Source organism: Kogia breviceps, chromosome 4, assembly GCF_026419965.1.
Source record: "Kogia breviceps isolate mKogBre1 chromosome 4, mKogBre1 haplotype 1, whole genome shotgun sequence".
Classification (NCBI taxonomy): domain Eukaryota; kingdom Metazoa; phylum Chordata; class Mammalia; order Artiodactyla; family Physeteridae; genus Kogia; species Kogia breviceps.
The window spans coordinates 81,051,097-81,339,454 of record NC_081313.1 but is presented as its reverse complement, the minus strand read 5'-3'; the positions used below and the strand labels follow the sequence as shown (position 1 = coordinate 81,339,454).

Sequence of the window (288,358 nt, the reverse complement as noted above, 5' to 3'; positions counted from 1 at the left end):
GGTTGATCTGTCCATTGGTGAAAGTGGGGTATTATAGTCCCCTACTATGATTGTGTTACTGTCGATTCCTTCTTTTATGGCGGTTAGCATTTGCCTGAGGTACTGAGGTGCTCCTGTGTTGGGTGCATAAATATTTACAATTGTTGTATTTTCCTCTTGGAATGATCCCTTGATCATTATGTAGTGTCCTTCTTTGTTTCTTGTAATAGTCTTTATTTTAAAGTCTATTTTGTCTGATATGAGAATTGCTACTCCAGCTTTCTTTTGATTTCCATTTGCATGGAATATCTTTTTCCATTCTGTTACTTTCAGTCTGTATATTTCTCTAGGTCTGAAGTGGGCCTCTTATAGACAGCATATAAACGGGTCTTGTTTTTGTATCCATTCAGCCAGTCCATGTCTTTGGTTAGAGCGTTTAATCCATTTACATTTAAGGTAATTATTGATATGTATGTTCCTATTCCCATATTCTTAATTGTTTTGGATTTGTTATTGTAGGTCTTTTCCTTCTCTTGTGTTCCCTGCCTAGAAAAGTTCCTTTAGCATTTGTTGTAAAGCTGGTTTGGTGTTGCTGAATTCTCTTAAGTTTTTCTTGTCTGTAAATTTTTTAATATCTCCGGCGAATCTGAATGAGAACCTTGCTGGGTAGAGTAATCTTGGTTGTAGGTTTTTCCCTTTCATCACTTTAAATATGTCCTGCCACTCCCTCTGGCTTGCAGAGTTTCTGCTGAAAGATCAGCTGTTAACCTCATGGGGATTCCCTGGTATGTTATTTGTTGTTTTTCCCTTGCTGCTTTTAATATTTTTCCTTTGTATTTAATTTTTTATAGTTTGATTAATATGTTTCTTGGCATGTTTCTCTTTGGATTTATCCTCTATGGGACTCTCTGTGCTTCCTGGACTTGATTGACTGTTTTCTTTCCCATATTAGGGAAGTTTTCAGCTATAGTCTCTTCACATATTTTCTCAGTCCATGTCTTTTTGTCTTCTTCTGGAACCTCTATAATTCAAATGTTTGTGCATTTAATGTTGTCCCAGAGGTCTCTGAGACTGTCCTCAATTCTTTTCATTCTTGTTAAATGTTTCTTTTATTTTCTCCATTCTCTTTCCAAGATTTTGGATCATAATTACTATCATTGCTCTGAATTCTTTTTCAGGTAGACTACCTATTTACTCTTCATTTGTTTGGTCTGGTGGGTTGTTAACCTTGCTTCTTCATCTGCTGTGTAATTCTCTGTCTTCTCATTTTGCTTAACTTACTGTGTTTGGGGGTCTCCTTTTTGCAGGCTGCAAGTTCGTAGTTCCTGTTGTTTTTGGTGTCTGTCCTCAGTGGCTAAGTTTGGTTCAGTGGGTTGTGTAGGCTTCCTGGTTGAAGGAACTGGTGCCTGTGTTCTGGTGGATGATGCTGGATCTTGTCTTTCTAGTGGGCAGGACTGCATCCAGCGGTGTGTTTTGGGTTGTCTTTGAGCTTATTATGATTTTAGGCTGCCTCTCTGATAATGGGTGGGTTTGTGTTCTTGTCTTGCTCGTTGTTTGGCATAGGGTGTCCAGCAGTATAACTTGCTGGTCGTTGAGTGGAGCTGGGTCTTAGCGTTGAGATGGAGATCTCTGGGAGAACTTTCACTGTTTGATATTACGTGGTGATGGGAGGTCTCTGAACTTGGGTCTCCCACCTCAGAGGCACAGGCCTGACACCCGGCTGGTGCACCGTGATCCTCTTTGGAGCAGTCTCTCAGAGTTATCGGAGATGCTGTGTCCCAGGCTTAAGTCCTCAGTTTTGTCTTAGGGCAGAAGTTCTATGCCTGAGAGGGACAGCAGGAAGGAAATGGCATCCTCTGCTGCTGCAGCGAGGTCCAATCCCTCTTTATTCTTCTGGAATCTACAGGAGTTCTCCCACTTTTATTTCCTTCATGACATTGATAATTTTTAAAAATTTAGGCCAATTGCATTGTAGGCTGTCCCACATTCTAGATTTGTCTGATTGTTTAGGACAATTGCAGGATATTTAACAATCTGTATTTGATTGTTTCTCATATTTAAATTATATTTTAAACCTTTTGAGGAGAATACTAAATAGATGATGATAGGAATTTTTCTTAGCACCACATCACTCTAAACAAAGTCAGTTTATCTATTTGTGTCACTGTTTGTGATACAGTGCAAAATTGGATCACTGTTATCCACTGAATGTTATCGGAGTTCTCCCCCTTGTGAATGATAATTGATCTGCGTGGTAATCCTTTGAAATCCTGTGAATATTCTTGCACTGATTTTTGTGCTCACAAGTTCTTGGCAAATGCTTAACTACTTATCAAGTAAGCTAGACAAGAAAGAATATGATTCTAACAAATACAGATTACAAAGTGGGACCATATGTGGTGTGCTGTAATAAAATGGATGGAGCTCAGGTAGCTCCTGTCTCGGCAGTACCGGGATTCACTGACTGAGTGAGCAGGTCCCTGTGCCAGCTTCTGCCACGGCCGAGGAGCTGCACCATGTGATCCAACTAACACTGTCCATTACATCCTATGTTTTAACCTAAAAAGATAATTAGTTCCAGGTTTGTGCATTGCTCTTGGGCTGAATCTGCTCCTTTCCACTTAACTGTGTGTATCCATATTTTCCAGGAAATACTTCTTCGGTTATACTGAATTCCTAGTGACAGTGTCACAGCATGTTTCCAAAATGTACCAGCTGCCCAAGGGCTGTCATGACAGCTGGGGTCACATTTTCCTGAATGATGCATCACATCCCACTTGTCTGGCTTGACAGCCCCCTTAGTGAACAAAAGATTGATTGATGACTGATTGATTGATATTAATTAGAAGAAGTATGACTGTCTTGAACATGGATTCTCAGGGGACAGTTTTACCATTCTCTACCAGGCGGCGGCAGCTATCTTAGATGTTACTGCTTCAAAACAGGGGAACAACAATTTGTGCTGGGGACCTATCGTTTTCACTGGACTTTCTCGTTCTGCTGCCTGTGTGGCTGCTGCTATAGCTGTTCTTAGTCCTTGATGCATAATGGTTCTGACATTATAATAGCTATCCATCTCTTTACTTTTTTGTTTTCCAAGGGTTGATTCTTATCTCTGTCTATCAGTGGTTCAGTATCCCTTTCCAAAAGATAAGTATTCCAAGCTAATTATTTCTGGAGTGTATTTTAAGCCAAGAGCTTATTTCCTACTGTTCTGTGACAGTGTTGTGCTGGCAAAACATTACAGATATTCAGCATTTCACTCTTGACATGAAACATACAGCCTCTAGTTGGTCTGCTTTGCTGATTAGTCTGTACTCTAGAGCCACCCATTTAACATGAGAAAACATGGTTTGTTCTTCTTCAGAAATTTTAGGGGTTTCATTGATAGAAATTTTGAACAACTTAGCTATCCATTAGTAGGGAATTAGTATATAACACAGTATTTCCTTTCACCCTGTAGCCCTATCAGCATTCTGCATAGGAGCAATGGAGAATAGTCTGATGTTATTTCTTATTCAACAATTGAAAATGTACTCAATAATTTTTTGTAGCAGATGTAGCAAAAGGTCTCTTTTTCCCAACTACTCCTTCCTCATCCCTTAATCTTTTTACCTTGAGTTACTCATACCTTTCAGAAAAAGGCAGAGAGCAGTTAATATATTTGGAATACTTTTCAGGGTTTCTAAAGTGAAGTGATAAACATATTCCCACTCATATCCTCTCTCATTTTCATTCACATGTACAGTTGTGTTTCCCAGTAAGGCCACTTAACACACTTTAAACTCTAAAGACAAGCTGAATAGTCACGCCAAATTGGCCATCCGGCCTCCATGGAGGCTCACAATGAGGGATAATGGTATGATCAATCTGTATTGTCCTTTTGTCATGATACAGTAGCTAAGCTGAAAACTGACCACACAATGGCTCAACACTGCCTGTGTGAGAGACTAATTTACTGTCTTTCTTAGATATTATTTCTTGAATTATGAAGAAATAAGGCAAGCCCAAAAATTTCTCATAAGGAATCAAGTCACCTGTACCAACTCTCTGTTCTTTTTGTGCTTAGTATCAATGTGTAAACCCTAGTGGAGTTTTAAAAATATATGAATGTCTTCCTTTTTCTGGTGTGTATTATCCTCAACCATTATGTTAAGTCAAAATTCTCCAGAGAAACAGAACCAATAGGAGAGATAGATAGATAGATAGATAGACTATATATATACAAATACACATACAATCACATATATAATATGTATAATATATTCTAAAATATGGAATATATTAGAATATATAGAAAGAGATTTATTATAAGGATTTGCCTCACATGATTATGGAGACTGTCAAGTCCCAGCATCTGCAGGGTGAATCAGCAAGGTGCAGAGTCAGTAGAGCCAGTGATGTAGTTCCAGTCTTGAATCCAAAGGCCTGAGACCCTGGAGAGCAAATGACGTAGTTCCAGACTGAAGAGCAGGCTCAAGATCTTGAAAGAGACAATGTTTCAGACTGAGTGTGAAAGCAGGAAAAGGCTGGTGTCCCAGTTTGAAGGCAGTCAGAAAGGAAGAATTCTCTTTTATTTAGGGAAGGATCAAATTTTTGTTCTATTCAAGCAATAGATTGGATGTGGTCCACCAACACTGGGGAGGGCGATTTACTTAATTCAGTCTACCTTTAGATGTGGCTGCTGCTAACCTCATCCAAAAACACCCTCACAGGAGCACGAGAATAATGTCTGTTCAAATATCTGGACACTCTGTGGCCCAGTCAAGTTGATGCTTAAAACCATCTGTCTGCCTTGAGGGTAGTTTGTCATTTGATGTTTATTTTCAAAGCACTTCCTATATTTTCACGTGGCACACTACATTTCCCTCTCACCACTGAACTTTATACGGCAAGTGACTGACTCCTTTGGGTGGTGGCAACTCAATTCAACCATCTCATGTAAAAATAATACTGATGGCAGGAGCTATGATTCATACATTTATGTCAGATGCGTCTTATTTGTTTTTCCAGATAGGATTCTGTAGTTTAGAGATATGGAAAATCATAGCTCCAGTTATTTAACCCATACCATCCATTTATATTCCCGAGCAATATATTCCCATATATATCCCCATATATCCATTTATATCCCTGAGCAGGGATCTGTCACAATTTAAGTGTTTGACTCTGGAGGCAAAATTTATTTCTGAGAAAGGCTTTGGAGATAGCCAAGCCCTTCATTTATGTTATAGACAAAGAGTTTGAAGTATGAAGAAACGAAATGTCTTGCTCATGGGTGTGGTAGTGGAGGACTGGAAGTCAAAATTGTCCCTTGATGCTCAGGTCTATGGCACCTTTAAGTCTGTTATGCTTTCTCCTATGCTGTAGCACATAAGGAAATGTCAGACAGAAATGCAATAAAATTTCACACTCCTCTGGGTAATCCCAAACCACCTTTCCTTCCATATTTAATGCTTCCCATTATTCTCATCCAAATTGTTAAGGGAAAATATCAGCAAACTAAGCCAACCTTCTAATAAACAGTTGCTGAGCGAATGTAACCACAGTTATAAATAGAGTGACCAGTGCAGGCAGAATTCTTCCTCTCACCATGTATAATAAATAGGAGCTTCTACTAAAGAATATTTCAAAGTCATATGGCTATTATCTCCAGGAAAGAAATGCAAAATAACCTATAAAAGGGATATATTATAACCCCAAATAATAACAATGCCTGCTTGAGCAGTATCTTCTTCCCTGCAGGCATAGTTACACAGGAGCCATCCCTAATGGAGAAGAAAATATAATAATAATAAAAAGTCCAAACTTCAGAGTGTTGTCAGAGGTCCACTTTATTTCACAGTAAATTTGTTTTAAATTTGATAGACAAGGAAAAAGAAAACAGACTACAATGAGGAAAAATATTTTAACCTTTGGGATCTAGTTCACCCTATTTTTCTTACACCTATTTATTTGAAAAAGGCAACAGCTATGAAGATGAGAAGGATAAACGGACATCTAAGTTAGCAGCAAAGCGCAAGAAGGATTTCCGCCCACTTGAATTCTCCTTGCTCTCCTCTAAAGACCCAAAGTGCACTCAGTGTAATCCGTAGCTTTTCTGCCTGTCATATCTGAGGAGAGAGTCACTTTTTTGTGGCTGGTGAATGCTGGCTGCAGGGCAGTTGGAAGCTCAAGTGTCAGAGGAGGGAAAGGGCTGATGGCTAAAGTGTGGGGACAATGGCTTACAGTGTCGGGGTAAAGCAGCTGACCTCTCGAGAGGATCAGCGTCAAGCAGCCAAGTGCAGAGAATATCCAGACTAGGAAAGAGGAGGGGGAAAAAGGGAAATGCTTAAAACTCCATCAGGGTAAATTTGAAATAGTCTTTCTGTTATTGTGCCATTTTCTTAGATTGTTTGCACATACTTCATTCTGTAAAAACATCAGTTCCTGGTACAAAGACAAGTGGTGAGAGCGGTATGACCATGAAACTGGAAAACTACCTTTTAAAATTTATTTTAACTCCCTATCAGTGTTTTAAAAAGATGGCCTGTACGGCTTCCCTGGTGGCACAGTGGTTGAGAGTCTGCCTGCCGAGGCAGGGGACACGGGTTCGTGCCCTGGTCCGGGAAGATTCCACATGCCGCGGAGCTGCTGGGCCCGTGAGCCATGGCCGCTGAGCCTGCGCGTCCGAAGCCTGTGCTACGCAACGGGAGAGGCCACAACAGTGAGAGACCTGCGTACAGCAAAAAAAAAAAAAAAAAAAAGATGGCCTGTAAAATAATGCTGAGAGTAATGGTACCCACTCTGATGTTCAAGAATGACCTGTTCTAGCTCACCATTGTTTGAGAAATAAGCCTCAGTTCAATTCCATTTTAGAATGGCTTGGAAGTGACCCAATAGTTTTATTCCTCATAGAGTGGTCTTGAGGAGAGGTTAGGAAAGGTTATGTTTAAAAATATGACCCAAGGGACTATTCCAATTCCTAAGGTGGTGTATCTTAGCTTCCCTGAACCTACAGAATTAAAAATAACATAGCAAAAAGTATTCTAAGAGTCTATTAGAACTACTTGAACCATTCCATACCTCAGTATACTGGATTCTCAAATCTCTATAATGGAATCAAAATGAAACTAATATTTCAAGGTGAAATCCACCAACATGTGAAGAAAACCATTTAATTCACTATTATCTATATTTCATTAAGTGTGAGGGCTTAAAATATAAAAATGCCTCTTTTTAAGGAGTCAGGAAGTAAAACAAAGGTACATTCATTCACCCAGTGAGAGAGGTTGCAAATAGTTGAATCAGAGACCAATAAGAAAACATATAATGATTTCTCCTTAAAAAAGTACATTCATAATCATCATTTTTTTAAAAAAAGAAGATTCTAAAGGCAGGACAGTCTGCCCATACTGGAATCTTAAGCTCATGTACTGCTAGTTCAATAGTAAATGAGGACATGATCCCCTGTATTCAGAATTATATTTACATACAAGCTAAACAGCCAATCAAATCAAATAGAAAGAAACTAGTGTATATACAAAGATGACCTTTAAACATTTACTGGATTTGACTCTAACAGATTAAGGTAAATTCATCTGCCTGGAATTCAAGGCTATTTCCCTAATTTGCACAGTTCTTCCCATATACCTACCCTAGGCACCAATTAAATCTATCCACTGCTATTGCTTCATGCATTCATCTTATACTATTAAGTTTTGCTTGTGTTTTTCCTTCCAATCTAAGTGCTCTAATCTTTGCTTTCAAAATCCCATTCATTTTTCAAGCTACATTTCAAAATGTTACTTCTATTTCATAAAGATAGCCTTATTTTTTTCCTTTAATTTAAAAGCCAAAATGTATATCCTCTCCCCTTTTAACTTCCATCCCATTAAGATGAGAACACGAACAGCAGAGTAGTTGGAGAAGATTCTTAGGAAAAGATTTGAAGTTAAGTAATTTTTCTAAAAGACCTATAACATTCAAGTCTTCATGCAATTTTTTTCCAAGTCACTTAATCATTCAACAATTTGCTGACTTTATTTTGAGCCAAGCCCTGTGCTAGAACCTATAAATTAAAAGATGGGGGCTTTCCTGGTGGCGCAGTGGTTGAGAGTCCGCCTGCCGATGCAGGGAATACGGGTTTGTGCCCAGGTCCGGGAGGATCCCACATGCCGCGGAGCGGCTGGGCCCGTGAGCCATGGCCGCTGAGCCTGCGCGTCCGGAGCCTGTGCTCCACGGTGGGAGAGGCCACGGCAGTGGGAAGCCCGTGTACCGCAAAAAAGAAAAAAAAAAAAAGGATTAATACATAGTACCTATCCTCAAAAATTTAACATCTAATGGGCAAGAGGGATTTGAACATTGCCAGACGACAAAAGCAGAGAAAATGGCCAAAGAGAAGCAGGGCAGTTGCATATCACATGAAATTTTCAAAAGTATCCACGTGTCTAATTTATTCAAGATTCAGACTGTTGAGATCAGTGAGGATTATTCTGTCATATCATCCATTACTGAAGATACACTCTAGACAGCCAGAAGTGAAAAATAAACATAATAAACAAAAAACTTAAAACCCATATTTGTTGACCTGGGCATGTTTGAATTTGCTTCTCAGTTTCATTTGTTTCAGTTTTTCACATTTCATGGTTCACTTAGCTCCTATGAGTCAGATGAAACATTTAAAAAATGTATTCTTGTCTACTTATTTGCATATATGTTTATTTTATAAGCTTGGAATTCTCAGATTAAATTTCTGACCACAATGTTGAAGTCCCACAATAGAGCATAAACATTTTAAACAATTTTCTCTATGATCCAATCTCTAGATATTTCTTATGTTTAGCACACAAAATGTTCAAGTGTACCAAAATTAGACTGATGTATGCTCAGAAAAGAACAAAGTTTAATAGGGGCTCAAAAATTATCTAGAAAGCTAGATATAAGACAATATTTTCTCATTTTCCCAAAAAAGCAAAAATATGTAAAGCTTAAAGTGAAATTCTTATGGGACTATAGAAGGCTCAACATTGTGGAATTGGAATAATGGTTTTATTTTCTGAATGAATATTGATTAACTGTATGAACTTGAATCAAACAATTAACCTCTCTGTGCCATCCATTAATTACCTGTAATATTGAGCTGGATATTTTTCCTGTCTGAAGTTTAATGGAGTATTATGTCATTTCAAAGGATAGTGTTTTGATAAGTTCAAATTTTTCAAAATTTGAAACACATTTTCAACTATCAAAACTTGGGTAAAAAAGATAAACTAAAACTATAATGTTGTAAATTAAAATATGCATAAGTATGAAAAAGGTCACTTTTCCCCTTTTGGTAACTTATTCTAGAAATTGTAGAATATTAAGAATTAAAATATAAAATGAACCTCCTTATGGTAAGACTGCAGATGGAGTTTGTCAGCCTCCGCACCAGTTTAGGTCTCCATACCTGGTCTTGCCACTGTGGCTAACATAGTACCTGATTTTCAGAGACCCTGCATTGAGGTCGTCCCCAATACCTGGATATTATAATAGAATGAAGACCCTTTCCTAAGAGAGAAAGGCATTTAATCAACTAATTAATTATTTCCATGTTTTATAATTGCCCTGCAGTCAAGTGATCAGGAAAGTGGAAATGGAGGCTTTGGAACAGTGCCAATGTTTTCAAAGCCAATTCTGTTCAAAGACAACCTGTGTTGATAATGCAGCAGGCATGGCCCTTTAGGAACCTGAATTACAGGCCTGCTGAAAAGCACAGTTTAACCTGCTCAGTATCCTAAGTCAGCAAAAGGATTTGCTTTAATTCTAAGGCTTTCTTCAGAGCTCCTGGGTCAGAAAAAGTTGCTATAGTAGAGTTGGTTTCTGTACTGATCAGAAACAGTCTCAACAGGAATGTTTTCAGGAAAACAAGAAACAGTATGAAGGCAGATAAATAAATAGCTAGCTAGCTAGATAAATAGATAGGTAGATGATAGATATAAGATAGATGGATGATAGATAGATGGATGACAGATGAATATATGTTGATATTTTTCATACCCTCAATTAAAATATAATAAGCATATTGATATTTTTTATAATATGATTTAGTATTGAATGGTAATATATAACAATGGTGGTAAATCATTTGACTGAAATCTTATGGTAGCTATAAATGTCACCTAAAGGATGGTATTGTAATGGCATTTGAATCAGTACAATCTGTCTAGTCAAAGACATCTCAAAAACCTTATCAACATAGATCAATTTTTCAAAATCATTACAAAGGCAAATTTTACCCAACCATCTTTTTGCTTGAATTTTGGAATGCATGTAAAAAATCAAATACATAGAGACAGAGTAGAATGGTGGTAACCAGGAGCTGGGTGTGGCAGGGGAATGAAGAGTTGCTGTTCAGTGTATTTAAGGTTTCAGTTATGCGAGATGAATAATTTCTAGAAATCTGCCGTACAGCCTTGTGACTATGGTTAACGGTACTTATTGTACACATGAAAATTTGGTATAAGGGTTGATCTCATCTTAAGTGCTCTTACCACACAGACACACACAGACACATACACACACACACACACACACACAAACACACACAAAGAGAGTCAGGTAATTGATAACTAATCTAAGTAAATAGGTATGCCTCTCTTACCTCTACACTAATACACTGCCTGATCAACAAACATAGATTATCCAATTATTTCATTTTTTACCATATAAAACTATATATTGAAATAAAGGGTTTGTCTAACATAATTAGAAAAGTAAATTTAAACATATAAATAGTGTGTAAAAACAAATTTGGTTATATAGCATATATATTTCTGACAACCTCAAATTTCCAAAATATAGTTGCACACCTAGAAGTAAGTGAGTAAGATTCTGATGGGGAAATGGATTGAAGAACATGGGGACATTAGTAGAAGAATAAAGACTGCTCCCTGTCTTCTGGACTAGAATCTAATGAATGAGACTGTCTTATTTATAAATAGCCTGGTATATGTGTGGTTAAGGTAACTGTAAGTCTTCCTCAGCATATTGGAAACTGAAGATAGAATGACAAAACTTGGAAGAGGAGAGGTCATTTAGAGAGCTGATAGAAGCCTATGGTGAATAGTAATACCTGATACCAAGACATAATATAATTTTTAATTAAATACAGTAATTTAGGGAGTGTAAAAATGGAAACAAAGCTACACATACATCAATATATCCCCTGTCTTCATGTCTTTAAAAGGAAAGCCCTCCAATGTGATTTGTTCATATATTCTAAAAAAGACAGAGTTTGAATTAACTTCTACTTTATATCACCAAGTCATCCCTAAAAGAAAATCCATTTATTCTTTATCCCTACTAGAAGTACATTGTGGTAGAGAGAAGGATACTTCCACCCTCAGAAGATGGCCACATTCTAGTCTCCAGAACCTGTGAATATGTTATCTTACATGGCAAAAGGGGCTTTGCAGGTAAGATTAAATTAAGCACTTTGAGGTGGGGAAATTATCCTGGATTATCTGTGTAGACCCAATGTAATCCCAAGGGGCCTTATAAGAGGAAGCCAGGAAAGTCAGAGTTAAAGGAGATGTGCTGACACATCGAGGGAGGGGGGTAGAGAGAGAGGTTGTGAGACTTGAAGATGCTTCACTGCTGGCTTTGGAGATGGAGAAAGGGGCCAAGGAATGCAAGCAGCCTCTAGAAACTGGAAAAGGCAAGAAAAGGGATTTGCCTCTAGAGCCTCCAGAAGGAATAAAACATTGCTGACTCCTTATTTTAGCCCTGTAAAGTTCATTTTGGACTCTGACCTCTAGAATTATATGATTGTATTGTTTTAAGTCACTGAATATGTGGTAACTTGTTATAGTAGCAACAGGCATCTCATACAGACAACTCCATAAGTCAACTCCTTACAACTAAAGTTAAAGATGTTAAAGTGCTTTGATGTGTAGAAAATAAGGAAATATCCATGGTATACTTGGTATTGGAGTGATTTGCTTGTCCATGATTTAGTTGGAGCCTGGAGCTACTACCTGTGGCCACTGGTGTAATTGGCAGAGCTCAGACAGGAACTTCAACTCCAGGTTTCTCTTGAATCAGAGTCATTTTCACAACAAAACAAATCCAACACAAAGCAAGGAAACATGTGAAAATAATTAAATTTCAATTTCTTTCCTGCCAAGAATTAATGATTTTAAAAAAATTCACAGTTATGCCCTAAAGAGGTTTGCCATGTGGTTTTGGTCAAAAAAGGACTTCTCAAGATGACATTCTGCTATTTCTTATATTCTTTCCATCTGTGTCTTACATAGCAAATGTGCTCACTGTATAATTCTAAACAAGATTTTTTTTTTCCTCTGACAGTGTTGAAGTTCAATCCTCACTCTAAAAATCAAACTGTTCTTTCTGTTTCACATTTAGTATAATTGATAATAATCCCTGAAAATTTGAGAAATCAGATGTGCCCTGATAGTTTGGCTGAAACATATGGCTAAAAAAATTTTTCTTGCCTCTTCCACAAATTGTGACAACAGTAGCAATCAGATGTTTGAGGCTCATAAATATCGAAAATATATTCTAGGAAATGTTTAAGGAACAAAAAAGAAAATAAATAAATACAGAAATTACAATGAAATATCATTAACCTTTGCCATCTAGAAGGAGGTTGTCAATAATTGTTAGGAAAAATGAAGTCTATGCTAATTTAAAATAAGTACAAATTTGCTCATCTGGAGCATATGCCATAACTCAAACCAGGCTAACAAAGTGTTTTCCTTGTAGGAATCTATAAGCCATGTACTTTAATATATGCATAATTATAAAAGATAAATTGACTTTTAATAAATTACTATTATCTTTATGTAATTAGATGTTTCTAGATAATTTCAAATAGTTCACTGATGATGTTCTTTAAGAATTCATTCTCTGGTGATATTAATTAGTTTTGCTGCCTGCTAAAATGAGGTTAAATCAACCCAGAAAACTTCAGGCCAGTCCACTGAAAATTCTATCAATAGTTAGTCATACTTCAAGCAGGTGGTTTCATTACACCATTACAAAAAAATAATAATACTTTTGTAAATACTCTTTCCTGTGGCTTCAAAGAGCTTCACAAATGTTGCCTAGTATTTTCAAACGTGCAGAAACTATTTAAAGAGCAAACATTATTGGACATGAAGGAAGCGGTGACTAAAATCTCAACAGAGATTATGAACGTGATCAAGCTTTAAGAAACGTGACAATCACTTTTGTAGATTCATGATCTGACATCTTCCTGCTTCAACTTTTGTCTCTAAAAGGTATTCGACAGCAGTGTCTCTAGTAAACAAACCATCAGACAAACAAATAGAGATGTTCTCTTCAGCCTTTCTGAAAAGCAGGAAGCCTGGTTGTCACCCCTAAGCTACACCCAGTTGCTTTTCTGTGTGCCAGCTAAGAGCAATGCTTGCGTAGTCAAGAGTACAGCACTAGACAAATGACGCTCATGGTGAGTAGAAAAATGATCACTAAAGATGAGACACTATTGAGAAACTCGTCAATGTGGTACTAGTGGTCCCTTTTTTGGTGTCACTTTTATACCCACTGCCTGCATACCCAATCCTATCCAGTGGCTGCAGGCATCAGGGTTGGCTTTATGCAGCTTCTGATAGATACTGAACAAGCTGGTTTATCATACAGATAGAAGCTACAAAAATACAAATGCAGACTCTTAAATTTTCATCTTTTTCTTTCTGCTCAGCAATCGTAGTACTTCTGCATTTTATTTTATTTTTTTAACATCTTTATTGGAGTATAATTGCTTTACAATGTTTTTAGTTTCTGCTTTATGGCAAAGTGAATCAACTATACATATATATATATATCCCCATATCTCTTCCCTATCCTACCCCTCTAGGTGGACACAAAGCACTGAGCCGATCTCCTCGTGCTATGCGGCTGCTTCCCACTAGCTATCTATTTTACATTTGGTAGTGTATACATGTCCATGCCACTCTCTCACTTCATCCTAGCTTACCCTTATGCTTTTTAGACTCTCTGTGTTAAGGCTATTATCACCTCTTTTAGCATCCTTCACTGCCTCTAATTGGGACAGAAGAAAATATTTCTCTTCTTTATTTTGCATTATCCCTGAGCTTCACACCCTCGAGAATAGCTGTACAATCCCTCAGTTACAATTCTTTTTACACAGCATTGTGAGTGTTATGGTATGTCTCTATTAACTCTAAACTTTGTGGGGAAAAGTATACAACACTTGGTTCAGTACCTAAGCCCAATACTGAAACTGAGGTAGTGTTCATGAAAAGTTATTTGAAGCAGACTGAACTGAATATTACCCATTAACATGTTTCTTTATGATTTTACAAAAACTACATTATAATACCATGATACTGATATTATTTCAAAATCACACCTCTTCTTCTTGGAATGGGAAGGTGGCTATTACCAGATCAAGATCAAAAATTTCAATGACAAATCTGGGACTTAAAGTGTCATCATTAAAATGGAATCCTTTAGCAGTGTCCATACACTTTAGAATGTTATGAGAAATGACTGTTCAGTCAAGGTTTTAATTGTAACAATGGAAAAAAAGACAAACTTTAGCAACAGAAATTTATTATAAACTTATTTATTGGAAGGCATTTGGAGAGCTTCAGAGGCTCAGGAAGAGAGTTAGGAAGCTCTCAGAAGCTAAAAGAGATGAGAACAAGCAGGATCTTACCACAGTAAGAATTTGCTCAGGATGCTGCCACTGGTGCCATCAGCATTGGTCAACTGAAGTCACATCTCGATACTCTCATTTCCACCATCGCCTCTGCAAAGCAATCAGAAACTTGCTTGTTCCTTTGAAACATTCCTTCAAAGTTCATAGTTCAAAAATAGTTGTCTAATGGGCTGGACCTGGATAACATAACAAAAATTTTCCTGCCAGGTATTTGGAAGAGAAATAGGTGTCCCCTTTAACTTAAAGGGAGATCAGGGGACTTCTCTGTGGTCCAGTGGTAAAGAATCCACCTTCCAATGCAGGGGACACAGGCTCTATCTCTGTTTGGGGACTAAGATCCCACATGCCGTGAGGCAACTAAGCCCGTGTGCCACAACTACTGAGCTTGTGTGCCTCAACTAGAGAGCCTGCATGCTGCAAACTACAGAGCCCATGTGCTCTGGAGCCCGCATGCCACAACTACAGAAGAGAAAACCCCAGGCCACAACTAGAGAGAAGGCCGCGTGTTGCAACGAAGATCCTGTGTGCTGCAACTAAGACCCAACACAGCCAAAAGTAAATAAATAAATGGAGATCAAAGTGAGAAAGGAGTTAGGATGTTGCATTAATCATGGTTCTCAGGAGAAACAGAGCCAACAGGATATATTTATATATACAGTTGGCTCTTGAACAATGGTTGGGGGAGCGAGGAGGGGGTAGTAGGAGGTGCAGACAAAGCTGCACAATTGAAAATCCACATTAACTTAGAGTTGCTCTTTGTATCCATGATTCTGCATCCTTGGATTCAGCCAAACACAAACTTTGCAGTACTGTAGTATTTACTATTGAAGAAAATTCACATATAAGTGGACCTGAACAGTTCAAACCCGGGCTGTACAACAATCAACTATATATATGAAGATAAATATATGAACTAGCGTATGTGATTACAGAGGCTGAGAAGTCCCATGATATGCTGTCTGCCAGCTGGAAACACAGGAGAGTTAGTAGTATAATTCCAGATTAGGTCTGAAGGTCCAAGAACCACAGAAGCTGATGGTGTAAATTCCAATTCAAGGCCAGGAGAAAACTGATGTTCCAGCTCAAGCAGGCAGGCAGGAAGCAAAATGGTTGAATTCCTTCTTTCTCCATATTTTTGTTCTATTTAGACCCACAATGAATTGGATGTTGCCCATCCACACTGGGGCAGTCTACTTTACTGAGTCCTCTGATTCAAATGCTGATTTCATTTGGAAACATCCTCACAGACATATCCAGAAATAATGTTTAATCTGGGCACCCCTTGGGCCAGTAAAGTGGGCATATAAAATGATTAACTATTGAAATATGAAACCACAGAAATGCCAAAGGTTTTACTGTAGTGAGACTCCCTTAAATCTTGAGGGAAATTTGATTTCTGATTCTGTTACTAAAGTATATCTCTTCTCTTGGGGCTTTAATATTTTAGGCTTTTCCACATCCAAATTACAAAATACATAGAGTAGGAACAGAAATGTGGGTAACTGATGGGTTTAATTTCAGATTTTTAAACATTACTTTTCCACATTAAAGTAGAAGATACCTTGTCATATTTAGGAGTTTCAGTTAGAATTTTGTTTTTAATCTTAGGGATGCCAAAACTCTCTGAATACAACATCTCTATGAGAAGTTTTTATTCCACATGCATATGCTAATCAAAAAAATGTTTACAAGTTATAAAGCTAGTTCATCAAAACCTGCTTAGCTCATTATGGAAAATAGCACTGTTTTAAGAGTAAGAATTAAGCTAAACTACTTAACAATAACAACTAAACTTTAATGACATTTCAAGGATGTTTGATGGAAAAAGCTTATTCAGTTAGAGAAAGTTGAGTACATATCAATGACTTTTGTGGAGGAGAGAAAAGATTTTCCATGTTCAGCAAAAAAAAGCTGAGTACAAGGAGGAGTAACAATGGGCCAAAGGAGACTAAGATGCATACATGTGTGAGATTATTTGAAATGTAATTCATTTGACCCAAGAAATAAAATATGGTAAAGGAAAGTGAAGGAAAATGTGACACATCAGTATACAGTAAGCAGGAAAACTGCTACTTTAGCCAAAAATTGTCACAATAGACCCAGAACTATTATTTGGAAGAGGATATATAAGCAAAGGTTAAAAAAATAGACCTTCATATGCAAGTACAGGATAATTATAATCTGGAGGACTTTTCCAAGCTAGATATATATCAATTAGGCATTTGTGTTGTCTCATATTTATAATGACATTAACATTGTTTTCTGTGCACAATTATTGCTCATTAAGAGTCTCTTTTATTAAAAAATGTAGGTGAGAAAAATAATAGCTGACCAACTGATGAAGACCTTTATAGCATCCAAAAATGGTATCGAATGTCCTCATGTAACAAATTAAAACCAGTTGCTTATTTTTTTTTTTTGCCTCTCTCACCTCAACTGGTGGAAAATAAAACATATTTCACTATGGGTCTTAGTATTCTGGAAAAAACAATTGTGCAAGATAACCATCTAAAGTTTCATATTTAAAATTTTATCCATCTGAATATAAATCTAGGATTCTCCTGATTTTGATTCATGCTAGGAAATGATTTTGTCTTACCTTGAAAAGTCCAGATAACTAAATTAAAAAAAAATTATTGTCGTAAAGATTGCCTTTAAGGCAACTCAATGAATATTTTTAAAAATGCACTACTCTTAGGAAAACTCAGCTCAATGCCATAACACATATGTTAGATTTCATCCTGTTGTCAGCCTACTCAGATGGGTATCTTTGCATAGTGTACAACCTGCAAAACCATAGATGGCCACTTTATATGGAATATTACCAGGGAAACATTATTTATCCAATGCAATCTTATTTATCCTAATGTATTCACTTATAAATATGTGTAGATCATCGCACACCATTCATGTAATCAAAACACATTAATTCATATTAAAAAGTTCAACACTCTGGATGTCTTGTTTTATAAAGAAGTAATGAAAATAGCTCCTTTTTAAAAGCAGTCATTGTAAGAAGTGTTCCAGTAGATATTGTACATATATATCATTTATTTCTCAGAAAATTCTCTGATGATGGTAGCTTTCCTAGCTTGCTGAAAGAAATTGTGTATATCCTTTTCTTATTCAGGGTCATAATTGTCCTCCACAAAGATATTTAGAGGTATCCAGAGATTTCTAGTGATCCACATATATAGTTGTGACCTATATTTTGATTCAATTTCTAAATTGATTTTTGAGGCATGAGTATATACTGCCATTTTACCCTGTTCCTGCATGTCTGTGTATCTGTGTCAGAGGGATCATCCCAGCACACACACATATATATACATATACACACACACACACACACACACACACACACACACACACACACACATACACACATTCTTAATTCATCACTCTGGGTATTTAACTTTCTTGCATATGTGACCCTTCCATTATACTTATATACAGACCTTGTCCATTACCTAAATCAAACTAATTAAATAGCAAACTTCTTATTATTTGTTGATCATCAACATACATTATTTCCATAGATTTAGGCAAAACATTAATTTCCCCTTTTGTTACTTTCAATCTGTACAGATTCAAGGACAGGCCCCAAGAATCTCTTAGTTATTGCCTAGTTTCTTCCTCCAGGTTCTCCTGTTGTTTTCTGTCCTTCTGCCCTCCTCACTTTTATCCCTTAACCCATGTCCTGATCCTATCCTTGGAGCAACGTGGGAAGTGGAAACCATAAATACCCTCTTGTAGAAACCTTTTAAAATATTTTCTTGCTCATATGAACAGATTTTAATATGATTATTCTAAACAACAACAAAACAGATTTTTCAACCAGAGTTGAGAAGAGAAAGAAACAGAGTGGGTGAGGGGGACAGAAAACTTTGTCCTACTTATCAAATAAAATGAAAGAACTGAAACTTAGAATTCTTACATATAGCATGTTTAGACTAGTCAAATTTTATACACCAAAATTCTCCATGATCTCTAACAGCATTGCAAGTTCTGTCATCTTGAATAAAGTACATTACTTGAAAAGGAGAACTTAATCAGAAAAGTTTCCGTCAGACTTCAAATAGCACATTTTCACTGCACACACATTCAGCCAGGTAAGCCATAGAAATTAGGTCTGCTTATTTCACAGAAGAAAAAAGAACTGCACTATTATCATCAATGCTGAACTGTGAACTAAAAAGTGAGTTGGATTTTTTCCACTTAATGCAGTGTCAAAATGCTGCCAGAAATATCCTGACCTCAGGATTTTTATTGCTGGTGATGGTGTATGAAGTGAAAAAGAACATAGCTTGATTTTCTAATAAGTAGTTAAGCTTGCACTACTGACTACATTATTGAAAAAATAAAAACTTGGTAACTGAGTGAGTATGATAGGAGAGTCACTGATGGGGAAGAAAACTGGAACATTAAGATATGTCAGCTTTATAGAGTCACATTTCTGAAAATATTGTACATTAAATGGAAGAAAGCAGGTTACATAGAATTTTTTTTAGTAAGTTACAGCACTTTTGAATAAAATATAGCGCTTTCCTTAAAAATGCTTCCAATGAGAGTATTTGACATTTTTAAACAAGAAATAAGTTATCAACAAGTATAAATCTCCATAGTCAATTTTCTCAGAGTAAAACACAATTAGGCTTCAATTATAATAATGCTTTAGTGATAAGCAGTGATATATTACATGGGCTTGGGAAATAGAGAAATGAGAAAATATGTTCTTATCTTAAAAGTAAGTTGCTTGGGGCTTCCCTGGTGGCACAGTGGTTGGGAGCCTGCCTGCTGATGCAGGGGACACGGCTTCGTGCCCCATTCTGTGAAGATCCCACATGCCACGGAACGGCTAGGCCCGTGAACCATGGCTGCTGGGCCTGCACGTCCGGAGCCTGTGCTCCGCAATGGGAGAGGCCACAGCAGTGAGAGGCCTGCGTATCGCAAAAAAAAAAAAAAAAAAAAAAAAAAAAGTAAGTTGCTTAGAAGAATCAACATTGTGAAAATGACTCTATGACCCAAAGCAATCTACAGATTCAATGCAATCCCTATCAAACTACCACTGGCATTTTTCACAGAACTAGAACAAAAAATTTCACAATTTGTATGGAAACACAAAAGACCCCGATTAGCCAAAGCAATCTTGAGAACGAAAAATGGAGCTGGAAGAATCAGGCTCCCTGACTTCAGACTATACTGCAAAGCTACAGTAATCAAGACAGTATGGTACTGGCACAAAAACAGACATATAGATCAATGGAACAGGATAGAAAGCCCAGAGATAAACCCACACACATATGGTCACCTTATCTTTGATAAAGGAGGCAAGAATATACAGTGGAGAAAAGACAGCCTCTTCAATAAGTGTGCTGGGAAAATTGGACTGGTACATGTAAAAGTATGAAATTAGAACACTCCCTAACACCATACACAAAAATAAACTCAAACTGGGTTAAAGACCTAAATGTAAGGCCAGACACTATCAAACTCTTAGAGGAAAACATAGGCAGAACACTCTATGACATAAATCACAGCAAGATCCTTTTTGACCCACCTCCTAGACAAATGGAAATAAAAACAAAAATAAACAAATGGGACCTAATGAAACTTAAAAGCTTTTGCACAGCAAGGATACCATAAACAAGACCAAAAGACAACCCTCAGAATGGGAGAAAAGAGTTGCAAATGAAGCAACTGACAAAGTATTAATCTCCAAAATCTGTAAACAACTCATGCAGCTCAATAATAAAAAAACCAAACAACCCAATCCAAAAATGGGCAGAAGACCTAAATAGACATTTCTCCAAAGAAGATATACAGATTGTCAACACATACATGAAAGAATGCTCAACATCATGAATCATTAGAAAAATGCAAATCAAAACGACAATGAGGTATCACCTCACACCGGTCAGGATGGCCATCATAAAGAAATCTAGTAACAATAAATGCTGGAGAGGGTGTGAAGAAAAGGGAACACTCTTGCACTGTTGGTGGGAATGTAAATTGATATAGCCACTATGAAGAACAGTATGGAGGTTCATTAGAAAACTACAAGTAGAACTACCATACGACCCAGCAATCCCACTACTTGGCATATACCCTGAGAAAACCATAATTCAAAAAGAGTCATGTACCAAAATGTTCATTGCAGCTCTATTTACAATAGCCAGGACATGGAAGCAACCTAAGTGTCCATCAACAAGTGAATGGATAAAGAAGATGTGGCACATATATACAATGGAATATTACTCAGCCATAAAAAGAAATGAAACTGAGTTATTTGTAGTGAGGTGGATGGACCTGGAGTCTGTCATACAGAGTGAAGTAAGTCAGAAGGAGAAAAACAAATACCATATGGTAACACATATATATGGAGTCTAAGGGAAAAAAATGTCATGAAGAGCCTAGGGGTAGGATGGGAATAAAACACAGACCTACTAGAGCATGGCCTTCAGGATATGGAGAGGGGGATGGGTAAGCTGTGACGCAGTGAGAGAGTGGCATGTACATATATACACTACCAAACGTAGGGTGGATCTCTAGTGGGAAGCAGCTGCATGGCACAGGGAGATCAGCTAGTGGTTTGTGACCACCTAGAAGGGTGGGATAGGGAGGGAGATGCAAGAGGAAAGAGATATGGGAACATATGTATATGTATAACTGATTCACATTGTTGTAAAGCAGAAACTAACACACCATTGTAAAGCAATTTTATTCCAATAAAGATGTTTTAAAAAGTTGCTATTTAGCCTAATTTACACATACTTGAATTCACATATAATCAAATTATGTACTAAGCAAAATTTGATAATGTCCTGTGCCTCATTGTTAGTTCCTGGGGACCAAGCAATAATAGAAAAACCAGACATAGGCAGAACATGTTAGAAAAACAGGTAAATGTATTCATTGTATACTTTCCACAGAGTCATTTAAGAATAACTTAAATTGTTTTGGATCATTATGTATTATCATTATCATATCATTATTACATATTATAATTATATATGTACACATACTATATGTATCTTATATAATCCTATTTTAACATGTTCATATTATTACCTCTTTTAAACCTGTTAAACATTAGAAATACCACTCTACATATTTCACAGGTTTCATTTGTATCTCCTGTTACACATTAATTTTTTCCATATAGCAAATGGCTGCACTATAATTACACATCATCAAGATTAAATTAAGATAGGAAAATCAACAGTATTGTCTTGTAAATATCTTTCACTAGTTTATCCTAAATTCTCATGTCCTATATCCATCTTGGGTTGTTCTTCTTTCCCTCAAGGACCCAAGCTGATGGAGCATCCCCAGCCTATGCATGTTAAGTTAATGGCAGGGCAGAAGAGCAATGGAAGAACCATCAAATGACTCTTAATTGTTCTGACTGAAAATAGGATGCTTCACTTCCACTCACATTTCATTGGACAAAGAAAACCTTATGGCCGTGCCTGATGTCTATGGGATGGGCTCATTATGGAGGAGATTGGTGAGGAAATCCTTGACTATTTTGCCAATAATGTAGATAATCCCAATGCTCAAGTTGAAGTCCCCAAATAGTATTGGCTTTGCCTACTAATCTTTTATTCACTTTAAAACTGTCTCTCCTTATCTTTATACTAAAACTGTTCCTGCTCAGATCATCTCAGCACTGGCATAGCTAATGGACACTTTTCTGTTCTTATATTTTGCCCTATCAGAAGCATTCAAGTTTCCCATTCCCTCCTCACTCTCTTTTTCCTTTTGACATTGAAGACTCTATGATCTCTCCCCACCCAAAATGTGCTTCTTTACATCTTATTTGACAGTATTTGAACTCCTTCAGATTCTTCTATACAGTGATCTGGGCTTTATTCTTTAAAACTTCCTTTCCCCTGTCTTTTATACTAATCCATAATAGAATACTATTTATTTTTAAAACAACTTTATTGAGATGTAATTGATACATCTTAGAGTATTGCTCATACAATTAAATCTTCCTAGGATTCTCTTTAATTCACCTTTTTATGCCAAATGTCTATATCCCTTTGGTTTTAGAGTAAAATCACTTCGTTGGAGAGCCCTCTATAATACACTGGTCAAAATTTATATTTAATATATGGTTTATATTTTCCTGTTATTATCTCTCATAGTACCCTGAATTTTTCTTTTGTAATTTTAGAGTGATTACTTCTGGGATTTTTCTTGCTAAATCCTTTAAAATTCCTTTATTCATTCATTCAATTCATTCATTCAGAATTTGCTCACTCAATGAAGGAAAGGAAAAGAAAGAAAAGGAATAGTCTCAAGAGCGCATGCTGAAAGAAGATGAAGGTAAGTAAAGATTTAGTTAAAAGTAAAAGTATATATAATCTCATTTCATCCTACAACAACCTAGATGTGTAGACAAAACTTTTCAATTTTGCAGCTTAATAAATGAAGGTGCAGAGTTGAAGTAATGTCACTGGGATTTAAAACAATATGTGAGTGGCTTAAAAAGCTCTTTCATTAAACTATGCTGCCAAATATGGTGAAAACGCTGCAAATCTGTTCAGTGTTATCCTTTGAGCCTTTTATCTCACATGATCCAGTTTCATTGACCTGCCATGTTTTATGAATAGTGAGAGAATTAACTTAAAAGATATATTATGAAGTAAGGGACCTTATATTTTAAAGTATACATCCCCATATACACACATATTTTATGACTTTTAACACAGATATTAGGTGACTACATATCCACACAAAGTTGAGTATGCAAATATAATGTTTATATAAATGAATGAAAATCAAAGATTAAAATAAATTCATGTAATATATTACAAAACTGATTGATTATAAGTACTTTATCAACACAATATAAAACATTCTGCAAGTAAGTTTAGCAAGATTTTTGCCATAAAAAAATAAACAATTCTAAGGAAAGAAGTTTTGTAACATGAATCTGTTTAAAAATATGTATTGGTAAATGTGCTTACTAATACAGTAAAGAAATTACAGTGGGATCTTAGTTCCCTGACCAGGGATGGAACCCATGCCCCCTGCATTAGAATTAGAAGGTGGATTCTTAACCACTGGACCAGCAGGGAAGTCCCCTGACTGGGAAATTGATGAGGATACTATAATTCTTTTTGTAGGAGGGCCTGGAAGCCACTAATCTTGTTTGGTCCCACCCCACCCCCATAATTCCCCTGTGGTATTAAGCTCAAGTAGCCTCAACTTGAAATGGATCGTAACTACTTTTCCTTCTTTGAACTGCATCCTCAATCCCTACCAGTGATTTCTGAACTTCCCAAATAAACTATAATACTCAAATCCTCATCTTAGAATCAGCTTCAAGGGAAACCCATTCTAAGATACCTGGTACCATTCTAAGATACCTGGTACCATTCTAAGATACCTGGTTTTACTGTCTTGCTAACTTAATACAGTACAAAAGAGGCTCAATTATCTGGATGGACCTCCTGTCGCTAAGAAAGAACTTCAGTGCTCTCTTCAGGGTTTTGGAGGCAATGTCTACCACACTTGCACATGTTGCTTCAGCCTATTTATTAAGTAACTTGTTGGGTGACCTAGGAAATTCCAGCCAGCACTGTAGCCTTGACATTAAACTGGCAGATCCCATTAAAATCTCTAAACATTCAGGAAAGAGGATTAATTCAGGAGAAAAAATAATTTCAAATTCCTGAATGTATAGACTCAAAATATTAATCACACTGTTGACTTTGTCTTGATAAAACAAAATAAGGTGATTTTTGTACATAAGAAGTTCATTGAAGCCATAAAGAGGGGAAATTTTAGGAGGGACTATTAGGAATCATGATAGGAAACCAACTATAGATGAATATAAATAATTGTAAAAAGTGAGTAAGGGGTCAGTTCAGGTAAAAAACACCAACATATATTGAACTTAACAAGGATGGTTACACTGTCCCCTCAATAACACTCAGCAGTGTCATATGAGAACAGAAAACAAATAATCAAGACTACTTGAGCTAGATATTGGCAAGGTGAGAATGGAGGAGGAACACTAATGTGGGAAGTAGAGAGAGTGGATTTGGAGTAACTTGAGTGAAACCTACTGTATATCAAATTGGTACCATAACCACAGAAAAGAAAACATGTAGCTTTTGAGCACAACTCAGACTGTACATCATTAGTAAAATATTCTTTTAGTAAAAAAAAATTGCAAAAAATTCCTAAACTTCTCTTACTAGATGTATTGTCAGTAAAAATATTGGTTGGTAAAAAACATATATATTGGTATTGTAATTTTGAAATAATTATATTCAAATTGAAAGCTTGAGCAAATAAATATGCTATTAATATTAGTGACTGAGATTTTTCATGTAAGAGAAAAGAGGCAAAATTATAAAATCAACAAAGTTAAAAATTCTGCCATGTTAAATTTAAGTTAGACACATCAACATGAACTTATGCTTTTTAGCTCACTGAAAGGTCACGACACTCCAGTAGCAATTGTACCCCTAAAACCCAGAAACCCAGATCTTGGTTTCCATATACCCTGATAAAATAAACTAGGGCTCTTGGACACATTCCAAAATCAGAAGAGAGAAAACAAAATGTGAGTCTGGGACTTTTGTTGGGCAAGCCCAATGCGGAAGTTGTCAAAAGGACATAAAATCAGCTTGGAAGGGCTCCCACTGCCAATTAACACATCACAAGTGACTGCACTTGAAGGTAAAACAACAAATAAATAGAAGTCTGTGACTCCTTTTGAATTATGGTTTTCTCAGGGTATATGCCCAGTAGTGGGTCATGTACCAAAATGTTCATTGCAGCTCTATTTACAATAGCCAGGACATGGAAGCAACCTAAGTGTCCATCAACAGATGAATGGATAAAGAAGATATGGCACATATATACAATGGAATATTACTCAGCCATAAAAAGAAATGAAGATGAGTTATTTGTAGTGAGGTGGATGGACCTAGAGTCTGTCATACAGAGTGAAGTAAGTCAAAAGGAGAAAAACAAATACTGTATGCTAACACATATATGTGGAATCTAAAAAAAAAATGTCCTGAAGAGTCTAGGGGTAGGACGGGAATAAAACACAGACCTACTAGAGCATGGCCTTGAGGATATGGGGAGGGGGAACGGTAAGCTGTGAAGAAGTGAGAGAGTGGCATGGACATATATACACTTCCAAACGTAGGGTGGATAGCTAGTGGGAAGCAGCCACATGGCACAGGGAGATCAGCTGGGTGGTTTGTGACCACCTAGAGGGGTGGGATAGGGAGGGTGGGAGGGAGGGAGATGCAAGACGGAAGAGGTATGGGAACATAGTATATGTATAACTGATTCACTTTGTTGTAAAGCAGGAACTAGCACACTACTGTAAAGCAATTATACTCCAATAAAGATGTTAAAAAGAAAAAGAATAAAACTATTAAACTTTTAAACTTAAAAAAAAAGTCTGTGAATAGTTTGTGACACTAAAAAAAGAGGAAAGATAAGAAATATTTACATTTATATAACAATATAAGACAAAATAGTTATATTACTATATAAATGTTAAATAAATGTGAAATTATTATATTGACTATATTCAGGAAATAAATGATCTCTAAAATACATAAATCAGTTTTCTGATAAATATGAGGGGTTTTACTTGTAATTTTTACTTTGCCAAAAATAAAAAATTATAAACTTTGCTACCTAAATTATACAATGTTTAACAGGTACTTATAGGCGAAATTCAAAGTGATTTATATATTTCCTACTGGTACAAATACTAACTAATAAAAACCCATTGCTGTAAAGGAAGATGAATTAAATATATATTTAACTGGTGAAATATCTTCAATGGAAATTATAAACTCTTTAATAATGTCACATTTATAATAATGATAGTCACTTTAACAAATAATTTAAAGTAAAAATAAGAAAAAATCACTGATACAGTTTTAAAAAATGAAAGTAACCATACATCTGTTCAAAGGAGATTCCAGCAGGAAACTCTTAAAGATTCTTCATTCTTGCTGACTTTATTTCTAATAAACAGTACAGCCAAAGATGCTTAAATTCATGGGCAAATTAAAAAGCTCTCTTACTCTGGGATGAAGAGATCATAAATCCATGGCACTGACATGAAAGAGAGCATGAGTGCTCAGAGTTTATTTGGCTGTAAAAGTCAAATGGTGGTCTTTAAATAACTTATGTGACTGGGTGGTTGCTTAGGAAGCTGCAAGTGTCATTTACAATCTTTGCTAAGAAACTGCACAGTTTCTCCATGAGAATGTTTTGATTTTCTGTGAGAGTTGTCTTTTTCAAAAAATATCTTAGTGCTTTCTGATTATGATAGCTTCATAAAATTCCCACTTTACAAACTCTTATAAAAATAAAATGCACATATTTCCATCTGTAATTTCATGAAATCCCATTATTCAAAACTTATTACTGTTCCTTTCCCATGTATTTACAGAGACTGATAAGCATAAACAGAAGAGATCACAGAAAAAGATTCCTTATTATAGCTATATGTTAAATAAAGGCAAATTCTCGTTCTGAATATATGTGGCAAAAGGGGCCAGGAGATAGGGAAAATTCAAAGAACTTCTCTTAGGAATTTAGACATGGTGCATGTAATACATTTCAATACTGAAGGCATGTGGAAATCCAACATAAGTAGAAAAATAATCTAAATCTATCCATCTATGGCATGTTTCAGAATGCAAAAGGAAGACCATGGTTTGTGTGCGTGTGTGTGTGTGTGCGCGCATATACGTGTGTCTGTTTTGAGAGAGGGAGAAATCCTCCAGTAATCTCTCTGGAATTGTTGTTCTCCTATGTGGATAGTACGCAAGTTTTTGCGCAATGTTTTAAAATGCCTGGACCTATGGGTACAAATAGATGTGGCTAGAAAGGATATGGTTTACACAAATAATTCACAAGAAATGCACTTCTAAAAATATAAAATTGCTTTCTTTCAGAAAATTGAGGAACACATTTAAGCAACATACTAAAATATTTAATTCTCTCTAAGAATCTAAATTAATTTGCATAGCCAGGGGAGTGTCCTTTAGGAAGCAAGTTTTCAGTTCAGTGTTTCTCACTCCTGGAAATATGTTCATTTATTTCATGGTTATTTATTAATTCTGTTATGTGTGCTAGGCATCATGTCAGGAGTTGAATACAAAGTAATGAATTAGTCAAAAAACTTACCCACATGTAGTATACATTTCTGTGTTGGTGGTGAGAGGGAAGGAGACATACTTGCAATGAATATAAATAAGTAAATGCATAAGCTAATTTTATACTGGGATTAAGCAAATGAAATGAACAAGACATGGTAATAGGGAGTAACTGGGCTGAATTATGGGTAAAAATGTGAAACCTCTTTGGGACAGTGACATTTAAATTGGACCTAAACCATAGCTGGACCTGACTAGTTATGTGAAGAACCAGTAATGAATTCCTTAGAGTGACTACTTAAGTAACTTGCCCAAGGCCAACTACACCGTTAGAATGAAGCCCAAACTCAAACTCAGATTTTCTAACTAGAAGATTACTCTTCTCAGCACAGAACATTTCTGTCCATATAATTATAGCCTATTCAAAAGTTTCAGATTCCTTTCCCTCCATCTGTTCTCTTCATCTCTTGGTGTTGGAGTCCTCCAAGACATGATCTTTAAAATTTCTCTCTTCTCAATCTTTGCTACATTTATGCCCTTTGCAATCATGTCTCATCTCATACTTTAAACTCCACCTATAGGCTGATGGCTCCTAAGTATATCTGTAGTCAGGACATCTTTCTGACATTCAGACTGATTGCCTACTCACAAAAACGATGGCTAATAGACATCGAATTTAACATATCTTAAAAAAAAATGAAATACTGGTAGTCAGTCCTCCTTCAAACTGACTTTATCTCAGTTAAATGCAATTCCATTTCTCCATTTGCTAGAGCAAAACAATTTGGAGTTATTCTTGAACCCTTTCTTCCTTTTATAAACTGTCTCCAACTCATGAGCAAATTCTGTTAGCTATACTTTCAAAAAATGTCTAGAACTTCAGAGCTAGGTAATTTCTTCAAGATATTTTTTCTTGTGTTAGCTATGTGTATTCTGCTGCTTAGCATATGGTTGATTTTCTAGTCCTAAAATTATTTTTTTCCATTTCTATCACTTCCAGTTTTCTTTCAAATTTGCCTATACATTTCTATTAATCACTTATTTTTTGTTCATCTTTGTAATTGTCTTTTTTTTTCCTTTTTGATATTTTGTACACAGTCTCCTAAGTCCTCTAAATTACTTTTTGTTTGGTCCTTAATAATCTAACTATGATTCTTTATTTCTTTGACTGTTACACATGTTGTCTTGACAATGTCTATATTTTTTAAATTTTTGATTGTGAACTCATTGCTTTATTTTAATCTGTGGGAGTCCTGTGGCCCTAAATTGTGAAAGCCTTCCTCAAGATAATATTTGCTTCTGCTTCTTTAGTAGCTGGGAAGCACCACCCACATGGGTGGCATTCTAACCATTTTCAGGTTAGAGGTATCACTAAGTTCTAGCCTCAGTTCGTCCACCTTGATTCTAGCCCAAAGTTAAGGGCTCAACAGCTTTTATGCTGGTGATATCCATTGTGCCTCTCCTTGTTGCCTGCACCTCTAGCACCAATTCTTGTCTTGTTTGCTCACTTGTTTGGGAGGGGTTTTCCTTGGAGATCACTACTACCTCATATGAAACCAGCAGTGCTTTATAGAGTGTGTTATATCTATGATCCAGTTGTTTTGAAGTTAGGGGGTCTTTCATATCACCAATCTACTATAGTATGGCCAAGGAAGGAAAAAATTGGTATTTTTGAGTTTTTATTTTGTTTCTAGAAATGGATATAGAAAACCTGACATGGTTGTTAATTGTTTTTTCTCCTTTAATTATCTCAGATTTTACTTTGTATTTTTCAAGTCTATGCTTTAAGTACATACAAGATTATGGTTGATGAACTTCCTCTTAACATTAAGTAACCTTCTTTAGTTATATCCCATTTAATTAATTTGCCTTAAGTTCTATTTTTCATATAATGCTACTTTTCTATTATTAGTGGTCTAGTGAATCCTTTTCCACCCTTTTATTTTATCCTCTTTATATTTTTAAAATATGGATGTGTCTCTTTTAATGAGCAGTTATATTTATATAATTCCAATCTTTGTGTCCCATAAACAATAAGTTTATTACTTCTATCTTTATTGTTGATATTAATACTAGTGTGTATTTGTTTTCACTTTTGCAATCTTGTATATATACCACGTTGCCTTTGCTTTGTTCTCCTTTTACCCTTTTTGAATTAATAAGTTCCTCCTTTCCCCCATTACTCATTATTAAGTGATACATTCTATTTCTAATTTCATTGATTAGCCATAAATGTTGAACAAACTTATTAACTTTATATGTTTTCTGACAAAGTTCAAAGTCAGCACATAAGTAAATTTCACCACCTCCCCATACTCCTCTTTTTCCCATCTTCTTCCTCTTATAAATTTACCTTATTTGTATTTAACAACTTGGTTTATCAATTAGTTTTTTCACCATTTCTTCTCACTTTCCATTCCTTTCTTCTGGGTTCCTTTCATTTCTTGTTGAAGTGTATCTTTTAATCATCTTTCTCCTAAACTTCCCATAACTACTAAACTCCTAATCATGTTTTGCTTATATAGGTATTTATTTTAATTTCACTTTTGAGTAAAAAATTAGCTAGGCAGAGAATTCTAGGTTTATAACAAAATTACATTTCCATTTAAAAACATAATTCTATTGTCTTCAGACATTTTTTATTATAGATGAGGTCTGCTATATTCAATTTTTTTTTTTTTAGTTGTTTGTAAACATGCTTTTTTCTTTGGTAGTTCTGAGCTTTTTCTATTTGTCCTTGGTATTAGGTAGCTTTATTAGAATGTATGAAGTGTATCTGTTCGTTTTTATTCTGCTTTTTAAATTATTTGTTAATTTAATATGCTCCACTTTCTTCAGTTCTCAAAAGTTTTAGCCATTATAGCTTTGAATTGTATCTCGCCCCACTTGCCTCTCTGTGCTGCCCCTATAAATTCAGTTACACACTTGTTTTCTTCTATCTCTCTGTTCTAGAATTCTGAGTGATTTTCTCAGTTTTACATTTCTAATTATATGTTTCTATGTGCCTAGTTTACTGTAGAGCTTTTCTATTAGATTTACTATATCAACAATTGTATTTTAATTCCAATATTTTAATTAATTTTTTTATTTAGTCTGTTATTGATTAATAACTACAGGCTTTTACTCCATAATTCATTAGAGTGTGAGACTCCTAGATGTCCACTAGCAGATTTTGAATAAAAACATCATGTCCCACTTCCACATGTGGCTCATACACCTCCTGTCCACGATGCCTCATGCTCTTTCCACTTTCCTGTGGCTTTCAAGATGGTGATAAGAGCAATTTTTGAAGCCAGCTACTAAAGATGGAACAACATGTACAAGTTCAGCTCACTGAACAATTACATGTGTCAAAGTCAGCGCCAAACTAAAATTCCCACTCTGTACTGTTATGTGAGAAAGAACTAAACTTCTTGTCCTTTAAGTTAGCAAATCTTAATTTGAAAACTCATCTTGCATTGGAATATTTTTCTTTTGATCACAAGATCAGTCCTCTTTGTGCAGTATTTTCTGAGATCATCTCAGTCCAGCCCCAGGGATCCAAAGCTCAGAAACAGATCATCCAAATGTGTCGAGAACTCTAGACAACAGCATCTTTGTCTTAAAAACCAGCATATGGTTTGGCCAGGATGCAAGTTGTACTGTGACCTCTTTTTATTCCCTCCACCATGTACAAACAGTTTGTTTCTCCTACAAGTGGGCAAAACTTTACTAACTACATTCTTGTAGCTAGACTGTATTTATGACTTGTGTGAGCTGTGAGGCTTCTGTTCATATGCAAGGGTTGAAATTCTAGACTCAACTCCTGCTTCTGAGCCCAGAATCTCTTAGACTATAGAGCTTCACTTCCTACTTTGACTTCCAAAATATTTCTTGTTCATGTATTTTTTTTAGCACTGTGATACTGTTTTAACCTTATAAACTATTTCTATGTATTCGTAGAAGTGAGAGCAGTTATACTTGTGTACTTAATCTAACATCATGACTTCTATAATTTATAAATCCATGCAGCAATGTATATACAAAGATATTTATTTTAGGGTTCTTTATAAAAAACCAGAAATGAAATAAATGATTGACAATAGGGTTTGATTAAATAAATTACACTATTCCACAAAATAGAATATGTGCAGTCTGTAAAAATAATTATGTTAAAAACTATTGGCTAAGCTGAACATAGATTAATTTTTAAATTTAAAAATAGCTGCTTATACTATAGTTCATATATGTATATTTACACATTTGCATGTCTGAGTGCATGTGTGTGCATATACAGTATGTTACAGTGATAGGATATCAGGTTATTTTAAATTTGTAGCTTCTGAAATTGCATTTTCCAAAATTTTTTGATGAATATTTAAATGTCAGAAGACAGGATAAAAACTAAACTTCTGAAGGTAATATTAGACTTTCATAGTGAAAATAGAGTTGGTTTTAACTGGCAATATATTTAAAAACATATAATTGAGATATCATTTAGATTCTGATCTGTTCTTTCTGTGGCTTCTGGCACAAAAACAATACCTATGCTTATTTACTTCAGTCTATGACTGGAATTTGGGATCTTGAGCCTGCTGCTTCATCTGGCATATGTTTCACAAACAGATGGCTCTTCCATTATGCCCCAAGGGCTGGAAAACTTGGGCTCTTTCAAGCAAACCAGTAAATTATTTAACTTCCTCATGGTTTTGTAAATGACCTGATAGATCAGCAAAGCAATGAAATGTGTAAATTGCACTAAGTTAATGATGGTATGAAAAATTCAATGAATATAAAGGGAAGAAACAAACTGAGCAAAGAATCAGTAGAGAAAAATTTTGCCAACATACATTCCTTACAGAACTCTGGGAGAGAGTCGGCGGAGGCTTTTAGGGAGCAGTGTTGGCGGGAAAACTCGGAGCTTCCCAGGTGAAATCTGAAACTGGACCACTGTACAAGGAGAGCAAGGAGAGATAGAAGGAAGAGGTAGCCACTCCAGATTCTAGATTTTATGGGAGGACCTTCAAGATGGTGGAGGAGTAAGACGTGGAGATCACCATTGCCCCCATAAATACATCAGAAATATATCTACATGTGGAACAACTACAGAATACCTACTGAATGCTGGCAGAAGACCTCAGACTTCTGAAAAGGCAAGACAATCTTGGAGTTCCGGACAGTAGTCAGGCCTGAGCCTCTGAGGTGGGAGAGCTGAGTTCAGGATATTGGACCACCAGAGACCTCCCAGATCCATGTAATATCAATTGGCGAGAACTCTCCCAGAGACCTCTGTCTGAATGCTGAGACTCAGCTCCACTCAACGACCAGCAAGCTCCAGTGCTGGACACCCCATGTGAAAGTAGCAAGACAGGAACACAACCCCACCCATTAGCAGAGAGGCTGTCTAAAATCATAATAAGGTCACAGATAACCCAAAACACACCACTGGACGTGGTCCTGCCCACCAGAAAGACAAGATCCAGCCTCATCCACCAGAACACAGGCAACAGATCCCTCCACCAGGAAGCCTACACAACCCACTGAACCAACCATACCCACTGGGGGAAGACACCAAAAACAACAGGAACTATGAACCTGCAGCCTGCAAAAAGGGAACCCCAAACACCATAAGTTATGCAAAATGAGAAGACAGAGAAATACACAGCAGATGAAGAAGCAAGGTTAACAACGCACCAGACCTAACAAATGAAGAGGAAATAGGCAGTCTACCTGAAAGAGAATTCAGAGTAATGATAGTAAAGGTGATCCAAAATTTTGGAAATAGAATGAAGTAAATAAACATTTAGCAAGGACCTAGAAGAACTAAAGAGAAAACAAACAATGATGAACTGCACAATAAATGAAATTAAAAATTCTCTGGAAAGACTCAATAACAGACTAACTGAGGCAGAATAATGGATAAGTGACATGGAAAATAAAATAGTGGAAATAAATACTGCAGAGAAGAATAAAGAAAAAAGAATGAAAAGAATTGAGGACAATCTTAGAGACCTCTGGGACAACATTAAATGCACCAACAGTTGAATTATAGGCATCCCAGAAGAAGAGGAGAAAAAAAAGGGGACTGAGAAAATATTTGAAAAGACTATAGTTGAAAACTTCCCTAATACAGGAAACGAAAGTCAATCAAATCCAGGAAGCTCAGAGTGTCCCATACAGGATAAATCCAAGGAGAACCACACCAAGACACATATTAATCAAACTATCAAAAATTAAATAAAAAGAATAAATATTAAAAGCAGCAAAGGGAAAGCAACAAATAACATACAAGGGAATCCCCATAAGGTTAAGAGCTGATCTTTCAGCAGAAAATCTACGAGCCAGAAGGGAATGGCAGGACATATTTAAAGTGATGAAAGGGAAAAACCTACAACCAAGATTACTCTACCAGCAAGGATCTCATTCAGATTCAACGGAGAAATTAAAACCATTACAAACAAGCAAAAGCTAAGAGAAATCAGCACCACAAAACCAGCTTTATAACAAATGGTAAAGGAACTTCTCTAGGCAGGCAACACAAGAGAAGGAAAAGACTTACAATAACAAACCCCAAACAATTAACAAAATGGTAATAGGAACATACATATCAACAGTTACCTTAAATGTAAATGGATTAAGTGCTCCAACCCAAGACATAGACTGGCTGAATGGATATAAAACAAGACCCATATATATGCTGTCGACAAGAGACCCACTTCAGACCTAGAGAAACATATAGACTGAAAGTGACGGGATGGAAAAAGAGATTCAATGAAAATGGAAATTAAAAGAAAGCTGGAGTAGCAATTACCATATCAGACAAAGTAGACTTTAAAATAAAGACTATTACAAGAGAGAAAGAAGGACACTACATAATGATCAAGGGATCAATCCAAGAGGAAGGTATAACAATTGTAAATATTTATGCACCCAACAGAGGAGCACTTCAATACATAGGGCAAATGCTAACAACCATAAAGGGGGAAATCAACAGTACACAATCATAGTAGGGGACTATAATACCCTACTTTCACCAATGGACAGATCAACCAAAATGAAAATAAAGAAGGAAACACAAGCTTCAAATGCCACATTAAACAAGATGTACTTAATTGATATTTATAGGACATTCTATCCCAAAACAACAGAATACACTTTCTTTTCAAGTGCTCATTCAACATTCTCCAGGATAGATCATATCTTGGGTCACAAATCAAGCCTCAGTAAATTTAAGAAAATTGAAATCTTTTCAAGTATCTGTTCTGACCACAACACTATGAGACTAGATATCAATTACAGGAAAAAAACTGTAAAACATACAAAGACATGGAGGCTAAACAATAGGCTACTAAATAATCAAGAGATCACTGAAGAAATCAAAGAGGAAATCAATAAATACCTAGAAACAAATGACATTGGAAACATGATGACCCAAAACCTATGGGATGCAGCAAAAGCTGTTCTAAGAGGGAAGTTTATAGCAATACAATCCTACCTCAAGAAACAACAAACATCTCAAACCTAACCTTACACCTAAAGCTATTAGAGAAAGAAGAAAAAAAAACCCCAAAGTTTGCAGAAGGAAAGAAATCATAAAGATCAGAACAGAAATAAATGAAAAAGAAATGAAGGAAATGATAGCAAAGACCAATAAGACTAAAAGCTTGTTCTTTGAGAAGATAAACAAAATTGATAAACCATTAGCCAGACTCAATCAAGAAAAAAAGGGAGAAGACTCAGATCAACAGAATTAGAAATGAAGAAGAAGTAACAACTGACACTGCATAAATACAAAGGATCATGAGAGATTGCTACAAGCAACTATATGCCAACAAAATGGACAATCTGGAAGAAATGGACAAATTCTTAGAAAAACACAACCTTCCAAGACTGAACCAGGAAGAACTAGAAAATATAAATAGACCAATCACAAGTACTGAAATTCAAACTGTGATTAAAAATCTTCCAATAAACAAAAACCCAGGACCAAATGGCTTCACAGCCGAATTCTCTCAAACATTTAGAGAAGAGCTAACACCTATCCTTCTCAAATGCTTCCAAAATATAGCAGACAGAGGAACACTCCCAAACTCAATTTATGAGGCTACCATCATCCTGTTACCAAAACCTGACAATACATGCAAATATCACTGATGAACATAGATTCAAAAATCCTCAACAAAACACTAGCAAAGAGAATACAACAACACATTAAAAGCATCCTACACCATGATCAAGTGGGGTTTATGCCAGGAATGCAAGGGATTCTTCAATACACGCAAATCAATCAATGTGATACACCATATTAACAAATTGAACGATAAAACCCATATGATCATCTCAATAGATGCAGAAAAAGCTTTCGACTAAATTCAACACCCATTTATGATTAAAAACCCTCCAGAAAGTAAGCATAGAGGGAACTTACCTCAATAGAATAAAGGCCATATATGACAAACCCACAGCCAACATCGTTCTCAGTGGTGAGAAACTGAAACCGTTTCCACTAAGAGCAGGAACAAGACAAGGTTGTCCACTCTCACCACTATTATTCAATACAGTTTTGGAAGTTTTAGCCACAGCAATCAGAGAAGAAAAAAGAAATAAAAGGAATCCACATCGGAAAGGAAGAAGTAAAACTGTCACTGTAGAAGACATGATGCTATACATACAGAATCCTAAAGATGCTACCAGAAAACTACTAGAGCTAATCAATGAATTTGGTAAAGTAGCAGGATACAAAATTAATGCACAGAAATCTCTTGCATTCCTATATGCTAATGATGAAAATCTCAAAGAGGAATTAAGGAAACACTTCTATTTACCATTGCAACAAAAAATAAAATACCTAGGAATAAGCCTACCTAAGGAGACAAAAGACCTGTATGCAGAAAACTATAAGACACTGATGAAAGAAATTAAAGAGGATACAAAGGGATGGAGAGATATACCATGTTCTTGGATTGGAAGAATCAACATTGTAAAAATGACAATACTACCCAAAGCAATTTACAGACTCAATGTAATCCTTGTGAAACTACCAATGGCATTTTTCACAGAACTAGAACAAAAAATTTCATAATGTGTATGGATACACAAAATACACCGAATAGCCAAAGAAATCTTGAGAAAGAAAAACAGAGCTGGACAAATCAGGCTCCCTGACTTTAAACTATACTACAAAGCTACTGTAATCAAGACAGTATGGTACTGTCAGAAAAACAGAAATATAGATCAATGGAACAGGAAAGAAAGCCCAGAGGTAAACCCATGCACATATGGTCAACTTAACTTTGATGAAGGACTCAAGAGTATACAATGGAGTAAAGATAGCCTCATCAATAAGTGGTGCTGGCAAAACTGGACAGCTACATGTAAAAGAATGAAATTAGAACACTCTCTAACACCATACACAGCAGTAAACTCAAAATGGATTAAAGACCTAAATTTAAGGGCAGACACTATAAAACTCTTATAGGAAAACCTAAGCAGAACACTCTGACATAAATCACAGCAAGATCCTTTTTGACTCACCTCCTAGAGAAATGGAAATAAAAACAAAAATAAACAAATGGGACCTAATGAAACTTAAAAGCTTTTGTGTAGCCCAGGGAACCATAAACAAGACGAAAAGACAGCCCTCAGAATGGGAGAAAATATTTGCAAATGAAGCAAGTGAAAAAGGATTAATCTACAAAATGTACAAGCAGCTCATGCAGCTCAGTATCAAAAAAACAAACAACCCAATCCAAAAATGGGTAGAAGACCTAAATAGACATTTCTCCAAATAAGATATACAGATTGCCAACAAACACATGAAATGATGCTCAACATCACTAATCATTAGAGAAATGCAAATCAAAACTACAATGAGGTATCACCTCACACTGGTCATAATGGCCATCATAAAAGTATCTACAAATAGTAAATGCTTGAGAGGGTGTGGAGAAAAGGGAACCCTCTTGCACTGTTGGTGGGAATGTAAATTGATACAGCCACTATGGAGAACACTATGGATGTTCCATGAAAAACTAAAAATAGAACTACCATATGACCCAGAAATCCCACTACTTGGCATATACCCTGAGAACATCATAATTCAAAGAGTCTTGTACCACAATGTTCATTGCAGCTCTGTTTACAATATCCAGGATGTGGAAGCAACCTAAGTGTCCATCGACAGATGAATGGACAAAGAAGATGTGGCACATATATACAATGGAATATTACTCAGCCATAAAAAGAAACAAAATTGAGTTATTTGTAGTGAGGTGGATGGACCTAGAGTCTGTCATACAGAGTGAAGTAAGTCAGAAAGAGAAAAACAAGTACTGTTTGCTAACACATATATATGGAATAAAAAAAAAAGGTTCTGAAGAACCTAGGGGTTGGGCAGGAATAAAGACATTGACATAGAAAATGGACTTGAGGACATGGGGTGGGGGAAGTATAAGCTAGGACAAAGTGTGAGATTGGCATTGATATATATATACACTACCAAATGTAAAACAGATAGCTACTGGGAAGCAGCTGCATAGCATAGGGAGATCAGCTCAGTGCTTTGTGACCTCCTAGAAGGGTAGGAGGGAGACACCAGAGGGAGCGGATATGGGGATATATGTAATTGTATAGCTGATTCACTTTGTTATACAGCAGCAAGTAACACAACAATGTAAAGCAATTATACTCCAATAAAGATGTTAAAAAAAAGAAAAAACTCTGGGAAATAATGAGGTAAATGAGAGTAATGGAAAGAAGTATCAAGAAAGGATGAGTTTGAATCTTTGAAGATGCCTGTGTGTGTATATTTAGAAAAAATTTAATATAGAAATTTCTGTTTTGAACTATGTCTTAATATATTTAAAACAAAATCTAGAGGACTTATGCGACTAAAAGTTACTGGATTTGGTTTCTTTTAAAGCACTCTATATAATCTAAACGATTTGAGGGCTGGGCGAATAACTATCATTTTTATTTCCCAATATATCAGCCCAGTGTGCTCCTGTAGTGAGTGATCATTAAATCGTAGATGAATTGAATAGAATTTACTGAAGTTTCCAAAAGTAAAAGAGATTAAAAGCAATTATATAAATGTTAATAATGACAAGGTGAATTCAGGAAATCTATCCTTTATTTGAGATAAATATGTTTTCTATTTGGTTTTTCTATATGGAAAGTACCCCTTAAAAATTCTTGGGTTTTAGAAGATTTATCCTTGCTTTAATTTTTCCTGTGTCATTTACTTACTTTTAACATCTAAAAACAGTAGGAGTAGAAATGGGTATCTTTTTTTCAAAGTGAAGCATTGTACTATTTTATTTTAATTTTTAAAATTTTATTTATTTATTTATTTTTGCGGTACGCGGGCTTCTCACTGTTGTGGCCTCTCCCATTGCAGAGCACAGGCTCCGGACATGCAGGCTCAAGGGCCATGGTTCACGGGCCCAGCCGCTCTGCGGCATGTGGGATCTTCCCGGTCCGGGGCACGAACCCGTGTTGTCTGCATCGGCAGGCGGGCTCTCAACCCCTGAGCCACCAGGGAAGCCCCAAAGTGAAGCATTTTAAAACCCAGCGTTTATAAATAATTAATGCATCTTGGCATAGAATTTAATTGATGCACACAAGAGCTGGCCTACCCAATGAGGCTGACTTTTTCCTAAGCTTTGAAAACAATAATAGCTTTAAGCTTTTGGTGTAAAGAGAAAAAAGAAAGAAAAGCCTCCAAGTACAGGACAGCTGTGTTTATGAACCCTGAAGCTCAGCCGATAGATATTTTTGCCTAAAACAAGGCCTGCTAACCGTGGACACGTAAACCTAAATCATGTTAGTCCGGCAGCTTCGACGGTGAGACACAGCTGCAACACAGAGCCTGATTCAAACAGCAGCCTTGGAGGGTTTTCATGTTGCTTCAGCTCATATCCATGGGTATGCACTTTGCAAGGGAGCGTGCTGAGGATAAAAAGCTTGCTGCCTGGGTACAAAGACAAAAGAAAGAAATGAACAGAAAATAAAATCTAGGTCTCCACCAAGGAACACAGTTTGTTAAAGGTCCCTTCCTGATATCTGTCATATCAAATATCATCCCTCACTGTGTCTAATTTTCTTTAACCCCAAATTTTGGACAATGGTATTTGTTTTTTAATGGCAACTAATGGGTGACAAACTGCAGTTAACTCAAAGGTTGTTTTTTATACCATATCGTTTTTATGTCTACAAAACATAAATATTTTGCATACATCCTGTATATGATAAACTATATATCTTTTTATTTTTAGTATTCTCCCATGAAGTATTTAGTTATTCCCCACCATTATTAACTGAGATACCATGAAAATCTTAAGGAACTGCATTTCAGTAGTGATCTCTATTTTTTAATAGTTGAAACCTGTCTTTAAGCCCAACTTTTGTAACCTATAGAAGAAATAAAGTCTTGGGCCCTATGACCCATTTTTTAAAACCACATCCCATCATAAGATAAATATCAAAAGATTAACCAGAATTAATACCAGAAAGTCTACCAACCTCACAATCATAATTTCAAATATCTCACAACCTCAAAACATTTTCCATCTGGAAAGTTGTTTTTAATATTCCCACCACTTCCACAATATTTTAATTTCTTTGAGATCACCAACCCATTGATCTCTTCACTTTCTCACAGTCCATCAAGACTGTCATGTTTTCATTTCTCTCACTGTCCAGCTTAGATCCCATTGTTAATCATTTTAATCTTCACTTGCAAATACTCCCAAATATCTTGTCTTCCATTTTTTTCTTTTGCATTCACTTGGCAAAACCTAAACCTAGTTATACCCAATTATAACATAAACAGCTTAGTGCCTACACAACAGTCATTCCCCATTCCCTTTCAAAAAGAAGTCTATTTATTATTACTACTGTTATTATTATCTCCATACTATTCTTCATGAGCAGGTAATTTAGGAATAGCTGACTCAACCCCAGATATAGGTTCTGACTAGACTAAGCTACCATGTTTACCCATTCCTCTTGCTGGGGAATGGCTGAAGCTTGAAAATATGACAGAACTTTGGCCAATAAAAGAAAGTTTTCTAAGTGGTTTCCAGAAACAGTGGAAACTCTTACAAAGAGATAGTGGTGTCATGGTACTTCTTTTTTTGCCTAGATGTCTGCATATGGCTCCTAAAACTGGGGCAGCCATTTTGTATCCATGAGGGAGCTAGTCATAGAAAATGCCGACATTTGGAGACTAGCCAGGGAAGTTGAATGAGCTTTGGTTACTATAAACCACTGATTTAATTGACCCTGGACCAATGCAATGTTGGGACTTTTTTATTGAGAAAATAAATCTTCCTTACTAGTTTATTTGGAATTTTGTCTTGTTTGTGGTCAAAAATATTCTGAGAAACCTGAAATAATAACTATTAAGTAATCACATACCTGGTTTCCCTTTCAAATTATGATCAATAACTTTGAATAGACATAACGTTTCTATTCATTACGTGTCACTGAGCACTGAGCAATGCCATATCCTTCTTAGTAATTTTGCTTTTCTACTAGCTCAAATTGCTATTTTATACCATCTTGCCCCTGCCTTTTTAAAAAAGATTTCCTTATCATTTTCTTAACTCTGTTCTTACTGATTATGTTATCAAAATCAAATGTGCAATCTCTCATTTTTTCATGACTAATTTTTCAATCCTATCAGTGTCTGCATTCAACTTCTCCTTCCCTCTTGTTGCATCTAAAGAAAATTTTGTGCTCCTATAAAATATCAAGGCTTCCCCATTGAATTCAAGATCCCCATAATCCTTGCTTTCTAAAGGACTTCGGTTCCTTCTCTAGGTTCCATTTCTTCACTCTTGTTTTCTATATTGTAACTACTTGATCTCAAACTCAGGATTAAACTTACTTTTTCTGGCTTAAGTCTCCATCATTTAATTGATAGGAATCTAGTAAAGCCACCAATAAATTTCCTAAACTCATTATATTTCCTAAACTCCTAAATTATTTCCTAAACTCCTAAATGTTCCTAAACTCATTATATACTTCCATGTCATGTTATTAAAATTTTCAGAAGTATCTGATTCAGTTAACCACTCCATCTCTCCTACAATATTTTCCATTTTCCTTTCTCAGCCATTGTGTCACTAACTCATGGTTTTTCTCCTTTTTTAAAAAATTATTTTGTGTATCCTTCTCCACTAAACCTTTGAAAGTTGAAGTTTCTCTGAGCTCAGTCTGGGGCCCTCTACTCTTCTAAATCTATATACTCTCCCTAGGTGACTGGTGACCCCATCTATCTCCAAGACATTTTCAAAATCAAATATTACTTGCACAGAAACGTACCTACTCTTTTTCTGCAGTCTGTAATCTAAGTCAAGAACATGCATAACAGAACTCTTTACAAACTTTGTACATTGAGGTTCCTTGGACTGTAATCTTATGACTTTTTTTCTCTAAATCTATATAATCTCCCTAGGTAATTTCATTTTCTACCCCACAATAAATATTTTATGTCAATAATGCAAATTTTTATCTCCAACCAAGAGTCATGGATTTAGATATCATTGCATTTTGGCAATACTCAAATGCATATTTTACTACCTCTGTGTTCCTGACCCAGACCCAACTGTCTACTTGAGATCCTTACTTGCCCATCTCATTGAAATCTTAAGGTCAACATGAGCAAAATGAAAATATTGATTTGGTCAATATTGGTCACCTCCCCATCCCCTACAAAATACTTACTTCAAACCTAATCTTCTGTTAATTTTCCCTATCTCAGTTACAATACTACAACTGACCCAGTTACTAAGGCAAAAAACCTGGAATTCATTTTGACTTCTCCTTTTTTCTTTATCTCCCCCTCCAATCAATAGGTCCAGTTGGTTTATATGTCTAAATCGTATCAAGTATCCTTTACTTAATCCATTTCATTTCTCACCACTTTAGTCCCAAACACCACCTACTTATTTCAAAAGCCTTCTAACTAATTTCTCAATTTTCTCTTACTTCACTCCAGTCTAGTTTCTGTCTAACAGCCAGAGGGATCTTTTTAAACACAAATTAGATGAGACAACTTCTCTACTTTAAAAACCTTTCCATAGCTTCCCATTTGCATTGCAGTTATAATAAAACACAAACTTCTTGCCAGGCCTTTATAGCTCTGCATAATCCAGCCCATGTTGGCTTTCTAACTTTGCACTAGTCTCTTCTAACTCGTTAAACCCCAGGCAGCCTGGTGTTCTCTCAGTTTCTATAATGGTTCAAATTAGTTTCCATTTAGGGAACTTGACATTGTAATTCCCTGGAATGCTTTCCCACCATTTTTTCACACATCTGTCTCTTTTCATTCCTTTAGGTCTCATTTTAAATGTACCCTCTTTGGGATGCATTTCTTAAATTCCATGCTAAGTAGCTTACCCTGCCCCTACCAACACTTGTCTAACATAGCAACTAGGTATTTCTTTCACAGGAGTTATCAAAATCAGTAATCATTTTACCCATGTTTGTATACTGGTATATTGTCTGTCTCCTTTATTGGAATATAAACTCTATGTGAGTGGAGATCTTGTCAGTCTTTTCACCTTTAGGCAAAGTGACTAGCACATAGTAAGTGCTTAACAAAATTTTGTGGAATTAGTGACTAAATACTGACTTAATAAAGTTATCCATGGCCCAAAGAGAAATGTGAGCTGATAAACTTGTTTACATAAGACCTTTATAGCTCTCCCTGAAAAATCCTGAGATACTTCCTAACTTCTAAGTCTTAAATTTTCATGCAAATTTAAAAATATTTTAATACTCAGAATTATTTATATTTAAGCCATGTCTCATTTCAAAAAAACTTCAAATCCCTGAAGTACCTTTCAAAAAAACTTCAAATCCCTGAAGTACCTTTTCAAAATAAATATAGAAAAACCTCAAATTGAATAAAAACTTGGGAGATTGCTTCAAAGTGAAAATAATCTATAACAGCAATAAGTATTACTATTCTTGAGAATTATAACTATTAGTGAGAATTGGCTTCATGTAGATACTATGCAAATAACTACTACTTGCACTATCCTATATGGTTGTCACAGTAAGCTTATGGTGTGGTATTATTATCCCAGTTTTTCAAAATAGGGATACTAAAGTTTATAAAAATTAAATAATACCCAAGGGCACACAGCCAGTGGCATATGAACTCTGAGTGTTGAACCTACTGTGTTGCATTTGCCACTCTGCTATGTTGCTTCTTAACCAGGAAGGAAAATACAATAAAAAACAGGTGTGGCAGGGCTTGCCTGGTGGCACAGTGGTTAAGAATCTGCCTGCCAATGCAGGGGACACGGGTCTGGGAAGATCCTACATGCCGCGAAGCAGCTAAGCCTGTGTGCCACAACTACTGAGCCTGCGCTCTGGAGCCTGCAAGCCACAACTACTGAAGCCAGCGAGCCACAACTACTGAAGCCCGCGTGCCCAGAGCCAGTGCTCTGCCACAAGAGATGCTGCCGCAATGAGAAGCCCGCGGGCAGCAACGAAGACCCAACGCAGCCAAAAATAAAAACAAAACAAAACAAACAGGTGAGGCAGATTCTACACATCCACTTGCATCCTTTTTAGCTTGCTTTTCTGTAAAATAGAGGCTGTAAAGCTAAAAACTACAATCCCCAGACTGCTTTGCGATACCAAGCAGAAGTTTGGCAATAGAATGAAGCAAAATGAGTCAGCCTTTGGGCAGGGAGATCTGATCTTCTGGCATGTATAATCAGAGGTATGTTTTTCTGGGGCAGCTGGAGCAGTTTCTGTTATCAAGTTCCTAGTGTTAGGTGACAAGCCATGGTGGCTGTAATGTTTCTTTGTGAACAGTTTTTTCTCTGGCTCTTCTGGGGATTTTATGAACTAACTATTGATAATTAAATTATTTAAAATGCATTGTTCTGCACACAAGCACTGCGACTGACTCAGTAATTGTTACTATAAATAAGTAACAGGGACTAAAATATGGACTTGACTTGGAGAAAGTGGAAAGATGAAAAGTCAACTCTTAGATACTTGACACTGGAAAATTGGTCACACTTCAGATACAATGGAAAATATTTGGTCAAATTGTTATCTGATGAACTTCGTTGAAGCAAACCATACACTGACTGAGGCTGTACTGTTGGGAAGAGTGAGGACTGATTGGAATGTTGGCTAGTGCTAGCTCTACTGCTACCTTTAAGAAAATTCTACAAGAGCTAGATAAACCCAGGTGAGAGGTAGATAGCTTGGAAGCACAGATGGGAGGAAAGGCCACTTTCGTAAGAGAAACACTCTCTCCCTACAGTCTAACATCTATATTGCCAGAGAATCCCCTAATTTGGGGCCAAACAAACATATTTCACACCCTAAATAGAAGCCATCGCAATGGCAGCAAAGCAGCAACCTTAGCAAGAGATAAAACTGGTAGGCAGCCAGGCAAATGCAACTAGGATGAAGGCAAAAATGCGATTAAGGATTTGGCCTTACCCCATATATATTATTTTAAATTACTCCAAGGCAATGACCATTAAATTAAGGTAGGGGGAATGGGCAGAATGTAAAGGCTATTTAGTCAAGAGAATATTCAAGATTAAAAACCTTCACTAGGTAAGATCTTTAGCTACAGTTACATCTACAGGATACTGACTGGACACAGGTAATCTACTAACTTTCAGACAAAAGAGTAGGTGACCAAACACCCAGTCTGGATTGTGAAATCTTTTGACTGTCATTGCTCTGCTAAAAAATGTATGAAACAATTCCCAGTCTCCCCCAACACACAATAATAGGCAGTTGCTTTTGAAAAGTACAGCAGCCTGAAGTATCAGATCTGTGCAGCATCTCAGCAGAGCCAGGGTCCATAAAAATGGAATGAGTACAAGATTGGCTGACCCAGAGCTTACTCTGCCACTAGTTCGGGGAGTCCTTGCTATTCTTATCAGCAGGATTTGAAAATTTCTATGGATGTTACTCTTCTGTATTTTCTTAATCCTATCTTTTTCCAAATGGAAGGTTTCATAATTTTTAATCTATATTTTCTCCAATATTGTGCATATTTTGGGGACAATTTCCCTTTTAGTTAATAAATTGCCAGACAGCCAGGAACTATACATGGTGCTACTGGTGAAATTACCTATCATCAAGATTACATATCTTAAACTTTGATTTGGATGCAGCCACTAGAAGAGAGTTTGAGATGTCTTCATTGGAAAAGAGGTGTTTTTATTCAAGATAGCAAATGTTGTTAGTTCCCTACCAAATTCTCATTCCCTTCTTCCTCATTATAACTCCTATTTTTTGTGTGACTGATTTGACTGATAGGATGTAGCAGGAGTGACGGTCAGGAATTTTTGAAACCAGGTCATATGAAACCTTTTAGTTAGACGAAGTTTAGTAACGACATGCTCCAGTAATGTAGAAAATAGAAAATGGTCCTAATGAACTGATATATATCAGGCAAAGGAGATTTCCAGGAAGAATGTTGAAAGTGCCAATTGTTTTCTGTTAGATGCATAGGATAAGATACAGATAGAGAAAGAATGAGCTAAAAAAGACAATATTCAGTGTTTTATAGAAGACTTTAGACAGATAAGAAAAGAGATAGGATTTATTGGGCTCAAAAATAGAACTGTTTATCATCTCCAGTCTTTGTAGGCAGCAAGAGTTTTCTCAAAACAAGAAATGTCTTCAGGGCAAAACTCAACCCAGAATATTTGTCATAACATGTAACAGGAGGATAAATTTCAGTTCAATGGTGCCTTTAGAGCACACTTTACTGACACCTCAGAAACATTTCTGTTAGGGCCTTAACCAACACAAAAAAGCTTCTATGAATATCAGAGTGTCTTACAGAAAATAGGGCTCCTAAGAATATTAAGGATATAATTCCCCACTATTGAGTCTTTCAGCCTAAAATAAAAGAAAATTTGGGGGATGGCTTTTGTCTAATAGAGTGAACCCCAATAAAACTGGACTGAAAGGAATAGAGGCAATTCACAATAAAAAAGAGCCCTTGGGGACTCCAACCTTCTAAAAGCAGCAAGTAGGCTGAGAAAGCTACTCAGCAGCAAACATAGGCCAGTTCTAAATGAAAAGAAGGGCAGTGTTAGAGAGCATAGCCAGAAAACTAGAAGGCAGACCCAAGTGTCAGACTCATTCTCAGGAAGCAGGACTCAGCCCCAATCAAGGAACTGGTGACTTGTGCTCAGCTAGATTTCAGACTTCTTGTGGATGAGTGACTGCTATGTGCCTCCTGGCAGACCCCGCTCCCTTTTAAAATCGGACTTGTTGTTTGCTTTGCAAATTTCATACCCTTGTATCACCATTGTCATATTGAGTGTGTTGAGTAGATAACTTACTGAGTTTATTGAGCAGATAACTTGTCTCTTTAGTTCAAAGATCTTCCATTAGAGAAAAATCATGCTTGAGAAACTGCATTTGAGAAACTGGACCCTCATCATCGCCTGAACATCATTTAAACGACGAATCCTACACTTTAAACCAATGTCATAATGGGATACAACTTGGGAGATATTGTGGAGGAATAAGTCTATTTTGCATGTGGAATGAACAAACATGAATACTGGTAGCAAGAGAACAGACTGTGGTAGATAGTCTTCAGAAATGGTCACCATAAGGGTTTCCCTGGTGGCGCAGTGGTTGAGAGTCAGCCTGCCGATGCAGGGAACACGGGCTCGTGCCCCAGTCCGGGAAGATCCCACATGCCGCGGGGCGGCTGGGCCCGTGAGCCATGGCCGCTGAGCCTGCGCGTCCGGAGCCTGTGCTCCGCAATGGGAGAGGCCACAACAGTGAGAGGCCAGCGTACCGCAAAAAAAAAAAGAAATGGTCACCACCGATCCCTTATCTCCTTGCCCACACATGCTGCTCCTCACATGACAAGGTAGGCTGTAATTTCCTCCCCTTGAATCTGAGGACACTTTATTTTCTTGACCAGAATATGTGTCAAAAGCAATATTCAAAAACACCTGAGACCAGGTCATTAAGAGTCTTGCAGCTTTCATTTTTAACACTTACTCTTGGGATGTTCCCTCTCAGAACCCAGCTGCCAGTCTACGAGAAGCCAAAGCCATATGTAGGCATGTCAGCTGAGTTCCTGGCCAACAGTCAGCATCAACTCAGCCACGTGAGCGAGTCACCTTGGACTCTGAGCCCAGTTAAGCCTCCAGCACCAGCCACAGTCTGACTGCAATCACATGAGATATCCCAAGTAAGGACAGTCAGTTGAGTCTAGTCAGTACACAGAAGTGTATGTGATGATGATAAATTGTTTTAAGCTACTAAGTTTGAGGAGGTTTGATGTGAAATAATAGATGGTAGGAACACCTGTTATTAGGACCAACCATGTTTCTTCTGGTCTTTTCCTCCTTCCTTTTGCAAACAAAGGCATGATGCCTACAGCTGGAACAATCATCTTAAGCCCATGAAGGAAATACCAAAACATTTTTAGAGACCTTGACGCTGAATTCCTTGAGCTATAAATGAAGCACTATCAACCACAGACTTCCTGACTTCAAGACATTAGGAAAAAGAATCTCCTATTTGGGCTTTTGGTTACACACAGCCATGTACACAAACTGATACTCCAGGGATGAGGTGAATACACAAAATAATACCATAACGTGTTGTACTTCGCTAAACAGAGGCTGCTGGTTCAGCTTTGAGTTTTGTGGGCAAAGAAAAAGAATCAGTCACACAGTTACAAAATTGCCAGAGTATATAAAATAAAAAATCAAACTAGCTGTTCAATGGGAACCCAAACATTTCTGATACTGAATTGAAGTAAATATCTCTCATAGATCCTTGTTAAAAAAAAATATGGTGTGATGCAGTATACAATTTACTCATTGTTAACAAGTTAAATATGACATACCTTCCATAGCTATATATTTTTATAACATCTCTCTCATAATGCCAGACAGTCCAAAGCAATTCTACAAAATGAAAAACAGTGAAGTTTTATAGTTGTTGGTAGTCCAAATTAATCTAAGAATAAAATTCAGAATATAGAGAAAGTGGTGGCCAGTGATTTCTACTATCAATCTTTATAAAAACCTTCTTGCTACTAAGCTGTTGATAAATCAATCTGATAAAATCCAGCAGTATAAGTATTGCATATAATTAAAGACAGACACAAATGCTGATGTGGAGATAGAGTTAGCATTTTCTTACAAAAGCTGAAGAGCCTAGTTAGGATATGTACCTAGATAGAAGACTCTAATTCAATCTGGAGATTGGCTGAGATAGTAACCAGTAACAAAATAAGGGTTTTCTCTTAGAACATTTCTGTTCATTTCACAACAAAAATGGCAAACTGATATACTAATGATCAAGCCCATAGAGTATATGTCCAATAATTTTAACTTGGAAAAAAATTAGATTGGGTACTGCCAAGTGTCCTCTTGGACTGTATGTATATATGAACATGGTATTGATTTGGATACAGGAGGTAAGGGAAATGCTAAGGATGACTTTCCCTCTGGTCTCTGTACTAGCAACAGAGTGACACTGAGTGACATTTATGACACCTTTATAACAAATGTATGGAATTTCAGAGCATAGATGTGAGGCAATAAAATCATAGTATGACCTTATTTTCCTACTGTTTGTCTCCCTGTGCCTCAATTTCCTCAACTCTTCAAATTTATTTTATCTTTTTATTGTATATACATTTATAAACAACCTTATCCTTTCTTTGGAAACTGAGATTTACATTAGTAAAAATAAATTTCCTAAACTCATGTTCAGTAGGTATAGCTGTTTGATTTGGAGCAAATTCTTCAAATTTTCTAAGCCTCAGTATACTTGTCTGCAAAATGAAAATAATAATCTGAAAGAGCTATTGTGAGGACTGAATGAGTTAACAAGTCTAAAGCATTTAGCACACTCGTGTTGTTAGTCTGAACTATTAGTTATATGTGGAGAATAAGAGACTGTGGAAAACGAAATATGGAAGACAACTAAGTTGAGGAAAATGATGGAGCCAGAATCCAGTACAAATCTGTTAGTCTCTGAAGCTCTGCTCTTAATCATGATGTGGTTAATCTTCAGACTGGTAGAGGATCTCAATCTGAGATTACAACAGAATCTTTTATGGAGCTTTCTAATTGTACAGATACTTAGGCCACTCCCTGTGCTGATATAACATGAATTCTTGAGTGTGGGATCAGCATGTGTATATAGTTTTTAAAATTTCCATAGGCTAGGACCCATCATACTTTCTGCAGAAAAGAAATCTTGCTCTTTAACACTTCTATAAAGAGTCCCTTTGGTCCTGCTAATAGTTTTGACTTTCAGGTCCCCATATATATATATATATATATATATATATATATATATATATATATATATATATATATTTATACCGTGTACATCATAAAGGAGTTAAAAGTAAATAAAACTGTGAACAGATATCTAGAGTGGGTTTTTTTCTAGGAATAATGTTAAGTACCTTTGATAGGCAACTAATTCAGGAACAATAAACAGTGGACCTTTATGGATGCTAAAAATAAGTTTGATTGATCTACCCCTCAAAGTTTATTTTACCAGAGAGTTGAAAAAAGAAAGAAACTCAAAACTATGGGATATTGTGAAATTAAATTCACTTATCTGTATCTTGAAAACAGAATATTGAAATCCATTAGAAAAGATGTGCCAGAGAATTGGGATGATTACTTTTTGGAGCCCAGCTTGCCATATTCCAATAAAGAAATAATTATCAACAGAAATGATATAGAGTTTATCTCCTCTGAAAGCCTACACCTATTGATTTTACCTTAGATCTTAGGATTTGTTAAATCCATAGATCTGGGCATGGTGTAATGCAAATTTGACAAGCCAAGGGCATCTAATTAAAGGTCACATGTTTGTTGCTTAGAAACAAATAAATAAATCTGCAGGCTTCTTGGACCTACTTGACTACACTGGTGCTTGTCTACCTAAAATTTAGGTCATTTACCCACAAGAAGCTATTAGCCCACACAAAGCCTACTGGGTAAAATACAGTTGGAATTTTAGGGAGGGAGATTAGACCCTGCAGAGATGAAGACTAACAACAGAGTCAGTGGGAAATATATGTAAAACAAAGGGATAAGAGCTAGTCTGAAGCTTAAAGATTGCCATCCTTCCTGTTTGGAGATAAAGGATTAAAAACCAAAACAAAAAAAAGAGCCTAATCACCCTATGTACTTTCTTCAGGCTAGGGGGTGAACGGAGTCAAAGGATAAAATAAATTCCTAATCCTTTTTAAGTAATTAAAATAGGTATGGGGCCAGGTTGCCCCAAAAAGGACCCTGGCAGATTAAGAGAAATAACTATCAGAGATGTTTGCTTACTTTGCTTCAAATGCCTATTTGAGAAAAACTCCCTAATTTTGCCTCATCCCTGATGACATGAGTATTGAAGGAAACTGTATAATTAGAATGGAGAAAAATCCAAGTAAAAACACATATATTTAGAGTCAGATGAAAAATAGAGCCAGAAACCTGGCTAGAGATCCTATACTATGCTCTATAATAGGATCTTTTAATGAAATATGCAGCATCCATTGTTTCTTAACCAGCCAGACATGAAAGTTTTGGGGAAGGTCCCTCTTCTATCTTCTTCCCTTCTGCCTTTACATCTTGCCTTGCAACATACTATTGATACAGGCAGGCAAAATATATTATAGACTGTTGATTTAAAAATGTTCAACTTCTGATGTAGGGACTAATGTGAAATTACAGGGAATATCAAACATCTATCTTAGTAAATCAAGCATAGCATCTGTACTGAGAATAATTTTTGCTGGATTCTTATAAGTCACTGAGGATAAAACTGTTTATGAAAGCTATCCTTCAAAGTGCTGGGATAGGCTGAGGAGTATTGGGGAAATAAGTATTCCAATCACACATGTTTATGAAATGGATTATTTTAACTACACTCATCCCTTCAATAATTTTTCTTACAAGTTCTTTTACCTTCCAACATGAAACAATTTTTCCTTTATTGCTTCACTTTAAAAAGTAAATTAGGTAAAACTATATTGAATAAGCAAATATGAATAAAACTGGGCTTCCCTGGTGGTGCAGTGGTTGAGAGTCCGCTTGCCGATTCAGGGGATACGGGTTCATGCCCCGGTCCGGGAAGATCCCGCATGCCGTGGAGCGGCTGGGCCCGTGAGCCATGGCCGCTGAGCCTGTGCGTCCGGAGCCTGTGCTCCGCAATGGGAGAGCCACAACAGTGAGAGGCCCGCGTACCGCGAAAAAAAAAAAAGAATAAAACTAAAACTAAAATAGAAAAAAAAAGAGGATAGTTGATAAAAGGTAATAGACTATATCCTTGGTAAACAACGAAACTCCAGAAACAGCAAGAAGCTGACAAGGTGTAGGTTGAGTACCCAACCCAAGGATTTGATTTCACAGTAGTAGTTACTTACCTAATAATTATGAGAAATTAGGCAGAAAGAAGTGACTTGATTTTCTAGCCACATGCAGTGGTTGGTCAGGCTTCCAGATCAAGTGTAGAACAGCTATATACTCCAAACCTATTCTTTCCCTCCATTTACTCCCCTCCTGAGCTGTGAATGCAATTACACTAGTTTCCATTGATCTCTAATTGTGGTTAGGCTCTTACTAATAAAACAGCCAAAAGGAGGTACAAAAGGGAAAGGAGAATAGTTAACATGTTTTCAAACATCAAGATATCACCAGCTATTTTATAATGTATATTTAGCTTTGTAGGTGAAAATCCTAACCATTTTATCAGCATGCTTGTTACACATCTAATGAAAATTTATTTACATAGCTAAATAAAATTGTGTGTACTATCTGGCATTTTAATCAAAGTGTGACTTATGATGATGATTAAACTAGTAGATTTGCAGTTCAAGAATGACTATATGAAAGTAATGAAATAAGAGCGTTTTTAACCAACATGTCAGAATTTCATATTCAGTTAAAAGATATTCTTTTTAAAGTAGTAACCTAGAGAAACTGTATATTTCTTATAAAGTTGCTGCCACAGCTTAAAACATTGGGTAACGTCCCCTTTAAAGCCAAGTTGGAGATCATGTATGAAAATTATCATTGCTTTACGTTATCTTAATAGTTAGTTTTCTTATTTTCTTACAGACTTGATTCTTAGTTCCATTTAGTTTTAATGCAAAAGTCAGTTTATAAATATCAGCAATTGTTAAATGAATTACCACTACTTCTAAGATGCTATATGATTTTCAAATATCACAAAATATTAGGTATGGGGCTAAATATAATCAAAAACTATGTTCTCTTTTAATCACAATTTTCTTTCTTTTTTTTTTTTTTTTTTTTTTTGCGGTACGCAGGCCTGTCACTGTTGTGGCCTCTCCCATTGCGGAGCACAGGCTCCGGACACGCAGGCTCAGCGGCCATGGCTCACGGGCCTAGCTGCTCCGCGGCATGTGGGATCTTCCCGGACTGGGGCACGAACCCGTGTTCCCTGCATTGGCAGGAGGACTCTCAACCACTGCACCACCAGGGAAGCTCTAATAACACTTTTAAATGAGGAAACTTCATATAAGAAATCTGGAGTCTTGGCTTCTCTTGGAAATTAAAACTAAAATATTAAGCAACACTGGGTAAATAGTTCCTCATAATAACTTGTTAGTGGGAGCTGAACAAAGGCTGATCCCTTTAGAAGAGGAAATGTATTTTCTCTTTAGTTCCTGCTTACACAATATACACAAATACACTGACATCAGAGGGACTTGGCTCACTGTGGTAAGCCAGTTAGCATATAGGTAAAATGCCAACTTAGTTGGCATTTTAAGTGGCCAAATACTCCAACTTAGCTCATTGCTAGAGGATTACCTAACCTTGCCTTGCTGAACTCTAGAGTGGCTCCAGGGTTTGTTTTGGCCAATAAAATGTAGATGGAAATGAAATATCACTTTAGGGCAGAAGCTTGTGAACTAGCATGCAGTTCACCACATCTGGACGTTCAGCTACGAGGCAGTATTCCAGGCAGAGGTTTCTCCATCAGCCTTGGCCCTGGAGAAAAGACAGTGAAGAGCAGAATCACAGTCTATAACAAATGGGCAGGGTAATGAGAAATAAATCTTTGCTGTTAGCCCACTGTGATTTGGGGACCATCTGTTACTACTATATGAACTAGCCTATCCTGACACACACATTTAAATTACCTCCATGGCCCCTCTTGGCAAAGGAGTTTGTGACCCATACTTTTCCTATAAGTTCTCCTCTAATTTTTAGAATGTGAAAAACTGAAGCTCAATAATGTTAAATACAAGTTCAGAAGATAATGAAGTCAGTCTCTGTATCTAGGTCTGTCTGACTCCAAGGTCTATACACATACTTTAATTCCTTACTCTCCTATGTCATAATGTGATGGGAATGTTTTCACCATTACTTCTCTCTCTCACAATACTGTAAATATATTTAATGGCTTTGAAATTCACTGGTTTCTGAAATACCTAATCAAAGTAGTATCATAATTTAACAAGGAAGTTGCTAAAATACAATAACTTTTTGACAGATTTTTCTAGAAATCAAATAAAATACCTATGTTAATATGTAATTCTATAGTGTTGTGTTTATCTTGTAAACACATTCTGTACCACTTTAACAGTATTTTAAATCATATTTATTGTTTTGCATACAACTCAGACATTTTTAATATTCAAAAAACCCAAATGCAAAGTAATAAATTTGGCTTCTTTTCCCCACAAAAATGGGAAATACATCTTGCTAAAGAAATTTTTAAATTGTTTTTACACACCAGTTGTTTGTTGGGATTTATAGTTCCAGGAAAAAAAAAAAACAACAAAAAACAAAACCTTAACTCGCCAAAAAAAAAAAAAAAAATTAAATGATTAGTATGTAAACAGTTTACAATAATAAGGTAAGCAAGCAAGAAAAAATGATCAGAAAATACCCTGCTTTAAAGTAATTTTCAGATTTCTATTATGGTACAATTTATTCCCAACAACTCTGAGCCCATTAAGAGCACTTCTACACAGAGAAATACATAACAAAATGATAACGGTATTTATTGCAACAAGAAATTAATTAAAGGTTATCATAATATATGTAACTTAAATACCCCCCCATTGATAAAGTGGCTTTTTATTCCTTAAACATAGAAATTCTGCTCTTCATTGTAGAAAGATGAAGTCCTCTCATCAAAAGGCACATTTTTATCTGCAAGGAAAAAAAAAAATACTATAAATGCCCATCCTGGAACAAATTTAAACACATTTAAAAATATTCCCAAAGATTTGAAATGACAGAAGATAATGAAAGTATTTAAGGAAATGATAATGAATGGCACCAATAAAACACATGATTACTTTGTCTATATTAATTATATCAGATAATATTCTTCAAATTATAATTCTAACTTTTTCAAAGGAATTTTATATATAATTATTGTGGGTAATTAAAGGCTATTTCATAGTCATACTAAAGTTATATCCTTATATAATATTCATAAACAACTTTAGTTGACTTAAGTATACAATGTAGTTAATTTATGTATAGTTTCTATAAACAATTCTTAACTGATCCTATGCCTAAACCTTCAGAAATGAGGATTAATTGAAGTTGCAGGCCTGGAAGTATATTCAATGAAACAAATAAAAAATGCTTTTAATATTTATAATACAGTTACAAAATTTATCCATACAGAAGATAAGGTTTTCTCTAAACTATATAATGGGCAAATTTCCCCATTTTCTTACCTTATTGACTAGTTTATGGTAATATGAGTCTATATTTTCACCACATATTTTTATAGACTTTAATTCTAATTATACATCAGGCTTACTGCTACTTAATCCAAACCATAGATTCCAAGAAACTTCTGCTAATAAGAGCTATTACAACCAAAAGCACTTAGTCCAACCAAAGCCAAAGGTGTGCAGATTCTACTACCTTAATAAATCGTCTTTTATAATCATCATTATCATATAGAACTTCACTGGAGATACCTATGAAAATGAGTAATACTCTCTTCCAACTTATTGTTTTGTCTGAATCTTTAGTAAGCAATCTATAATAGATCTCTAAATGATTAGATTATTACAAGATAATGAGATTCTAATAAATTTTAATTTGAGGGTAGATTTAAGCTTTTCAAAAATATATATTGAAGGTCATTAAAAAACCTGCTACTCATGAACAATAATTCCGCGGATTCATGCCTACATTTAGTGACCCCCAACTCCAAACCCAACATTTCTCTTTTGCCAGTTGCCAAATTTAACCTTCAGAAAATACTCTGAATAGCCAGAGTGACATATTATAAGCTGTCTGCTCAATATTTATTATCTCCTTTTTGTTTGCTAATAAAAATACTGATTTTTTTGTGAGCAAAACAGGATGGCAGTCTGTTGGGGGGAAGGGGACAGTTCTGAGAAATTTTGATTTCCTGATAAAGAGACAGATGTGGCTTGGGTTCTTGCCTTTCACTATTTTGTTTTCTGGAATACAGATGTGATGGCTAAAATGGAAGCAGCCATATAACCATGATAAAACAAACATCAGAAAAGATTTGGGAAAACTGCATAGATGAAGAGATCCTGTAATCAAACTGCCATTGAATAGATGCCAGGAGTCAACTTCTGCAGACTTCTTATGATAGGAGAAAGACTTTTTAGTCTCTGTAATTCTAGGTTCTCTACTACTGGTAGCAAGAAATAGTCAATCTAACAGAAGCAGAAGGTAGAATGGTGGTTACTAGGGACTGAGGGGAAAGGGAAATGGGGAATTGCTACTCTAAAAGGTATGAAGTTTCAGTTATGCAAGATGAATAAGTTCTAGAGACCTGTTAAATAACATTGCACCTAAGGTTAACAATAGTGTATTATGTAACTAAAAATTTGAGAGGGTAGATCTCATGTTAAGTATTTTTACCACATGTTTTTCTATGAGGTTAAGCAGGTCTGTAGTATTAATACATTTTATGGAAACCTCAGTTTGAGTATTTTTCAAACTTCAAGAATGTTCTGTCTCTACACATTATGCAATGATACAATAAAAAAAGACATTTTCAAGGACAAACTAAGAGCTAACTGGGAAAATCTTAAACTATCAAAATGGCTATTAAACCAAATCAAGTTTGAAAGGAAAAACTGTCCTAGTGTAGTGAAGAGTATTATTATTCTTTGTTCATTTAAATACGTTTCCAAATATTAGATTACTGGAGTTTTTTTCTCCCTGGTCCTTTTAAAGAAGAGATAATGTCTTTGGATTTTAAAGAATGAACACTATCTGAGAATGCTGGGAAAGGTTAATGCCTTAATAATTGTGTTTAGGACTTTTTCTGTCCATAAACTTGAGGTCTTTGTCCCTGTACTGTCCTGCAACCCCATTCACATAAATCAACCTTACATGTGGCTATGCTCTGCTTCCCACACCCAACTATCCCACTATATACTCAGAGAGTCTGCAATCCAGACTATCACGGCAGAATATAAATCCTGAACCAAAGCAGTAAGTAAACATTTTATTAAATAGATCAACTGCTATATGAACAGAAACTTGTGATTCAAGTGTTCTGTAAGTTTCCATTTGACAGAATTAGTTTAGACCAGATCAGTCAAACACTTTTGCTCTAGGTTTGTACTGTCCAACACAGTAACAGTCTGGCAATTTAAATTTTCAATTAGTTAAAACCCAATAAAATTAAACATTTAGTTCCTCAGTCACACTAGTCAAATTTCAAATGTTGAAGAGCCACATATGGCTAGCGGCTGTCAAATTAGACAGGGTAACTCTAGACCATGGGCTGAGATGAGAAAACAGCATTACCAAACAGAATTTAATGTTACATATCATTTGTTGAAATAATATACATATTATTCATGTTCTTAACCAATAAGGACACTGTGATGATGAATGGAGCAAGGCAAATTTTCTTCTAAGGCTCAATGTCCACAAAAAAGTAAAACATACAAAAATCCCCAAAACCCTACATGAAGGTTGTCTTTTATTATTTGTTTAAATAATGACAAAGACATTCCCTTTAAATGGGTAAACTACAGACTATCCTACTAGTAACACACACTGGACATCTTTAAATACCAATTTCTATCTAAAATAAGCATTAGTACTTTGACATATTCCTATACATATTCTGTTTACTTTGAATAACCTTGGTGTTTATTCTGATAAAATGTTATGCTCCACATTGAAAGTAGTGATTTAGAAATTAGAACTACTTTCAAACTGATAACTATTTGAATAAGATCTTTTTTTAAAAAATAAATTTATTTATTTATTTTTGCTGTGTTGGGTCTTCGTTTCTGTACGAGGGCTTTCTCTAGTTGCGGCAAGTGGGGGCCACTCTTCATCGCGGTGCGCGGGCCTCTCACTATCGCGGCCTCTCTTCTTGCGGAGCACAGGCTCCAGATGCGCAGGCTCAGTAGTTGTGGCTCACCAGCCCAGTTGCTCTGCGGCATGTGGGATCTTCCCAGACCAGGGCTCGAACCTGTGTCCCCTGCATTGGCAGGCAGATTCTCAACCACTGCGCCACCAGGGAAGCCCGAATAAGATCTTCTTAATGAGAGTTTCTGGTTAACACACTTATATGAAATCTGCTTCCTGACTGTGATATGCTGATGTTAATAACCAGAAAAGACTTTGTGGCCAAGTAACATTGAGCACAAATGTAATGAACACATACAATACAATATTAAATTTAATGGAGCAGAATGGAAGTAGCTAAAAAGCAAATATAGAGTTTTTAAAATTACATACTTGGCAGAAATCACTAGAATAACCTTGAAGTGATAGCAGTACTAGCTTTTAGAAGCTGCTACCAAGATTGCCAAAATGTCCTTTAGTGTACATCAATATAAAATAATAATAATAACTTTACTGTTCAGCAGAAATCAAACAGAACAACAAGGTATTTTTTCCACTTGTTTTGTGTTGTAAAGCACTGTTTTAAACTGTGTTTTCGAGACTGCTTATGAATATTTATTTCCAACATTTTTTTTAAGAAAAATGAAAGTAATTTTTAGTTAATATACAGCAGCCGTCTCTGATTACTCATTGGTTTTTCTATCTGAGAGAGCTAAAACATCATACACAATTGTTAAAGAATTGATATTTGGTTTTCAGTTTTATAATTCCTTTGCGCAAAACGTTTCAGTAACCAAACAAAAGAAATTACCTCTAATATACAAAATTAGGATATCAATAGCAAATTCAAGAGAAGTCATATTAATTAAACTGCTTGAGCTATTTTTTTCCACATACCTACAAATTTTCCCAATTTGACTGTATTAACCTCAATGCTTAAATCTAGTGGTAAGGATGGTTAACTCCTCAATATCCATTCAACTCCAGATAAAAATTCTGAACTAATCATGGTACTTCCATTTTTCTTGCAAGGGTTTAGTTTAGGAATGATCACATAACCAATGATATGAAAAACAAAATCAAAACCAAAACTCTGTTAAACAGAGTTTCTGAGGAAACTATTCTCATTCCTAAGGAGACACAAGATAGCTGGTCCCTAACTTCCACTGAAAATTACTATTCTGGGCATGATTATAGGAACTGCTGGCACCATCCTATTACTGGCCTCAGAACGAAGCCTGCACATGAAGATGGTCAGGGTCAAAGGGATCACAAAGAACAGAAGCCAGAGCCCTGATGTACTGTGCCTGGAGTTGGCCCTACCTGTTATATCTTATTACATGAAATAATAAACTTCCTTCAGGAAATTTAGGTTAAACCATATATTAGCAGTTTCATATGGTTAAATCTAATGCAAAGAAAGTTAAAAATAAGTACTCCAAATTCTAGCCACCAACAATTACTATTAAAATTTTTATGTACTAAAAGCCACATTAAAAACACCCCTCTCAGAAAGAGCTGACTACAAAAGGATAGTTTTATACTGTGATTAAATTGTAAGAGGAAATTAATTTACCTCTCTGGAAATGACTTACTTCCCGTTATTTTGTGGATAGAATTTGGAAAATGAAGATGAACTAATTTTAGAAAGCACTTAAGCAATGAAAGAACCATCAGTAAGACATCCACCAGCAGTTATAGTGTAGAATAATATGATTCTGCACTGCAGTTGGCAAGGCAGGCAAATAATAATATTTATATTCCTAATTTTGGGGGTCCCATTTGAAAAATGAAAAATAGCGAGTGCTTGTATAGAAGACAGAATGAGCAGACTTTAGAATTATTCTTTTTATGGGTATAAATCAAATAAATATTTGAAAAATGAAATGAGATTGCTGCAGGAAGAGAAGCCTAGATTACTTAAACTCTCTGAGACTCAGTTTTCCTATCTTTAAAGTGAGAGCAATAGAAACTACTCTGCAAGATGGTCTTGATGATTTTATTGTTAAGGAGCCTAGCACAGTGTCTGGTACATCCTGCACTAAGGCAGGTATTTACTATTAAGTGATTATTATAATTATACCTATTATAGTTTTGCTACCCCACTCTGTCCAGGTTTCCCCCTGGCTCAGTGATAGGACACCTGCCTGATTTTATCCCTCTAAAGACATTCTCTCTACCACTGTCATACATTCCCTTGCTTTTTTCTACCATTTATATGACTGCTCTGGGAAGCCCTTGCTGAAAATCCTCTTTCAGGGCCTACGAAGACCTTGTGATACACTCTCCATATAAGTATTGATTTTTCCCTTTTATTGAGAGCAACAAATGGCATTAACCATGATTATCAGCTGTTATTAAAGTGAGTTACAATAGGATCTATACAGATAGTCCCCAACTTATGATGGTTTGACTTAACAATTTTTTTTGACTTTATCATGGTGTGAAAATAATATGCATTCAGTTGAAACCATACTTCAAATTTTGAATTATGATCTTTTCTCAGGCTAGTATTGTCTTTCCCCTTTTGTGATGCGGGGCAGTGGCAGGGAACCATGGTTCCCAATCAGCCATGTGATCACAAGGGTGAACAAATGATACACTTAAAACCATTTTGTACTCGTACAACCAATCTGTTTTTCACTTTCAGTGCAGTACTCAATAAATTACATGAGATATTCAACACTTTATTGTAAAATAGGCTTTGTGTTAGATGATTTTGGTCAACTATAGGCTGATATAAGTGCTCTGAGCACATTTAAGGTAGGCCAGGCTAAACTATGATGTTCAGTTAAGTTTGGTTTATTAAATGCATTTCTGACTTACAATATCATCAATTTACACTGGCTTTATCAGGACATATCCCCATTGTAAGTTAAGGAAGATCTGTGCATCTTTCCCACAAGATAAATTTGAAATGTTGAATAGATTGATGGCATGATGCATGTTTAATATCTAATACCAACATTGGAAGATCAGAGAAAGTCCTGCCCATTGAATCTACTTCAAATGAAGTAATAGAGTTTGGACTGTATATCTCAACAGAAAATAATCTCTAAGTTACAGAAGGTAATAGGAATACAAACACACCTCTATCCACACTTCTCTGAAACTTCTGTCCATTACTAGAAAAGAAATGAGTCTACCTTCCTCAAAGTGAGAGACAGAACAAGAGGTCCATGTGTGCATAGACCTTGAAAAAAAATCACAGTAGAGATCTAAAATCAGTGTAGGTGTCATTTAATGCTGTTTGAAGAAGAAAATGAAAGGGGAATAGAAAAACTGGTCTTTGCTTCTTGGAACCCTGAAATATCCATCTTATTGCTCATTTTAAAAGGTGTAAAAGTAGGTCCTGCTTAGAGAAGAGCATTACCTCTGGTTTTAGCAAGGTCAAAAAACAATAATCGTGAATCCTAAGTCTAGCTGACTTCTTTGTTCTGTATTTCTTGCCTATGTATGTATATCTATTGTTAACTACATGAGGCTGGGCATTTTGTCCATTTTTGTTCACCACTGTATCCCCAGAACTTAGTAGAGTGCATGGGGATACATGGCAGATAGTCAGTGAAAAAATGAATCCATCCAATTTGCTATGTCCTCTGGGATATCATAGGCACCTCCAATATTCATGATTAAAACTGACCTTGCACCCTTTGATAATAATCCCACTCCTATAAGTTTACCCTGAGCATACACCTCCAATAATATAAAAATATGTCTGTGCAGGTTTATTCATTGCAGTATAATTTGTAATTGCAAAATCATTGAAAACTACCTAAACATCAGAGCATAGGCAATTGATTCAATAAATCATGATACATGCACAACATGGAGTACTATGTAACTGTGAAAAATAAAATCTCTATGAACTTATGTAGCCTGACTTATAGGAGATACTATTAAGCACAACCAAAAAATATAAAAGAATATACACTATATGCTATCTCTTGTGTAAGAAAGAAGAGAAACATAAGAAATAACATATTCTAACCAACTTTTATCAAAATAAGCACAGGAAGACAAACCAGAAAATAATGAAGTTGATTATCTACATTGGGTGAGATGGGAAGAATGGAGTGGAAGGGATATGAGGGAGTGCTACTTCTCTGAGTGTACCAGAGAGTGAGTGGGTGTATATTCTTAAAATTTTTTGGTATAGTTTTTACTTTTGGAAGCATGTTAGTGTTTTTCATATTAAAAAAAACCAATAAAAATGGGAAGGACAGAATAAATCTAAAACAGAAGCAAGCAAATGACTTAATTTATATTTCAAATGACTATTACAACCACATAGAAGAGGGGAGAAAAAAAAGAACTAAGCCAAATTACTTACTGTATCTGACTACCCTCAGTCCTGGGCAGGATGAGGCTCTGAGGAGAAAACTGCAAACAAATCCTAAACTCTTCTTGGTAGGTTTGTATATTGTAGTGCTTTAGGCAAAGCGATTCTGAAACTATATTAGTTTTATTATAAGATTGAGCAAAGAAGTAAACGTGTTGATGTTGCTGGGAGACATTCTTAACACAATGAACAAGAAAAATGCCACTATGGAAAAGGAAGAAGGCAAGAAAGAACCCAGTGGGGATAGACTGGAATGACAGAATGAGAAGTGTGAAGTAATAATATCTAAAGTATGCACATATATGCAAATATGCATGTCTAAGTGTGCACGAGTGTGTTTGTGTGCACGCGTGCGCTTATGTATACATTTCATAAGCTTGTCTGCTGACAGGGCCAAGAAGCAAGGACACCCAGTAACAAAGAGCTCACCTAGTACCCAAAGGAACTAGGCCTTCTTGGAGAAATGGTTGATTCCATGGCTGTAGCAGGGTAGGTACAAAATGAGTCTGGAACACCTTGTTAGGCCAAAATGTAAGGAAGTGCTTAAAAAAAAAAAAAAGGGAGCAAGTCACAAGTGCACAGAAGCCAGCTTGAAGAGGTTCCCACTGGCAAGTACATCAGTGAATTATAAACCTTTGAATAAAGAGAAAATCATGATTCCATAATGTCAATAAGTAGATAGATAGGTAAGTAGACAGATAGATAGATACATAGATAGGCACACAGATAAGTAGTAAAAGAAGATATGAGGGTAAGCTCTTGCTTACAGTACAGTGTCCGTGCTGAATGGTAAATATGGAGGAAATGTTGTGGTTGGAAAATCATTATTTTGCAACTATCATAGTGAAGATTAGATCAGGCAAGAATCACGACAAATGGGTACTAAACCTAGGGGGAAATTTTGATGATAAGCAAAATATTTTCATGATTTTAAAATGTCTATTTCTTAGTTGCAAAGGGGAAAAATCAGTGCATACTAGAGAAATTAGACAAAACCTTGAAGATGTACTTCACAATTACCACTGCTACTGAAGGACATATGGACACTATGTGTCTCCAGATACAATATCCTGAGAAGGATGTAGAAAGATCCATGTACTATTTCCACCAAGAATGAATACTCTGAATCTAATTATGAGGAAATACCAGAACATCACTTAAATATAAAATGAGAGGGATGCATTCTTCCATATCTATATTATGTGAGTGAAAAAGAGAACACAAGAGAACAAATAAAGTAAAATGTTAAGGAAAGGTGATTCTAGATAAAAAGTTTAGGATACTCTTTATACTATTTTTATTCCTCTAACTCTTCTGTATATTTGAAGTTATTCCCAGACAAAAAGTTTTTTCTTTTTAAGTAATGTATGAACATATGCTCTTTGAAGAAAAAAAATCAAATAACATAGAAGTATATAGAAGGAAAAGTAAAAATGAAAATGAACTGTCAACTCCCCAATCTCACCTATTCCCCACTAGAAGCTAAGCTTCACAAAGTCAGGATTTAAAAAATTTTTCTTTTCTATGCTGTTGCTTTAATGTGTTCCAAGCACCTAGACTAGTTCCAGGCATTAAATAGTTGCTGTATAAACTACTGCTACATCATTCATTTATTGGATGAATGAATGAATGAATAGGTAAGTACACTTAACAACGTGCTGTTCTCCTTACTTAATCTAGACATATGTACGTTAAAGTTTATTCTAAGTTTTTTAAGTAAATGGTATCATAATACTAAAAAATTCAAGCTGATTTCACTATCAATTATCATTGATAATTATCATTACTCCCAAAACTTGCTTCTCCATTATTACCATTTCTCTCTCTTTCACCCCCCCAAACACAATACCTAAATCTTGCTGATAATACCTTTCAAAGCTTCTTGAATAATTCACTCCTCTCTACTTCTCTTGCTATCACCTAGCACAGGCCACAACATGTATGTGTACCATCTAATGGGTCTTCTTCCTGGTCACTTTACTCCTTATCTTACTCTTCTCCAATTTATGCACAGTAATCTTTGAACTATAGCTTTGATTGCTTTCCCTGTCTTAAAATTTTCCAAGTGTCTCTTTGTAACCTGTAGAATAATTTGTAACTGATTAACATGGATCATAGCCTGCCTTCTGATTCTTTGTTCTGCCTTACCCTCTTCCTTTTGCATTCAAAGCTCAAAAATCATTCATCCACCCATTCACTTATTTCACACATATTAATATAGCATATATTTAACTTCTTTGAGTTTCCTGAATACACTATACTATACTCTTGCTTCTGGTACTTTGTGACTGCAGTTCTGTCTCCAACTCCTGCCCCTGTATCCACCTTTCCTTCAGCTAATTTTTACTCAAGTCTCAAGTCTCAGTTTACATGTCACTTCCAAGAGGCTTTTCTGGACCATTTGTTTTTGGTTAAGTGTTCTGTGCCCCCACTATACATTCTCACACCACCCTATTCTTATTCTTTCTCTGTTTATGTAACTCTGATTAATATCTAGCTCCCTAATGGAATGCAAGATTCATGAGAAGCAGGGCAGAAGAGAGGGATAAATATGGGAGAAAGGTCTGTGATGAAGCAAGATACAGAATAAAAGATGGCTACAGGTAACTATATCTCATGGAAACTATCCCCTTCTTTATGCCCCTCCTACCTTCCCTAGTTCTGTCCCTTTTCATCACTCCTAGGCCACTTTCCCCACTACTACAACACAGATCTCGTTATCTGATTACATATACTCCAGTCAAGCAGCATCAATAGCTCTCCAATGATAGCAGGGCAATACCAAACTCCTTAAGACTACAAATTTCTTCCTATTTTCCTAAAAAAAAAAAAAAGGCGTTGCCCACCCCCATGACTTATACCTGATCCCCAGGTATAACACCTTGCATGTATAAATACATGTGCACACACAACAGGCTGCATTCCATTTTCTGCTGCTTGCATTCTGAACAACTATCATTTTTCACAACTACTAAGCTCTGGGTGGTTGCTTCTGACTGTCAAGCACACTTAAAATAGACAAACTGGACTTCAAATTCAGTTCCTCTTTGGAAACAACCCCGACTTCCTAAGTCAACAGCTTCCTTTTTTGTGTTCCCTTTCTGTGTGTGTACAGAAGAGGTACCTCGTATGCATTTAGCTTTTTAAAATACTACAAATACCACATTTTTAAAATACTATAAAAACTTTGCTGAAAATTAAAGGAAAACAATTATATAAAAAGTGAGACTTCACCCCCCAATCCTCCTCAATGAGCACCTTCTGTAGGGTGAGCCCAAGATGAGAGAAATGGTGAGGTGTTCTCTCAGTCAGTCTCAGTTCCCAACTGTATTTCACAATTACTGTCATTCTAGTGTGTAAAGATAAGTATCTATTACACACAGTGGCTCCTAAATGCATGCGAGCAACTTCATCTGGTTCACACCTAAAGAAGCAGTCAACAACTGGCAATATTAGACTTAATGGGCATTGTACATTACTTTATAGGCAATTTAAGGCCTTTCAGAGGGTATATTTGAATGTTCTAAATAAACTTTAGAATATTCTAAATAAAAACATTTTTATGTATTCTATTCATGTTTATTTTCACTAAGAGACTGAATCCCTAATGAACAAATACAGTTGTTTTGTTCATGTTTATATATCAGGTCTCTAATACTATTTTATGGTATTTCATGAATTTATTTTTATTAAATGAATGAATTACCAGCAACTAAAAGCTCATATGTATTTGATTTAATAGCCCAATTTTTGTTGAGTCTTTTTTTTTTTTTTTTGCGGTACACGGGCCTCTCACCGTTGTGGCCTCTCCTGTTGCGGAGCACAGGCTCTGGACACACAGGCTCCGGATGCACAGGCTCAGCGGCCATGGCTCACGGGCCCAGCCGCTCTGTGGCATGTGGGATCTTCCCGGACCGGGGCACGAACCCGTGTCCCCTGCATCAGCAGATGGACGCTCAACCACTGTGCCACCAGGGAAGCCCTGTTGAGTCTTTTTTTTAAACGCCCAGATTTCTGTACTCTTTCTATATGTACCTGATTCTGGACTCCAGTTTTCCTTCATCCAACTAATTCCTCCTCTATTCCAACATGTCTTTCCCTATTGAGTGGAACCTTTATTGCCTCCTTTCCTCATTCCATTTGCAATGAAACTAGTCTATATCCATATAACTTTGTTTATCCAACCTTTTAGGAAAGGTCTTAACACTCAGTGAGAATAGATCTGAGAATAGACGTTATAGCCACACTGTCAGACCACTGACCATTAGTCCCACAATTCTGCCGAAAACATTGTTTACAAATAGAATAACCCAGACTAAAACCAAAATATTTTCAGAATGCAAAAAGAAAATCAAGTTTATCAATCTCCCTCCCTCCGTCTGTCTCTCTCTTTCTCTCTCTCTCTCTCTCTCTCTCTCTCTCACACACACACACACACACACACACACACACACACACACACACACACACACACAATTATTATTATGCAGCAGTTAAAAGGACCAAGCTCTTCAAGGAGATCTACAATAATGATTTCTTTGGGGGATGATATTGTATTGTTTACATCTCTTTTAGCAAAGCAATGTGAATGTGAGCTATTGGTTGGGTAGCACAAAGAACTTCATTAAACAGAACTGAAAATAATCATTTAGGATACAAACTGTTAAATGAAATTCTACTTTATTTTTTTAGTTTACTTGTCAAAGTACCTCCTGACTCATGGGATTAAACTGCTCAACACTTACCTTCGAGGATGATTGACATCAAACAATGTGTTATCATCATCCTCATCATCTTGTTCTAAAGGTGTCAATTCCATGTTTTCTATGTTAGTGTCCAAAACTCCATATCTCCTAGTCTTTCGGTTTCTTCTTCTCATCCTATTAAATAGAACATATTAATGAATAAAAATTATTTGAATATGGTATAGATGATCTTTATACTTACTTATAAACTAAAAATAAATTACCCAGTTTCTGACATTGGAGGCATTCAATATTAGAATGGTTACATTTCAGAAACGAAACCAATTTACCACCTAGTATTATTAATTAAACAAAAGCTACTCCTGTATGTTTGTAAGCCATCACCATTTCTTCTGTCTGACATACTTTCTTCTCTTTCTGTCAACTTATAATGTTGACAGATAATCCCTCAAGTCTTAGTTCTGGTACAATATTTTTACTGAAGCCTTATGTTCCAGCCTTTTTCTCATCTCCTCCATGCCTTCTTACCACTGTGCAGCGTTAGGTACTTTCTGCCCCACTATGAAACTGTGTGTATATATGCACTCAAATTCTAGACTAGGTAGCGTACACTCCTGGCTGCATATCAGAATCACCTAGGGTATTTTAAAAAGCTCTTTACTCGGGCTGTATCGTCATACAATTAAATTATAATTTCCAGGGATAGGAACTAGGCATCAATAGCTTATTAATGTTCTACAAGTGTCTCCAGTGTACTGAAAGCCACTATCCTAGATCAATGGTTCTTGAGGTGTGGTTCTCTGGATCAGCAGAATCACAGTCATCTAGCAGCTTATTAAAAATGCAAATCCTCATGCCCACCCGGACCTAGTGAGTAAGAAACTTTGAATTTGGGGCCCAGGAACCAGTGTTTGAACAACCACTCCTTGTGCGTTTGATGCAATCTAAAGTTTGAGAACTACTGCTCTAGAGGAGAGAAAATATTTTAATATTTAACTATTATCTGTATATATATGAAGGCGTCTCATGATTTAGAACCCTACTGTCTCCTTCTCTCTCAAATAACTTGTTCTTTTCCTTCAAATTATTTATCTCAATTTGCATTTATGTCTGCTACGTATATATTTATTTGAGTGTTTATTTGCCTGTCTCTCCCACTAAGTTGCATGAGGGGAGAAGCCATGCCTATCATGTTCACCACTGTATTGCTACTTTGTAGCATAGTGTGTGATTAAGATTCTCCTTAAATATTTGTTGAGAGTCTGAGTGACATCATGTTCTAGTTCAGTGATCCAAATCTGACCCTGAAATCAATGCCTACATCACCTCCAATGTAACAACCTCAACTCTACACACAGAAAAATGTTGTACACAAGTATCTATGGGAGTTTAAAAACAAAACAGAAGATAGCAAGTAATAACAAATAAGTTTACTTAAATTCTGATTCACTTTGTATGAGGTAATAAGTGTGATAAGAAATACTACAACTATAGCACCAAGTATAGAGCAATATGAGCCTCTGTAAAAATGATAGTGGGGACCCTTAGGAGACAAACTGTCCCATGTGTGTATATATATTTGAGTCTTACTAAGAAATATTTGAGTCTCACTAAGCATCAGGCATTGTGCTAGCTTCTGGGTATAAAGTACCTGGCTGAGTGATCAAAATTTACAAAATATTACTAACTTTAGGTAAAAACCGTGATAATTTCCACTAATCACTGCCTAAAAATCTATTCTATATGCCCACCCAAAGATGGTAGAAAAGGAAACAGAGGTTTAAGTATAGTATTTAAAGCTACAACTATAACCAGTGAAAGAGTTAATACTAATAACTGGCAAAAATGAGGTAGAACTGGTGATGGTATGAAGTATAAGCCTGTCTTTATATAGTGAAAAATTACATGTGTTTAGGTTGTTAAACTTACAAGTATATATATGTGTGCATGCTTCTATGCACTGAATATGTGTGTATGCTCATAAACATACACATACGCATATACCTTATGTAGACCAGAAATCTAAACATTTTTCTGTAAAGGATCAGACAGTAAATATTTTAGGCACTGTACATCACATATGGTCTCTGTCACATATTCATCTTAACTTCTTCAGTTATTATTTTGATTTTTTACAACGCTTTAAAAATGTAAGATACATTTTTGGCTCATAGACCTTAAAAAACAGGTCAGACTGGATATGGCCTGTGGGTCAGTTTGCCAATCTCTGATTTAGACTTATGAAAGTAATTCACAGAAGAATTAAGAACAGAAATCATAGTAGTACTGACACTGGCAGTAGGAATAGAAAGGTACAGGGGAATTATAGTTCACTATTGGTCTTTTTTAACCACATGATTTAATAACATTTGCACGCATTGCTTTGATTTTAAAAAGTGAATACATAAGAATGAGTGAAGCCACTTGGCAGCTTAAGTTAAGAATATTCAGAGTCATAATTTCTTCTCTTCCCTTTTGCCAGTCTGTTGCTCAATTTTCTAAACCATATGGCTTCCAAACATTCTGGCATTTTCAGTCATGTGAAATTATTTTTGGAAATAAACTAGATTCTTTCAGGTCACATATTACATATCAAATAGTCAATATGTTAATAACCAGGTCATTGTCAGTCACAGGATACCTTGCCAAGTCTTTAAAAAGGAAATGATAGGAACATAGAATTTAAGGACTTTTGACATTTATCTCAGCTGACACTCTTCTCCACTTCCAAGGTCATCATCATACCTTGCATGACTTTCCAATCTTTCAATGAGTGGCTCATCTAATGTTCCCAATAACACTGTTTTCTCTTTCTGTTTAAACATTTGACTGCATTGGTGTGAGCACTTTATTTCAGCTTCTATTGTCTTTTAACGTGTATATAAATACCACCTTCTGAATCCAAACTCTTTAATAAGAACCTACTTCATATGCAAAGACTGTGCACTGTCAGGCACCAAATAAATAGGGGAATGTAGTTCAGTTAAAATGAATTTATTATTTTAGTAAATGTCACTAATTCATACAAGAATAAGTCAAATAAAAAACTATATATTGTTAAATAGAATTTAATCTTGAAATGCAACTTCCCTAAGAATGTCTTTCCTAAGTCCAAGGATATAGGCAGTGATGGCTACATGGTCATGACAGCTTTATGGCCATAAAAACATCAAATATAATAAAACACATCCATATGCAGTGATTTTTCTCAGGGAAAGCCAGAAACACTTATAAAGCTTTAAAATTATTGGGCTGATTCAATGAACTGCCTACTTAAAATACTAATAAACATGAAGTGAAAAATACAATACACATAAAAATATACTGAAACTTTAAGTAAAAAGGATACTTCCATTTTTTAATATGCAGTGTATATTATTTTTAAACAAAAGAAAGGAGGATTTAAAATTCATGCAATTTTAACAGCTATGGCTCTTTTCTTACAAATTAATGTTTTCATTAAGCTCACGATGCCCAATTTGTCCATGTATGTTAATAACTACATACATATAATCATAGATATGCATGCACAGTTTTCTACCAGACATAGTAAACGCATAACTGCAACCTGAAAAAAAATTTTGTTGGTTCTTCAGTTAACAAAAAAATTGGGATTTTATCTATAAATGTGTAGAGAGGAAAATATGGAAGCCTAAGAAGGCAAAAGAAAATAGCAATATGGTTTATTATTATATTGAATTATATTCATTTATCACATGGCAATCACAGGTAAATGATCTTGATCAGATACCTTCCAGGTATTCAAGTTATTATTCAAACAGCTGTCTAAAATAGATGCAGATTCCTCTATGTTCCATTATACTCAGGTCGGTAAGAATTATTTCTGTTTAAATAACATGTAAAAGCTACAGTAGAAAAATAAAACTAAACTACTAAAGTAAGGCTGATAAAATTTTATGTAAAAATGTATGATGCCACATAAAATAAACACAACAGAATAAAACTCCATTTCATTTTACTACTCTGTGAAAGGGAGAAAACCAATCAATGTAACCCGCTGTAACTTGCTGTACCGATCTGATTTTCTTGTTTCAACTGAATGCCTGTAGGGTATTATTATATAATATTATTCCTTAATTTCTTCTATTACGCATTTGAAACTGACTAAGGAATATAGTATTTAGTATATATTTTATAGACATACACTCTCCTATATGATTAGGCATAATGATAAAGCAGAGTAAATCTTAATAAAGGTATGACTAATGATACAGAATGTGTTTGCCTTGACATTTTTTGGCAAGAAAAGTGAATTAATGATCAAGAATGGTTTTGGAACTCATTTTTTTTGCACTGAGACATAACTAAATAAAAATTGGTGAGCCACAATTTTAGTTGTCTATGATTTTCATGAAGAAATTCAACCCAATATATAACACACAGTAAAAATTATTTTATCTGAAATCTCTCTCATCTTCATCTCCCATTCACCAAACCTAATCTATCACTGAAATGTCACGTTTCTCAAGAAGCAGACACCAGTAAGAGATGAGTATGTTATGAGTTGAATTGTGTCCCCTGAAAATTAGTATGTTGAAATCCAAATCCTTAGTTGCTCAGAATGTGATGTTGTTTGAAAACAGGATCTTCACAGAGTCAGTCAAGTTAAAATGAAGTCATCAGAATGAGCCCTACTCCAACATGACTGGTGTCCTGATAAAAACATGAAATTTGGAGACAGATATGGATACAGAGAGAACACCAAATGATCATGAAGATGGCTCATCTAAAAGCCAAGGAGAGAAACCTGGAACAGAACCTTCTCTGTATTAGTCTGCTCAGTTTGTCATAACAAAATACCATAGTCTTGATGGCTTAAACAACAGAAATTTATTTATCACCATTCTTGCGGCTGGGAAGTCTAAGATAAAGATACCTGCAAGACAGGTTTCATTCTGAGGAGTCTTCCCTTGGCTTGTAGGAAGCTGTCATTTCACTGTGTGCTCACATGATCTCTTCTTTGGGTGTAAAGGAAGAGAAAAAGAGCAATGTGGAGTCTTTTCCTTTGCTTATAAGGGATCAGCTCTATTAGATGAGGGCCCCTCCCCTATGACCTCATTTAACCTTTTTCGCCTCCTCACAGGCTTTATCTTCAAGTACAGTCACATACGAATTTTTTTTGGGGGGACGTAAACATTCAGTCCAGAACACTCCCTCATAACTCTCAGAAGAAACCGAAACTGCCAATACCTTGATTTCGAATGTCTAGCCTCCAAAACTGTGACGTGATAAAATTTTGTTAAGTTCACCTAGTTTGTGGTACTTTGTTATAGCAGCCCTGGCAAACTAATACAGTATGCAGAAGATTTATCAGGGAAAAGGCTTCTGAAGGATAAAGAGGGAGGGAGCTGGAGACGAGGAAATCCTACAGAGGGTGATACAGGTCTGACACCTGTGAGAGTAGAAAGGAAGGATGACAGGATAGGAACCAGTAGTACCAGTGCAATGCAATTCTGAGAAAGTTTTGACCAGACCAGTGGTATGTCCTTAAGCAAAGGTTGCCTATTAGAGAAGGGAGTCCTCTGTCACTCACGATGACCAGATTTGGCTACATTCAATCATTGGCTGGAAGCAGGTCTAGGAATCATGGCACTGGCATAGATGCTGTGACAGATCCAAAGCTGTGGAAACTAGAGGCTGTCCCCACAGCAGGGTCTCTTAAAGGGAGGTTTGATCAGTGTACCTCCATGGCTGCCACAATCACAAAGTCCAATTGACTGAACTTCCTGAGAATCACTGAAGTTCACTTATAGTGCTTACCACTGCTACTATCTATTGCCTTAAATAGCTTTATAACTGTCTACCTCTGCCTACTCTGGTCACTCACCAATCTCCCCTGTAAAAATTACCAGTGGTTTCCTACTGCTTGGCAGTAAATGATTCTGTAATAAGGCCTATAAAGTTCAACACAGGATGGCTCATACTTTTCTCTCTAGCCTCACCTTGCTCTTGACTACATTCTACTTCACTTTCTATACTCCATTGATAAAGCCTTCCCTCATTCCCTCATAATAGCTATGCTTTCTCTGACATTGGCACCACAATATTGCTGGGGTACTGCCTATTCATTTTACAAGGAAGGCTTCCCTAATCTACCCAGCTAGGTCACAAGCACCTACTATTGGCTTCCATACCTCCCATGCACATATCTTTTGAAGAACTTATCAAAGATGTACTTGCACACTTATTTTTGTAACTTTTTTTTTTTTTTTTTTTTTTGCGGTATGCGGGCCTCTCAGTGTTGTGGCCTCTCCCGTTGCGGAGCACAGGCTCTGGACGCGCAGGCCTAGGGGCCATGGCTCACAGGCTTAGTTGCTCCGTGGCATGTGGGATCTTCCCGGACCAGGGCACGAACCTGTGTCTCCTGCATCGGCAGGCGGACTCTCAACCACTGCGCCACCAGGGAAGCCCTATTTTTGTAACTTTTTATCTTCCCTATTAGGCCACTAATTTCATGGGGACAGGAAATAGATCTGTTCTTATCACTCTGACTACAGCACACAAGGACTGGCATAAAGCATATGCCTAATAAATATCTGTTAAATTATTTAACTGAAATATTCAGATTCACAATAGATCTTGCATTTTCTCTGTATAACAAAGACACCTACAATTTTATATGCAAATCACCACCTCTGGTATAAGAGAAGCCTGAAAGAACACCATCTCCAGAACCATACCACAGCAAAACCTAAGGGATCTAGCCAATTTTTAAATGTAATTTGGATAATAGCCCCCTGGCTCAGGACACACCCACACACCCACACCCACACTCACACACAGACACACAATGCTAGAGGAATTAAGCATATTAAATATGCACTCAATCCAGGACCTCTAAGATACTCATTTAGGATGTTTTAGGTAGATTAGCCTACCTGCTTTAGCCCAAGTGATTCTCATATGCTACCTCAGTTAGAACGACCAATATTCAACTTGTATCCTGTGCTGTGGAGTTTCATTTTTATCTTTTGGGTATGTAAATTTACCATATTGTAACATGTAGTTATTCTTCATTTACACAGTAAATAATTGAAGTTTATCCTTTCAAAAGCCAAACTATTGTTTTTCTTTTAAAATCTCAGCATTCTACATGGAGCCATATCCAACACTAGAGCTATCCATGCCTTAATATATAGGATAAAATGAGTTAATTCTACTCTTTTTGATCTCTCAAGGATCATTGTAATTATACCACTTTAATGTAAAGCAATGGTGCTGTCATGAGTTATTGACCCCAAGTTGACAGACTACTGAACTTTTCAATCTTTTTGGTTTCTTTTCATAATTATTCTTGGGTCCTCTCTATTGGCTTATAAGTTACCAGGCTCTGTCACTATCACAAGCTTGACCAAGTGCAGCACTAAATAGAAGATGCCCCAGCAAGGTATCCTGCCACTCTTCATCTCCCGTAACATGTTCACTGCTAATACCGAAAAGTTAAAAAAGAAAAGATCAAATGCATGTTTATCTATGTTTAGGTTATTGCAATGTTGCTTTCTCTGATAGACCCCTTTTCTAAACAAGCTCCTTGTAATTCAGCATGTATGATCAGTTCTTGTGTTTAGATTTGTCTCCCATTTGATGGTATTCTGGTGGATACCCCCAGGTGAAGTAAACCTTAAGTAAATGTCATATAGCTTAGCTATGAAGTATCCTACATGAAGGTGCACAGCACCTAGCTCCCTTGTCATCTTTCCTCTTTGTCTTTATATAGATTTCCTAGTGTTCTCTTTTAGGCCCTAGAATTTGGGATGTGAAGACTGATAATTCTCCTGACCTCCACCTCTAACAGTTCAGCATGGGTTTATTCCCCAACCGACTTTAAAGTCTTATTTACAAACCAGCGCCTCTAAGATTCATCCCGCCTCACCTTTGGCTTTATGACCAACACTTTAGCAGATTTCTCTTACAACATCCTTTTTTCCCCTTGCTCCCACCCCATCTCTAGCCTTGTCAGGGCTAACCTCTTTTTTTTTTTTTTTTTTTAAACATCTTTATTGGAGTATAATTGCTTTACAATGGTGTATTAGTTTCTGCTTTATAACAAAGTGAATCAGTTATACATATACACATGTTCCCATATCTCTTCCCTCTTGAATCTCCCTCCCTCCCACCCTCCCTATCCCACCCCTCTAGGTGGTCACAAAGCACCTAGCTGATCTCCCTGTGCCATGCGGCTGCTTCCCACTAGAGACCTAACCTCTTGCTGATTATAGTTTAAGAGGTCAGATACCCCAGAGTATGGTATGGGGGAAATACATTTTTTACAGAAAATACTGTAGAACCCCCCAAATATATTACAATAGCAATTCTAGGTACAGAAAAATTTCACTAAGAATATTACTATTTACCGAGTGTGCACATATGTCAGGCATTGAGCTAAGCAGCTTGCAAGCATTACCTGATGTAATCCTCACAACAATCCTTTAAGTATCCTTATTCTAAACATAGAAAGTCAGAGCTCAGGAAAAATTAAATTTGGGACAGTAAATGGTAGAGCTAGGATTCAAATACAAAAAGTTTGATTCCCAAGTCTAGGTTCTTAAACATTAAGCTATATTGTCTTCCTAATGATTCAAAGTAATTCTAACCAACGTCCAAAATTAGCTACCAATCTTCTGATCCCTTACACAATGATCTTACATTATACCAGTCTGGATATATTGTTTTAAGTAAATTGCATCTTCTGGTTCATCCTTTCATGGTAAAAAGTAAGGGCTTGGTAACTACTTACAATAATAAGTACATTTATGATCTTCTGGTTAGGCCATCTCTTAGTTTTGATCACTGTAACAGTATCTGCTTTTTGTTTATCCTAAAGGAAACTCTCTTCTGCCTTAACAGTACCATGATTTTGGTTAGACAGCAATTGAGCCCAGCCCTAAGAGATACATAATGATCATAATAATTGGTGCAACCAATCATGAAAATATAATTTCCCTTTTGCCATTGTCTAGGGCTAAGTAGATGAAGCAGTTCAGACAAATGAGATGGAAGGGGTTAACTCAAGTAGTGGGGTTTCTGGGAAAGATTTTTCTCCTTGATAAAAAAAAGAACATAGGAAGAGAAGGCCTCTTATCAGGCCCCCTTCCCTCTTTCCCATTTGAGATACTATTGTGTGGGAACATAATGCTTAAAGCTGAGGTAGCCATCCCATGGTGAGACAAGGAAAGAAAAAGCCAGAATCCTTGATAATCTCACAAAGTCACTGAACTAAGCCTGAGCCTGCTCATATTCATAAGAAACAACTACAAAACATGTCCTTATGTTAAAGTCACGTTTAATTGGATATTCTATTACCCACAGGTAAAAACCTCCTAACTGATAAGGGCATTGAGCATCCTAGCTTCTCTGAGTTAGGTTACCAGTGTTCCATCACCCACTTGTATGTTTCCTTATGATTCTCTTCATTTTAAGAATCTGGATTTAAAGGTGGCCCATATGATAACTTGTCCAACTACTTCTTTACATAGTCCACATTCAGCACCATTCTTTTTTTTTTTTTTTTTTTTTTTTCTGTATGTGGGCCTCTCACTGTTGTGGCCTCTCCCGTTGCGGAGCACAGCCTCCGGACGCGCAGGCTCAGCGGCCACGGCTCACGGGCCCAGCCGCTCCGCGGCACGTGGGATCTTCCCGGACCAGGGCACGAACCCGCATCCCCTGCATCGGCAGGCGGACTCTCAACCACTGCGCCACCAGGGAAGCCCCACATTCAGCACCATTCTATAAACACTTCCCAACTACTGTGTCATACACGCAAATGGTTTACTAATGTGCCAAAACAAAGATCTCCTTAGCCCTTTGGAATAGCTAACAGGGTCCAAGGTAGACAGAGATCAGGGCAAATAGTCTCAAGTATTTACCCTACATGAATATCAATTTCTATGTGTGGCATGGCATGAAAAAGGTTGGGGAGCACTACCCTGGCCCAAATTCCCCAACAAATTAACCTCATTACTTTTATCTCCCAGAACTGCACATGATAAATATTGCTTAAATACAGAAAACCCTATTATCATATGTAGAAGAACAGACTAAAGAGATAGCTTTAGAAGCACGAAATCATCTGTGTGAAACTTTTGAAAATTGTAAATTACTATATAATTTAAGGAATCTTTCATTCAATTACAAATGAATAAATAAATAAATAAATAAATAAAAGAAGCACTCTCAGAAGCCTAGATTTTGTCCTTATTATAAGAGAAAATGGAAAAGATCCATGGAAGAGGTCAGAAAAGGGTGATAAGAAAAATAATCATTATTAATAATCATTATCACTACTAAAATTCATTGAGCAGTTGTTATGTGCCAGGAACTGTGCTAAGTACTTGGTATAGGTCCTTGAAACAATCCTTTCTGGTAAATACTATCATTTTCTCTATTTTACAAAATCTGAGCTGAATTTTAGAGCTGCTGTGTAACTTACCCAAGAGTACACACAGCTCTTGAGATTAGAACTCAGAAAGTCTGACTTCCCATAAGACTATACTGAAAAGGGGTTAAAATAGTAAAAAGGAACAGAAGACAATAGAGGAAAATTACTCAAGAATTAAATGATTGGTAACAAATGCAGTAGAGCTATTCAGAATAAAGACCCTTCTGGTAGAATAAAGAACATTTGGTAGCTTGGAGGAGATTAGTGACCTTACAGACTGCTGGTCAAATTGCATGACACTTTTTAAGCCACTCATAGGGACTGGCGTTTTAAACTGCTAGGCTAAAAAATATCTAGCAAGGTGGGTATGAATAATTTATATTCCTCCTTGATTCCAAGAGCAAAGATGGATCAGGGAGGTGTAAATATGTTGTTTTGGTGATGGTATTCTTTTCCTTTTTGCACCCATATTCCTTTATTGGTAGTATCTCTACCACAATAAACAGTCTAGTGAGATGATAATTAAGATTCCCATCACCTCTGCCAATAGATAGACTAATTTATTTCTCCTTCCTTGGAATTTGATTCCTAAGCTGAGGGACAAAGAGACTGAAAACTACTGCATATCCATACAATGGTATGGTATTCTTTTCCTGAAAAGAAACCTGTGTGGTCTATTTTGATGTCTTGTCTCCTAAGCTGACTTAGTTTCTGCCTGTTCCCAGAACCGATTCTCCAGTTTCTCTTTGACTTTCTGAGATCACAACATTCTTCCAGTAAATCCCCATTAGTTTCAGTTAGCCAGGCTTGTTCTAGGTGTTTAACTAAAATAGTAACTGATAGAAGCAGTAATCTAATATTCCTTTAATATTAGAATGAAGCATGGAAGGAAAAGTGTACAGGAGGAGAAAGATAGGGAATGTTATTCCCTACCCAAACATTTATTTTCTCAGTCTAATCAAACTTAGTTCATTTATTAAATGTCTGAGTGCAAACACTGTACTTAGCCTTGGATTAAAAATGATAAGTAAATAGCCTTTGTTCTCATGGTTTTGAGTCTTCCCCAGACTCACACCTATCCCCAATAAGAACACTCATTCATTAGGCAACTACTTACTCAGTGCCTACCCTATTTTATAGATAATGTTCAGCACTGGGGATATAATAGAGAATGAGATAGACAATGAGCCTCTTCTCATAAAGACTATATATTAATCTTAGGAAGCCTACTCTGTTCCTTCTCTCTATATATATTTCAATTTCTACAGAGAGAATCTAATTGTTCTTTGGAATATTTCTAGACTCAAAGGGGACGTTATCTCTAGTTACACATTCATTATAACTGAATTAGATTAAAGTAAAACAATATGGACATTTCATGGACTTCAAGTACTTTACAAGTAAAATATTCTCAGTGTTTTCACATATCAGTTAATGAAATGATGATTTTGGCCCATTCTTCCCCCTTGGCAGAAATAAATAATGCTGTTGTGTTGTCACAACTATTTTGGAAGTTGGGGGGTCAAAATGGGCATTCACCAAAATGAATAGTTTTCATCCCATAATCTGGAAGCAAAAAGCATAAGTTCTGAACATTGCCCAGACATTGTTAGCATCAGTCAAGCTTTGGACATCAGGTGGCCAACTAAATTTAGGACTTGGACTAAATGAATGTACTAGATGCTGGTTAAAGAGTCCAGTTTTTCTTAGCCATAGGTTCAGAATTTGGCTGTTAACACACAATATTAGTGAGTCATCCAACAGAATCAGACTGAAAAGACTGTACCCTTCTGAGCTTTACAGAAATGAAGATAGAAAATCAATGGCGATAAACAATTATATATAAGATTATAATACATAAGGTGGAAGCAAAATGAAAAAAGATCATCCCCAAAAAGTTATTATCAGACCCATTATTTATATGTGTATGAAACATAATACTTAGGATACTCTGGGTATTTATAGGAAATATACAGGCAGCATTAACTAACAATTATATAGTGGGAAAAGTAATTACTGCTTCAATTTTCTTCTAATATTTCTTTATATCAAGAAGAAAGTCTCAGTTTAGTGGTAATATGTCTGTAACACCTCATTTTCTAACTTCCTCTTTAACAGAAAGTGGGCCTGGATTCGCTTGGTTTTGTGAACCAACAGTATATAACTCAAATAATATTGTTTCCCCCAGTGGTTCTCAAATGTTTTGATCTTAAAATTCCTTTATGTTCTTAAAAATTATTCAGGACCCCAAAGAGCTTATAAATATGTGGATTGTATACATATCAATTATGTGGATTATTAATATGTTAATTAAACCTAAGAAAACTTTAAAATATCATTTACCTTTAAAAATTAGAATAAATCCACTACATATTAACATAGTTTTTTGTGAAAAATATATTATCAATAAGAAAACAGAAAAAGGTGAAAATTGGCATAGATTTAGATTTTTTCAAATCCCTTTAATGTCTGGCTTAAATGGACAGAACTAGATAGAAAATGAAAAGAGAGAAAATAGAAAACAGCTAGATTTTCATGTCTGCTTCTGCCTTCAATCATTTGCAATGTGTTGTTTGGCTGAAGGATATAAAGAAAATCTAGGTTCATGTAGATATAATCTTGGAAAAGGCAGGTGCATTTTAATAGTGTTTTCAGATACTGGTGTTTATGCTATTTTGGTAGCACACCAAAACTCAACAAGAGGTAGTTTCTTAAAAGCTAGTTGCAATGTGCAATTTGAAACCGTTATCAATGAACTTCTTGTGCCCTATAAACTTAGAATGTATTATTCTGAAAACAGTTTTGATTTTGCAGATCCCCTGAAGAGGTCTCAGAAAACCCTCCCACCCTCCAGGGTTCCCTGGACCACATGTCTACCACTGGCTTACACTGTACTTCTTCAATCAGTTATTTAAGCCAAGGGATGTTGGTTTTCTGTTCACAAAATAATAAATAGATATGTTTAAAAGGAAACTTTCAGTTTAAATAAATCCATTTAAAGAAATATATGAAATAGTAGGGGGTAGGCAGTTACAGGAAAAAATGTGAAATAGTTTAGAAAACAAACCAGTGCATTCCTATAAACCTATCCTCTACTGTATTTATACAAGAGGAAACTACACAGTGCTTCCTCAGCTCTTCTCTTGGCTGGCTCCTTCTAACAGTGAGGTCTTGGCTCCACATGTCAGCTCTTCAGAGGTGGTCCCCAACTAAACCAGTTAAAGAGGCTTTATTATAGATTTTCCAAATCAGACTTACTACATAGTTGAGATATTTTAATATCATGATTGATGCCATAAAATAACCTTACTTCAGTAACTATGGAATGCATCAAGTGGAAGTTACTTACAACAGTAACAAATGTCACTAATTGAATTATATAATTCCTTTTCTACTTGATAAGGCATTAAGAGGAGTAGAAAAGTAAGTGACAGTCTTCTACTTTTACTCATAACCTGGTACAACATAAAGACCTGGTCTACTTCATCAAAGGTTGATCATAGATTAGGACACAACCATCACGTTAATGGGAAAAAAAGTCAAAGCAAACAATGGATTTTACAGCCATAGATTGTAAAATCCATTTTAAAATTACAATCATTATACTCCATGGGACACAAATTAAGCCACTTTACTCTTCTAGGTCAGTTTCATCATATGTAAAGTGAAAGATGTCATTTACATGTCCATATCTGTACCAAATCTGAAATTTAAGTAATTCTATAATCTAACATTCTGTAGTAAGAATAGGCTCAAAAAACTATTCATTTATAAGTTTCAACTTTTGAATGACTTAGATTTATAGATGAATCACTTTGCAAAGGTTTTTTGTGTGTAAAATATCAAATTTTTGTAATTTTAAAATCAGGATAGGATAGTTAGGATATTAAACATATGTACCAATATTAAAACAGGTTCATATTTATGACATCCCCCCCCCCGCATAGGTATCAGTTTTCCATCTTATCATGCAACTGGTAACACTCTGCATTGAAATATTTAGTGCCATGCAAAAGAATGCTAGATGTTTCTAATAGGGACTATGACAAAGATTGAATCATACAAAATTGTTAGTATTCCCGGTTAAAAAAGGTGGAATATAAGAAATTTCATATGGTACAACCGAATTACTAAGGTGGTGGGGTCAAGTCAACACTAAGAAACTACTGCTAAAAGAACTTTTCTTCTTTTACATTTTATACAATAAAGTACCCATATAATAAGGTCATTCTGCATTACTATTAATTTATTCAAATAAAAACTGATTTAGAGGTTCGGTACTAATTTATAACTTATAAATGAAAGGGAGCAACTACTTGGTGGTTTAAATACTCCCAAAGGACCACAGGCTTTTAAGACATTCATCCTCACCATCTCTCACTCAGGCAGGCACCCATGATACTGGGGGTGGGAAGAGAGCAACGCCAGGTCAAAAGATAGCCCATTTCAGGCCTGCGCCGGAGGCTTATCGAGGCTTCGCCTCACCTGACCGTCCTGACGACGAAGTACACCAGCACCGCGCCACTCACCACCATCAACACGGTCAGGGCTCGTTGGGTCATAGGCTTGTCGCCGGGGTTGGGGCTCACAGCGAGGACGCCACCCATTGGGCCTTCGTCCCCCGCCTTCCCGCCTGGGTCTTCTGCTGCAAGCCCCGCCCCGGGAGTGCTGCTATTGACTCCCTCGGCGCCCCGTGGTCCCTCGGCTTCGGCCGGAGCGCGGGCCGGGGACAGGGCAGCTGTGGGGCCGGACGGCAGAGGTGGCAGGGCTCGCGGCCCAAGGTCCGGAGGCCTGGGATGCGGCACGGTCTCGGTCGCCTGCAGCAGTACCTCCAAGGGCCCTCTCAACTCAGGCAGCAGTAGCAACAGCAGGAGGGCGGAAGCGAGCAGGTGGCTGAGGCAGCAGCTACAGTGCGTCGCCTTCATTTTCCCCGGACCGCCCTCTCACCACGTGGGAGCTGCTGGGCCCGTCGCTCTGCCTCCAGGTGGGACCATGGGCGCAGTGAAGAACGAAGGGTGACCAAATCCCGGGCTAAGACCCGGCCACAGCAGGTGGCAGAAGCGTCAGCGGCTGCAGCTGCCGGGAGAACCGGAAGTTCGTACATCTCAGCAGCCACTGCTACCAGGGACGCTTTCAGTTGCTAACATGCCGGGGCTGGCGCGTTCCGTGACGTCAGGCGCGTTCCGTGACGTCAGGCGCTCAAGGCCATCTGCGCACGCGCTCTGCCAGAAGGGGCGGGGAAGAGCTCCGTGGTTGGCTCACAAGTAAGAAAGTAAACATAAAAAAGGTGTGTAAAGAGTGCAGCAGCTCTTTGCATGAAGAAACCATGAGAGATTGGAAGCTCATAATTTGAGTTCGTTGGTGCAGAACTGCAGAAACACAGCTAATCATTTAGTAAGACCGCCTTGACGTTTCCCTCAGCTCAGGTACAAATTTTAGACAGGTTTCTTCCTGCCTCTAGGTCCTTGACCTCTCTTAGGGCATTTACTTTAGAAAACTTGTAACTGTACCTTGATTCTCTGCATTTTTGAAATATAAATCTTTAAAAAAGTTCTTGCCGGTGATACAGCCCAGGGCTGTCTTTCTTAAGGAACAAGGAGCCATCCTTTAGAAATGTCGTCAACAAAGAAGATATTATACCTATTCCCCAGTCTCTTTGGAAGGGTAGGAGCCTAACTTAGGCAGGCATCTTGTTTCAATTTGTAAAACTACCTCCTGCCACGAAGCTAAGAGAAAATTTTACTTTTTCTTTGGGTAAGGCTAATTAGTAAACAGAATTGGCCTAAGAGCCTCCCTACTCTTAAATAAATCTCATAAGCTTTTTGTTACTTTCTGGTGAGTTGAGCTCAGAGTCCTGGCCTCTCTTCTCTATTGCAATAATCTTGGATAAGTCTTCTTTGCTTGTTTAACTTTGACATCAGTAACATGGAACTTTGGTTTGAGCAGATACAAACAAACACCAGACCAGAAGTCAAAGTTAGTATTTGTTCTTTTAAAAACTTACTCATTCAACAAATTGTTTAGACTTTCTACTCCTTTCTTAGCACTGGGTCTGAGTATTGAATAGTAGGCAAGTAAGATATGATCCTTGCTTTCATAGCACTTAGGTTCAAATGGAGATAACAGAATAAACACTTGCACTCATTCTGATTCTGAAGTGTGTGTTATAAATGACAAGTACAGAGTCCACAGTAAAAATTGTGTAAAGGACTATTGTAGGTAAGGTGGAGAGGATAGTGTCTTCTAGCTGCTTGGGGGTAACAGAGCAATGCAGTTGCTCCTGCCACGTAGAATTGCAGGGACTAGGCCTCTTAAAGCTAAGTTCCAGTGTGAGGAAGATCATTGGTGACACACCCTAATTTTAGCTTCCAGCCTGGGCATTTATCAGTAATGAACTCTCTCCTTGGGTTTCTTCTCTCCCTTATTCACAACCTTATTCAGAATCATACGTGGAAGAGAGTTAGTATGTAATGCCACTTGCTTCCACTCCTTGAAAAAGTCCAATATTCAACAATCAAAAAACAAAAAAAGTTCATCATCATCTTTCTTTCTTTACAGTATCTCAGTTTTACCACTGTGTTCCTCGTCTTGATTAATGGCATTATTCTTCACTCAGGTGTTCAGGCATAAAATTTTGGAGTTATCCTTTACCCTTGGCTTTCCACTGGCATCAGTGCTTACCAGTAACTGCAAAGTGCTAAATAATTCTGAAATAGCAGAGTTAAACTAATGATTCCAAATAATTTGAGCATATCATGTTCTAGTGTTTCTCCAAATGTGATTCTTAGCTACCTGAATCAGAATCAGAAATGAGATTTGTTAACAATGCAAGTTCTAAGTCACTATTCCAGAAATTCTGAGCCAGAATTTTTGGGACTGGGGACATGGACTCTGTATGCAATTTTATTAAGCTCTCAGGGTAATTTTTATTTGCACTAAAGTTTAAGAATCTCTTCTCTCTCTCACCACCTATGTCCAAATGTTGTCAAATTTTCTCCATTTTCCTAATGTCTCTGTCACTAATCAACTCTTTTCTGTTCCCTGCCTCTGACAAGGGATTATTTTTATATTGCTAGAGATCTTAAACCTGCATATTACTGTGTTTTTTGCATAATACCATATTTGTAAAGTGTCATGAAACTATATTTTCAATTCAATCACAGGAAGTAGGAGCAAGTTTCCTGGGAGAAAATATTGTGTTTTGCTTGTATAATATAAAATGACAATTTGGGGGCACACATGTCTATTTAAAAGACAGGTTGTCAAACTAAGTATAATTGGTGTTTCTGAATTTTTTCTATTAATAATAATGATATTTGTTCATTTACATGTTTTCATTTGTCTTGCAAACAGGTTGTGCCAATCACTAGAAATTTAAAAACATATAGGGGAGAAAAATTATTAGAACAAGTAATTTATATCAATTTACTTAAATTAATCTGCATACTAGGAAAAGACCACCATTATTCTAATTGATCAGGGAACACTCCAGCTGACAGAACAACAGTATTCCGTGGAAATCTGTAAAATACCACCGGCCTGATAAGTAAAATCTAACTCTCCCTCCCTGGTCTAGTATTGAATAATAATTTTGAATATTAATTAAGCATCTATTGTGTACCAGATATCATGTTATCAAATGCTAAATGATTATTGTTGTTTAGTCCTTACCAGAAAAAAACAAACAAACTAAAACTAAACCATTATTAGTCCTATTTTACAATTAAGGAAACTGAGATCAAGGATAATCAAACTGGTAAAAATCAACATGAGTAAAAACAGTAGAGCTGGGCATTGAACCCAGGCAGTCTAGCAGCAGAGGTGGGCTATTTCCTGCTACATTTTATCTTCTTCTAATTGTAGGTTTCCATGATTTGAGTCTAGCTTATTGTCTCAATTAGCTATTGCTAGATGAATGCTGCATAGCCAGTAACTAAAAAGATATCAGTGGCATACAGCAAATAAACATTTATTTTTTCTCTTGTGTTTTTGGTAATGGTGGGATTGACTAATTTAAATTGACCTTGTAAGTGGAAAAGGGATGGGGAATGGGCATAAGGAGAAATGAGGAGCCATGTATGTCTTTTTCTTTTTTAAACAGTGAAAACAACTGGTTATCCAAAGTCCCACCTGATGCCCTTGACACACATCTCACTGGAGAGAGGTAAGTCACATGGCCACTTTTAGCTTCTGGGAATCTGGGAATTTTAATGTTAAAATGGGCATATTCTAGTCCCTGACAAAACTTGTTTATGTTAGCAAGAAAAAAGACAATTTATATTGATAGGCATTTCATTTTCAGTTCTATCTAATAGAGAACAAGGCTCAAATGAGTGTTCTCTGGTGTCAAAATTCCTTACCTTCCCTCTTCCACTCCCATTAAGGAAGAGGGAAGGTAGGAGATTGGCTTAACTGGAATGGTCATTCATAGCGACACCTGATAGACTGAGTCTCTTATACTTTAAGTGGCAGGATATTGCCATATCAGGTGGGATGGTCTATACTCTGAAGTTCAAAAAGAAAAGGAGTTCAATAGGAAAAGAGAATACGAACTGATCACAAAACCAGGAAGTCAAGAGAATGTACTAAAGACCTCAAACGTGAAGGAAGAATTGGAATGTCAGAGGACAACTAAAGAGCAACAGTTCAAGAAGAAGAAGGAACAGTGTTGTTGGGGTAGGTACCACATAACCAAGTAGGAATATGGATAAATTTTAGGGTTAAATATCTAAAAGAAAATGACCATGTAAATGGGCTGTGGTTCCTGAGAGGAAAGAAACAAGGTGAGCCCCACAGTTTCCCTGGATCTCTGCCTGGGGAAAATTTCCCAGCTATAGTGCATCAACCTGGAGTTCAATCAGAATGTGCACGTCTCTCTTATCTGAAGAGGCAGAGATCAGAGTTCTGGGTTTTTGAAGTGGTTGGGATCTGTGGGCCAGGGCATTAAGAGAAGGAGTCTGTGGAGGTCATGAAGTTCATGTGGCGGTTTCCCACACACCCTTGACTGAGAGCTGTGCAGTACCACCAAACATAGCCACACAAAGTTAATAAGAGACTGGCTGTTACAGAGGTAAGAGCCGAACAGAGAGATTAGACATTAAGCAGTGCTGGGGACTTTGAACTTAGGGCCCAGACTTCCTTAATAGACCCTTTAACACCTCCTAACAAAGTGGGAGTCAAGCTGAATCACTGCTTTATGATAAAAGCCACACCCAGAGAAAGGCCCTCTTTATACCCACTTTAACAAAGCTTAAAACCAAACCCTAACGAGATTCTTAGAGGAGACAGAGTTTTGATATTGGATATCACCAATTTACAGGGACTTGGAAAACAGATAAACAAAAATTATACAGTCTCAAGAACAGAGATCTAAAAAGATTCAAGAAAAAATGAACAAAACCCCTTGAACTTATGGACCAATATTACACAGTTTAATATATATGCATTGGAGCTCCAAAAGAAGAATCATTATAATGAGGCAATAAATATTTTTGAAAAATGATTGAAAAACTTTCACTTACAGTTCCAAGAAGGTCAGAGAGCAGTTAGCAAGATAAATACCAAGAAAATTGCATACAGGCATATCAGAGTCACACAGAGAGTCACGGATATCAGAGTCCAAATTAGAACGTCTTGAAAGGAGCCATAGAAAAAAGATGCATTCATTACAGAAGAACAATAATATATATGAAGGCAGAGTTCTCATTGGAAACAATGAAGACCAGGAGCAGTAGCATCTTTAAGGTGCTAAAAAGAAATTAAAAAGTTATCAATCTTGAATTGTATATCCAGTAAAATTATCTTCCAAAAAATATGGCAAAATAAAGATATTTTCAGGCAAGTGAAAGCTGAGGAAACTCATTTCAAACAGACGGCACTACAGGATGTTTTTCAGGCTGAATGGAAGTGATACAAGATGGAAATTTCGATTTACAGGAAGGAGAGAATGGCAAGCGGAAATGGAAAATCACTGTGTAAATACAAAGACCAATTTTTAAATTCTTTTTAAATTTTCTTAAAAAGAAATTAATGCTTTGCATAAGGCCACGTTTATGATGTGTGTACATGTAAAAACATGGCAATAGAGCATAAAGGTAAAGGGTAAGGGAGGTGAACTAAATGGAAATATACTTTCCCATTTGTGAAGTATGACATGTGACATGTGAAGTTTGAAATGTCAGATGTGAAGTGGGATTTATGAAGTAGGAGACTCCTAAGGTTAGAAGTGGAATGTTTATAAGTAGATCATGCTGTTGTAAGGCTATAACATTTGTGAAGTATGAGGTGGGAAATGTCAGGTGTGAAGTGGGGTTTATGAAGTAGGAAGCTCCTAAGATTAGGAGTGAAAATTGAAGTGACACAATATTGATGCTAAATAGGCATTGTTAAAATAATAATAAGGAGAAATATCATTAGACTCACAGCAAACAGACAAAAATAATGAATAGAGTTATATCTATGGAAAGATAATATAAATATTTAGCTACAAATAAAAATATATCTTTGTCAAGTATTTCTTACAGTGGATCATGAAGATGGCATTTTTCTAATAATAAAAGTGATATGTTGATACTATTGAAGTTTAGAAACTTACAGTTTAAAGAATCAATAATTCTACCACCCTGAGAATTTCCTTTATTCCAATATTATATATGTGCCTGTGTATATGCATATATACATATATAATCTTTTGCTTGTATATTTAGAACAATAGAGTATATATAATTTATATTCATATCATAAATAATATTTTGTCTTAAATATCTTTGTAAACATGAATTTTAATGATTTATCATATGTAATCACTATGTTGGACAGTTTCCCTTTAGCTGGAGCACTGTTATGAAAAATATCACTAAAGCATTATTTTATTTAAATATTTTCTGCATCTCTGCCAGTGAATTATTTCTTAAGGGAATATATGCCAGTGACCTCATTTTAGGGTTTTAGGTAGACAGAGTCTCTCTGTCTTAAAGATTTAAAAAAGAAATTTGTTGGGTCAGTTGTTTGAAAAGCAGAAGTGGATAGAGCTGAGGCAATACTAAATGGTGAATGATCTCATAGGCTGTAACTGAGCACCCAATCCAGTGAATAATAACTGTGGGAAGTAAACCCAAGACTGTGTTCTAAGTACAGGCAAGAATACAGGAGGGTGATGTCTGAGAGTGGAGCCAGTATGGAGTAGGATGATAACACCTTTGCCTCCCATTCATTGCCATCATCATTTGGGAGAAGGTAAGGCCTCATTGAGGAGGGTTATATTAATTAACATTTCAGCCTATGCAGCAATTTAGTGTTCCTAAGGTGAGGGATAGTCTATTGGCAATGAACCTCAAAGGAGTAGTCAGTGTCAGGCTTGAGGGGAAAACAGAAAGAGATTATTTTGTGAGACAAGGCAGTTATGACTGGCTTTATATGTACACAGTATAATCTTCCTTAGCACGAGTGTCACCAAGTGGGTAAAAAACTGCATTTATGCGGCAGTGGGAATTTACTGAGGTACGAAGAGTCATTGGGATCAAAGGGTCATGAAGTTTATAATCTGTAACAGATATGTCTGCAGCTGTCTTCTCCAGGGCCTCTTCATTGCAATATAGGGTGGTGGTTGATATCAGTAGGGCAGGGGAGGAGGTGCAGTTTATGTCTTAAAGCTGAGAAACAGGGCAGGCACCTCAGAAAATAACCAAATTCACCAAGGCAATTAAATATGCAAGCCTTTGTGAACAGATCTTGCCATTCTTTGATAGAGCTGAAGCCAGATTTAGAATTTGTTGGAGACAATATACTTGTGTTTTTAATTCCAGAAAGAGCAAATGATATTGGGATAGTAAGCATTATATTTTAAAATGCCTCATTAATTTGGAAGGATATACTTGATGCCATATAAGAGAGAAAAGTGCTTCTTAATGAACAATTGCTTCCATATGATGAAAACCGACTAGTTTTAAAATATTTTTATTTAAATACTTTAAAAATATTTTTAAATTTTTAAGAAATATTTTAAAATTTTAAAGTATTTTTATTTGAACAGATATTAAATTTATATGGTTCCAAATTCAAAATGTACAAAAGGATATTTACTGAAAAACTGTCTTCCATCCCTATTTACCAGATAAACAGTTCCTCTCTTAGAGTCTAAATATTTTCAGTTTCTCATGCATCTTCCAGAGATAAACATATGTATACAAGTTATATAAAAGTGTCCTTTTTTAACACAAATGAAATGGTAGTATTCTTTACATACAGTTTGGTACCTTGCTGTTCCGTTGGTGTTATTTTTTAAAATACCTTGGAGATCATTCCATATCAGTACATCATGAGATTTGTCATAATGTTTTATTCAGGGCTGAATTGTGATTTTTGTGAGCCCTAGGTTCTTTTGCCTTCTTTGACCCCTTTCTCCATAAATAATAGTAATAATAACAGTAATGGTAATAGTAATAATAATAATAAAGTTCTATTTTATGACTGTTGGTATAAAGATGAATATAATCAAGGTTGGATTAATTATTATTTATTATTATTATATTTATTTTTTCTGATTTTAAAAGAAATTTAAATTAGCACATTTTCATGGGTCCCTAAAAGTACTGGTGAGCCTTAGGCACTATGTCTATGGTGACTAATTGAAAGATAAATCAGCTCTGGTTTTATTATTACAAAGTCTTCCATAATAAGGACATTATTTTAATCAGGTCCTCATTGATGAACAGTTAGGTTGTTTCCAAACTTTTTGATTTTTTTTAATAGTAAGGAGTTTAAAAACTGTAAGCTAAACAAAAAGATGCAGCCAAACATAATAAGTATTTACATACTAATTTAGAATGGTACTACCTTGTAAACTAAAATTATTATTTTATTTTATTTTCCTGAACTTTTTAGCTGGTAGTAAACCAAATAGTCACCAAGTGCTAGTGGGGCATGTGAAATAGCACTTTTTGTTTCTCTGTCATGATTTTTACTTTCTTTTTCTTTCTACATACACCATCCCCTTCTCTTTGCCTCCTCCTCCTTTGATTCAGATAAATATTACTATTCTCTTTACAGTTCTTCCTTCTTTCCTATCGGTTCTTTAAGTTTGTCCTAAAGGCTTATTTATATTTAAACACTTTGGTAGACTTCAAAGATGAGGAAATGGCCAGTATTGTTAATATTTGAAATGTGCCTGCATAGAATTTCCCTGGGCTGAATTCATAGATAAATAGCCTAACACAAAAATTAATTCATATGCTGTGAAATGTCTTATAAACTAAATGATCAAATTGTCTTATATATCCTTGATTCTCACAAGTTTATTAACTGTATTATGTCTTTCTCTTTATCCCATCCTTCATGCCTATCTCTTGACAAAATCATTTCTTAGGTATATATATTGGCTATCTTAGCATTAACATGAAACTCTTACAGCATACTTAGCTAGCTCAGTATGGCTTCTCTCAGTGAGATATTTTCCCAATTGATTTTATGTTTGTAGATCAGCAGTTAAAACTAAATGAGGTTGGGGGTGGGTAGGTAAATGCATATATAATCAACTAGGGAATGGTGGTCCCATCTAAAAGTAGATATCATTTACTTTTAGTCAGTTTTCATCATGTAAGACAAGAAAGCATAAGTTGATTTTTTTCTCAAAAGAAACCATAAATTCATATATTTATGTGACATCACTTTTTAATTAGCAAGTAAAATAAATAAAAATGTCAAAAAAACACTGCAGTCAACACTGCACACCAAATCAAATATATCTAAGCTGTAGAACTCATTGTTCGTATGAAAATTCGTGTAAACTCTTCAAGGACAGGAATTTGTCACTGCCTTTGTAGTTAACAAGTATGCCTGCATGTGGTTGGTGTTCACTAAATGTAGGTTAATATACAGAATGAATAAAAAAGTAAGATTTCTAATTTTGAATAGTAGTAATAATGTTTCTTTTATTCATATACCACAGCTCTCTAGATAGAAAGATATAGTGCAAATTCTTCAGGTTAATCAAATTCCATTACTTGAAGGAAAAAAATTAACAGTAAATAGATTTTCATATATCTGTAGAGTCTTAGAATTCTTACAATACTATATAGAAGTGAATGTAATCTCCTAAATTTTGCTGAAGAGAAGAGGAATGTCTAGAGAGGTTCTATAAATTTTTTAGTGGACAAAAATACTGAAGGCAGGACTAAGCTCAAACCTCCTGATTTTTAAAATTGGGCCCTTTTGTACCACACAATGTTTTCTACTTTGTCACTAGTGCTATCCCTCAGCAAACAGTTGGATAATAAAAGGACTTACTTCCTACATCTATAAGGGGTTTAGATTTTAAAAATTGAACCTTCTGTTAGTAAGGAAAAAACTTTAAAATTAAAAGTAACTGTTTTTTCTTATTCTAAATGGAGTTAATATAACTACCAGATTTATGCAGCAAAGTTCGATTTTATGAGTACGATACCATTAAAAATTATTTAAGCCATAATGAAATTTGTAACTGGTCTGAAAACTACTTTTGCCATGGTTAATCATTCACAGCAGTGAATGATTCTTCCTGTTATATCAAGTAAACCCATCTAATTTAAAGTTGAAAATGATGTAGCATATCCATAATGCTCATCTCAAAGGATGACAAGGATCATTGAGCAAATATGTAAATTTGCAGCTTAAAAAAATTAGGAATTTTCCTTTAAAAAACATCATCAAATATATTTGCTATATAAATATTTTGTTGCAGTCCTAACAACGATTCCTTATTATGTTAATAAAGATACCCAAGTAATTAATTATTTATTAATCTTATAATTAGATACCCTAGTAAGGATATGCTAATCAGGCTTCCATGCTCATGATCACCACCAGCAATCAGCACAGGCATACTAAGAAGGGGAATATGGGAGATAGTCAAAGAAGTATTTCCTTCCCATGAACGCTATTGCAATTTCCAATTTTGATTTTGTAGGAAGGGTACAGTAAATGATCATAGTAAACTATGATCGCAACCTACCTGTAACTTCAGGAATGCCCCAGAGTGTGTATAAATCTGCTGAGTGGGTCCTAAAGGTGGGGGAGGAGGAGGTTAGCCTGTGCCTAAAACTTCTAAATGGAACCAGGTGCTACATCTACCCACCTTGGCATATCAAATAAATGATCACAAGCCACAAGCTCATGATGTAGTTCAGATATTTATCCAGCATCACTCTCCTGCTTATGCACTCTACTTATTCATTTACTTCTTGGCATGCTTCTTGGTTTGGTTTTACTTATGTTTCTTTTGAAGACATTTACCCTACACTTGGCCTGCATCCTGGCTTAGTGCACTACAGCTTCAAGAAAAACCTTTGATACAGAATATGTATAGAACTATTAATTAAAATTTTCATATATCTTATTGGGTCTGTGTGAGAAAACATCACTAAATTAGGTAAAGGCAGTTAAGGGAAGTAGAAACTAGGAATTGCATTATTTCATATCTGCACTGTTCCTGTGTTTTTTAAACAAACAACTCTGCTTGGTGTGCATCACTGGAGGATACTAATAAATATAGCAGTTCTAAAAGCATACACTGAACATCCTGTCACGTGAAAACTACATATTCTCTCACAACAGAAGAAACAATGATGAAAAGCCAATTCTGTACTTTAAAGTCAACACAAATACAGCAGAGGGAAAAGGAAGGAAAACAAGTATCCAAGAATGATGTCAGTCTCTGGTGATGCTTTAATTATTATCTTGCTTATCACCAAAAAATACTTTCCATTCCTGGATATATCAATCAAACCTTATTGATGAGAACTTTTAAAATAGATTTTATGCTTTAGTGTGATTCATTCATTCATTCATCCTTTGAATTTATCAAACCTGTATGAGCACTGCTTGAACATCTTCAGTACCTCCTCTTTGGAAGATGCTTCACACTCACACTCCCATGGTCATTGTGCAGTCTGACCCCACTTTTGATCCACATCTGGCAAGTTCTAGGTGGATACTACTTGACCCAAGGTAGGCCATTCAGAATTCATTACAATGAATTTGGAACTGTCACTAAGATTGGTCTCGTCTCATACCTGGGAATGTTTATTGAATGGTTAAAATACCAAATCTCAGCCAAGCTTTCTGCTATGTGAACTAGGGTGTAGCCAAAGCTGATATGAATATTGAAAAAAAAAGTGACATGATAGAAACAAACAAGATGAGGAGTGGATAGTGACTGTAAGTTTGTTTGCTTTTGTAGGTTTGTTTGCTTTTGTTCATTTTGTTGTTTTGTTGTTTTTATTTTGGAACCTTAGCTTAACTTGAAGCTGCATTTACTCTCACAGGCATTCTTGTATACATCTCATTTAAACAATTTATCTTTCAATGTAAAACTCTTAAGAGCAGAGAATTTTAGAAACACAGAAATCTCGCTCGTACAATACTGTCCCATTTTGTTAAACGTATTGTGTGAGGGCAATATTTTTGTGTAAAATGATCTAAAACTCTGATTTGTCAATACATAATACAACTCAAACCCTCAAATTAGATAGTTCTGTAACACATCCAATCTAATATATTTCTAAATAATTTTAAACTGTGCAAAAACATCAATTCATATATTTAAGAGCAACTTTCTTTGAACTTTAAACAGATGTATTTCAGAAAAATATTTAATTAGATCTAAAGGACAGATTTTCAGTTAAAAAAAACCCAATAATTAATTGCATTAAGAATTTCATGTATGAGGTTAATATGATTGCTTTTTGAAAACCAATATTACAGGGTGGTGAATAGGTCTTACCTGTAACTGGGAATTGGTAACTAGGAACCAGAACTGAGGACAGGGAGGCTTAAATACTCTGTATTCTAGGGAGAGCTGCAGACAAATGAAGACTAGACACTTCTTTGGGTTTATTTAGAGGACACTATCACTCCTGTCCTACTGTGGACTCAAAGATGTCCTTAAGGAGAAAGGTAGAAAAAGAGGATAGTTGAAGGCAAGGAGCAGAAAAAAAAAAAAAAATTTCAAGTTTCTAATCCACTAAGTTTAAATTCAGTAAAATGGTTTGCTCTAATTGGAGAGTTTTCATTATCAGTTTTGGACTGCTTTCTATGAAAGCAGGATTCTCAGCAGTGTAATGCTACATACCTACATGTTAGGCTTCCATGTAAGAATGACTTACGTGCAGAATTCCTTTTTGAAAAATGGAAGTTGTATAGACTGTAGCTTTGAAGCTTCTGCCTCACATAGCTTAGAAACATAAAAAGTACATCATTAGGCAATGGGGAAGTAGTCACATTAAAATATTTAATTATTATTAACATTTTTAAAACTTTTAGCTATAAACTATAATATGCAATGTTAAAGTACAATGCACAAATCTATATCATATGATCTGAAACTATCAATTACATAAATCAATTTATGGCTTAGCATTATTAGAATTATGTGATCTAATAGAACAAAAAACTATTATCCTATATCTCCAAGGTGGTTTAATAAACTCTCAGTATAAGTTGTTCCAGGAGTAATACTCATAAAAAATTCTCCAAAGCAATTATTTTATTGGGTTTATGTAATGCAAACAAATCAAAAGATAATAGCTCAAACTCTCCTTTGATTATTACAACATGTTTAACATTATCTTTCACTGGGACCTGTTAAGAAATGATGTGCTCATGGTTTTATTTTTCAAGTGCTAAGAAAATTAAGAATATTTATAGAAAAACTTCAAGATCACTACAGAGGTTACTAATTTTATTTATAATTTCTAAGTTTTCAGGTCAGAACAGTAACTTCCAATGTGAGTTTTTCAACATTCTAGGATTTTTCTATTTAATTGGAGTGCCCCAAAGTTTCAAGCAGTTTTCTTTTAAAAAATCAATTTTAATTCATTTAAATTAAATTAAAATTATTTTTACTGAATTGTTCATGCTGTTGTTACTGCTTAAATAACTTTATTTAGAAAGTGATAAAACAGTTACCAGAAACATATTAATGTACATTTTATAAATTAGGCATGTTATAAATATCAACAGTAGAGCAGTCGTTCTCTTAGAGAATGAGGCCCATGGCATAAGCATCACCTGGGGATGTGTTAGAAGTGAAAATTCTCAGGTACCAGTCCAAGCTATTGAGTCAGAAACTTTGGGCTGGACCCAGGAATCTGAGATTTTCCAAGCCCACTATGTGATCTGGAAGCACACTGTGTTTTAAGAACTGCTACAGTAGGGTATTGCTTCTAGGAAAAGATTAAAACAGATTAACAATTGGTTGGTTTCCGTAAGTTGAATCTTCCAATTGTAAAACTAGTTTCAGTCTTGGCTACACATTAGAACTGGGGAACTTTAAGAAATTCTCATTCCAGGGCCACAACTAAAACCAAGTAAGTGAGATTCTCTGGGGTTTGGGACTCAGGAATATTTTGTAAAGCACCCCAGGTTATTATAATGTGCAGTCAGATTTGAGAACCACTACATTTTGGAGTAAGCTCTTGTAAGAGTAGTGCCTTGCGAGAGCTATAAAGATATTTCCTAAATATTAATGCCACCTTTTGAGAGTGCTTAAATGCTGAGATATCACAGGTACCCTCTGCCTTGGGCATTCTGCATCCTTCAAACCATCTGGAATGGCCAAAGTTAATGCATCCCTAGATTTTTCTCCACCTCCCAGAATTTACTGGAAGAAAAAAAAAAAAACCAGAAATTGAAGAACACAGCTATAAAAGAAAGATAACACACTATGACCTAGACAAACCAGAATTAATAGAGAAGTTAGTTCAGTAATTTAAAATAAACAAAATAAATATTCTCAGAAAACAGAGAATGTTGGTAGCATGAAGGAGGAACAAGAAATTATAAAGAAGAATCAAGCAGAAATACTAAGTATTAAAAAAAGAACTCTTGCCTCATTCTCTCTTTCCCATCACTGCCTGTATTCCTTGGGAAAGTTATAATGAATCAGTTTTAGTTCTACCTTATTTAGAAATTGCCTTCCTTCCTCCCTCCCTCCCTCCCTCCCTCTCTCCTTCCCTCCCTTCCTTCCTTCTTTCTATTTCCAATTTTGATGTTTACTTTGTAGACACTAATAGATTTAATTAAATTAATTATTCACCATTGCTTCTTATATAGCTGTCCAACGTAATGCAGAAAAAAGAAAATAAAAGACAATATCCAATAGGCAGTATCTCTGCCCTTTAATCCTAGATGGCAATAGCAACCCCTCCCTCTGTATTGACAATAATGTCTTTGGAGATTGTCAGATGTCCCATGGGGGACAAAATCACCCCAAGTTGAGAACCACTGGTAAACACTATTCTGGCTTCTCTCACCATAGAATAATTTTGACTGTTGCTAAATTTCATATGATTGGAATTAGATGGTATGCATTTTGGTCTATCTTATCTAATCAGCCCATCACTGTCCTTGAGTGTAGATCTTTGTGCTGTTAGAGTGGGTGTTTTAACCATAGTTCTGAGATTGATCTCTATTGTTGTGTTTGGCTGAATTTTTTTTTTATAAATGTAGCTTTCCATTGTATGAATATACTACAACTTATTTAACCCATTCTCTCATTGATGGGCATGTGGTTTCTAAATTTGACTGTTATGAATAAAGCTAATGTGACCATTTTTGTACATGTCATTCTGTGGATATACACTCGTTTCTGGTGATGTTGATGTTCTGTTGATGTTGCTGTTCATTAAATCTAAGAACTTCTATTATGAAAAGACACCACTGAGAGAGTGAAAAGGCACTCTGAGAGGAGATATTTCAATACATATTTTCATCAAGGAACTCATATCTAAATATATATAGAGAGCTCCTATAGATCTATAAGGAAAAGACAATCATACTGGAAAAATGAGCAAAAAACTTGAACAAGCTCTTCACAAAAGAGAATATGCAATAAATGTATGAAAGAGAGCTCAACCCAATAGCCATAAAAGATATGTAAGTTAAAACAGTAATTGGATAACCCTACACAGCCACCAAAATGGCTAAACTTAGAGACTGATATTACAAAGTATTGGGAAGAATATAAAAAAAAACCCTGGATCTTTCACATTGCTTGCTCTATGAGACATTCTCACTATTAAATATACAAAATGCTCTGACATATGTTTGGGTTGTTCTTAATATTCTGTCATTAGAAACAATATGGTAATATTCTTGTGCTCTCGTCTTTGCGCTTCATGTGAGAATTGGTTCTAGATTTCTAGAAGAATCTGTTTCACTGTGACTTGAAGGACCTCTTAATATATCATGGATATTAACTCTTTAATGTTATATATGTTGAAAATATTTTTCTTCTTATATCACTTCTTTTAACTTTGTTTTTAAGCTCCGGTAATATATAGGACTTTAAAATTTTAATGTTATATCTATCACATTTCTTTTATGACATCTTGTTCATATCTTGGTTAGAAAAGTCTTTTATCTCAGGAATATTCAAAAATATTTTTCTAATACTATATTTTACATAAAATTCTTATTTGTTAAATCATTTATAGTTTATTTTTCATTATGATATAAGGCTGGAATCATCTTCATATTATTTATTCCCTGTTGAAGTGAAATTTTCTCTTTTCCACATACTAATTCCCCATATATGTATGTGTCCTTTTCTTAACTCCTCAGTTATTTTTTTCATCCATTTGTCCATTATTGCATAATATCACATTTATTTTTATTTTCTTCCTTTTCAAAAATTTTCTGGCTATTCTTGAGCATTTGCTCATCTAGATAAGCTGTTGAATAAATTTGTTTTTCTCCCCCTAACTCCATAAAAACCCTCTGAGAATTTGATTGAGTTTGGCACTTACTCTGAGTCATTTTATATTTTTATGATATGGAATCTTCTCATCTAAAAGTACAGTATGTATTTCCCTTAATTTTGTATTTGTAACAAAAGATTTACAGTTATTTTCAGAGATCTTACACATTTCTTTTTGGGTTTATTCCAATGTCTTCTATAGTTTTTGCTGCTATTGTGGATTTCAATTATTTTCTTATTTCAAAACAATTTATTGATAGTTTATGAAAAAGACATTAATTTCAGTATATTGATATTGGGCCTGCCACTAGTTACTAAGCTCTCCTAGAATATCTAATAGTATTTTTTTCTTAGTGTAATTTTATTTTTCCAATTTAGTATTATATTCTTGGAAATAATGAAAATTTGCCTCATTTTTAAAAAGTTTTAATTCTTATTTATTTCAACTGAAACTCCAGTACAATGCCAAACTCTGGAATTCTCATGGTGTTAATGGATGTCATTGCTTCTGTCTTTTCCTTTTCTTTTTTTCACTTAAATGGTATTGGTTCTAGTGTACTACATATAAGTACACAGAGTTTTGCATTTGTTTTCTGGGTATGGGTTTATCGTGATATGTAAGTTTCCTTCAAGTGCAAAATTACTAAATGCTAAATCTTAACTAGTATGGTCAATTTTTTCTGCCATTCCATTCAGTGCATACATCCTCTGAAATTAGCTTTATGAGGGAAGATAGGAATATCTCTATTCAGATGAATTCAGTTCCTGTTTGCCTCTCATTGTGAAAGACTTTTCTAAGATAAATTTTTGTTTTGGTGTTTAAGTGTATGTATTTTTCAATGACTAGGGCTGCTAAATGCAAAGCAAATATTTAATAAGTTATCTGCTGTACATACAGAGATATAGTATTGACAAGGTTTATAAACACAAAACAATATATTATGTTGTTATGAGCATTTTAAGGGGTCTTCAGGGGTAATTTCAAATATTAAAAAACAGATTTTACCTTAGAGACTGAGTTCAGAACCTAATCTTCCTGTAAAATGCAAAGCCACTGCACCTTTGTAAATCAAATGAATCTATGATTTTCTTCCTTTTTTTTTTTTTTTTTTTTTTGCTATGTTTGTTAGCATTAGGTGTCAGAGTTCAAATAGATTTCTAAAATAGATTGGAAAGCAATTATTTTTTATTTATGCTCTTAAATATTTTAAATAACTTGGAATAAGTAAAGGTAGATCATTTGTTAACTTTTCCATGTATTTTATATAACTTGGTTTATTTACCTTTCCTATGGTTTTCAGTCAGCTCTGGTAGTTTATGTTACTATATATTTCTTATATAAATATTTCTAAATTTAACATCCTAATATAATTTTATTCCCATATAATTTTTAATCTTATTCTTATCTGTCATTATGTCCCTGTTATAATTGATAATGTTTACTTCTCATTGCTCTTTGATTTTTTTCTTTGCTCACTAAGAGTTTGTCTATTTTGTTGGTCATTTCAGAATTCTAGCTCTTAGTCTTATTAACCGTGCTTTTAAAAAAATGTGGTAAGAATACTTGAGATTTTTCATTTTAACAAATTTTAAGTGTACAATACACTGTTGTTGACTATAAGTACAGTGTTGTGCACAGCTCTCTAACATTTATTCATCTCACTTAACTGAAACTTTGTACCTATTGATTAATTACTCCCTATTTCCTACTCCTCTCAGCTCCTGGTAACCATCATTCCAATCTTTGATTTTATGCATTTGACCATTTTAGGTACCTCATGTAAGTAGAATCATGAAATATTTATCTATGTCTGGCTTATTTCATTTAGAATAATTTCCTCAAAGTCCATCAATGTCATCACAAATTGCAGAATTTCCTTCTTCTTTTATATTTTAAAGTTGAGTAGTATCCCGTTGTGTGTATAATACCACATTTTCTTTACCATTCATCTGTCCATGGACACTTAGTTTGTTTCCATACCTTACCTGTTGTGAATAGTGCTGTAATGAATATGGGGGTGCTAATATCTCTTTGATATCTTTATTTCAATTCTTTTGGACATATATACAGAGGTGGGGCTGCTAGATCATATGGTAGCTCTATTTTTTAATTTTTAGGAACTTTCTACTGTTTTCCATAGTGACTGCACCACGTTTCATTCCCACCAACAGTGTACAAGGGTTCCCATTGTTCCATATGCTCACCAGCACTTGTCTTTTTTTTTTTTTTGATAATAGCTATCCTGACAGATGTAAGGTGATATCTCACTGTGATTTTGACTTGCATTTCCCTGATGATTTCTCATATATCTGTTGGCCATTTGTATACTATCTTCTTTGGAGAAATGTCTATTCAAGTCTTTAGCTCATTTTTAAATTGAATTATTAGTTTTGTGGTTATTGAGTTATAGGGGTCCCTTATATATTTGGGAGATAAACCCCTCTCAGATAAATGGTTTGAAAATATTTTCTTCCAATCAGTAGGTATTTTTTCACTCCATTGATTGTTTGCCTTGCAATGCAGAGATTTTTATGTTTGATGTAATTAAAGTCCCAAAGTCATTTTATTTGCAGAATTAGAAAAAAAACAATTCTACAATTCATAGGGAACCACAAAATACTATGAATAACCAAATTGATCCTGAGAAATAACAAAGCTGTAGGTATCCTAGTTCCTGATTTCAAAATATATTATCAAGCTACAGTAATCAAAACAGTATGGCACTGGCATTAAAAACAGATTTATAGACCAATAGAACAGAATAGCGAATCAAGAAATAAATCCATGCATATATGGTCACTTGATCTTTGACAGGAGCACCAAGAATACACAAAGAGGGAAGAGTAGTCTCATCAACAAATGGTTTGGGGAAAAATGGGTATTCACATGTAAAAGAATGAAATTGGATCCTTATTTTATATGATATGCAAAAATAAACTCAAAATGGATTAAATATTTAAAACCTGAAAATGTAACACTTCTTGAAGAAAATGTAGGGGAAAAGCTTCATGACATTGATCTTGGCAATGATTTTATGGGTATGACATGAAAAGGACAGGAAACAAAAATGAAAATAAACAAGTGGACTACACACTTTTTTGAGGGGTTTTACTTTTAAAATCCACCTTAATATCATCCACCTAAATTCATCCAATATATTTTATTGCTTTTTATCTACCTTCTTAAGGGCATAATTCATTTATTTTTAACATCTCTTTCTAATTAAATGAGTTACTGTGCACATTTTTTACTACATTGAGCTTTGGCTGAATCCTATAGGTATTCCATATGAAGTTTTCATCAATATTAATTTCAAGCAGTTTTTTAAAATTTAGTTTTCTCTTTTAGGGAAATTTATTTAGAGGATTGATTTTTAAAAAATTATCTGTTTTATATTAATTTTAAAAATATGTTTTATTATATATATTGAAATAAGGGAATGTTGACTTTATAGTTATTACTTGGAAATTTTTTTGAGATTTTTTTGTGGCAAAAGACATAACTGATTTTATAAATAATAGTTGTCAGTTTTAAAATAATATATATTAAGGGTATGATATAAAATTCCAAGGACATTAAGGATGATACTTAAATTTCTTATATCATTTGTCTCCTCAGCCTATTGAATTCTGAGGTAAATAAGTTATTGTCTCCTAACATGAATTCTTTTTGGACAGAGGGAGGAAGGGTGACAAACAGTCATTGTTTCTAATACTTTTGCTTTGTATATTTTGGGTGCTATATTAAAAGAATTTATGTTTATAATATTGTAGCTTTTCCCATTTTGAAAGCTTCACATTTGTTCCATTACTGCAAAATAAAATTTTTTTCTTGAGTATTGTGTCATCTAATATAAAACTGCCAACTTACAATATTTTTTGTTTACCTTTATCTGTTATATTTTTGCCTATGTATTTATTTATTTGCTCATTTTTTGTTTTTCTAGTATAAATTACATTTACCTAGATTTATTGATACTTTCCTCTTTTTCTTTAATAATATATAAAAGTTTAAAAATCTTATTTACACTTATTTTAATAACCTTTTATTTGTATTATTTATCCTAGTTGATTTTACATTTCATGTTTATCAGGATTTCTTATGGGTTCTTGTCTTTTATTAATTTTGCTAGAATAAAACTTCTTTTCATTTTTCCCTTTCATGATTTGAATGTTTTTGTGTGAAATTTGTATTTTCCTTGTAGTGTCCTTAATTTTTAGAAAACAAAAGCTATAGATTTTGAGAAGTGTGATGCATTTCTCATCTCCCATCCTTTGTGTGTAATCTGTTTTTCTATATCTAATTTTTTTAAAGATCAATTTCACGTTATATGTGTTCTGAAATGTTACTCTATAGTACAATGGTGGGATTTTTGTGTGTGTCATTGTCACATTGTAGTTATTAAAACGGTAGTTATTATGATTATTCTCACTTTTATAGTCTTCCCGGGATCTCAAAACTTCATATATGAATGTTGAAAATTTCTCTTATTATCCTACTGTAGCTGTGAAACAATGATGTCAGTCTGAGCTTTCATGTGCAAGAAGTTCTAGATGACGGAGTCTCCAGGGCAAAAAGGAGAGTTGTGAAAATGAATACCTTACTCATGCCCTTGAAAACATGTCAGTTTATTTTGGGAGATAGGCACGTAACTGACCTATTCAAATCCAAACGTATCAGTGATGAGCTGGATTTCTAGTCAGGAAAGAAAATAAGGACAGAAGGAAGAGCATGAGCAAAAGAATAAGGGAAGGTGTGAAAGTGATTGGCATATTCACATACCGAACAATGATGGAGTGAATGCAAAGCCCAAAAGGCATGGAATTGAGTGGCGAGGGGTACAACTAGAAATAATAATAGATACATGAATGAGAGGATTGGGAGTATGGGCTTTATCCGGTCTGCAGTTAAAATAGTTGAAAGATTTTGTTCAAGGAACTAATATGAAAAGGTTTACGTTAACGAATGATAATTCAGGAAGTGAGTAAAAGATGATTTAGAGAGAGCTGAGATTAGAAAGTGTTGAGCAAGTGGTACTAGAAGAGAAAATGGAAGCAGGGAGTTTATTTAAACACATTTTTGGCACCCATTTATCAAAAATCATAAACAAATTGAATGTGGGTATTATTAGAGATGGAGTGGTCAGAGCAGTCTCTTAGGTTTCAAGTATGAGTGATTGGTGGATGCTGAAGTCATTACCTGAGTTTTAAACAAAGTGGAAAAGCAGGTTTCATTGTATATAAAATTTGTTTGCAGAAGCAGTGGAATTTAGCAGTTAGATAGACTTGAATTATAACACTGTACTTACCTTTACTGTTTTTTTTTTTTGACATTGTGCATGTTACTTAATCATCCTGATTGTTAGTTTTGTTCATGGTAAAACATGTAGAGTAATTCCTCGGGGTTTTTATGGAGATTAAAACAGCTAATGTATGTGAAATGGTTACTATTTCTACCTTAATATTATTATTACTATTATTCCTGTTACTATTTTTGTCAATAATATACTTGAAATTTCTATTGGAGAATTATATAGATGTTCAGAAGTTGGTAGGTGAATTAAAATGAGCTTTGCACTCAGGAGAAAGTTTAATATTGGAGAAATAATTTTTGTAGTTGCTATCATGGAAGGGACTGTAGAAAGACCATAACAGGAACAAAGATATTGTTCATCTCTGGGGAAGGGAGCAGATGAAAAACTAATGCTAAACCAGTCAGGTAAATAATAGTGATAAGACGGAAAATCAAAATAGTACTGCCAGTTAAGCTAAAAGAAGAGAGGATGTCCAATATGACAGATATGACAAAGAAAACAAGGCAGGTGAAAAATAAAGTCTATTTGATCTTCCAGAGGTCAATTTCAGAGAGTTTCTCTGGAGTGCTAGAGGAAAAGAAATGACAGTACAGTGGATTCACGACACTGGAAGGCATAAGCATGAAAAAAGTGGGTAAAGATTGCTCTTGAGAGTCTATATCAGAAGAGGAGGAAGAATGGAAACTGAAAAGCATGAATTATTTCCTCCATTTTCTGAGTTGGAAGGACTGACCATGTTTGAAGGCCAAGGTGAGGGTGACAGTCAAGAGGCAGGTTAGGGATTCCAGGAGAGTAGTAAAGTATAGTAAAAACCTGAGGAGAATGAGAAAGGAAGTCAATAAGAAAGTGTTGATTTACCTCATTCATATAAATGATTATGTAGTTATATGCTCAAGCCAAGAAAGAAAAAGGTTTGTAACTGATAATTTGAATAAAATATTAACACATGGTTTTGCATCTTATATTTCCTCTAGTTCCTACTAGTGTGTCCTGTTATAAGATGTATACATCTTTCTGAGGCTCTCATAAGTATGACAAAAACCGTAGAATACTCTTGGATTTTTAGATTTTGTTTTAGCTTCTTCTCTCTTATCATTTCTTTTCTTTTTTTTTTTTTTTTTTTTTTTTTTTTTTTTTTTGCGGTATGCGGGCCTCTCACTGTTGTGGCCTCTCCCGTTGCGGGGCACAGGCTCCGGACGCACAGGCCTAGCGGCCATGGCTCACGGGCTTAGTTGCTCCGCGGCATGTGGGATCTTCCCGGACCAGGGCACGAACCTGTGTCTCCTGCATCGGCAGGCGGATTCTCAACCACTGCACCACCAGGGAAGCCCTCTCTTATCATTTCTTATGCCTCACCCATCCTATACCTGGCTATCTATGTTTCAAAAGCATGCACATTTCACAAAGTTTATTATTTTATTTTCTGCTACAGGCACATATACTGTAGGATATGTTATAATTCAAATGCAACCTTTGGGAAAAAAGGAATCAGTAATTCCTGTAGGTCACAGAAACAGGTTAGAGAACAGTCAATGTAATTATCTGTTTTCTGCCGCTCAATACTGACAGAGTGGGCTAAATAACAATTACTGTCCTTGAGAACATTGGGCTTGTCAAATGCAGCATCCAGAAAAGAAAAAAACATAAACAAAATCAGTGTTTTCCTTGGTTTGTTTATTCAGTGACCAATAGTTACGATATAGGATTAATTTTATTTTTGCGGTTCTTTTACCAAGTAGAATAAAAGTCCCAGTGAATAAACATAAATAGATATTCATTAAATACAGTAATGTTTGTGGAAGCTTCACTTAATTCTAGATAAGCAAAATTATTGTACCATATAGTATTAGGAGAGCTCTAAACTATGATTGTATTGTTGGACATTTTTATTATGATTTTGTCCTTGCTGGTCCCTACTGCTATCAGCAGAGCTAATTTGGATGGTATAAAACTGCATTTACCAATATTGAGCTATAATGATGTAACATTTTCGATTCAGTGGTCATGTCATATTTGGTCAATAGCCAGCAATTGCCATTAGTGAGAAGTGAAGCACCTACGCAAAGTGCCAAGTCAGTAAGAGAAACAAATCAAAGGAAGATGAAGTGATCCATAATGAGCAGGGAAAAATCAGTAAGGTAAAAAAAGAGCCTATCTCTTAAAATGAATGAAGAAACTGGCTGATGTTTGAACTACATTTATTCCATGTAAGTAGTCACTCTGAGCAGTAAAGCTTAGTGCAAAAATACTTCTTGCTTGCTGTAATTCTCCCTGATTGTGAGCCTATTCTAAAACTGTATATAGTGACTGTACCTGGTAATACATTGAAAAAATGTATGTCTTATTAAAAAATCATGTTTAAAGAAGCAAACTTAAAATAAGGTCTACACTATGCAAAACCCTCTCTCTACAATAGTAAGCCACACACCTGATTGTCATCCTAGACATCACTCCTAGTAGCTTAACTTGGATTGACTAAAGAACAGCATGTGAATAGTGTGTATGTTGGCCTTGAGGCTAACTTAATTCAATGTTCTGTCTTGAAGCATGTAGAAAACTTCTCAGGAAAACATCAAAGAGGAATTCATGAGTCCTTGAAAAGCTAAACTATTTCATGGATCCTAGGAGGATAAATGGGAACTTTGACAAGAATGGAGAATGTGGTACTTCAAAGGTGTAGGTACAATTCCTTTGCTACTCTGTTCAGCTTCTCCTGTTAAGAAAACTGCCTCAGCTTTTGATTAACAGTAGGCTTTTCTAATAAATCCATTGCTTTAACTGGAGAATACACCAAAGCAAGGGAATTCAGGATTTTAGGGGGGCATTCAGTACATCACTTCACTGCTCGAATACACTATTGCTTTATGTCTCCCACGGATGAGACAAAAGCAGGAGGATATTCAGTGCCTCTAAAATTAAAAGGCAAGGGACATCTTTTCTAATCATGGAACTTTTGGGAAGGATAAGGAAAGAATGGGTTTTCATCTTCCTCTACTACCCAGATGACTTTATTAACTCAAATCTTTACATTCCAAGTCAAGAGCTCTGTGGTAACCATCCTTAAAAATTGCCCCTGATGCCTCCTGATATTCATCCCCTTTCTGTTAATTGACTAGGGTTAAGTTATTTGATGAATCAGATATGGCAAAAGCAATAGGTGTCAATTCTGAGCTTAAGTTTTAAGACATAGCTTCCAACTTGGATTCTCTCTCTCTCTCTTTCTCTCCCCTTCCCTCCGTCCCTCTCCCTCTCTCTCTTTCTCTCCCCTTTTTTGTCTCTCTCTTATCGCCTAATTTGGGGGAAGCCTTATGGAGAGTCCCTCATGGTGAGGAACTGAAACCTCTTACTAATATACTAATAGCCATGTGAGTGAGCTTGAAAAGAGATTCTCCAGGCCCCATGAATCCATAGTGATGCAGACCAGCCAGCCAACAGCTTGACTGCAACCTCGAGAGAGACTGAGCCAAAAACACATGGCTAAGGATTCCTGACCCTTAGAAACTATGACATAATAAGTTTCTTGTCTTAAGCCACTAAATTTTGCAGTAATCTGTTATGCAGCAATAGATAGTGTAGGCTATTTCCATCTACACTGGGACACAACCTTTTCATTTGTGAAATGATTTTTTTAAAAAGTAAGTGATGTGAAAAATTCTTTCACTTTATGAGTGTCACTGATTGAGTGGAGCCACACCCTTTCAGTAACCATGATCCAAGAGATTTAAAAGGAAAGGTTCTCTTCTTGTTTTCAAAATTTTAGTTGTCTTATTTATTTAGTTCATGGTGTCTGGCACACATGGCAGGCACTAAAGTTAGGGAATATCTCTATAAAAATTGTAAAGGTCTACATTCTTCAATTATGCATATTTGTTATCATTCTTGGAGTAATTCTTGCTTCTTGCACTAGTCTATATGTATAAGTTGAAGGTAATAATAGTACTGGATTGTTGGAGAGATAAAATGAGTAAATATATATAAATTACTTCAGTGTCTGAAATTTTTGTAATTACTATACACATGCCCCTTCCTGTGTTATCTCCTTCTCTTCATCCTGACAAATAGGGATATTATTAGAGAGACCTCAACCTGTCACTGTGATCCTCACTTCTAATCCAGAGTATATTGGCCCAGAATGTATTCCCCTGAATGCCTATTATGATCTTGCTTCTTAAGATATTCAGCAGAACACCCAAGATTTTGGGCCTGTCCTTTGGTCAGGATCAATTTATTGGAAAATATTCAAATTTAAATATAGCCTACCTATTAACTAAGATCATTTAAAGAGCATTTTAACCACAAAAAGGAAATGTCAATAATTGTCAGTCCTTTTATGAGAAAAGGAAGCACTGGTTGATTTAAGGTCTACAGTGTCGATTAACACAAAAGAGTGATAGAAAAGAAACATTAGCAAACTAGATTTGAATGCAGACTCTGCCACGTAAGAAAGAAGTCCAGAATATACCTTCAGTACACATTTTGGCTTAATATATATCCTTTTTTAAAAAAATAGATTTTTCTTGGCTTCCCTGGTGGCGTAGTGGTTGGGAGGTCGCCTGCCGATGTAGGGGATACGGGTTCGTGCCCAGGTCTGGGAAGATCCCACATGCCGTGGAGTGGCTGGGCCCGTGAGCCATGCCCGTGAGCCATGGTGGCTGAGCCTGCGCGTCCGGAGCCTGTGCTCCACACCGGGAGAGGCCACAACAGTGAGAGGCCCGCGTACTACAAAAACAACCAAAAAAAACAAAAAACAAAAAAAAATAGATTTTTCTTATTGTAAAAATTACTTTCACAGTACTTTAACATTACAATAATTTAATCAGGAAGAATTAAGGAAGTAAAGTTATAAAGGAACTAAAAAGTCATACAAATCCCTATATTGAACTTGGAAATAATCTTCCTAGTGCTTGGTCTGTACATATCTTATATTTCATCCAATCTAAGGTACCATCAATTGTAGGATGCTCCATTATGTTATGATCCATTAAGAAAGAAAAAAATATACACTGCCAATTAAAACTATGGTAAAATGCTTGCCTATGACATATTGTTTTTATTTTTATGTATTGAAAGGGCTTTTTTAGACATTTTGGCAAATACTTTAATCATATATCACACTTGTACATGCAGAAGAAAAAAAATATGAGCAAAACAAATTGGTTAAGATACTCTGAAACTGTCTTACATGAAATTGTATCTTTTATTTTTTCTGTCTCAGAGTGGTCAATGTACATGTTTTTCCTCATAATATCTGCTGCAACTTCAAAAGTATAGATTATGCAGTGTTTCTTAAAACTTTTCTATTATCTTCTCTGAGATTTTCCTTTAAGCTACTGACACTCATTCTGCAAAATTTGATGCACATACACAGGCAACTGTAAATAAGTCAGTTTTTCTATCTCATAAAAAAAAATAACAAGATCCATTCTAATATCAGAGATGTTAGGACAAGAAAATAATGAATCAATTAGTGTCCAGTCAGGAAACAGAACTAATGCCAAGAAATTCAGTAGAAAGAATTTAACAGAGAACTGACCAAGATGGCAGAGTAGAAGGATGTGCTGTCACTTCCTCTTGTGAGAACACCAGAATCACAGCTAGCTGCTGGACAATCATCAACAGAAAGACACTGGAACTTGCCAAAAAAGATACCCCACATTCGAAGACAAAGGAGAAGCCACAGTGAGACGGTAGGAGGGGCACAATCACAGTAAAATCAAATCCTATAATGCTGGGTGTGTGACTTACAGCCTGGAGAACACATATACCACAGAAGTCCACCCACTGGAGTGAAGGTTCTGAGCCCCACATCAGGCTTCCGAACCTGGGGGTCCGGCAATGGGAGGAGGAATTCCTAGAGAATCAGACTTTGAAGGCTAGTGGGATTTGATTGCAGGACTTTGACAGGACTGGAGGAAACAGAGACTCCACTCTTGGAGGGCACACACAAAGTAACATGCACATCAGGACCCGGGGGAAGGAGCAGTAACCTCATAGGAGACTGAACCAGACCTACCTGCTAGTGTTGGAGGGTCTCCTGCAGAGGCAGTGGTTGGCTGTGGCTCACCGTGGGGACAAGGACACTGGCAGCAGAAGTTCTGGGAAGTACTACTTGGCGTGAGCCCTCCCAGAGTCTGCCATTAGTCCCACCAAAGAGCCCAGGTAGGCTCCAGTGTTGGGTTGCCTCAGGCCAGACAACCAGCAGGAAGGGAACCCAGGCCCACCCATCAGCAGTCAAGCGGATTAAAGTTTTACTGAGCTCTACCCAGCAGGGCAACAGTCAGGTCTACCCAGCACCAGTCCCTCCCATCAGGAAACTTGCACAAGCCTCTTACATAGCCTCACCCACCAGAGGGCAGACGAGAAACAAGAACTACAATCCTGCAGCCTGAGGAACAAAAACCACATTCAGAGAAAGACAAGATGAAAAGGCAGATGACTATGTACCAGATGAAGGAACCAGATAAAACCCCAGAAAAACAACTAAATGAAGTGGAGATAGGCAACCTTCCAGAAAAAGAATTCAGAATAATGATAGTGAAGATGATCCAGGACCTCGGAAAAAGAATGGAGGCAAAAATCGAGAAGATGCAAGAAATGGTTAACAAAGACCTAGAAGAATTAAAGAACAAACAAACAGAGATGAACAATACAATGACTGAAATGAAAACTACACTAGAAGGAATCAATAGCAGAATAACTGATGCAGAAGAACGGATAAGTGGCCTGGAAGAGAGAATGATGGAATTCACTGCTGTGGAACAGAATAAAGAGAAAAGAAAGAAAAGAAATGAAGACAGCCTAAGAGACCTCAGGGACAACATTAAAAGCAACAACATTCGCATTATAGGGGTCCTAGAAGGAGCAGAGAGAGAGAAAGGACAAGAGAAAATCTTTGAAGAGATTATAGACGAAAACTTCCCTAACATGGGAAAGGAAATAGCCACCCAAGTCCAGGAAGCACAGTGAGTCTCATACAGGATAAACCCAAGGAGAAACATGCCAAGACACATAGTAATCAAATTGGTAAAATTAAAGACAGAAAAATTATTGAAAGCAAGGGAAAAACAACAAATAACATACAAGGGAACTCCCATAAGGTTAACAGCTGATTTCTCAGCAGAAACTCTACAAGCCAGAAGGGAGTGGCATGATATACTTAAAGTGATAAAAAGGAAGAACCTAACATCATGACTACTCTACCCGGCAAGGATCTCATTCAGATTTGATGAAGAAATCAAAAGCTTTACAGACAAGCAAAACTAACAGAATTCAGCACCACCAAGCCAGCTCTACAACAAATGCTAAAAGAACTTCTCTAAGTGGGAAACAGAAGAGAAGAAGAGGACCTACAAAAACAAACCCAGAACAATTAAGAAAATGATCATAGGAACATACATATCGATAATTACCTTAAACGTGATTGGATTAAATGCTCCAACCAAAAGACACAGGCTTGCTGAATGGGTACAAAGACAAGACCCATATATAGGCTGTCTACAAGAGACCCACTTCAGACCTATGGACACATACAGACTGAAAGTGAGGGGATGGAAAAAGATATTCCATGCAAATGGAAATCAAAAGAAAGCTGGAGTAGCAATGCTCATATTAGATAAAATAGACTATAAAATAAAGAATGTTAAGGGGATTCCCTGGTGGCACAGTGGTTGAGTCCGCCTGCCGATGCAGGGAACACAAGTTTGTGACCCAGTCCGGGAGGATCCCACATGCCGCGGAGCGGCTGGGCCCATGAGCCATGGCTGCTGAGCCTGCGCGTCCGGAGCCTGTCCTCCACAAAGGGAGAGGTCACAGCAGTGATAGGTCCACATACTGCAAAAAAAAGAATGTTAGAAGAGACAAGGACACTGCATAATGATCAAGGGATCAATCCAAGAAGATATAACAATTATAAGTATATATGCACCAGAGATAGGAGCACCCCAATACATAAGGCAACTGCTAACAGCTATAAAAGAGGAAATTGACGGTAAGGCAATAATAGTGGGGGACTTTAACACCTCACTTACACCAATGGATAGATCATCCAAAATGAAAATAAGGAAACAGAAGCTTTCAATGACACAGTAGACCAGATAGATTTAATTGATATTTATAGGACATTCCATCCATAAGCAGCAGATTACACTTTCTTAAGTGCTCATGGAACATTCTCCAGGATAGATCACATCTTGGGTCACAAATCAAGCCTCAGTAAATTTAAGAAAATTGAAATCATATCAAGCATCTTTTCTGATCACAACGCTATGATTTTAGAAATGAATTACATAGCAAAAAATTAAAAAAACACAAACACATGAAAGCTAAACAATACGTTACTCAATAACCAAGAGATCACTGAAGAAATCAAAGAGGAAATCAAAAAATACCTAGAGAAAAATGTCAATGAAAACGTGATGATGCAAAACCTATGGGATGCAGCAGAAGCAGTTCTAAGAGGGAACTTTATAGCTATACAAGCCTGCCTCAAGCAACAAGAAAAATCTCAAATAAACAATCTAACCTTACACCTGAAGGAACTGGAGAAAGAAGAACAAACAAAACCCAAAGTTAGCAGAAGGAAAGAAATCATAAAGACCAGAGCAGAAATAAATGAAATTGAAACAAAGAAAAGAATAGCAAAGATCAATAAAACTAAAATCTGGTTCTTTGAGAAGATAAACAAAATTGATAAACCCTTAGCCAGACTCATCAAGAAGAAGAGGGAGAGGACTCAAATCAATAAAATTAGAAATGAAGAAGGAGAAGTTACAACAGACACCACAGAAATACAACACATCCTAAGAGACTACTACAGGCAACTCTATGCCAATAAAATGGACAACCTGGAAGAAATGGACAAATTCTTAGAAAAGTTTAACCTTCCAAGACTGAACCAGGAAGAAATAGAAAATATGAACAGACTAATCACAAGTAATGAAATTAAAACTGTGATTAAAAATCTTCCAACAAACAAAAGTCCAGGACCAGATGGCTTCACAGTTGAATTGTATCAAACATTTACAGAAGCGCTAACCCCATCCTTCTCAAACTCTTCCAAAAAATTGCAGAGGAAGAACACTCCCAAACTCATTCTATGAGGCCACCATCACCCTGATACTAAAACCAGACAAAGATACTACAAAAAGAGAAAATTACAGACCATTATCACTGATGAATATAGATGCAAAAATCCTCAGCAAAATACTAGCAAACAGAATCCAACAACACATTAAAAGGATCATACACCATGATCAAGTGGGATTTATCCCAGGGATGCAAGGATTCTTCAATATGTGCTAATCAATCAATGTGATACACCATATTAACAAGTTGAAGAAGAAAAACCATATGATCATCTCAATAGATGCAGGAAAAGCTTTTGACAAAATTCAACACCCATTTATGCTAAAAACTATCCCGAAAGTGGGCATAGAGGGAATCTACTTCAACATAATATAGTCCATATATGACAAACCCACAACAAACATCATTCTCAATGGTGAAAAACTGAAGGCATTTCCTCTAAAATCAGGAACAAGACAAGGATGTCCACACACACTACTGTTATTCAAAATAGTTTTGGAAGTCCTAGCCATGGCAATCAGAGAAGAAAAAGAAATAAAAGGCATACAAATCGGAAAAGAAGAAGTAAAACATTCACTGTTCACAGATGACATGATACTATACATGGAGAATCCTAAAGATGCCACCAAAAAACTACTAGAGATAAACAATGAATTTGGTAAAGTTGCAGGACACAAAATTAATGCACAGAAATCTCTTTCATTCCTATATGCTAATGATGAAAAATGTGAAACAGAAATTAAGGAAACACTCCCATTTACCATTGCACCAAAAAGAATAAAATACCTAGGTATAAACCTACCTAGGGAGACAAAAGACCTGTAGGCAGAAAACTATAAGACACTGATGAAAGAAATTAAAGATGACACCAACAGATGGAGAGATATACCATGTTCTTGGATTGGAAGAATAAATACTGTGAAAATGATTATACTACCCAAAGCAATCTATAGATTCAATACAACCCCTATCAAATTACCAATGGCATTTTTTATGGAAGTACAACAAAAAAATCTTAAAATTTGTATGGAGTCACAAAAGACCCCGAATATCTAAAGCAGTCTTGAGGCAAAAAAACAGAGCTGGTAGAATCAGACTCCCTGACTTCAGACTATATTACAAATCTACAGTGATCAAGACAATATGGTAATGGCACAAAAACAGAAACATAGATGAATGGAACAAGATACAAAGCCCACAGATAAATCCACGCATCTATGGTCAACTAATCTATGACAAAGGAGGCAAGGATATACAGTGGAGAAAAGACAGTCTCTTCCATAAGTGGTGCTGGGAAAACTGGATACCTGCATGTAAAAGAATGAAATTAGAACACTCCCTAACACCATACACAAAAATAAGCTCAAAATGGATTAGAGACCTAAATGTAAGACCAGACACTATAAAACTCTTAGAGAAAACATAGGAAGAACACTGTTTGACATAAATCACAACAAGATCTTTTTTATCCACCTCCTAGAGTAATGGAAGTAAAACCAACAATAAACAAATGGGACCTAATGAAACTTCAAAGCTTTTGCACAGCAAAGGAAACCATAAACAAGACGAAAAGACAAACCTCAGAATGGGAGAAAATATTTGCAAACGGATCAATGGGCAAAGGATTAATCTCCATAATATATAAACAGCTCATGCAGCTCAATATTAAAGAAACAAATAACCCAATCCAAAAATGGGCAGAAGACCTAAATAGACATTTCTCCAAAATCATACAGATGGCCAAGAAGCACATGAAAAGCTGCTCAGCATCACTAATTATTAGAGAAATGCAAATCAAAACTACAATGAGGTATCACCTCACACCAGTTAGAATGGGCATCATCAGAAAATCTGCAAAAAACAAATGCTGGAGAGGGTGTGGAGAAAAGGGAACCCTCTTGCTATTGGTGGGAATGTAACTTGATACAGCCACTATGGAGAACAGTATGGAGATTCCTTAAGAAACTAAAAATAGAATTACCATATGATCCAGCAATCCCACTACTGGGCATATACCAGAGAAAGCCATAATTCAAAAAGACACATGCCCCGTAACGTTCATTGCAGCACTGTTTACAATAGCCAGGTCATGGAAGCAACCTGAATGCCCTTTGACAGACGAATGGGTAAAGAATATGTGGTACATATATACAATGGAATATTACTCAGCCATTAAAAGGAACGAAATTGGGTCATTTGTTGGGATGTGTATGGATCTAGAGACTGTCATGCAGAGTGAAGTAAGTCAGAAGGAGAAAACCAAATATCGTATATTAACGCATATATGTGGAACCTAGAAAAATGGTACAGATGAACCAGTTTGCAGGGCAGAAATTGAGACATAGAACAAACGTATGGAAAGCAAGGGGGGAATTCCGTGGGGCGGTGGGGGTGGTGGTGTGATGAATTGGGTGATTGGGATTGACATGTATACACTGATGTGTATAAAATTGATTACTAATAAGAACCTGCTGTATAAAAATATAAATAAAATCGAAAAATTAAAAGAAAAAAGGAAAGGAAATAAGAAAGAAGTCCAGAGAAGCAGAGTTAACTAAGAAGCCTAGGGGAAAAAAAGAAAATGAAGAGTTGAATAGAGAAATACTTAGAAAAATGTTAGTGAGCTAAAAAGCAAATAGATGTAGGTAAGTCATATAAAATGTTTCATAAAATGTATTCTTGACAGTTAGTAATCTGGGCTTCTTATATCAACTTTTCTATTTGAAGAGTAGGCTAGCTTAAAGTATGATGGTTTTATTATCAAACTCTGTATTATTCATTACTTTATGGAAATATTTGTTAAGGATAATATTAGTTAGTTTGGAACTTTTGTTGACTTTGTCTTTTATCTCTGTGACTTGGGCCCAATCACGGTTACATATGCCTGTACTATTTGGTTAAAAGTGACCAAAACTCAAACTAGACTAATTAAAAAGGAACTTATTGGCCCAAGTAAGTCAAAAGTCTATTTTTATTTATTTATTTATTTATTTATAATGAATATTTATTCAAGTATGGTTGATTTACAATGTTGTGTTAGTTTCTGCTATACAACAAAGCAAGTCAGTTATACATACACATATATCCACTCTTAATTAGATTCTTTTCCCATATAGGTCATTACAGAGTACTAAGTAGAGTTACCTGTGCTATACAGTGGGTCCTTGTTGGTTACTTATTATTTTTTTAAACATCTTTATTGGAGTATAATTGCTTTACAATGGTGTGTTAGTTTCTGCTTTATAACAAAGTGAATCAGCTATACATACACATATATCCCCATATCTCCTCCCTCTTGTGTCTCCTTCCCACCCTCTGCATCCCACTACTCTAGGTGGTCATAAAGCACGGAGCTGATCTCCCTGTGCTATGTGGATGCCTCCTACTAGCTATCTGTTTCACATTTGGTAGTGTATATATGTCTATGCCACTCTCTCATTTCATCTCAGCTTACCCTTCCCCCTCCCCGTGTCCTCAGGTCCTTTCTCTACGTCTGCATCTTTATTCCTGTCCTGCCCCTAGGTTCTTCAGGACCAATTTTTTTTTTTTCTTAGATTCCATATATATGTGTTAACATATGGTATTTGTTTTTCTCTTTCTGACTTACTTCACTCTTTATGACAGACTCTAGGTCCATCCACTTCACTACAAATAACTCAATTTTGTTTCTTTTTATGGCTAAGTGATATTCCATTGTATATATGTGCCACATCTTCTTTATCCATTCATCTATTGATGGACACTTAGGTTGCTTCCATGTCCTGGCTATTGTAAATAGAGCTGCAAGGAACATTGTGGTACATGGCTATTTTTGAATTATGGTTTTCTCAGGGTATATGCCCAATAGTTGGATTGCTGGGCAGTATGGTAGTTCTATTTTTACTTTTCTAAGGAACCTCCATACTGTTCTCCATAGTGGCTGTATCAATTTACATTCCCACCAACAGTGCAAGAGGGTTCCCTTTTCTCCACACCCTCTCCAGCATTTATGGTTTTTAGATTTTTTGATGATTGCCATTCTGAATGGTGTGAGGTGATACCTCATTGTAGTTTGATTTGCATTTCTCTAATGATTAGTGATGTTGAACATTCTTTCATGTGTTTGTGACCATCTGTATATCTTCTTAGAAGAAATCTCTGTTTAGTTCTTCTGCCCATTTTTGGATTGGGTTGTTTGTTCTTTTGCTATTCAGCTACATGTGCTCCTTGTAAATTTTTCAGATTAATCCTTTGTCAGTTGCTTCATTTGCAAATATTTTCTCCCATTCTGAGGGTTGTACTTCTATCTTGTTTATGTTTTCGTTTGCTGTGCAAAAGCTTTTAAGTGTCATTAGGTCACATTTCTTTATTTTTGTTTTTATTTCCATTTCTTTAGGAGGTGAGTCAAAAAGGATCTTGCTGTGATTTATGTCATGCAGTGTTTTGCCTATGTTTTCCACTAAGAGTTTTATCATGTCTGGCCTTATATTTTGGTCTTTAATCCATTTTGAGTTTATCTTTGTGTATGGTGTTAGGGAGTGTTCTAATTTCATTCTTTTACACGTAGGTGTCCAGTTTTCCTAACACCACTTATTGAAGAGGCTATCTTTCCTCCATTGTATATCCTTTATAAAAGATAAGGTGATCATATGTGCGTGGGTTTATCTCTGGGCTTTCTATCCTGTTCCATTGATCTGTATTTCTGTTTTGGTGCCAGTACCATACTGACTTGATTGCTGTAGCTTTGTAGTATAGTCTAAAGTCATGGAGTCTGATTCCTTCAGCTCCGTTTTTCTTTCTCAGGATTGCTTTGGCTGTTCGGGTCTTTTGTTTTTCCATACACATTGTGAAATTCTTTGTTGTAGTTCTGTGAAAAATGCCATTGGTAGTTTGATAGAGATTGCAGTGAATCTGTAGATTGCTTTGGGTAGTGTAGTCATTTGCACAATGTTCATTCTTGCTGTCGATGAACATGGTATATCTCTCTGTCTGTTTGTATCATCTTTAATTTCTTTCATCTGTATCACACAGTTTTCTGCATACAGGTCTTTTGTGTCCTTAGGTAAATGTATTCCTAGATATTTTATTCTTTTTGTCGCCATGGTAAATGGGAGTGTTTCCTTAATTTCTCTTTCATATTTTTCATCATTAGTGTATAGGAATGCAAGAGCTTTCTGTCCATTAATTTTGTATCCTGCTACTTTACCAAATTCATTGATTAGCTCTAGTAGTTTTCTGGTAGCATCTTTAGGATTCTCAATGTACAGTATCATGTCATCTGCAAACAATGACAGCTTTAGTTATTCTTTTCCGATTTGGATTCCTTTAATTTCTTTTACTTCTGTGATTGCTTTGGCTAAAACTTCCAAAACTATGTTAAATAATAATTGTGAGAGTGGATAACCTTGTCTTGTTCCTGATCTTAGATGAAATGGTTTCAGTTTTTCACCACTGAAAATGATGTTGGCTGCTGGTTTGTCATAGATGGCCTTTATTATGTTGAGATAAGTTCCTTCTATGGCTACTTTCTGGAGGGTTTTTATCCTAAATGGATGTTGAATTTTCTTGAAAGCTTTTTCCTGCATGTATTGAGATAATCTTATGGTTTTTCTCCTTCAACTTGATAATATGATTTATCACATTGATTGATTTGCATATATTGAAGAATCCTTGCATTTCTAAGATAAACTCCACTTGATCATGCTGTATGATCCTTTTAATGTGCTGTTGGATTCTGTTGGCTAGTATTTTATTGAGATTTTTGCATCTATGTTCATCAGTGATATTGTCCTGTAGTTTTCTTTCTTTGTGACGTCTTTGTCTGGTTTTGGTATCAGGGTGATAGTGGCCTCGTAGAATGAGTTTGTGAGTGTTCCTCCCTCTGCTATATTTTGGAAGAGTCTGAGAAGTAAAGGTGTTAGCTCTTCTCTAAATGTTTGACAGAATTCGCCTGTGAAGCCATCTGGACCTGGGCCTTTGTTTGTTGGAAGGTTTTTAATCACAATTTCAATTTCAGTGCTTGTGAGTGGTCTGTTTATATTGTCTATTTTGTCCTGGTTCAGTCTCAGAAGGTTGTGCATTTCTAAGAATTTGTCCATTTCTTACAGGTTGTCCATTTTATTTGCGCATAGTTGCCTGTAGCAATCTCTCATGATCCTTTGTATTTCTGCAGTGTCAGTTCTTACTTCTTTTTCATTTCTAACCTATTGATTTGAGTCTTCTCCCTTTTTTGCTTGATGTGTTTGGCTAATGGTTTATCAGTTTTGCTTATCTTCTCAGAACCAGCTTTTAGTTTTATTGATCTTTGCTGTTGTTTTCTTCATTTCTTTATTTTTTTCTCATCTGATCTTTATGATGTCATTCCTTCTGCTAACTTTGGGGTTTTTTTGTTTTCCTTTCTCTAATTAATTTAGATGTAAGTGTAGGTTGTTTATTTGAGATGTTTATTGTTTCTTGAGATAGGATTGTATTGCTGTAAACTTCCCTCTTAGAACTGCTTTTGCTGTGTCCCATAGGTTTTGGGTTGTCGTGTTTTCTTTGTCATTTTTTTCTAGGTATTTTTTGATTTCCTCAGTGATCTCTTGGTTTTTTAGTAGTGTATTGTTTAGCCTCCATGTGTTTGTATTTTTTACAGATTGTTTCCTGTAATTGATAGAGTTGTGGTCAGAAAAGATACTTGATAACAATATCAGTTTTCTTTAATTTACCAAGGCTTGATTTGTTAACTAAGATATGATCTATCCTGGAGAATGTTCCATGAGCAGTTGAGGAGAAAGTGTATTCTGTTGTTCTTGAATGGAATGTCCAATAAATATCAGTTAAGTCCATCTTGTTGAATGTATCATTTAGAGCTTGTGTTTTCTTATTTGGATGAACTGTCCATTGCTGAAAAGTGTGGTTTTAATATCTTCTAGTATGATTGTGTTAATGTCGATTTCCCCTTTTATGGCCCTTAGCATTTGCCTTTTGTATTGAGGTTCTCCTATGTTGGGTCCATAAATATTTACAAGTGTTATATCTTATAAGAATTGATTCATCCCATGATCATTATGTAGTATCCTTTGTCTCTTGTAATAAACTTTATTTTAAAGTCTATTTTGTCTGTTATGAGAATTGCTACTCCAGCTTTCTTTTGATTTCCATGTGCATGGAATATCTTCTTCCATCCCCTCACTTTCAGTCTGTATGTTTCCCTAGGTCTGAAGTGGGTCTTTTGTAGACAGCATATATACGGGTCTTGTTTTTGTATCCATTCAGCCAGTATTGTCCTTTCGTTGTAGCATTTGATCCATTTACATTTAAAATAGTTATCAATACGTTTGTTCCTATGACAATTTTCTTAATTGTTTGGGGTTTGTTTTTGTAAGTCTTTTCCTTCTCTTGTGTTTCCTGCCTAGAGAAGTTCCTTTAGCATTTGTTGTGAAGCTGGTTTGGTGGTGCTGAATTCTCTTAGTTTTTGCTTGTCTGTAAAGGTTTTAATTTCTCCATTGAAGCTGAATGAGATCCTTGCTGGGCAGATTAATCTTGGCTGTACATTTTTCTCTTTCATCGCTTTAAATATGTCCTGCCCCTCCCTTCTGGCTTGCAGAGTTTCTGCTGAAAGATCAGCTTTATCCTTATGGGGATTCCCCTGTATGTTATTTGTTGTTCTTCCCTTGCTGCTTGTAGTATTTTTTCTTTGCATTTAATTTTTTATGGTTTGATTAATATATGTCTTGATGTGTTTCTCCTTGGGTTTATCCTGTATGGGACTCTCTGTGCTTCCTGTACTTGATTGACTATTACCTTTCCCATATTAAGGAAGTTTTCAACTATAATCTGTTCAAATATTTTCTCAGATTCTTTCTTTTTCTCTTATTCTTCTGGGACCTCTATAATTCAAATGTTGGTGTATTTAATGTTGTCCCAGTCATCTCTGAGACTGTCCTCAATTCTTTTCTTTCTTTCTTCTTTATCCTGCTGTGTGGTAGTTATTTCCACTATTTTATCTTGCAGGTCACTTATCCATTCTTCTGCCTCAGTTAGTGTGCTATTGATTCCCTGTAGAGAATTTTTAATTTCATTTTTGGGGTTGTTCATCACTGTTTGTTTGGTCTTTAGTTCTTCTGGGTCCTTGTTAAATGTTTCTTGTATTTTCTCAGTTCTGTTTCCAAGATTTTGAATCATCTTTACTATCATTACTCTGAATTCTTTTTGAGGTAGACTTCCTATTTCCTCTTCATTGTTTGGTCTGGTGAGTTTGTACCTTGCTCCTTCATCTGCTGTGTGTTTCTCTGTCTTCTCATTTTGCTTAACTTACTGTGTTTGGGGCCTCCTTTTTGCAGGCTGCAGGTTCATAGTTCCTATTGTTTTTGGTGTCTGCCACCAGTGGCTATGGTTGGTTCAGTGAATTGTGTAGGTTTCCTTGTGGAGGGGACTGGTGCCTGTGTAATGTTGGATGTGGCTGGATCTTGTCTTTCTGGTGGGCACACTGCTTCTGGTGGTGTGTTTTGGGGTATATGTGACCTTATTGTGGTTTTAGCCAGCCTTTCTGGTAATGAATGGGGTTGTGTTCCTGTCTTGCTAGTTGTTTGGCATAGGGTGTCCAGCACTTTTGCTTGCTGGTCGTTGAGTGGAGCTGGGTCTTAACATTGAGATGGAGGTCTCTGGGAGAGCTCCTGCTGATTGATATTACATGCATCAGGATGTTTCTGGTGGACCAGTTTCCTGAACTTGGCTCTGCCACCTCAGAGGCACAGACCTGACACCCGGCCGGAGCACTAAGACCCAGTCAGCCACATAACTCAGAAGAAAAGGGTGAAAAAAAGAAAGAAAGGAGGAAAACAAATAAAATTAATTTAATTAATACAGTTATTAAACTAAAAAATTAAAGATAAAAAAATCTTAAAGTGTTAAAAAAAGAAAAAATATCACACAAAGAAGTATACACACACACAGTCACAAAAAGAGAAAAAGGAAAATATATATATATATATCTATATATACAAACAAAAAGGAAGAGACTAACCAAATCAATAAACAAATGTACCAATTATAATAAACTCTAAATATTAAACTAATTTAAACATAAAACCAGAAACAAATTAGATGCAGAAAACAAACCCCAAGTCTACAGTTGCTCCCAAAGCCCACCTCCCCAATTTGGGATTATTCGTTGTCTCTTCAGGTATTCTGCAGATGCAGTGTACATCAAGTTGATTGTGGAGATATAATCTGCTGCTCCTGAGGCTGCTGGGAGAGATTTCCCTTTCTCTTCTTTGTTCGCACAGCTCCTGGGTTTCAGCTTGGGGTTTGGCCCCGCCTCTGCATGTAGGTCACCTGAGAGCGTCTCTGCTTTACTCAGACAGGACGTGGTTAAAGGAGCAGCTGATTAGGGGGCTCTGGCTCACTGAGGCTGGGGGGAGGGAGGGATACGGATGTGGGGTGAGCCTGAGGCGGCAGAGGCTGGTGTGATGTTGCACCAGCCTGAGGCACACTGTGTGTTCTCCTGGGGAAGTTGTCCCTGGATCACAGGACCCTGGCAGTGGCGGACTGCATAGGCTTCCGGGAGGGGAGGTGTGGATAGTGACCTGTGCTTGCACACAGGCTTCTTGGTGGCTGCAGCAGCAGCGTTAGTGTCTCATGCCCGTCTCTGGTGTCCACGCTGATAGGCACGGATTGCACCCGTTTCTGGAGCTCGTTTAGGAGGTGCTCTGAATCCCCTCTCCTCACACACCCTGAAACAATGGTCTCTTGCTTCTTAGGCAGGTCCAGACTTTTTCCTGGACTCCCTCCCGACTAGATGTGGCGTACTATCCCCCTTCAGGCTGTGTTCACCCAGTCCTCTCCCTGCGGTCTGACCTCCAAAGCCTGAGCCTTAGCTCCCAGCTTCCATGTGCCCCGGCAGGTGAGCAGAGAAGCCTCTCAGGCTGATGAGTGCTTGTCGGCACCCATCCTCTGTGAGGAAATCTCTCCGCTTTGCCCTCCGCACCCCTGTTGCTGTGCTCTCCTCCGTGGCTCCGCAGCTTCACCCACCACCGCCCCGCCACCCCGCTGTCTCCGCCTGCTTAGGGGCTTCCTACTGTGTGGGAAGTTTTCCTCCTTCACAGCTCCCTCCCACTGGTGTAGGTGCTGTCCCTGTTCTTTTGTCTCTGTTTTTTTGCCCTACCCAGGTATGTGGGGAGTTTCTTGCCTTTTGGGAAGTCTGAGGTCTTCTGCCAGCGTTCAGTAGGTGTTCTGTAGGAGTTGTTCCACATGCAGATGTATTTCTGATGTATTTGTGGGGGGGAAGGTGATCTCCACATGTTATTCCTCTGCCATGTTGAAGGTCTCTCTCCAAAAGTCTGTTTTTAGATATAATTCATCACTGGTTGCATCTAGATACTTAAAATGTTAGTGAAATACTCTCTAAATTTATCTCACACTTACACAATACCTGAGATGAGAGCTATTTGGAATCAATTTAGACACCTCATTATTGATTTTTATACAGTACTCATATTTTAATACTTTTTTAATGCCTAAGTTTGTGAGGAAAAACCTTTACTCACTGCTACTTTCACTTGAACTGGAAACGTGTTCTTCATAGAAAGGATAGAAAGGTACAGACTCTCTTCTGTGCAATTGACAGGAATGTATTTTCTTAAGTTTGGAGCCAACTGAATTGATTATGTAATCAGTAGTAAGAAAAATGACTTCAGAGCAGCTGTTCCATAACCAAGGCATAGTTTGGTTTTTGCTACCTGTCTTCCAATAATTTACTGCTTTGTATCCAGCAATTGACATGTATTTTGGAACATGTACTTTGATCTTTTACTATTATATATTTGTGGGTGCTTTACTGGAGAATACATACATACACAGATAGACCCTTTTTTACAAATCAGGAAGTATTACTAAAATGAGCTGCACATATTTTCTAGACTAATTTTCTTGTTGCCATCGTTTTTTGCTACACTATCTATGCACTCCTTTGATGGTATGATTTCTTCCCTGTGGAGACCCTAGGGCCTCCTTTCAGGAATTCTTTTATGTCCTATCTCTGTGCAGAGGAAGAAAGACCTTCTATTAAATTAGGCATTTGTGTGTATATATTTTAATTTTCTTTCTCTCTTTTGTAAAGTGATGTCCATTCTACCCCCTGCCTAACCTATTAACTCCTGCCTGGTTTTGGTTTAAGCCACAGCACAGAATACATGCCCTAAAAACTTATTAGGGAGAATGACCTCAAACTCAGCCCTGCTCAGTGTCTCAAAATCTTTGTGGAAATAAATAATATTTACAAAGAATTTCCTGAAAATCAAGTAGTCCATCCATTTTTCTTGCTCAGAGATTCTTAACTTTGGATAAGGGAGGATCTAAGAGCACCTTAAAATTGCACATAAATTCTATGCATATGAATTGTAATGGGCTGTCTGTTATTTTCACCAGATAGTCAAAGTGGTCTATAACTAAGAATTGGTTAAGAATCGACTCAGTTTATATTTTCAAAGCTATAGTTGGATTAATACAAAAGACCAGAAGGCTACATCCTACATACCTGGACTTCAGTTTTCCAGAACTACTGCATATGATTAATTATCCCTAAGTCAACTGTTAAAATTATATATATATTTTTAAAACAATAATAGAAACATACCACTTTGTCAAGTGAAGGTATTTATCTTTGGTGTCCATGTAAGCAATAAATGTGCTTCTTTGAGAAACTGGTCTATCTTCATATTTTGGAATCTATGCCTCAAAGAACCAGCTGTGTTTCCTCTGGCTTTACTATTATAGACAGTGTACTGCCAAATTAGAGGCTCAATGTTAGCTACTGTACTCCAGGGCATGCATTTTTGTAACTCTTGAATTTATTCTGTTGTCTCTACCCTTATTTACCTTTGCCACAAATTCTTTACTTTTTTGATAAGTATTTTGTTGTACTATGTATTTTTATAAGTTGCCCTAAATCATTTCCAAATGCCCTAAATCATTTCCAAAAGTACTGAGTGTACAAATACAGATGAGTAAATAAATAATAATAGTGACTGAGGCAGCACATAAATATTTTTGTTTATTTCATGTATTTTTTTTCACATGGTCCACAGTTTTAAAGTGCTTTCAGAAATGGCTTCTTTAATAACATACTTTTGGGGGCAAAGGGTGGAGTGGGATGAATTTTGGGAGAGTGGGATTGACATATATATGCTACTATGTATAAAATAGATAACTAATGAGAACCTACTGTATAGCACAGGGAACTCTACTCAGTGCTCTGTGGTGACCTAAATGAGAAGGAAATCCAAGAAAGAGGGCATATATGTATATGTATAGCTGATTCACTTTGATGTACTGCAGAAACTAACACAACATTGTAAAGCAACTATACTCCAAAAAAATTAATTAAAAAAACACATACTTTTGTAGTTTTTGTTGTAAATATTTATTATTAAAGTTTAAAACCTACTAATGTATCCTTAATAAAGTAAGAAGAGCTAAGGGACCAACAATGAAAAATGAATCCAAAGTATTTTAACTTGAATGGTAAAGCAGGGAAGGTCTTTTTTCCACCTTAAGGTATAAAAACATATTTTAGGCATCATTGCTTTAGGTAATATACTATTTTGCAGTCACTTGTTCAAAAGATCTAACAAAATTGAGTATATTTTCAGAACATGTCTACTCTGTCTTCTTATAAACATGAGTTTCTGCTTTGGGATATATTTTAGTTCACACTAGCGTACTTGTGTGTGTGTATATGTGTGTGTGTGTGTGTAACTAAGCTTTGACTTTTAGTAAAATTGCAGTTATTTATATAGTCGCTGTTTTGCATTCTTTTAGTTTTAAACTTGCATTTGTAAAAAGTTAGCAATACATATTGCTTTCTTTGTTGCTGTTTGTCAAAAATGGGTTGCTGACTACTGTATTATTGTATTGTGGTAGAGTGTACTGATGAATGGAAAATGAGTAAAAAAGGGAATTGATTTTTCTTCTTATGTCCTGAGTAGGACTCCCCAGTCTACAATGCCATCTATAGAATTATCATTTGAACATACATTTAGTGGATAAGGTAAAAACCCAAGCCTAAGACATAGCATATCTAATAAGCAAACCCTAAAGATCAGCTATAAACCGTTTCTTCCCAGATACATATTAATTGTGCTATAATGGAAATACTGAGGGTTAGCTTAGAGAAAAGAATGGGAATCCTATTCCCATTATATAAAACTTTACCAGTGACAGGTTAGGTAAAATTTTTAAAGCAGCATAAAATACATATGTTTTAACCTCAACAAAAGGTACTACAACTCTCCTCTTTGGGTAGTCTGTGCCCAAGCATGTGCCATGTCTTCAGATAAGCTGAAGAGGTTTCCCTCATCATATATCTTATCCCAATGTAGGCCTAGGCTAAGTTCTGTGTATGGTACATGGTAAGTGCTCAGTAAATACTTATAATACTGAATATTTGACACTGTTAGGAAAAAGAAAGGCCATGCACAGTGAGCGTATGACTCAGAAACAGCTGTCTGGGAAGAAAAATGAGGTGCCCAGGTTGCCAAAAACCAGGTCTGCTGGAATAAAAGGAAATGTCTGTGTGGTAGCTCCTAGTCAAAGAGCTGATATGCATTGCTCCCTTTCACATCATGGCTGATTTAGCACTGTGCTACAAGATGTGGTCATTGTTCTACTCAGCTTTTCCTAGAAGCTTCAGAGCTTGGCTGACCCTTATAGAAGGAAAAGAAAATGTGAACATCACTTCCTTCACAAGTTTGCAGTGAACTGCTAAAGTATAAAGACTTCACTCTATACACAAAGAGAAAAATTTGCGATAGTTTTTTTAAGGACTGCTAACATAGCCTGAGGGACAGACTCTACAGGTAGTCATCAAGTAGGCAGGGAAAAGTGGAACAAGGACACTTAGGACTGAAGACTTCAGTTAGTTTGAGAGTGAATATTTGAAGGAGGAGCTACTAGGAGCTACATTCTTTCTATCTTAGGAGAAACTAGGTGTTATTGTGTAAAATAGTCTCTAAAATAAAATAAGAACTATAGAAGTATACATTTAGGGATATGGAATCAAATCAAAGAAGGTAAAGTATGCTTCTAGGTTCTTCTACTAACTCTCTTTGAGAGTGTTTGGCAATCAATCCCTTTGATTAATTTCTTCATGTCTCTGAATTACTACTTTACCTGTCAGGATTTGGCCTGAGAAGTAGAATCACTATGAGTGATGTAGAAGAGAGATTTATTATAAAGGCTTTCACTTCACACAGTTGTTCCTGGTGCAGAAGTCTGTACAAGGCTGTCACCTCTGCATTTTGTACCAGGCCTCAAGTCTCAAAAGGTCAAGTAGTCCAACAGTCTGAGAGAAACACTGAATGTGTAGTGGGGAAGAACTGAGAAATTTGGAACCTAAGAAGACAAACTGCAGCCCATGAGCCCAAATGGAGACCCAGATCTGTCTTTTATTGCTTCCAAATCTATAGTGCACATAACCTGTAAGATAAGCTGGTGCTATTTGCCATAGAACTGAATACAAATCTTAAAGTTCACGGTTAGCCTGAAGTTCTTCAATAATAATATTTTATCAGTTTACTTCCACCCTCCCCACACACACTCTTCAACTCTCTACAGAGCATTAAAAAATGCCCTAAAAGGTTTTTTAAAAGGCTACTAAATCTTCATCTGAAATTGATCCACAATTATCTACAAGAAGCAGAATCCTTTCTGAGGGTACTTTCAGACTAAATTGGTTTCCCAAGAGGATGATTCTCAATACAATGAAATGGAATCTTTCTCTTGCATTTTTAGGATCTGTGTGCAGCGATGGTAACATTAAAAAAAAAGGGTCACTGGTCATATGAAAACGATGACTCTCCCCATCCCTGCTCCTTCAGAATTCGTGCTATATTTTCTAGCTATTTCTACAAAGGCCATGTCTACCAGATTAATCTCTGACAAATGAAGACCATCCATTCATAGTCATCTAGAAGACCTGTGTTGCACTACTATGCTGTTCAGGAATTTAGTGCCAGCTAACACAATGACTGGTTGACCAATGTAGTTTTGATGTGCACAGTAGTAACATGGTTTTTATTCTCCCTCTAAGGAGGAGTGTTGAAGGCTGGCTCTTTAAAAATAACCAGTTAAAATGAAGCAGCCGTATGGTTGATTACAATGATACTTTTCATTTTAGTTCAGTTTTGATTAAGTTAGAATCTGATATTGTAAGTGCTCCCATATAACAACAGAACAAAGTTTAGGCATTTCAGTCTTAGCATTTCATGTTTGTATATAAATGTTGAAATTCTAAAGATAATATAAAGGATCAAGCAGTATATACATTTAAAATTCTTGATATTTAAAAAGTTTTTCATATTTACCTAATGCTTTACTGTAGTACTTAAATTTTTCATATTTATATAATGCCTTACTATACTATTTACTCCAAAATGATTTGAAGTTTAGTGAGAAATTGAGGAAAAGAAATTAACATGTAAAAATTATTCCATAAGAAATGAAGTTACAAGACAGTTTATCTAATGCAGGTGAAACTGGAATTGAGCAATATATATCTAGCTGTTCACATTTTTAGATTAGTTCACATTAATAAGAACATTAAATAAAGAGATTCTTTGGTCACATAAAAGAGCTGATTTTCGCTCTCCTTTCTCGCTAAGAACCAATGTCGTCTTTCGTAGTAATTTATTGTCTTTTCTTTGGTAATGTCTTTTCTTTGGTAATGTCTTCTCATAATATAAGAGATGTAGAAATCAGAGAAGAAGGGGGAAATCAAAGGAATATGAGATCTATGTACATTGTTGCAATGATGTTTAATTTGTTCAAATGTTTTTTTATGAAGCTTGCAAAAAATATTTTTCTAAATCATGAATGCCAGAATAAAGTGCATCAACTTGCTACAGTTAAGTTTTAGATAGAAAAAGTTGTTATTAATTTTAAAGTTTGTATTGAAAAGTTGACTTTTGAAAGCCATTGCATTATGTGCAAATCTTGAAATATAAATGTTATACTATTTTTGTGAGTGTCATAATATCACAATATTATGCCCATAGATCTATCACATAGTATCAAGTGTTGATGTTGAATTACTCACTATATAATTTCATTTTTAGACATTGAACATAATTTAGTTTTCTAATTAGTATTTTTATATGAAGCAGAAAATAATATGAGGGGATTAAGAAAAATTTGAAGAGTTTTCAGTTACATTTAGAAAAATTTTCCCTGAAAGCTTTTCAGTAACTTTGGTACTCCAGGTATCAGGTTTGACAGTTATGTTTGACACTGGAAGTTTATTTGAGGAACCTGTAGAGAATGGTAACCTTGACCCTCCCTGGGAAGCCCTAGTCTGTCAGGCAACCAGTTAGCCTTAGCCTGTAAGTCAGTCAATCAGCCAGTCAGTCAACCAATTAATTTACTTGTTACAAGGTGGAACATTTTGGAACCTAAAAGAGAGCGCAAACCATTCTGGGATACTGCACAATCTTAGGCAAAACAGTAGGCTATACTGTACATAGTACTAGGTCCAAAACTTAGTTCAGCAGGCAATTCATTTTATGATTTTTATCAAGTCTAGTTTTTGATCCATGGACTGTTTAATTAGTGTGTTGGCTTAAATAACTCCTGTACCTTATAATTCTAGAATTCTATGATCTTTTCTTTATTTGTATCAATCCATAGAATAGTAATTCCAAACAATTTCCTACAGCTTTCCGGTGTACTATGAGCTCTTTTCATTGCAACAACTCAAACTGATATTGAATATCATTTCATTTTGTTAAGTCAACTTTACGAACTGTTTTTAGTGATGTCCATCAAGTAGATCATTAAGTCGAATGGTCGGTGGTATAGAATTGAGTACAACTTGCTACAGATAAAAAGTAACATAAGATAATATTAATCCAGTGCTAAAGAAAGGTTATTTCCTTAAGAGTGTGGGTGTTAGGCCTGTCATATTAAGATAGTAAACAATTATTAGAACAGCAGCACAATGCTAAGTGTGAATATGTGCATGGTAGAATAACTGTGAATGGTTTTCTAAATAGATACTATGACAACTTGTTATACTTTAGTAGTGATTACTTTATAATTATAATTGCCTTTCAAAAAATGTTGTATTGGGTCTTTTAAACTTTATCAGATAATTCAGGCATTCGTAGGGGTTTTTACAAATATAAGAATTTTAAGATTTACTATAGAAAGTTGGATAATGGAGCTGATACACAGTAAATTCACCTCAAATTAGATGGAACTCTCTGAATCCAGTCTTAAAATTTAAAAATACATATCTAGAGACAGACCACTTTAAGTCCTCTCTGGCTTAGTGCAGGTTGCTTTTCTGAATTTACTGTAAATAGGAATTTTATAAAAAGGAAGGCATGTGTCTACGTTTTGTTATGGTACTTAACTTTGAGGAATGTATACTCCAAGTTGCTATGGTGAACAAATATTCAACGCAGTCATATTCAAATTTTGAGATTATTTTCTTGATAATTAAATATTTCCCTAACTTAAAAAATTCTTAAAACCAGAACTATTGTTTTTAAAAACATGTGAGGTTAATAATAAGTATGAAAAAAATACCTTGGCTCAGAAATGGAAAAATGAAAAGCATGGATCAAATTGCATAGCACCTCTTTGTTAGTTAGACATGAGGCCAGAAGCAAGAGTTTATACTAAGCGTTGTTTTTAAAGTGCACCCTTTAGTGTTATTTGATATTTTCCCCAAGCAAACTAAGATGTGAAATTTAATAATCCCTTCTGACAATTTTATAAAAATGAACTGCCATGCTTAATTGATGACGAGCCGCTTCGTCTGCCACCTCCAGACATTCTCTGTAAGTTATTGATACGGGGTTCACAGCCTCTATCCATCAGATCTTTGACTGCATCTGTGTTATTAACCTTTGGGTTGATCTGAGAGTGGCATCACCTGACTAACTGGCTGTCATGTCAGCTTGGCAGCTGGGCTTCACATGTTCTCTTTCACTTTGTCTCCCAAGAGCATCTGAACAGATAGGGACAAAGTGATGTAGCCAATTAATTACCTTGTGATTTCTAGATTGTCCAACTTTTCTCCTGAGATAATGTCTAATGTCAGGAGAAAATGAAATCTAAAATGTATGAGTACTTGATGCACTAGAAATATGAATCAAAAGTCTTTGTGCCGTAGAGACCCAGGTTCTGATTTCAGCTCGAAACCTTTGTGACTTTTTGTAAGTTACTTAACTTCTCTGGGCCTCATTGGAAATTATTTGGAGGCAGAGACAGTGAATTTTCCTCCAGGATTTATTCTCCTTGTGTTAGTTTATAGATAAGTCCTACCTGTCGGGGACAGATCTATCTTTTGGAAGTGTAAAGGACAAAAGGATATAAAATAAATAAATGAATATGTTGCTAGTTTCCCCTCCCTCAGAGTCTTGGAAGAAGCACATGGGCTCTGAAAGTTATACCACCCTAACTTCACAGTAAATCTGCCTTGACCAATTCTGCCACATACACATAGGTTTTAAGTAGGGCTTCTGCTCTCCTAGCTAGAGGCATTTCTTAACCTGCCTTATTCTTGAGTGAGATCATCTGACTCAGCTCTGGCTCACAGGAGAACACAAATGTTACATGCAACTTTCAGATTCTGTTCTTAAAATAACCCACTTACACCACCCCTCCTCCCCTTTTTTTCCTTTTTCCACTGGCTGGAGAAAGCAATACTAGAGCAATAGTTGGGCTTGGGAAATGGCACCATCTTGGACTCAAGAGATAGAAGCTCTACCTTGAATCTGGCAGAACCCTCTTGGGTTTACACATTCTGGATCACACTATATATCTAAGTATTCTTTAAAAAATAAATAAACCTGTATCTTTTATTTTTTAAGTCAATGTATATTCAGGTCTCTTTGCTAAAGTAGCTTAGTTTAAATCCTAATAAATATAAACACCTACATTCTGGTATTTTTATGAGGGTTAAATTATATAAGCCATGTAAAATGCTAGCATGTGGTACTGTGCAAACACTCTCTTTGCAGATGGAATTTTTAAATTATCTAGTTTTGTTTGGACAGACAAGTAATCCTAAAATCAATAGAGAAGTTAAACCTCAGTGTTAATGGTTTAAAAAATCTCTATTTCTTTATCTTAATAATAAATGTTTCACTGGTTTAGCATTTACAGGGCAAAGGTAGTACTGCCCAGTATCATCCCATCCCATCTTCATATTTATTATCCTTTATGGATATTTGGATGAGTTTATAATGTATATAAAGTTTATAGGACATGTAGTAGGTGCTCAACACATGTTAAAATAGTCTACTTCTTTACTTTTATCACATTCTACATTAGATATAAAATATAATGGCTTTCAAGTTCACAGATATTCACCCATTAGCCTTCGTATTCGTTTGAGGAACTGCACCTTCTCCCCACATTCTAACAATATGATAAAAGGGAACTGTTGGGATCTTGCCTCTTTCTTTGTAGCCCTTAATGGACTTGTGAATATTTCCCTAGGATTTCTAAAATATTGGTAAGAGAGAGGCACTCTTTCCCTGTGGTTCTGCTATTTTGGAAATGTGAAAATTAAAGCTTTCTGTAGTTTTGTCTGCTGTCACACAGCAATAGTTGTGGTAATAATTGATTTACTTGTTCTAAATGCACAAGACAAGTTTCACTCTAGCTTTTCTTGTAATTCAAGTCCATGAAACAAAATATTTCTCCTTGATTAAGGTGAATTAAGGTGGGTTTCTTTCACTTGCTGTGAAAATAATCCCTGAATAATGAGGAGCCTCTTTGCTTCAGTGCAGTGTCTCCCATGGGCTGTTGCTGGAACAAAGATCACTATGCCTGAATTCTCTCCAGATTAAGTTGGCAAGGGCCCTGCCTTATACAAAGAGAGTTGTTCTCTAGGACACAATCCTACCCTCAAGGGGTTTACCATAGAGAAGAAATGATATGAACAAAATAAATAGCTAAATAACAATACAAGCTTTAAGTAACTGTGAAAAGCAATAATAAAAAAAGATATGACAGGGTAGCACAGTGTTATCACAAATATAATTTCCTGTGGAACTTGAGGTTCAGGGCAATAAGCAAAGCAAAGCATATCATAAATCCTTAAGAGAATATTTGTTTAAAACTTCTGTAGGATAGTACCTGCAGGCATGCCTTCCCTTTTTCTGCAGCCTGAATAAGGTAAATAGAGTTAGATCAGCAGCCATGTAACAGAGCAGGACCCTATGGGGTCTTCCCGGGACAGGCCCTTCCCCCATATCCTCTGCTTTAGCTCCTCTCTGGTACCTAGATAACAGTATTTCCTAAGTTGTTTTACAGATGTGAAAATCCCCCAACAAATGGAAGATGTTAACTACTTGATGACCAGGTGCACATATAGCCCCAGGCCTCCTGGAGCCTAAGGACTGATACTGTTAACCCCTGTGACACAGATGGCCCTGCAATAAACCTTTCTCTGCTCCAAACAAGGACATTTTGGTTTGTTTGGCCTCACTGTGTGTCTGGCACATGAACTTGCGCTAACAGCAAAACCATAAAATCTGAAAAGATATGAAGCCTCTAAAGGCTTTTCTCCCCCACTCCCACCACCCTCATCACTCCTCCCCCCACTGAGTATCCTGCCTTCTTGAGCTCTCCCTTAAGAGCTAAGCTCTCTCCTTTTCCTCGCAGAAAAGGCTGCGCAAGTCTACACACTGGCCCAGCAGGATGTAGTACTATGTGCATCCCGAGAAGCACAAAGGTTCTAGAGTTTATTGAATTAACTGTGCTGCATAGTATTCAGTGAAATATAATTAAGCCTCACATTTTCTCTAACTCCTTGGTTGTGGTTTTTATTTATCATTCCAGGCCTTACTGGGAATGCTGGGGAAATTCTCCTGAACCACAATATATTTGTTTGGGTATTTGTTTGCATACCTGCTCAAAGCCTTTCCACAGATCTGAATATTTTTCCTATATGTCAGCTGCTCACCGAGTTTCCCTCATGGGTCTCATCTGTAACATCCACTTCTTTTATTCTCTTATATATGAACTGGTCATCCAAACCACGTTATCGACTGACTTAGAATGTTTATCACCATGATCACCTTGATTAATTTGCTAACCTCGGGGATTAAGCTGTCTTGACTATTAACAGTGGTTTGAAAAAGTGAGAATTTGCCACTTCCTTTGGTTGGTACTATGTAGACTGCTTGCCATATGGCCTGGGCACACATGACCTAGTTAGAGAGGCAGAAGTACGTGTTGGCAAAAAAATCGGAGGCCTTGGAGCAGGAACTGTATTCTTAGACTGACATGGGTTTAAGCTAGGCCCTACCATTTACTAGCTGTATCACCCTAATGAAGTTACTTACTATCTTTAATTTCTTTAAGTTTCACCAATTGTGAGGTAAGACTAGCAAACACAACTTACAGACTTGTGAAACTTAAGAGTGACAACATTCATAAAATACTTATCAGGTCTATAGTGAGCACTCAATAAATAGTAACCATTAGTTGTGATTGAGATGACAGTGAATATGAATAAGCAACAAGTGAATGTATAAATATGATTCTGTGATACTTTTGATATTGTAAAATTAATTTAGCAAATTAAAGGAACCATTTGGGAGCTTAGTTTGCAAGCTTAGTATTCCTCTAAAGAAAAAAAAATGAGGACAAGATTCATCCTTAGATAATTTTAAACTAAAGTTATTCTAAAATTTAATCCAATAAAAATTACTGGGTTTGAAATAGTCATTCTAAAATTTAATCCAGTAAACAATTATTGGGTGTTGTCTTTCTGTCAGGAAATATGCAAGCATCAGTAATACAAAATTAAGTAGTTTAGTGATATAAGCATACTGATTGAGCATGTACATGAGATAACCTGAATGTAAAAGGGAGATAGATAGTTGTTCAGACATGAAAAAAGTGTGTGGTATTTCCTAGTCTGCATAACTGTTTATTTCATTTATACCTTCATATGTTACTAGTTGTGGTTTTTCAACATATAATTGAATTTCTACAATAGGAAAGGAGAAGCATTTTAATTTCCATCAAGATTTAGTATATGTATTTTTCACTGCAACATCCATGCTCTTACTATTAAACTAGGACAAATAATGTGTAGAATTTATTGTTTGATCATGATTGCTTACCTACCCAAAATAAAAATTGGAAGAAATTTACTTGTGTATAGGTAATTAATCTTGCTCAATTGTCTAAAAATAACATCTATATGGATAACTGATTATGGTACTTTCATTCCTCACTTATTTTCTCATCCTATAAATTTTTATCTTCAACTATTCAGTTATTGGGAGATAACATTTTGTGATTTTAAAAAGGCAGCTAATTTTATGTAAATGTTTCAGTTCTTGATATGTAAAGATGTAAGGACAAATACAAATATAATATAAAAGGTTTGATTCTCCCTGTGAAAAATAAGGGAAGAGATGTCCTACCCTCCCTTTTCTTAGATATTTGCTTTAGAAAATTTATAATTGTAAATACTTTCTCAGTCTCTTTGAAATGTATGTAAACCTTTTTAAAGTTAAATAAGTCTTTTGTCAGTTTTACAATTCTGGAATATCTTTCTGTAGGACCTAGGAACAATACCTTTGAAATATAATCATCAAGGAAGGTAACACCTATATTTCCCAGTTTCTGTGAGAGCCCAACCATGAGCAAGTTGCAAAACTACCACCTGTCATAGAGGTAAGAATTTAATTTGCCTTTGGGTAAATCCAGTTAACGAATATAATGGATCATCTCAGGTGAATTTAGAATGAGCTATGTGTGACAATGGTGCTGTCAAGTCCTCTTACTTGAACAACAGTTATTGTTTACCTTGGGAACATGTATGGAATGGGTTGTATCTGCTTGGCTGTATAAAAGGGTGAGATTTCTCTGCCTTTGAAATCTCTTAGTAAGTTACCTGCAAGGCTCATCATGTTCTGGCTTAATACTCATTCAAAAATAAAATTATTTTCTCTCACTTCTGCCTTCGTGAAGCCGTTTTTCTGGCTCAGCAGAAGATTTTTTAAAAATTATATTTCCCCAACATAGGTGAACACAAATATTCGCTCATTAAACCATTCATAGTTTTAAAAATGTTATTTAAACACTGCTCAACAACTATTTAAAAATAAATAAAAATCTGTATACGTGCACATATGTATTAGATTGAATCATTTGATAATGTTGTTTTGCAAGTAAAAAACAGTAGAATATCAGCAGTTTCATGTGTTATAACCTAAGTAATATGCATTTAGAGAAATGTGTGGAAGAATCTACAGCTAACTGTTAATATCAGCTAATTAGTTGGGGAGAGATTATTACATTTTCTTTTATGTATCTATCCTCATATTTTTTGACTTATTGCAATAAGTTTGTATTATTGTTTTTCTTGGTTTACAAAGTAAATTTATTTTTAAAAAGATGCTAATTGCACTTGCAACATAAACATCATTAATCAAGGCAGGGACAATTCTCCTTTTACATTTTCTTTTAATGTCCAGCTCCTAATGTAGTGCTACATAAATATTTGTAAAAGGAAAAAAAAAATGAAAAAAATGTGTGAATGAATGAATGACCATAGCCAGAGAAGATTTTTGAGGGAATAGTGAAGACTTAAAGAAGCTATACTGAAATCATTGACAGATGTTCGGGGGTAAAAAACAAAAAAAAACAAACAAAAAAAACCCAGAGGCCGTATATAAATAAATAAATACCTTTTTGGAAAAGTTTGGCTCATAATAGACTCGGTAAAGTGACTTACATTGTTCAAAAGAGATCCTTTTGTAGTTGTGAATTCTAGGAGCATATTTGCATGCTTATTAACATCATAGTTGGTGGCAAAGAGGTTGAAGATAGAGAAGGAGACAGGATAACTAAAAGGTAGAGATCACTGAGAAAGTAGGAGGAGGTACTGGTCTTAATTTGGTTCATACAGAGTTCTTCCATTATTCCAAAAAAGAAGAAAAGGTCACAGAGGTAGGTCTATTTGTGCATCTTTTGGAAGATTGGGAGGATCTTGGCTGATGATGACTTTTCTGTCTCTGTGAGGCCTGGAAATGAGATATGATGCATCTGTTTTTCATGTTGCAATTGCTCTTTCTGAGTCCAATATCTGTACAAACAGAAGTGGTACCTTACATGCTTTCAAAGCTACAAGTTTTAGTGGTCATTTGCGTGCCCAGCTACTAATTCTGAAGAATGGTCATTGTGCCTGAGCGCCTAGGACAGATGGTTTTTCATCTTTAGTTACATATTGCCAAATAAACTCTCCCCCTATGGACAACCCTGGAGCTGATCACAGATCATCAGCCCATTTTCTCCTTTCCTCTTGGTGAGTTCCTATTTGAGGTCCTTGGTTCCTTTCTTCAGTCAGGACCACCAAAGAACTTGAAAAGAAGGGATTGAATTCTGGATCCCTTTTCTTCCAGAGACTCCATATTAATTGGGATTCAGTCAGGAAACCAGAAGTAACCCCAGGTATTTCAAACAACAAATGGCTTAATAGAGGAGATTAAAAAATATTAGAAGGTCTGGGATAGAAAAGATTAGGGAAGCCACTCTACCATTGAGGAAATCAGGAAATGATCAAATTATAGGAAACCACTGCCATTGATTTCACTGCCCACTGTACTGAAGCAGGTGAATCTTTGGAGGACACTGGGAAGTTGCTGGAAAACCCTTGATGCTGAAGCCTTAGTAACTGCCAGCCACAGCCATGAGAGTAATAATTGCTTTTGCTTTTTGCTTTTCTTCCAGATTTACACTAGCTCCTCTCATTGGCAGAATCTAATCTAGGGCCATAATGACAGTAATTCTTGAAAATGCAGTTCCCAGGCTTCCAGCTCCTATGATAAAAGGAGAACCTAGAAGGGGAAAAATGGGCTGAGTGGCCCACACAATCCAGCACATTCCTCAGCCAAATTACCTACATCCTTTCCCAGGGAACAGTTCCCACCTGACCTACAGTAAGAGGTGCTGAATATGTGTTCTTGCTAATTTGGGTGAGACCCTCGTAGAAATTTATGCCAAAAATTGATAACCTTAGAAAGTTGAAGCTAGTCATGCATTAAAGGGCTGGGTTGATTTGCCTTTAGCTGCCATTATCACAACTTTCTTAGCAGTAGCCCCAAGGGCATAGCAAATTAGTGTAGGAGTCATTCATAGGGCTGCCCAGCAGCAACTCAGTAATATTTCTATGCTTCCTCTAACTCCCACCAAGTTGTTTGAAAACCGAAATGGGGAAAAGGAAGTACCACTTTCAAAGGATCACTAAACAGTTGCATTCAGAATAAGTTATACTTCTCAATCTATGAAGATAACTCTGTTGCATGTAATAATAAAGATAATTTGTAAGAAAGTTTGAGATAAAGAAATTTATAGATGAGATTGCTTTGAAGATTAACTTAAAGCAACCTTGTGAACTAACATTGGTAAAGAAAGTAGAAATTTAATAAAATATGAGCAGAATGCAAAGACTAAAATTACAGTATATTCACTTAAGTTATTATACTGAGTAGTCCACAAGGAGCCATTACAGTTAAACTTAGTAATAAAATTTGGAAATGAGAATATCATAATAAAATCAGAGAGTTTTATGAAACCATGATCAACCCCTTCAGTTTTATGAAATGTCAATAATTTTTTATTTCTGGATTTAAATCTGAATCTCTTACATAGCCTGCTACTTACTTCTTCCACAAGAATATTGGCAAGCATATCAAACAACTATCTTGCTTTGTAGAAGCCTCATTTTATTTCTGTTTAGGGAAAAGTCCAGATTCTGGGAGGAAGATAGTTGTCATAACAGGACCATTAGATGCTTAAATTGAGGCTGATGGAAAAAGAAATGGAAGACTTAAAACATATTCTTCAGTTTTAGGAGAAACTGAAATTTGAGGCCATGCTTGAATTTCAGTCTTAGTTAAATACACAGTTTAAGACCTCTGAAATACAACACATACAGCTTTTAAAATGTGGGAATGGCAAAATAAAAGTTCCTTATTTTTCACTTCTTTTATTCTCACAGTTGAATAAATTTTCCATTTTTTTTTGTACTCTGCAGTCTAAGAAATGTGAAAATCTGGTTTTTAATAAAGCATCGTTTATTAAACACTGAGGATTTTAAAAGTACCTTCTCAAACACTGAGAGTTTCTTTATTGTTAATTGTTCTAAAATCTTCTCCCAGAGATTTTGTAATTTAAAATTGAGAGCAATTTAACCTGATGTATATGTTATATGATGTATATGATGTATATGATAATATATATCACACGTATGTATGCATTGCCCATTCTATTTAAAAACATTTAGCAGTAGTAGTTACTATTTTAATTTAGTTGCTTTAGTAAAATTCTTAAATTTTGTGCAAAATGCATAAATCAAAAGGAAATTCATACTATTTTTTTCTCTCACATGACCATAAAAAGATAAGCTGCTCAACCCGGAAGAGTATTTCTAGTTTCACCTAGTGATGGTATATATTTCTTCCAATAAACCTATGTAGAGTTAAATAAGTTTTGACTGATAGATTAGAAAATCTAAGTTAAAAAACTGAAATTAAATATTAAAATTTGGTAAGATAGTGAAACTTAAGAGTGCTTTGCCAAGTGAAATGAACACAGCATTGAACAGTGTTTGAACATCTCATGATTCAACAAAAGTTGAGGAGGCTAATCTGGCTAGAGGAATGGGCTGTCTCATTGGAGAGAATAGTGATTAAAATATTCAGATGTGTGAAGGCTTCCATATTGATCTTTATTTCTTTCAAGCCTTTATATCATTTGCTGTTTGTGCCCTACACTTAGTACTTGTTTTAACTTATCCTCCGATTTATATATTATTTTACATGAAATCTCTACCTTAAATAAACTCTTATAGGCCATGAGCCATATTTCATACTTCTTTGTAGTTCTCAATTGTGCATGGCACAGTGCATATTATAGGCATGCAATAAACATTGCAACTGGTATGGTTGATGATGATGGTGATGTGATTATGCTGGATAGGTAGATTGAAACATGATTGGGGGGGCTCCCCTGGTGGCACAGTGGTTGAGAGTCTGCTTGCCGATGCAGGGGACACGGGTTCGTGCCCCGGTCCGGGAAGATCCCACATGCCGCGGAGCGGCTAGGCGCAAGAGCCATGGCCGCTGAGCCTGTGAGTCCGGAGCCTGTGCTCTGCAATGGGAGAGGCCACAACAGTGAGAGGCCTGCGTACTGAAAAAAAAAAAAAAAAAAACATGATTGGGGAATTGCTTGAATGCCAATCTGGTAACATTAGATACAATTTTTTACCTAAGGGTAGAAAAGAATTATGGAAGATTTAGGTGATGAAGTCAAAATTTTAAGGAAGAATCTATAGTCGTATACATAATGAAATCAAGCACAGTGGGGAAAAGAAAATCTATTGACAGGAAATCCAGTTTAAAAATGTAGATTAGTTGCCTGAGGAAGAAGAAAATTAGCAATTCAGGCTTTTTAGAAAATCATAAATGAATTAATAAGAACTTGAACCTCAATGACATTCATGACAATGAAAATAATGCAGTGAATAATGTGAATTGTGACTCCTGACGTGAAATCAGAATGTTTATATGATCAGAATCCCCCAATCCCTAACATATCAGTGCTACTGTCACCTTTGCTGTATTGCAAAGAATGTAGAATATGTGTGTAGGACTGCCTCCTAGTCACTAATGGCTATCTCACCCTCAAATGTAGCGTAATGGGTTGGAATATATGTGGTTTACAAATACATATTCTTTTGTCATTTAAGCTAGAGAGTGAAATGTACTGAACAAACTGTTCTATAATACTTTTATGTTAGGCTTGCAACCTTGGGATCTTAGCACACTTTGTGTTACCACTCTGGCTATGATAGATATAAGAAGAGACTAGAGGGGGAAAGAAGAATGGCTCCATTTCCCTATGGCCAATTGCTAGAGCCAGCCTAAGATTCTGCTTGCTCCCCCTTTTGCCCCCAGATTGTTTCTAATCCTTTTTTCATTTCAATTGAAATATCACCTCCTAGTATGGAGGCATTACCAAGGTCGATGTGATCATCCCAGTCACTGAAGAGGAGCAAGAATCTCAAAAAGAGGCAAACAGATAAAAGATTCAAAGAGAAAACAAAGGAGTAAGAATTTTTGCCATATTCAAACTCCATTTGCAATCTTTTTACTCTTCATACCTAAATTTTGCCATTTATTATTGCATCTTAACTGTGTTTCTCTGATGCCTCCATTTTGCCTTTGATAGGGTGTAGGCTGTGAGAATGAAAAAGGGATCTAAATCCCATGTATTCTGTAGTTTCTTGGTTCTTATTCTCTCATATAAAACAACACAATTTTTTGCACACTAATACTTGATACAATTTTAAAAATTAAGTAACTTTTAAAACTTTGGCAATTTTATTTCAAAAGTTGATTTCATATCATAAATGATGGGTTCAGGACATGCTACCCCAAAATATGACACCTTAGTATATTGAATATTTTAAGTTGAAGGAGTTAGAAAAAAACAGCAGAAACACAAAGGTCTCTTTAGCTTTCCCCTGCCCTTCTCCCCTGAAACAGGTAGCAAAATCCTCATGTGACAGGTGTCCTCCCTATATCCCAGAAGAAAGGATCATCCTTATCTCCAAAGACAAAGGGATGCCAAAAAGAATTCAAACAGGCCTTGCTAAGTTTTCCCCAGTTTACTACACTTACTTCATACCCTCTGACCTATCATATTTCTACATGATTGCCCACTCTTCATCAACTTAGCATAAAAATACTCAGGTCTGTTTCTTTGAGTCTCCATTTCCTAATGTAGACTTCCACGTCATATAAAACATATATTAAATAAATCTGTATTTCTTTCTTCTATTAATATGTCTTTGTCAATTTAATTTTCAAGCCCAGTTAGAGACCCTAATGGGGGTTGAGGAGAACTTTCTCCTCCCCTACACTACCATAAAAAATATACTTAGCATAAAAGAGAGCAACAATAAAAATGAATAAATTAAATAGTATCTCTGTAATAACCTGAAATAATTTTGTGGATCTCTAGAGGTACATGCATCACACTTTGGGGAGCATGGCATTAGAGGCTAGAATTCATCGTGAAGGAGTTTCAAAGGCAGAATTATCAAGGTATTTGGTGATTGATTCTGGGTAAGGAGGGCACAGTTGGCACAAATAATAATTAACTGTAGGGCTTCCCTGGTGGCGCAGTGGTTGAGAATCCGCCTGCCGATGCAGGGGACACGGGTTCGTGCCCCGGTCCGGGAAGATCCCACATGCCGCGGAGCGGCTGGGCACGTGAGCCATGGCCGCTGAGCCTGCGCGTCCGGAGCCTGTGCTCCGCAAAGGGAGAGACCACAACAGTGAGAGGCCCGCCTACCACAAAAAAAAAAAAAAAATTAACTGTAATATTTGAGTAAACTAATAACAATGAAAAAAGTGAAAATACGAAGCGTATCATTAAAGATTATAAACTGGTATTTGTGCAAACAGCAAGGATGGAGATATAGGTTTAGAATTCATTGTCCTCTGATTGATATTTGATGATCCAAGAAAGGATGTTCTAGTTCTCTTTCACAGAAAGAATAAAGAAAGAAACAACATATAAGCATTTCAAAATGGCATATATGCATTCCTGAAAAACTTTACATTCTGCAGAACTGTACCCTGCAAATAAGGCTTACATGAAAGACAAGACTGGGTCAAACCTGTCAAACTCTTCACAACTTTGTAACCAGAGCACTAGCATAAACAGAAACAATCCTAATTGTAAAAGACATAGACAGGTTTTTAAAAAGGCAAATTCCTAATAAATAAATTATACTGTAAAAATAAGATTTTTAAAAGAAACCAAAAAAGGGAAAGTAGCTTGATGGAAGGTATATAGAGAAGAGTGTGGAGTTACACGATGGGAAGAAGTTGGTAATAAAGACAAAGCAAGTGGCCAAACTGAGCCAAGACAAAGAATGTGTGATGATCAACACTCCTCAGTGTCTTGCTGTCATTTAGCCCCTTGTGGTAGGCAGAATAATGGACCCTCAAGACTGTCCATGTCTTAATCCCTAGAACCTGTAGGTGTATTACTTCACATGGCAAAGGGAAGTTTTTACGTGTAAAGACTTTGAGATTGGGAGATAATCCTGGATTATTTGGGTGGCCCCAATCTAATGACACAGTTTCTTAAAAGCAGCGAAACTTTCCTGGCTGTGGACAGAGGCACATGTGAATATGAAGAATGGTCAGAGAGATACAACATTGCTAGTTGTGAAGATGGAGTAAGGGGACTCAGAGCAAGAAATGTGGGCAGCCTCTAGAAACTGGAAAAGGCAAGAAAACAAATTCTCCTCTAGAGCCTCCAGAAAGGAATGCAGCTCTGCAGGCACCTTAATCTTAGCCTAGTGAGATACAAGATCCCTGTCAGATTACTGTTGCTGCTAGTACTACTACTACCACTACAGATCTGTTAAGACAATAAATCAGATAAGATACAGATTGTGCAGTTAAGATACAGATTGTGCAGTTAAGTTTGAATTTCAAATAAGTGATAAATAATTTTTGTTTTAGTATAAGTGTATCTCATAAAGTATTTGGAACATATTTATACTAAAAAGTTATCCATCATTTATCTAAAATTCAAATCTACATAGGCATCTTGTATTTTTATTTGCTCAATTTGGCAACCTTACTTGTTCTAAAAACTCTTAAATTTAAGACACTTTTAGTATTAATATATTTGAAATCAGAAGGTATTTGTGTCAAATGTCAAATGTGTCAAATACCTATACCTATATCATATCATACCATATCATCATATATCATCATATCATATCATATCATATCATGTCACAAGTCAGGGGCTCCAGTTTGGGAGGGTTTGTGAAAGAGGGGTCATTGAAGCACAAGGACAGAAAAGATGGGACATAGTGGTCAATAACGGGAACATTAGAATAAAATATAAAAGTAAAAATTTAATTAGAGCAGTTGTTCTCGAGTAGAACCCTTTATATTCTTAACAATTGTGTAGAACTCCAAAATGCTTTTTATATGAGTTTTCTATATCAGTATTTACTGAATTAGAATTTAAAACTGAGATATTGAAAAATATTTTTTGAGTACCTCATTTTAACTTTACTATACTTTATTTAAAAATATATTTTATATACAACTTTTTTCCCAAAATTAAAAAAAGAGAAAAAGGTCAGTCTTTACTTTTTGTTTGTTTTTGCAAATCACTCTGCTATCTGGCTTCTCATATCTGCTTCTGCTTTCAAACTGTCGTGTTATATAAATTTGATTGAAGTGTAATGAAGACGTTTTGGCTTTACATAGATACGGACTTAGAAAAGGAAGGTGTATTATAATACTCTTTTATGATAATAGTGGGTTTTTTTTTTTTTTTTTTTTTGGAACTACACCAAAGCTTGGCAATAGATGGTTTCTTAAAAGTTGATTGTAATGTAGAATCTTGACCTGGAAAATATTTCATAGCAACAAGTGTGAAATACGTTGATCTGTCTTACACCTTAATTATTCTTTACCCATGAATAATTTTGTAACATCATGTACTGACTAGTAAATATTGATTAACTGAGTTATGTACATCTTCTGAAAGTTGACAAATTCATTGTCACATTTGTTAACATCATGGGTGTTCTTATCAGAATATTATTTAAGTATTGGGAAACTAGTTCATAGTGACAGACCTACATTTTCCAAAATTCTAATTTTTTCTTGAAAGCTTGACATTTATCATCACAACAAATATTATCAGTTGTTTTCCTTGAAATGAAGTCCACTTCATTAATTTTTGAAAAAAATGACTGTCAAAACATGTCTGAATAATTATAGTATGTCTGTCAGTTGTGTTTTCAAGTAAAAATGGTGTTCCACTAAAAAGACAGCTACTTGAGCTTGTATTTGAAACAATTGCACAAGTGCTTTTACTTGAGAAAGCCATCATACTTCAGAATGTAGAAGTGTTTTATCTACATCTATTTTGTCATATAGATGATAAAAGAGGTATGTTATGCAAAGGTCTGGTTTAATTAAATTAAAATTTTACTGCTTCATTAAGAACACTGTTACGTGAAAGTCAATGTTTTTCTTTTTTAAAAAAATTATGAGTGCCTGGTAGTAAAGAATATAATGACTACTACACTACTGATATAATTTGGTGCTGGTATTGAATATTTTACGTTAAGGTGATAGCATTTTTACCCTCATTGTTTTTGTATCATCAATGTGTGTGTCAACCCAGTAAAAAAGGCAAATTATGTCTTAGTATTATTATGGAATAATTTTGACCTCATTGACCCCTGAAAAGTTCTTATGGACTGTTTTTGGCTCCATATACTGTACTTTGAGAACAACTGAATTCTCAAAGGGTGGAATAAAACTGTATCAGTGTATCTCAATTCTCCCTAAAATCCTGATATGTACTACTAGAATGAAGATATGACATCTAGCTCATCAAAAAAGAAACCTGTTTATTTGGGTTCATCAGCCGTCCACCCCAATAGGTAGGTTCATTTGTGTCATATTTTAGATTCCACATATAAGTGATATCATATGGTATTTATCTTTCTCTTTCTGACTTACTTCACTTAGTATGACAATCTCTGCTTTTATCCATGTTGCTGCAAATGGCATTATTTTGTTCATTTTTATGGCTGAGTAGTATCCCATTGTATATATGTGCCACATCTTCTTTATCCATTCACCTGTCGATGGACATAAGGTTGCTTCCATGTCTTGGCTACTGTGAATAGTTCTGCTGTGAACATAGGGGGTGCATGTATCTTTTTGAATTAGAGTTTGTCTGGATATATGCCAGGAGTGGGATTTCTGAATCATATTGTAATTCTATTTTTAGTTTTCTGAGGAACCTCCATACTGTTTTCCATAGTGACTGTACCAACTTACATTCCCACCAACCCTGTAGAAGGGTTCCCTTTTCTCCACATTCTGGCTTGTGTGAGGTGGTACCTCATTTGATTTGCATTTCTCTAATAATTAGAGGTGTTGAGCATCTTTTCATGTGCCTATTGGACATTTGATTGTTTTTTTGGAGAAATGTCTGTTTAGGTCTTCTGCCCATTTTTCGATTGGGTTGTTTGTTTTTTGTTGTTGAGTTGTATGAGCTGTTTGTGTATTTTGGAAATTAAGCCCTTGTTGGTTCCATTATTTGCAAGTATATTCTCCCATTCTGCAGTCTTTCACCTCCTTGGTCAGGTTTATTTCTAAGTATTTTATTTTTTTGATGTGATTTTAAATGTTTTTTTTTTTTTTTTTAAATATTCCCTTTCTACTGTTTCATTGTTAGTGTAAAGAAATGCAACCAATTTCTTTATGTTAATCCTTTATGTTAATCCTTGTATCCTGCTACCTTGCTGAATTCATTTCAGTTCTAGTAGTTTTCATGTGGAGTCTTTAGGATTTTCTGTATGTAGTATCTTGTCATCTGCATATAGTGACAATTTTACCTCTTCTCTTTGGATACCTTTTATTTATTTATTTATTCTTGTCTGATTGCTGTGTTTAGGACTTCCTGTACTATGTTGAAGAGAAGTGGTGAGAGTGGACATCCTTGTCTTGTTCTGGATTTTAGCAGGAAGGCTTTCAGTTTGACTATTATATTGGCTGTGGGTTTGTCATAAACAGCTTTTATTATGTTGAGATATGTTCCCTCTATACCCACTTTGGGAAGAGTTTTGATTATGAATGGGTGTTGAATTTTGTCAAATGCTTTCTCTGCATCTATTGAGATGTTTATGTGGTTTTTGTCTTTTCTTTTGTTGATTTGGTTTATCACATTGATTGATTTGTGTATGTTGAGCCGTCATTGTGAACTTGGGATGAATCCCACTGGGTTGTGGTATGTGATGTTTTTCATGTGTTGTTGGATTCAGTTTGCTAGTATTTTGTTGAGAATTTTTGCATCTATATTCTTCAAAGATATTGGCCTGTAATTTTCATTTTTGGTGGTATCTTTGTCTGGTTTTGGTATCAGGCTTAATAGAATGTCTTTGGGAGTGTTCCCGCCTCTTCAGTCTTTTGGAAGAGTTTGATAAGGATTTGTGAAAGTCCTTTGTATGTTTGATAGAATTTGCCTGTGACGCCATATGGCCTTAGACTTTTGTTTATAGGGAGGTTTTTTGTTTGTTTGTTATTACAAATTCTGTTTCTCTTCTAGTGATTGGTCTGTTTCTTCTTGATTCAATTTTGGTGGGCTGTATGTTTCTAGAAACTCATCCATTTCTTCTAGGTTGTCGAATTTGTTGGCATATGATTGTTCATAGTATTCTCTTATTTTTTTGTATTTCTGTGGTATTCGTTGTTATATTTCCTTTTTCATTCCTTATTTTGTCCATTTGAGTTTTCTCTTTTCTTCTTGGTAAGCCTGGCCAGAGGTTTGTCAATCTTGTTTACCCTTTTAAAGAACCAACTCTTGATTTTATTGATTTTTTTTTTCTATTGCTTTTTAAATTTTCTATTCATTTCCTCCCTGATCTTTATTATTCCCTTCCTTCTGCTGACTTTAGGTTTTGTTTGTTTCTATTTTTCTAATTCTTTTAAGTGAGGGGTTAGGTTTTTTATTTTAGATTTTTCTTGATTTTTGAGGAAGATGTGTATTGCTGTGAACTTCCCTCTAAGAACTGATTTTGCTGCGTCCCATAGATTTTGTATGGTTGTGTTTTCATTGTCATTTGTCTCAAGGTATTTTCAAATTTCCTCTTTGATTCACATTGACCCATCGGTTTTTTAGTAGCATGTTATTTAATATCCATGTAATCATTTTTTCTTATTTCTTTTTCTGTGGTTAATTTCTAGTTTCATGCTGTTATGGTCAGAAAAGATGCTTGAGATGATTTCCATACTCTTAAATTTGTTGAGGTTTGTTTTGTGCCGTATGTGGTCAATCCTAAAGAATGTTCCATGTGTACTTGAAAATAATATGTATTCTTTTTTCCTTTTTGGATGTAATGTGCTGAAAATATCACTTAAGTCTAACTGTTCTATTATATCATCTGAGATCTCTGTTGCCCTATTGATTTTCTGTCTAGAAGATCTGTCCATTGATGTGAGTGGGGTGTTAAAATCTCCTACAATTATTGTATTCCTGTCAATTTCTCTCTTTATGCCTATTAGTATTTGTTTTATATATTTGGGTGCTCCTATATTAGGTGCATATATGTGGACAAGTGTAAAAGCCTCTTCTTGTATTGATCCTTTTATCATTGTATAGTGTCCTTCTTTATTTTTCTTTATGGCCTTTGTTTTGAAGTCTATTTTGTCTGAAATGAGTATTGTAACCCCTGCTTTCTTGTCATTTCCTTTTTCATGAAATATCTTTTTCCATCTCCTCACTTTCAATTTATGTGTGTCCTTTGCCCTAATGTGGGTCTCTTGTAGGCAGCATATTGTAGGTTCTTGTTTTTTAATCCAATCTGCCACTCTGTCTTTTGATTGGAGCATTTAGTCCATTGACATTTAAGGTAAATATTGGTAGATATGTACTTATTGACATTTAAACCTTGTTTTCCCATTGATTTTATATTTCTTCTTTGTCCCTTTCTTTTTCTTTTGTTTTTTTCATTTGTGGTTTGATGATTTTCTTTTGTATTATACTTATGTTCTCTTCTTTTTGGTTTTTGCGGACATATTATATGTTTTTGATTCGTGGTTAACCTATTTTTCAAGTATGTGAACCCCTTCTTATATGTACTTACTGTATAGTGGTAGTCATATAGACTCAAGCACATTCTAGGAAAAAAAACCCACATTTTCTTATTCTCCTCCCACACATTTTATGATTTTGATGTCTTCTTTTACATCTTCATGTTCATCCTTTTGCTGTTCACTTGTTTATCATCACTTTCACAGAAAGTTTTTGACTTATTTTTTTAAATCTGTGTACTGGCCTATTTAAGTGATTGCATTTTCTCATTCCTATTGATTCTTATTTCTCTTTTGTTTAGAGAAGTCCTTTCCATATTTCCTTTAGGTTAGGTTTAGTATTGCTGTATATTTTTAGTTTTTGCTTGTCTGAGAAATTCTTTCTCTCTCCTTCTATTCTAGTGATAGTCTTGCTTGGTAGAGTGTCCTAGGTTGCAGATTTATCCTATTCAGGATTTTGAATATATCTTACCACTCCCTTCTGGCCTGTAGAGTTTCTGTAGAGAAATCAACTGACAGCCGTATGAGGGTTCCCTTGTAATTAACTATTTGTTTTTCTCTTGCTGCCTTTTGAATCCTCTCTTTATCTTTAACTTTTGCCATTTTTATTATAATATGTCTTTGTGTAAGTCTGTTTGCGTTTATCTTGTTTGGACCCTCTGTGCTTCCTGTACCTGGGTATATGTTTCCATCTTTAGGTTTGGGAAGTTTTCAGCCATAATTTCTTCAAATACATTTTCGATCCCCTTTCCTCTTTCTTCCCCTTCTGGAATCCCTATTATGTGTAGATTGGCACACTTTATATTATCCCATAGGTCTCATATTGCTTTCTTTTTTTTTTTTTTTTTTTTTTTTTCAATTTGGCTTTCTGTCTGCTGTCCTGATTGGGTGATTTCCATTGTTCTATCTTTCAGGTTACTTTTTTGTTCTTCTGCATTATTCATTCTGCTATTCATTGCCCTTAGCTCAGCTTTTGTCTTGGCAAGTGAGTTTTGTGCTTTTTCTTGGTTTCACTTTATAGTTTCTAGTCCCTTTTTACAGTATTCTGCATTTCTGTCAATAGCCTTTCTTAATTCCTTCAGTATTTTCATTATCTCCTTTTTGAAATCAGTGTCTGTTAGACTGAAGAGGTCTGTTTCACTGTTCTCTCAGGGGAATTCTCTTGGTCTTTTAACTGGGAGTGGTTCCTCTGCTTCTTCATTTTGTTTATACTTCTCTTACTGTGTGAATTTAGGAGAAACAATTATCTACTGTTGTCTTGGAGGGCTATTTATATGTGGGAGTATCCCTGTGTAGCTTGTGTGGGTTTAGTTTTTTGGTGCAGGGCTGTTTTTAGTATGGATGCCTATCGCCTCTTTCCTCAGCATGTGCTGGCTGTTATCCTCTTGATAGGGGGTGTGCAGATGTGGCAGCTGTCGCTCAGTCCTGGGGTTCTCAGTGGTGGTGGCAGTTCACGTGCACCCCTGCAGCATGCGATGGGGGTGGAGGCGGCTTGCAACTGCTCCTGGAGCTCACATAGGCAGTGTCCTGCTGCCTGAGACCACACACGGGGAAATATGCTAGAATAGCAGGTCCTGTCCCTCTCCTTATGCACCCCCCAAACAATGGCTTCTGGCCTCTGAGACAGCTCAGGCTTCCTCCATTAACCCTCAGTTGAGGCTGCACCAGACTCCAGCCCCTGCTGGCTGTTTCCAGGCAGCCAACCTGACTCCTCTCACCAGGTCCGATCTCTGAAGCACAAGTTTCTGCACCCAGCCCCTGCCCACACAGGTGAACACGTCCCAGGCTGGGGAATGCTGGGAGGTGGCACTGACTGTCTGTGCATGTCTCTCTCCATTCTGGCTGCTGCAGACTGGTTGCTGTGTTCTCCAAGGGTCTAAGGCTCTCGCACTGTCCCGGCTGATCTCCCCGCTGGTGAGGGGCCTTCCAGGGTGCAGGAACCTTTCCTCTTTTACAGCTCCCTGCCAGGGGCACAGGTCCCAACAAGATTCCTTTGTCACTTTCTTTTTTTCTATTTTCTTTTGTCCTCCCCTGTTATGTGGAGATTTTCTTGCCCTTTCAGAAGTCTCAGGTCTTCTGCCAGTGTGCAGTAGATATTCTGTGAGAATCATTTCACATGTAGATATATTTTTGATGTATTTGTGGGAGGTGGTGAGGTTCATGTCCTACTCTTCCACCATCTTGATTGCTCCCCTAATTGTACTTTATTGATCTTTATAAAACATTTAAAATTATTTTTGTAATATGGTGTTGTATAAGTAAGTAAACAGGTAACTAAGTAAATAAATAAAGTGAGTTCTAACAACTACTTTTCATATACTAGTCTGTTCTCATTCCCATTTTATCCCATATTTTTCCTCTGATGGCAATTTCAAATGGCACAAAGGGTCTAACTGTGTGTCTCTAATATTTATGTATGAAGACTTACGTACCAGACCATGATTCTCACAGCTATATGACCCCTGAAAATGAAACAAGCAATGGCATTTTGGGGATAAATGATTGTATACACACTGAAAATATGAGATAGTACTATAAGCAATCCTCAGGAAAATTAACCTATGGGAACATGAAATCTTCCTAATCACTAATCACATAATAATTTTTCTTTCATGTGAGAATTAGTAGAGAACACCAATACCTTTAGATAATTGGTCCTAAACAATGTATGCTGAAGGCCACTGCAAAGAACATCTGCATTTTATACTAAGGAAGAATGAATAATGCTTTTAAGTACCATACATTTCTTTGTAGATTTAAATGTCTGCTTAGAAGATTCTAAGGTTTAATTGGAACTCTTCATGTGTATTTAAGTAAATTTTAACTTTAAAAAAATTTTGCCTTGTCTTACAGGAGTACTTTTCATTTTTTCACTGTTAAGTATGTTAGCTTTGGGTTTGTCATATATGACCTTTATTCTGTTGAGGTATGTTCCTTCTATATCCATTTTATTGAGAGTTTTTATCACAAATGGATGTTGAATATTGTCATATCCTTTTTCTGCATCTATTGAGATGATCATATGATTTATATTTCTCATTGTGTTTATGTGGTATATCGGTTTGATTGATTTGCAGATGTTGAACTATCCTTGCTTCCCTGGAATAAATCATACTTGATCATGGTGTATGACCCTATTAATGTATTATTGCATTTGGTTTGCTAATTTTTGGCTAAAGATTTTTGCATCCATATTCATCAGAATTATTGGCCTGTAATTTTCTTTCTTTGTGTCATCCTTGTCTGGTTTTGGTATGTTCATTGCAACATTATTTACAATAGCCAACATATGCAAGCAACGTAAATGCTCATTCACAGAAGAATGGATAAAGAAGATATGATATATATATATGTATCATGTATACGTATATACACATATATATTTGAATACTATATTTGAATACTATTCAGCCATAAAAAGATGAAATGTTGCTATTTGCAACAACATGGATGGACCTTGATGGTATGCTAAGTGAAATAAGTCAGAGGGAGAAAGGCAAGTACCATGATTTACCATATAATTTCACTCATATGTGGAATATAAAAACTAATTAAGTAAATAAATGAACAAACCAAACCAAACAAACAAGCACATAGATATAGAGAACAGAGTGGTGGTTACCAGAGGGTGCAGGGCATGGAGGGAGGGCAAAATGGATAGAGGTGATGAGCAGTATGGTGATTCATGGAAAGCAAACTTTTGGTGGTAAGCATGCTGTAAATATATATAGAAATTGAAATATAATGTTGTACACATGAATCTTATATAATATTATAAGCCAATTAAAAAGAAATTTAAAAAAACTTCTGCCTCAGGAAAGATATTGCTCCAGTTTGAGCAAATCCTAAAATAGTTTTGGACCAAGGGTAAGATACCATCACATGGAGATGTTTGGGCAGCACATGAAGAGGTATTTAGTCTCCTTTCCTGTATCTCCTTTGTTGTATTTCCTTTCCTTTATCCTACACACTGCCAGTCTCATTACATAGCAAGTACGTTCCAGAATGTAGTGACTGGGAGATGAACCATGGAATTTGGGAGAGAAAAACAAGTATCATAAGGAAAAACAGTGCATCCTTCCAAAGAGTGCAGGAACCTTTCCAAGGTTGTCATTCATACATGAAAAACTTATTTAAAGAATTTCAATATAAATCTGGGAGTGTCTGAAAGGTATTGACCTCATGTAGAATGTAACCTTTTCCTTCTTTTTTCATCTTCTTTCAAAGACCTATAATATTTAATGTGAAATTAGCAAAGCCTGCTCATTCTTACTCATTATTTCTGGATATGGTATATTGAGGAAAAAATATGTTAATATATATGTTTCATATTTCTATAGAAATTCAATGATTACCTCCACAAGATGTTTTTGCCCTTAGTGTTGCTATTGTACAGCATGGCTTTAAAGCTTGTATATGGGAGATTTAGAACAAGTGTTCTATAAAGAAGTGATTTTTTTTCTTGATTTGCTAGAATAGAAAGTGCACCCCTATCCACCCACCCATGGTACAGGGAATTTTTCAGATTATTTCATTTTCCCAGATATCAGAACATCAAGGGAAAAAAAAAAAAAAAAAAAACAGGTACTAAAAAATTAGTCTTAAAATGTTGGGCTCATGATTAATTGCTATAATGCATTTTTAACTTGTTACACTAAGGTTCTTCTTAGAGGGCAGATTTTTAACTTTCATAAAAACAACTTTATTGAGTTATATAATACAAATCATAAAATGTACCCATTTTAAGTGCACGATTCAATAATTTTTAGTAAATTTTAAAAGTTGCACAGCCATCAGCACAATCCAGTTTTAGAACACTTCCTTAAACTCAAAAAGATTCCCTGTGCCCATTTTCAATCCTCATTCCCACTCACACCCACAGGCAACCACTAATCTACATTCTGTCTCTAAAGATTTGCTCTTCTGGACCATTCATATACATGGTCAATCATATACTATGTAGTCCTGCATCTGACTTTCTTTAGCTTCTTTAGCTTAGCATAATGTTTTTGATGTTCATCTCTGTTGTAGCATATATCAGTAGTTTGTACCTTTTTTATTGGTAAATAGTATTCCATTATATGGATATACCACATTGTTTGTTTAGATATTCATCAGTTGTTGGGCATTTGAATTTTTCCCACATTTTGGCTAGTATGAATAATGCTGCTATGAACATTCACATGCAAGTGCTTGTGTGGCTATATTTTTTTTTCTTTTTTTTTTTTCCCCACACACCCCATGTATATTTTTGTGGGTTAGAGACCTAGGAATAGAATTGCTGCATTATATGATAAACTTATGTTTAAATCTTTAAGAAACTGGCAAGAGGCTTTCTCTCCAAAATAACTGCACCACTTTACATTACTACTAGCGATATATGAGGGTTCCAGTTTTCTACTTTCTCACAAACACTTGTTATTGTATGTCTTTTTGATTACAGCCATTCTAGTGAGTGTGAAATGACATCTCACTATGGTTTTAATTTCCATTTCTCAAATGGCTAATGAGGTTGAGCATCTTTTCATGTGTTTGTTAGATGTTCATAAATCATCTTTGTTTAAATGTCAGTTCAAATCTTAATTGTCATTGACTCTGCAAGCTGACGGCAAGGTTCAGGACCTTGTTGAATTCACCTTTTAAAGCTTCTGGTTAGTCAGCCTCCCAGTTTTTTCCTGGTAAAATGCTACTTTACTCTTCAGTGAGATAAGTGGACCTTTCTGTGTGACACTGTGATATATTTCTCTTTTGCTTACAATAATTAGGGAGAGAAGCCTAGTTTCATACTTCCATATTCTCCTGCAGGGCTCTGACTTTACTCTGACCATGTTACAATTTGTAGGCGAATAATCATGTATCCATGTCCAAAAGTGGAATAGAGTAGCAGAGTTCAGTGCTTCATGGTGATTCTTGTCTTGGTCATTCATAGCCCTGTAAAATTTGAATTGAGAACATTTGTGTACTTACGTCACCTCCTTGACTTGACCCTTTACCTGGTTAGACCTGTGATGTCTACAAGACTTGCACACATAAACTTGAGGACTTGAACCTGGATACTCCTCACTCTTTGCTTTCCAAATTTCTACACAACACTTCTATTCCTATTTCCATAAATAAGACAGGAGCATACTACTTTTTTCAAGAGTGAGATTGCCACTTTATTTTTTTTTTTAATATATTTTGATGCCTGGAACCACACACTTACCGGAAATACTAACTTAATGTTTATGAAAGGAGTTTGCATCATTTTGACAAGACTTTGTTAGATAATATTTCAGAATTTCTCCCCTTGCCCTGTCCTACTGTGATATATGTATATCACATGTAGAGACATTTGGCCTACTGTGTTACCAATAGCTGTGTAGCAGAGTGGAGTAGAGTACAGTTTTATGATTCTACTTTTTACCATCACAGAGTAGCTGCTATTAGACCTGTTTTGCCACAGTAAATAACTGCAAAACTGGACAAAATATTTGAGCTGTTTCCAGACATTGAATAAACAGGTGTCATGGGAGTGCAATCATTGAGAGAAAGGAAACAAGTGAGATTAGCTGCATGATCACTCTGGTTTTCTTCCTGAATGCATGTTTCTGACTACAGTTCAGGGAGAGGAAGCCTGAAAGTATTCTCACCAAGCTGAGGATACAAAGGTTATTGGTATATAACTTAAGGCTATTGAGTTGGCTGGAATTTACAGAGCAGGGTATCAGAGAAAAGATATCTATGTAAAGAAGGAGATTCAGAAATCTGTATATGACTTGCCTTTGGTCTTTGGCTAATTACCAAGCTGAACATGTGCAAATTGAAACTCAAAGAGGACGCATAATGATACCAAAAGATACACGTCTATTAGGGAGCTGTGAACTGAACAACTGCAGCTTGCACAGAACAGATGTTCTACTTCCAATTAGCCAGTGTGGAGAGAATTCATTTCATATGCTAGGTAGCAAAGGAGGCCATGCTTTAAGAGTAGGGCTATTCTAGCTCTCAGCTAAAGGCTGCTTTCTATTTTAACTAACAAAGATTTTTTTTAAAGCCTTGGAAGGTTGAAAGATATGTGTAAATAAATTAACTGTCAGATTAATAATAAATCTGACAAAATAAACAAAATAGTAACAAAATAAACACTATTAAGGAAAAGAGTAACGTCTAAATAATCAATAATATAGTATTCATAATGTCCAGTATACAGTGAAAAGTAGACATGCAAAAAGCAGTTATGAGGTCCATAATCACGAGAAATATCAATCAATAATGAAAGTGACAGAATTAGCAGATGAATTTATAACAACTATTAAAAATTAGTTCACATTTTAAAAGCAATTTTAAAGAGGAATATTGACAATAAAATTTAATCCCCCATGTAAACTTTGCAACTTTTCCAAACCTCACATTAAATAAACACATAGTAAATATAAACAAACAAACAACACATGCACACATACATACAGAAATACATATTTTTGGCCGAGGGTGAACATGAGAACATTCCAGGTAAGAGAAAGATCAGAGTAGGTGATAGGAAATTAACCTTTTCTATATGATTGGTTGTACAGTGTGCTTGAAACAGTAAAAGATGAGGTTAGAGAGTTATTAAGGAGCCAGTTAGTATAGATTTTGAAACCAGATTAATGGGCTTGAATTGGCTCCAACTATAGGAGGTATCAACCTAAAAGGAATAGACTGCCAGATATTTCTCCAGCAAAGATAAGTTTATTAGGGATCGTCGAGAATTGCCATTTAGTGTCTGCAACCATTGCGAGCCAAATGGAAAACCCCACACAGCAAGGAAGGAACTATTTTATAGACAGGAAAAGGAAGTTGGGAGGGCTATAGTAAACAAAGAGTCCATGGCTGAGTACTTGCCAGAAAAGAAGAAACATCTTTCTTCTTTTTATTGGGCTCTGCTATCTTCGCCAGGCACGAGGACTCTCCCTTCTGGTCTCCTGACTCTATTTAATGGAGGTTTCTGCTTATTAATTTTTTAACACTTCCCCCTTTTGATCAAGATCTTGTTCTGAAAGCATTGCTGATCAAGTCAGATTTTCTAGTTTTAGCAGCTTTTTGTCCCTGTGTCAGGAAGGACCTTTCTTGGGTGTAGTGTCTCACATTGGACCAAAAGTGTGTGGTTTGGAAACCTATTGAGGTCACTTCAAGTAACAAGGAGGGGTAAGAGGGGGAACTATAAGGTACATTTTATCTAAATTCCATATGTTATCATGATCATAGATATTAGAGAGCATCTGAAGTGTTATGTCATCATCAGAGGTTTGATGATAAACTTCCAACAGGACAAATCTGGATATCTTGGGAAAGCTTTCTCATCAGATATTGTCTGCTTCAATTTCAGGAAATCTTTCCTTTTACATTACCAGATGATGTGCAGGTCCATTTAGGGTTTGGTGCTTTCTTTAGGTATGTCACCTGAACCCAAGAGTCTATTCCTGGGAGTTTGGCAGCACAAGGATTGGTCAGCAGTACCTGATAGTGGTCTCTCCACTGAGGTTGAGGAGAGTTCTTCTGTTCTTTTCTAACAGATAAAAACCCCAGGTTGCAAGTTGTGATGTTTAAAGTCTTCATCTTCCAATAACACTCTATGAAAAGATTGATCTACCAAAACATGGTTATTTTATTTTTATAAAGCAATTAGCCCTTTGCAATATTGAAATAGCCCTCCTTTTGTTAGTTGTATATCAAGAGAAGCAGAACCCAAGTGCCTTGTGTGTCCTGTGACTATCTCAAAGGGTGAGAGTTTATAAGTTCCAAAAGGGGTGGTTCTGAGATTTAGAAGGACAGCAATGCTTTAAGCCAAGGTATCTGTGGTAGTGGTGGTGGGGGCTCTGTAAATTTTGCCAATGGAATCTTAATAATGCCTTCAGTGCATTTGACTAAACCAGAGCACTGAGGGTGGTAAGTGCAGTGAAAGTGTTGTAAAACCAGCTAAACAACACAGGCTTGTCAAAGCACCTGGCCAGTAAAATGGGTACCTTGCTCACTGTGAAGTTCAAGAGGAACCAGGTAGGGATAATGTTTTCCAAAAGGATTTGAGCCTCAGAGGAGGCAGTAGCCTGTCTGCAAGGGAAGGTTTCAGTCTAGTATGAAAACATATAGACCATGACTGAAACATATTTATATTCATGAGACAAAGGAAGTTGTATGAAAAGCATTTGCCAGACTTTAAATCGTCCATTGTGCAGTTGAAAATGTCCAGGAGCTCCTGTCCAAGAGCAGGCTTCCCTGGGTTGAACTTCAGACAAATGGGTTAATTGAAATAGGTACTTTTTATAGCCTTGTTAATGTTTCCCCACAAAGACTGATTCATGAATACTATCATTTTGTTAGTAGACCAAGAGTTTAAGGCATATTCAGGGGTGAGGAGTGAATTTTAGAGTCTTCAATAGGACTGGGTTGTTATTTGGTCCAAACCAGAGCTTTATGGTTTTTTTGTTGTTTTGTTTTGTTGTTATATTCACTAGTTATATTTTTTAGATTATAACTAAAAATAAGTGATATCATATAGTATTTGTCTTTCTCTTTCTGACTTATCTCACTTAGCATAATACCCTTCAAGTCCATCCACATTGTTGCAAATGGCAAAATTTCATCCTTTTTTATGGTTGAGTAGTATTCTTCTAGTGTGTGTGTATGTGTGTGTGTGTGTGTGTGTATACACACACACACACACACACAGACAAAACACACCACATCTTTATCGACTCATCTATTGTGGACACTTAGGTTGCTTCTGTATCTTGCTAATTGTAAATAATGATGCTATGAATATTGGGGTGCATGTGTATTTTCCAATTAGTGTTTTCTTTTCCTTTTCTTTTTTTTTGAATATGTACCCAGGAGTGGAATTGCTGGATCATGTGGTAGTTCTACTTCTAATTTTTTGAGAAACCTCCATAATGATTTCCACAAAGGCTGCACCAATTTACATTCCCACCAACAGTATAGAAAGTTTCCCTTTTCTACACATCCTTGTCAACATTTGTTATTTGTGTTCTTTTTGATGATAGCCATTTTGACAGATGTGAGGTGATATCCCATTATGGTTTTAATTTGCATTTCTTTGATGATTAGCAGTGTTGAGCATCTTTTTATGTGCCTGTTGGCCATCTGAATGTCTCCTTTGGAAAAATGTCTATTCAGGTCTTCCACTCATTTTTTTTTTTAAAACATCTTTATTGGAGTATAATTGCTTTATAGTGCTGTGTTAGTTTCTGCTGTATAACAAAGTGAATCAGCTATATGCATATGTATATCCCCATGTCCCCTCCCACTTGCATTTCCCTCCCACCAGTCTTATCCCACCCCTCTAGGTGGTCACAAAGCACCCAGCGGATCTCCCTATGCCATGCAGCTGCTTCCCACTAACTAGCTAATTTATATTTGGTAGTATATATATGTCAATGCTACTCTCTACTTTGTCCCAGGTTACCCTTCCTGCTTCAGGTGTCCTCAAGTCCGTTATCAATGTCTCTGTCTTAATTCCACAGCTACCCATAGGTTCATCAGAACCATTTTTTTTTTTTTTTTAGATTCCATATATATGTGTTAGCATACAGTATTTGTTTTTCTTTTTCTGACCTACTTCAATCTGTATGAAAGACTCTAGGTCCATCCACCTCACTACAAATAACTCAGTTTTGTTTCTTTTTATGGCTGAGTAATACTCCATTGTATATACGTGTCACATCTTGTTTATCCATTCATCTGTCAATGGATACTTAGGTTGTTTCCATGTCCTGGCTATTGTAAATAATGCTGTGGTAAACATTATGGTACATGACTCTTTTTGAATCATGGTTTTCTCATCGTATATGCCCAGTAGTGGGATTGCTGGGCCATATGATAGTTCTATTTTCAGTTTTTTAAGGAACCTCCATACTATTCTCCATAGTGGCTGTACCAATTTACATTCCCACCAACAGTGCAAGAGGGTTCCCTTCTCTCCACACCCTCTCCTGCATTTGTTGTTTGTAGATTTTTTGATAATGGCCATTCTGACTGGTGTGAGGTGATACCTCATTGTAGTTTTCATATGCATTTCTCTAATGATTAGTGATGTTGAGCATCTTTTCATGTGTTTGTTGGCAAACTGTATATCGTCTTCGGAGAAATATCTATTTAGGTCTTCTGCCACCTTTTGGATTGCATTGTTTGTTTTCTAGATATTGAGCTGCCTGAGCTGCTTGCATATTTTGGAGATTAATCCTTTGTCTGTTGATTTGTTTGCAAATATTTTCTCCCATTCTGAGGGTGTCTTCTCGTCTTGTTTATGGTTTCCTTTGCTGTGCAAAAGCTTTTAAGTTTCATTAGGTCCCATTTGTTTATTTTTGTTTTTATTTTCATTTCTCTAGGATGTGGGTCAAAAAGGATCTTGCTGTGATTTATGTCATAGAGTGTTCTGCCTATGTTTTCCTCTACGAGTTTTATAGTGTCTGCCCTTACATTTAGGTCTTTAATCCATTTTGAGTTTATCTTTGTGTATGGTGTTAGGGAGTGTTCTAATTTCATTCTTTTACATGTAGCTGTCCAGGTTTCCCAGCACCACATATTGAAGTGGCTATCTTTTCTCTGTTGTATATTCTTGCCTCCTTTATCAAAGATCAGGTGGCCGTGTGTGCATGGGTTTATCTTTGGGCTTTCTATCCTGTTCCATTGACCTATATTTCTGTTTTTTTTGCCAGTACCATACTATCTTGATTACTGTACCTTTGTAATATAGTCTGAAGTCCAGGAGCCTGATTCCTCCAGCTCCGTTTTTCTTTCTCAAGATTACTTTGGCTATTTGGGGTCTTTTGTATTTCCATACAAATTGTGAAATTTTTTGTTCCAGTGCTGTGAAAAATGCTAGTGGTAGTTTGATAGGGACAGCACCGAATCTGTAGATTGCTTTGGGTAGTAGAGTCATTTTCACAATGTTGATTCTTCCAATCCAAGAACATGGTATATCTCTCCATCTTTTTGTATTATCTTTAATTTCTTTCATCAGTGTCTTATAATTTTCTGCATACAGGTCTTTTGTCTCATTAGGTAGGTTTATTCCTAGATATTTTATTCTTTTTGTTGCAGTGGTAAATGGGAGTGTTTTCTTAATTTCACTTTCAGATTTTTCCTCATTAGTGTATAGGAATGCCAGAGATTTCTGTGCATTAATTTTGTATGCTGCTACTTTACCAAATTCATCGATTAGCTCTAGTAGTTTTCTGGTAGCATCATTAGGATTCTCTATGTATAATATCATGTCATCTGCAAACAGTGACAGCTTTACTTCTTTTTTTCCGATTTGGATTCCTTTTATTTCTTTTTCTTCTCTGATTGCTGTGGCTAAAATGTCCAAAACTATGTTGAATCATAGTGGTCAGGGTGGGCAACCTTGTCTTGTTCCTGATCTTAGTGGAAGTGGTTTCAATTTTTCACCATTGAGGACGATGTTGGCTGTGGGTTTGTCATATATGGCCTTCATTATGTTGAGGAAAGTTCCCTCTATGCCTACTTTCTGCAGGGTTTTTATCATAACTGGGTGCTGAATTTTGTCAAAAGCTTTCTCTGCATCTATTGAGATGATCATATGGTGTTTCTCCTTCAATTTGTTGATATGGTGTATCACGTTGATTGATTTGCATATATTGAAGAATCCTTCCATTCCTGAAATAAACCCCACTTGATCATGGTGTATGATGCTTTTAATGTGCTCTTGGATTCTGTTTGCTAGTATTTTATTGAGGATTTTTGCATCTATATTCATCACTGATATTGGCCTGTAGTTTTCTTTCTTTGTGACATCTTTGTCTGATTTTGGTATCAGGGTGATGGTGGCCTTGTAGAATGAGTTTGGGAGTGTTCCTCCCTCTGCTATAGTTTGGAAGAGTTTGAGAATGATAGGTGTTAGCTCTTATCTAAATGTTAGATAGAATCGCCTGTGAAGCCATCTGGTCCTGGGCTTTTGTTTGTTGGAAGATTTTTAATCACAGTTTCAATTTCAATGCTTGTGATTGTTCTGTTCATATTTTCTTTTTCTTCCTGGTTCTGTCTTGGCAGATTGTGCATTTCTAAGAATTTGTCCATTTCTTCCAGCTTGTCCATTTTATTGGCATAGAGTTGCTTGTTGTAATCTCTCATGATCCTTTGTATTTCTGCAGTGTCAGTTGTTACCTCTCCATTTTCATTTCTAATTCTATTGATTTGAGTCTTCTCCCTTTTTTTCTTCATGAGTTTGGCTAATGGTTTATCAATTTTGTTTATCTTCTCAAAGAACCATCTTTTAGTTTTATTGATCTTTGCTATCGTTTCCTTCATTTCTTTTTTATTTCTCTGCTCTGATCTGTATGAGTTCTTTCCTTCTGCTAACTTTGGGTTTTTTCTATTCTTATTTCTCTAATTGCTTTAGGTGTAAGGTTAGGATGTTTATTTGAATTTTTCCTTGTTTCTTGAGGCAGGATTTTATTGCTGTTAACTTCCTTCTTAGAGCTGCTTTTTCTGCATCCCATAGGTTTTGGGTTGTTATGTTTCCATTTTCATTTGTTTCTACGTACTTTTTTATATCCTCTTTGATTCTTCAGGGATGTCCTGGTTTTTTAGTAGTGTAATGTTTAGCCTCCATGTGTTTTTGTTTTTTATAGTTTTTTTTCCTGTAATTGATATCTAGTCTCATAGCATTGTAGTCACAAGAGATACTTGATAGGATTTCAATTTTCTTAAATTTACCAAGGCTTGATTTGTGACCCAATATATTGTCTCTCCTGGAGAAAGTTCCATGAGCACTTGAGAAGAATGTGTATTTTGTTGTTTTGGCATGGAATGTCCTATAAATATCAATTAAGTCCATTTGTTTAGTATATCATTTAAAGCTTGTGTTTTCTTATTTATTTTCATTTTAGATGATTTGTCCATTGGTGAAAGTGGGATGTTAAAGTCCCCTACTATGATTGTGTACTTTTGATTTCCCCTTTTATGGCTGTTAGTATTTGCCTTATGTATTTTGGTGCTTCTATGTTGGGTCCATAAATATTTACAATTGTTATATCTTCTTCTTGGATTGATCCCTTGATCATTATGTAGTGTCCTTGTTTGTTTCTTGTAATAGTCTTTATTTTAAAGTCTATTTTACCTGACATGAGAATTGCTACTCCAGCTTTCTTTTGATTTCTATTTGCATGGAATATCTTTTTCCATTCTGTTACTTTCAGTCTGTATGTTTCTGTAGGTCTGAAGTGGGTCTCTTGTAGACAGCATATAAATGGGTCTTGTTTTTGTATCCATTCAGCCAGTCTGTGTCTTTGGTTGGAGCATTTAATCCATCTTATTTAAGGTAATTATCGATATATATGTTCCTATTCCCATTTTCTTAATTGTTCTAGGTTTGTTATAATAGGTGTTTTCCTTTTCTTGTGTTTCCTGCCTAGAGAAGTTTCTTTAGTATTTGTTGTAAAGCTGGTTTGGTGGTGCTGAATTCTCTTAGCTTTTGCTTCTCTGTAAAGCTTTTAATTTCTCCATCAAATCTGAATGAGATCCTTGCTGGGTAGAGTAATCTTGGTTGTAGGTTTTTCCCTTTCATCATTTTAAATATGTCCTGCCCCTCCATTTTGGCTTGCAGAGTCTGCTGAAAGATCAGCTGTTAACCTTATGGGGATTCCTTTGTATTTTATTTGTTGCTTTTCCCCTGCTACTTTTAGTATTTCTTGTTTGCATTTAATTTTTGATCTTTTGATTAATATATGTCTCAACATTTTTCTCTTTGGGTTTATCCTGTATGGTACTCTCTTTGCTTCCTGGAGTTGACTGACTATTTCCTTTCTCATGTTAGGGAAGTTTTCAAGTATAATCTATTCAAATTTTTTCTCAGATACTTTCTTTTTCTCTTCTCTGGGACCCCTATGATTCGAATGTTCATGCATTTAATGTTATCCCAGAGGTCTCTGAGATTGTTCTCAATTCTTTTCATTCTTTTTTCTGTGTTCTGCTCCCTGGCAGTTATTTCCACCATTTTATCTTCTAGCTCACTTATCCATTCTTCTGCCTCAGTTATTGTTATTGATTCCTTCTAGTGTATTTTTAATTTCAATAATTGTGTCGTTCATCACTGTTTGTTTTTAGTTCTCCTAGATCCTTGTTAAATGTTTCTTGTAGTTTATCCATTCTGTTTCTGAGATTTTGGATCATCTGTATTATCATTGCTCTGAATTATTTTTCAGGTAGCTTGCCTATTTCATCTTCATTAAGTGGTCTTGTAGGTTTATACCTTGCTCCTTCGTCTGTAACAATTTTGTTTTTGTCATTTTATTGTGGTTTTTTTTGATGGGTTGTGCTATATTCCTGTCTTACTGGTTGTTTGGCCTGAGACGTCCAGCACTGGAATTTGCAGACAGTTGGATAGAGCTGCATCTTGGTGCTGTGATGAAGACCTCCGGCAGGCCTCACTCCTATTGATATGCCCTGGAGTCTGAGGTTCTCTGTTAGTCCAGTGGTTTGGACTCAGAGCTGCCACCAAGGGAGCTCGGATCCAGCCACCGGCCTGGGAACCAAGATCCCCCAAGCTTCATGGTGTGGTAACAAATAAATAAATAAATAAATAAAAAGGAAAAAGGAAAGAAAAAAGGAGCAGTACAATATCAAAGAGTAAAAAACAAAATGAAATTAGAAAGAAAAAAATACATTAGGAAAAATAAAACTATATTTGAAATAACTGCAGCAAGGTAAAATAAAACCACAACAGAGAAAAGAACAACAAAAAAAAGGGGTTGGAGAAACAAGCCAAAAGGAGAGATTGCTATCAAAGTATAAAGAATACAATAAATTAGAGAAATAAAAGATTTATCAGGAAAAATAAAAATATAAAAGAGTCAACAACAGTGAATCAGCAAGGTAAAACAGGACCACAATCTTAAAAAAAAAAAAAAAAAAAAAAGCCTTGGCTATGGGGGTGGAGTTTAGGTGGAGGCTGGAACTTAGGCATTGATGGGGTTTAGGGTGGGGGGGTACCTAGGCTCATGAGGGTGTGACGTTTGACTGTGAGGCGGGGCCTAGGCGGGGCAACGTTCAGGTGTGGGGTGGGGCTTCTGCTTAGGACCTGCACAGAAGGGCAGAGGCAGCACGTGGAGAGGAGGGCCTCTGGAGTGTGGAGTTCTGGAGTTTGGAGGTTGGGCTCTGAGTGAGGGTGTGTGGGTGGGATTTAGGCCCAGCTTGTTGGAGGGGGTCTCCAAGTGTGCAGCTAGGGCCCTGGGTGGGGATATAGGAGAGGGGATTGGGCACTGCATTGCAGGAGGGAGGCTCTGAGGGCAGAGTGTTAGGCCCAGGAGCCCAACAGGCTTCCTGGTACCTAAGTGGGCCCCCACCGTCCCCCAGGGTCTCCCCCGTCGCTGCTGGACCCCTAACCGTGGGTGGGTCCCGCTGGGTGTAAGAACTCCTACCTCCCCCAGCCACCCTTCAGGGTGCCAGTCTTGGAGGTCCGGCCTTTACTTTTGCTCCCCCTTCCTTCCCTCCCATTCCCTCAGGACTCATGCAGCTTGAGGGGGCCTAGGTGGTCAGAGGATCAGGCCCGGGATCTCAACAGGTTCCTGTGGGTCCAAGTGGGCAGGGGAAACCTGGACTTGCTCCCTTTTGGTACTCTGCCCTCCCAGTGGTTCCCCAATTTCCCCCTTCGGGCATAGAATCCCTTCCCCTCCCCCAGCTGCCCCTCAGGGGTGCCTGTCCCTCCCTGCCTCCACTTCCCCTCCCCCTTCACTCCCCCCACGCTCCACATTCTACCCAGTCACTGAGGATTCCCCACATCCCCTTAGGTGTCCGTGATCCCCCACCAGTGCCTGGTAGGTGCCCTAGTTGTGAGGAGACGTGAATTCCTCATCCTTCTGGTACACCATCTTGACTCTGTCTCAGAGCTTTATCTTTGGATCAAACCAAAAATTATTGAATTTCTAGTCTTGTTTTTTTCTTTTTTTGAATCCAACTTTTGGGCTTCTCTAGCCCATTTTTCTAAATTATCGTTGGGGAAAATAACCCTTTGGATGATGACAGAGGTTTGGCTACTGTTGGTCCCTTTAAGGGAAGCATTCCTTATGAAATATCAGCAAAGTGATTTCCTTTAGCTTCCAGAGAGTCAAGTTTTAGAATGCCCTAGAATCTTAATGCCCCAGGTAAAAGCATTTTTCTAATAATTCCCAAACATAGGGGCCGTTTTAAATTTTTTTCACTGGAAGTAAGGAAGCACATTGCTTCCACGACATTCACAAATTATGAGCTACTCTGAAAGCGTATCTACTATTAGTATAAATATTGTATTTTTGTCCTTGGCTAAAGTACAAGCCCACGTAAAAGCATATACTCTATCCTGTTGGGTGGTTGTAGCCATAGGTAAAGATGTTGCCTCAACAACATCAAAAGGAGTGCCAGTTAAATACCCAGCACAATATTTCCCATTGTCACCTTTTAAATAAGAACCAACAGTGAACCATGACAAGTCAGAGTTATCCAGAGGAATTTCCTGTAGATCATCACAAGGAGTCAGGAGGTGGTCCATCATGAGAGACTTCATTGGTGATGGAGGAGAGAAGAGTAGTGGGGTTAAGGTTTTTTACAGTGTAATGTGAGAAGCAGTTAACAAAAGGACTTCATGGGAGGTAAGGCAGCTGACTGAGAAATATTGAGTATGATGAGAATTAAGGAGAGCTTCTAGTGCATGAGGTATAAATATGGTTAAAGGGGATGCAATAATGATTTTCTTGGTGGTCTTAATGAAAAGGGCAAAGGCAATAATGGGTCTAAGCCAAAGGGGTTTTCCTCATGCCACAAGACCCCAGTTGCTGGAAGTAATACTCAGTGGATCAATGGTGGTGCCTGTGTTTTTGAATGAGTACCCCAAGTATATTCCCTTCATTTTCATATAAAAAATGAAAAAGGAAATCTTATCATTGGGATGCCTAAAGGTAGGTGGATTCATCAAACTCTCCTTTAAGGCCTTGAAAGCTATGTTGTTTGGTTTTCCTCATAAAACTGGGTTGGAAGCATTGTTTAGTAAAGTATACAGAGGTTAGGCATAAGACAGAAATTTGGAGTCCAATTTTAGTAATAACCTGTTAGCTCAAGAAAACCTTGCAGTTGTTGCTTAGTTTTAGATTTGGGGAAACTTAAGACATCATGAACTCTATCTGGATCTATCTGGATATCAGTTCTTGTTCTGATATCAGATGCCCTAAATATCAAACCTGGGTTTGGACAAACTGCGATTCTTCTTTAGCGAGCTTTTGGCCCTTTAAGTCTAAAAGCTTTAGCAATGGGATGCTGGCTTCCTGTGAGGAGGCTTGAGAAGGAGAGCAAAGTAGCAAATCATCCTCATTTTGCAACAAAATAAGACCCCTAGGGAACTCTATCATTCAGATCAGCCTTCAGGATTTGTGAGAAATGAAAAGGACTCTCAGTAAAACCCAGAGGTATTACTGTCCAGGTGAATTGTTTTTCTTCCCAGTGAAGGCAAAAAGGTATTGGCTAGTTTCATCAACTAGAATACTAAAGAATGCACTGCATAAATCATTTACAGTAAATAACTTGCAACCAGTGGGAATGGATGTTAGTAGCGTAAAAAAGTTAGAAACAACAGTTTCAAGGCATAACAATGTTGTTTATTGACCAGAGGTCTTGGGCAAACTTCCACCCTTGGCCCTTAGGTTTTCTCACCAGTAAACTGGGAGTGTTACAAGGGCTAGTACTAGGGATAATGAGTCCTTGAGCCTTGTAATATTCTGAGCTTTATGCCTTGAAGGACTTCTTTACTTATAAGGTATTGATTAATTCTGGGAAGAAGTTTTGAAGGATCTATTTGAATCTAGATGGGAGGTATGCTGTGAGTTTCACCAATATTAGGTGGAGATTTTGTTCAGAAGGGAGATGATAGCTGATTTGACAGTGATAAATGGTGACTGTTTCCAGAATCAGCTCTAGTACTCTCAGAAATAGAACAACAACAAGAAAAAGTCAAAGGGTCATTTAATTCACCTGGTTCATTACTTTGATGATTAATGTCAAATTCTAGACTTATTTCCCCTTTTGGGAGAAAGAAATTCCAGCATGATACTTCTCTAAGGCGTCTCAGCCTAATAAATGGGTAGGGGTAGAGAAACCAAAGAGAAAAGAGTGTGTATTTCTCAAAGGGCCTAAACAAAATAAATAGGTCCATAGACAGAAACCACTTGAGGTTCATTAGAGATTCCCACTATTTGAGCTGTTTTAACACTCATAGGCAGGGGAGTTTTATGGTACTGGGGTTGAGCACTGAGAGTGTGGCTCTGGTGCCAATTAGGACTGGAAAAGATCCATCCCCAGTCTGGAGAAATGTTTTTCCAAGTCAAATAAGAGGGACAATTGGGAAGAGCTGCTGTACTTCCTAGGAGCCCCATCATTGAGAATTGGGAGGACATTGGAAAGGCTGGTTAGAAGGCTGAAGGCACCTAAAATGCTTAAATTTTTAACTATCTCTTTTCCAATGTCCTGGCTCTTTGCAATAATAGCAGAAAGTAGGAGGGTTTTGTTTTCACTTAGGAGCATTCATTTGCTTGAGTTGAAGATGAAGACTTTTGGCATTCTTCTTTTTAGGTGACTCATCTAGCGTGGGAAAGAGCTGGTTTACCAGATGAACTACATCTGGAGTGGACATAGTTTTCCATTCCATCCTGGTCCTTTTTACTAGAAGGGAAAGGTCCTCATTCAGCCCATTAATAAACATAGAATTAAAAGCTACCTGGGTGGAATCAACATCTGAAAAAAGTCCAGAATTTAAAAATAATCTGAAGTCAGTTGTAGTAGTCATGAACAGATTCATCAGATTTTTGTGTTCAAGCCTAAATTTTATTCCAATCAATGGGCTTTGGAAAAGCCCTAGGAATTGCCCAAAGATGTCACTTAGGATTATCTGAGCCTGGATCATATAATAAATTAGTGGGCTTGTCTCCCATTTGTAATTCTAGAAACTTTTCAGGACTTTTCCGATTAACAGTTTCCATCCAGTACTGGGCGTGGCCTTCACAGACAAGCATATGAACTAGCTGATATGAGTCAGAGAAACTGGGTTGATAAATTTGGATGACTGTATTAAATTCCTCAGCAAATCTGTGAGGATCATGGGTTACTTTGGGAAAGTCTTTGACTATGGCTCACAGTTCAGCATTAGTCCAGGATACATAAGAAATTAAGGGTTTAGCTTCTGGGTCCCCCAGAAGGCTTAATTTAAAGGGACAGTTTCTGACAAATTTAGAGGAAAAGGTATTGGGCAGAGTTTCAGAAAAAAAGGGGAAGTTCAGCAAGATAATTTGTATGCATGACCAGCGGGTATAGAGGAGGCATAGGTAGTGTAAAAGAGGAAGAAAAAGATGGCACCAAAGTCAGAATCTAACCACAAGGAGCCATGGGAGAGAGACAAGATGGCACCAGAGGTGGAGCTTGAGAAAAAGAAACCTAGGAAGAAGAGGCAGAGTCTTTAAGACCCATTTTATCTTTCTTTAATAGTTTGTTTGACTCCGTGGATCTTAAAAATCTTATTTTTCAAATATGCAATTTTAGACTCCTGATAACTTTTGCAAGCCTCAAAATACCAATCAAAATAGGCATACGAGTCAATTCTAGAAAGTTTTGAGTTATTTAATACAATTCAGTTTTAAGGAAATTAAGTTTGGGGGTTTCAAAAGTTCCCCATAATGACCACTGATATTCTAAATTTGTTTTGGTCACATTGGTACATTTTGTTATAAATGCACATGAAGAAGGACAGTGGTTTTCAAACGTAAGATAGGCTGTATTGTGGGTGCCCTTAAAAATTTAAATAACTGGGATGCCATTTCTCAGACGTTTTTCTCTAGAGTTAAGAACAATTTTCAAACATTTCAAATAGCTCAACTCAAGCAGCTTGCAAGCTAATACTAGCCAATTCTAAGGAAATATCCAAGCCAAAGGCTTTTTCAGCTAGTTTACAGAAAACAACCCCTATTCCAAAGGAGTGGGTGCATAGCTGAATTGGCACAGATTCTGTGAAGCAGTCCCTGTTCTGGAAGGAATAGGCCACTGGCTTCTCAGTCAGCTTTGGATGAAACAGTGATCTCAAAATCAGACCAAAGTGCCAAAGGAGCATTTGTATACAGAATAATACCTTAACCAGAAAGATGGAACCTTAAAATTGATCCCAAATAAAGCCTGAAGAGTTTCAAAAACAAGAGGATGTGAGCTTGGATCCAAGAGAAAGATGTACATTCAAACTCTAGGCTCAGCGAGAAAAGCATTGAGTGACAATGAGCTCAATTGTGGGAACTGCACCTGTTTGCTCACCAGGCCCAGAGCCTTTGGGGTCTTCTCTGTTTCCTCTACAGGCCATCAAAATGTTTACCTGAAACAGACAGCAAAGTATTTCTCCAGAAAAGAGAAATTTATTCAGGATCAACAGAGAATTGCAGTTCAAGGTCTGTAACCATGTTGAGCCACATGCAAGTTTCCACACAGCAAGGAATGGAGAACACTTTTATAGAGAGGAGAAGGAAGTGGGAGGGCTAGAGTAAACAAAGAGTTCATGGCTTTTCATTGGTTAAGTCCTGCCAGGAAAGAAGGGAAGTGTTTCTTTTTCCTGTTGGGCTCTGCTATCATTGCAGGGTGTGAGAGCTCCCCCTCTGGTCTCCTGATTCTATTTAGTTGAGGTTTCTGTTTATTTTATTTTGATTTTTACATAGGGACTCAGGAAGTATCTTGATTTATCCAATTTTTATTCTGTGATAGGTCTGAAGAATGTTATACTGGACAGGTGTTTTGCCGAAAGCCTTATGTTCGGTTTCAAGGTTCATAGGATTTGCTGGCAAAATAACAACTCAGTTAAACAAGAATTTAGAGAGAGTTTATTGAATTAACAAAGATTACAGTATACCGATTAAGAAAAGAATAGTATAACTAGAAAAGAATAGTAAAGACAGAGGTTTATACATCACCAAATTGGGGAAGCAGCTACATCCAGATCCAAGCAGCGCTGCGAAGTCCCTTGAACAGCAATCTGCAGTCCCAGTGGGAAGGTCCCGGGCAGTGAGTCCACCCCATGGGTGAGATTTCAAATTGTAGTTCTGGGGGCTTCTGTTTATAATCCCAGGCTGCAAACAGATATCATCAGTTTGCATGCAAAAATGCATTTCTGGTTCAATATTAACAATGCTGTTGATTTCACCATGTGAGTCACAAGATTTTCCAGACCCTGGGGGGCTGGCCAGGTCACCAGGGCTCAAGAAATTCCAAGACCCACTCCCTTTCTTATTGTACATGCTGCTTGACTTGTTAGTAACAGTTGTTAGGTGTGCAAGCAGGCACACAGTCCAGGCAGGGTCACAAGGCGGTCAGAGGCCTACTTCTGCCTCTGAAGCCTGAACAGGACTAGTTTACCAGTTTTCCCAACAACAGGTGAGAACTTTTTGCCATTAGTACAGGTTAGGAAAAGGTATTTGCTGTGTGTGCATAGAGACCCATGTGTGCCCACATGTTTAAATTGAAAGAGCTATACAATTAAAGAAATTTGTCATCTGATGCACTCTGACTGAGTACAATACAGAGAAGAAAGGACTGTTTTTTCAGTTACTTCTTCAGATTATTGCTTCTAGGCAAATTAGTGGAATGACTTCCAGTCAAGACTCAGGATCATCTATGTCAGGGAATAATCATTATCAACAATAAATGAATACAAGCCATGCCATGGAAAACAGTTGTCCGTTGGTATCCACCAGGGATTGTTTCTAGGAGCCCCCTGACACTATAATCCAAGAATGCTCAAGTCTCTTATATAAAATGGTGTAATACATTGAATACAGTTGATCCTCTATATCTGCAGGTTTCACACCACAAATTCAACCAATCAAGGATTGAAATTGTCTTATTGATATTTCTGTGTTATTATAACTTTGCTTACCTTTCAAATTTATTATAAGGAGGGCCAGCAATTTTATTATTGATAGTGATTCAACTTTGAAGCGCACATTTTTCTGTTATACTTTTTGTAAGCATTATGTCAAGTTAAAGAATATCTTGAAATTTTAAGTTAGCAGTTGTAGCTGCTAATCTGTTTGAATCAGGATTTTATCTATATTATGCAATCAAAACAAATAAAAAGAAAGGCATTAGGTGTTAGGTTAATGTACAGTAGCAACCATGATTTAATAATCTTAAAAGATTATTAAACTTTTAACTCTAAACAGCTTCAATTTTCTCATTAATTGAAATGATAATAAATGTTATCTTAAGAATAAACTTATACTAGTTACCATGTTTATATTTTTATATATTGAGATTCTATATAGATTTTGTTTAAAAAAATTGCTTATCTGCTAACAACATTTAAAACCACTATTCTGAGTTATTAATCAAAAGCGAACCTGAAAAAGAGAGGTAGCACTGACTGAGGATTAGGAATTCTAGGATAAATCTAATTTTAGACATTTAGGGTTTGATGCAGTGACATTAACCTACATAATAGAATGTATTCGTAGGTTACCATTATAGTTTTCCAAGAAAAGTAAATGTGGAAAAGGTCACCAAAGAAGTTAAAAAGGAAGGAAAATACAAAGAGCTTAGTTTAAGTCTTGAAGGCATCTCACAATTGAGAGAAATATATAGAGGAGAAATTGCATAGTATATATTGAAAAATTTACCTCACAGAAATCCAGTTTGAAATACATAGAGTACATTTGCATTCATGCTGTAAAGCAAATATTGTTATTACAATTATGCCCAAGTTTGAAATCCCTGGGTCAATGTACCAGTGATACTCTTTGCATTGGAAGGTGGATTCTATTTTTCTACCCCTTTGAATGTAGCCTTGGGTCTTGCTTTGATTAATGGAATGTGTCAGAAATGACACATTTCTGTGCTGTGCAATTTCTGAGCCATTCACTAGATCTTGTACTCTCTTGTAAGGTAGGTATCTCATGTGAGGAAGCTCAGCCTGATCTAGTCTCCTTGAGGATAAAAGACACCTAGAGAGAGGCCCACGTACTCTGAATGTTGCAGATGAACCCAACCCCAGCCAACTTCTCAGCTAGAGGCAGCAGCATTAAGGAGCACAGTTGAAAACAGCACAGGAATTACCCACTTAGACCAAAGATTTGTGAAAAATAATACACTACTGTGTTTTTTTAAACATCTTTATTGGAGTATAACTGTTTTACAATGGTGTGTTAGTTTCTGCTTTACAACAAAGTGAATCAGTTATACATATACATATGTTCCCATTATCTCTTCCCTCTTGTGTCTCCCTCCCTCCCACCCTCCCTATCCCACCCCTCTAAGTGGTCACAAAGCACCGAGCTGATCTCCCTGTGCTTTGTGGCTGCTTCCCACTAGCTATCTATTTTACATTTGGTAGTGTATATATGTCCATGCCACTCTCTCACTTCGTCACAGCTTACCCTTCCCCCGCTCATATCCTCAAGTCCATGCTCTTTTAAGCTACTGCATTTGGGGTAGCTTCTTACGTTGCAAAGTATAACTGTCACACTGGGCAAAACAAATTCTTTTTGTTATTAATTTCACTGAATTTCAAATTCACGTGTGTCATATTCATAACTATGTGGTTTAATGAACAGTGTGATATTGTATAAGGTTTTCTGTGGTAGTTGAAATTAGTAGAAATGTTAACAATTATTTACTCCTGATGTGTTTAAAGGCATATTACAGCTAAAGCTTAGGGATCAACTAAATTTTCTAGAAGAAAGAATGCAAGGTTTGGAGATAATTAATTTAAAGTGACAACTTGAGAAGAATTTACTAGCTGGGTGATTTTGGTCAAGTTATTTCATCTCTCTAGTTCCCTATTTCTTATTTGGTTAAAAAGGATTTTAAGGCACATAATTCCCAAGTTTGTAAAATAAATAAATAAATAAACAAGCAAATAAATAAATAAATATATATATATTTGTTGTTGTTGTTTCTGTGACTGTTTCTAAACTGTAGTTCGGTAAGTCCCTTAGAATTTGTTGCCAGGATTTCATTTCCTTTGTTTAGCATTATGTGTAGTTGAATGTAATCAATGAGCAGATTACTGAAAATACAGCCCCAAATGCTTTACTGAAAAATATTTTAAGATGATTGAAACAAGTTTTATGACAGGTTATCCATTTCAATACTAAGTTATAATATCATTTTATTCACATTAATTTTAAAAAGAATAGAATCTGAGAATTAAATAAGTGAAACTAATGTATCTCAGTGACACTGACAGCCACAAACTAAAACTATGAATACTGAGTGAATAGATGAAAGCTGTGTAAGTAAATAAATAAGATACATGATCTATTTGCATTTGTTAAATAATATCATATTCATGTGGTAAGAATTCTTTGCCACAGACTTCTGGGTGTGGAATTTTATTCATTCATTGCCGGCATGAAAATCAATCATCTGTGACATGTGACAAGTCAAATAAGGAAGAAAAAAGTACTTGCCAAAATATTTAAATTATTCAAGTGTAAAGAGATTTGCTCACAAAGAGATGACACCAGAAACCCTTAATGTTGTCAATTTGAAAAATTATGTCAATCATGAGCTTTGATTTTGCTGCCTTTGTTTATTACAGTGTTTGGTACATAATTTCATTTGTATGGCAAAAATCATTCTTTCATTTTTAGATATACCGTATAATACATGTAGCACATTCAAAATTTTCACTTTTATTAGAATTTTCACTTGAAAGTTCAGGGGATAAAGGAATTTAGAATAATGACTAGAGGAATTGTGTGGAGTTGAGATACACAATTATTATTAGTCTCTTTGAACTACTTATGAATGGCTTAAACGCTGTTGAAAAGTTAACTAAATTAGGGTCTATTTTGTTTATGATATTACTTGATGTGTTTAAAGACACTAGCTATTTCAAAATTGTAGTTGTCAATTAATGGCAAAAAATGAAGAATGAAAATAACTTTTTGATATGCAAAGAATTTTTATTTAAAATAATTTTAGATAGTTGAAAAAGTTAAATAACAGTATTTAGTGTCATAAAAATTCAGTTTTGTTTATAAAAGTTGCTTAGCCCTAATTTTTAAAAACTTTTCACTTCTTCATAAATTTTTTATAGCCATATTTACCTATAGATTAAAATAACATCATGAATTTTCATGCAGTCATTCAGGTTTCTTTCTTAAGTTTATTTCTACAAGAAAAAAAAAGAAGAAAGAATGGAAGAGATTTATTATATTCCATTAATTTTCTTTAAGGCATAGCTAATATTCTTGCCTGCTATGAGAATGGTACGGCGTTTATTTTTGTACTAATTTAATTCATATAGTCAAATCAAAATTTCTTCATTGGAAAAACCACTATTTCTGTGGACCAAGAGCTATATGTTTCTCTCACTTTAGAAAGTTTTGTCAGACAATAATTCACTGTGCAAGAGATTTCAGATGCTTTTCTCAAATTGACATACCAAAGTACCTTAATCAATAGTTAACATTCTTAATATCGATGAGATTGTAGTTATTCAATGATATGAACTGTACTCTACATCACACATATATTTAATATGTTGTTTAATCAATCATTAAAACCTCATGTTGTAGAATGAGGATGAGATGAGAAAAATCCCTCCAAAGCACTGTCAGCCTTCATGGAGTGTAATGCCAAAGCTCTGAAGACTGAGACAGGGCAATGGAGAGAAGAATTTACTGGATCTCCTGAGGTACAGAAAGTAGAGCAGAGAGATATCACCAGTTATCCAGATAGCTCACATACAGGCTTTAATGCAGAGAGGAATCCTCAAGGTTTGAACACTGATAGCTGGGTTTTAGTATTTAATTCATTGGAAGCAAGGTTACTCTTTGAAGAACGCTATTCAAGGTAACTAAGAAATGTCGTATGATACATGTGATGTTAATCAAAATGCAAATATACATATGTTTGAATAAGGAGTTGAATAAAGAAAGTTGAATAGAAAGTTGAATCTGAAGTCAGAAATTCCCAGTCTTGGTCCTCCAAGGACTATTTGGCCACTGGAAAATCAGGTATTCTTTTTAGACCTAAGTTTCCATGTCTGTAAAATGAGAGATTTGGGCTTAGTGGTCTCTTTCAACCTTAAAATTCTGTGATTCTTTGTTGACCTATATCTCTTACCTTAAGTTCAGATTAGTAAGTCATATTTAATAGAGCAATTAAATGATAAATCCTTATTATTCCATGAAGTTAAATTATGATAAAGATATAATAGTAATAGAACTATTATTATTATTTCTTGAGCATCCACATCATGCTCCTAAAAACTGATTATGTGCTTCTTTCTTATTTATACCATGTATTATTTGGGCATCAAAATAAAAATTTTAATTTAAAAAGAAGAAAAGTAAAATATAAAAGCAATTAGTTCATCTTTGATATTATGAGTTATCAGCAATGAAGAGAAGATAGGAGCTATTAGAATTGGCAGACCAGAAAGTAACTGTATATCACCTGGAAAATTATAGAGATTTAAAAATTCTTATTTATGAGTTCTTGAACTTGATAATGAACTCTTTGTGTAAGATAGATCTCAAAGTAAAAAAGGTATGTCATCCTTTTTTTTTGCTCACATATGAGATAAAAAGCATCTTCCTAAAGTACAGAAAGTTGAGGAGCTTATCTTACTATGCATTGTTGGTGCGCCACAGATATTCATTGAATAAGTAAATGTAAAGAACTACGTTGTTACTTGGTTAAACAGCAGAGGTCTTGTATTCCTGGTCATGATCAAAGAAGAGCCATGATAAGAGAAATTTAGGGTTTGTATTTTGCTTTTAATAGGGGAGTTTCTAAAGGAGCATACGTTAAAATTTAACCGAGGTTGGAGAGCAAGAGATATGAGACTCCATAGAGTAAGACAAAGAAGATGCCAAGGAAAATTGTGGGTCTCTTGCATCTGCTGAGAATGTGATTTTATTAGCAATTTATTTTATTGAAAGAATGTAAGAAATGTGAACTTAAGGTCGAAAAAGATACATTTATTAATTTATTTTGTCCATTTCCTAAAATCTCTTGAGGCTCGGGCTTACCTGTGGTTTTTGAAAAGATTTCTATTATCATCAATAAAGTAGTCTCCTACATGACAATAAAAATTTGTGTAATATACACACAGAAAAATGAAGAGGATATAAATTCAGAAGAGAGCAGAATTTATTAAACCATTTGCACCGTTTAATATAATTGGAGGAAATATCTAGGCCAAGTTTTTGAGAATGAATAAGTACTCATTAAAATGAATAATAATAAATGGTATTTTAGCCCATAAATATGCATAAAGATATGAAATAAAATAGTATATTCAACTAACTACTAGTAATTTTACCTTCCTGTAATGTGATGTCCAAAGATCAGGAAACAAGAGAGGAGGAAGAGACAATTTAAGAAGCCAATGCAGTAATCCAGGCAAAAAGTGAAGAGGACCAGATCTAAATTAATTGCGGAGAATTGGAGAGAAAAAGTAGATTCAAGGGATACTTAGGGAACAAGATCTTTGGGATTTGGTGATTATTGGGAAGTAGGGGATCTTTTAACCACTTTATATTTTAAGACCCTTATTGATCTTTAAATAAATATGATGGCAGGAATTATTAGGTTAAAAAAATTCCCTGAAGTGTTTACATGTAGTTATTACATTTATATGCTCACCATTTAAACACCTAGATAATTGATCTTTCACTTTCATCCAGGTATTTTGTCGATGAGTAGACAGAGAAGCAGTTAAGATTACAGTGTATGTTTTACAAATTATAACAAAAAAATAGAAAATTTATTAAATTTAATCAGTGTGGATTTATTTAAATTCTAATGTCAATTAAATGGCATAGAGCAACTTTTTTTTTTGGCTGTGCCACATGGCATGTGGGATCTTAGTTCCCCAACCAGGGACTGAACCTGCACCCTTTGCAGTGGAAGCACACAGTCTTAACCACTGGACTGCCAGGGAAGTCCCAACATTTTTATGATATGCAAAACTTTTTAAATCCTCCTCACTATTTTGAGAACATACTTCAAAAATACCCACAAACATCTTTGTTTTTAGTTCATCAATATAAAAGGATGAAGTAGTAATTCCTTTCTGTCAGAGTAGAGGTATATTTTAGCTCCTTTTCTCATAAAAACAAAACTACAGCAACTTTTCTTTCTTTGATATATGCATCTTTTAAAATATCTCTATCTGTGTCCCCTTCCACAATATAGCTAATTAAATTGTTGTTTTCTTACATACCGTAAAGGCAGCTGTAATGTCCTGGTTACTAAAAATGACTGAAGTAATATAATTCTTGTTAGAACTTGTTTGATTACAGACTTGCTCACTACAATCAGGCATCAGCAATTCCTTCTTGAGAAAAAGAGGAAATAAAACCTATTTCAAAATATTTCATTGTTTAGTAATGATCTTTGCTGGGCACAGTCCTAACAGTTGTTTTGTTGCTAAAAAAAAATAGAAAACAGGAAATTATAGTTTAGTAATATAAGCAATACTTATAAAAATATATTCACTTTATTTAGCTTCCTCCTAAAATACAACCAGTATCAAGAAATATTTATGGACCTGGGGTTTTATACACACATACACACATTTTTGTGTGTGTATACATATATATGTGTGTCTATAATTATTAGATATAATCAATAGATGTATTTATTGGCTATATTTTGCTGCTTAACTAACAACCATAAAACCTAGTGGATTTAAACAACATTTCTTTTAGCTTCTAATTCTATTCATCATCAGTTTGGGTTGGACTCAGCAAGAAAGTCCTTATGATGGTTTAACTTGGGTCTTCTCATATATCTGCAGTCAGCTGCAGGTCTGGTGAACAGCTCTGCTTTTAAGGTTTGAATGACTGTTGGCTGGGGTAACAGCAACAAGTGGGTTTATGTATCTCTCATCATACAGTGGCTAGTCCAGGTTTCCATGATGGTGACAAGTTTCAAGAATGGAGAGAAAGCAAGCCCCAGTTTTGCTACTGTCTCCCATTGGCCAGAGGAAGTCACATGGCCAAGTACAAGGTCAGTGCAGGATGGAATTTTGCAAGGGGGAGGGATACAGAGAGTCATGGAGACAAGAATAAATTAGAGGCAATTGTTGCACCGGTTTACCACAGCATGGTACTCTGAGGGTATGCGTGTGTCTATCTGCTTATCTATTTATCTATAAATCAGTAGAATAAATGACTAAACTCAGCTCCTACATTTAATGGTATAACCACTGATCCATAATTGGCCATTTCACTGAAGCTAAGGGTGTGATTTGAAAAAAAAGATGTGCCCAGAACAGCATTGTAGTGTATGACCTCTTCAGGTAGCATTTTATATGTTCTGAACTCTTCCTGCCTAATTACTAATATATCTGCTTGTTTTTAATCTGGAAAATTATATGCTTTTGCAAACTGCAGTGGCAAACAGACCCTGAGGTGACCTCCAATGATTCCCACTTTTGAGTATTCATGCCTTGTGTAATACCCTTACCTGTGACTTGCTTTTAACATGTGGACTATGGGAAAAAGGATGTCATTCCTCCGATTACATTACATTTGGTAAGACTATCTTGCTAGCAGTCTTGCTCCCATTGTACTGCTGGCCTTGAATATGTAAACTGCCCAAGAGAAAGGGTCACGTGGCAGGGAATTATGGCAGACCTCTTTCTAGGAGCCGAGGGTAGCCTTTAGCTGACAGCCAGCAAGAATCCAGGGCCACCAGTTTGGAAGTTGGTTCATCCTCACTTATGTCTCCAGGTGAAAATAAAGCCCAGGTGGACACCCTGAGTGTAGCCTATGAGAGACCCTGTCAGAGGATTCAGTCAAGCTGTGCTTGGATGAAGAACTATAAGATTATAAAAATGCGTTGTTTTAAACCACTAAGTTTTTGGTAGTTTGTCATACAGCAATAGAAAACTAATACACAGGCAAATATCTACTTGAGTTAACATCCACATATCCACATTAAAAAATGTTCAAATTTGGCCTTGTTTTTCTTTAAGGCTAATTTTTACACAAAGCTTATCAAAAAAAGCAATAACTACATGGAAATGTATAAATTTCTTGCATTACACATTTTCCAGACTCTGTCAACATGTTTTAATACATTATACTTCAGATCAAGACAAAAGTCCCACTTAATTAGCTTTGGGAATAGAAGACTTAATCGAAACAATTTGAAAATTATTGTTTATTCACTGTGTTCAGCTCTTAGCCCTGACATGACATATGTGGTTACAATCTTATTTTTTCCAAAATAGTAGGAAATAATTACTAATAATTACTTTCATTTTTATTTTATAAAATACTATAAATTTACAATGGCTAATCTTCAAGTTAATTATGTATTTAACTTGAAACCATTTTAAATATATGCAAAGTTCTTCATATTTCATGTCAAAAATAAGTGTTTTCTTCAACTATCTAAGGATGACTTTAGTGAAACAAAGAACTAGAGCCTGTTTTTGCTATTTCTAGCCCACAGGAAAATAAAAAATTTAATACTAAGAGCTGATGTTTTGAGGTTTCTTACAGAAGAATATTTGATCATTTTAGCTTATAAAAATATATCAATTATAAGTAACAAGTTTTATCTTTTTCTGTTACACAATTATTTTAACAAAAAGCTGTTCTTAACATATTTTATTTATTTTCATCTTCTGTAAATATAGGCACTTTGCTCATTTTTATGTTGTGTGAAATGAATATCAGATGGTAAAACATCATTTTGATATGATTTTGACATTAAAGCATTCTGTACCCGTAAAATTAATGCTATAGTGGTACTGTTAATGAGTTAGAAGCCCAATGGAATTGCAAGGGAAATACTTGGAAGGAAAAGGCAACAGTATTATTAGGATTAATATTGCAAGTACTTCCAGTTATTTTCCCTTTAAAACTTCTGTCCTTTTTCTTTCTTTTTTTTTTTAACTTTCCACAGTTAACATGTCTATTTGAAAGGGAAGTTTCAAAATCAAGTCCTATTATGCCATACAGTAGAGTAGCAGAGGCAAAAAGATTTCTGCTGTCTTTAAGAGTTATTCTGAGGAGAAAGAAAGCATGAGTGAATAGAGGAAGAGAAAAGTGCAGGTGATGACAGCCTTAGAACTATGTGAATAACATGCAAGATTTTCTTTTTATTTTTTCTCAGCAGCTATTCATTTTATTTTGTTAGGTTGTACAACATGATTTTCTCTTAAAGGTGTACAATGTGATGTCTTAATATATGTATACATTGTGAAATGATTACTACAATTAAGTTAATTTTAATTAATACACCCATCACTTCACATAGTATCTCATTTTTGTGCTTGGTGAGAGCACAAGATATACTATTTTTTCAAATTTCAAGTATACATAGTATTATTATTTCAAGTATTATTAACTATAATCACTGTGCTGTACATTAAATGCCCAGAACTTAGTTCATTTTATAACTGAAAGTGTGTACACTTTGACCAACATTTTCCCATTTCCCCTGCCTACCAGGCCTGGGAACTCCGCATTTTACTCTCTGATTCTAATAGTTCAACTTTTAAATTTATGTTAATTAATTATTTATTTGTTTTTAATAGAAGGATTCTTTAAATTCTACAGTGCTTTACAGAGTTCAACTTTTTAGATAATGCAAATAAGTGAGATCCTACAGTATTTGTCTTTCTGTATCTGGCTTATTTCACTTCACATTATGTACTCCAGTTTCAACCATGTTGTCACAAATGGAAGGATTTCCTTATTTATGGCTGAATATTATTTAATTATATATTATACATAAAATATAATATATACAATATGCAATAAATATATGACATATACATATATTACAAATATATAATGTTTTCTTTATCCCTTTATCTGTCAGCACTTAGGTTGTTTCCACATTTTGGCTCTTGTGAATAATTCTGCAGTGAACATGGGATTGCATGTATTTCCTTGAGATATTGATTTCATTTACTTTGGATAATCCAGAAGTAGAATTTCTGGGTAATATTACAGTTCTATTTTTTTATTTTTTGAGGATCCTCCACACTGTTTTTCATAGTGACTATACCAGTTTACATTGCCACAAACAGTACAAGGGTTCCCTTTTTTCTGTACACTTGCCAACACTTGCTATCTCTTGTCTTTTTAATACTACTTATCCCAATAGATGTGAGGTGATTTTGATTGTGGGTTTGATTTACATTTCCTAGATGATTAATGATGTTGAACACCTTTTCATGTACCTGTTGTCCATCTGTATGTCTTCTTTGGTCTGTTCAGGTCTGTTGACCATTTTCAATCAGGTTATTTGTTTTCTTGCTATTGAGTTATATGAGTTCCTTACACGTTTTGGATATTAACCTCTTATAAGATATATGATTTGCAAATATTTCCTCTCATTCCATAGGTTTCCTTTTCATTTTGTTGATTGTTTCTTTTTCTATACAGAAACTATTTAGTTTGATGTAGTCCCACTTATTTACTTTTGTTTTTGTTACCTGTGCTTTTGGTGTCATATCCAAAAATCATTTCCAAGACCAATAGAAAGGAGATTTTTTTCCCTATGATTTTTTTCTAGGAGTCTTACGATTTTGTGTCTCACGTTTAAGTTTTTAATCCATTTCAAATTAAATTTTATATATGGCATAAAATAGAGTCCAGATTCATTCTGTTGCATGTAGTTATCCAACACCATTTATTGAAGAGACTATCCTTTTTGTATTTTTCTTGGTGACCTTGTCAAAGATTAGTTGAATATAAATGTGTGGGTTTATTTCTGGGCTCTCTGTTCCATCAGTCTATGTGTGTGTTTTCATGCCAGTGCCATAGTGTTTTGATTAATAGAGAGCTTTGTAATATAATTTGAAACCAGAAAGTGTAATTCCTCCAGCTTTGTTTTTCTTTCTCAAGATTGCTTTGGCTGTGTGTGGTCCATTTGGCTATTTGTGGTTTCATGAAAGTTTTATGATATTATTCCTATTTCTGTGAAAAATGGTATTGGAAATTTGATAGGGATTGCATTGAATCTGTAGATCACTTTGCATAATTTGGCAAGTTTAAAAATATTAATTCTTGCAAACCACAAACATAGGATATCTTTCCATTTATGTCTTCCTCATTTTATTTGTGTCTGCCTCAGTTTATTTCATCAGTGTCTGATAGTTTTCAGTGTGCAGATCTTTTACCTCCTTGGCTTAATGTACTCCTAAGTATTTCATTCTTTTTCATACTATTGTAAGTGGGATTGTTTTCTTAATTTCATTTCAGATATTTTGTTGTTTGTGTATAGAAATGCACCTGACATTTGTATATTAATTTTGTATCCTGTAACATTACTGAATTTTTTCATTAGTTCTCAGAGTTTTTTGGTCTTTAGCGTTTTCTCTATATAGATCTCTATGTAGATCATGGCATCTACAAAGAGAGACAGTTTAACTTCTTCTTTTGTGATATGGATGCCAATTATTTCTCTTTCTTTCTTAATTTCTCAGTCTAGGAACCACAGTACTATTTTGAAAAGAATAGAGAAAAGTTGAAAATTATAGAAGTGGTAAAAATGGGCACTCTTGTCTTGTCCCTGATCTTAGAGAAAAAGCTTTCAGCTTTTCACCATTGGATGTGATGTTAGCTGTCATATGATGTTCTTGTCATATATGGACTTTATTATGTTGACATTCACTCCTTCTATATCAAGTTTGTTGACAGTTTTTGTCAGAAAATGATGCTGAATTTTGTTGAATACTTTTTCTATCTATTGAGATAATCATATGGTTTTTTGTTTTTTGTTTTTTTTTTTTTTTTCGGTACGTGGGCCTCCCACTGTTGTGGTCTCTCCTGTTGCGGAGCGCAGGCTCCAGACGTGCAGTCTCAGCGGCCATGGCTCATGGGCCTAGCCACTCCGTGGCATGTGGGATCTTCCCGGACTGGGGCACGAACCCGTGTCCCCTGCATTGGCAGGTGGACTCTCAACCACTGCACCACCAGGGAAGCCCGATCATATGGTTTTTATCCTTCATTATTTTAATATGTTGAATCACATTTGTTGGTTTGCATATGTTGAACTGTCTTACTATTTTTGCATTACAGTGATAAATCCTACTTTATCGTGGTGGATGATTCTTTTAATGTCTGTTGCATAGGGTTGGCTTGTATTTTATTGGGAATATTGGCCTGTAATTTTCTTTTCTAATGTCTTTTACTTCCTTTGTTATCAAGATGATGTTGGTCTCATAAAATAAGTTTGGAAATGTTCCCTCTCTTCAGTTCTTTTGGAAGAATCTGAGAAGAATTGACATTAATTCAGTTTTAAATGCTTGGTAGAATTCACCTGTGAAGTCATCTGGTTCTGGGCTTTTCTTTGAAGAAGTTTTCGTTTACTGCTTCAGTCTCCTAACTTGTTATTAATGTGCTTTAATTTTCTGTCTTTTCATGATTCAGTGTTGGTAGGTTGTATGTTTCTAGGAATTTATCCATTTCTTATTGTTTATCCAATTTGTTGGTATATAATTATTCATAGTAATCTCTTATGATTCTTTCTATTTCTTTTTGTAACAGTTACAATATCTCTTTTTCATTTATAATTTTATTTGAGTTCCTTCTTATTGTTTCTTAGTCTAGATAAAAGTTTGTCAGTCTTGTTTATCTTTTTAAATAAGCATCTTTTATTTTTATTGATTTTTCTATTGTCTTTCTAACCTCTATTTCATTTTTTTGCTTTTTTCTTTATATTTTTGTTTTCTTATACTAATTTTGGGCTGCATTTGTTTTTCTTTTTATATTTCCTTGAGGTATAATGTTAGGTTGTCTTTTTTCTTAATGTAGGTGATTATTGCCATAAACTTCCCTCTTAGAACTGCTTTTGCTGAATCCCATGAGTTTTAGTATGTTTTATTTCCCTTTTTGTTTGTCTCAAGATACCTTTTGATTTTTTCTTTGGTTGTTCAGAAGTGTGTTCATTTCCACATATATGTAAATTTTCCATTTTCCCTCCAGTTATTGATTTCTAATTTCATACCATTGTGGAAGGAAAGGATAATTGGTATGATTTCCATCTTTTAAAAATTGTTAAGACTTGTGTAGTGGCCCAACATATGATCTATGCTGGAGAATGTTCCATGTGTATTTGAGCAGAATGAGTTTTCTAATTCTGTTGGGTGGATTGTTCTGTACGTGTCTATTAGGTTCATTTATTCTATAGTGTTATTCATGTCTGCTGTTTATTGATTTTCTGTCTGGATGGTCTAGACATTGATGAAAGAGGTGTAATAAAGTCCTGTTGTATTATTGTATTGCTATCTATTTCTTCAGTTCTATTAATGTTTGCTTTGTTTATTTAAGTGCTCCAATGTTGAGTGTATATATATTTACAATTATTGTATGCTACTGATGAATTGACCCATCTGTCATTGAATATAGACCTTTTTTGTTTCCTGTGACTGATTTTGACTGAAAAATCTATTGTGTCTGATAAAAGTATTACCTCCCTGCTCTATTTTGGTTACAGTTAGCAAAATATCTTTTACCTTCCCTTCTTTTTCAGCCTATGTGTGTTCTTAAAGTTAAAGTGAGTCTCTTGTAGGTAGCATATTGTTAGATCCTGTTTGTTTTAACTGTTCCACCACTCTGTGTCCATAGATAGGATAATTTAATCTATTTACATTTGAGTAATTATTGGTAGGTAAAGACTCCTATCACCACTTTATTAATTGTTTTCTAGCTGTTTTGTCATTCCTTTATTTCTCCCTTCCTCTCTTAGCATATTTCTTTGTGATTTGCTGATTTTTTTTATAGTGGCGTGATTTGATTTCTTTCTTCTTCTCTTTTGTATTTCTTCTTCTCTTTTGTATGTCTACTAGAGGTTTCTTCTTTGCGGTTACCATGAGGTTTACATAAGACATCTTATAGTTATAGCAGTCTGTTTTAAGCTGATAACACCTTAACTTCAGTTGCAGAAAGAAAACAAGAAAAAACCTGCACATTTACTCTCCCCAGCACACCTTTTATTCTACTGATGTCACATTTTAGATCTTTTTATATTTTGTATCCATTAGCAAATTAGTATAGCCATATTTGCTTTTAATACTTTTGTTAACTTTTATGATAAAGTTAAAATGATTATTATACCACCATCACAGTACTAGAGTATTCAGGATTTGACTATATGTTTACTTTGAGTTTTTTTAATTTCATATTTTCATGTTGTTACTTTAGTGTCCTTTTGTTTAAATTTGAAGAACTTCCTTTGGGATTTCTTGTAAGGCAGGTCTAGTGGTGATGAACTCCCTCAGGTTTTGTTTTTGGGAATATTTCTGAAGGACATCTTTGCTTTTGCCAGATATAGTATTCTTGGTCAGCATTTTATTTTTCTGTGAGCACTTTGAATATATCATCTTACTCCCTCCTGTTCTGCAAGGTTTCTGCTGAGAAATCTGCTGATTTCCTTGGGGTCAGTGGGGCTCATTCCTTGTATGTGATGAGTCTCTTTTTTCTTACTGCTTTCAAAATTCCTTTTTCTTTTTTTGATCTTTCACAATTTGGTTATAATATGCCTTGGCATAATCTTCTTTGGGTTACTCTTTCTTGGTCTTTGAGCTTCATGTAACTGCAATGTCCACATCCCTCCTAAGATTTGGGAAGTTTTCAACCAGTATTTAAATATGCTTTCTATCATTTTCTCTCTTTTCTAGTTCTCAGATTCCCATAATGTGTATAAATTTGCCCTTTTGATAGTGTAAGTATGCTTTCTTCACTCTTTTTCATTCTTTTTGTTGTTGTTGTTCCTATAACTAGCTAATTTCAAATGGCTGGTCTTTGAGTTCATCTATTATTTCTTCTATAGGACTGAGTGATCTTTTGAAGCTCTCTATTAAATTTTTCAGTTTTGTTATTGTATTCTTAAGCTACAGAATTTCTGTTTGATTCTTTTTTTATTCTAGTCATTAAAATTCTCATTTTTAAAAAATTCATTGTTTTCTTGACTTTGTTTACTTATACATCTGGATTGTGGCATTTCTTTGAGCTTCTTTAAGATGATTATTCTGAATTCTTTGTCAGACAACTTGTAGATCTCCATTTCTTTGGGGTCTTTTACTGGAGTTTTATAATTTCCTTTATTGGTGTCATGTTTGTCTCATTCTTTGTGATCTGTGTCACCTTGTGTTGGTGTCTGTGTATATGAAGGAGAAAACACTTCTTCTAGTCTTTACAGACTTCTTTTAGCAGATGAAGATCTCCTGGTAGGTTCCTGGGCTGTCTCTGTATTGTCTCTATGATTACAATTGAGCAGGATTGGAGCCAAATCTCGCGGTTGCTGCTAGGTCCACTTTAGAGTCTGTGTTTGGAGAGCCTGTTACACAGGTGTTGTGTAGACATGGATACTTGGGTGGACAAGACTTCCAGTAGGGCAGGCACTAGTGAAAGTGTGTCCACTTCAGGGTCTGCAGATAGTGGGCCTGTTACCAGGTGTGTGGATGGCTCCTGACAAGTCACTGGGCAGGTCTTTGGGTGGATAGAATTGGCCCTGGACCATGGCTGAGAGGGACTGGAAACATCACAGGGTTGATTCAGCATCCACTGTAGAGACTGAGGTCAGCAGGACTACCTCTGGGGGAACAGATCATCATGACTCCCAGTGGATCCCTGGGTAGGCAAGATTGCTGTGTGATTGCAGCAGTGAGCGTCTGGAGTTGGGTTACAGGGCTACTTAAAGTTCCATAGTTTGGTGGGCTTACCTCTGGGGTTCAGATGGCTGTGTCTCCTGGAAGGTCCCTGGGTGTGCAGGAGTATTCTCAGTCTGTGGTCGAGAGGAGCCAAGTTACAGGGCTGCTTCAGGATTGGCAGTTGGACTGAGGTGAGAGAGCCTGCCTCAGCATGGACAGGTGTGTCTGCTGACTGGTCCCTGGGTGAATATGAGAGTATGACTGGTGGCCAAGAGTGGCTGGAGCCAGGCTTCAGGCCACTTCAAGGTCTACCAATGGGACCAAGGTTGGAGGGCTTGGGCTTGTTACCTGTGGCATGGGTGAATGTGACTCCTGGAGGGTTCCTGGAAGATGGTGCTGGTGGCAGGACCAAGACCAAACAGGGCTACAACTGATTCTACAGGGGGACAGAGCTGTTTCTGGGTCTGTATCTGGAACCACAGTCGGTGATCCTATCACCTGGGCATGGGCCTGCCTTCTCAATAGGCCCTCCTCAGTCTTGGACTCCACTGGGTTTCACAATCTCCTCCCTGGATCCAAAAGCTCCCACAAAGTCACTTTTGTCTGTGGATAAGCTGTCAAATTATTGTTGCTGAGAGAGGATATCAATGAGGGACTTTCTATTCTGCCATCTTTCTGATGTCACTCAACATACAGGTTTTTAGTTGGGCATGATGTCACTCAGAATGTAAGAATAGCTGGAGTAGTATCCACTTTCTCAGTATTGTTTAAGGACATGGTTTAAAGGTTATGTTGGTAAGGTAGAGAAGAACAGGGAGAACGTAAGCAAGCAGTTTAGGTTGAAACTTTATATTTTTTTCAAAGGTCATTATGGTATTTCTTAAAAACTAAGCTGCCTACCAAATATGACCAATGATGAATAACATCAAAATATTGTTGTGGCAGGAAAGAGTTTTCATGGGGGTGAGTAAGAATCAGCCAGTGTCAGTTCACATTTCTCCAAAGCCTATAGAGCTGATTAGACAGGGGAAGATTCATGATTATGTTGCATATACCATTCCACATTTTCATGCATTTTTCTAGGTCATTTACTTGGAGACAGATTTCAGCAAAAGCAAATATATCTCTTTTCATTTAGGATGCCAAGATGGTATGACATTTTTGCAATTGAGATGGTATTGGTGGAATAACACAATTCAATACTTGATAAATATCATTTTCTCAAGCCAAAGGAATTTAAAGTTTGAGTATTACAAAGTCCATTGCAGAAAAAAAAAGACAAAAAAACCCATGGTGGATATAAAAATAAATTATTCAAGTTTCAAGGAATGATAATAAATGAAGCCACTTAAAATTTCACCATATTCAATTAAACAAATACTACAAGATTGAAATGGTAATGCATTTGAGCAAAACAAACAATAACATTTCAAAATGACAGTATTTATATTAGAAACATTGATTATCAATGATGCTATAATATTTTTCAAAACAGTCTTTTTCAGAAGAATGTAAATAACTACTTTAAATAAATTAGCTCTCATAGAATATATGGAAAGGACGAGCATTTAGAAATGACCTAATGAAGTTTTTTCATTGTTTCAATGAATAAACTGAGACCAAGGTTAATCAATGACTCATTCTAAAGTACAAATTGTGACAGAACAAGGATTCTTAGCACCTGATCTGAACTCTATGCTCTAATCTATATTATGTAACAGTAATTGCTTAATGCATGTTATTATGAGAAAATTGAATATTTTATAGCTGTAAATTTAATACTTATATATCAGGTTAAATGTTTAAATTTTTGTGAGCATGTAGAATATAACATTTATGACTATGGATCTATATATGTTTACTTTAGCTACAGACCTGTGTATATACAAATATATTGTATAAACTATGGATCTCTGTTTATAACAAATATGCTGATTAAAATCTCTTTGATTTATTGTATAACGTTACTAGTGTTAATATTTAAAATATCCAAATAATGAATAACACTGTGTGACTATTTCTTCTATTCATTTCATGAGTTATCTTGTGAGATCTTATATGGTTAGGTAGATAGTCCTGATGTGTGATAGATGTTAGGACAACTAGATGGATTAATAATTGATTAATGACCATCAGCTATTGGTAATAATATCCAAAATTTCTTGATAGATCTTATACTTGGGAAAAAGTGTCTTCAGTTGTGTAACGATTCATCATGACTCTCTTACTCTTTATCTTTTCTGAATAATTTGAGGATTTATAAAAATTTTGTGTAACAAATTTTGTGTAACAAAATTTTGTTAGAATATATCTCAAGATGATAACGTTTTGTTAGTATTAGAGGCAGAATCCAGAAATATTGTAGAGAGAGAAGTAGTAAACTGAATTTGATTAAATAAAACTTAACAGAAATAAGTATAAGACCTTCTATTTGCACTGAAAAAAAGGAATAAATACCAGTGCCATAATTTATGCAAAAATATAGATATTTTAGTCAGCCATTAATTACCTCACTGTGGGGCATTTAAGTTAATTATTTGTCCAGGTTTTTTTTGCTAAGTCCTCAATTAATTAAAGCATAGTAAATGAAAGATGCAGAACACTAAGAAATATGTACCAATAAAAAAGATTTTCAGGGCTTCCCTGGTGGCGCAGTGGTTGAGAATCCGCCTGCCGATGCAGGGGACGCGGGTTCGTGCCCCGGTCCGGGAAGATCCCACATGCCGCGGAGCGGCTGGGCTCGTGAGCCATGGCCGCTGAGCCTGCGCTTCCGGAGCCTGTGCTCCGCAATGGGAGAGGCCACAACAGTGAGAGGCCCACGTACCATTAAAAAAAAAAAAAAAAAAAAGATTTTCAATATGATTGTTGAAACTTAAGATAAATTACATAATAAGGTATTATTCACAATTTCATCAGCTTTAAGCTGTCAGCTTCTTTAAACTGTTTCATGTATACCTGCTCACCATTTTAGGTAATGTAGAAAAAAAGGATTAAAAAAAAAAAAAAAAGGATTAGATCACAGAAAGTTTCTTCAGTCTTCCCCAAATCCATTTATCAGTTGCCTGCCTTCCTAAGGTAATAAACAGAGATGATCCCCAGTTGCAGCTTCAGTTTTTCCATTTGAAAGGAGGGCATCATCTATCATTTATAGAAATTTTATAAAGTAGAAAAATGCAAAATCCTCATGTCATATAACTATACTTAAAGTCAAAGAGCATCTCACACTTTGGTTTCATCTCTTTGTAATTTATACTTATCATCTCATTGGAAGGGGACAGCCTAAGCCTTATGTTGCCATATTCTCCTAGTAAAGTAAATAGAAATAATTTATATGAATTGATAGTGATGCTCATCTTTATTTTTGCCTATAAGTTCATAGTATTTGGTTAGTTCTAGGTATTAAACTTAAGGAGATACTTCAACAAGTAGAACACAGGTGATAACGATGAGATAGAAGGATGTGTTGATATAATGTGACATGAAAAATAATTGAAGGATATAGGTTTTATCTGAGTGTCTGTGTGTGTTATGGTAGCTGCCTTCAAATGCATTTTTGTACAACTTTAACAGTAGAATTAGTGGAGTTAGGATCTATAGTTATAAAGTATAGTAAGACAGAAACAGAGCTCACAAAATGAAGGACCTGTGTAACAGAGAAATCTGTATATGACATAGGTAGTCTCAGGGTTTGAAAATTTTTGATTGTGGAAAAGGTTCATGCAGAGGCTTTGACAGTCATTTGTCAGGATGCTGATTCTTTAGCAATAGATGTTCCTTCCCTTTAAGCTCAGAAATTCTATGATTTTGTGTGTTTCTTAGTATTATTCTTCATCCAGTATCATAATCTAACACAGAATTTATTTGGCACAGATTTGTAATTCTTATATATTATGAGGTAAATATAACCATCTGTGAAACTGGAGATAAAAGAAACATCAAAATTTTAAATGAAAAAATCCTGTGCTGCTTTTATTCAAATTATGAATAAGCCTCTCTTATGTGTTTCTTCTTAGCATATGTATGTGTTGATATTAGTGTGCATATGTAGAGCAGGGGCGAGACTCACCATTCTTTCTGGAGTCTAGGAAGTATTACACATTTGAAGAGTTACTTCTTTATGATATTTGACCCAAATTTTCTCATTTTAACTCAGTCCATTTGTTCATCTCATACCTTAATAGTCTCCTCAGTGAAATGCTCAATAATTCTTTGTCCTCTATCTTCTTATACCTTTCAGATATTTGTAGGCTTTTATCATCTTACCTGTTTGTCATCCTTTTGCACAGTTATAGAGACTTCGATTCTTTAATCATCTTTCATAAGTCAAAACCTATATTCCCTTAATCATTTCTGTTACACTTCTCTGAACTTCCTTTACAGGTCTTTTATCTATAGTATTCTGGTACTGAGATGTCTAAAGCCAAGCATTTCATAATAAGTAAGGATGAGTAAGTGTAGCAGACCTGGTCTTGAGGCTTTATACATTGGGAAAGAAAGATAGTTACTGTTTTTCTGTGCTGTATTTTTCTACAGAACACAGAAGGACTTAAGTTTCTTCAAAATATCTTGGTTAGAGGGAGAATCTGCATTGGTAAGAGGCAGTTTTTTTTTTTTTTTTTTTCTTTTTCCTTTTCTGAATCTGGTTCCCTGTGTTATATTTCTTGTCAAAGTATTATTCATGCTTTCTGGTTCTAATTTGAAGATCAGTGTTTAAATTTATTCAATTTATAGTTCCCCCTTTTCCTTTTTTAAGCTCTATTTATTTTAAATTATAACTTGGATTCAAGCATTTTGTAAGATGATACCCAAATATATCTAATACATTGTGAAATATGGGAATTTTCAGAATAAAAAAGGTAACTACCTTAAAGGAGTGAAATTTAATTACATCCTGGACATTAATCACATTTGAAAGTAGCTGCTTCAATTTTTAAATTCCTTTTTTTTGGAATTTATAACTTGAATAAGAAAGGATGCAGTTGTACTCTTTCTTTTTTTTCCCCCTTATATTTCTTTTAACCTAGATTCTGAATATCATCTCTGATTTCTACAATTGTCACCAGCTCACACATCCTAGAACCATCATTAATTTGATTAGGGGCTTTATTCTTCTCTGCTCCATAGTCAAGTTCTTTCTACACTTTGACTCTAGGTCTCCAAGAGACATTAATGTCTTTGCAATCGATCTTCTCCTTTCACTGACCATTTTCCCTGCTTCAGCATTGTCATTTTCTGATCTCTAAGCTGAAGGGAAAAGTCATCAAACTATGGAATCAATGGAGAATTGAAAAGCTAGGAATTCTTCTTTAAATACTACCTCAGAAATATAATAGTTAGATTTCTTATAGCTGTCCATTAGACTTTGACTTGGCAATCAGTTCTTACCATGCAACTAAAACACAGAAAAGTAGTTTTGTAGTAATGGAATTAATTTGCAATATGCTGAAAATGAATGTAGTTAATAATACATGAATCACCTTGTTAGTATTTCAAATGAATTAATTTACTTCGGGCAATGATGGCAATCATGAACTGAAACAGTTTTATGTGTGCTTTTTAACATGAAAGAATAAGACAACAATTTAAATAATTCCTTCAAGACCAGTGGTTCTGGCTGTTAGTTTTTTAATTCAAGTTACTTGGATAGCAATACAAGCTTGTTTTGAAAACTTGGAACCAGCTTCAGTGTTGAAACCATGGTATATAGCTGCAGCTTTAGATATACTTTGTAATTTACTACACACACACACACACAAACACACACACACACACAAAGGGTTAAAAATTCAAAGCAGGCAGTGCACGCATCAGGTAATTAGGATTAATATGTTGTTTGGAATTAAAGTTGAATCCTTTTAATTGGCACATCTCAGTGGGAATAGAAATACAAACTTGTAATTAGGTGATTGGCCTGATTATCAAAGCTTCATTGGCATAGATTGTGCAGAGAGAGTCTTTTTTCTTTTAGTGTGAGTTTTTCAAACAACTATAGCATGATAAGGGAGAAACACTGAGCAGCCATAATAGGGCTTCAGTGTTGCCTAAAATGAACAAATGTATACAGAGTGAATCATCTAAGCCTGCTAAAGTATTTCATAACTGTATCTGAGAATCAGCATTTTAGAAATAAAAATGTCTGTGCTATTTTAGTAAAATAATCTAATTTTAAAAATTTATAGTAAGTTAGATATATTAAACTAAAGCCTCTACCAATTAAATGGATTTGAAGTAGGTTTGTCATTGTTAGTCACCAATCAGTTTCAACTCTGATCTATATTCAGGAGTCCAACCATGTTACTGTGGGGCATGCAGACAGAGGTCAATAAGCAAGAATGAGAATTCTTTTCTTTAATCTAATAGAAAGGCTTATGGGGGGAAAACCCCTCTAAAGTTAAAGGGCTGTAAACAGTTAATTGGCTGCTATAAATTATTTTTATGAGTGTGTTATGTAGTTATTTAACAACATATTATTGTCATTTTCTTCCCCTCATGCTTTTCTCTGTGTTCCTGATAGTGGAAATCAGGATTTCAACAGATAAAGTCATTTAATTCATATTGTGATACAACAGACCAAAATAATTCATTGAGGATCACTTAGGCACTCGTAGTTAGGAGTTTGTAGTGAGACAGAAAAGGTCTGGGCACAAGTTCCTATACTTAAGAAAATGGGTTTTACATAATAGTAGTAATTCACATAAAATCTTAAACATGTTGCATATTTAAGAGAATAAACTATATCAAGCACTTTAGAAAACTCATTTACACTGAATTCCAATGTTATTTAGGAATTAATTTTTAAGTTCCCTAAATGCTGTTTAGATATCCTATTTCCTGTTACTATATATAGCTGAGTTTGAATGGCATGTGTATGTGTGTGTCTGTGTGTGTGTGTCTGTGTGTATGTGCATGTGTATTGACTCAAACTACATTTCCTGCAAATAAGAGAAGCTCTATGACCTATAGCAAATTGGATTATATGAAAGCATGGAGGCCAAGATTAAAATATATGAGTATAAGTTATTTTCCTTGTCACATATACTGAGGGGTAGTGTCATCATTTTCAAGGGACTACAAAGGACTCACCTTTAAAAAGTAGAAAACAAGAGGAAGTATAAAGTCTTATTTATTGTACTTATATAGCATAGACAGGTGTTCTGGGTGAGATAGCTACTACCTCACCCCTAGTCATTCACATTAGCTCTGTACGCATTCAAAAACCACTTATACTGTGAAGATTGTTTCTTGTTATTTTATAGTGGAAATCTGGCTCAATAATGCCTGTGTATTACTCTGCTCCTTGAAAACATTAAGAGACATATCAGTAAAACATACAGATGAACTTGGACTTTTGTCTAATTTAAAAGGTCACCTCAGGAGAAGATAATCATTTTCTATTAATGCTCAAACTACTATGCACTTCACTGAACTATGTGGAAGGACACAGTGTCTTATTAGAAGATTAGTTTACATTATAGTCTGACAAGAATGGCTTGTAAAGTGTGATTCATGCCCTGAAACAGCACACTAAAGATAATTTCTCCCCAGTCTAGTCTGTAATAATGAAAATAACCAAGAAACTACATCCTAGACTTTATAGGTCCATAAACATATACAAAATTAGCTCACCTATGGCACCATTGTCATTCCCCATTCATATTTACTATGGTTATTCAATTTATTCAGAACTATACTCGTATTAAAGAGGGAATATAGTCAACTGTTTAGTTTGGAGGAATACTTCCACATTTCCAGAATGAGCAAGGTATCAGCACCAAATGATAGGAGAGACTACCAATTAAATATGCTGTGTGAATTTAATGTATTATTTATTTATTTACTTTATTTTTATTCATTTTTGGCTGCGTTGGGTCTTCATTGCTGCTTGCAGGCTTTCTCTAGTGTGGCTAGTGGGGGCTACTCTTTGTTGCAGTGTGTAGGCTTCTCATTGCAGTGGCTTCTCTTGTTGAGGAGCTCAGGCTCTAGGTGCATGGGCTTCAGCTGTTGTGGCATGTGGGCTTAGTTGCTCCATGGCATGTGGGATCTTCCTGGACCAGGGCTCGAACCCATGTCCCCTGCATTGGCAGGCGGATTCTTAATCACTGTGCCACCAGGGAAGCCCCTGTATTATTTTTATATTGATCTATTCAGTGTAAGAATAATTTTGCCCAGTTAATATACTCAAGGCCAAACAATTAAAATATATTGTAATATATTTAGAGAACTATCAAAACATCCTAAAAATAATAGAGACAACCCATAATCCTTATTATTGGTCAGGGTTTAAGTATGAAAGGATTCCTAGTGGTACATTTATTATTATAATTTATTTCATTATCATTGTATGGATTGTATAGAAATGTGGAGGAGGAAATTTGCAATATCTCTGACTGCTGTAAAAATTTCCATATACCTAGAGAGAAATATAATTATGAATTAATTCAGCTGTATAGTGACTGATTACTTACTATAGAATTATTTACTGTTTTAGTCAATGAATTGAAATGCAGTAACTTTTTAAAGTATATTATTAAACAGAATATAGCTTAACTAAGACAGATATTATTATTTGGCACATTATTTGTTACAAAGTTGATAACTACAGTTGATGGTTTCCTGTCACCCAAAATATAATTTAATATTATCATTATTAGTAATTAATGATAATATAGATATCATTTAAATGTATTTCCAAAAATCCTAGTTATTCTTAAAAACCCAGTTCAAATTCCATCTTATTAATAGAGATTTCTCTGGCCCATCCTCAGAAAGATTAGCTACTCCTCTGTTTCTTATGCAGGTTTCTATTATATATTTCTCAATTTAATTTAATCATTTATTTACATGTAGACTCTCTTTTGAGGTCTTGAACTTATAGAAAGAATCTGTCCATAATCTCTATGTGGGGGAGAAATTACTGGCTACTTGGGACAAGAATTCTTGAACAAAAACACTATAATATGGCAAAGCTCCAGAGAGGAAGTAACATTGGAAAAAGTTAAACTGATGACTGGCATCAGAGATAAAAGTTTAGGTGAAATGAGTGTATTTTAAGCTCTTTTCAAGGGGCTATGGATGTTTGCATGCACACTGCTGCACATGGTCATAAGAAAGGCCTACCTGTCCCTCCAGGCCTTAGGAGACGTGCAGTGGGAATACACTCTAGAGTGAAATGCTCCATGTGACTGGAAGAGGGCTGACTGTGTGCTGACTGCAAACGGAAAGCTTGAGAGGTAGGAGAGGTCTTCTTTCTGTTACCTCAGAAGAGAGCTCACAGCTTGCCTGACCAACTAGAACGAAAGCACATATGACTCCCTCCATTTCTGGTTTGCCAGTGCCTGAGGGAATCCAACAGTCCGACTTGAATGAGTACTGTGGGAACACCAAATTGCAAACAATCAGAAGAAAAGTCAATCATTATCAAAGTAACTAGAGGGATAAACATCTAGCCAAAAACCTAGACAAGTGGAATCTGCTGAGGCAGAACTGATGATGAGAGAGAGGAGAATTTCCAGAAAAATATTAATAATCTTTCAAGAGAGGCACTTATAATTAACTCTTCATCCAAAATCCTTCAGGAACCAGAAAGTATGATTTCCAAATGAAAAGAAGTCACTATATAAACAAACAAAAAAGACTATGATCACTGTTGAGGAAGAAAAGTCACCAATGTGACAGAAACATGAAATATGAAAATCATGAGTAAAGAGCCCTAGAGCAGAATTTTCCAACTCTTGGGTTTTTTTCATATTGTTGAGCAGCTGATGGGGTACATGTGTGCTGAAATATTGATTCCCCACAAGTTGTGAAGGCCTCTGGTGGCCAGGGTACCCAGGCTGCTACCATGTGCAGCCTACTCCATTGGCCACTGATGCTGTGAAAAAGAAATGAAAGATTGGGAGCTCTGGTTCAGAAGCTAGACCCAAAGAACTCATGTGTGAATATCCAAAGTTCTAAAAGGAGAATAAGAACTAAGAGAAACAATTAAAAAATAAACAATTCCATCAAAATCAAGTGGACTGACTCTTCATTTGAAAAATCTCACTGAGGTGCAAACAGTATAAAGGAAACAGCACAAACACAGAGAGTATACTGTCATATACCCAATTTGAGGAAAGTACTTGAGAAAGTTCTGCAAAGAAATAAAATTTGAAGCAGAACAATATAGAAAATGTAGAAGTAGGAAAAAATTTAAATTAATATTAGGATATTAATTAAAATTATAAATTAGTATTGCTATTAGGATTATATATATTAATATTAGGATTATATAGTTACATATAAATATATGATAATTATGTGGCTTGGAATTTGTAATACAAGGATTAGGTAAACCAAAGAGACATTGGGAAAAAATTTTGCTCCTCTAAAAATTCTTCAGTTGGAGGAGGAGTGTGGTGAGGAGAAGGGAAAAAGAAAAACATTCTAAAGATTTTGTTAACATGGGAGAGGGAATTGAGGAAGTTAAACATTGTTGTGTTGGATTCACAGTTATTATTAATTTAAATGTAAAACTGGTGAAGTACTATGGTTTACTTTAGGATGGGAGATGTAACAGTTTGTTTCAGTACCACTGCAGGTTTGTGCACCTGCCTTGTTTTCCTGCCAAAGCAGTCTTGACAATGGCTTAGGGTGGTAAAGCCAGTTTGCTGCTGCTGCTGTTACATACTGATGGGATGAGAGTACTGGAGAATGGGGACTGAGGAGGAGGGACCACTGCACTAGTAGCTCTGTGTACCTCCTATATCTGGTCACAGTGTCTTGCCTTGCATCCAGGCTGCCTGCCTTCAGCCCCCATCTTGAGGCCTGTACAGCTTTCAAATATGTACATTTTAGAACTGCTGGTGAGTTGACACCTCATAGAACAAATTTTGACAATAAAATTTGGGATAAGATACATCCTCCCTTCTATCACTCTGCAAGGAACTGTGGCCAGCTCGGCCATGTAGTCCTTCTTTCCCTGCCTCATTCCTAATTTTTAAAATTTTGTGTCCCTGGGATTGCACTCACCAATGGTGATAGCATATAAACTTTTGCCTCAAATGCTGTCTTGTAAGGCATTCAGGTTAAATCTGAAGATAAACACTGGTGGCACCAAAAAGAATTGTGGAACTTCCAAGTTAATGGATTAGAAAGGAAAGGGAATGAAGAGAATTAGGTATAATTTTAAAACAAAATAAAGATACAGGCAATTAAGAAGAAGTGACAACAAAAAAAGTAATGTAAGTAGTAAAAACACAATAATAGAGAAGAATGCAAAACAACATTATCAATTAATGATGTTTTTAAAGGTATTGATTCTCCTTTTAAAAGATTCAGGCTTTATGATTGTGATAATTAAACAAAATTCAGCTGCATAGATTCTATTAGGAACATCTAAATCCTAGTAACAACGTTTAAATAAGGGGATGTATGAAGATGTTTTAGGCAGTTGCAAACTGACAAGTTTGCAATCATAATTAAAATAGGTAAAGTTGAATTCAAATTAAAAGTATTAATTGGGGCTGTTAAATTAATTAGGGAGACCATAAGACGGAAGTGGTTCTAATATCTTAGTAGTCTACATAAGCAAATCAAAACATAAGCCTTTAATTCCTCAAGGTTAAGAAATGGAAACTTAACAAAACCAATTTCAAACAGCCAAGGAGGCTTTCCCAAATACTGTACCCACTTAAGCCATAGCCTATCAAATAATTTCCTTGCTTTGCTTCTGCCTCTTTTTATGAAAGTCTCTACCCTAAGCTCCTGTTAGTGGAGTGCTCCTGACCACTTCAGGTTTGGCACTGCCTGATTTGAGTCTATTTTTGCTCAAATAAACTCTTAAAGTGTTTAATATCCCTCATTTTATCTTTTAACAGGACAAAAGAAAGTATAATGCAATAACAATAGGTACAGAAAACATGCCATATTTATAACAGTTTGTGATGTTATTATGTAATTCTCCTACTTAGAGCCTAATGCATGGAGGCTAAACAATATGCTACTAAACACCAATGGATCACTGAAGAAATCAAAGAAGAAATTAATAAAGTACCCAGAAACAAATAAAAATGAAAACACAGTGATCCAAAATCTATGGGATATAGCAAAAGCAGTTCTAAGAGAAGAGGTTATAGTGATACAAGCCTACTTCAGGAAACAAGAAAAATATCACATAAACAATGTAACCTTCCATCTATGAAGCAGAAAAAAAACAAACAAAACCCAAAGTTAGAAGGAAAGAAATCATAAAAATCAGAATAGAAATAAATGAAATAGAAACAAGCAAAAATTACAAAAGCTCAATGAAAGTAAGAGCCGTTTCTTTGAAAAGATAAAGAAAAGTGATAACCTTTAGCCTGACTCATCAAGAAAAAAAAAAAAAGGCCCAAATCAATAAAATCAGAAATGAAAAAGAAGAGGTTACAACCAACACCACAGAAATACAAGGGATCATTAAGAGATTACTATGAATAATTACTTGCCAATAAAGTGGACAACCTAGAAGAAAAGGTCAAATTCCCAGAAATGTATAATCTCCAAAGACTGAATCAGAAAGAAATAGAAAATATGAACAGACCAATTGCCAGTAATGAAATTGAATTAGTAATTTTAAAAATCCCCATAAACAAAATTCCAGGACCAGATGGTTTCTACCAAATATTTAGAGAAGATTTAACACCCATCCTTCTCAAACAATTCCAAAAAAATGCAGAAGAAGGAACACTTCTGAACTCATTCTATGAGGCGAGCATCATCCTATTAGAAACATCTAAATCCTAGTAACAACGTGTAAATAAGGGGATGGATGAAGATGTTTTAGGCAGTTGCAAACTGACAAGTTGGCAATCATAATTAAAATAGGTAAAGTTGAATTCAAATTAAAAGTATTAATTGGGGCTGTTAAATTAACAGCTAAAACCAGACAACGATATCACACACACACACACACACACACACACACACACACTCACACACACACAAATTACAGGCCAATATCCCTGATGAACTTAATGCAAAAATCCTCAACAAAATATTAGCAAACCAAATTAAGCAATACATTAAAAGGACCATACACCATGATCAAGTGGAATTTATCCCAGGGATTCAGGGATGCTTCAATATATGCAAATCAATTCATGTGATATATCACATTAACAAGTTGCAGAATTAAAATCATATGATCATCTCAATAGATGCAGAAAAAGCTTTTGACAACCAACATCCATTTATGGTAAAAACACTTAACAAAGTGGATATAAAAGGAACATACCGGGCTTCCCTGGTGGCGCAGTGGTTGAGAGTCTGCCTGCCGATGCAGGGGACACGGGTTCGTGCCCCAGTCTGGGAAGATCCCACGTGCTGCAGAGCAGCTGGGCCCATAAGCCATGGCCGCTGAGCCTGCACGTCCGGAGCCTGTGCTCCACAACGGGAGAGGCCACAACAGTGAGAGGCCCCTGTACTGCAAAAAAATAAAAAATAAAAAATAAAAAGGAACATATCTTAACAAAATAAAGGCCAAATGTGACAAACTCACAGCTAACATATTCAACAGTGAAAAGCTGAAAGCATTTCCTCTAAAATTAGGAGCAAGACAAGGGTGCCCACTCTTGCCACTTTTAATCAACGTAGTATTGGAAGTCCTAGCCACAGCAGTAAGACAAGAGAAAGAAATAAAAAGCATCCAAATTGGAAAGGAAGAAGTAAACTGTCACTGTTTGCAGTTGACATCGTACTATACATAGAAAATTCTAAATATGCCACTTCAAAACTACCAGAACTCATCATTGAATACAGTAATGTTGCAGGATATAAAATTACCATACAGAAATCTTGCATTTCTATACACTGACAATGAACTATCAGAAAGAGAAATTGAGGGGAAAAATCCCAATTATAATCACATCAAAAAGAATAAAATACCAGGAATAAATCTAACTAAGGAGGTAAAAGACCTGTACTTGGAAAACTATAAGACACTGATGAAGGAAATTGAAGAGTCAAACAGATGGAAGGATGTACAGTGCTCATGGATTGGAAGAATTAATATTATTAAAATGACTGGGCTTCCCTGGTGGCGCAGCGGTTGAGAGTCCGCCTGCCGATGCAGGAGACACGGGTTCGTGCCCTGGTCCGGGAAGATCCCACATGCCGCGGAGCAACTAAGCCCGTGAGCCATGGCCACTAGGCCTGCGCGTCCGGAGCCTGTGCTCCGCAATGGGAGAGGCCACAACAGTGAGAGGCCCGCATACCGCAAAAAAAAAAAAAAAAAAAAAAAAAAAAAAATGACTATAATACCCAAGACAATCTACGCATTCAGTGAAATCCTTATCAAAATACTAAAGGTGTTTTTCACAGAACTAGAACAAATAATTCTAAACTTTGTATGGAAATACAGAAGACCTTGAATAGCCAAAAAAATCCTCAGAAAGAAGAACAAAGCTGGAGACATCACACTCCCTGATTTCAAACTATACTACAAAGCTTACAGCAATCAAAACAGTATGGTACTAGCCCAAAAAACAGCACACAGATCAATGGAACTGAACAGAGAGCACAGAAATGAACTCACACTTACACAGGCAATTAATTTATGCCCGAAGAGGCAAGAAAATACAATGGGGAAAAGACAGCCTTTTCAATAAATGGTGTGGAGAAAACTGGATAGCTACATGCAAAAGAATCAAACTGGACTACTTTCTCACACCACACACAAAAATAAATTCAAAATGGATTAAAGACTTAAATGTAAGACCTAAATCCATAAAAATTCTGGAAGACAACAGGTAGTATGCTCTTTGACATCAGTCTTAGTAATATTTTTTTGGATATGTCTCCTCAGCAAGAGAAACGAAAGCAAAAATAAACAGATGGGGCTACATCAAACTAAAAAGCTTTTGCACTGTGAAGGAAACTATCAACAAAACAAAAAGGTCACTACCTAATGGGAGAAGATATTTGCAAATGATAGATAAGGAGTTAATATCCAAAACATACAGTGAACTCATACAACTCAACATCAGAAAAGCAAACAACCTAATTTAAAATTGGTCAGAGGATCTGAATACACATTTTTTCAAAGAAGAGATACAGATGGTCAGCATCACTAATCATTAGGGAAATTCAAACCAAAACCAGAATGAAATATCACCTCATACCTGTCAGAATGGCTGTTATCAAAAAGACAACAAATAATAAGTGTTGGCGAGGATGTAGAGAAAAGGGAACTCTGTGCACTGTTGCTGGGAATGTAAATTGGTGCAGCCACTATGGAAAATAGTTTGGGAGTTCCTAAAAGTTAAAAATAGAACTACCATATGTTCTGGCAATTCCACTCCTGGGTACTTAACTGAAGAGAAGGAAAACACTAATTAGAAAAGATATGTGCAACCCTGTGTTCATTGCAGCATTGTTTACAATAGCCAAGAAATGGAAGCAACCTAAGTCCCTATCAATAGATGAGTGATGGATAAGATGTGGTATATATATGCTATATAATATTACTCAGCCATAAAAATAGAATCTTGCCATTTTTGACAACATGGATGGACCTAAAGGGTATTTATGCTAAGTGAAATAATTCAGAAAAAAACGGGAAATACTGTGTTTTCCTTTATATGTGGAATCTAAAAAGCAAAACAAATGAACAAACACAACAAAACAGAAACAGAGTCATAGATACAGAAAACAAAACAAAAACAAAACAACTAAACCAAAAGAACTTGAAGCCATATCATAAATACTGTCATAGGAAAGCCCACTAAGACTAGACATGGCAATGTGCTTGCTCAAGTCAACAATCCAGACATTTTGCAGTTTCTCTTGTCATGCCTCGGGCTACTGTAATTGAATAGTAGACTACTAATTAATAATATAATTTGCCCACAAATTGTTATCATGCCATAACTTTCCATCTAAAGTTCACACCTTAAGTGGATGCTAAAAGGGCAGTATTTATGATCTATTTAAATTTGACATTTCCCTTGAAAAGAAATGAGAAGTGTAAAATGCAACTAGAACATATAAAGTAGCTAATCTGTAGTCATTTATTGATTGACCATGCATTGATTGATATAAAAAGTAACCTTGGCATAGACATGTCATATATGAAATTTTAATTGAAAGAAGTATTTACAAGATGTATAATCTTTAGTCATCAAGAAAACATGCAACCTAATTGTCAGTATGTTGGGCTCAGTTAAACACATATTAAAATTCTGGCCAAATCATAGCATATTGGTTTCTTACCAAAGAAGCCAAAAAATAGCTTTTTATATCCTTATAGTAAAGTAGAAATGATGAGGAGTCCTGCTCCTGGTTAGAAACCTGTGTATGAGTTTCAAGCTTCATCGTAGGCATTGCAAAGCCTCTACCTGGCAGGACTTACTGCGAAACTGCCTTCCCCACACCAGACTTGTCTGAGCTTCTCTCTTTGCCTGATGCTTTGGGCAGAACTCTTCTTCAGATGCCTCAGCCAGAGCCTCCTTGTGGGGAAACCTTGAGCTTGTTCTCCATGGGTGGTCTTAGTTTCTTCTATTAATGAAACTATCACCTATATTCTTCATAATTTCAAATCTATCTCTCTAGCACATACCTCCAGCCTAAAATCTAGGCCTGTATTTACATTTTTGTGTTAGTCACATACATCTGGATATCTTGATAACGTTTCAGTTACCCACTAACAAAGTAAATGGATAATAATAATCATCATCATCAAATTAACTTCTTTATTATATGCCTTTTATAGAATTCTTCTAAGTTATTTCTCACATTTGTTGTTTCTTGCCTAATTACACTGTTGACTCCTTGATGCACATCCTTATCATCACACTTCTGTATTATTTCAAAAATTTATCCAGTCTCTTTGTCATGTGTACTCCTTTATAATAAATACTCTTAATGTTGCCATTTATATTTCTAAAAGAGCAAGTCTTGATATCAAGCAATTCCCTATTTTGAAAGACCCATTACATCTCTGTTACCTTCCTAAAGGATGAAGTGAAATGTCTTAGCATGGAATTTAAAGACTTTAAGCAGGCCCAAACTTCTTTTCCTGTCTCTCCTGCAGATACTCCTCCGTACATCAGTTTTGGAAAAGAAATTAGTGAGGAGGTTGTAAAATAGGTTAAGAACCTTCTTGTTATTGTCTTTTCATATTTCAGTCACTCTTGTGACGATCAATATCTGCTAATAATTTGTCTAGCAGGGCTAAATACTATATTCTGAATTACTAGAATGTTATTTTGATCTGTGCAGTCATTCATTCAATTTTCCACTCAACAAGCATTTCCTGAAAGTTATTTGATAAGCACTCTGCCAAACATTGGAGATATGTGGTCCCTTCCTTCATGGGCATGAACATGTATATTTGACCTATTTCCCCTATTCTTACTTCCTATAATGCCCTGCTCAAATATTATTTCCCCTATAAAACCATCTATAACACTTTTGCCAAACCTTGAGCTCGTTTACCCAGCATAGTTTACTTTCTTCTCTGTGCCCCATAGGCATGGTTGTATTCTATATTAAAAACAAACAAACAAAACCGTATTCTTAATTTGTATGGAGTAGACATGTAATTTATATCTGGTTTTAAATGTTACTACTAATAAAAACACTATAGTGAGTATGAGTACCAATTAGTACCACGAGTTAAAACAATATATCTTGGTACAAAGAACACAATACAAAATAACTTGGTGCAAAAAACACAATATTCTTTTTGCCACTTATATTTGATCATTAAGAGCCTCTCATTCCCAAAAGCTATCTTTTTCATGTTTGCATTTTTAGGCAGCATGTCTAGAAAAATAAAACATTTATTTAGCCTTCCAGTTTTCCCTTTCCTTTCCCTTTTCTGTCACTGCAGTCTAAACACTAGGCCAATGAATGCCATCAAGCTATCTGCATACCTTTAATATTCAATGATGTATGAATTTACGGGATATTGTGAAGGGAACCAAGTAGGACTGAGATTTTGTCCCTGTCCTTGAGGATCTTGGAAGACAAATGTCAGTGGCCATTGCTTAGACCTACTTGGGGCAGTTAGGGCCAAATATGCTACTCACCCTATGGTACATACTTAGGTGTTGGTATGTATACATTGATATACAGCTAACAAAGAGTCAGAAGTCTTTGGTGTGTTTATTTTTAAAAGTTTTCTGACACATATAAAAATGCACAAAAATGTATTTATGAGCAGGGGTAAATATGATTATATTATGCATACTCTTTGGAAACAATCTTATTTCTATTTTTTTCTTTATTGCTTGACTTTTCTTCTTCCAACCTCCATCCTTACCTGTCTGCTTTAGTTAACCTGTTAATTCAAGTTGCCAACCTAGAAAATATTATTTTCTATTTTTCTTCATTCCTATTTAATACATATTGTCACACCCTCCCCCACACGTACATACATACTATATGTGCTTATATAATAACATAATATCTAATAGGTATCTATCTATCTATCTATCTATCTATCTATCTATCTATCTATCTGCATTATATTTCTGGTCATTGGTTTACAAATATGAGATAATCCACGTTTCTCTGAATCTTTTTCTTTTTCACTCAACAGTACCTTGTGAAATTCTTCCTAGTCAGTTTGAGTAGTTCTTGTGAATTTTTGTTAATGATAGCTGATATATCACAGCACAGATATAAGGAGATTAATAAACAATTCTTCTATTAATGGGCATTCTACGTTTTAAAGTTTTATTTGTTTGTTTTTGGTCACTGAACACAATGTTTCAAGAATCGACTTTTGACTTGCAAGCTTACCTACTGGTGACTTTATTTTAGTATATAGGTTCACTGCATTGAGGAATATATGAACCTGTATGATATATATGTGTGTTTGTTTGTATATGTATACATTTATATTGTTCCAGTTGCTTTCATTAAAGCCTATACAAGTCACATTTCTATTAGCAGTGTATGTGAACACTTTCGAAACATCCTTTCAGGAATAGATGTTACCAAGATACCACACAGATAAGAGGTGTATTTGAAAATTTCTTTATATTAGCATTATTCAAAATTTAATGATCACGTTTAATGTTCCAAGGTCTTAGGAATAACAGTTAATAAGGACATCATGACACTTGCCTTTATAGAGCTTTACAGTTATACTGGGGGCAAAGACAACGAACAGTATTATGTACTAATGATAGCGGAAGTACATTCATATCGAAAAACATAGGAGGGGGTGCTTCTGGTACGAAGGTTACTGGACAAGGTGGTGCTGCTGGCGCAGGTCTGTCTGCTCATCGAGCTCTGCTGCTAAGGGCTGCAGTTACCTGAAACCTCAGGCAGAAGAGGAGAAGAAGAGGATAGCAGCTGAGGAGAAAAAGAAGCAGAATGAAGTGAAACGGATTGAGAGAGAACTGACAGAAGCCTGAGAGGATCGCATATTAAAGTGCACTTGCCTTTGAAGCAACATGGATGAATAGAGTTTTCTGTGCTGTGTGAAAAGAAGGAGAGAGAGAGAGAGAGAGAGAGAGAGAGACAGACAGACAGACAGAGATAGAGGGAGGGAGAGAGAGAGAGGGAGACAGAGAGAGAGGGAGACAGAGAGAGAGAGAGAGGGAGAGAGGGAGTTGGAGGGAGAGAGGGGGAGACTAAAACAGGTGAATTATAACTCCCATGTTTCTGGGTTATAAAACTAGGTGGATAGTGGTTGTCATTCACTGAGATTGGAAATGAACTCATATATGCAGGTGTGAATAGAAGGTAAAGAATTCCACTCTAGACATGCCAAAAGTGAAGTGGTTGTAGCTTATTTACATAGGAATTGGTTTTGAAATAAAATGTAGAATTTTAAACCATTCACATATATCTCCGAAGTCTTTGAGCCTATGGATGGTTTTAGATGATCCCTGAGCAACCTAAAATGGTAAGCAATACATAGTGTATATGTGTATGCACATTTCCAGGAGAGAGCTGGTTCATTTTCATCAGATTCTCAAAGGATTCTCTCATCTATTAGTACTGTTTGAAGTCTTGCAAAGGAATGAAATCACTATAATCTAGCAAAAGTTGATGTAGAGGAGTGCCTGTATTATATTTTTGGACTAAAATTTTTCTCCATGTTGAATGGCATTTAATGAAGCTACTAGATTTATGAGCAATATCAAGTTTAATCAAGTGTAACATGTTTGATATGCTTTTGATTCTGTCCTGATCCAAATATTTAAAAAATCTTTGGCCTCCAAATACTAGAGACAGTGTTAGAAAATGTCCCCTACTTTATATAGTTCATAAGCATTTTCAACCAAGACACTCTAAGCTAGAAAAAATAACTCTCTTATTATGACATAAAAGGTCTTTTTAAAGAGTATTTTAAAAAATATTATAATTGAACGTTTCCAAAAGTAACATAGCAGTATGTCAGTGTGCCAGTTGTATGAGTGTGGGTACCACAGGGAGATGCCTGTGGGACAACAGCCCTAAATTATTTATGCAGGAATCACATATTTCTTTTATTTAGATCTCTCTGCTGCTCCAATGAGAGTAAACTTGTTTTCCCTGATGACAAAGTTCAGGAAAAACCCAAATGAACTTTTTGGCCAACCCTATAAAACCTCCTTTCTTCTCGAGTGTCTTGCTTAAAAATGCAGAGTGAACCATCCAGAAAACTGAGGCGCTGACCCAGTGCAATGGAACACTCCTTCTAGCACTGCCATGACTTATTTCTTTGAGTGTACATATAGTAGAAAGTAAGTACACATTTATTGAGATTATCCCTGTGTATTAGACAATGTGTTTATCACTAGCAATGCTTAACACAACATAGTCTCTGATTTCATAGAATTTATAATCAAATAGGAGACACATACAAGCAAAAAATAATTCTGTTGTTATTTTGCACCTTATTATATCAGTAAGGTAGTAAGGGTTTTAGGAGTATTCATTCAAAAAGCACCTCACCCACTCTTTGGGGTTTCTCAGAGAAACCAGTATTTAAGTCTGGACTTTGGTATAAATGGACAACCATTGAATGGTTTTAAGCAGAGGAGAGATATAATCAGATGTGCACTTTAGAAAGATCAGTAGTGTGTCAACAATTCTTGCAACATTAGTACCTCTGTTTATAGCCATGTTAAGAGTTTCATTGCCCCCGGAACTTCAGTTAGGATTACATTTAGTGACATATATAAGATGACCATATGTCTGGTTTGTCTGGGACAGCTGTTTGCACTCAAAAGTGTTCTTTAGATTCAAAATACATGGTCACTTTTATAAAATCCCTGAATAAGTGTGGATAAATCTAAATATGTGTTCCATTCTGAGTCAAGTCAGAAAACAAAACTAAGACATTTTAACATGAGAGAATTGAATATAAAATTGTTTTCATTAAGATATCACAGAGATAGCAATCGCAGGTAGCAACTACCATCCTTAGAGCTGGGTATTTAAAGGGAAGTGATTGAAATTATAATTTTATATCTTGGGGAAGGGATCCCATGAAGTTGAAAACCAGATATCTGAGGAGGGAACATTGACCAGTAGGTGCTATTGTCTCTAAGATCCAGTGATGGGCCTGTGATGGTGAGAAAAATGCAAAGTAGATTCAATTGCTGGAACCAGTAGAACAAACTGTCTGATATATGTAAAAATGCTGGGCTGGGGTGGAGCAGCCAGGAACAGGAAGTAGACTGCAAGCTCAAAGGAAGCAAACAGCCTTCAGCCGTGCAGTCTCCCTATAACTCCCCCTACTGGCAAAGCCTAACTGGCAATGCAGGCTTGCAAAGCAGAAATGGGGTTTGCAGTCCTAACCTCAGAACTACACACTCATTTACTGCTAATTTACATTGGAAAATGCTTATGCTGAAAAATAGGGGTTATGTTTGATGTGATTTTAAAATTTGGGCCTATGTAGTTGGATATCAGAGTATCAGAACCATTAACTGTGTTTTTGCTTCAAAATGTATCTTAAAAGTAATACATATATTAAATATTGACATAGATGTTATGGCACAAGTAAATACTTTCTATATGAGCCTTTGAAAGCACTTCTTTCACTAATTTACTTAATCTATTTTTCCATATGTGAAATAATTCAGTTTAAATATAGTAGGCATATCCATGTAAGTGTTTTGTTTTTAAAAAATTAAAATTTCCTCTGCTCTGTTTTTATTGCAGATATACATATATACACAAATAGATATGCCTTGAGGCATAAGAAACACATTAGTAAAGCTGATTGAATTTTCACCTCTTTTGCAAGCATGGCCATGTTTCTTACTTTGCATGTCCTTCAGGCCTCATCAGAGCACAAGTGACTTCAAAGGGTTTTCTGCACTCAGATCAGCTCTATGGGGCATGTAGGAAGATGAGAAATGAACCAACACCAGAGGTGCAATGAAAAGTAAAAATCCTAGCATTACCATAGCTCTTGAGCTGAGCAGCAGGCTAAATTACTGCACTTGAATATAGAAATCTCAAGGGTTCATGAAGGAAAAGATGGTAAACATTTAACGCAGAAAATAAATCTGAGTTTATTCATTGGATTTAGAGAAAGTTTTCCTTTAAGTAACATAGGTAACATTTAACTATTATTGTCATGGAAATCTGTCAGCTTTCTTGTTTAGAGAAGGAAATAACAGATAAATGTAAATGATCAAAATTAAAAGCAAAATATAATACCTAGCTATAGTGCCTACATATAGTACAACAACCATTCCATATATGCTATTTGGATGAAAACAGGTCCTTCCAGATCTGACATTCTAAAAACATCTTTATATTTACAGTGCTAAGAGTTCTAGGGATATTGAAGAATTAAAGAAAGACCCAGAAACATATAGAAGTCCTATGTATCCATTTATATCAACTTTTCTTCTCTCTGAAAGATTGGCCTTGAGAAAAGGAAGAAAGAATAGGTAGAAAATGAAGGTTGGATTCAGATACTATATCCTCTAACACAAATTCTTAAAATAACTCCTTGTAAATAGACAAGTATAAAATTTAACATATCAATGTTAAGATAATATCACAAAGTAAAGTGGCTTATATTTTTAGGTAGATTGTACATATATTTGATAGAACAATTATGAAGAGTTGAATTTTTGAGAACTTAATTCTTCAATTTTTTTTTGCTTGAAAAACATTAAGTATAGTAATTTTTTTCTTTTTTAAAAACATCTTTATTGGAGTATAATTGCTTTACAATGGTGTGTTAGTCTCTGATGTATAACAAAGTGAATCGGCTATACATAAACATATATCCCCATAACTCCTCCCTCTTGCGTCTCCCTTCCACCCTCCCTATCCCTCCCCTTTAGGTGGTCACAAAGCACCGAGCTGATCTCCCTGTGCTGTGGGGCTGCTTCCCACTAGCTATGTATTTTACATTTGGTAGTGTATATATGTCCATGCCACTCTCTCACTTCCTCCCAGCTTACCCTTCCCCCTCCCTGTGTCCTCAAGTCCATTCTCTATGTCTGTGTCTTTATTCCTGTCTTGCCCCTAGATTCTTCAGAACCCCCCTTTTTTTTAGATTCCATATATATGTGTTAGCATATGGTATTTGTTTTTATCTTCACTGACTTACTTGACTTTGTATGACACACTCTAGGTCCATCCACCTCACTACAAATAACTCAATTTCATTTCTTTTTATGGCTGAGTAATATTCCATTGAATATATGTGCCACATCTTCTTTATCCATTCATCTGTCAATGGACACTTAAGTTGCTTCCATGTCCTGGCTATTATAAATAGTGCTGCAGTGAACACTGTGGTACCTGAGTCTTTTCTTTTTTTTTTTCTTGCGGTAAGTGGGCCTATCACTGTTGTGGCCTCTCCCGTCACGGATACAGGCTCCGGATGCACAGGCTCAGCGGCCATGGCTCACGGGCCCAGCTGCTCCACAGCATGTGAGATCCTCCCAGACCAGGGCATGAACACGTGTCCCCTGCCTTGGCAGGTGGACCCCCAACCACTGCCACCAGGGAAGCCCATGACTCTTTTTGAATTATGGTTTTCTCAGGGTATATGCCCAGTAGTGGAATTGCTGGGTCATATGATAGTACTATTTTTAGTTTTTTAAACAACCTCCATACTCTTCTCCATCGTGGCTGTATCAGTTTACATTCCCACCAACAGTGCAAGAGGGTTCCCTTTTCTCCACACCCTCTCCAGCATTTACTGTTTGTAGATTTTTTGATGATGGCCATTGTGGCTGATGTGAGGTGACATCTCATTGTAGTTTTGATTTGCATTTCTCTAATGATTAGTGATGTTGAGCACCTTTTCATGTGTTTGTTGGTAATCTGTATATCTTCTTTGGAGAAATATCTATTTAGGTCTTCTGCCCATTTTTGGATTGGATTTTTTGTTTTTTTGATATTAAGCTTCATGAGCTGCTTGTATATTTTAGAGATTAATCCTTTTTCACTTGGTTCATTTGCAAATATTTTCTCCCATTCTGAGGGTTGTCTTTTAGTCTTGTTTATGGTTCCCTTGGCTACATAAAAGCTTTTAAGTTTCATTAGGTCCCATTTGTTTATTTTTGTTTTTATTTCCATTTCTCTAGGAGGTGAGTCAAAAAGGATCTTGCTGTGATTTATGTCATACAGTGTTCTGCCTATGTTTTCCACTAAGATTTTTATAGTGTCTGGCCTTACATTTAGGTCTTTAATCCATTTTGAGTTTAGTTTTGTGTATGGTGTTGGGGAGTGTTCTAATTTCATTCTTATACATGTAGCTGTCCAGTTTTCCCAGCACCACATACTGAGCTGTCTTTTCTCCATTGTATATTCTTGCCTCCTTTATCAAAGATCAGGTGACCATATGAGCATGGGTTTATCTCTAGGCTTTCTATCCTGTTCCATTGATCTATATTTCTGTTTTTGTGCCAGCACCATACTGTCTTGATTACTGTAGCTTTGTAGTATAGTCTGAAGTCCAGGAGCCTGATTCCTCCAGCTTCATTTTTCTTTCTCAGGATCGTTTTGGCTACTCAGGGTCTTTTGTGTTTCCATACAAATTGTGCAGTTTTTTTGTTCTAGTTCTGTGAAAAATGCCATTGGTAGTTTGATAGGGATTTCCTTGAATCTGTTGAGTGCTTTGAGTAGTATAGTCATTTTTACAATGTTGATTTTTCCAATCCAAGAACATGGTATATCTTTCCATCTGTTTCTATCATCTTTAGTTTCTTTCATCAATGTCTTATAGTTTTCTGCATACAGGTCTGTTTTCTCCTTTGGTAGGTTTATTCCTAAGTATTTTATTCTTTTTGTTGCAGTGGTAAATGGGAGCGTTTCCTAAATTTCTCTTTCAGATTTTTCATCATTAGTGTATAGGAATGCAACAGATTTCTGTGCATTAACTATCCTGCTACTTTACCAAATTCATTGATTAGTTCTTGTCGTTTTCCGGTAGTGTCTTTAGGATTCTCTATGTATAGTGTCATTTTCATCTGCAAACAGTGACAGTTTTACTTCTTCTTTTCTGATATGGATTCCTTTTATTTCTTTTCGTCTCTGGTTGCTGTGGCTAAAACTTCCAAAACTATGTTGAATAATAGTGGTTAGATTGGGCAACCTTGTCTTGTTCCTGATCTTAGCAGAAATTCTTTCAGTTTTTCACCATTGAGGACAGTGTTGGCCCTGGGTTTGTCATATATGACCTTTATTATGCTGAGGTAAGTTCTCTCTATGCCTACTTTCTGGAGGTTTTTTATCAATAATCAGTGTTGAATTTTGTTGAAAGCTTTTTCTGCATTATTGAGATGATCATATGGTTTTTATCCTTCAGTTTGTTAATATAGTGTATCACATTGATTCATGTGTGTATATTGAAGAATCCTTGCATTCCTGTGATATACCCCACTTGACCATGGTGTATGATCCTTTTAATGTGCTGTTGTATTCTATTGGCTAGTATTTTGTTTAGGATTTTTGCATCTATGTTCATCACTGATATTGGCCTGTAGTTTTCTTTCTTTGTGACATCTTTGTTGGGTTTTGGTATCAGGATGATAGTGGCCTCATAGAATGAGTTTCGGAATGTTCCTCACTCTGCTATATTTGGAAGCATTTGAGAAGGATAGGTGTTAGCTCTTCTCTAAATGTTTAATAGAATTCTCCTGTGAATCCATCTGGTCCTGGGCTTTTGTTTGTTGGAAGATTTTAAATCACAGTTTCAATTTCAGTGCTTGTGATTGGTCTGTTTATATTTTCTTTTTCTTCCTGGTTCTGTCTTGGCAGGTTGTGCATTTCTAAGAATTTGTCCATTTCTTCCATGTTGTCCATTTTATGGGCATGTCACTGCTTGTAGTAATCTCTCATGATCCTTTGTATTTCTGCAGTGTCAGTTGTTACTTCCCCTTTTTCATTTCTAATTCTATTGATTTGAGTCTTCTCCCTTTTTTATTGATGAGTCTGGCTAATGGTTGATCAATCTTGTTTATCTTCTCAAAGAACCAGCTTTTAGTTTTGTTGAACTTTGCTATTGTTTCCATCATTTCTTTTTCATTTATTTCTTATCTGATCTTTATGATTTCTTTCCTTCTGCTAACTTTGTTTTTTTGTTCTTCTTTTTCTAATTGCTTTAGTTGTAATGTTAGGTTGTTAATTTGAGATTTTTCTTGTTTCTTGAGTTAGGATTGTGTTGCTATAAACGTCCCTCTTAGAACTGTTTTTGCCACATCCCATAGGTTTTGGATCATGATGTTTTTATTGTCATTTGTTCCTTCCTATTTTTTGATTTCCTCTTTGATTTCTTCAGTGATCTCTTGGTTATTTAGTAGTGTATTGTTTAGCCTCCATGTGTTTGTATTTTTTACAGTTTTTTTTACTGTAATTGATATCTAGTCTTATAGCATTGTGGTCGGAAAAGATACTTGGCATGATTTCAATTTTCTAGAATTTACCAAGGCTTGATTTGTGACCCAAGATATGATCTATCCTGGAGAATATTCCATAAGCACTTGAGAAGAAAGTGCATTCTGTTGGTTTTGGATGGAATGTCCTATAAATATCAATTAAGTCCATTTGTTTAATGTGTCATTTAAAGCTTCTGTTTCCTTATTTATTTTTATTTTGGATGATCTGTCCATTGGTGAAAGTGGGGTGTTAAAGTCCCCTACTATGATTGTGTTACTGTCGTTTGCTCCTTTAATGGCTGTTACCATTTTCCTTATGTACTGCAGTGTTCTTATTTTGGGTACATAAATATTTACAATTGTTATATCTTTTTCTTGGATTGATCCCTTGCTCATTATGTAGTATCCTTCTTTACTCTTGTAATAGTCTTTATTTTAAGTCTATTTTGTCTGATATGAGAATTGCTACTCCAGCTTTCTTTTGATTTCCATTTGCATGGAATATCTTTTTCCATTGCCTCACCTCAGTCTGTGTATGTTTTCCTAGGTCTGAAGTGGGTACCTTGTAGATAGCATATCTGCAGGTCTTGTTTTTGTATCCTTTCAGCCAGTCTGTGTCCTTTGGTTGGAGCATTTAATCCATTTACATTTAAGGTAATTATCAGTATGTATGTTCCTATTACCATTTTCTCAATTCTTTTGGGTTTGTTATTGTAGGTCTTTTCCTTCTCTTGTGTTTCCTGCCTGGAGAAGTTTCTTTAGCATTTGTTGTAAAACTGGTTTGGTGGTGCTGAATTCTCTTAGCTGTTGCTTGTCTGTAAAGGTTTTAATTTCTCCGTTGAATGTGAATGAGATCGTTACTGGGTAGAATAATCTTGGTTGTAGGACTTTCCCTTTCATCACTTTAAATATGTCCTGCCACTCCCTCTGGCTTGCAGAGTTTCTGCTGAAAGATCAGCTGTTAACCTTATGGGGATTCCCTTGTTTGTTTTTTGTTGCCTTTCCCTTGCTGCTTTCAATATTTTTTCTGTGTGTTATTTTTTGATAGTTTGATTAATATGTGTCTTGGCGTGTTTCTCCTTGGCTTTTTCCTGTATGGGAGTTTCCTGGACTCTACTGGACTTGATTGACTCTTTCCTTTCCCATATTAGGGAAGTTTTCAACTACAATTTCTTCAAATATTTTCTCAGTCCCTTTCTTTTTCTCTTTTTCTGAGACCCCAATAATTCGAATATTGCTGAATTTAATGTTGTCCCAGAGGTCTCAGAGACTGTCCTCAATTCTTTTCTTTCTTTTTCTTTTTGCTGCTCTGCGGTAGTTATTTCCACTATTTTATCTTACAGGTCACTTATCAGTTCTTCTGTCTCAATTATCCTGCTATTGATTCCTTCTAGAGAATTTTTAATTTCATTTATTGTGTTGTTCATTATTGTTGTTTGCTCTTTAGTTCTTCTAGGTCCTTGTTAAATGTTTCTTGTACTTTCTCCATTCTATTTCCAAGAGTTTGGATCATGTTTACAATCATTACTCTGAATTCTTTTTCAGGTAGACTGCCTCTTTCCTCTTCATTTTTTTTGGTCTGGTGGATTTTTACCTTGCTCCTTCATCTGCTGTGTATTTCTGTGTCTTCTCATTTTTCTTAACTTACTTTGTTTGGGGTCTCCTTTTTGCAGGCTGCAGTTTTGTGGCTCCAGTTGTTTTTGGTTTCTGCCCCAGTGACTAAAGTTGGTTCAGTGGGTTGTGTGGGCTCCTGTTGGAGGGGACTGGTGCCTGTATCCTGGTGGATGAGGCTGGATCTTGTCTTTCTGGTGGGTAGTACCCCATCCGGTGGTGTGTTTTCGGCTGTCTGTATACTTATTATGATTTTCGGCCGCCTCTCTGCCTAAAAGGTGGGGCTGTGTTCCTGTTTTGCTAGTTGTTTGGCATGGGGTGTCCACCACTGGAGTTTGCTGGTCATTGAGTGGAGCTGGGTCTTAGCATTGAATGGAGATTTCTGGGAGTGCTTTTGCTGATTGATTTCACGTGGGGCCGGGAGGTCTCTGGTGGACCAGTGTCCTGAACTCGGCTCTCCCAACTCAGAGGCTCAGGCCTGACACCTGGCCAGACCACCAAGACCCTATTAGCCACACGCCATGAAAGTGATATGAAATCATGCTACTGCTAAACTGGCTGACGTTCTTTCCTGCTGTTGACTGAAAGACTGTCCACTGAGGATCTTGGGTATCTTTTCTTTTATACTTCACTAGATTCATCCACAGTAAATAATAACCATGATGATGGTGATGATGATGTAATGTGTGGTATGTCTTGAAAATCCAAAGATTTTCTTATATGAAATCTCTGTACTTCTTCCCAATTCTCAGTTTTGTCTCCAGTGGTGCTATCTGGCAGAAGCACCTCTGTTCTGCTTTCTCCAAGGGCTGCTGCCCACCTTGGCTCCAGCCCAGCATCCCCTTGGCACCCAGGAAATGGATTACACAGCCCTAGAGGCAGCCCAGATCTGTTCCAACTGCTCATGAGTACCGTTCAAACAATTTTGGTTCAACATTAATCAATCTGAAATTTCCAGGATTAGGAATTTTATCCCCTATCAATTCAAATATTTGAACTTGTGGATTTAAACTTTTCCTTTATTTTCTGAGCTTTTTCCCTTTTACAGTTATGACATTAGGGGTTCCTAGAGCTCATAATGTAACGGCATGGGATTAGGAATCATCAGAGACTTTTGGAAAGCTACTATAAGCAGGAACAAATTTTTCTTCTGCTTTTACCTGAATGACATAGGATAGCTTTTGAATGTGAACACTTAAGAGCAGCCATACCTCATTCTTTATGCTTATTGTTGACCATGATTCTGACTGGAATATCATTTCTTCTGGAATTGTGTCTTAGAGTATTGGTAATAAAGATTGAGTGAGATATAGATTAGGCTCAACAAAGCACATTAACATTATTAATTCTTCAGTCATGTCTAAAATCATTGCTTATAAAACAAAATTACATGGACCTGTTGTTTTAATACCAGCCTTGTTCCATCAATCTCTCTCACCATCAAAATATTTTCTCTATCATGCTCTAGCAATCACTCTGTCCAGTTTGTACTTTCTATACCTTACTTCCCTCCCTATTATCAGGATCCAGATTTAGAATATTACTAGTAGCTGGGGATTAAATTATATGGTTGGAAGAAGAGATTTTCTGTAATTGGGAAAAGATTTCCTCCTCCAGAATGTTTAGTTTTTTTCTTTATTTCTAGGATTTGGCTTATTGGTACCATTTGATGTTTACTGTGTTGTATACCTCTGGCAATTTCCCAAATGCCTGACAGCTCAACTGGGCCCTCATTCCAGCTATTGCTACCTCTGTTTTCTCCAGACTTCATTTCTCGAAACATCCTCCACGCCAGTTTCATATGCATTTCTTTGGAAAGAGCATCAGTTTTTCACTCTAGAATCTACGTCTCCAGTTCTGATCTCTCTTATTTATGCTCCATTATTTCTGCTTGAATAATCTACTTTTACCATAAATTTAGCCTATGAAACTTTGAAGGAACAGTGCTAAAGCCCACCTATGTGGTCTAAGGTTGTGTTTCCAACCTATGAGAAATTTATTTTAAGGCAAAACAGTGAGATTCCTCCCCAGTCTTGTATCTGTGGGTTTATAATTCATACACTAGTAAAAATGAGAAAACAAAAATAGAAAAGGAAGTTAGTCTAACTGGAGGGTACACAGAGAGGGCAAGGCATGAGTGGTGTTGGTGCCAACAACCTCAGAAACAACAGGAGCCAGGTCCATCTCCTTTAGTGCCAGTTTTCAGACCTTACTTGTTAGCAGTCTTGACACAATCATTAATAGAAGTAGCAGTGCTCTCAATACCTGCAGACCTATTAGCAAAAATAGCCCCTTCAACAGAGACTGGCAAGAATTTCAGTGATTCACTTCATAAGACTTGATAATTTTGAAAACTAGAAGTAAATAGGGAAAATGATAGCTGTCATATGAATCACACTTAAGAGGACTAGATTTTGGAGCACAAGTAAAAGACCCTCTAGCAACTTTCAGAACTAGGAGGAGATTGATAGACATTTTTGGAGTTCTTATAAAATGTGCAGTAATGGAGTGAAAATGATACTATAAGTGATGTTTATTGTGGCTCCACGTTAACTTCTTATCTGGTGTACCTTGTGAGATGCAAGCCACATAAAATTCTTATACTTATAGTCTGTCATTCTTCATGTTCTTGATTTTCTTGCTGTGATGGTAAATGGATGCTCAGCAGGATTTCATTCTCTGGGGAGAGGCAAACAATTGTCTCAAGTTGCTAATTTATTCATCCAAATGCCTCACAGTAGGTGATCTTTGCTTCATGCTGTAATGGTTAGTATAAGCCATTTCCTCATAGTCTTAACCTAAAATTGCTTTCATTAACATAGATATTCCTTCTTAATTTCTAAGTCCATTTGGCACTATCAGTATTTCAGGCAAAAAAAAAATTTATTGAAGAGTATTTGATGACAATATTATATTAGCTTTCAGGTGTGTGACATAGTGATTCAATATCTTTGTAGATTATACTCCAGGCAAAAAATTTTAGAGTCACCTTTGACTACTGATTCTCTATCTCACATGTATGAAATTATATTATAATTCATATAACAGTAAATTATATCATCACAAATCACTAACATACAAATCTTAACTCTCACAACCAGAACATTCATTAAGAACTAATTTTTTTTTGTTACTAGATCATAATAGATTCTTAACAGTCTCTTTACCTCCATTTTTTCCCTTTTTAAATTCTTTCTGCATGTTACTGCTAGCTTACTCTTCCCCAAACTAATTTTATCTTGATAATAACAGGAGAAAAATATTTCAATTCTCTACTAAAAATCCTCTAATATCTTTATGTTGTCTATCATATTAAATTTAAATTCCTGTCTGATTTGTGTGATTTTTAAATAATCTGGTCCTAGATTATTTTTTTTTTCAATTTTGTCCATTACTTAGGAACTCTTTCAGTGACTTAATAAATATAGTAAATATATACTACTGATTGGTTAAATCCTGTCTTCCCAATAAGAATGTAAATTTCATAAGGGGTAGGATAGTATCTAATACTTCTCTTTATTTTTCACAGAATCTATAATTGTAATAAAAACATTTTAAAATAATCACTTGCAGATTTGTACATTAACTTAAAAAAATAAATCAATTTCTAAATGTCACTGAAATCTGTTTGTTTTAAATCAATTAAAATCATGTTAGGTCAAAGGAAATAAAATTTCAGGCTAAAGAATTTATATGGCCTAAGAATTAAGTTATTATGTCATCCCTATTTTAACATTCTTTGCCCATAAATGAGAAAATTAACTCATCATGTTTTCTGAAAGACAAATGCTTTTAAATCATAAATTGTTTAGAGACTTCTTTTCAGAGCTCTATCGGCTGTCATCTAATATGAAAATTGCTTTCTGTGTTTCATAAAGGTTGTGGAAATTCCAGTTTATGGCTTATAATCTCTTTTATAATTGTCCACTGCTTTGGCACTGCATATGTCAAGCTCCCTTACAAAGTTGAATCCCATTTAGAATTTAATAAAACTCAAATTGTATTCGTGTGTTGATTGTTTATAACAAATTTTCTTTAATCTACTTTTAAAAATACATTTTTCTTAATGAATAGCAACTTATGCTCACCTAAGAACCACCTTACATTTCATCCATCAGTGTCATAATACTGTCAATACTTTTGAGGTTTATTCACAAATTTCCAGCTTTCATTTTGTATTGTGTAGAGGAATGAGTTAATTCTTTCAAAAGACCTTGTGGCATGTTAAATCCTTTGCTTTTAACACCTTGAGGTGTATTTATTTTTCTTCCTTACAGTGCACTCAACTAAATGCTCTTTTGTTGATACCTAATACCTAACATGTCAGAGACCAAATTCATTATTTTCACCCAGCAAATTTCTCCTTTCTCAAATACCCCAAAAGTTCACACTGGTGCTTTTCCCTCTTTCTCCTTCAGGTGATTTGTTGGATAATTGTCTTCTCTGAATATCTTAAAAGTGAGTGAGTTTATATATAGATATAGAGGTAGAGATAGAGATATTTCAGACACGAGAAAATTCCAACTGTTTCTACATTTCATTTCTATTAGTTGGTATCTGATTACTAAATGGGCATAAAAATCTGTGTCAGTAGAAATCTGGAAACCTGGGATCTCCTCCAACTCTACTAAATGGTGACTAGATGTTGTTTAATCTCTTTGGTCCTCCATTCCTTCATCTGTATAATTAGGTTATTGAAGTATCTCTCAGAGGTCATTTTAACATTGAAACTGGTCATAATTCAGTGGGTGGTGGGAAGTGTGTGAGGTGCATCTTCATGGCTAAGTAATCATGGATAAGCTATATTGGGACTCCCACTAACAGTGTACTGCCCATGAATGTGGATTTGTCTCAGATAATCACCTGCCACATTGCATATAAATTTTGTATTGACAAACTAAAGGAATAACAGCTTTTAATCGTAGTACTACTCTGAGGTCTACTTATGACATTTATTATGTAAATATGGATGCTTATATTTAGCATGTCTCCTCACAAGCATTTGAATTTCTTGAATTCAGTCTCCTTTTTACTAGTGAGGAATAAAGTCCATTTCATTCTCTGAAAATGGAATGAATTTAGGAATGGAGAAAGAAACTACTTTCCTTTGGCAAGATCCCCTGGGCTAAGATGCCTGCTTCATTTTTCTTCATTTTTCAATATTAATTTGGTTCAGCTTTTGTTTGCTGCTGGTGCACTGTCATTTGAAATCCAGAAAACAAGAAAAGAAATTGTATCCTATTAATTCAATATATTTAGAACTTGGAAAATTCTAGACTTCTGAGGGTTTAATAATGCATTTATTTCTATTTATGATATCATTGGGGAAAAAGGAGCTTTTTAAATATAGAGAATATTGAACATATCTCTGTAAAATCTTCCATGCAGTGTTAAATGTTATACCTATCTGACTCAGTTGGCTCAGAAATTCATAGCCATCATGTTTTATCGTCTCATGGGGAATTTTTTTTTTTAATGAGAAAAATCTACCAACAAATATATGCCTAAACAGAAGAAATGATTCTATTTTTATAAGTTTCTATTGAAATTAAAATGTATAAACACATAATTATTTTGGAGTGGATACAATAGATTTTATGGAGTACACATAAAAGGAGATACTATTAGTAAAATTACATTCTGCACAAAACTATTTGGTGTATGAAAAGAAAAGTTATTACAGTGATGTTTCCACTAATGATCTGTTTGGTTTACTGCCATGTAAGAATAAGAGCATATTTTGGGCTTTTATTTCAGTTACATGAAATTTCCTTCAGAGGGAGAGTTGTTTAAAAGAATTTTCTGAAATAATAAGTCTTTTTGAAGAAATAGTATTATTTAAATACATTTTGAAAGAGGCAAGATTAGGAAAATAGGAAGAGATGGCAGCTTGAGCACTTCTGCCTTGCTGTCATTATCCTAATTTACACCCAACAGCTATATCTCTTCCATGCTATACACAAGTTAACTGAGGCTTAGAGGCTGGTAGAAAGGCCTCAGACTTAACGGGAGTCCTAGAGGAGAGTATGGCTATTTTCCCCTGGGCTTGATATCACTTTGGGAAAAGTGGAGGGGAGTTTAGGGTAAAGATCTAAAGGACCAGATGGATTCCAGATAGAACCTGACCTGAAGATAACCATGAATCCTGTTCCCCAAAAGGGGAGAAGCTGTATATTTCCTTCAGGAGTGCTTCAAAGAATACTGCCTGGTCCCTCTGCACTGGAGGTGCTGTGAGACAGCAACCCTAGCATGCTGACTTCTCTGTACTACTGAAAATTAGAGTGGCAGGGAAGTGACAATTTGTTGCCTCTTCTTAGACCAGCAATAAAGTACTTTGCACCACTCCCCAGGTCGCTGTCACCTCACTCCAGTATTTGAACTAAGTCTTTATGAGCAGGCAAGAGAAAATTTTGCAGTTGCTAAAGAGCCGCAGCAGATAGAACAGACAAAAAGAGACAACTTAATCAGAGAAGACTGCTCTTAGGAGGAAGATATTTTAAGCAAAAGCAACAGTTTTAATTTAACTTCAACAAAATTTCAATTTTAAAAGGAATTTTAAATTTGTGATTTTGATCAGATTTGAAAAGTTCCACAGCCAATATTTTTTCAGTTATTGTTCTGCCCTGTTATTCCTCTCCTCCTCTAACGCAAATCCAATTATATGAATGACAGACCATTAGCTCTTTTGTTCTTTTCTGTATTTTCCTGGATATTTATTTTTATACCAACTTCAACTTCACTGGTCTTCTCTTCTGTTTGTTATTCTGCTTTTAACCCCATATTTTTGTGGCCACACATCGCAACTTGCAGGATCTTAGTTCCTTTACCAGGGATAGAACCCGGGGCAATGGCAGTGAAGGTGCAGAGTCCTAACCACTGGACTGCCAGTGAAGTCCCTTAACCACATTTTAAATGTTTAATTTCAGTTATTGCAGTTCTCAAATTTAGAATTTCTCCGATTTTCTTTTTTTATAGATTCTAATTTTTTGGCACAAATTTCTGTATTTTCCCTCTTCTCTTCTTTTAATTTATTTATTTATTTTTTTTTTTTTTTTTTCATTTTTCAGTACGCGGGCCTCTCACTGTTGTGGCCTCTCCCGTTGCGGAGCACAGGCTCCGGACGCGCAGGCTCAGCGGCCATGGCTCACGGGCCCAGCCGCTCCGCGGCATGTGGGATCTTCCCGGACCGGGGCACGAACCCGTGTCCCCTGCATCGGCAGGCGGATTCTCAACCACTGCGCCACCAGGGAAGCCCCTTTTAATTTATTTTTATTTTTTAAATTAATTTTTATTGGAGTATAGTTGATTTACAATGTTGTGTTAGTTTCTGCTGTACAGCAATATGAATCAGTTATACATATACATATATCCACTCTTTTTTAGAGTCTATTCCCATATTGGTCATTACACAGTATTGAGTAGAGTTCCCTGTGCTATACAGTAGTCCTTACTAGTTATCTATTTTATATGTAGTAGTTGGGATATGTCAATCCCAATCTCCCAATTTATCCCTACCCCTCTTTCCTCCTTGGTAACCATAAGTTTGTTTTCTATATCTGTGACTCTATTTCTATTTTGTAAATAGGTTCACTTGTACCATTTTTTTAGATTCCACATATAAGCAATATCATATGTTATTTGTCTTTCTCTGTCTGACTTCACTCAGTATGACAATCTCTAAGTCCATCCACATCACTGCAAATGGCATTATTTTGTTATTTTTATGGCTGAGTAATATTCCATTATATATATGTACCACATCTTCTTTATCCATTCTTCCATCAGTGGACATTTAGGTTGCTTCCATGTCCCAGCTACTGTAAATAGTGCTGCAATGAACATTGGGGTACATATATTTTTTCAAATTATGGTTTTCTCCAGATATATGCCCAGGAGTGGGATTGCTGACTCATATAGTAGCTCTCTTTTTAATTTTTAAAGGAACCTCCATACTGTTCTCCATAGTGGCTGTACCAATTTACATTCCCACCAACAGTGCAAAAGGGTTCTCTTTTCTCCACACCCTCTCCAGCATTTATTGTTTGTAGATTTTTTGATGATGAACATTCTGACCAGTGTGAGGTGATACGTCATTGTAGTTTTGATTTGCATTGCTCTGATAATTAGTGATATTGAGCACTTTTCATGTGCTTATTGGCCATCTGTTTGTCTTCTTTGGAGAAATGTCTATTTAGATATTCTACCCGTTTTTTGATTGGGTTGTTTGTTTGATTTTGAGCTGAATGGACTCTTTGTATATTTTGGAGATTAATCCCTGTTGGTCACTTTGCAAATATTTTCTTCCATTCTGTAGGTTTTCTTTTCATTTTGCTTATGGTTTTCTTTGCTATGCAAAAGCTTTTACATTTAATTAGGCCCCATTTGTTTATTTTTGGTTTTGTTTTCATTACTCTAGGAGTTGGATCAAAAAAGATCTTACTGTGGTACTGTGATATATGTCAGAGAGTGTTCTGCCTATGTTTTCCTCTAAGAGTTTTATAGTATTCAGTTTTACTTCTAGGTCTTTAGTGCCTTTTGAGTTTATTTTTGTTTATGGTGTTAGAGAGTGTTCTAATATCATCCTTTTACATGTAGCTGTCCAGTTTTTCCAGCACCACTTACTGAAGAGACTGTCATTTCTCCATTGTATATTCTTGCCTCCTTTGTCATAGATTAAGTGACCATAGCTGTGTGGGTTTATGTCTAGACTTTCTATCCTGTTTCTATCCTGTTTTTGTGCCAGTACCAATTGTTTTGATTACTGTAGCTTTGTAGTATAGTCTGAAGTCAGGGAACCTGATTCCTCCAGTTCTTTTTTTCTTTCTCAAAATTGCTTTGGCTTTTTGGGGTCTTTGTGTTTCCATACAAATTGTAAAATGAATCTATAGATTACTTTGGGTAGTATAGTCATTGTGACAATATTGATTCTTCCAGTCCAAAATCATGGTATATCTCTCCATCTGTTTGTGTCATCTATGATTTCTTTCATCAGTGTTTTATAGTTTTGTCAGTACAGGCCTTTTGCCTCTTTAGGTAGGTTTATTCCTAAGGATTTTATTCTTTTGGATGCAATGGGAAATGGTTTCCTTAGTTTTTCTTTCTGATATTTTGTTGTTAGTGTATAGGCATGCAGGAGATTTCTATGTATTAATTTTGTATCCTGCAACTTTACTAAAGTCATTGATGAGCTCTAGTAGTTTTCTCATAGCAGCTTTAGGATTTTCTATGTATAGTATCAAGTCACCTGCAAACACTGACAGTTTTACTTCTTTTCCAATTTGGATTCCTTTTATTTCTTTTTCTTCTCTGATTGCCATGTCTAGGACTTCCAAAACTATTGATGTTGAGTAAAAGGGGAGAGAGTCTTGTCTTGTTCCTGATCTTAGAGGAAATGATTTCAGTTTTTCACCATTGAAAATGATGTTTGCTGTGGGTTTGTCTTATATGGTCTTATATGGACTTTTTTTTTCCTCTTGAATTTCTGTCATTTTTACCCCATCTCCTGACAGTCCTGGAAATTATTTATTTAATGCCAGTGGTGTGTTTGAAAAATTGTGGAGCACTCTGCAAGATCCTATTTTCCTCTTTGATCTATTTACTTTACTTCTAGAATGTGCTATAAGTAAGTGCAACTTTTCCTGGTCCAAGTAAGGATAAACTATTTTAGTCTTTATGAAGCTTAGTCAGTTTCCTATTAGCTTTTGTTTAGGACAATCCTTGTTTATTCCTACCCTTTTTTTCCTAGCATTAGTATCAAGAAAATCCCCCTTGTAATTAAAACTGTTTGGATGAGACCAGGGATCAACAAACATTTTAAGTGAACAGCAAAATAGTAAATATTTTAGGCTTTTCAGAACATACGGTCTCTGTCATAACTACTCAGTTCTGCTACTGAGCCACAAAAGCATCCATTAGAGAAACATAAACAAATGAATATGTCTTTGTTCCAATAAAACTTTATTTATAAAAACAGATATTGGGCCGAATTGAACCTGTGGGTCTTAGATTACTGATCTCTAGTTTAGACTATAAATATGTGTTCCTTTAATTTCTTAGCCTTTGTCCCATGACTTGAAGAAATGAATAAGGCTTCAAGGAGAAGAGCATAACAGAATGTTAAGCTCATTTTTCTACAGCTCCCTTTTCTACAGGGTCTTTCTCCTCCAGATATTAGATCACTTTGTAGGTTTGAATTACAATTATTTGCCCCCCCGGTTCCAAGAGGCCACCATAAGTTCTGAGCTTATTTATGCTTGTTTACTACATTTCCTACTGTTATTAATCAACATACACCTTGAAAGAAAAGTGGTGGAAAATTTTGGACTCTTGTTAACGCTTTTGTCTTCTCTTTAGTATCTTTGCCCTGTAAAACTGTGGTTTTCTTTATTGTACTCTATTACCTTTCCAAGAGCTGATTTTGGTATTTCTTACAAATTTTATACTTATTCTTGAAGGGGCAAGTTGGTCTAATACAAGCTAAACTATCATAGTGGGGAGCAGAGATCCCCAAAGGAAAAATTTTAAAAAGCAATTTGTAGCATTTGAATAAATTAGCAAAATATGAAAGTAGAAAACCATGGTAACAATGAAATGACAAAAAAAAGCAAACATTGACTAAGGAACCAAGTATTACACTATATACAGGAAACTACTCAATCTTAATAATGTAAGATAAGATCTGAATAGTTGAATGAGATGTCATGCTTTTGACAGAAAGATTAATGTGATGAAATTGTCAATTCTCTCTGAATTATATTATAAACTTAATGTAATTTCCAATGGGATCACAACAATCAGTTTTTAGTTGTGTAAAATGATCTCGAATTCTATTTGAAAATTAAAATCTTGTGAATAGCCAAAATAATTACAGCAAAGAAAAATAGAAGACTGGCCTTGTAAGATAATGAACAATTTAAAGTCATCAGAATTTTTAAAAATTGGTTTTGGTATAAGAATAGAAAATCGAAGAGTGAAACCAAGTGGAAAACAATAGATTCCAGTACATACATAACTGAAATTTTATATTTGGCACTGGTATATTTTAATTCTGTGGGAACATAATGGCTGATTTATCAAATGTGTTGACCCAACTGTCATTCTAAATAGGAGAAAATAAAGATTATTATCGCATACTATTCAAAAATAAATTTTAGATGAAATAACATAAATGTAAAAATTAAACATTTTATAATAAAGTGTAAGAGATTAAAGGAATATCCTATTGGTTAGGAAGAATTTTAGCCATGTCAAAAAACCCAGAAGCTATGGAAAAAAAGATATATTTGACTATATGTTTTTTAAAAATATGCTACATCACAAAATACACCATAAACAAAGTTAATATACCTAGTATTGATTATGATTAATAGTTGCAACTGAGACTCTCTCAGGGGCCTGAGGGTATCTTTCCACATTTTATAGTCTCCGGGCAGGTGGTCACATGTTGACAAAAGTGACCCTAGCCCAGAGTCACATGGTTCTGTGAGAATTCTTACAGAATTCTCAATATGATATATACACTCTGACCCTTATATCAACCAATTCTTCAAGTCTTTACTCCTCTTCCTTATCACTATACTAATCCTTGTTACAGCCACAACCTCTTCCAAATTTTTATTGGATGAGAAGGAGTAGGAATCATATCTTTCCTGCTTACTGGATGATGGTATGGGCAAGCAGACGCAAACACAGCTGCTCTTCAAGCAGTTTTATATAACTGCATTGGAGATGTCAGATTCATCATATCAGTGACATGATTTTTATCTAACACAAACGCACGAGACCTACAACAAATTTTCATGCTCAACCAGAACTCTTTAAACCTACCCCTCATAGGACTTAAACTAACCGCAGCCGGAAAATCAGCCCAATTCGGACTTCACCCCTGACTCTCTTCAGCAGTAGAAGGCCCTTCCCCAGTCTCGGCCCTACTTCACTCAAGCACAATGGTTGTAGCAGGAGTTTTCCTGCTTATCCAATTTTACCCTTTAATAGAAAACAACAAATTCATTCAAACAATAATGCTCTGCCTAGGAACCCTTACCACCTTCTTTACAGCTATCTGTGCCCTCACTCAAAATGATATTAAAAAAATTATTGCCTTCTCTACCTCCAGCCAACTAGATTTAATAATAGTAACTATTGACCTCAACCAACCTCATCTAGCATTTTTACACATTTGCACGCACACTTTCTTTAAAGCCATATTATTTCTATGCTCTGCGTCTATCGTTCACAACCTAGACAATGAGCAGGACATTCGAAAAATAAGAGGGTTATTCAAGACCTTGCCATTCACTGCAACAGCCCTTATCATTGGATGCCTAGCACTAACAGGAATACCATTTCCCACCGGATTTTACTCTAAAGACCTGATTATTGAAACCACCACTACATTTTATACCAATGCCTGAGCCCTATTAATAACTCTAACCGCTACCTCCCTCACAGCTATCTATAGCACTCACATTATCTTCTTTGCACTACTAGGACAGCCCCACTTCTCTCCTTTTGTGCCTGGTAATGAAAACAATGCCCTCTTAATCAACTCCATCAAGCGCCTATTAATCGGAAGTATTTTTGCTGGCTTCATCATCTCCAACAGCATTCCTCCAACAACCATCCCCCTAATAACCATACCCCTACATTTAAAATTGATTGCCCTTGTAGTAACAACCTTGGGCTTTGTACTAGCATTCAAAATCAACCTTAACACACAAAACTTAAAATATATATACCCCTCAGACTTCTCTAAGTTCTCCACTCTTTTAGGATACTTCCCCACCATCATACACTGCCTATCTCCCCATCTAAATCTATTAATAAGCCAAACAGTAGCAACCTCCTTACTAGACTTAATCTGACTAGAAACCATCCTACCACAGACTACAGCCTTCATTCAACTAAAATATTGCACGTTAGTCTCAAATCAAAAAGGCCTTATCTCGGTGCTTTGTGACCACCTAGAGGGGTGGGAGAGGGGGAGATGCAAGAGGGAAGAGATATGGGGACATATGTATATGTATAACTGATTCACTTTGTTATAAAGCAGAAACTAACACCATTGTAAAGCAATTGTACTCCAATAAAGATGTTAAAATTTTTTTTAAAAAGGTATTATCAAGCCCTACTTCTTATCATTCCTTATTTCTATCACCCTCAGCATGCTGCTGTTTAATTACCCCGAGTAATCTCCATAATAACCACAACAGCCATAAATAATGACCAACCCGTAACAATCACCAACCAAGTACCATAATGCCGCAATTCCCATAGCTTCTTCACTGAAAAACCCAGAGTCACCAGTATCATAAATAACTCAATCTCGCAGCCCTCTAAACTCAAACACAATCTCCACATCCTCATCCTTCAAAATATAGAGTATTATTAAAATCTCTACTACTAACCCTAAAAGAAATGCTCCTAGCACAACCTTGTTAGAAACCCAAACCTCAGGGTATTGTTCGGTGGCCGTAGCCATTGTATAACCAAACACGACCAATATTCCCCCTAAATAAATCAGAAATACCATTAAACCTAAAAACCACCAAAATTTAAGATAATCCCGCACCCAACACCACCACCCACAATCAACCCTAGACCCCCATAAATAGGAGAAGGTTTTGAAGAAACCCCCACAAAACTAATCACAAAAATTATGCTTAAAATAAATACAATGTATGTCCTCATTATTCCCACATGGACTTCAACCATAAACAATGACATGAAAAATCATCGTTGTCATTCAACTACAAGAACACCAATGACCAACACCCGAAAAACCCACCTGCTAATAAAAATTCTCAACAACACATTTATTGACCTCCCCACCCCATCAAATATCTCATCATGATGAAACTTTGGCTCCCTACTAGGCGTCTGCCTACTCCTACAAATCCTAACAGGCCTATTCTTGGCAATACACTACACACCAGACACAACAACTGCCTTCTCATCGGTAACACATCTGCCGAGATGTCAACTATGGCTGAATCATCCGGTACATACATGCAAACAGAGCTTCCATGTTTTTTATTTGCCTTTATGCCCACATAGGATGTGGCTTGTACTATGGATCCTATGCCTTTCAAGAAACATGAAACATTGGAATTATTCTCCTACTTACAGTCATAGCCACCGCATTTATAGGCTGTATCCTACCCTGAGGACAGATATCATTCTGAGGTGCAACTGTTATCACAAACCTACTCTCAGCAATCCCATATATCAGCACCACCCTTGTCGAATGAATCTGAGGTGGTTTTTCCATAAATAAAGCAACACTAACACGATTCTTTGCCTTGTACTTCATTCTCCCTTTCATCATCACGGCACTAGCGGCCATCCACCTATTATGCCTCCAAGAAACAGGATCTAACAACCTCACAGGAATTCCATCCAATAGAGACAGAAGTCCCATCCCATCCCTATTATACAGTTAAAGACATTTTGGGCACGTTACTATTAATCTTAGCCTTGTTGGTACTAGCCCTATTCTCACCCGACCTGTTAGGAGATCCCGACAACTACACCCCAGCAAACCCACTCAGCATGCCACCATACATCAAACCAGAATGATACTTTCTATTCACATATGCAATCCTATGATCAATCCCCAACAAACTAGAGGAGTCTTAGCTCTGCCACTCTCGATCCTAATCCTGGCATTCATTCCAATACTCCATACATCTAAACAATGAAGCATAATATTTCGACTCTTCAGTCAATTCTTGTTCTGAATACTAGTGGCAGACTTACTGACACTAACATGAATCGGAGGACAGCCTGTGGAGTACCCGTATATGGCTGTCAGACAGCTTGCATCTATCCTATGCTTTCTTTTAATTCTATTATTAATACCAATAACTAGTCTCATTGAAAACAAGCTCCTGAAATGAAGAGTCTTTATAGTATAATGCAATACCCCAGTCTTGTAAACCAGAAAAGGAGAATAGCACATCTCCCCAAGACTCAAGGAAGAAGTACTATGCTTCACCACCAGCACCCAAGGCTGAAATCTATATAACCTATTCCCTGAAGAAAGATATATTATAAGACATTCACAAAACTACAGTGCTATGTCTATGTCAGTACTAAAAATAATTTATTTTACTGCATACATGCTATGTAAGTCGTGCATGCTTGTACTGCCACATAATCAAAATAGCCTCTCCGTGTATATGTACATGTACATTGTATGTATAATTGTGCACTAAGTTGTTTGCACCATGAATAATAAGCATGTATAGTCTATTATTAATATTACATAGTACATAGTTATTATTGATTATACATAGTACATTAAATTAAATCAATTCAAGCCAACATCTCCTATAATCGCATCCATTATATCGTGAACTTAATCACCATGCCCCGTGAAACCAGCAACCCGCTCGGCAGCGATCCCTCTTCTCACTCCGGGCCCATGAACTGTGGGGGTTTCTATTAGTGAACTTTATCAGGCATCTGGTTCTTACTTCAGGGCCATCCCACTTAAAATTGCCCACTCGTTCCCCTTAAATAAGACATCTTGATGGACTAATGACTAATCAGCCCATGCTTACACATAACTGTGATTTCATACATTTGGTATTTTTTATTTTTGGGGAGAGATTGCTTGGACTCAGCTATGACCTTAAAAGGTCTTAACACAGACAAGCAAATTGTAGCTGGACTTGTATGTATTTGCTATCTGGCTAGCACAACCAATGTGTGCAGTTAAATTAATGGTTACAGGACATAATACTTTACTATTCCCCCCCAGATTTTAATAATTGTATATTATAACTAATAAAGCCTCAACTCCTCATATCATACCAATGAACTATTTAGATATACTCCCCTCTAGATTCACCAATCATCCTGTCGAAAATCTAATACTAAATCTGACATAAGCCACATAATATAAACATACAAACATCACGTACATACAGCAAGTTAATGTAGCTTAAACACCTCATAAAGAAAGACACTGAAAATGTCTAGATGGGCCTACTAGCCCCATAAACATAAAGGTTTGGTCCCAGCCTTTCTGTTAGTTTTTAATAGAATTACACATGCAAATATCCACATCTCAGTGAGAGTGCCCTCTAGATCACTAAGATTAAAAGGAACAGGTATCAAACATGCCACACCAGCAGCTCACAACACCTTCCTTAGCCCCACCCCCACGGGAGACAGCAGTGATAAAAATTAAGCCATGAACGAAAGTTTGGCTAAGCCATATTAATTAGGGTTGGTAAACTTCGTGCCAGCCACTGTGGTCATACAATTATTGACCCAAGCTAATAGAACTATGGCATAAAGCGTGTTAAAGAGCCACACAAGATAAAGTTAAACCTTAATTAAGCTATAGAAAGCCTTAATTAAAACTAAAACTACGAAAATGACTTCAATATAATCTGATCACACGATAGCCAAGACCCAAACTGGGATTAGATACCCCACTATGTTTAGCCCTAAACCCAAATAACCATAAAAACTAGATTATTCGCCAGAGTACCACTAGCAACAGCCTAAAACTCAAAAGACTTGGAGGTGCTTCACACCCCTCTAGAGGAGCCTGTTCTATAACCGATAAACCCCGATTAACCTCACCAACCCTTGCTACTCCAGTCTATATACTGCTGTCTTCAGCAAACCCTAAAAAGGAGCAAAAGTAAGCATAACTATAATACATAAAAACATTAGGTCAAGGTGTAACCTATGGGATGGGAAGAAATGGGCTACATTTTCTATACCAAGAACACCCTTTATATTCACACGAAAGTTTTTAATGAAACCTAAAAGTCAAAGGAGGATTTAGTAGTAAATTAAGAATTGAGCCCTTAATTGAATAAGGCCACGAAGCACGCACACACTGCCCATCACTCTCCTCAAATGCCATGACAAAGCCCCAGTACGTCAACACATGCTAGACAATTATATGAGAGGAGACAAGTAGTAACAAGGTAAGCATACTGGAAAGTGTGCTTGGATAAAACAAGATATAGCTTAAATAAAGCACCTAGTTTACACCTAGAAGATTTCATAAGCTATGTATGTCTTTAACAAATCTAGCCCATACCTTTCCCACCATTACTAGCACAAACCAATCAAACAAAACATTCACCAGACATCTAAAGTATAGGAGATAGAAATTTAAACACTGATGGTGCTATAGAGAAAGTACTGTAAGGGAATGATGAAAGAAAAATTAAAAGTAATAAAAAGCAAAGTTTACCCCTTGTACCTTTTGTGTAATGACTTAACTAGTAACAATTTAACAAAGAGAACTTAAGCTAAACTACCCGAAAACAGCCGAGCTACTTACGAACAGTTACTAAAATAAACTCATCTATATGGCAAAATAGTGAGAAGATTTATAAGTAGAGGTGAAAAGCCTAACAAGCCTGGTGATAGCTGGTTGTCCAGGAAAAGAATTTTAGTTCAACGTTAAATAATACTAAAAACCATAATAAGCTTCAATGTATATTTAGATGTTAGTCTAAAAAGGTACAGCTTTTTACAAATGGATACAACCCTGACTAGAGAGTAAAAACAAACAATACCATAGTTGGCCTAAAAGCAGCATCAATTAAGAAAGCGTTCAAGCTCAACAACAAAACAATATTTTAATTCCAATATTAAGTAAATCAACTTCTAGCCTAATTACTGAACTAATCTATAAGACTATAGAAGCAATACTGTTAACATGAGTAACAGGAAATATTTCTCCTTGCACAAGCTTACATCAGCAACTAATAATATACTGATAATTAACAGCAAATAAATATAATCCAACGCTAAATTATTTATTAAAAATACTGTTAACCCAACACAGGCGTGCACCCAAGGAAAGATTAAAAAAAATAAATGGAACTCAGCAAACGCAAACCCCGCCTGTTTACCAAAAACATCACCTCTAGCATCACCAGTATTAGAGGCATCGCCTGCCCGGTGACAATCGTTAAAAGGCCACAGTATCCTGACCTTGCAAAGGTAGCATAATCATTTCTTCTCTAAATAAGGACTTGTATGAATGGCCACATGAAGGTTTTACTGTCTTACTTTTAATCAGTGAAATTGACCTCCCTGTGAAAAGGCAGGGATAACAAAATAAGACGAAAAGACCCTATGGAGCTTCAATTAGTCAACCCCAAAATCACAATATTGAACCACCAAGGAATAACAAAATTTTACATGGGTTGACAAGTTCGGTTGGGGTGACCTTGGAGCACAGAAAACCCTCCAAATGATTAAAGCCTAGACCTGCTAGCCAAAGCATAGTATCACTTATTGGTTCAAAAAATTGATCAACAGAACAAGTTACCCTAGGGATAACAGCGCAATCCTATTCTAGAGTCTATATCGACGATAGGGTTTACGACCTCAATGTTGGATCAGGACATCGTAATGGTGTAACTGCTATTAAATGTTCGTTTGTTCAATGATTAAAGTCCTACGTGATCTGAGTTCAGACCAGAGGAATCCAGGTTGGTTTCTATCTATTACACATTTCTCCCAGTATGAAAGGACAAGAGAAATAAGGCCCACTTTAAATAAGCGCCTTTAAAGCAATTAATGATCTAATCTCATCTTAAGTGAGCACAAACTAATCTACCTGAGACCAGGATTTTGTTGGGGCAGCAGAGCCTGGCAATTGCATAAAACTTAAACTTTATACTCAGAGTTTCAAACCCTCTCCCCAACAAAATGTATATAATTAACATTTTAATGCTCATCCTCCTTATCCTCTTAGCCATAGCATTCCTGACCCTAGTAGAACGGAAAATCTTAGGCTACATACAACTCCGAAAAGGACCAAACATTGTAGGCCCTCATGGTCTGCTCCAACCTGTTGCTGATGCAATCAAGCTGTTCACTAAGGAACCCCTGTGACCAGCCACATCCTCCACAACTATATTCATCATTGCACCTATCCTAGCCTTGACCCTAGCCCATGGTCACAGACTGGAGTTGTCCTGCCACTACTTCAGGAAAAGGGCTTGTGTGTGGTAACAAGACTTCTTCAAGGTTTGGTGTGGAGATTACTGATGAAGATGTTGAGTTGCTACTTGACAGAATCCACCTTGATGAAGATGGAAATGTCAGATACCTCCAATTCACGGCCATGTTTGATTCGTAGTGAGGTTATTTAAGGGGTGATCTCAGAAAAAAAGTTTCAAGAATTTGATCCCTCTTATACTAGATTTATCAGCAAGGCAGATTTTAAGGTGATTTGGACTGGGCTGTGCAGCAACCTGAATTAATGTGAGTGTGGAATGCCAGGAAGGAGATATGATACTAAAGGAGATGGAAGAGCTGTTTGAACTTTGATGTGTACTGACTCATCTAATGTTCACCACAGTCCTTTGAGGTGTCCCCCTGGCTAGCAAGCTCTATCTAGAATGCTGCTTTCCTGCACTTCCTTTTCAGAATAAAGAACAGCAGGGGAAGCTGGATCCCACAATGGCGGCAGCAGGGTTTGTGGCAAGAATCATGGCTTGCAGGCCACCCCGGGTGGTCTTGTCTTCCTGCAGCTTGTAGACCCTCAGACGTAGGAGCTGTTTCAAGTACACAACCTTGAGAGAGTAAGGTGTTCTTGAGACCATCGGTACCGAATCTGTGAGTGAACCCAGTGAAGACCTCTATGAAAACGTTTAAGATTCTGGAAACACATCCAGAGACCTACTCTTTTAGCCACTGGCTGCTGGAGCCAGCCTTCTAGACAAATTACTACCAAGTTAGCCAGTTCTAGCTGAACAGCTATTATAGACCCTCACAATCTGACTTCATAATGGAGACTGCCACATTCACTGCTGTGCAGCTGACAGGGTCTTGGTGCTCCGGCCGGGTGTCAAGCCTGAGCCTCTGAGGTGGGAGAGCCGAGTTCAGAACATAGGTCCATCAGAACATCCCAGCTCCCCATAATACCAGTCAGGGAGAGGTCTACCGGATATCTCCTTCTCAATGCTAAGACCCAGCTCCCCTCAACAAGCAGCAAGCTTCAGTGCTGGACGCCCCATGCCAAACAACTAGCAAGACGGGAAGACAATCCCACCCATTAGCAGAAAGGCTGCCTAAATTCATAAGTTCACAGACACCCCAAAACAAACCACTGGACATGGTCCTGCCCACCAGAAAGACAAGATTCAGCCTCATCCACCAGAAAACAAGCACCAGTCCCCTCTACCAGGAAGCCTACACAACCCACTGAACCAACCATACCCACTGGAAGCAGACATGAAAAACAACGGGAACTATGAACCTACAGCCTGCGAAAATGAGACCCCAAACACAGTAAGTTAAGAAAAATAAGAAGACAGAGAAATACACAGCAGATGAAGGACCAAGGTAAAAACCCACGAGACCAAACAAACAAAGAAGAAATAGGCAGTCTACCTGAAAAAGAACTCAGAGTAATGATAGTAAAGTTCATCCAAAATCTTGGAAATAGAATGGAAAAAATACAAGAAACATTTAACAAGGACCAAGAAGAACTAAAGAGCAAACAAACAATGATGAACAACACAATAAATGAAATTTAAAATTCTCTAGAGGGAATCAGTAGCAGAATAACAGGCAGAGGAACGGATAAATGACCTGGAAGATAAAATAATGGAAATAACTACTGCAGAGCAGAATAAAGAAAAAAAGAATGAGGAGAATCGAGGACGGTCTCAGAGACCTCTGGGACAACATTAAATGCACCAACATTCGAATTATAGAGGTCCCAGAAAAAGAAGAGAAAAGAAGGGGACTGAGAAAATATTTGAAGAGATTATAGTTGAAAACTTCCCTAATATGGGAAAGGAAATAATCAAGTCCAGGAAACACAGAGGGTCCCATATGGGATAAATACAAGGAGAAACATGCCAAGACATGTATTACTCAAACTATCAAAAATTAAATACAAAGAAAAAATATTGAAAGCAGCAAGGGAAAAGCAACAAATAACATACAAGGGAATCCCCATAAGGTTAATAGCTGATATTTCAGCAGAAACTCTGCAAGCCAGAAGGGAGTGACAGGACATATTTAAAGTGATGAAAGAGAAAAACCTACAACCAAGATTACTCTACCCAGCAAGGATCTCATTCAGATTCGACAGAGAAATTAAAATCTTTACAGGCAAGCAAAAGGTAAGAGAACTCAGCACCATCAAACCAGCTTCACCACAAATGCTAAAGGAAATTCTCTAGGCAGGAAACACAAGAGAAGGAAAAGACCTACAATAACAAATCCAAAACAATTAAGAAAATGGTAATAGGAACATACATATTGATAGTTACCTTAAATGTAAATGGATTAAATGCTACAACCAAAAGACATAGACTGGCTGAATGGATACAAAAACAAGCCCTGTATATATGCTGTCTACAGGGGACTCACTTCAGACCTAGGGACACATACAGACTGAAAGTGAGGGGATGGAAAAAGATATTCCATGCAAATGGAAATCAAAAGAAAGTTGGAGTAGCAATTCTCATATCAGACAACATAGACTTTAAAATAATGACTATTACAAGAGGCAAAGAAGGACACTACATAATGATCAAGGGATCAATCCAAGACGAAGATATAACAATTGTAAATATTTATGCACCCAACGTAAGAGCACCTCAATACAGAAGGAAAATGCTAACAGCAATAAAAGAGGAAATCGACAGTAACACAGTCATAGTAGAGGACTTTAACACCCCACTTTCACCAATGGACAGATCATCCAAAATGAAAATAAATAAGGAAACACAAGCTTTAAATGATACATTAAACAAGATGGACTTAACTGATATTTATAGGACATTCTATCCAAAAACAACAGTATACACTCTCTTCTCAAGTGCTTATGGAACATTCTCCAGGATAGATCTTATCTTGGCTCACAAATCAAGCCTTAGTAAATTTCAGAAAATTGAAATTGTGTCAAGTACCTTCTCTGACCACAATGCGATGAGACTAGATATCAATTACAGGAAAAAAATCTATAAAAATTACAAACACATGGAGGCTTAACCATATGCTACTACATAACCAAGAGATCACTGAAGAAATCAAAGAGGAAATCAAAAAATACCTAGAAATAAATGACATGAAAACACTATGGCCCCAAACCTATGGGATGCAGCAAAAGCAGTTCTAAGAGGGGAGTTTATAGCAATAGAATCCTACCTCAAGAAACAAGAAACAGCTCAAATAAACATTCTAACCTTACACCTAAAGCAATTAGAGAAAGAAGAACAAAAAATTCCCAAAGTTAACAGAAGGAAATAAATCATAAAGTTCAGATCAGAAAACAATGAAAAAGAAATGAAGGAAACAATAGCAAAGATCAATAAAACTAAAAGCTGATTCTCTGAGAAGATAACAAGATTGATGAACCATTAGCTAGACTCTTCAAGAAAAAAAGGAGAAGACTCAAATCAACAGAATTAGAAATGAAAAAGGAGAAGTAACAGCTGACACTTCAGAAATACAAAGGATCATGAGAGACTACTACAGGCAACTATATGCCAATAAAATGGACAACCTGGAAGAAATGGACAAATTCTTAGAAAAGCACAACTTACGAGGCTGAACCAGGAAGAAATAGAAAATATAAACAGACCAATCATAAGCACTGAAATTGAAACTGTGATAAAAATCTTCCAACACACAAAAGCCCAGGACCAGATGATTCACAGGAGAATTCTATCAAACATGTAGAGAAGAGTTAACACCTATCCTTCTCAAACTCTTCTAAATTATAGCAGAGAGAAGAACACTCCCAAACTCATTCTAAGAGGCCACAATCACCCTGATACCAAAACCAAACAAAGATGTTACAAAACAAGAAAACTACAGGCCAGTATCACTGATGAACATAGATGCAAAAATCCTCAACCAAATACTAGCCAACAGAATACAACAGCACATTAAAAGGATCATACACCATGATCAAGTGAGGTTTATCTCAGGAATGCAAGGATTTTCAATATACGGAAATCAATCAATATGATAAACCATATTAATAAACTGTAGGATAAAAACCATATGATCATCTTAATAGATGCAGAAAAAGCTTTTGAGAAAATTCAGCACCTGTTTACGATAAAAACTCTCCAGAAAGTAGGCATAGAGAGAACTTAACATAATAAAGGCCATATATGACAAACCCACAGCCAACATCATTCTCAATGGTGATAAACTGAAACCATTTCCAGTAAGATCAGGAACAAGATAAGGTTTCCCCTCTCAGCACTATTATTCAACATAGTTTTGGAAGTTTTAGCCACAGCAATCAGAGACGAAAAAGAAATAAAAGGAATCCAAATTGGAAAAGAAGCAGAAAAACTGTCACTGTTTGCAAATGACATGATACTATACCTAGAGAATCCTAAAGATGCTACCAGAAAACTACTGAAGCTAATCAATGATTTTGGTAAAGTAGCAGCATACAAAGTTAATGCACAGAACTCTCTTGCATTCCTATACACTAATGATGAAAAATTTGAAAGAGAAATTAAGGAAACACTCCCATTTACCACTGCAACAAAAAGGATAAAATACCTAGGAATACACCTACCTAAGGAGACAAAAGACCTGTATGAAGAAAACTCTAAGATACTGATGAAAATAGTTAAAGATGATAACAGACAGATGGAGATATATACCACGTTCTTGGACTGGAAGAATCAAAATTGTGAAAATGACTATACTACCCAAAGGAATCTACAGATTCAGTGCAATCTCTATCAAACTGCCAATGGTATTTTTCACCAGAACTGGAACAAAAATTTTCACAATTTGTATGGAAACTCAGAAGACCACAAATAACCAAAGCAATCTTGAGAAAGAATAAGGGAGCTGGAGGAATCAGGCTCACTGACTTCAGACTATACTACAAAGCTACAGTAATCAAGACAGTATAGTACTGGTAGAAAAATAGAAATATAGATCAATGGAACAGGATAGAAAACCCAGAGATAAACCCACGCACATACAGTTACCTTATCTTTGACAAAGGAGGCAAGAATATACAATGGAGAAAAGACAGCCTCTTCAATAAGTGGTGCTGAGAAAACGGGACAGCTACATGTAGAAGAATGAAAGTAGAACACTCCCTAACACCATAAACAAAAATAAACTCATAATGGATTAAAGACCTGAATGTAAAGCCAGACTCTATAAAACTCTTAGAGGAAAACATAGGCAGAACACTGTATGACATAAATCACAGCAAGATCCTTTTTGACCCACCTCCTAGAGAAATGTAAATAACAAAAATAAACAAATGGGACCTAATGAAACTTGAAAGCTTTTGCACAGCAAAGGAAACCATAAAGAAGAAAAAAAACAACCCTCAGAATGGGAGATAATATTTGCAAACATAGCAACTGACAAAGGATTAAGCTCCAAAATTTATAAGCAGCTCATGCAACTCAATATCAAAAAAAAACAATCCAAAAATGGGTAGAAGAGCTAACTAGAGATTTCTTTAAAGAACGTATACAGATGGTCACCAACACATGAAACGATGTTCAACATTACTAATCATTAGAGAAATGCAAATCAAACTGCAATGAGGTATCACTTCATACCAGTCAAAATGGCCATCATCAAAAAATCTACAAACCATAAATACTCGATGGGTGTGGAGAAAAGGCAACCCTCTTGCACTGCTGGTGGGAATGTAAATTGATATAGCCACTGTGGAGAACAGTACAGAGGTTCCTTAAAAAGCTAAAAATAGAGCTACCATATGACCCAGAAATCTCACTCCTGGGCATATATCCTGAGAAGACCATAATTCAAAAAGTGTCATGTACCACATTGTTCATTGCAGTACTATTTACAATAGCTAGGACATGGAAGCAACCTAAGTGTCTGTGGACAGATGAATAGATAAAGAAGACGTGGCACATATATACAATGGAATATTACTCAGCCATAAAAAGAAACGAAATTGAGTTATTTGTAGTGAGGTGGATGGACCTAGATTCTGTCATACAGAGTAAAGTAAGTGAGAAAGAGAAAAACAAATACCGTATGCTAACACATATATATGGCATCTAAAAAAAAAAGAAAATAAAATTGCCATGGAGAACCAGGGCCAAGATGGGAATAAAGACGCAGATCTACTAGAGAATGGACTTGAGGACACAGGGAGGGGGAAGGGTAAGCTGGGACAAAGTGAGAGACTGGTATTTATATGTATATATGGACATATAAACACTACGAAATGTAAAATAGGTAGTTAGTGGGAAGCAGTCACATAGCACAGGGAGATCAGCTTGGTGCTTTGTGACCAGGTAGAAGGGTGTGATAGGGATGGTGGGAGGGAGGGGGACACAAGAGTGAAGAGATATGGGGATATATGTACATGTATAACTGATTCCCTTTGTTATAAAGCAGAAACTAACACACCATTGTAAAGCAATTATACTCCAATAAAAACGTGAAGAAAAATACAGATTAACAGGAGAAACAATAATACAACAACAACAAAAAGAAGATGTGGCACATATATATAATGGAATATTACTCAGTCATAAAACAAAACAAAATTGAGTTATTTGTAGTGAGGTGGATGGACCTAGAGTCTGTCATACAGAGTGAAGTAAGTCAGAAAGAGAAAAACAAATACTGTATGCTAACACATATATGGAATCTAAAAAAAAGAAAAGAAAAGGTTATGAAGTACCTAGTGGCAGACAGGAATAAAGACGCAGATGTAGAGAATGGACTTGAGGACATGGGGGTGGTAAGGGTAAGCTGGGACAAAGTGAGAGAGTGGCATGGACTTATATATATGACCAAATGTAAAATAGATAGCTAGTGGGAAGCAGCCACATAGCACAGGGAGATCAGCTCGGTGTTTTGTGACCACAAGAGGGGTGGGATAGGAAGGGTGGGAGGGAGATGCAGGAGGGAGGGGATATGGAGATATATGTATACGTACAGGTGATTCACTTTGTTGTACAGCAGCAGCTAACACAACAATGTAAAGCACTTATACTCCAGTAAAGACATTAAAAAATATATATTTGCAACTGAGTTAACCTCTGTAATATAGTGTGGCCAGTATTCTGGAAATAGGCAAATATAATAAGTGGTTTATTGATATTACATTACAAGATATGATACATTCAATGTAAATTTTTATGATTAGTAATACCATTGTTAACAGGAAAAAGAAAGTAGTATAATATGTTGCTAGTAGAAATATAAATTGTACAGTACTTAGAAATCTCTATGACAAAATCCATTAAAATAGAAATATGTATAGTCAATATTTCTTCTATGAATATACCCTATGGAAATATGTCTCACTCATACAGTTACAGGATGTTTATTGTAACTGTGCTGTGGCAAAAAAATGAAATAAGATGGATGCCTCTGTGTAAAACAATTGTATAAAATATGGCATATCTGAACTATGGAGAATATGAAGATATTAAAAAGAGTAGTCACACAGAAGTTTTTCATCTTGATCTACTAAGTGAAAACTGTAAAATGCAGAGAGGTAGTTTTATTATGATTTCATTTTTCTAAAACAAATTTAAAATTACACCTCTAAATATAGTGCTTTATATAATTTTATTAGCATGGAAAAACAATAGAGGTAAATATAAATTTCTTTGAGTGAAGATGAGGTAAGGGGATGTGGTCTGGAAAGGGAGAATATTCAGTTTACTCAGACTTTACATACAAAATTCAACAATAAAGTCTACGTAGCTAAGAGATTTTGGATATTAATGATAAAATTGAAAGAGCTTGAAAGAATATGGGTGAGAGCTCTCTCAGCACACACTGGGAGGCGTAAGTCCATCTGGGACACATGAAAGAGGTTCTTGAATGGTAACCAGAAATAGTCTCCTAACCACACTCATTATAACCAGTTCTTTAAAGCCTTGCTTCCTAAAATGTAGTTTATGGTTCTCAGCACTACCTGGGAATCTGTTAGAGAGGCACATACTTCACACAGTCCAAAATTATTGAACCAGAATCGGATTTTTACCAACCTCCCCAAATGATTGATATGCACATTAATGTTTGAGGGGCAATGCCTTTGTGGATGATGGCAGACTAAGTCAGAACCCACAGTATAGTTTTCCAATTTAAGTATATACTAGTATACATAGGAAAGTGTGCCAAGTTCTGATTTTTAAAATCTTTAAACGTTTGTTCTCTACATCTGTATCTCAATTTCTGCTTTTTAAATAAGATCGTCTATACCAATTTTTTTCAGATTCCACATATATGCGTTAATATATGATATTTGTTTTTCTCAAGGGGGAAGGTGGGGTGGGAGGAATTGGGAGATTGGAATTGACATATATACACTATTGATGCTGTGTACAAAATAGATAACTAATGAGAATCTACTGTATAGCACAGGGAACTCTACTGAGTGCTCTGTGGTGACCTAAATGAGAAGGAAATCCAAAAAAGAGGAACTATATGTATACGTAAAGCTGATTCACTTTTTCTGGACAGTATAAACTATCACAATATTGTAAAGCAACTATACTCCAATAAAAAAAAATAAAGTGAAATATACACATGTATCACAAAAAATTTAAAAAATAAAATCTTTATAATAGACAAAGTACATTTTAGTGAAAGCAATAACAGTAAATAATGCCAACAATAACTCTGTGACATATTTTAATTACTAATTAATTACTGTGTAGCCAACATAATAGCATTGAAGCTATTAGAGTCTTGGTTCTCTCAATTACAAGATGGACTCTTTTTTAAAAAATTTATTTTATTGAAGTATAGTTGATTTACAATGTATTAATTTCTACTATACAGCAAAGGGATTCAGTTATACATTACAAGTATATACATTCTTTTTCATATATTTTCCCATTATGGTTTATCACAGGATGTTGAATATAGCTCCCTGTGCTATATAGTAGGACCGTGTTGTTTATTCATCCTATATATAATAGTTTGCATCTGCTAATCCCAAACTCTTACTCCATCCCTCCTCACCCTTGGCAACCACAAGTCTGTTCTCTACGTCTGTGAGTGTGTTTCTGTTTAATAGATAAGCTCATTTGTGTCATATTTTAGATTCCACATATAAGTGATATCATATGGTATTTGTCTTTCTCTGTCTGACTTATATCACTTAGTATGATAATCTCTAGGTCCATCCATGTTGCTGCAAATGGCATTATTTCACTCTTTTTTATGGCTGAGTAGTATTCCATTGTACATATGTACCACATCTTCTTTATCCATTCATCTGTCAGTGGATACTTAGGTTGTTTCCACGTCTTGACTATTGTAAATAGTGCTGCTATGAACATAGGGGTGCATGTATGTTTTCAAATTATAGTTTTCTCTGGATATATGCCCAGGAGTAGGATTGAAGGATTTTATTGCAACTCTGTTTTTAGTTTTTTGAGGAACCTCCGTACTGTTTTCCATAGTGATTACACCAATTTACATTCCCACCAACAACATAAGAGGGTTCCCTTTAACCCACACCCTCTCCAACATTTGTTATTTGTAGATTATTTTAAATGATGGCCATTCTAACCGGTGTGAGGTGGTACCTCATTCTAGTTTTGATTTGCATTTCTCTGATAATTAGTGATGTTGAGAAGCTTTTCATGTGCCTATTGGCCATCTGTATGTCTTCTTTGAAGAATTGTCTGTTTAGGTCTTCTGCCAAATTTTTGATTGGGTTGTTTGTTTTTTTGTTACTGAGTTGTATGAGCTGTTTGTATATTTTTCAAATTAAGCCCTGTCGGTTGCATCATTTGCAAATATTTTCTCCCAGTGTGTAGGTTGTGTTTTCATTTTGTTTATTGTTCCCTTTGCTGTACAAAAGCTTGTAAGTTTGATTAGGTCCCATTTGTTTATTTGTGCTTTTATTTCTATTGCCTGGGAAAATGATCTAAAAAAAATTGGTACAATTTCAGAAAATCTTTTGCCTTTGTTCTCTTCTAAGAGTTTTATGTCATGTCTAATATTTAAGTCTTTAAGCCATTTTGAGTTTATTTTTGTGTATGGTATAAGGGTGTGTTCTAACTTCATTGATTTACATGCGGCTCTCCAACTTTCCCAACATCACTTGCTTAAGAGACTGTTAAAAGATGGAATCTTACTAAATAGAACTTGTTTCACTGGACTTTCATTATAACCAAAAATGTGTCCAAAAATAATTTGAATATTGAAAATTTTTATATAAATATTGTTATTGGGGTCTTAATTAAATGCACATATATCTTTTACTTTTTTTTGTTTGTTTCACTGTTTTTCATGTTGGAATTTCCCAGAGCAACATGAAAGAATTTTACTCAATCAAGAATACTGAAGGCCTAAAATATTATGTACCTACGCATTAGCACATATCTATAGATTCTTAAAAACTAGGAGACTCTGTCTCCTACATCTTATGATTTCTACTAATCTAATACTGGTTTTTAAAAACAGTTTGTAATCTTCAGTATTTATAAATTAATACTAGGTAAATTATATACTACTATAAACTGCATTATTTCAACAGAAATAATATATCTGAAAGACAAAATAATGTGATATGTGATTTTGTATGTGCATCAATAAAAATTAAAACAAATCATATTACAAAGTGCAAAATGTCTTCAGTAGTAAATGAAATAATTTATAATTTTTAAACTTACCAGCAGCTAATAACAATGCATCTCATTGTAAAGATGTCTTTGTTGTATAAACATTTTTTTCTTTGTCTTTCCTACATAAGTATTCTCATTTCATATCTAGCTGACACCAAATATTTCAAATCTTAGGTTAAAGAGTCATCAAAAACTGCAGTCATTTAATAGGCCCAAAAGAGATGTAAGCATGCTCTTTGCAGTTTAAAAAGAGAGGATTTATCACATAAATAGCTACAGTAGAAGCACCTATCAGGCTGACCAAGAAAGAAGCAAAAAAATAACCCCCAAAACAAAAAACAATAATAACAACAACAGCAAACAGCCTTGAAATAGCTGTTAATAAAAAGGCAAGTGGAATATTAAGGAAGACAACCAGGTTAGCAACAGAGAGTTAACTTTAAAAGGCATATGTAAGAAAAGAGCAGGAACAGAAACTATTCAGTATTTCTGGACCAGTAAAATAGATGGTGAAATGAAAGTACAGGGGGATATAATTCAAAGTTTTAAGAATACTAGAAGATAGGGTACAAGTACTGAATAAGCAAGTACAGAATAAAAATGAGGGCAAAACCTGCATCCACAATAAGAAGGGTGCTAAGGAAATATAAATCACAAAACTAAAAACCTTTTATTCAGTCCTTGTTATAAATTAAGCATGTCACAAAGGTATGTAATAAGCAATGCAAAAATAGATTCCTACTTACATGAAGTGCTAAAGCTACTTTTTGCAACACAAAGGCTTTATTTCCTTGTTGCCTTTATAATTTACAAAAATTAATCTAGGGTCACCATCAGTTTTACCTTCAATCCAGTAGGATAGAGGATGCTAGGGGAAAGGGAGAAGCTTGTTTCCATTCAAGGATACTGTCCAGAAGTTATACAATTCTTTCAAATACATTTCATTGGCTAGAACCTAATCATATGGCAACACCATACTATAAGAGAGACAGCTACCTATAGTCTTTATTTTGGATAGCCATATGCCTAGCTAATGTTAAGGATCTTTATTACCACAGAAAATAGGAGAATAGATTTGGGATGAAATCTGGCAAAGGGTTATTAGGGGAGAGAACCCAAATCTCAATTAGCCTATGAGGAAAGTAATGTCTAAATAAGCTTTTCTTTTTATAACTCTATTAGAGAGTGTAAAATCAGCACTAGACCCTCAATTAGTTACTTGTTTTCCTGAAACTGATTTTCTCATAAATTAAACTCAGTGCTGAGTAGATTTAAGGAGCAGATCTGGAATTGGCATATTAAAACTTTTTTTCCATTGTAACTGATTACCAGTGTGAATATGAGAAATTGGTACTCATATTAGCCAGTTTGTATGTTTTTCTTTAATTCTAGAAAAATTTTTGAATAGTCTGAGGCTAAGCTCTTCTAGCATCATGGTGTGATACACTTTATTAGTCTTTAAAAAATAGATCTTTTGATTATATATAAATAACTAAAGCATGAAAATTGATGCCTTCTGGATGAAAATATGTTACAAAAAAAGAAGAAAGCTCCCAAGTTACTAGGTACCTCATTTTTAATAGTCAAACACACCACATTGAAAAAGAATAGTTTTATAACATTTCATGTGTGCTAACACACACACATTTCTTTTTTTTTTTTTTTTTTTTTTTTTGTGGTATGCGGGCCTCACTGTTGTGGCCTCTCCTGTTGCGGAGCACAGGCTCCAGACACGCAGGCTCAGCGACCATGGCTCACAGGCCCAGGAGCTCTGCGGCATGTGGGATCTTCCTGGACCGGGGCATGAACGCGTGTCCCCTGCATCAGCAGGTGGACTCTCAACCACTGCGCCACCAGGGAAGCCCCCACATTTCTTTTAATTTATCCCTCTAAATTATACCATTATATCAAAAACATGTCCCAACTTTACTCGTTTTTACTTAACTCTACTTGAGCTAGAAAATCTACAAAAGGCCCTTATTCCTCACTGTTTTTCTGCAGAGTTTTGCAAGAACAATGGCAGTGGGAAAGAATTATCTTGGTTTGTTATTGTGCTCCTTGGAGCATGGCAAAACCTAATCAGAGATGTAACTGGAAGCTGTCCATCTGGAGTGGTTTAAACAGTCAAAGAATTTTGCTCAATTAAATGTGTATAGATTTTTTTATGTCAATAATACCTCAAGATAGTGGTTTTTAGAAAAAGAAAAATTAAAAGGAGCAACAATCTTATTCTGAAAGGATCCTAATGCCCCTTGAACAAAGTATATCGTTTTCTATACTTTTTTTCCCCCTTTACTGTACCTACTCTTTCAGCTCAACTAGTAAAGTCTACTTTTCTTCATGGCTTTAAAAAAATATACAGACAAAAATAAACTCAAAATGGGTTAAAGACCTACATGTAAGGCCAGACACTATCAAACTCTTAGAGGAAAACATAGGCAGAACACTCTATGACATCAATCACAGCAAGATCCTTTTTGACCCACCTCCTAGACAAATGGAAATAAAAACAAAAATAAACAAATGGGACCTAATGAAACTTAAAAGCTTTTGCACAGCAAAGGATACCATAAACAAGACCAAAAGACAACCCTCAGAATGGGAGAAAATAGTTGCAAATAAAGCAACTGACAAAGGATTAATACCCAAAATTTATAAGTAACTCATGCAGCTCAATAAGAAAAATACAAACAACCCAATCCAAAAATGGGCAGAAGAACTAAATAGACATTTCTCCAAAGAAGATATACAGATTGCCAACAAACACATGAAACAATGCTCAACATCATTAATCATTAGAGAAATGCAAATCAAAACTACAATGAGATATCATCTCACACCGGTCAGAATGGCCATCATCAAATACTCTAGAAACAATAAATGCTGGAGAGGGTGTGGAGAAAAGGGAACACTCTTGCACTGCTGGTGGGAATGTAAATTGATACGGCCACTATGGAGAACAGTATGGAGGTTCCTTAAAAAACTACAAATAGAACTACCATACGACCCAGCATTCCCACTACTGGGCATATACCTTGAGAAAACCATAATTCAAAAAGAGTCATGTACCAAAATGTTCATTGCAGCTCTATTTACGATAGCCAGGACATGGAAGCAACCTAAGTGTCCATCAACAGATGAATGGATAAAGAAGATATGGCACATATATACAATGGAATATTAGCCCTAAAAAGAAATGAAACTGAGTTATTTGTAATGAGGTGGATAGACCTGGAGTGTGTCATACAGAATGAAGTAAGTCAGAAGGAGAAAAACAAATACCGTATGCCAACACATATATATGGAATCGAAGAAAAAGAAATGTCATGAAGAGACTAGGGGCAGGACGGGAATAAAACACAGACCTACTAGAGCATGGACTTGAGGATATGGGGAGGGGGAAGGGTAAGCGTGACGAAGTGAGAAAGTGGCATGGACATATATATACTACCAAATGTAAAATAGATAGCTAGTGGGAAGCAGCCACATAGCACAGGTAGATCAGCTCTGTGCTTTGTGACCACCTAGAGGGGTGGGATAGGGAGGGTGGGAGGGAGGGAGACACAAGAGGGAAGAGATATAGGAACATATGTATATGTATAACTGATTCACTTTGTTGTAAAGCATAAACTATCACACCATTGTAAAACAGTTATACTCCAATAAAGATGCTAAAAAAAAAATACAGACCCCACAGATCTACCATGAGGTTTATAATATCTACTGTTGGTTAGTGATTTATATGTTTGTTTTTAAGACTCATTTCTTAGATTAAAGCTCCTATTTCGGTATAGCACTGCTAAAATGAAGCTATATTCCATGTAATGCAAAAGATAATTGAGTGATTAATAGAAAATATCTGGGCACAAATACCAATTCTCATAAAACAGGACCAGATATTTACAGAGAGAAATGAAATTCAGAAGGATTCATGTATGGTGCATAATCTAGGGAAGGAAATACTATGTGAGATAGCACAATGATATCTTGGGCAATTATTGGATGCTAGAGTTGTCAACACAGAATGACATTCAAGGAGATGTACAGAATTTTATGGAAAAATTTGCTTTACTTGCAATTCTGTATAGAACATTTCCAAACAGTGGAAATAAAATGAATGTCACTTTCTTCTTTCTTCTTTTTACCTACACTAAAAGAGCAGATGAATTTTTCTATAGACGCATGTGGGCCCAGGTTCTGACCCATGGATCATAGATTGTAGCTAATGCAAAGAGCACAGGTTTTTAGATTATATAAGTCCTGATATATAAGATGACACAAGATTTCTTGAGATTTATAAAAGAAAATGGAAAGTATAGATTTACCTTAGCATGTTTAATTAAGCACATAAGTGAAAAAAAAACTTTAATTTTCTACCTACTAAAACAAAAGACTGAGTTTGATAATACTGATGATCCTGTGAATTTGTTTATCATAAATTTAGCTCTATGTCTTGGACAAATTATTTTTATTTAAAAGTTTATTGAACCTGTTTCCTTATTTTTATTTTTTTTTTTTTTTGCGGTACGCGGGCGTCCCACCGCCGTGGCTTCTCCCGTTGCGGAGCACAGGCTCCGGACGCGCAGGCCCAGCGGCCATGGCTCACGGGCCCAGCCGCTCCGCGGCATGTGGGATCCTCCCGGACCAGGGCACGAACCCGCGTCTCCTGCATCGGCAGGCGGACTCCCAACCACTGCGCCACCAGGGAAGCCCTGTTTCCTTATTTTTTAAAATGAAATATCAGCATGTAATCTTAGATCCCTTTACCTTTAAAAGAATTTTTTATAGTTTTTGGAAATAGTATTAAAATTTTAATTTTCTCTTTAGTTTTTAGACTTTCTGTAAAATTCTTTTCATAAAGCAAAAATGATTGAAAGATACATTTTTACAGAATATTGCAAATAAGACACATTTGAGTCAATTTCAGGAAAATATATGAAACATGTTAAAGAGGAGAAATCTGTTTTGTGGGGACCACATGGTTTAATAAAAGGAATATACTTAGAGCTGTGGAGGCCAAAATTCGAATCTTGAAGTTTCCAGATTTCTGACTGAAGTAGGATTTAATAGAGCAAAGTGGTCAGCATGGGCTGTGGAGCCCAACCTACCTATATTTAAATCCAGGTCTTCCTTTTAATAATTATTTGACCATCAGTAAGTTTATTAACTTCTTTGTACCTCAGTTCCCTCATGTGTAAATGGGGGTTAGGAGGATGAATGATTAAGTGACTACATGTATAGTGCTTAGAAGGATGCCTAGCACTTAGAGTTTACCACTATCTTTGTTTTATTTTCATCACTGAACTACTGCCATCATATTTTGAAGTAGTAAAGACATATAACGTTCAAAAGAAATTTTGAACTGTGGTGGAGGTGTTGTGAGACAATTTAGTCAGGATCTTTCTCTGTATATGGGATCTTTTACATTATTTAAAAAGTATAAAACCTGTCTTCTTTTAGAACACCCATTGTCCTGGTATTGGAAGACAGGAGAAAGATCAGGTTTTTATCATATATTCCTTAAAATGCAGTGATTAGTTTTCAAGAGTCTGAAGAGACAAGGAGTTGAGGCCCTGCCCTGGGGAAATCAGCATATGTCCAGGAGATCATTTGGAGGAGAGAGAGCATCAGCAAACTTAGTACATTAGACCTAAGGGAAAGAGCTGGCCTGTAAGAGGCCCTGTATGGAAAGTGATCGCCAAGGTGCTTGTTTGTCAGTAGTGCCCGATGTTCATTTGTATTGTGATCTGTATTCTACTTATTATCGAACATCTTTCACTTTTGGGGAAATACTACTAGATAGAATAGTCTGGTGGTCAATGAAATTTGAGGAAAAAAGGAGGACAGACTGTTCTATTCCATTCCACACCTTCCACTCTGCTCTTAAGCTGATATGGTGAGCAAGGTAAGAATGAACATGACTTTTATCCATGTGGTTGAGATCTGAGCCAGACACAAGTCAGAATGAGAATAGGTAGATAGCCATTAAAAATTTGTCATCCCACTACCCTCTCCAACCACCAGATTCCACGTGGAAATCAAGAGAAATATTTAGGAGGTTGCTGAAGGCTCAGGTATTTTATAATGTTAATGAAGAAAAGTTAATTATGAACATGAAAGTCAAACAGGGCCTAATAGGAAGTATATTAAAATCCTTCAAAAAATGCAAAGTATTCTATAAATCCATTTCCAATCCCAAATTTTAAATACATCTATTCTATTAAATACAAGCATCATAAAAGCAGGTCTCAGTTTTGTTTACTGCTACAATCCCTAATCCTAGATCACTGGCTGACACAAAGCAGGTACTCAGCAATATCTGTAAATAAATGAATGGAGACTTTATAATCTACAAATAATAAATTTCTCTTGCAACTTGTTAAAAGTTGTTTTTGATAATTTAATTGGAATTTATGCCGAGACACAAATATTTTTCAAATATAATATTTTAAAAATAGTTTTCAGCATGATACTTTTTTAGTTTATTTATCAGAAAGTACAACTTACCTCTCTTTGCATAAGTTCTTACTTTTTTTAAGCTGCATGTGGTTAAAATCACATTAAAAGTTAAAAGAGGATAGTTTTAAAAATATATATACAAATAATTTTTAAGTAAATATTTTGTGAAGCAAATAACCGATTTTTCTTTTTACATTTTTTTACCTAATATTTGGATTGTATTATAGTCTTTAAAATGGGCCTTTGCACTTTTCTTTTTTTCTCTGAAGACTGATGTTTCTGCCATCGTTAACTAGGCAGAACTTTAAGAACTTTATCAGAAAAAAACAAACAAACTACAAAAATGAATGCTTTTCAGCGAAATGGGGCTGTGTTTTTTCTTTGGAGCCTAGTCAGAATTAGTTAACACTAAGGAAATAAGAAAATATTTCTGTTCTCAACACATACCACATTTGCCACAAGTAGTAAAGTAAAGCTTCACATTTGCAACAACAGAATTTGGCCTGACATTTCCAGCCCTGATGCTCTCAGCTGCATGGTACAGCTCCCCCAAAGAAATGAGCAGCTATTGTTGTCTTTTGCCAAGACAAGAATTTTGAACTGTAACCAGGAAGAAGTATTTTCCCCATTTATATGCACACTGATAATTAGGTTCAAGGAAATGAAGTGCCTAGAATGGAAATTGAGGTTTTGGTTTTTAATGTGAACTTGTTTGATACCAGCTTCCCCTCTTCTGACAGATGGATTCTTTTTGGCAGATGATTATGCAAACTGTTCCTTTTGTGCTTGTCTACATGAAATGTATTCTATAAACACATTGAAGCATCGTGCTCCTCTGAGTCTTCAGTGCTTGGGAATGTATTAGCACCATGATGATTTGGATGACAGGATTCAAAAGTGTCTGAAAGTAGAAGCTGGGGTAATACTCATGCGATTGCTTTGGTTCTGTCAAGGGCCCTGGTAGATAATAATGTGGTTCCCTTGAAATTTTAAAAGGAAAAGAAATGAACTCACAGATAATAGAGGAAAATCCAAACGTGCAAATTGTAAATTGTTTTTAATAAGTGTTTTAACAGATACTAGAAAACTAATGCATTTGGAAAGCAGTGCTCAGGCAAATTTAAAATGAATGTCAGGCACTCACAGGAGTATCCTGCCTCTCACGATCTAATTATAAGGGTCATATTTTCTCATGATTTAGCAGTTTTAATGATTGTGCCAATATTTCAACTACCAAGAGACCTCCCTCTTTGTATTTCTGCAATCAAGGGATATAAGACCTGACACAATAGTACTTTTGCAACTCAAATTTTAGTGAGAGTTTTTTTGAGGAACTACTACTACTGCTGCTGCTACTAACACACAGACACACGCACACACACACAAATCCTGATTTTAGGAGAGAAAGTCACACTGCTTTAACTGAGGCATGGGTAACTTGTGTTAATTAAACAGTTCTGGGCATTCACTTGGGCAGTCTGAGAGCACTGTATCACACATTCACTGGTCATTGGGAGGCTAACCCACACTCCGGTCTGCCACCTTACCTAAAATCCTAAAAGCTAGTCTCCCTGAGGGCATTATTAGAACCCTAATATTTCTTTCTTATTAACTAACATAATAGGGGATTTTGTAGGAGACAAAGGGGAAGGAAATAAAGATGAAAGACTTCTGATATCCTTTCAGTAAGTGTTTGGTAAAGATATATAGGACACTAAGGGGAAGAAAAGAGAGTAAAGGACTATGTCCTTTGGATTCCACAAGCATGATATACTGTCTGAAAATTAGATTTCTTTCTTGAAATAGACTATAACCTTTTATCTTTCACTGATTAAAGCCGTACATCACAAAAGGATGACACATGATTATAGATGTTTCTGAACAAGTGTGGTGGTGACAGCAAGTGCCTTGAATTATGCAAAAAAGAGTGGAAGAACCCATGTATGTTTGTGAGAATGTGTGTGTGTATAAAATTATCATCTAACTCAAAATGTTGTGTGAGACCAGCTCCCATGCAAAGCAAATAGGCAGCCAATCCATGAGAGATACTCAAAACACAGCTGTAGCCATATACTGGGCACTTCCTTGTGATTGAATTAGGGATTTTGATGTTTCTAATTAATCACTACACATTTAAGCAGGCTAATTCAGATTGCTTTGGTTTGTGATAATTAAACCAAAGTTACAGCTATCTGGATGTTTGGCTTGTAGGTGTAAAACATCATTGTTACAGACCAGTTATTGAAATCTAATTCAGTTAGAATCTAGTTTCTTAATTTGGTGGACCCATATTTGAGAGACAATGAGAAAAGCATTTGAGGATATAAAGGATGAACCTATAAGCTTCTAGTATTCTTTACCCCTATTACCACATAATCACATTCTCTTTGATAGTCAAGTTAGTAGAACAGAAATAGTAATTTATTCAATTAATATGTATTGAGGCATTGCTTTGGGTGAAAGAGATATAACAAAGAACAAGGGAAACAAATTTCCTTATTTTTTTTTTTTTTTTTTTTTTTTTTTGCGGTATGCGGGCCTCCCACTGCTGTGGCCTCTCCCGTTGTGGAGCACAGGCTCCGGACGCGCAGGCCCAGCGGCCATGGCTCACGGGCCTAGCCGCTCCGCGGCATGTGGGATCCCCCCGGACCGGGGCACGAACCCGCGTCTCCTGCATCGGCAGGCGGACTCTCAACCACTGCGCCACCAGGGAAGCCCCAAATTTCCTTATTTTATGTAGCTTGTTTTCTACTTTGGGTGGGAGTGGATATATACAGATAATAAACACTTACAGAAATAAACAATGAAAGGATAATGTGAAGGATTTGAGAGAATAAGGATACCTAAGACTGGGAATGCATTTCTTATACTATTTCATTTAAGTGAGTACCAAATGCTGAACATAAAGTAACCCTGCAAAGATTTGTGTGACGAGAATTCCACAGAGAACAGAAACATTCTACTGTGAGGATACTCTGGGGTTCCAATTGTTTATTCCTATGTAATAAACAATGCCAAAACTTAGTGGCGTGAAATATGAATTTTAATTTGCTCATGACTTTGTGGATGAATAATACAGGATGGGCTCTGTATTGTGCACACCTCTGTTTTATGTGCTATCACCAGTGGTGAATCAGTAGGGCTGGAAAATCTCCTCACAAATCTGATAAATTTGTACTGGCTGATAGCTAGAAGCTTAGCTGGGGCTGCTGGCTTGGGGCCTCAATTCTTACTCATGTGGATCTCTCCAAGGGTTTGCTTCAGCTTCTTCGCAGCGTGATGGCTGGCATCTATGAGTTGAGTGTTCCAAGAGAACGGAAGCGGAAGTGTCCAGTCTCTTTATCACTTCTGCGTTACTCAAAGTAGTCATAGGGCTTCCCTGGTGGCGCAGTGCTTGAGAGTCTGCCTGCCGATGCAGGGGACACGGGTTCGTGCCCCGGTCCGGGAAGATCCCACATGCCGCGGAGCGGCTGGGCTCGTGAGCCATGGCCGCTGAGCCTGCGTGTCCGGAGCCTGTGCTCCGCAACGGGAGACACCACAACAGTGAGAGGCCGGCGTAAAGTAGTCATAGAGCACATAGACTCAAGAAAAGTGGGAACAGACTACAATTGTTAATTATAGTAAGAGAAGTTGAAAGAATGTATGACCATCTTTAATCTGTCACAGACTTTTGTCCAAAAATTATTTCCATTGCTCCCATATGCAATATACACTCACCCTCTGCCAAACCCAAAAGTTGTATCCCAATACAGCATCAGGTTCAAGATAGGATCCAGGATTTCATATTCTAAATCAGGTTTAGGTGTTGAGGAGGCTTCTCACATGGAAGAGCAAGTTGGTGCTGGCTGCTGGCTAGGAGCTCAGCCAGACTAGTCCTCTCCATGAGGGTGCTTTGGCTTTTTTTGTGTGTGTGTGTGGTATGTGGGTCTCTCGCCGCTGTGGCCTCTCTCGTTTCGGGGCACAGGCTCCGGACACGCAGGCTCAGCAGCCATGGCTCAGGGGCCCAGCCGCTCCGCGGCATGTGGGATCTTCCCGGACCGGCGCACGAACCTGTGTCCCCTGCATCGGCAGGTGGACTCTCAACCACTGCGCCACCAGGGAAGCCCTGCTTTGGCTTTCTTACAGCATGGTGGCTGACTTCCAAGAGTGTGTCTTCCAAGAAACAAGAAGTGGAAGCTGCCAGTCTCTAGAGGCCTAGAGCAGAAACTGGCATAGCAAAACTTCCAATATATCCCATTAGTCAAAGCAGTCACAGAGCCTACCCACTTTGATGGGAGGTGCATCAAGGAATCTGTGGCTTTCTTTAATTTGCATATCTGGTGTTTGCAAAAGGCAGAAAGATGAATACTTAGGCAATATCCAGCACTGTCCTTTGTGTGTGTATAATTTAAAATTAAATCCCTTCAAGAACTCAGAAAATGTAGATAGTGCTCTAAATGGTATCTGAGTATGTACTAAAAGATACCTCTGAAAGCTGTAAAATCACTTCGACCATGATAAATCCATCTGAGTGTCAGCCATCCTAATGGGCACAGAGGTCTTGCTTTTAGAGTGCGAAGAGAAAAGGGCAAATGCTTTAACCCCAAGTAGTCAGGAGCAGAAGGAGCAACAGAGCAAATAAAACTCAGTACTGAACTGAGAGCTGAAATGAGAGGGAATCAGCTTAAAGGTCCATTGGATGGACGGTGAGGCTAAAGATTACAGATTGGCTGTCAGGTTTAGCTGGGACACAACAGGAAGTGAGAACAAAGGGAGGACAATAAAGAACTCTTGTTCATTGTCATAAGCAGGAATGTGGTAACACCTTCCTAATATTGCCTCCTAGATCCTCTATGAATGTTTAGTTAGACTTGTTTTTAAAGTACGTGATCAGAGCCAGAAGAAACAATGAATGATTTTCTTCCTCTGACGTTAAGTGTAGATAATTATATATTGCTTACAGTAAAACATTTCTTCAAATATTATGTGGAAAAGGTAGATAACCAAAGTCCAAAATATTTACCTGTATTTTTTTAGAATATAAGAGGAACTGATTTGATATGTTAGAGGATACTCTTTGAGTTTGCTTGTGAGATTTCCCTGATTGTTTCCTTGCACACAGAAGTGTAAGACTGGAAAGAAGAAACACAAGCACCAAACACAGTGAATAGAGCAATCTATTTTTGAAAATGAGTATGACCAAGATTATTATCATTTAGCTTCTTTGCAAGTGCAGAAAACGATCTAGCTGACTCTAACTCCTACTTATCCTTCAAGACAACTGCTTTTATTTCCTTTAGAAAACGTTCCTCAATGTCTTCCCATTCTTTCTAATCTGAGTTACAGATTTTCTATGTTCCTTTAATCACCCTATGTCTAATATTTTCATGTTGTATTTAAGAAACATACTTTTTTTTCCCAGTATTATGAAAATGTGAGTATAGTAGCTGTTTCTTACTGTCATAGGTCTGCTCTGTCCAATATGGTAGCCATTAAACACATCTGGCTATTATTTAGATTTAATTGTAAAGTGTTTAAACTTACATTAAATTAAAATTCAGTTCCTCAGCTGCACCAGTCACATTTCTGGTGCACAATAGCCCTGTGTGGCTAATGGCAACCACGTTGGAAGGTTTAGATAAAGAACATGCCCATGTTCATTACAATTCTATTGGAAAGTGCTGCTCAAGATTTTTAATAATTTTTATAGAATAAAAGAAAAATGTCTATGACTCAACATTATTACAGTCATTTGGCCCTCGTGGGAAACTGTGCATGTCTACACAAACATTTTATACATATATTAAACTTCAGTTTTCTTGGCATTATATTAATAGCTATTCATGAAATATAAATTAAAACTTGGACATACTAAATAGAATCATTTTAATTCACAGAAATGGTTAATGGTCACATATAAATGTAAATTCTATTTGTTCCTAAAATTATTTGGACAGTCTGGCTTGATTAGTCCCTGAGATAAACTCTTAGACTCTTTCATGGGCCATATTGAGGACCCATAGTGTGGAAAATGGAGTGGGTAAGAGGGTGGATCTGTATAAATCATCATTCCAAACCTGAATTTAAGTCATACTGAAAGATGCCTTGTATTTTTTATAATAATTAGCTTTAAGGTATAGAATGCTTTCAAGATGCAATCAGAGAGACAGTGATATAATGAAAACTGCTTGGAGTTCTAAAAGTGCTTTTCAGGCACAGAGATCTGCATCATATTAAATAGACATAAGAATCAGCAACTAAGTGAAATAATTTTCTAAGGTCTTATTTTTAGCTGTTTGGAAAATTACAGAAATGATCTTATAAGTTGTTGTTCTCTTCATTGACCCAATAAATAGGATAATAATTTTAAAACGGTTGAAGAAGTGTGCTCATTAGTCCTTAGTGGAACCTGTGCTCTTGCTCAGTGACTGTCCAGATTTATGCATTTTGCCTGTTCAGCTGGAAAAGCATCCCAGACCCTCAATTCTAAATGAAGAGGAGAGGAAAAACCCCTGTGCTCTGGAAAATATGAGAGAAAGAAAATTAAATATTGACTGAAGAGGAAAATTTCTAATTGGATAGGAAAAGTTATTTCACTGTGGAATAGAAAATGAGACCATATCTCAAAATGGTTTCAGATAAATGAGCATTTACTAGTCATATTTTTCCGTTATGGATTGCCATGTATGGCAGGGTAAACTTTTCATTTTCCCTATATAGGTGTTCCTATATTACATGCTTTCTCATTTCCACTATTAATTTACAAGTAGACTAAACAGCATACTCCTGGTTAAATGCATACAAAGTATCTCTAATTGTAATAATTATGCAAGCAGAATTTATTGCTTTTGCTTACACTTGACTAAAACTCATATATCCAGGTCTTTATTTTACCTTATGTAGTCTTAATCCTTATTGTTTCTTAATTTCACATTTTATAGCCTGACTCCTTATGCAATGCTCTTTCATATCTACCCCTATACATTTTAGGCCCTCCCTTCTGAGCTACAAAGTCTTTAGCTGTACTGAAGTATTTTATTCCTTGCTTAGATGATCTGATATGAGTATTTGGGTGTTGGAATAATAATCTGAAGAGCTTCCAGAGTAAAAACAACAAAAAAAATCCATGCATTGTAGTTTATCTTGACATAAAATCCAAGTCTTATCTTTTGGGAACAACAATATACATAATGGGAATAAAAACAGGAGCTTTTGTTCTATTCATCGTACCAAGATCATTATATATTAAATTTTTATTTTATGTGTTAAAATTTTTTAATCTGCCTGAGCACTATGAGATCTCTAATTTGGTCATTATTTTTAGTCAATTTGCATGATTACTATGGACTGTACCCTATTATTAGGTCCAGAATTTTGGAATTTGACCTGCTTCCTTCCTACTTACTACTAGAGACTGAATCAGATTCTGCATTTATCACAATGTCATAAAAAATTTAATTGATTTTTGCTATCATTTCGTATTTTAAACATAGATGGATGGAATCTACCATGAAATCTTTTTGCTATAACAGTAGTCTTTCTCTGCTTGCAGCTCTCATCAAAAACTTTTCAAGGTCATTTTCTATTACAGGAAATTTGGAAGCACAGGTAATTGGACATTTGGATGGTGAACAGTTACTTTTTGGAAATAGAGGAGGCCTTTTTACTGAAGAGGGATCCTATGAAGTTGTCAGTATTTGAGAACAGCAGAGTAGCTCTTGAATCTGTTTTCAAACTGCAGTTTCAGTGACCTTTCTGAAGCACAAATAAAATATGAGCATATCACTACTCTACTTAAAAACTTTCATGGATTCCTAGAACCCCTAGAATAAAGTCCAAATTCCACAGCATGATTTTCAAGTTTAAAATGCATTTCCTAATTATTTCTCCAGCTAAGTATCCTACTACTCCCTGCCTCTTCTTTGCTGTTCATCCCGCAATAAGCAACTTGCAGTTTCCAAATCACCATACTGGTTTGTTCTTAGGTCTTTGCATGCATGCTTTTCCCACTGCCGTAACAACTCACCCACCATGTCCCCTCCCCATCCCCAAGCATGCACCTAGCTTCTGCTCTTTTGTTTGATTTTCTAATATCTGCTCAACCATTTTTATTTCCCCCTTTGTGATGGACTCTCTGACCGCTGTTTCCTCTATACTCAACTAAATAACTGGAGTTGCCCCCTTATGAACCTGGAATGGGTAAAGAGGAAGGAAAAAGGAACATTTTTAATCAAAATATAAAATAAATGTCTATCATTATTGCATCTAGATAATCTATGATTGCTGCCAAATAATTTGATCATGGGCTATCTATGAGGCACTCTTCCTTTTATCTCCCTCCTCAACTACTCCATGTTTTCTGCTAAGGAAGCTGTTGTCATATAACATTTATGGTAGATAGAGAGACATACTGCCCACATCCTCTTCAAAGAAGGACTTGCTGTCAGGCTTCAGGGTGTGTGGTCAACACACAGCCTCTATTTGTGAGCTTCTTCAAGATATACCTTAGCTGCAGAAAGTCACCTTGCCTGAAGTCATACCTTTTCCAGGGTCAGCCTGTCTGGTGACTGATTGAGATCTGGCTATAAAGGCCCAGCCATTTTATTCAGATAACTGTGCACCAAGGAAAGGGGGCTAACCAAATTAGGAAACTGAGGACAAGACTGCCTGGAGTAGAGGCATAGGAATGGACATACGAGAGTGGGCACAATGTTCATCGTTACCAGAAAGCATTCACCACAGACGAGACTGTAAACTTCCAAGTGGACAAAATGGACTGTCAGATGACATCAGTTTGCGCCTGTAATCTGATCTCCCAATGCCCGCACAATGGACACAAGTGTTAAATGGCTACAGTGGTGGTTTTAGAGGTTGTGTGTGAAGCAAATAGCACTTATCCACTAAATTTGATCTACCAAGAGTCAGCATCAGATACTAATACTGAGTCTTTGATAGGTACTAATGCTTGAGGAGACAGACTGGTCACTTGGCGTCAAGTTAATGACTGTTCTCCTTACATCCTGGAAGGAGGGTCGTCAGAAAAATAGACACATATTCTCTCAGTAGGTTTGCCTTTCTTGCCCACAAGCTCTCAGCCAGCAGTATTATTTGAGTGCTTACAGAGTATTTTAATGACTGGCACTGGATCCCACATAATGTCATGTTAGATAAGGTGACCCACTTTATACAAAGCAGGGCAGAAATGAGCCCATCACATACTATACCACCCAAGCTGCCAGCATGATAGAGCACTGGAAAGGTTTACTGAATACCCAACTGGAGAGACAGCCTGGTGGCAATATTATGGGGTGTTATAATTCAGTATGCAGTATGTGCATTGAATTAAAGACTTTTATTTGGCTCTGCACTTGCGTAGAAAGAATACATGGCTTCAGGAACCAGGAAGAAAATAGGAGTGGTCCACCTACCTTCACTCCCAGTAACTTACCAAGTGTTTTTATGATGGATATGGTAGATATGGAGATGAGCAGCCCACACCTCCCTTTAACTAAAGACTTGGCTGTCCAGACACTGAGAGTACCTTCAGAGGCAGTTTCCATCTGTCAGATCCTCAGGGACTGCCCAGCTACAGAGATCACCTTTGCCCAGCGTTACAGGATTTCTTGTGCTGCCTGCATCTGATGACTGACTAAAGCTGGAGTACAAAGGCCTGGCCATATCACCTCCAGGTAGGACACTTTGATGGTCAATACTTGCTCCAAAGCTCTCTACTGAGGCCAAGGCTTTGATGGTCCTGTATTGTAGTTTGACTTCCTCCACTGCCCAGTTCCGTTACCACTCCCCTTCATTTCACAGATGTTAATCCCTGTTAATCATCTTGCACCCCCAAATTCTGTCTTAACATCTGCACCTGGAGAACCCAGCTTGTGACAGTATTATATAGCTTTTTACCTTTTGTAGAAACAGTGCAGTTGTGAAGCTGGAATCATGTCCTCTTTACTATTTTATCTACAGAAACTGTCGCAGTGTTTGGTACAACATATATTCTCAATGAATATGGAAATAATTAAAAAATTTTAAATATGTATGAAAGATAGGAAACATGTAACTGCTACAGAGTAATACTTAAATTAGAATCCTAAAAAATTATGTTATATTGATTCAAATAAAAAATAACTTTCAAAATGATGGCATATTACATAACCTACTTTATATATAGATGTGGGTTACTCCATAATTTTTTAATCCATAATCTAATTGGATTGATAATAGATCTCTCTAAAATTTCATGATGCTTCAATGATAACTCTGCTGTTTTCTCTCAGGTTATTTATATCTCTAAGTAATTAGGGGAAAGGAATATCTAAAATGAATCCACAAATGGAAGAGGATATAAGGTTACTTTAAGTTTCTGCTTTAAATTTTTGTTACATTTTCTTCTTTTGAAATACTTAAGTTTTGGATATATTTTATTTTGTTTAGCAAAGAAAACAGAATCTTCTATCTCTGTCAGCAAACACGAACTTTTGCATTGTATTTGAATTTGTTTTAAATGTAATTCTGCATGGTATAGCTCACTATAGCAAAATTGCTTCATAGTAGGGAAAGGCAGGTACTGTGATACTTTGTTAATTTATGATAAATTTCTCATAAGACTAGTGATTCATACATTTACCCAATATAATCTCATAAAAAATAAACATTTTATGACAAGTACAAGAAATATCTTTTGTTTTTTTTACTTTTGTGTTTAAAAAAAATAGAAGAGGGCCTCATTTGATTTCATGAATGAATAGATAAATTTTTCATCTACTAGAATTTTATATAGTTTTGTAATAAAAGTTCTTGTTTTGAAGAATGAAAGTCACTGTTAAAGTATATATTTAATAGTTTAATTAAAAGCGTTTGCATAGGACATAAACTTTTAAACTGCACTATCAGTATCAAAATGCTAATATTAAAACAAAGTTATTGGGCTTCCCTGGTGGCGCGGTGGTTGAGGGTCCGCCTGCCGATGCAGGGGACACGGGTTCGTGCCCCGGTCTGGGAGGATCCCACGTGCCGCGGAGCGGCTGGGCCCGTGAGCCATGGCCGCTGAGCCTGCGCGTCCGGAGCCTGTGCTCCGCAACGGGAGAGGCCACAGCAGTGAGAGGCCCGCGTACCACAAAAAAAAAAAAAAAAAAAAAAAAAGTTATCACACAAGCAGCATAACTAAAGGATACATCTGGTTAAAATTACAGGAAAGTACAATTATCTTAATTCATTATGGTTTTTGTGGAATAAAATCAAGTGTTTCTTTAAAGCATGTATTATATACTTACATTATGGGGATATTTTGGAAGTTGAAGACATAATCCTGACCCTTAAGAACATTATAGTTTGGCATGATGGCTTCACAATAAGGGAAAGGGCACACTTTAGGAGTCAAGAATACTAGGGATAAAATCTTGACTCAGACAATTCCTCACTATAATATTTTAGGCAAGTTGCATTTTTCTAAGGCTCAGAGTCTTCACCTGAAAAAATCAGGATGAAATACCTACCTATCAGAATTATTGTGGTTCTTCTCATCCTCTTTTGTAGGCTTCCCTGGGATGACTTGTAATCCAAATGAGAGGGTTTGTTCCATAAACGTCTATTCTTGGTCCATCATTTTTCCTCTCTCTTCACATTTCTGCCTGCTGATTCTACCACTCACAACATTTTTACTACTACATATTTACTGATGAATACCAAGGTTAAGTCATCAGGAGGTCTCCCCTAAGTCTAAGCTTCTTTCTCACTGGATATATTCACTTGGTTGATCTCACAGGTGCTTCACATGGAATCTGCATAATTCAGTTCCTCATTTTCTGCTATGCTTCACTCTCAAACTTTTTCTCCTTACTACCAATACCTTCATCATCACTTTACCAGGAAAATCTATCCAGATGGAACTTTATCCCTGACAGTTATCTTAACTCTCCTCATGAAACATGCTTTTATGGAATATGAAGATACCATTCATCATTATAGTCACCTTCGTAAACTAGAAATCAGACCATCACAACTTCAGGTTAAAAATTCCAAAACGTCCTATTTCCCAGAGTACATTTGTTGTCTTAGTTGGGCATATAAGGCCTTAAATGAGCTGGTCCCTACTTACATCAACAATTCTACACATTTTTCCTCTCTTTTGCAATCCAGTAGCATGAAGTTTTTAGAATTAGCTTGTTTCTTATTACTGGTCATCTTGTTTCATACCTCTATGTATGCCTATGCTTTTTCTTCTGCTTAGAATATTTTTCCAGTATTCTCTGGGTTTCAATTAAAGCATCTTTTCACTCAGAAGGCCTTCTCTGAATCTCCAAGTTGAGTTTAGCACTCCTCTTTTTAGCACCTATCACATTTTAATAGAATTATTTGCTTATATACCTACCCTCACCCAATCCTTAACAGACGTGGTTGTGGTGTTTGAAGGGCAGTTTTTTGTCTCTTTTATTTTATGGCCACTCAGCATCTAGCAAACTGCCCAGCAGTAATTGGTGGCACTAGGCTGTTCAGTAGTTGGTAGCATTCGGACTCTAAAAAATAAGAGTTAGAAGCAGCTGGGGTGAGTGGCTTTATCCAACTCCATCACCATTAATTTCTCTCAAAAATCACCCTAATAAATATTCAATATATCAACTTAGTAAAAAACAGTTTTCACTAGACAATAGTAGATTTTAGATAAATTCCTTAGCCTTCAACTTCCAACCAGAATGTCACCTATGCCCTTTGGATCTACGAATTGTGGTGATGTCATTGAATATTGATTAAGATACTTACTTAAAATAAAATCAAAATGCTTTAGTTGCTTTTTAATAAAATGGTTAGCTGCTTTTATTATAATTCTTATCATACTGAGATTTACCAGTTTCAAATCACAAATTACTTTTAATTACAAATTTTAAAAGGCAAGGAATAGACACTGTAAAAATGGTAAGAAATTATTCCACAATTATCTATTTGCGGCAACTTAATTTCTGAAGATATTTCCTCTTTATTATTTAAATAATGCTCCACCACCATCAAAATGCTCTATCATTTACAGATATGACCGTAAGAACAGAATGGAAGAAAAATGAGTACTTCAACAACCTTACAACTCTAAACTTAAAAAACTTAAATTACTTTTGCTAACCTTACCATTTAATTATTCATATTTTTGTTCAATTAAACTTTATTCTAGAAAAAATTTAATAAACATCCATTATTATAATCTTAAATAAAATGTTTAAATTCATATTATTTGAATCAAAATCTGTTTTTGTTCAATATGGCTGGGGGTAAACAAGGGAATAAAAATAGCCTTTATTCTTTTTTTTTTTAGTTGCTTTTTAATGTTTCATCAAAGAAAAGTTTTCAGTGCCTCAGTACTTTCCAATGGGTTATTAACTCTGCTAAATAAGAGTATCTTTACAAAGCCTGCTGCAATTTTTTTAATAGTCCTAAATGGACTAACAACTTGCATTGAACCCATCTTCTTCAGCTTTTGTTAGGAAGATACCTATTTGCAGAAGGACAGGGATCACCAAAGATGTGATTGATGCACCTCAAGACTCCAATTATAAGAAGGTATCAAACAGAATCACCAAATCAATTACTTGGAAAAAAAGAACAAAATAATTTTAACAGCAGAAAGGAACAAAGAAAGGAAGTAATTATTATGGTCCTATAGCACTTATCTTGATTTTAAAGAACAATTCATTAACGTTGTGAGAACAGCGTGCCTTGTTTACCTTACTATTAATGAGAACATCTTAATGTGTTCTGAATTTCTGCCAAAGAACACAATCTTAGTGATACTGAAACAAATGACCATTTAGTGACATAAATGTTACTAATGAAAGCAGTTATTTGGTTTCAACAAACAAATAATTATAGTTGATCACAAAAATCATAATCAAAGTGTTTATTCATAATTTTGATTATTTCTTACTGAAAATATTAGTTCCTAGTTAAACTTTTAGATATAAGATTCATCAACCTATGCTTTTTATTTATTTATTATTATTTTTTATTTTATTTTATATTTTTTGCGGTACGCGGACCTTTCACTGTTGTGGCCTCTCCCGTTGCGGAGCACAGGCTCCGGACGCGCAGGCTCAGCGGCCATGGCTCACGGGCCCAGCCGCTCCGCGGCATGTGGGATCTTCCCGGACTGGGGCACGAACCCGTGTCCCCTGCATCGGCAGGTGGACTCTCAAGCACTGCACCACCAGGGAAGCCCCAACAACTATGCTTTTTAAAACCTAGGCTTATGTATATTAAAAATGAAGATGAGACCACTTGTTTAAAAAAAACAACAACAAGAAATTATACTGTATAACATGGCATGATTTCAACCTTACTTTATTACTAAAAAACAAAAACATGATTTCAAATGTCAAGCGTTGGATGTATGAACAAGCGTCCCATAATCCATCATCCAAAATAAACTACATTATTTAGGAACTTTGTGAAGGTAGACAAGCTAAAATTATGCTTCATAAATGAAAGGGTTTACACTAAAGTTTTAATCTGTCATGAACTCAAAATGACATTTTAAAGATGTGTATGTGGGCTATTGCTTCTTATTTAGTGCTGTCAAAGTGGCTTCATATTTTCAAGCTCTGCTCTCAAGGCTTACTCCAGTTTTTATTAAAATCACCTGGCCAGTTAAATAAAATTGATGGAATTTATATAAACAGTATTGATGAAGGAAGGAGAAAGTCATTGAGCTGTATGTACAGGGTGATCTTATGTGGAGGGAGATGGTAAACATGTATGCATATATAACATGAATTAAAGGAAGCTTTCATATTATATGTCACATATGTCTGTGGTGTTTGAATTTTTTTTTAATGTTCATCCTAAATTACTTCTGAAATTAGGAAAAACCTATATTTTTTAGAAAGAAGAAAGTTCTGTACTATGTAAGTACTAATACTCTTCTTAGTGAGCTTTCCTTGATACCTTCTCTAAAATTCACCTGCTTTACATATTCCTCCTTCCCTGATTCATTTTTTTCTCCTTAGAACCATGCACCACTGAAAATAATACACATTTTGCTTTTTTATGATGTTCATTTTCTGGTTTCTATTAAGAACATAACTCCAGGAAGGTAGAGATTTTTATCTGCTTGTTCACTACTGAATCTCTAGCGCCAAAACATTGACCTATAAAAAGTGGGTGCTTAATGAATGAATATGTATACTTTTATTCATTAATGTATTCCAAATACATACATGTGCATACTAATATATACATATTTATATTAAATAGAAAAAGTCATGTTCTCCTACTTTTTTTCTAGTCCACTACCTGCCTTTATTTTTTTCCACTACCTGCTTTTTAAAGAAGGGAAAAAAAGAGATACAGAAAACAAAAATTTCCAGACCTCATGAAGAATGCTGTTTATGTAAATAACTTCTATTTTTATGACACATGACAAAATTGAAAGACTACTGTATGAGAACATTTGAAAAGTAATCTTTGAAACAACACAAGAACAAATGAGGCATTTGATATATTTATGATTATGGGCATAATTGTTGTTGCCGAGTATGAATATATCTGAGTTTTTAAAATACATTTCATTTCTATTACAGTATTTGAAAATAAAGCAATTTTCCATGATGCTGTTTGTGTCCTGCTGAGGACAAATGTGTACCCAGAATAAAAAATATGTCAGACATTAGTAAAGTTGTCCTTTGTCAGAATCGTGATGCTTTTGAATTTAAACTATGAAGGTAGTTGATTCACAAATACTCTTTATCTGCCTACAGAATGAAAAGGTTGTGATGATTCTTGAAGTCAGAATCACAGGCTGACCATTAAATACACATATGAAGAAGATGCTACCTGGTTATCTGTCCTTGCTAGAGCATATAATTTGAACAGTTTAGTGAATGTTATTAAGAGCCAGCTATGTATAAGACACCGTGGTAAGTCCTAGGGAGGAATACAAAGATGAGCATCATATGGTCTCTTCCTAGTAATACCATCACCACCATCCACAACTGCTGCCATTTTTTGAGCACCTTTCGTATACCAGACACTATATGAGACATGTTATTTTTTGTACATGATGACTATTTCTTGAAATATCCCTTTGGACAATGTATTGTAATCATCATTTTACAGACGTAGAATTTGAGATTCAGAGAGGTTAGGTAATTCATTTCAAAATTATCATGTTAATCACCTCTTGGAGTATGTGCCTATTTATATGAGAACTGTTTCCTCACCTATAACAGATATTATTTATGCTTGCCATGTTTGTAATATGTGGTCCTTTCTCAACTACAATTCGTTGGAATAGACACTAGAATTCATCTAGACTATTAATATTCTCTTAGGAATTTGAAATTAAGATTGAGAGAGTCCAGTTCATTTGACCAGACTACTTAAACTCACCTTAAATAAAGTCAGGATCTGTTGGATGAGTCTTCATCCACAAGAAGAAGCAGAAAGTGCCTATCTGTAAGGAGAAGAAAAGGAGAGGTGAGCTACCTTTTGAGAGTATTTTAATTTCCTTTGGTTAAGGTAAGGTACATTTGATTATTGGCAACTTCCTTATTTTGAGAAAGATCTAAGATCTAAGTTCAAAAAATACCTGCAACCATGTGGTAATAATTTGCTAGTATACAAATCAAGCTTCCAGTCTAGTTTGGTATTGCTTTTATGTCTAATTATTAATAACTTTAATAAGAAGTTAATTTATTTAATGTGCCCACTCATTTTTCTCTATGCTGATACATGTTCATCATGATTACCAGTTTCCCTTTTACATTTTGCCACATAAAGGCATTCATGAACACTGAAGAGATCATTATATATCAAATTTGGAACCTTCTTTGGGCATATAATTTTAATATTATGTCATTTTTTATTCAACATTATCGTATATGTAACTTACGCATTCTCCTATGAAACAAAGAAATTTTTACAATGCTGAACCAAAGGATCTATAGAAATTATTGGCTAAAAGATATATTAAGAAAGATGCATTTAGCAGGTGTAAATAGCCATGTGTTTCTGTTGACTGTGAAATTTAATGCACAAAAAAACTTTTAAACTGCAGTTCTGTTGCAGATATATTCTCATAATAAATATGGGAGAAAGTGGTGCAGTTGAAACAGTACCACTACTACCTGTCACTTACTGCTGTTGCTGTTGCTACTGCTACTACTAAAATGACTGCTAGCACCACCACCACCAAACCCACCACTACTGGTATGGCTAACACATAATAATATTCATCTCTGTCAGCACTGTTATAAAAATTAACTCAGAGCTCTGGACACCGAATCAGACATTAGTTTGTGCAGTTCATATTTAAAGTTGGTAATCTATTGTCTTTGATTTGGGCAAGTCATTGAAATTATTTGAGAGAAACCTTCCTTATTAGTATAATCTCAGAAGTTTTATAACAATTAAATGAGATGAAGCACATGAAAGTGCTTTCTGAAATGTACACATTTAATTATTATGTACATTTAATTATACTATGCTCTAAGTAAATGCTTACCATTGGGGTTATTAACTTTAATTAATAGTAAGGAAAGTTACACTCATGATAATTGGGAAGTCATATACTAATCATATAATTTGTCCTGCAGTAATCAGTTATGAACAGAAATGTCTACCATTTCTATCTTCAAGTGTATTTATTTTTCACTCGCTAAAATGGTTAGACAATCACTCTGAAAATATATAGAATAACTACTATTATTTCAGTAACTTCTACACATGTGTGGCACATTTGAATTTCCATCTCTACCAGTATACTCAAAGTCAACATTTGGTGTAACGGATCCCTGAGTTTCCTCAATATGTTTCACATCTAGCCATATGAAATGAATAGCTCTGTTCCGTAATTAATGATGTAATATACTTTTAAATAAGGATTTTATCAGCCTATATAACTAATGACAGCATCACCTAAATGACCAGTTGGCATCATTAAATTTACCAACTACTGTGCTATCATCAATTCCAATTAAATCCTAAGCATGTTTCTCATCAACATGTAAACACATTTTCTAATTGGGAAGTACCATCATGAGTAAATTTAATGGTGCCAAGTTGACCATTTAAGAGATTTAGTATAGTGAGAAATCATTTGGCTTTGAAGGTAGTATTCCTTTTTCTATCCCTCACATTTGTTGCACTTGGGAATATCCATTTGATAAAGATTGTTAGAGAAACTAATACTGGCCTCATATAAAGCAAGTTTACTATATTTAGCAGTGATCATAGGTACCTTTTGGGATGGTATGTTAGCATAGCAGCTGAATTGAAGTAATGAAACCCCAAAAGGTGATACTAGATAGTCAGCATGTGTAGGTGGGACAAATAAAATTATCAGGAGTTTGACTGAGCTGATCCTGGAGAAATTTTTTCCCCATGAAGTATCAAAAAAAATTTGGATAGCCATCCAGCCTTTTCTTATTTGCTTGTTTACCTTCAGCACCTAGAATACTGTCAAACACGTAGCAGAGGTTTGTTGAATGAATGAACCACAGAAGTAGCTAAGTGACAGTATCATTTTCTTGTTTGGACATCTAAGCAGAGGATTGTCAATGAAAATAACAGCATCTAATACTTACTGAGCTAATTATGTTCTGAGGACTGGAAGAAGAACTTTTCACATGTCTTATACTTTGATGCTCACAATAATCAAAAATGGAATCAGCCAGGATTTTGGACAGAAACCATTTCATATATATATATATATTGTGTTCATCACAGACTATTATTCCCATATCCAGATACAGGAATTATGAGCCAAGTAGTTTAGGTAACTTGCTCACTATCATGGAGCTAGCATGCAGTGAAGCAGGGATTCAAATCTAGGTGTATTCATAGATTAATATACTAGGATAAGCAGTAGAAAGAAAAACCTGAACATTTCAAAATTTCAGGGGCTTATATTAACAAATGGTAAGTTGTCTTCCTCATTCTGGAATAGCCACAGCCTGGAGTAATTAGGTCACAGTGGAGAGGAAAAAAGAATAGCTCATGGATCACAGTCATACAGATCATGATGCGAGTCACAGAAGTCCACAAAAATGGTATTTTCAGAGAGGGATACTTCGATAGTGAGGGGCTCCTGGTTAGAAACCAGGGGCTCCTGGTTAGAAAAATAAATGTTTTTCCATTGACCAGGATAATTATTTTTCATCCTTCATATATTTGCCAAGACATATTATCTCTTTCTTGACTGTCAGAACTGGACTACATATCTCTTCTATTGTTCTTGTACTTTTGTCCCTCATGATAAACATAAAAATATATTATACTTGCTTGTTGCTATCTGTATTTCTTACAAACTAAGTTCCTTGAGGGCAGCGACTTTACTTTGATAATATAATAGCACAAAGACTGACAGAAAATATAATAATAGAAATTGATCTTCATTTTAATTGGATATATATTGTAGGCACTGTGCTGATAAATTTTTATGTGGATGATTACAGTTATTCCTGATAATAACTTTAAATAAGTTACTATTATTATCACCATTTTACACAGAGGAAAATTTGAGACTTTGAGAGGGCATGAAGCTCAAGGTTATGACTAAAGTGTGTTAGAGCTGGCATTTGAATGCAAACAGCCTGACATTAGAGTATTTATTTTTAATACGATGCTAAAACAGCATTCTTTCAGCTTTAAGAAACATGAAAGGGCTTCCCTGGTGGCGCAGCCTGCCGATGCAGGGGACACGGGTTTGTGCCCCAGTCTGGGAAGATCCCACATGCCGTGGAGCGGCTGGGCCCGTGAGCCATGGCTGCTGAGCCTGCGCGTCCGGATCCTGTGCGCCGCAATGGGAGAGGCCACAATAGTGAGAGGCCCGCCTACCGCAAAAAAAAAAAAAAAAAAAAAAAAAAGAAATAAACATGAAAATTATATGACATAAATCTGAAATATTTCATTTTGTTTTATGAAAGCTTTAATCATGAAAATTTATTGTTTATTCAAAGAAGAGAACTTGATTAGCTCTAAAAAATGTTGGCTAATGGCATCTGTGTAGACAAAATGAAGAAGGAAAACAATTATTTGCAAAATATAGGAGAGGAAAACAAAGTAACAATGAAAGCAGTTACTTTTTTTTAAAGTTTAACTATGTCAGTCACTGTGCTGGAAATTTAAACATATATTATTTCCCCTAATCTTCCCAACAGAACTGTTTAACTAAATGATGGCTAAATTGTTGCTGAGATAGACATAGTAATGATTCTAAAACAACAGAGTTTTAAAAAGATGCCTTTGTTATTATAATCATAATGTATTCACTATACCATACTAGTTATGGGAAGCATAAGATATATTTGTATGCAGAGCTCAAATGGACTAGATAATTTCACTTTATAACCAGAATGTCAGATAACAAATGCAGATAGTAAGTCTTACTGTGTTTTGGCCAAAATATTTTATAGATAATGTGTATATATCCATAATAATGTATTTAGAAGCTCTATTTATTAAAGAGTTAAAGTATTAATAGATATGTTTGCAGTGACAATGATCATTCATCACCAGGTATAGGCATAGCAAAAATCTTAACATTTTTATCTCACTTAAATTGTAAACATATGAGATAGTTATCTTAAGATAACTGTGACTACAGACAAAATAATTTGGATGAATAACCCTTACATCATGAAATATACTAACACTAGTTTTGATTCATAAATAAATTCCTCTCTTGGAATGTTCTATGGCATTGCTATAAATTTACAACTCCTTTTCAATTCACCATTATCAGATAATAAAATCAAACTAACTGGATCTTTGGATTATTTTGGTAACATTTTACCACAATGATGTTGACAATTTTGTAGAAGCTTTTAAAATTGATTTAATTTAATTGGAGATATTAAAATTAGAATTCAATTTTTTCAATTGATAAGATATATTGAAACAAATACAGAAAGATTTATGTTGTTTTATTATGCTAGATACATCTAGCACACAATTTTAAAATGAAAAAGGAAGGGGAATTATATTTTTACTGAATACTGTATATTATGAAAAAATATATAGATAATATTTAGATCCAGGGACATAAGTTGATCATTCACACATAATATGTAGCCCATACCTATCCAGATATCTTGTGACTGGTTTGAAAATTCCACAAATATTCATTTTCCTAGTCTTTAAAAAAAATTCAGTATCTGTTAAAACTCTCTGTGGTGGAATTGCCAAAAGCTTCCTGTAGCTTTTGATATTAAAATATCCTAAACTTTAGACTTTAATACATGTCCTATTTACATATACAAATTGTCCAATTATTACATAACACAAATGCCATAATACCAGACACGTCTTGACAAATGCTAAGCCTCAGAAATTTTTTTTCTACCCATTGTTGGTTTCACAAGGCAATGTACACTCAAAGTTTTGTTCAGATTAAATATTGTCACTGTTCTATTTTATAAAAATAAAACATAGTGCCAACTACTAACAGCTATCGATACTTTTAGGGTTAGGCCCTCTCATAAGAACGTAACACTACAGTTCTTATTTTTAAAAATAGCTGTCATGGATATAGAAAACTCTCTGCCTTCCTTTGTAAATAGACTCTGAGTTCCTAATGGCCTAACCTTGGTTTATATAAGGACTCCCAGTTTCAGATGCTTCCATAAGACTGGCAGGTAATGGTAATAAACAAGTGAAATGGCCAGGTGTTAGAGAACATGGGGAAAGGGGAGTAAGTGTGGGTGACCATAGCAAATTGAAAAGCTACTTATTTGTTAAAAAGGGCATGCTGTCATTCTACTGCAGTCAATTTTGTTATTGAAAGAATTTGGAAATGCACATTAACTGTGAACTTCCTTGATTTTTCTAATACTGAGTATAACATACAAGGCATTACCTATGGGTCACTAGTTGGCAAACCTTGGCTTATATACCGTCAGTTAATGAGAAAGATAAAAACACTAAGATACTCATTGTCATCCCAAATTGAATCCACAGTTTGGAAACTAGAGGCAAAGAGGAACATGGAAGGGGCAAAAGGAGACACAATCACTTTCTTATTTCACCATGTTACCATGACTTTATATTTTATTGAACTGTCTGCAATTAAATTAAAATCTCAGAGAATGTGCTTTTTAAAAAAAAAATAAGTGATTAATGCCTGGGCATCTTGCAAGGACTAGTCTTTTTAACTCTTTTAAAGGGATTTTTGTTCATGTGGTTGAATATCATGGTCAGTTTCCTCCTCCACTGAGTCATCATTTTTGGGACAATTTAGAAAAGAAACAGCCCCTGAGAGGACTTCTAACCTGTGGTTGGACTTAGGATGGTCAACTTAGGGACAGAACCTAAACAGAATATAACCTTCCTATAGGCTTTTGTCTAATTAGAGCAGCAACTTCAGTTTACCATTTTGCTGCCTTAGGAGCAAACAGTGCTATCCCAATATAGGATGAGCATATTTATTGAGTGTGTGATAAAGAGATGCAGCTTCTGGGCTATATATTTTCTCTGTTCATAAAGTTGATTATGGCACATTCAACTGGTTATCCTGGAGAACCATGGAAGACTCTAAAGTATTCAATAGCTTCAGTGTACTAAGAAACTTAGACAATTAAAAGATTTAAAGTCACATTCCAGAGACAGCTATGCTAGCTATGCTTTTTCAACTGTAAAGGCAATTTTAATGATCCTAACACTAAGATTATTTCATTTAGTTAGGCTTTGGAGATTTGCTTTTTCTTAATGCATGGTATATTGAGTCAAAAAAACAACTGCAAAGAGAAAGAAAAAAAGAAAAGAAAGAGAAAGAGAGAAAGGGAGGGAGGAAGGAAGAGAGGAAGAGAGAGAGAGAATAGGAGAGAAAAAAGAATGCAAGAAATAGAAGAAAGAAAGGGTAAAGTAGAAAGATGGAATGAAGACTGAGTAATTCATCACATAATTTTATTGAGCTACTATTTATTGAGAAAGTATTCTTTATAAAGTGCTCTGTTAGGCATGATTAAGTGTTATCCTGTATGATTCCTTGTGATGGAATGACTACACCTAAGTTATACGATGAACTTTTAAGCAATAATGATTATCTCAGTGTGGGTCAAGCTATGTAGATTATCTGGGGACTCCTATGGTGAAAGTAATATATAAACCCAGAACCTGTCACTGGTATGTATTTCTGTAGAATGGAAGAACATATATAATCTTATCTTAGTAGGAGTGAAAATTTATTATACTAACACTAAGAAAATCTTATTGGTAGTGGAGACTATAAAATAAAATAATTAGCCAAATAATGGACCCAAAATATTATTTTCATAAATGCATTATCATAGAAATTGATTATATGCTCATTTTTCCAGACCCATAAAAAGAACACAAAAAATTCTAACATATATAGACATTGAAATTTTTTCTTCGTGCATTTAGGTATGATGAGTATAAATGTTGTGAAAAATAACACCCAATATCGATGTTTAATACTAGAGTCTTCTCTATTGATAATGCTTTGAAGACATAATGAGAACACTGCATGCCTCATGATTACTGTAAGGTCACATGGACCTGGCTTTTGTCTGTCATGTAGCTGTCATGATGATGTGTTAAAACAGCTTAGCGCTGTACCAGACAGACTTAAAAATTTAAAAACATCATTGAAGTTTTATATTTTTGAAGCTCTCGCTTTATAAGTTCAACAGTAATTGGATATTGTTAGGACTGGAATGTTAATGTAGCATTTATTAGAATTAGTTTTGAGTGCACTACCATTTAATGTTATTAAAAGATGAAACATAATTCGGAAATTGTTGGTCAAATAATTCTTTTTTCTTTTCAGTTTCTTTCCTAGTCTTGACATATTATCAAATGCTTTATGTGGCTATTTGAAACATGATGTAGCAATATTGACTTCTAAACACATTTTATCTCTGGGATCATAAAGCAAACACATGTACATATTTCAAGGTGCATTGGCTATTAAGTTGAACATGGTTTTTTACAAATTGGATATAAACTGAGACCAAGTACCTCTGCTAGAGCACGTATTTTTATCAGGCTGTATATTACTGTTTAATTACATGATCTGTGGATATTGGTAAAACAGAAGTCATGCAGCCTACAATAGAGTGGTCTCCAAAGTTTTTACTGACGTATTACTATCAATAAATTGCTTTAGCACACTCACACACACGAACATACATATCAAATTTCTATATATGTATATATATCCACTATTATACCAGTGTATAAAATATAGACATCATAAACCATATATAAAATTAGGAATTAAAAACGATTATGCCATATGTGAAATATCATTTTCTTGAATTAATTTAATTTAATTACAGTAAAGACCTTTCTTTCCCTGATTAGATATGATGATATATGTGTCATTTTGTAAAACTTGTTTATTTTATGGTATAGTTTTTCAAAGATTTAGTCCAAATTTAGTTCTATATCTGGTTTTAATGGCTATCATAAATAAAAAAATTACTTCACAAAAATAACAGATGCAAATGGAAGAAATGCATCCTGCACTGGGAGTGCTAAATCAATTTAAATCCATCCCCCAGTTATGCAAAAATTTTTGTCAAAATTTGGTTAATACTTTTCTTGAAATTAAATTGTAGGGCTTATCATTTGAAGGCAATGAATTTAATTTTTTAAATAAATGAGTTAAAAACTTAATGACACTCATTTTTTGAAGATTTGTTATATAAGATACGATATTTTGTTTCTATTTTTCTGTGCTTGAAGATTGAAGACATCTTTCAATTAATACAAAATATTTTCGAGAATTAAACTGTGTAACAATCAAAATATGTCCAAATATTTTTTTCAAAGTTTCCCCTATATCTCATGTTAAGCACAACTAAAACCCCTAGGTATTACTTATAAAATAAACATAAGACTCTTGAAGGTGGAGAGAAGATGGGCTGGCTGGAAACTTGAAGAACAACACAATAAAATTTCCTGGGTGGTTTTTTGGGGTTTTTGTTTTTTGCTCATATATTCAAGACTTAACCTGTAAGAAGCTGGCAATCTGGAAATACCAGTGACTGCAAACAACCTCTCTGCCGAAGTCCTGCTCTTTTTAGCAAGGGGATCAAGAAAGGGGCTGGCTAGCAAGACAGAAAACTTTTAGACAGAAACAGCACTACTCCAGTCAAACACCACAGAAAACATTGTGCTAGCACCCCCATTCATGCAAAGCAAAGAAAAGTGGGAAGCCTAGACTTCTACTTTGTGAGGCTATAACAGGGTGCCCAACACCCCCATCATGCAGGTAGAAAGAAGGCTAAGTACAGAGCTAGAGTTTCAGTCATGCAGTTATGAGGTCATTCCCTCATTTTCTCTGGAGAACTTGTGGGGATCCTGGTCCCCAGGGGTACCCCACCTGGCAGTACCAAGGAGTGATATCAAAGATAGTGGAAGGTGATGACATGCACTGTGGACCAGTGATAATGAGACCACCCCCACAACAGTGTCAGAAGAGACCACGTGGGAAACTAGAATATCTTTTTCCACTCAAAAATAACAATGAGACCTTACACTGGGTATCAGCAGATGTTGAGTGGGGAACAAAGACTTGTGTTTGTGCTCAGTGGTAACAAGGCAGCATCAGAAAAAGCCAACTACACAACAGAAGGCTTAAGAAAGATCCAGAATCTCAGAACATAAGACTAAAATATTCAGATTTCAATTAAAAAAATCACTCATCATACCAAGAATCAGAAAGATCTCAAACTGAATGAAAAAGATAATAAATGGATGCCCAAACTGAGATGACAGAGATGTTAGAATAACCTGACAAAGATTTTAAAGCAGCCATGCTTCAACAAGCAATTACCAACACCCTTGAAAAAAATGAAAAGATAGAAAGTTTTAGGGAAAAAGTTTCAGCAAAGAAATAGAAGATATAAGGAAAAGTCAAATGAGAATATTAGAACAGAAAAATACAATAATTGAAAATAAAAACTCAATGGATGGGCACAACATAATAGAGAGATTAGGGAAAGAATCAGTGAGCTGGAAGATAAACAATTGAAACTACCCAAGATGAAGAACAGAGAGAAAATACACTGAAAAAAAAAAAAAACACAGAGCCTCATGGACCTGTGTCTTTGGAGCCCCAGAAGGAGAGTAGAAACAAGGAGAGTCTGAAAAAGTACTAGAAGAAATAATGGCAGAAAACATCCCAAATTTGGAAAGAGAAATAAATCTGTAGATTCAAAAAGGTAAGAAATTCCCAACATGATAAAACCAAACAAATCTGCATCAAGACACATCATAATGAAACTTCTGAAAGCTAAAGACAAAGACATATTCTGAAAACAACCAGGGAAAAATCACACATTATAGAGGAAAACACAATTAGAAAGAGAGTGGATTTCTCATCAGAAATCAGGGGAACCAGAAGGAAATGGCACAATATAGTTCAGGGCTGAAAGGAAAGGATAATCAGTCTAGAATGCTGTTATGCCCAAGGCAAATATCCCTTCAGAAATGAAGTGGAAATCATGACCCTCTCAGTGAAAATAGTTTTTCTCCAGGAGACCTACTCTAAAGGAATAATTTTTAAATTTTTCTAAATAAAAAACAAAATAAGAAACCTTGGAATATCAGGAAAGGAAGAAGCAAAAATCAAGGTAAATGCAGTAAGTTTTCGTTCTCCTGAGCTTTCTAAATTATGTTTGATGGTTCGAGCAATAATTTAAACACTAATATGGTTCAAAATACATGGAGAGAATATTTAAGATATTTGCACTAAAAATGTGGAAGGGCAAAGTGATGTAAAGAAAGATAAAATTTCTGTACTTCACTAGAACTGGTAAAATGATGACACCAGTAGATTGTAATTATATATATATATGCATGTAATAATAGCTAGAGTAATCTTTAAAAATCTATACAAATAGATACACTCAAAACACTACAGATAAATCAAAATGAAATTCTAAAAAAACTTCTGCCACAATAAGGCAGGAAAATAAAACAGAGACAAACAAATGGAAAGAACCAACAGAAAACAAAAATAAATTGGCACAACCCCTAATGTATCATTAATTACATTAAAACATATGGTCAGAATGCACTGATTAAAAGACAGATTGGCAAAGTGAATGACAAATTATGACCTATCTACTGTCTATTAAAAAAACCCCTCATTTAAAATATACATAGGCAGGCTGAAAGCAAAGGATAACAAACATGTATCATGAAAATATTAATTTTAAAATGTATTAGTGGCTATATAATTATCAAAGTGACTTCAGAGCAAAGAGAGTAATCAGAGCCACATGATAAAAATCATGTAATCATTTCATTAGGTGCAGAAAAAACATTTTACAAGATTTAACATTCATTTATGATATAGATATTCAATAAAATGGGTAAAGAGGGAATGTACTTCAACATAATAAAGGCCATGTATGACAAATCTACCACTTACACCCTACTCAATGATAAAAACCTGAAAGCTTCCCCCCTAAGATCAGAAACAAGACAAGGATGCCTACTGTCACCACTTTTATTCAACGTATTATTGGAAGCCCTAGGTAGACCAATTAGGCAAGAAAAAGAAATAAAATCATCCAATTTGAAAAGGTAGAAAAATTGTCAGGTGACATGATATTATATAGAGAAAACCCTAAGGACATCACCAAGAAACTGTTAGAACTAATCAACAAATTCAGTAAAATTGCAGGATGCAAAATCAACATACAGAAATATATTTCATTTCTATAAACTAATAATGATGTATCACAAAGTGAAATTAAGAAAACAATTACATTGACGATTGCATCAAAAAGAGTAAAATACCTAGGAATAAATTTAACCAAGGAAGTTGAAAGACCTGTCCTCTAAAAGCTGTAAGACAGTGATGAAATAAATTGAAGATGACACAGATAAATGGAAAGGTACACTATGCTCATGGATTAGAAGAATTCATATTGTTAAAATGCCCGTACTACCCAAAGGAATCTGGAGATGCAATGCAATTCCTATCAAAATGCCAATGGCATTTTTCACAAAACTGGAACAAATAATCCTAAAATTTGCGTAGAATCACAAAGATCCTGAATAGCCAAAACAATCTTAAGAAAGAAGAACAAAGCTGGAGATATCACACTCCCTGATTTCAAACTATACTAACCAAAACGGTATATAGTACTGGCACAAGCACAGACACATAGATCAATGGAACAGAATAGAGATCCCAGAAGTGAACCCACACTTAAATGAGCAATTAATCTAGGAGAAAGGAGGCAAGAAAATAGAATAGGGAAAAGCAACCTATTCAATAAATAGTTGGGGAAACTGGACATCTATAGTCAGTAGAATGAAACTGAACCACTTTCTTTTACCGTATACAAAAATAAACCCAAAATAGATTAAAGACTTAATTGTAAGACCTGAAACCATAAAAGTCCTAGAAGAAAACATAGGCAGTATTCTCTTTAACATAGGTCTCAGCAATATTTCTTTGGTCTGTCTCCTTGGACAAGAGTGACTAAAGCAAAATGAACAAATGGGACTATATCAAACTAAACTTGGACAACACCAGTAATGAAAAACTGTTGAATTCTCATCATACCATCCACCCCATCCGATTCTTTTTATTGATTTTTATGTGTCTGCAGGTTCTTCTCTTATCATTTACTATTCATTTGCTTTCTGTAACTTTTCTGAATCTATAAATAAGTGTATTTAAACTTTTATTTATTGTAGTTGACATACAATATTAGTTTCAGGTGTAAAACAGAATGATTTGAATTGATGTGCATTATCAATAAGTATAGTAACCATCTGTCACCATACAAAGTTATTGCAATATTATTGACTATATTTCCTATGCTATATACTACATCCCCATGAATTATTTTATAACAGGAAGTTTGTCTCTCTTAATTCCCTTCACCTATATTTTTATCTTTAGTTCAACACATCATCTTTTTGATATCTACTATTTATCAATGCTGTATAAATTTGGCAGAAATTTTGAAATCTATTTTAAGCCCATTTTGTATCAGTAATTTATAAGTAAAGAGCAACTAGAAAATGATGTAGTATTTACTGTATTTTTTTCATAAGTTACACATATTACTGGAAAATTTCAGATACTTTATTAGAAACCAGTTTTATAACCTGGTTTTTATAGATAGAATTAACAGATTACTGAACTTGGATGAGGAAAATACTACATCTTTATTTTCCCTAAACTTTAATTGAACTTTAGTATTTCATTTAATTATAAATATAGACAATACACCATGGTGATGTTAGTAATACATATGTCTTTCATATCACATGATTGTGGCAGATACTTTGAAATATTATTTATGATCACCATATATTCACAATTATTCACCTAACTGCAGTCTTCCTTTCTTCAGATGCCAGTGAATCTGGGCAACTATTGGGCAACTTTGCATCTAGATCATCTTCCAGAATTTTAGGTTCTCACATTAAAGATGCAGACTTCTAAGTTTCTTTCCTCTATTCTGTATCTTCCTGTTTGTTAATTGATGTGTAGAAAGCGATAAGTCCTTGTCTTTGCATATTAATTTTTTAAGCCTGGGTAATTCAAATGAGAACTACTTTTACCCCTTTTTTAGGTCAATCAACATTTAATTCACTTATGTGTATTTATTTTTAGCTTTATTGAGGTATGATTAACAAATAATCATTGTATATATTTAATGTGTACAAGGTGGTATTTTGAATACATATACATTGTGAAATGATGCCCCCAATCAAGCTATTTACCTATCACCACACATGCTTACATTTTTGCATGTGTGTGGTGAGAACTATAGTGAATAAAATGTAGTATATACTTGAAATTTTCTAAATGAGTAGATCTTGAGAAAATTCTTTATGAGTTTTCTTTAATGTAACTTAAAATATTTAGTAATATACTGTGCCATAATATGAATTATTTACCATGCTGAAAGTTCTAAGGCTTCTTTCTTTTATTTTTTTTGTCCTTAGCTCCCTTTTTAGTTCACCATCTATGTTATGAAATAACAGAGTAATATGCAAGCAGTGTCTTTGTATTATAATTTTGTGAAAATGCTACACATTTAAAAAGTAACTTTGCAATAGAATCTCCAAAAGATATCAGAAATGAAAATTATAATAAGGCCTAAACTACATATTTCTCCACTGAACTTCTCCATTCTAACAATATAATTCCATTTATATTGAGGCTTGTATGACTTTTGTCAGTGTTACATAATTTTGGAAAGAACAGTATATCTAAAGGATGGTCATCTGATCTAAATATCACCTAGTTGTATGCTTAAGAACCTCAGTTTTAAGGAAGCAAGAATAGTGAAAAATGCATTGGAATGATAAAACTATTTTGGAAAGTAATACTATTTAAAATGGATTTTAAAAATAATCAAATGGATTGATGATTTGAATGAGTTAATAATTTCAAAGTCCTGGTGCAATGTGGCTGATACAATAAATTGCAAAAGATGAAGGAGTATGATATTGTGATAAATAATATTGGGAATTTTTAAAGACATAGGGGAATAATAAGATTTCCCCAAGTTTGAACTTTAGGCATATATAGGTTTTATTGGGAGTGGTTAAAATATGTTGAACTATTATTCTGATATAAGGGCTTGCTGTTTACTTTAAGACAACTGTTTAAGAGTAAGAAACATAAGGTTGACATCTAATAACCATTCATCAAGTTTAATGTGACTATCATTAAAACACTTAATTTTGGTATATGTAGGTTAATGATTCAGTTAGTTTCAATTACCAAAGCCTGTCAGACAACCAATCAAACACATGGGAAGGACATTCTTATTTTAGACCTAACAATTTTACCTAGGAGTCAGAAAAAAGAAGAATTTTAGTTTGTTCTGATCCGAAGTAAGCAAAATGATACAATGCATATATAAATACTGAAGAGGGTATATCTTCCTATCATTATTTGCCATATTTGATAATGCACTAGTAGATTGCATACCATAATGTAAGACTCATGCTTTCAAAGTATTGACAAGAGACAAAAGACCATTAGTATAATGGAAATAAAATTTGGACAGGAAAACCAGAAGAATGCAGTTCTGGTCCCAACTCCATTTTACTGTGTGACAAGGACAAGTGCCTTTAGGGCCAGTCTACTTACCTCTCTGGACTTTGGTTTACTCAAAGAGAAAAAGAGAAAGAGAGACAGAGGGAAAGAGAGGGGGAGAGAGAGGGAGAGAAAGAGAGAGAGAGAGAGAGAGAGAGAGAGAGAGAGAGAGAGAGAGAGAGAGAGAGAGAGAGAGAGAGAGAGTGTGTGTGTGTGTGTGTGTGTGTGTGTGTGTTATAATAAATGTGTTCTTATTCTTTTTGGATCAAAGACCTTAAATAATCTGATAAAAATCTATAGGCCATCTACCTAGATAAATGCACTTATGTAGACACACGGTTTTGATTGTAATTTTAGCAGTTCAAGTATGCCCAGAAGATAATTGCCACAGATACCAATTTTTCTTCTTAAATTGCTGAGCTAAATTGTAACATTCTTTTCAACTAGAAGTTTATAGTTCTTCTTTGTCAAGTTCTGATATAAATTTATTAATGATAACTCACAGACTACTCCAGTCAGGTATCCAGGAGTGGCTAGAGTCTATTCCAGGAGCAGCAGTCTTTAATTTCTGAATTTATCTATAATCATAATCCCATCATAGAGCTAATAATGTTCAGATTCTTCTCTTAGGTCCCAAGAATAATGACAGCACTTGGAAGAATAAGTCAACTAGTAAACAATTGAAAGTTTGTAGATTGGCTTCTGTTAATGAAAATATCAACCTTAAAAGTACTTGGTAGAGTCTATCTATACCTGTTGAGAATTACTGAAAGCTCAATGCATTTCTTCTTATATTCGGTTTTTAAAAAAGATCAGTTTATCATGACTATATTAAATGTACACAAGAAGTTAAACAATTAGAATTCAATAAAATCATCCTTAAACCCCTGTGATATATTAGATGTTTTGAACATGATAGTGGTTAGAATGATGCAGAATATTTCCCTAATATTTCCCTAGCCAAGAATAGTACATAAATTGTATTAGTATTGAGTGTTGCAGTATAAAGGTGAATAATAAATTCAAAGAAAGGTGTTTTCCTGTTTAAAAAAAAGGAGAATATATGTTTATACAATCAAAACCTATTAATATTAGACAGTGATGAACTGTTCTTCCACACTGTCTCATCCCTTGGTCATAATCTTATAAAAAATTAATAAGCAGAAACCTCAATTAGTTAAAGTTGAGAGACCAGAAGGGGAATCTTTCATGCCCTGTGAGGATAGTAGAGCCCACCAGGAAGAAGACTCCTTTTCTTTCCTGGCAACCTCTCAGCCAATGAAAAGCCATGGACTCTTTGGTTACTATAGCCCTCCCAACTTCCTTTTTCCTTCTATAAAAGAGTTCTCCTTCCCTTGCTGTGCCTTGACTTGCACATGGCTCACCATGGTTGCTGGCCCTGAATTGCAATTATTTACTAATCTCAAAAAAATTCATTTTTGTTGGAGAAATATCTGGCAGTCTGTTTTAGGTCAACAGTCTTCATCAGCTTACACTTCTCCCACCCATTCTTTGATGAAGAATATTAATTTTCTCAATCTAATCTAAAGAGTTATAAAATATCTTCAAATCTTCCCTTTACCTGTGAATTGTTGGACTCCGCTTTAGAATTTCTAGAACCCTATTTATGTTTTGTTCAGCGGACTTAACTGAGGACTTAAATGGGGGAGAAAGCCTCTCAGATAGCTCTGAGGGACTGTTCTGAAAAGGTAAGGGAGGAGCCAGGATATGTAGGAGTTTTTGCAAAAACCCCAAGGTAGTCAGAACATCAAAAGATTACTGTCAAAGAAAACCAGACATCTCAAGTTAATGAATTTAGTGCTTTTCTATGTATGGGAAGATGCAAGAGTCTGGGCTTATTGAAATTATTCCTTTGATATGCACCTTAACTATCTAGGGCCAATATTCTGTTTTTCTCTATCCTGAATCCCCTTAGCATGCGCTGTTGTTGGTGGACGCAGTGGCTAATGGTTTGATGGCTGCACATTCTTTGTTTACTGATATGGTAGGCAACATTCTTGATCTGCAAAGGCAAGGTAAGAAGTATCTAATTATTGTCTCCACTCAAATATTCAGATGGTCAGTTTTATGGTTACTGGGCATAAAACATCTAAGTAACGTTGTTTTCCTTTAATTTTCTTTATGTGGAGTTTATATTGCTATTTTTCAAAGCAGAAACTGTTTCTTAGTATCCTAAATTGAACCTGGATTATATCTTTTTATTTCAAAGAATTGATATCCATTTTGTTGATAGAAATTAAAAAAAGATTAATGACCCATTTTTCTTTGGCAGTAGCTGCAGTTTATATTAATATAGAGAACTTCAATCAGTCTAGAATTGACAGTCTTTGGTCAAAAAATATGAGACCTTTATAAGAGTATGGATCAAGCACTTAAAATATATTTGTTGACAAAGTAGCAAAATTCAATTCTTTTAAGAATTACCTGATGGATAACTTATTTTTACATCAAGTATTAGATGGAGACATGGTATTCTTGGATTTCTTAAAAAATAGTGAAAGAGCAAAATGCCTTCTTTCCAAATCTTTCACTAATCCTTGACTTGTAAGGTCTTGTTTGAATATAAATTGAGTATAAATTTTTATAGCAGGGTATTTTTATTCCATCTTACATTAGCATGTATTGGAACTTAGAAAGGTAAAATCAGATTTGTAAGATCAAAGTTGGCATTCAAACCTAAATGTGTCTGGTTCCAAATACTGTCCTTAACCATTAACCTGCCCTGCAGTTCTTCTTTCAGAAGACTGAGATGTGTGGATCTGGGCTGGGTGTAAGCATGGTTCAAGAGACTGATTTGAGGAAAAGATATCCATTTCACCACTGTATCCCCTTCCAGATTCAGATTACTGACTTTTTACAGCTCCAGCAAAGATTCTTTGCTCAGACAGTCTAAGAGGTGACTTTTTATTTTTTAACTTTTAAGGCACCACATTTCCTTGTCATAAATTCTCTGCTAGAACACAGAAAAAGTATGAACACTGTTGGTTCTTTCCATGACACTTACATAACTCTGAACCAAAATCTGATAAAGAAAGCATGCCAAAGAAAAATATTGATCTATCTTATTTATTACTTCATATTCTTCAAAAATAATCACATCCAATTCAGCAGAAATTTTGAAAGACTAAACTACTTTAGTGGAATAGAAAGTAGCTTAGTCTTTCTAAGAATGGGCCAATATAAAGAAATCTCTTATAAATTTCATCTCATCTGTATAGATGTTTCAAAAACTATTTCCAAAATTTAAAAAAATCAAAATGGAACAAAAACTTAGAGTAAACTAAAAATTAAAAAATATTATATGAAAAGTAATATTATATAAAATAACAATAAAGATATTACTTATTTTGAAAATTAAAAGGCATCCCCATTAAACTTCACAATAAAAAAGGAGTCCCTTATACCATTATTAAACAATAAAATAATAAATGATCCAGAAATACTGACAGAAGTTTAGCCAAAATGTTAGTAGTACACAAGAGACATTTCAGTCAGATTCATATTAATAACATTTTTAAAAAGGGTCAATTATTCTATAAATGGAGCAGCAGTGATTTTCTAAAATGATAAGATTTTCCTCAATTTATGCAAAATATATTTTAGATGGATTTAATATTAAAACAGAAAGAATCATAAAATAATTAGAGTACCCCTGAATGATTCTTATATTTGACTGGGGAAATGATCTCTAAGCATAAAAGTAAGGAAGCAAGCAGTAGAGACTGAATAAAAAAATTCAAGTTTTCTGTACATCAAAAGATATCATAAGCAAATTTACAATGCAAGTGGCAGCCTTGCCTCCAGCTGCCCTAGAGCTCCCATTGATTTGGGTATTCTGGCTAAGAAGCCAGGCCTGAGAGGCATCCACAAAGCAACAAAGGCAGGGTGAAGGGGCCAAACCGTTTCTGAAACAGTTGCTTAATAACACAGTTGCTCGCAAAATTTAACAGTCATCATACCCATAGCAAGTGAATACCTTCTGTTACCCAACAGCCAAAATTCTTGGAAGAAAAATGTCATTGGCCAGATGTCTATCTTTCTAATTAGAGAATCAGATCAATTACCAGCTACAATTCCCTAATCCATCTTTCAAATCCCCATTGAAATGGCTGTGCCTGGAATTGCAATGTAGAAAACAAAATTTATTTCTTTACTAAATTTGCTGAATTCTACTCTCTAATTTCAATAATAAAAATTGGATACAAAATATGTTAAGAATTCCCAAAATGGCAAGTTTGAAAAGCATTGGAAGTTGTTGACTAGAAGGTGGGAACAAATGTCAAATCTGCTGAAAGTCAAGTACAAAAACAAAGTGAGATAGACATCCAAACTTACTTAGCCAAAATTTAAATACATTAAATGTGGCTTAGGATAGATGAAGACCTAAAATGATATCTTGGAAGTAAAAATTATAAAACTTGCCCTTTTTTGGGGGGGAGTGTGCAGTGGGGAAGGAAAGGGATATGGAATGAGGACTAAGATTCCACTTTTAGTCTTTCAATCTAAATGACCATAAATGATTAGGTATGAAATTTCTTTATTTCTTTACTATGTATATTTATTAAAAGGAAGCTCCAGATTTTAATAAATTGTTTCAGCATTACTAATTTAATGCTGTTATACTCTAGACAAGTTTTAGTATCTCAAGGGTTCTCTGTTGTTCTGGGAATTTAATTTCTCTGCAGTTTTGAATTTGACTTTGCATTTGATTTGTATAATAATTAGTGTGTGCTAGAGCAGTGATTGATTAGGAATGTAGGGGAGCAAAATTTGCCCCCCCCCCACAGTATCTCTTTCCCATAAGGATTAACTTAGGCTGATTATTTTTAAGAAACAGAAGAGTCAGGAAGTCTTTTTTACTTCCCCCTTGAGTGCGTAAAGAGTTTAAATAAAGGACCAATTTCCAGAATAAAGGTATTACCAGAGATATTTGCAAAGAGTATGGATTAAGGGTGGTGTGGCCTAGAGATCAGAGTTCATGCTGTGTCCCACTGTCTCAGCCTGGGAGCAAACATTTGCTTTTCCATCAACTACATGTGAATTGCCTTCCTTCCTCTGAAGTTCCAAACCACTACCGCCAACATCCTCTTATTGTCTTTAGCTGAAAGTGGTATTTAATGTGAAGGTTTTCATTTTGGTTAGTTACTCAGTTGTCCTGTGTCTCTCCAACATATACATGTTATTAAACTTTTGTTTGCTTTTTTCCTGTTAATCTATGTCAGTTTAATTCTTAGACCAGCCAGAAGAACCTAGAAAGGTAGAGGAAAACTTTTTCCTCCCTGACAGAATCTCCCACAAATTCAAATATAATCAATAAATCTGCCCTAAGCACTATAATGCCAAAAGGTAGAGGTTTTCCATCTAACAAAAACATGTAATAATCATTGAGCTACCATGTTTATTCTAACTCCAAGAATTAATCTAACTCAGATTACCTCCAAATGCTCCTTTTTATTTCAGCATATGTAGAATAATTGTAGCAATTTAACAATAGTGCAATTTGAAGATATATTTGAATTTTAAAAAGGAGGCAACATCTGGAAGAGTAAAAAATAAGGCAAAAGTTTACAAATTAGAATGTCTGCAACTGGAGGACTTACTCCATTAGTCAATATTTTTAGCTGTTTAAAACTGAGATTGGGGGTTCCCTGGTGGCACAGTGGTTGAGAGTCCACCTGCCGATTCAGGAGACACGGGTTCGTGCCCCAGTCCGGGAGGATCCCGAATGCCGCGGAGCAGCTGGGCCCTTGAGCCATGGCCGCTGAGCCTGCGTGTCCGGAGCCTGTGCTCTGCAACGGGAGAGGCCACAGCGGTGAGAGGCCCGCGTACCACAGAAAACAACAAGAACAAAAAAAACCTGAGATTGT

General features: G+C 35.7%; 1 protein-coding gene and 1 long non-coding RNA gene across 4 annotated transcripts; one reads left to right on the top strand and one right to left on the bottom strand.

Annotated features, from left to right (window-relative positions):
* Positions 1 to 54,409: 54,409 nt before the first annotated feature.
* FAM174A (family with sequence similarity 174 member A) lies at positions 54,410 to 82,801 on the bottom strand. Of its 2 annotated transcripts, XM_059063098.2 has the most exons (3): positions 82,087 to 82,801; positions 67,242 to 67,376; positions 54,410 to 54,989 (listed from the first exon to the last, which is right to left on the bottom strand). In XM_059063098.2, the coding sequence occupies exons 1-3, from the start codon at positions 82,524 to 82,526 to the stop codon at positions 54,986 to 54,988; spliced, it is 579 nt and encodes a 192-aa protein (XP_058919081.1). In that variant the 5' UTR covers positions 82,527 to 82,801; the 3' UTR covers positions 54,410 to 54,985. The 2 variants fall into 2 exon arrangements, with proteins under 2 accessions (XP_058919081.1, XP_058919082.1); XM_059063099.2 differs by lacking the exon at positions 54,410 to 54,989 and having other exon boundaries at positions 67,238 to 67,376; positions 82,087 to 82,786.
* LOC131756212 (uncharacterized) lies at positions 82,017 to 284,481 on the top strand. 2 transcript variants are annotated; one of them, XR_010840198.1, is made up of 4 exons: positions 82,017 to 83,027; positions 85,703 to 85,765; positions 135,279 to 135,393; positions 284,407 to 284,481. It is a non-coding gene; the product is annotated as an uncharacterized lncRNA (long non-coding RNA). The 2 variants fall into 2 exon arrangements; XR_010840197.1 differs by lacking the exon at positions 284,407 to 284,481 and adding an exon at positions 178,276 to 178,351.
* The last annotated feature ends 3,877 nt before the right edge of the window (positions 284,482 to 288,358 follow it).

Bases quoted from the DNA above. Each gene is read 5' to 3' on its own strand.
- FAM174A (XM_059063098.2), bottom strand. From the start codon at position 82,526: ATGAAGGCGACGCACTGTAGCTGCTGCCTCAGCCACCTGCTCGCTTCC. The intron at 67,377-82,086 runs GTGAGGCGAAGC...TCTATTTAATAG, and splicing joins TTCGTCGTCAGGACGGTCAG to GATGAGAAGAAGAAACCGAA.